Source organism: Hylobates moloch, unplaced genomic scaffold, assembly GCF_009828535.3.
Source record: "Hylobates moloch isolate HMO894 unplaced genomic scaffold, HMol_V3 SCAFFOLD_24, whole genome shotgun sequence".
NCBI lineage: Eukaryota > Metazoa > Chordata > Mammalia > Primates > Hylobatidae > Hylobates > Hylobates moloch.
The window spans coordinates 25,571,559-25,829,127 of record NW_026652299.1 but is presented as its reverse complement, the minus strand read 5'-3'; the positions used below and the strand labels follow the sequence as shown (position 1 = coordinate 25,829,127).

Here is a 257,569-nt window from a genome sequence, read left to right as displayed (position 1 = left end):
AGGCTTGAGGAATGCGGGATGGTATGGGGGGATAAAAGGACATACCTGAGAAGGCCCCAGACCCTAGCTCCACCGGGAGGTAAGACCACCAAACCATTAAAATGCGCATCTCTGGGGTGGGGATCAAAGGGTGATTCCCTATTTTCTATCGGTTCTAATTTTTTACAATGGCTAAGGAGAACTCTGGCAGACAGGAACAAAAATAAAGCAGCAATGAGATTGGGGTGGGCTCCACGGTGGGAAGGCAGCATCTCTGGCAGGTCCCCACCAAGGCCTGGTCCCCACTGGGAAAGCTCCAGATGCAGGGGCTCACGGCTCCCTCCCCTCCATGCCCTGCCCCGGGGGAGGGGCCTCCTTGCACAACCCGTGCAGGCGGTAAATCCAGCCTTGGCACTTGGGCCATAAATCACAGAAAGCTCTCCAGGCAGCTGTGCACACCCCGGAGCAAGGCCTCCTGGTTCCTGCAGGGCGCCAGGAAGGCCAACTAGCAGGAGGTCTGATTCCTGCTGACTGCTGCTGGGGCCCACTGCTCCCTGCCTTGACCCCAGACAGGTAGGAGATAGAGGCCCAGGGCTCAGCAGGCCCTGAGGGACTTGTTTAGGGCAGGTGTGGCCATGGGGACCCTCTCAAGTGACACTGCAGAGCACTCCTCCCCTCCCCTCAGCAGTTCAGGATCTCACAGCCTGAGAGGGAGCTGTGATGTCCTCTTTACAGGTGAGGCCTATCAAGTTGAGAGTTCAATGTCTTTCCAAAATCACACAGCTGGTGAGAGGCAGACCAAGCCTGAAAGCAAGCATGCCTGACAACCATATCCATGCTCCCTGCCCCAGTCCACCACCTTCCCACCCATGCTGCAAAGCTGTGTGACTTCTAACAGGTCACCTCCACTCTCTGGACCTTTGTGTTCTCATCTATAAAGTGACAGTCAGTCAACGAGCCCATGCTGAGCCTCTGCTATCTGCAGGAGCTGTGCCAGGCACCAGCAGCCAGAAAAGTGTGCCTCGAAGGTCCCACGGCTCTCCCTCTTCCTGAGTGGGCACTCGGCACCAGGGCACACGAAAAAGACAGAGACCACGGGGGGAAGCATCTCACACACCTCGGGCAGAACCAGCTCAGCTCCCTGACTGTTGGGACTCCTGGCCTCCCAGTGCTCTGCCCGAATCACAGCCTGAAGCCACCTCCGGGAACTTTCCTAGAGGAGTGGCTGGTGTCTAAAAGTTGCCTCTGGACAATTTGGCCCCAGGTCACCTGATGCCTGAGCATGGGAAATTGGGTCCTCTGGCTAAGCAGAGGTCATATCTATGAATTCTTTTCATCCCTCCTAGCAGCTGGGGTGTTATACATCAAAGTGGCTGCCACAGCATCTGGCCGACAGTCGGTCTTAACAAATATCTGTCCATGGATGGATGGACAGATAAATGGATGGGTGGATGGATGGATGGATGGATGGGTGGGTGGATGGATGAGGGAATGGCTAGAAGGGTGATTAGGAGACTCAAGGATGAAGGGATGCTATTCAGGAACTGGGGTGCCCTGGTGAGGTTGGCCTGAGGTGGTAGACATAGGGAAGGGTGCTTGCAGCCAGAGGGCTATCTGGAGGCCTTGGTGACACAGGCAGGAGATGGGGGAGGCCCACATAGAGCTCAGCTTACTGATCCCAGCTTACTGACAGTGCCAGTCTCGCACTGAGGCTCTGCGAGACACACAGCACACTGGCAGGAACAGAGGCTGTGAGCCATCATGGCAGGTGATGATGAGCCTCTGCTACCTGCCTGGTCAGCTCCCACTGAGCAACGGCTCCCCCCAAGATCACCTCATGTGTCTCGGCAGAGCCAGGACAGGCTGGGCCTGGGCCTGGATGTCCAATGATATGGTTTGGCTCTGTGTCCCCACCCAAATCTCATGTGGAATTGTAATCTCCAATGTTTGGGTTGGGATCTGGTAGGAGGTGATTGAATCATGGGCACGGATTTCCCCCTTGCTGTTCTCATGATAGTGAGTGAGTTCTCACGAGATCTGGTTGTTTGCAAGTGTGTGGCTCTTCCCCCTTTTCTGTCTCTCTCCTGTTGCCATGTGAAAATGTGCCTGCTTCCCCTTCACCTCCTGCCATGATTGTAAGTTTCCCAAGGCCTCCCCAGCCATAGTTCCTGTGCAGCCTGTGGAACTGCGAGTCAATTAAATCTCTTTTCATCATAAATTACCCAGTCTCGGGTAGTTCTTTATAGCAGATTGAGAACAGACTAATACAGTCAATGTCTGTGGCAGGCCCTGGAACACCCAGAGCATCATCCACTGCCCCTTTTCTAGCAGACACAGCCCTAAGACTAGAGTTGCCACATGAAATACCGATGCAATACAGGGGCCATACTTATATGAAGATTGAGGCATTTTTATATCTAAAATTCAAATTTAACTGGGCCTGTTGTATTTTTATTTGCAAAATCTGACAACCCTACCCAAGCCCAGGAATCTCCAGGTGGGCAAATCTCAGGGGCCCACACCCACCAACAGCGTCAAATCCCCCAGCTGCTGAGAGGGGAGGCCAGAGTGGCAGGCCCAAGAAACAGCAGCTCTCAGGCAGAGGGACTCCCTCCCCAGGTGCGAAAAGATCCCCCAGTGAGGACAGCTGGGGACTCCAATGAGACAGTGTGTGGCATCTCTCCTGCACCAGGAGGATGGAGGGAGGTGCTCCCCAGGCCCTGCTCCTCCCCATGGCTCCAGTGGCATGTGCCCTTCTCCTGAGGAATCCCACACAACCTGTTCCCACCCAGCAGAGTCCTGGTAAGGGCTGGGGTGAGAGTGGTGGCCCAGCCATAGCCGCTGGACTTCTCCCACTTCCTCCTCTAAGAAGCCTTCTTGATGACTCAGGCCTCCCTGATCTGTCCACACATTTTTACAACCAATTACATGGCCCTCGTCCTCTTCTCTTGTTTTGAGTGCATGAGGGCCCCCAGCTGAAATCAGAAGCCCTGGCAGACGGAGTGCCAATGCTACAGCCCAGCACAATGCACCGAATCAGCGCTCACCTGAGACATAAAGACCAGTGAAAGCCTTGGGCAAGAAAAGGCATACCTCTGAGCCTCAGTTTCTGCATCTGAACGAAGGGAGCGCTCTCTCACAGAGGTTGATGGGAAGATTACATAATACAATGCCAAGGGCACCATGCCAATTTGGCCCCTGGAAGCCAGTTAGTCCACGTCCATTTTGTTGTTTTTTTTTTATTTACTTTTTTAAAAAGCAGAGATGGGGGTCTTGCTGTGTTGCCCATGCTAGTCTCGAACTCATGGCCTCAAGTGATCCTCCCATCTCAGCCTCCCAAAGTGCTGGGATTATGGGCATGAGCCACTACACCAGGCCACTTTATTTTTTGTTTTGTTTTAATTTTAAAATTATTATTATTATTATTATTTGAGACAGAGTCTTGCTCTGTTGCCCAGGCTGGAGTGCAGTGGTGCGATCTCAGCTCACTGCAAGCTCCACCTCCCGGGTTCACGCCATTCTCCCAACTCAGCCTCCCAAGTCGCTGGGACAACAGGTGCCCACCACCACGCCCAGCTAATTTGGTTTTTGTATTTTTAGTAGAGACGGGGTTTCACTATGTTAACCAGGATGGTCTCGATCTCCTGACCTCGTGATCCACCCGCCTCAGCCTCCCAAAGTGCTGGGATTATAGGCATGACCCGCCATGCCTGGCCCTCTCTGCTCTTTTAATAGCAGCCATCCTGAGGGTGTGAGGAAGCTGTTTCCTTCCTCTTTGGACCCACACACCTTCAAGCCCCGCTCATAGCAGGCACTCCATGGATCTTCACCCTGTGAACTAGATTCTCTCCTGAGCTTTCTCCCCTTCTGGCTCTTAGGAGACAAACAGGCTGTTTCTCTCCCTGCAGGGGACCTTGGGCCTTGTGGCTCTTGGGGATTATTTACAGCCAGGGCCACCTCTGTTCTCCCCTTGGGCAGGCTCGAGGATGAGCCCTTCTGGGAGAGTGGGAGGCAGGGGCCCAGACACACGGTGCATGATTCTCGCCACCAGGCAGTCTCAGCCTTGTGGCTTTCTGCTGGTGCATCCAAGTTAACCCGCCTGTCAGCTCCCACAGGACTAAGAACAACCACACACCCCGTGACAGTGGATCTGGGGTCCTTGTGACTGCTGCCTCCCTTCCAGCTGTGGGCACCGACTTTCTCCTGTTCCCAGTTCCTAGCAATAGGCTTCCTGTCCCCCCAAACCCAGCTCTCTCTGTCCACCCAAAGGCTGAGTGTGTGGCAGCCTGAAATCCCACCAGATGCCATCTCCCCAAGTCCCCACACACTCACCCAGGTGCCCAGAAGCCAACCTCACACTGACTCGGCAGCACATGCAGGAGAAGGCATGACAGGAAAGACACCCAGGAGGTCATGGAAACAGTAAGCTCTGATGGAGGGAAGGCCCGGAATGATCTAGAATAAAATTGGGGATAGCAGGCCTGTGTAGGCCTGCCATTCTTCCCATCCAGGGGGAAGATTTAACATGACTTTGGCACCACAGAGACCTGGGTTCAAATAGCAGCTCCTGCCAGGTGCAGTGGCTCACACCTGTGATCCCAGCACTTTGGGAGGCCAAGGCAGGCGGATCCTTGAGCCCAGGAGTTTGAGACCAGCCTGAGCAACATGGTGAAACCCTGTCTCTACAAAATACAAAATAAAAAAAAAAAATAGCCAGATGTGGTGGCATGCACCTGTAGTCCCAGCTACTCAGGAGACTGAGGTGGGAGGACCACTTGAATCTGGGAGGTGCAGGTTGCAGTGAACCAAGATTACGCCACTGCACTCCAGCCTGGGTGACAGACGAGACCCTGTCTCAAAAAAAAAAAAGGTAGCAGCTCCATGAGTACATGCTGTATGACCCCAGGCAAGTCTGTTTACCTCTCTGAGCTTCCTTTGGCAAATGAGGATAACAAAAGGCAAGTCACAAGGTCACTGTGGGGCTTCGAAGTGCAATCCACACCGAGGGCAGGCACCCACCTGACTGCCGCTGCTTCATGCAGAGACCTCCTCCTGCCACCCCCTCTCCCGCTGCTGAAATCCCACACAGAGACCCGGGGTTGGAGGAAAAAAACATGAGATGAAAGGACAGTGGCCTTCCTTTTTCCGACAGGAGGCGGCTTGTCTTAAGGGAAAAAACAGCCCCCTCTGCAGCACCACCTCGGCTTGTCTTAAGGGAAAAAACAGCCCCCTCTGCAGCACCACCTCCACTCCATCCTCTCTTTGTGTTTGGGCTTCTGGGGAAACAAGAGGTCCCACGGTGGTTTCCTTCCAGGATCCCCCCTCCCTCCAGAAATTCCCCAATGGCTGCCAAGCTCAGCGGTAAGAAAAATGAGCAATTTCCAGACAGAGGCCAGCACATTTCAGAGGCATGGAGTGGAGGCCACGCCCCTCCTGCCTGCCCCATCCCCCGCGAACAGTCGTGGGTCACCTGGGCCCACACTCCCAGTCGCGCTTACCTCGGAATGCACGGAGGAGGACAGAGTGAGACTCTGGCAGAGGGCCTCGCTGAGGGGAGGGCGGAGAGGGTCATCTCCCCCACCCTTGTCGCTCTGCCCCTGCCCCACATCCTGGGCAATTATACTACTGCGGTGGGGGAGGGGCATCCAAGGCGGAGGCAGGTAGGTTCTGTGCACCCGCGATACACCTAGGACTTGGAGACAGCGACCCTGGTGTTCAATAAGCATCCATTTAACGGTTCCCCAGGCATGGTGCTGGGGATCAGGGCACAACAGGGACCAACACAGACCCTCACGGGGCTCCAGGAGGAGGGGGGCATCCAGAGGAACAGGTGGAGCGTGTGGCTGCCTTTGCCACCCTTCTCCTCCTCGTCCTCCTCCCCAGCCCCGCATGGCTGGTGTTCAAATCCCCTGTGTGCTCTGCTTACTTGAAACCGACTCAGCTGAGGGGCTGTGCAGAGGCTGAACAGAGGAGCGAAGTCCCTGAGGGCAAACCGCCCCCAGGAAAGGCAAGCCAGCTGTCAGGGTGGAGAGCTTGGTTACCACGTGGGTGCAAGGAGATGGGGACTGAGCAGGGCCGTGGGAGCGGTCGGCCCTCAGGAAGGGCCATCATCCTCCCTGCCTAGGCAAGTTGAACGGCAGCCCCAAACAGCAAACTCGCATTTTCCACCTTTTATTCCAGGAAGGGCGCTGTGAGGCTGCAGCGGGGAGCGGGCAGGGGACCTTGGAGCAGGATCTCTGACTAAGCCTGAGTCAGGGCTGCCTTCCACTGGTCCCCACCCACCCTTGCAGGCCACTGAGCCGCCTCTCCTGGCTCAGCCTCTCCCACTTGTTGCCCCCACCCTCAACTCCTTCAGTGACTTCCTCACCTCTTCATAAAGTCCAGGCTCTCGTCTTCTCTCCCGCTGCCCCCGACAGTGCCCCGCACCCAGCCCCTCCCACCACCCGTCTCCCATCCTCCCAGCCTGTCCTCCTCCTGCCTCACTGCCTCACTGTACTCCTGCTCCTCAGGTGCTCCCAATGGCCTCTAAGTGTCCTTCAAACCCAGCCCAGTAGCAGGTCCTCTCAAAGGCTTCCTGCCATCCCTTCCCTTCCCTGGGTAGGTATGGAACCCCTCGCCCAGGCACCTCCTCCACCCCAGCCCTGCTCCCTCCCAAGAGGCCAGGGGCTGCATCTCACATCCGTATTTTTGTGCCTGGTGTAAAGCAGGAAAGGAATGAGGATTTCACTGAGCACCTACTGCGTGCTGGCCACTGTTATGAAGGTCATCACAGGGAATGTTCACAACAAACCATGACATGGTATTGTCTCATTTTTACAGGTAAGGAAACTGAAGTCTCAGGGGAAGAGATGATTTCAAAGAACTTCAGAGCTAAGAGTCTTCTTCGACTAAAGTAGGCCCCCATGTTTCCTGGGACAGGTGGAGCTTGAGTGGGCTTAAAAAACAATGAGGATTCTGACAAACACAAAAGAGGGAGAGAAAGAGAGAGAACTAGAGCATTCCAGGCAGCGGGGGACCGAGATAAAGGAAGGCCAGGAGGCAGGAAAGACCAGGAGGTGACTGGAAAGACTAGATGGTTTAGTAGAGAATCCGAGATATGCTTACACAAATTACTGGGCACGGTGACTCACACCTGCAATCCCAGCACTTTGGGAGGCCAAGGTGGGAGGACTGCTTGAGCCCAGGAGTTTGAGACCAGTTTGGAAAACATAAGGAGACCCCATCTGTATTTAAAAAAAGGAAAGGAAAGGGAGGGGAGGGGAGGGGAGGGGCAGCAGAAAGCCTGGAATGGCAGGAGGAACAGCAAGCCTGCCACAGACATGGGGCATTTCTGAGCAGGCTAGGCAGTGTTCCAGCGGGAGAAAGCCCTTGTGGACAACTTCCCTGTCAAAACCCTTCCCAGGAACTTGAAGGGCCAGCGCTAGAGACCCTGTGACCTCAGGCTCCAGAGATGGCTCTGCAAAGCAAACCCACCATGACCGCTGGTCAATGACTCACTTCTCCTCCCAGGCGCCCTCCCAGGGCTAAGCACTCCCTCACTCAGCCTCCCTCAGCCCTTGCTCCGGTCTCTCTGCAGCTGGGGTCAGTGTTCCCAGTGAAGTCAGTGTGTGGAGCACACATGCCTCGTACCCACGTTCATGCCCATGTGTGCGTGTGCACACACATGTGGGGCCTGTGTGTCTTTCTCTGAGACTCACTCAAGATCTGCATGCACCTCGGGCCCCCTCCCAGACTGCTGCAGCCAGATGCACCTGGAGATCCACCTGTCAGCCTAGGGAGACATGCCCCTGCTGAATTCAGGGAATGATCCAGAAGGATTTGGGAAATGAGGACCATTCATGAACCCAGTGACTGATGAAGAGCACCTTCCTCACATCCGCTGCCAAACTAACCCGAAAAGAAGAGACAGAGGAAGACCCCAGATGATTACAATTTGGGGACACCTCCAACTCATGCTCACTGCACTTGGTCCAAAATGATCAGAGGGGAGATCTGGCTCATGCTCTGGCCTCACTGGCTCCCATCACCATTGCCTCTGCCCCTCAAGCCTCTGCTCTGACCCTTGCTGACACTTCAGGCCCCTCACCCTTAGAACTGACTGCCAAAGGGCTAGTTGCTTAGTCTTCAAGTAAAGGGGGTCTGGAGGACTATGGAGGAGGCAGAGTGCCTAGAGAGCCCCTTGACTTAAGACACCCCCACTGCACTTGGGAGGAAAGGCAGGGCTGGGGGATGGAGGCACTGCGGGGTCCTTTCCTATTTGGCAGCAGCAGCCATGTACGCCGTAGCCACAGCACGCAGCACACATCTTCTGTCTCACAGTGATTGAAGACTTTGCCAAACCACCGGTCAGACAGATTTCACCCCCAGCCCCACATTAATTGATTTTTGGATTCTGCAACCCAAGCTCAAGCTCCAAGCTCACTGCTGAGCTCAAACCCCTGGGTGTCCCACAAGGGCTTAGATGTGGAGGCCATGACGCTGAAGCCAAAGTTGTCAAACACCTGGGCTGCACCTGCCTGTGCAACGAGCCTGGGAAAGCAGCTCTGGGGATTGCACCCTCGGTGCCAGGACTGGGGAGCCTCTGAGCTCAGGGAGGCCTTCGGGGACAGGCGCTCGGCCAGCTGCCTGGGTAGGCCACTAATGAGCGGATGTGTTCCAGGCTGTCTGCCTAAGGGGCAGCTGCACCTGGGCTAGAGAGCCGAGACTCTCTGGGGTTCTGCAGCCTCTGTCCTCCTCAGCCTGGCCCGACAGCCCCTCCTTCTGATAGAGGAGGGCACAGCTGCCTGCCGCCCCTCCTTCCCCATGTCTGCCTCTCTAATCTTCCTTGAGGAAGATTCCATCAGAGGCTTTAGTTACATATTCCTACACCATGCCTAGAACATAGTAGGTACTCAATAAATCCAACTTTTCCTGAGTTAGTGGTGAGGAAAAGCTGGACTCACGATCAGGCTGCCGGTGAAGCCTCGCCTGTAGCTTGCCAGCTGTCCCAGCTCAGGGTCCTCATACCCAGACATGTGCACAGTAACAGAGCACTTCTTGGTTCACAGTGTATGCCAGTTAAGTGATCCGTATTATTATTTTATCTTAAGAGAGGAATCCAGCTGTGTCCAAATGAGGGGTTGGGACAAAATAAAAGTTAGAATCCAGTCTTGCAGGTGGGTACATGGAACCTGGGTCTCCACCCTGACCCGTGCTGCCCACCCTCTCACATGCTATCTAGAGATGGCACTCCTTGTGGAACACTGCAGGAGGTGCTCCACTGACATGAAGTGGGTGGGCTCTTAGCACAGACCCAAACAGTAAGTGACTTTTCACACTCCCATAGCATCTCCAAAGCTACATGCAAAACACTGATCTTGACAGGGGTTAGAACACAACTTCCAGAAGGCCTCTTTCTTTTTTTTATATATTTTTTCTCCCTTCTTTTTTTTTATTATTATACTTTAAGTTCTGGGATACATGTGCAGGACATGCAGGTTTGTACATAGGTATACAAGAGCCATGGTGGTTTGCTGCACCCATCAACCCGTCATCTACATTACTTATTTCTCCTAATGCTATCCCTCCCCTAACCCCCAACCCTCCAGCAGGCCCCAGTGTGTGATGTTCCCCTCCCTGTGTTCATGTGCTCTCACTGTTCAACTCCCACTTATGAGGGAGAACAAGCAGTGTTTGGTTTTCTGTTCCTGTGTTAGTTTGCTGAGAATGATCGTTTCCAGATTCATCCATGTCCCTGCAAAGGACATGAAGTCATCCTTTTTGATGGCTGCATAGTATTGCATGGTGTATTTGTGCCACGTTTTCTTTACCCAGTCTATCACTGATGGGCACTTGGGTTGGTTCCAAGTCTTTGCTATTGTGAACAGTACTGCAATAAACATACGTGTGCATGTGTCTTTATAGTAGAATAATTTATAATCCTTTTGGTATATACCCAGTAATGGGATGGCTGGGTCAAATGGTATTTCTTGTTCTAGATCCTTGAGGAATCGCCACACTGTCTTCCACAATGGTCGAACTAATTTACACTCCCACCAACAGTGTAAAAGTGTTCCTATTTCTCCACATCCTCTCCAGCATCTGTTGTTTCCTGACTTTTTAATGATCACCATTCTAACTAGCATGAGATGGTATCTCATTGTGGTTTTGATTCGCATTTCTCTAATGACCATTTCTCTAATGATGAGCTTTTTTTTATATGTTTGTTGGCTGCATAAATGTCTTCTTTTGAGAAGTGTCCATTCATATCCTTTGCCCATTTTTTGAGTGGGGTTGCTTTTTTCTTATAAACTTGTTAAAGTTCCTTATAGATTCTGGATATTAGCCCTTCATCAGATGGATAGATTGCAAAAATTTTCTCCCATTCTGTAGGTTGCCTGTTCACTCTGATGATAGTTTCTTTTGCTGTGCAGAAGCTCTTTAATTAGATCCCATTTGTCAATTTTGGCTTTTGTGGCCATTGCTTTTGGTGTTTTAGTCATGAAGTCTTTGCCCATGCCTATGTCCTGAATGGTATTATTGCCTAGGGCCTCTTTCTAATCCAAGAAAGAAAGGGGGCAGATAAGATGCCGAAGCATTGCCAGGGTTCACAGGGAGTCTGCAGAACCAGTGGGTAAAGATCAAAGACAGCCTGACTGCTGTAACAGCACCCCTCTCTAAACAGGAGGGCACCCCAGCCCAGGCATCAGCAATCCTGCACACGGCCAGTCCCAGAGCAGCCCGCCTCCACCACAGCGCAGGGATGGGACAGAATGAATGTCCACCCACGTCAGTGCTCTATCAAACGTCTGCTTAGAAGTTCTTTTTAGGCCGGGCGCAGTGGCTCACACCTGTAATCCCAGCACTTTGGGAGGCCGAGGGGGGCGGATCACCAGGTCAGGAGATTGAGACCATTCTGGCTAACACAGTGAAACCCCGTCTCTACTAAAAATACAAAAACAAAATTAGCTGGGCAAGGTGGCGGACACCTGTAGTCCCAGCTACTCGGGAGGCTGAGGCAGGAGAATGGCGTGAGCCCAGAAGGCGGAGCTTGCAGTGAGCCGAGATTGAGCCACTGCACTCCAGCCTGGGCGACAGAGCGAGACTCCATCTCGAAAAAAAAAAAAAAAAGAGTTCTTTTTAAATAATTATTTTCTAAATATCCTGGTCTGTTCAAGCTGCCATAACAAAGTATCACACACTGGTAGCTTAAACAGCAAACATTTATTTATCAACAGTTCTGGAGGCTGGAAGTCCTCTTAAGATAAAATAATAATATGGATCACTTAACTGGCATACACTGTGAACCAGGCACTGTTGCAGGCAAGAAGTGCTCTGTCACTGCGCACACGTCTGGGTGTGAGGACCCTGAGGCTGGGACAGCTGGCAAGCTACAGGCCAGGCTTCACCGGCAGCCTGATCCTGAGTCCAGCTTTTCCTCACCACTAACTCAGGAAAAGTTGGATTTATTGAGTACCTACTATGTTCTAGGCATGGTGTAGGAATATGTAACTAAAGCCTCTGATGGAATCTTCCTCAAGGAAGATTAGAGAGGCAGAGATGGGGAAGGAGGGGCGGCAGGCAGCTGTGCCCTCCTCTAACAGGACGAAGTGCCTGGGCCAGGCACTTGACCCTTCTGAGCCTCAGTCTCCCCTGTAACGGGAGCAAATCTCTCCCCCCGTCCCCACGGGGACATCATGCTAAACAGATGGTAGCGCTTCTCACTATCTTCATTGCCATTGTTATTCTATTTAACACTGAAAACAATTTTTTGAAGCCCCTTTCAGATCAAAAAGAGAAAATTGGGCCCTCTATTTACTTCTAAATGTGTTCTTGTTTTTTTGTTAATTAAAAAAAAAAAAAACCTCCAACACCTCCATCCCGACCATATTGTTCCTGAAGTTCCCTTTTGCTGATGTATCTGTTGCTGTGGCACCAATAGTCGTAAACCACTTCCACACTTACTGAGGTTTTTTTTGTTTTGTTTTGTTTTTTTGGATGGCGTTTCGCTCTTGTTGCTCATGCTGGAGTACAATGGCGCGATCTTGGCTCACTGCAACCTCTGCCTCCCAGGTTCAGCCTCCCAAGTAGCTGGCATTACAGGCATGCACCACCATGCCCAACTAATTTTTGTATTTTTAGTAGATACGGGGTTTCACCATGTTGGCCAGGCTGGTCTTAAACTCCTGACCTCAGGTGATCCGCCCACCTCAGCCTCCCACAGTGCTGGGATTACAGGCATGAGCCACTGTGCCAGGCTCTTACTGAGGTTTTTAAAGCACCCACTTAGAAACCATCAGGGAGAACCTCTTTCTTCAACCCCCCTGCTCTGTAAGAGCACTCAGAGTTCAAGAGATGACCTGTCTTCACGGGGGAAATCTAGTAACGCTGGATCTGCAATAGGAATTCACTATGTGAACAGCAATTCACCACCCTAAATATCCCCCAGATAAAGCTGGGAAAGTTATGGCTGTTTGGGGCAATCTGGAAAGAACCTCAGTGACGGTAAATAATTTTCGTGTTTTTACGAGAGAAGAATCTAAGACCAGCAGGAACTCCGAGGAGTTTCATTTTCTTTCTCAGGTGGAAAGCAGCCACATGAGAAGGGATTGCTCGTCAAGGTTTCAATCCTGTCACGGATCTCCAGCCTCGGAGGCATATTTTCAGTTTCGATTCAGCTGATAGATGGGGAGAAAGCACCCTAGTTCTTAGAAGTTAGCTCTTTCCCCTCCTCGCAGACAACCTCCAGAGCAGGGCAGCAGGCAGCTGCTAGAGATTTATTTCTCCACTTAGTTGTCTCCGCTTGCGGCTTCCTCCCATGAGTGAGGACCAAGAGAACCCCCATCTCTGATGAAAGTGGAGGATGAACACTGAACCAAACCCACACTGCTGAGCACATTTGATGGGGCCAGAAACAGACTGCAAAGGCTGAGAAGGCTTTTCAGGGGCCCTCTGGCTGTGTGGGTGCGAAGACCTGGCTGTACTTGGAATCACCTGGAAAGACTTTAAAAAATGGTTTCTGAGCCTCACCCCCAAGGATTCTGACTTGGTGAGTCTGAATCACCAAGATTCTCGGGGTGAGGCCCCAGAATCTGCCTGTGTGTAGCCAGCAATGCTGCACTTGGACCTGCATCTGAGGACCTCTGGGGACCTCTGGGCCACCTTGGCCCCCTTAATTTATAAAGCAGAACCAGCCCCGGGGTGGAGAATGAATGAGGTGCCTGTCACCTGGTTACACAATTTAAGGTGTCCTTAGTTATGCCCAGCTGACTCGAGCACACATCTCCCTGGGCACTCTCCTCTACAGCAACACAGGGTGGGGCGTGGGAGGGGAGTACGTGCCCATGCGGGCATCTACTGAAAGTGCCAGGTCTGTATCTCTATTATCTCACCTCTATCCTGTGAAGTAGATAATATCCCCATTGTACAGATGAGAAAACCTAGACTCAGAGAGGCTGAGTCATTTGGTCAAGGACACACAGCTGCTGAAATGACGAGGCCAAGTTTGAACCCAGGTGGTCCCTTCTTTGGCCCATGCTTAACTACACCGGGGCACCCTCTCGGCAGTGGTCTCCTCGGGGTTCTGTTGCAGCTGAGAGCACAAGCTTCTCCCCTGATCGCTGCCCTATAGCTTATTTCCAGTGTTTTTTTTTTTTCTGGTTTTTAGTTGACTTTTCATCATATTCAGCCCAGTGACCTCTGGTCCTCTCTTTGGCTCTTTCAGGGTTATTCGGTGTTTCGTGTTTGTGCACCTTAACTGCGTGGAAAAGTGCCCGGTCCTTGGGAACAAGGGCCACAGGGCATTGCTTCCTTCCCTAGGGCCTGGCACCTACCGGGCACTAGCAGGCAGTCTGGCCATAGCAGCTGAGTGATGAGTGAACTGCTTGGAGGCTAAGCATGTTGCCCAGACTCTTTTAGGTCTATCCCTGCTAAACGCATCTGTGAAAACACACAAAGCAATACCCTGAGGCGGCAACAGCTCCAGTCTGGGAGTCTGAGGAGCAGAAAGAAGCTGAGGCGGCCACAGGAGCCCAGCGGGCAGTGAGCCGAGGCCACAGAGATGGGCCACGGCCGGTCAGCCAGGGCCCTGAAGGGCACAGTAAAGCGTATGGATTTTGTGCTGAGAAATGAGAAGTCAGCTTTGACAGGGGAGGGCCATGCTCCTGTGGCCCCTGAGTCACCAGGCTGTGCTGCCTCCTGTACTGCTAGATGCCCCTTCAAGTCAGGAGCCCCACATTGTTCACGGGGTAACTCCCAGGCCTGGCTCTCAGTGGCGTGCAGAGGCGTTTATTTTATTTTTTTGCTGCTTTGCACCAGGCAATGGAAGAATGAAAGGCAACCCAGAGTGAAATTAGGATTACAATTTTACAAACATCTGTTTCTGACGCAGGAAGCACATCATTTGTCCACATCACACTCTTTTGCAATTTATGACAAAGCCAGGTGAGAGCCGGGCTGGGAATGACCTTTGTCCAAGAAAAAAATGTTTTGCTGAGTAAATTAAGAGTGCAAATGAGACTGGGGAAAAAACTTAAATTGTACATGAAAACTTTTGAAAATATTTTAGTAATGTCAACTTAAGTACAATTGATACCTGGATTGCCTAATTCCATAATTCAGGAAGCTTCCCACTCACCTCCACAAAACACTAGTTTGAATTAATTATATTTAATTATATGTGAATGCCTCAAATTAAATGATCCCAATGCTCACTGTGTTGTTCATAACATTTGAAGGCTGTGATCTGACCCGGAAAACCCCAACCTCTGCATGTGCACACTCACAAACACATCAAAACTAGCCTATTTTTAGTTGACTTTTAATATTACACAGCCCTATACTTGAGTCTACCTTTGATTTCAGCCTCTTTAATTCTTCAACCCTGTGGAGTTTTCTAAATAAGCTCTGCCAGCTGCTATCAATACAGGCAGATTCACACCCCAACTTGGGGTGGCACTGACTCCATTTCCTCAAAGATAACACAGAAAACAGAGTAAAAGGCCAGGCACAGTGGCTCATGCCTGGAATCCCAGCACTTTGGGAGGCCAAGGCCGACAGATCACCTGAGGTCAGGAGTTTGAGACCAACCTGGCTAAGATGGTCAAACCCCATCTCTACTAAAAATACAAAAATTAGCTAGGCATAGTGGTGCACCTGTACCACCCAGCTACTCAGGAGGCTGAGGCAGGAGAATTGCTTGAACTCAGGAAGTGGAGGTTGCAGTGAGCCGAGATCAGGCCACTGCACTCCAGCCTGGGTGATAGAGTGACTCCATCTCAAAAAAAAAGGAAAAAAAACATACACTAGGCTTTATGTGTCAAGAGTCTTTAGAATGAAGTTGTCCCCCCTTATCCATAGGGGTATGTTCCAAGACCCCCAGTAGATGCCTAAAGCCCCAGATAGTACCAAACCCCTATATACACTATGTATTTCCCTGTGCAAACAAACCGACGATAGAGTTTAATTTGTAAATTAGGCACAGTACTCTTGTGCTTTGGAGCTATTATTAAGTCAAACAAGGGTGACCTGAACAGAAGGACAGTGATCTGGCGGCAGCTGATGTGATCGCCCAGGGAGCACGCCCGGTGCGAAGATGCTGGACAAAGAGAGGGGTCGCGTCCCAGGCTAGACGGAGCAAGATTTTGTCACGCTACTCAGAACAGAATGCCATTTAAAATTTAGGAGTTGTTTCTGGAATTCTCCATTTAATATTTTCAAACCTCGGTGTACTGCAGGTAAATGAAAACTTGGAAAGATAAACCTCAGATAAGGGGAGACAACTGTATTCATTCCTTCACCATGGCACGTCTATGTCTGAGAATCTACCCTTAAAAACAATCTGGATGCAAAGAAGCCGTGAGATAGAGCACAGTCCCTTCATGTCATAAAAGAACGAAACTAACTCAAATGCACAAGGCAATGGGTGAGTAAAGTATTGCACTACCCTTAATGTAATATTGTGGGGCCACTGAAAAGATGTTCACATGTTTATGGAAATCTGAGAAGTGCTTCTATCTATGGCATTTCATCACATTTAAGACACTGTTGATTAGAGAACACACCACCGTTTCATGTACCTTTAAGGAAGAAAAAAAATACCCAGAATGGTTATCTAATAAGAGACGTTTAAGTAAAGCTGGGATCCTAAAGGGCTATTTCTTTGGTGTGAGGAGAATGATAAGCAGCCTCGTGAGGCAGAAAGAGCCAGTGTCCCAGCCATGGACCCGGATGCAGGGAGGGAACAAAACTGCCCCAGAGGACGTGCATAAGCCAGTACTCACGCTGGTTTGAGTCTGAATTTGCACAAACATATGGCCTGGAACACCTCAAGCAAATCCTGTAACTGAATTTAAGGTTATGTCAAATTGGCAGTGCCCCAGGTGACTGGCAGAAACGAATACAACCTCTAGAAAGAGATGAATGTTAACACCAGCTGACAGTGCCTGTAAAACATCGGCCGGGTGCCGTGGCTCACGTCTGTAATCCCAGCACTTTGGGAGGCCGAGGAGGGTGGATCACGAGGTCAGGAGATCGAGACCACGGTGAAACCCTGTCTCTACTAAAAATACAAAAAAAAAAAAATTAGCCGAGCGTGGTGGCGGGCGCCTGTAGTCCCAGCTACTCGGGAAGCTGAGGCAGGAGAATGGTGTGAACCCGGGAGGCGGAGCTTGCAGTGAGTCAAGATCGCGCCACTGCCCTCCAGCCTGGGCGACAGAGTGAGACTCCGTCTCAAAAAAAAAAAAAAAAAATCAGCCACTGTACAGTGCAAGATCCAGAGACATTAAAATGTGAAGTGAGTTTTAGAATTAACCCTAAGTAAAAAAGCAAAATCAAATGGGTATGTGGAGGATGACATCTCTTTGCCGAGTAGACCGACTGGAAGGAAAAACACAGTAAAATGTTCACAGTGATCTTCTGTAGGTGCTAAGACTACAGCATTTTCTTTCTTTAAACGAGTCTGCATTTTCCAGCTTTTTCTAAAGTGACCATATAAGAAAAGGAGAAATAAGGAGACGCAAGTGAGAGAATGACTTTGGGTGGGGTGGTCAGGGAGGTGACCCTGAAGGAGATGACACCTGAACTGAGAAGGGACCAGCACAGGAGAAGCCACCTGAAGCGTTCACTGCTATGTGTGTATCCAGGACAAGGGCCTGGGGCACAGGGAAGATGCTTGATATGTATGTGTTAAATTAATACATGGGTTAAGGAAGGAAAAAGCTGCTAAAACAGGAGCCTAAGTCTCAAGGGGTCCCAGCCAGAGGCTGGCTCTTCAGGGAGCCATTCTCACCGGACAGAGCTGATAAACAGGGCAGGGACGCCCGCCTGGCCAACATCAGGGCCCTGTGGAAAGTCTGCAGCTGCAGAGTTAGCAGAGAACCACGGCTGTGGGTCTTGGGACTGTTTCCCCATCTGTCAAATGAGGTTAGTGCTTTGCCACCTCTGTCTCTGAAGTGAGCTCCAGATGATATCGTGCTTTGAACTATTAAGCCACGTGCGAGCCTGAGGGGCTGTCACGCTCCAGGAGGTTCTCATGCGAGCCCAGCAGCACCTCCCTGTAACACGGAACTGTCAGCACCTCCCTGTAACACTGGGACCTGTGAGCTTCAGACAAGCTGCTTTGTCTCAGGAAGGTTCCCGTGCTCTGCTGCTCAGCCCACAGGAGATGTCACATCAGCTCCCGCCTTTCTGCCCGCAGGCACTTTCCAGATTCACTTACTGGTACGAGCCTGTGCTGGAAACTGCTAACACAGAGATAAGAGATGGGTCCCTGTCCTTGAGAAAGTCACAGGGAGTCCAGAGAGTCAGATGAGCAAACAGGACGATACCCTGTGGGAGCCGAGGGAGGGGACACACAATCTGCTGCTGAGAGGCAGTTAACAGCCACCACTGGGGGGAAATAACGGAGCCATTGTAGGTTTCCTACATTGTTTCCTTTCGCCGTCACAGTTTTGGGAGGTTCTCTCCATTTCACAGATCAGGGCTGGAAACTAAGTCATCTGTCAAGGTCACAGAGCCTGGACTCACACCTGGGCCGGGGTGACTCAAGTCCATGCCCGCGGGCACACTACCACACTGGTGTGTGTGTGCTGGCAGTAGGGGAGGCAGGGAGACGGGAGGAGGCTATTGTAGAGGTGACAGCATGCTCTTCATTTAGAGACTGGGGCCAAGGGGTAATGGTGAGCAATGAGGCTGGCACAAGGGCCAGGTGGGCTGTGGCTTCCTTGTGAAGAAGCTGATGTGAGCAAATCCACAAATCCGGCCAAAAGGGAAAATTTCCCTGGGCTTTCTGTGCAGGTCATCCCCCTGTCCCAAGCCAGCCCCTCAGAGGACATTCAGCAACGGCATTCCATGTCCTGCAGCCAGAGGGCTACAGGGGAAACCTAACTCCCACCAGCTTCCAGCTGCTGTGACTGGGACCATGCCCAGGTGTCACTGTCACCCTGGTCTGCTGTGGAGGGTGCCAGGCAAGGGTTCACTCTCCCTGGAGACCCAGCTCAGCTCCTGCTGAGCGGCGGCCGTTGTGGGTCAGAAAGAGCCGAGCTGGGACCGACCGCTGGTACTGAGCAGAATTCTAAGGAATTTGCAGATGGAATTGTGGTTACTAACAGGCTGACCTTAAAATAGAGAGGTGATCCTGGGTTAGCTGAGTAACCCAAAGTAATCACAGGAGCTCTTAAAACAAGGAAGGCAGAAGAGAGACTCCAGACATAAGGACTCAGCCCACCATGGGTGGCTTTGAAGGAAGCCACAAGTCAGGAAACACAGGGGGCTGAGAATGAACCCCGACGCCCATGGCTGGCAAGGCAACAGGAACCTCAGTCCCACAGCTCAATGGAACTGCATCCTGCCAACACAGAACTCGAATGCAGGTTCACCGCTGGAGTGCCCACACCCAGATCTTGGCCTTGTGACTCAAGCTGAGCACTGGCTGGGCATATGATGCTGACTTCTGACTCTCAGTTCATGGCGGACAGTAACTGGCTGCTGCTTTAAACGGATACACCTGTGGCAATTGGTTACCGAGGAAGAAAGATCACCTGGGCTGGAGAGTGGAGGGAACAGGGCCTAGGATGCTGGCGGTGAAAGGACACGGGTCCCACTGTCGGTGCCATGCTGGCCACAGGAGCATCTCCTCTGGGACAGGAGCATCGCAGTCATGAGTAGTATTGAATGCATTCCTTCATTCATTCAGCCAATGTCTCTCAAATATTTGCTACGATATAAGTGCTAGCTGGGTGTCTGGAGCTCAAATCTCATGAAAGGACAGAAGGCCAAACAGACAACACCCAGTGAAATGAGTCCCAGGATAGGAACAAGGCCCCTGCCCCATCCCAGATGCTGTGGGAGGTGAGAGAAGGGTCACTGGTCCACCAGGGGTCGAGATTTCTCAGGGCTTGAAGCCCTGTCCTGGGTCTTGGTGCCCAGGAAGGAGAGAGAGGCCATGTCGGGGTGGGCCACACTCAGGGGGAAGCAGCAGACTGGCTGGGCTGGTGCATGGACCATAAGGGCCCTGGCCACCAGGTGTGCCGGGATCAGCTCAGGAGGGCCTCACAGTTCAGACAGGAAAGTTGGGACCGAGGATGCCAAGCAGGGGAGAGAGGCTGGGGTGAGGACACATCCCAGGACTTCCCCATCCGTTAGGACAGTGACCTTCAAACCATGTCAGCCCCTGCCCTCTGGGGCCATGTGCCCCTGCACACCCTGACTGGGGGATAGCAGCCCATGCCGGTGGCCTGGAGCACCGCATCCACACACACCATCTGTAAGTGAATGAATTCACACTTTGGTTTGTGCACCAGCCTTGGGGACTGCTGTGCCGCCAGCACCTGGCACATAGCAAACAATCCATGTTAGCTTTACAGGTAAATAAAAGACAAAGGCGGGTGTCTGAGAGACCGGCTGCATCAGGGAAAACAGTGAAGGAGGGGTGTCTGATGCCCAGGACAGGATGGGGGAGGGTTCAAGGCCTGCAGGCCAAAGGAAGCCAGCTGGGGACAGATGGCAGACAGCATCCCTCACCCTGTGGCACAAGCCTGGAAGCTGGGTCTGCCCTCCCTCAGGAGCTAAGCAGCAGAGCCACTGTTGCACTGTGACAGGTCACCTCGATACCCGCTTCTTGGATGGACAGGGTGCACTTGCTCTGAATGAGGAGCTCAAGGTGGGAAAATATGCTCTGAGCTCTGTCTTTGCTACAAAGATGGCAGCAGAGGCCCTGAGTTCATCTGACTACATAGGTGATTGGGAAGGACTTCTGTTCTCGCAGGGTCCAGAGGACCTGACTCTGCCACCAGCTCCCGGAGGGTGGGGGCGCTCCTGGCAGCACCTCCCCTCCACGGGCTCTGCTTTCCTAGTGGGGTCATATCAATTACTTGCACGTCTCTAAATGCAAAGTGCAATGTTCCATGTATTGATTCATCTAATCCTCAAAACAATCCTGTGTGCTTTTCCAAGCCCATTTCACAGATGAAGAGGTTGGATTGGTGAGGGGGTTCTCCACTTTTACAAATTTTTAGTTGACAAATCCTTCTTGGGAGAAAAGCGTACAAAAAAGACCAATGTGTAAAACAGACAGATTGGAGCAACTCTGTTTAGGGGAGGAGTGGAGGGAGATAAGGCTCTCCAGAAACAAGAGGCCCTGAAGACACATCTATGAAGTCAGCCTTCAGGGCTGAGCCTGAAGACTGGTGAAGCTCACTCAGCTGGACTCCCTTCCCCAGGGCCACAGATTGCCTGTGGCTGAAGTGAAGTTGTGGAGAGCACCTCGGGGGCTGGGACTGTCCGCCCCACACCCTGGACACCCTGCTCATGCCCGCCTGGGGCAGGGCTGTGAGGGTGCAGGAGGGCCACTCCGCGGAGGCCCTAACAGGTGATGTGTTCCTCTGATGGCCTGTTCCACTTCAGAGCCCAGGACCTGCGTGACAACATCCCACACCCACTTCGGGAAACAGGACTAGGAGAGACTGGTGAGGGCAGGAAGGAGGGCAGCCAGGACTCTGCTGAGCAGTGGGACAGCGGGGAAGACAGGTAGAAATCCTCCAGGGTCTGCCCAGCTGGCCAGAGGGCGAAAGGGGTGCTCCAAATCACAGATTCGCTGCAGCCTTGCTCTTAGACCCACCCAGGTCTGTCCCCCAACTTCATAGACCAGGAAACTGAGGCCCAGAGAGAAAGAGGTGAATTTGCCTAGGTTTCTCAGCTGATGGGTGGCACGGCCTGGACAAGAACCCAAATTTCTTGACCTCTGGTCCAGTACCCTTTTCCAAAGGAAAAGGAAAGCATTGATTTGCGAGAATAACACAGAGACAGGGCCAAATAAGTCAAAACGAAGACTAGACAGTTGAAGGTAGGAGCCCTGTATCTGCGACGCAATTCTCCGTTAATCTGCCGGGTGACCTGGGGCAGGAAGCAACCCTCAACCCCGGTCTGGATCCAGTTTCCTCCCCTGCTCCGCGGGACGCTGTCCAAGGGCCGAGTGGGGTCTAACACCCTCACCAGCACCTTCCACTCTGGAGTGAGAGGGACAGGTACAAGAGCACCGCTGCTGCCTGGGATCTCTGCACAGCCACTTCGCAGGCAGCCTGAGAAACGTCCGTTGCTCCACCAGGCGGAGTTCTGCCCCGCGAGTCTTTATCCCAGGCAGGGCCCCCCACACCTCGTGCACTGAGTCTACGCGTGGGCCTTTTCCTTTGAGCCAGGGATACACCCGCCGTCGCCCCTGCGTCGGCCCCCACAGGTCTGGGCTCAGGCACACCGCCTTGCATCCATTCAGTTACTGGCACCTGCTCCCTCGCTCGTAAACTCCCGCACTAGCCCGGCCACCCGCCTCTACTCGCGCACGCGGCGTGCTGGAACCTCACCGCGGGCGCCCTAGCCCCGGGCGGGTTCCCGGGGAGCCGCGTGCTGGAACCTCACCGCAGGCGCCCTAGCCCCGGGCGGGTTCCCGGGGAGCCGCGTGCTGGAACCTCACCGCGGGCGCCCTAGCCCCGGGCGGGTTCCCGGGGAGCCGCGGCGAGCGCGTGGAGGCGAGAATCCCGGCAGAGAGGGGTAGGGTGCCAACGCCCAGGCCCCGCCCTCTCCGCCCGGCCCCGCCCCCGCAAGGCCCGCCCCGGCCGGCAGGGAGGATGTGAGCTCACTCCCGCCTCCATGTTCTCGGAGTCGCCTGGCAGCGTCCGCCCAAGGTCGCGGGCCGCTTGGGGAGTCAGCACCGCGCCAGGCCCCTCCGGGCCCCACACGCATTAGGTGCCTTGTTGATGGGTATGGAATGAAGGCGGGCGGCGGCGGGACCGAGGCAGCGCCACCGAGGCAGCGCCCAGTTTGTAGCCGCTGCGCCGCCCGTGCCCGCGCACGCCACGCCCTAGCGCGCTTCCGGCCGGGCCACGTGACCGCGCGTGCACGTGTTCCGGCCTCTCCGCGTCGCCGCTCCGAGCCTCCTCCTGGTCGTCCCGGCATTCGTCCACCCGGAGCCGGGGGAGCCGCGGAGACGCAAGCGCCGAGCGTCGCGGTGTAGCAGGCCCGGGCAGGCAAGCGGCGGCCTCCGCCATGAACCCCAGGGGCCTGTTCCAGGACTTCAACCCTAGTAAGTTTCTCATCTATACCTGCCTGCTGCTATTCTCGGTGCTGCTGCCCCTCCGCCTGGACGGCATCATCCAATGGAGCTACTGGGCCGTCTTTGCCCCTATATGGCTGTGGAAGCTTCTAGTCGTCGCAGGCGCCTCCGTGGGCGCGGGCGTTTGGGCCCGCAACCCTCGCTACCGCACCGAGGGAGAGGCCTGTGTGGAGTTCAAAGCCATGCTGATCGCTGTGGGCATCCACCTGCTGCTGCTCATGTTCGAAGTCCTGGTCTGCGACAGGGTGGAGAGGGGCACCCACTTCTGGCTGCTGGTCTTCATGCCTCTCTTCTTCGTGTCCCCCGTGTCCGTGGCTGCCTGCGTCTGGGGCTTTCGACACGATAGGTCGCTGGAGCTGGAGATCCTGTGCTCGGTCAACATCCTGCAGTTCATCTTCATCGCCCTAAAGCTGGACAGGATTATTCACTGGCCGTGGCTGGTGGTGTTTGTGCCCCTGTGGATCCTCATGTCGTTCCTTTGCCTAGTCGTCCTCTATTACATCGTCTGGTCCCTCCTGTTCCTGCGGTCCCTGGATGTGGTTGCCGAGCAGCGAAGAACACACGTGACCATGGCTATCAGTTGGATAACGATTGTCGTGCCTCTGCTCACTTTTGAGGTCCTGCTGGTTCACAGATTGGATGGCCACAATACATTCTCCTACGTCTCCGTATTTGTCCCCCTTTGGCTTTCCTTACTAACTTTAATGGTCACAACATTTAGGCGAAAGGGGGGCAATCATTGGTGGTTTGGCATTCGCAGAGACTTCTGTCAGTTTCTGCTTGAAATTTTCCCATTTTTAAGAGAATATGGGAACATTTCATATGATCTCCATCACGAAGATAGTGAAGATACTGAAGAAACATCAGTTCCAGAAGCTCCGAAAATTGCTCCAATATTTGGAAAGAAGGCCAGAGTAGTTATAACCCAGAGCCCTGGGAAATACGTTCCCCCGCCTCCCAAGTTAAATATTGATATGCCAGATTAAACTCCTAGAGAGGACCCAGGCACACACAGACTACACCTTGCCTTTGCCTCTTGTTCATTCATCCCAAACCTGGAAATGGAAACAGGCTTCAAACACTGTTGTCTCACGCCCTGTTTGAGATCACCGCCTCATCAGTATGCATCATAGATGGAGGTGGTTTCAGTATGTGGGTGTGTGTGGTGTGTACCTGGGTAAGAGACTTGCTTTCCAGGTTCGCACTTTCAGGTGTAGCTGGGAGCAGTAAGTTGAATTGTTTTAGTAGGTCCTCAAAAGTAATAACTACACAGCTGTTCGTTTAAATGCTACTGTACCTATCAAAAGTATTGTTTAAAAAGTATTTTTATACACTGCTAATCTAAAATTGTATTTCAGATTGTGCCTGTCATAACAATAGCAAATGTAAAGAGTTCTCTTTCCCACCACTTGTTTATAAACCTCATAGTTCATATTTTTAGTGTTCCTACTGTTAAAATACTTTCTCCTTGGGCTTTGCTGATACTGGTCTTTAATATTCTGATAGGTGAATTTTTCTAATGGAATGAACCCATGCATATATAGTATTTATATGAATATTTTAGCAGTGTAATATGTTGAATTCTAGTTTTCTGCATTACCATGTATTATGTTAAAGTAACTTTTTAAAGCTTACGTGTGAAGATATGTGTCTATTGCAGATGTCCTTGAAAACTGCATAAAACAGTATGTGCCTCGTGTGGATCTTACCAGAGTACTAAGCATGAATATAGGGATTGTAAATCCCGTGGGTCTTAATATTTAGGTGTTAGTAACCAAGGTCTCTGGTAGTACCCGTTAGTAGAGGAAGAGGCCACTGCCCTTGGGAACTTGTGACACGCTCCAGTGTGGTACCAGGCCATAAAGTGACACTGTTATTTAGCTCCTTGAATTTTTCCACACAGGTAGTAACTGTGTGGAAATAAGCAACAAGTGGTTTGTCCATTTCTAAGAATCTTAAACTGTTGGTTGACTGTAGTGTGAAGCATTACTTGTCATTGGAAAGATGGAGAGAGTGGCCTTAACCGGAAATGGTCAGCAGAAGCAGGTGTCATTTTAAGGGCCAAACTTTCATCTGTCAGCAATAGGGAAACAACAGTTCAAATTCTCTTTGTAGATAAGTACAGTGTTTCTTTTTTCTTTTCTTTTTTTTTTTTTTTTTTTTTTTGAGACAGAGTTTCACTCTTCTTGCCCAGGCTGGAGTGCAATGGCACAATCTCGATCTCAGCTCACCGCAGCCTCCGCCTCCTGGGTTCAGGCGATTCTCCGCCCTTAGCCTCCCGAGTTGCTGGGATTACAGGCATGCGCCACTAGGCCTGGCTAATTTCGTATTTTTAATAGAGACAGGGTTTCTCCATGTTGGTCACGCTGGTCTCGAACTCCTGACTTGAGGTGATCTGCCCGCCTCGGCCTCCCAAAGTGCTGGGATTGCAGGTGGGAGCCACTGCTCCTGGCAAGTACAGTGTTTCTGTAGGTGCTGGTGTTACACCAGGGAATCAGGGCAGAAGCCAGATCCTGCAAGAGTAATGTTCGTCTGAGAACAAATAAATACTTTTGAAAGGAGGTCAAAACAAAAAGGAGTGCTGGTGTTATTACTGCAGAGAAGACTGGATGGAGTCCACTTTTCTTATTAGTAACTTACTGAAAATGATCTCAACTGGGCTCCACAGTCTTTACCTTGCCATGAGGCAAACTTGTTGGATTTGGAGAAAAAAACATAACCCTAAACTCACTATTTTTGCCCTATATAAAACATTAAAATAACATGCTCTGTACACATGCTCTCAACAAAAGCCAGTGCTAGGAATCTGAGTGCCAGAATGCCTGAGGGAGCTACAGCTGGGCTTAGTTGGCTGGGACTGAGCTCGCTGTCTGAGAGCGAGCTTGCTCTGTCTCTCTCACACTGGCAGTTTACACCAGCCGGCAGCCCTGAGCAGCAGTGGATGTAACTTTTTATAAATAAGGATTCGTTGATTCATTCATATTCTCAATATTTCTTGAAGACCTGCCCCGAGCCAAGCATGGTGCCAGGCAGTGGGGATGCAGTGGAGAGCAAATGGCCCTGCCCATGCAAAGTGTCCTGTACAGTGAGAAGTGTGAGCCGCACCCACAGAGGGAAAGAGCCCAGTACAGCTTTTGCAAAATGCAGGGAAGGATGCTGCTAGCCTCAGGGTGACCTAGAACTTTAAGCCCATCTTTGTTTTCAGGAGCCCAGTGCCTCCCCTCCACCCCTAAAGAATATCTCAAAGACGTGGATTTTCATTTCAGTAAGATTTAGGGGTGCATGGGCAGGCAGTGCTGGAGGAATTGGGAGGCAGATTTGGAGGCTGCAGTGGGACCACTGGCCCCTCCTGGCTACAGTTTCAGGCCAGGAGCTTGTTGGCACCTGGTGCAAACTCCCCAACCTGAGGGGTCCCCCACAACCCCCCAGCCCATCTTAACCTCCTCTTCCCCCAAGCTATCTGGTGTTGGAAAGCCAGCGTCTAGTGTGGAAACAAGCTTTCTCATCAGGTAGGCCATCCTCTGTCAGGACCATTAGGTAAAAACAGAAGAGACAGTTTGTAGGAAGTCGTTTGGTCTGTGAGGCTGTGAGCACTTCAGCAGTGCCTGGGATTTACCTAACTGCCATGAAACACTGATTATCCAGCGTTCAGCATGTGTCAAATTCTGTAACTATTTCTCCTGTGATGTTATCAGTCAGCTTTTGCTGCAAAACAGCATCAGAAATCTCGGTGGTCTACAACTAGATTCCCATGCTTGGGTAGTCTACAAGTTGGCTTCTAGGTTATGCTCCAGGCTGGGGGTCTGATCAGGTCAGCTCCACAACATGTCCCGTATTCTGGGTCCCTGGTTGAAGTAGCAGCTTACCTTGGGCCGTGTTCTTTCTCATGGCAGAAGCAGAAGAGGCCAAGCCCTACCTTGCAAGCACAAATACAGCCCCTGCTCACTCTCTGTTGGCCACAACACAGGGCCATGCCTGACCTCTGTGGGGTGAGGCAGTGCATGGCCAAGGAACAAGCACAGTCCACACGGGGGCTGTCGCTCTGTGACCTTAGTGTTACAAAATGGTTAAGGAATCGCAAACTGTGTGGCAGATCATCCATGGTTTGTTTCCCCTGTGCTTTACAAATATCCTGAAATTTTTAAAAGCTGTTTCCATTAGAAGGGATCTGTTGGGGATTTGAGGTGAGATGAGAAATACCCTGCATTCCAGCCCCTCAGTTAGCGGTGGTGAGGCCGGAGTGCTTCACACAGGACAGTTTTAGGAAAGTGCAGGAATCCAAAGCTTCCCCGGAGGGCTATGCAAAGCGCTTTGGAAGGGCCAAGCCTGGGTGCAGGGAGCCCAGCCATGTAGGTGGAAGAAGCAGACGGTGAGGGAGTTCATCCCGCCCGGCCCTGCCAGGGTCCTGACTCAGTGAAGGAAGCTGTTGGGATACAGGTCACTCAGCTGGGCAGGAAAGTTGGGATGAAGCCCAGCAAGTTCACAGGGAACCGGGAAGTTGCGTGGCTGGAAACCCAGGCAGGGCTGCACCACAGGGACCATTTGCTGGAGATGCAGCAGTTGCCACGGCCACCACCGACAGCATGACACCCACAAAAAGGGAGCCTCCAGCCTCACCCCTGTTGCTGCGAGTACTTCCTCAGCTGTCTTCCATGAGCTCAAGATTAAGTACCAGGATGGAGGATATGGTCGGGCAAACCTCAGGTATGTGTTCCTTCTGTAGCTCCCAAAACGTGCGAGGAGAGAGCATCTGGCTCCTTTGTCTCAAGGAGGAGGAGGAGGCAGGACTCTGCCAGAACTCACTCGATAAAAGATTTTCCCAAAAGGAAGGGTGTTCAAATGCCAAAGATGACAAAAGTCCACTACACCACTTTCCTTGGCTATTTGATTCACCCCCATCTTCCCATGCGCACACCTCAGAAATCAGGCTACCACCTGACATAACACAACCATGCCTCACAACAAGACAGTGGTTTATCCCTTCCCTAGGAGAACAGAGAGGCAATGCCAAGCTGCTTCATCAGCTGTTAATACTTCTTCCAGCCCTCAACCCAGGATATCTGCAGGTGTCTCTCCCTCTGGTTTGGTCATGGCTTTCTCTGTTCTAGAATGTATGGGTTAAAGTCGGCTGCCACACCATGCCCTCAGAAGTGTGGTCCAAGGACCCTTGAGGGTCCTCAAGGTCCTTCCTTTCCGAACCCCATGTGTTTTTCTTCAGTCAGGATACCATACTGCAACAGACCGAAGGCAGAAGCAGCTATGAGGATGCAGTAGCCTTCTGTTAAGCCAGGCTTTAAGGATCTGCAAAAATGCAAAACAATGCCACTCCTACTGATGAAATATATTTTTTGTTAGGGAAAATATAGGTTTAAAAAGTTTTTTAAGTTAACATGTAATGGATGTATAGTCTTAAAGTGGATGAATAAATGTTTTTCAGAGTTACTGGCTTTAATTTCTAAGATGCTAAATGTTGATATAACTCATAAACAAAAGCTCATTGAGGTCCTCAATCATTTCAAGAGTGTGAGGGGGTCTTGTGACCAAAGCATTTGAGAACTGCTGTCCTATATTATCATGGGGGAAAGAGAAAATAAAGAAAATGAAAGTTTAATAAATTAAAATCTGTGCTTTAACCTTGAGCCTAACCGCTGAATAGGCTTGAGTGGGGGGTTGAACGATGAATTGTGGCTGAATAAAAACCTAGCATATTGGAGAAGTTAAATATCTGTAATGGGTACTTCAGTTTAAGATTATTTGTTATGAGCTTGAGCTTATTGCTAGTAAGAGGCTAATGGTGGTTACACCTAGGGCTGTGAGCTTTAGGTGAAGTGGTATAGTTGTTTGGGGGGGATTAAGCAGGAATAATACTGTTGGTCATGAGGAATCCAGCAAAGATACTGCCGATTGTTAGGTGCTTAACTGAGTTAATTAGGAAGGGATTGTTTTCGTTAATAACAGAGTGATGAAGCGAGGTTGTCCTATTAGAATGAAGAAAATAATACGGGTACTATAGACAGCTGTTAAAGAGGTGGCAATAAGAGTACTAGAAAGGGCTCAGGTGTTGGTGTATGGTGTTTTTGCGGTTTCGGTGATAAGGTGTTTAGAGTAAAAGCCTGTGAGGAAAGGCATATCTGTAGGTGCAAGGCTGCCAATAATAAGGGAAGAGGAAGTGAAAGGTCAAGTCTTGAATAGCCCTCCTGTTTTTCGGATATCTTGTTCATCATTGAGGTTATGGATAATGGACCCTGAACACATAAATAACATAGCTTTTAAAAAGGCGTGTACGCAGATGTGAAGGAATGCTAGGTGCGGCTGATTAATACCAATTGTGACTATCATAAGGCCCAGCTGGCTTGAGGTGGAGACTGCACCTGTGCAGGTGCTGGGGGGGGGCCAGCAGTGGGCGTGGTCTTTCCGCGCCCGGGATTGGTGGAGGCTCCGGGGCTGACGAGGCGTGGCCGGAGCCCTCCCCAGTTTTCTGCTCTCCCGAGCCGGGCGGCTCGCCCAGGACGCGGAGCCCGGCGGTCGCGGGGCAGAAGGTAGCTGTCGGGCATTCCCCTGGCGCTGAAGGGCAGATTGCTGTAAGTAAGGTGGTAATAGCCCCTAGACATAATGTAAAGGTTTGGATTAATAGGTTATTTTCTATTAAAGAGTAGAAACGGATGAGTAGGAAAACTGCTAACAACTACAGTGCTGGAGTGGAGTAGGGCTGAGACTAGAGTTGGGCCTTCTATGGCGAATGGGAGTCAGGGATGGAGGCTGAATTTAGCTGACTTTCCTGCTGCTGCTAAGTAATTAATGGAAGGGGGTCGGGGATAGGGTTTAGAATAAACGCTTGTTGAAAGTCTCATGTGTTGGAGGATAAGAGAAATCATGCTATAGCTAAAATAAAGCCAATATCGCTGATGCGGTTGTACAGAACTGCGTGGAGGCCTGCTTTTGTTAGCATCTGCTCGGCTGTATCATCAGCCAATTAGAAAGATGATTCCTACGCCTTCTCATACGATAAAGAGTTGAAAGGGCCGGGCGCGGTGGCTCACGCCTGTAATCCCAGCACTTTGGGAGGCCAAGGCGGGCGGATCACGAGGTCAGGAGATTGAGACCATCCTGGCTAACACGGTGAAACCCCATCTCTACTGAAAATACAAAAAAATTAGCTGGGCGTGGTGGCGGGCACCTGTAGTCCCAGCTACTCGGGAGGCTGAGGCAGGAAAATGGCGTGAACCTGGGAGGCGGAGCTTGCAGTGAGCCGAGATTGCGCCACTGCACTCCAGCCTGGGCAACAGAGTGAGACTCCTTCTCAAAAAAAAAAAAAAAAAAAAAAAAAAAAAAAAAAAAAAAAAAAAAAAAGTTGAAAGAGGTTGTTGGTGGTGACCAGAATTAATATTGTGATGAGGAAAATAAGTAAATATTTGAAAAATTGGTGGTTAGGGTCTGAGTTTATGTATCATATTGAGAATTCTACAACAGATCAGGTAACAAATAGTGCTACTGGGATAAATATTGTGGAAAAGTAGTTTGAAGCTTAGTGAGAGTTTAAGAGTTTGGATTGTCATTCAATGTCAGTTTGAGATAATGACTTCTTGATCTGTACATATGAACTTTGTTGGGATGAGGCTAATGGTGAAGGTGCATACGATAGATATTTTTACGTAGTTTGGGTATGAACTTTTTTTGCAGGGATTGACTAAGGTGATAATAATTGGTAGGATTAAGGGGATTAGGGCTATTATAGTAGTGGAAAAATACGTATTTATTACTTTTATTTGGAGTTGCACCAGTGTTTTTGGTTCCTAAAACCAATAGATAACTCTAATTCTTTAAAAGTTGAGAAATCCATGTTGTTAGGCATGGGGGCACAAGTGAGCTGTCCTTGCGTACTTTCTTGGTAGATAAGTTGCAGGCTTCTATTATTAGATCCACAATCTAATGTTTTGGTTATACTATAGCTACAGCATGTAAACCCCATAATAATTTTAGGTTTTAAGGGTAATAGAAGGATAGGTGCGACATGTATAAATATTAATGTATTTTCTCGTGTAAAGGAAGGTTTAATACTGTCAATGTAATATGTGAGTATCCCTCGTTGTATCATGATTAATACATATAGGGAGTAGAGGGCTGTAATTAGTATGTTAAGTCCTGTAAGCATAATAGTGATATTTGATCAGGAGAATGAAGCTATGGTCACAAAGAGTTCTCCTACTAGATAAATGGTAGGGGGTAAGGCAAGGTTAGTGAGATTTGCTAGAAGTCATCAAGAGGCTATTAGTGGAAGCAGTATTTGAAGGCCTCGTGTAAATAATATGGTTCGGGTATGGATTTGCTGGTAGTTCAAATTTGCTAGGCAGAATAATAAGGATGAAGTGAGTCCATGGGCAATTATAAGGGTGACTGCACCTGTAAAGCTTCAAGGGTTTTTGGATGATAGCTATGATAACAAGTGCTACGTGGCTTATGCAGGAGTAGGCAATAAGTGATTTTAGATTGGTTTGTCATAGACAAATAGAGCTTGTCATAACTATTCCTCATAGGGATAGTATGAGGAACGGGTAGGCTATATATTCTGTTAGGGGGCTGAGGATAAGGGTAAGCCATATTACACCACAGCCGCCTAGCTTTAGGAGAACTGCTGCAAGTACTATTGAGCCGTCAATAGGGGCTTCTGCGTGGGCTTTAGGGAGTCACAGGTGAAGTCCGTATAGAGGTATTTTCACTATAAAAGCCGTAACACATGCTAGTGATATAAGATTATTGGATCAGGAAGCTAATAGTTCTTGGGTGGTAAATATCATTACTAGCATATTTAGTGAACCTGAGGCATTTTGAATGTAGACAAGTGTAACAAGTAGAGGGAGGGATCCTACTAGTGTATAAATAGGAAATATGAGCTGGCATTGAGGCGCTCTGGTTGCTTACCTCAGCGGGTGATGATAATCAGGGTAGGAATTAGTGTAGCTTCAAAGAGGATATAAAATATAATTAGTTCTGTGGCTGTGAATGCTATAATTAAAATCTGCAGGGAAACCAATATAGAAATATAGAGCTTTTTTTCATGGGGATGATTCGTTGGGCAGGTGATATTGGCTTGCTGGAGTTTGTAGTCAGGCTGTTAAGATTAGAAGGGGGTATGTCAGCGGGTCAGAAAAGATTAATGAGAAGTTGGGTGAGTTATCGTTGAATTGGTTAAAAAATAACAGGGTAATGAGGCTGATGAGTAGACTGTGGGTAGTCATGTGGATTCAGATTATAGAATTTTTAGAGAATCATGTTATTGGTAACAGTATAATTGTTGGAATAATCATTTTTAGTGTTGAAGTAAGTGTAGGTTTTTTACGTAATCTAGACCATATGTGTTAGAGATTGAAACTGGTAAGGCAAGACCTGCAGCTTCACAGGCAGCAAATACTAGGAGGATGATGGGTGTTATGGATGCTACAGCAAAATGTATATTTAAAGTTGTAAGAGTAATTATGATAAATATTGATAGTATGATGCCTTCTAGGCATAATAGGGATGATATCAGGTGGGATCGATAGACTATAATACTCCCAGTAGTGCTATGGTATATGCCAATATAATATTGATATAAATAGAAGGCATTTGGTAAATATGGCCTATCATAATCTAATGCATCAAAATCATTTATTTTGACTTAAACTACTTACCAATTCAACTCAGTCTAATCCTTTTTGGATTCATTCACAAGTTAAGCCTAGGATTAAAATGATAACTAGTATAAGGGCTGTGCTGATTGTTAGTGTCAGGTTGTTTGTTTGATGGGCTCATGGTAGGGGCAGTAGTACAGCGATTTCTAAGTCAAAGAGGAGAAATGTGATGGCTACTAGGAAAAATTTTATGGAAAAGGGGAGGTGGGTGGAAGTTATTGGGTCAAATCCGCATTCACAGAGGCTATATTTTTCTATATAAATGTTAAGTTGTGGGAGCCAAAATGTAATTATTAGTAGTAATAGGGCCAGTAAGGTGTTGGTTACTAGGGCTAGTGTCAGGTTAATTACTCTCTTTCGGATACTATGGAAACTAATTGTTTGGAAGTCAATGGTACTATTTATACTAAATGAGTAGGATCCTCATCAGTAGAAAGAGATGTATAAGAATAGTCATACTACATCTATGAAGTGTCAATATCAGGCGGCGGCTTCAAAGCCAAAGTGGTGGTTGGATGTAAAGTGGAATTTTAATTGGCGGAGGAGGCAGATAGTGAGAAATGTTGATCTGATAATAACATGAAGTCTGTGAAAACCTGTGACTATAAAGAATGTTGGGCCAGGTGTGGTGGCTCACGCCTGTAACCCCAGCACTTTGGGAGGCTGAGGCGGGTGGATCATGAGGTCAGGAGATCGAGACCATCCTGGCTAACACAGTGAAACCCCGTCTCTACTAAAAATACAAAAAAATTAGCAAGGTGTGGTGGCAGGCACCTGTAGTCCCAGCCACTCGGGAGGCTGAGGCAGGAGAATGGTGTGAACCCGGGAGGCGGAGCTTGCAGTGAGCTGAGATCGCACCGCTGCACTCCAGCCTGGGCGACACAGCGAGACTCCCTCTCAAAAAAAAAAAAATAAGAATGTTGAGCTGTAGATTCCATAAGAGATAGTAAAAGGGGTCTCGAAATATTCTGACATTTGTAGGAGGGTGAAGTAAATATGTAAGGTGACTGTGATGGAGAATGCTTGAATTATTTGCTTTCAATTACCCTCTGTTAGGCTGTGGTGGGCCCAAGTAATTGAAACTCCTGATGCAAGTAATACAGATGTATTTAGGAGGGGTATTTCTAAGGAGATGAGGGGAAAAATGCCTGTTGGAGGTCAATGTCCCCCTAATTCTGGAGTCAGGGCCAGACTAGAGTGGTAGAATGCCCAGAAGAAACCAGCAAAGAAGAATATTTCTGAGATAATAAATAGAATTATTCCCTATTGGAGGCCTTTTTGGACAATCGTTGTATGGTGGCCTTGAAATGTACTTTCTCGGATGATGTCACGTCATCACTGGTGTATAGTTAGTGTGTTGGTTAGTAGGCTTAGGGTTAAAAGAGTGATAGAATTAAAGTGAAATCACATGGCCAGGCCAGATGTTATTAGGAGAGCTGAGAGAGCTCCTGTCAGTGGTCAGGCGCTGGGTTTGACTATATGGTAGGCATGTGTTTGGTGGGTCATTATGTGTTGTCATATAAAGGCTTACTAGTAGTGTCAAGACATAAGCCTGAATAAGGGCTATGGTGAATTCGAGAATGGTTAGTAGTATTAGAATAATGAAAGCACTTGAAGCTATGAGAAGACTAATAGTTGATAGTACCAGTATGGGTCCTCTGATTAAATGTATTAGCAGGTGGCCGGCTGTAATGTTGGCTGTTAATCGCACAGCTAATGCTATCGGTGAATGAATAGGCTAATGGTTTCAATGAGTACTAGTATAGGGATAAGTGGCATAGGTGTGCCTTGTAGTAAAAAGTGAGCTAAGGAGATTTTTGTTTTAACGTGGAAGCCTGTAATTACTGCGCCTGCTCACAGGGGATTGCTATACCTAGATTTATTGATAATTGGGTAGTTGGTATAAATGAATGGGGTAGAAGGCGGAGGAGGTTGGTTGAGGCAATGAAGATAATTAGGGAAATTAGTGTAAGGGATCAAGTTCATCCTTTAATGTTGTGGGTAATTATTATTTGTTTTAGTGCAAGTTGAATTATCATTGTTGAATGGAAATTAATCGATTACTAATTAGATGACTAGAAATTGGAAATAGCATGGCAGGAAATAGAATGATTAATATTACTGTGGATAGACCTAGAATTGTTGGGGTAGTAAAAGGTGAATAGATTTTTGTTCGTTTTAATTCTCAGGGGGTCTTATGCTTTTGTGTTTTGACTATTTTTGGTGCAGGGGTAATATGATAAATGAAATTTGATAATTTTAACTGAATAATGGAGAATAAATTTATGACAGGATAATAATGGAACATGTGGAAGTGTCTAGTTGAGGCATTCACTGCAGAGAGGTATAGATCCCTTCAGTCTTTAAATTAAAAGGTTAATTATTCAAGACATAGCAGGGAAGGAAAAACACAAGTGACTGTCCTTATTTCTGCAACATAGCACAGGACAGCCTCTCTCCACTCCTGATCCTTGTCCTCTGCAGCACCTCAGTTAGTCAGGTCACTGAACACAGCAGGGTAACTCACACCTTCATTCGGGGGCCTGAGTCCTTTGCTGGTCCTGTTGGCACCTTCCATTTAATCTCAGCACGAGACATGGATGTGCTCAGGGGAGCCTGGGGGATCCCCTGGAACCTAGCCATAAGCCTCTGTCTTTGTTTTGCAGCGGCAACGCTATTTCCCCATGATGGTCTGTCAAAGGGGGAGGTGGGGGTTTTCCTGTGGACTGGGGTAGTTGATCCTGGCTACCACGTGGAAACGGGGGGACAGTCACACCCAAAGCTCACCGGCCACCTTCTCTGCTCTCAGGATGTCCTGTTTGTTAAACAGTGTCACTGTGGGGAAGGGAGAGTGGAAGTGGGTTTTGAAACCTTCCTCCACCGCAGCAGCTCTCTCGCTCCCTCCCAGTCCCTCTGCCTGTACCCCTGCCCCGCCCCTGGCTCTGGAGCCCCGGTACCCTGCGGTGTAGCCGTGCTGGGCCCTCAAAGCTGGGCCATGTGCTTTCAGCAGAGCATCAGCAACACTCTGGGACAGGATCTTGGACCACATGTTCCATCATGTCTCTTGTTCCCTCCCAGCCCTGTCATAGGCCTGCCCTCTTGGACGTGTAGCTGCCTTCCTTCTTCTCTCCACACCAAGGCCCCCTACACTGGCCCCCTCTTGGCCTGAGCAGCAGAGATGAAATATGACTGGCCACTCATGCATGGCAGAAGTCCCATCCCTCACGGCCATGCTGGCATTTTGACCTGGCCCTTTCAGGCTTTAACCCAGTGCCGGGAGTAGAGTGGGAAGTTCAGACTCATTCACCAGCCTGAGACCCTCCCAGGCCAGCCCCCTACACACTCCATAACCAGTAACCAATGAGAACAGGCCAGGGTTCCAGGCCAGTGTGACACATGCAGCCAGGGCTGCCCCTCAGCACCCAAACCCCCACCACCCAGCTGCCCACCACTGCCGCCACCCCACCTCCCACTCTGCAGCCTGTTCAGTGACAGGGCTCCCTGGTTGGGGCCCTTGCTATCTTGAATATCACTTAAGGCTCCTTGCTATACTCAAGGCCTGCCCTGCCCTCCTCTGGGTTCCAGCTGGGCTCAGCCTCACATCCAGGCCTTGTTCCCTGCCCACTTCTTATCCCCTTGGATGGGACACCTGAACCTGGTCTTCCAGCTGACCCTGAGAACCAGACTGGATTCTGCTCTAGCCCAGGGTGCATGCTATGACCCACAGGGGCTCTGAAAGTGTTAACCACACTCTCAACATCTGAGGGATCAGCTGGGGCCACCGAGACCCAAGCCTCAGCCTCGGGAGGCCAGACGGGGCCAGGGTGTCTGGTCTAGCTTAGTCCATGATGGCTACCATCCTCCCAACAGGTGTCAGGCGGAAGCCATTAGTGGGAAGGAGGGCCTTGCCTGGGAGGTCCCTGGAGAACTGTTTGAGGGCCTTTGGCAGATGAGAGGGGGACATTTCATGCAGGCCACCCAGGGGTCCATGGCTGGCCTGTCCAGAAAGGAAAAAGGTGCAGGTGCGGCCCTCAGGGGGGCAGCCAGGCCTGTGAGCCTCCAGTGATACAAGTACAGTGACACGGGAGGGACCACCTGGAACCAAGCAGGACCTGTGGACAGCTGCCCCAGGGAGGAGGAAGAGGTAGTGCTTGAGTGTGAGGTAAGCCTGGTGCAGAAACGGGGTGTCACAGCATGGGCAGGCCCAGGACAGTGGAGATGGACAATGAACGCATCAGTCGGGGTGCCTCTGGGGATCACTGACAGTGACTTAAACAATAAGGAACGTTACAAGAAATCCAGAGGCAGAGTGGCCAGTGAGCAGGGTCCCTTGTTCAACAGTTCACCAGGGGTCTCAGTGCTGTCTCCCACCTCTCCGTTGTGTCACCCTCATCCTCAGCTGTTGGTGATAGCTGCCCAAGTCACCTGACACAGCTGCAGGTGTCCCCTACAGATGAGGGGATGGCCAGTAGAAGGGAACAGTAGTTTACCCAAGCATCTCCTTTAATCAGGAAGGAAAACCCTCCCCAGAACTCTTCCTTTATTCCCCTAGGTTGAGATCAGGGCATAGACGGACCCTGGCAGACGGGGGTGCAGCTGCCACAAGGGTGCAGGCCTGCCATCGTTCCCACCTGATGGTGTGGAAGATGAGCTCCAAGCTGAGGGCTTCCACGCATAGTAGGGGAAGAGCGGGGACTGCCAAAAAAAAAAAAAAAGAACCTAAATGCCCAGGAATTGGGGATTAGTTAAATACATCATACACAGATATGCTGGAATTTTTTGTTTGTTTGTTTTTGAGTCAGGGTCTTGCTCTGTCACCCAGGCTGGAGTGCAGTGGCACAGTTATAGCTTACTGCAGCCTGGAACCTCCTGGGCTCATGATCCTCCCACCTAAGCCTTCCGAGTAGCTGGGTCTACAGGCACGTGCCATCACGCCTGACTAATTTTTGTCTTTCTGGTAGAGGCGAGGTCTCTGTGTTGTCCAGGCTGGTCTTGAACTCCCGGGCTCAGGTGATCCTCCCACCTCAGCCTACTGAGTAGCTGGGACTATACCACTATACCCAGTTACATTTTTATTTTCCATTTTTTGTAGAGACAAGATCTTGCTTTGTTGCACAGGCTGGTCTCAAACTCCCGGGCTCAAGCGATCCTTCCGCCTTGGCTTCCCAAAGCGTTGGGATTACATGTGTGAGCCATTGTGCCCTGTCTAGGCAGTCTTTTAAAAAGATGTTTTACACAGAACTTCGTAAATTTTTTGAATATTGAGTAAATTCTCTGCATACTGAGTCCAAGAAAATTCAATATTATGCTAAGTGGAGCTGGGGGTGGCAAGACGGGGGCTAAGGAGGGAAATGCGGGCTAAAACACTTTGTTAAGGTGTGTGGGAAAAAGAAGTCCGGAAAAAAGTAAGCCAAAGTGACACCAGTGCTTTAGTTTTCTACTTTTCTGTATTTAACCGTTTTTCTACAATGAGCATGTCTAACTTTTATATTCAGGAAGGTAGTTTCTAGAACGACTGCTCCAGGGCCAGTGAGTACACATAGGAAGAAGGTCTGAGCCATGTGTGTGGCGGATCTAATAAGGTGGAGGGGGCAGGGTAGGAAGAATGAGGAATTTAGCACAAGCTGAGACTGAGATGTGACCCAAGTGATGAGGCGGGGGACAATTCAGGAGCACTTCTTGGTGGGGAGGCAAAGGGGCCTCCAGAAGGGACCACCTCCAGGAGGGCAGAGGGCAGCAGCAGCTCCGCCCCAGGCCCCCGGGCCCTTGGTCCTTGCCTCAGGCTTCCCCTTCCGCTCACAGCAGGGCCTTCCTCTCCCCCTGCACTGTGTCTAACACAGCCAGCCGCCTGGTGACAGCCTGCATTCATTTTTTTTTTTTTTCTTTTGTATTAATTTTTAGTAGAGACGGGATCTTCCTATGTTGCCCAGGCTGGTCTTGAACTCCCAGGCTCAAGTGATCCTCCCACCTCGGCCTCCCAAAGTGCTGGGATTGCAGGCATGCGCCACTACGCCTGGTCACAGCCCACATTCAATAGCTGAGAGGGGGTCTCCCCATAGGCCCCATTACTTCCTGTGTGGTGTCACCTGGAACCTGAGCCCACCCTGAGCAGCCTCAGATTCTTACAAGCCCTGTGGGCATTGGTCCCCTGCCCCAACAAAGACTGCTCCCAGGTCCAACCATGGGGCTTGTTTCGGCTCTGGAGGAAGTGGCTGCCATGGTTGTCAGCACTTTCAGAGTGAGAGAATCCAGGGCATAGGGTTCTCTGCTGCAGACTGGTTGCTCCCCTCCATTCACTCTGGCACTTTGAAATCGCACAGATGTGGCTATCAGAATACAGTGGCACCATCCTAGAGCCAGAGCCAGAACACACCTTGACAGCAAAAGTCCCGGCAAAAAGAGCTCTCTGCTCAGGGGCTGAGACCTGGGTTTAAATACCCACAGGGGAGCCATATGACCCAGGACAGGCCACTGATCCCTCCCAGGGTCATCTTTGGGGGGTGAACTTTGTGAAATCACCAGCGTGGTCACCATTGTGAGCAATGACGGCCTGAGACACACAGGAGCCAGGCTGAACTCTGGTGTTCCTGAGTGGGGCTGGAGTACCCCAAGGGTTTCCCACCAAGCACCCCCAGCCAGCCTTACAGGCATCCCCTGCAGCTGTGCCGGCCCTCGGCCTGCAGCCACTCTGGTGGTCCATGATGCCATGGGTCAGAGCATCCCTGCACTTGCTCACGGGCACCCCCAAGTGGCTTGCCCTGGGTGGGCCACAAACATCACAGGTTTTCTTGTGCTTTCCTCCCGCAGCCTGAGTGTCAGCTGGGCCCTGCCTGTTTATAACCCCACTGTGCCTGGTAGGTGATCAACAAATGATTCCTAAGCAAGGGAAGCAAGCACTGGGTGTGGGTCCCCAGATGACTTACTGACAGACACACCCCCAACCCCTGGCTGCTAGGACAAGGGACAGAGGCACAAGCCAAAGGCAGTTCACCCAGGGATGCAGTGCGTTGGTCTCCTGCGGCGGCCACAGCAATACCATAAACTGGGTGACTCAACACAGGTTTGTTCTCCCACAGTTCTGGAGGGTAAAAGTCCAAAATCAAGGTGTCAGCAAGGCCCTGCTTCCTTGTCAGGCTCTGGACAAGGATCCTTTCCCCCTCTCTCCTCATTCCTGGTGGCTTCTGGCAATCCTTGTCATTCTTTTCTTGTGGCTGCAACACTCCAATCTCTGCCTCTGTCCTCACATGGCCTTCTCACCCTGTATGTCTGCATCTGTGTCCAAATCTTCCTCTTATAAAGACACCAGTCTCTATAAATTAGGGCCCAAACGAATCCAGTATGACCTCATTCTACCTTCATTATATCAGTAAAGACCCCATTTCCAAACAAGGTCACAAATGTTAAGTATCAGGGGTTAGGACTTGGATACATCTTTTGTGGGGATGGCAGGGGACACGATTCAACCCCAACGATAAGAGTCACAGGGCAGCTGCCCCTAGAACCTGCCCACCTTCAGCCCTACCTTAGCCCAGGATGAGTGGGCCTAAATCCAATGCAGGAGGATTCCTGCCAGCCTGGGGAGACTTTCTCAGCCACGGGAACAGCCACTGCCCTCCATGGCCTTCTGGGAGCCTCCCTGCTGCCTGTCAGGACTTCTCTCCCAGACTTCGGGGCAGGGTGACCAGGGTCCTTCTGCTGCCAAGAATCCCTCACGGCAGTGTGGGGTCACAGAGTGCTGAGCAGGAGGCTCGCCTGACAGAGGAATGCACAGCAGACCCAGAAACCCCCCGACTGGTCCCTTCCCCGAGAGTCAGTGACTGACGGCTGCATGTCCACAGAAGCTCTGGAAGCACCAGCATGGAAAAGCACCATTGCACACATCCCCAGCACCACTCGGTGCCAGCGGCAGTGGGAGCTTCTGTTGGCAGAGGGAGGAGACGCCCTCTGAACTCTTCCTCTGTGGGGTTCTCAGCAGCCTCTCCCCTTTGTGAATGCTGGCAGCTTCCAGAATCTGCCCATGCCTTCAAGGACCAAGCTAAACTTGCAGTCCTCACCCTAGTCCATCTCTCTGGGGTTCTATGAAGGTCTGTAGCTGATGGTAAAATTCCTGCTCTTCCTTCAAGTCTTAGTTACAGTGCCATCTCCTTCAGGAGGCTTTCCTTGACACCTCCAATCTCATGGGGGTGGATGGGTGGGGGGGGTCTCTGGCTTCCATCTTATAGCCCTTACCCTGCGGCCTCAGCACGATCTGTTTCTACGTCTGATTCCGTCACAGGACTGTGACCTCCTTGAGGGTTGGGCTGCGCTGGTTTTCCCTGGGTCCCTGATAGGCCTGGCATATTGTAAATGTAAGAAAATAATGGATGGGTGAATGAGTGTGTCTGCCCATCCTGCTGAGCCAGCTTCTGGATTGTCCAAAGGGGATAAGGGGTGAGACTCTGGAGCACAGAGAAGGGAAGTTGGTGGCCAGCTGGGGCGTGGGTGCAGTGAGAAGCATCCGGAAGCCCCTTGGCAGAGAAGCTGGGCTGAGCAGCCACAGCAGGGCAGCCGCTGGGAGTGGCATTGGAAGGGCAAAGTTTCCAAGGCCACAGAGACAGACAAAGGCCAGCCAGAGCCACTGTGCTTGCTGGACCACGGACATATACGTGCTGGGCACAACCAGGGGACCTCATCCCATGGCTGGGGTCAGAGGGTACAGAGCTGTAGCCAGCATGGCTCTGGACCCTGGGGCTCACTGCTTCTACCCCCAAGAGGCCAGCCAGAAACAGAAAGCTCTGTTCCACACCCACAGCAGACAAAGCCCAGTGCCCTCTTGGCATTGCCCAGACCTTCCCTCTCCCTGGACAGTGCAGTCTCTGCCAGAGGGACACACACCCTTTCAGCCAGAGGGAGCTGTGGCTGGGGCCATGAGCTGAGCTGGCCCTCTGACCAGCAGGAGCCTGGCCTGGACAGCACAACCCAGTCCTCCAGAACGCACCATCCACCTGTCAGCCATGGCTGAGAGTTCCTGGGCTCTGCAGCCCGGGGTGGCCTGAGGCTCCTTAGCTCCCCCAGCGGCGGGTCCTGGCTGCCCTCAAGTCCTGGGGCTACCTCTTTGCCTTCCACCCTCTCTAGAGCAGACACAAACTGTCACCCTCGCAGGCCGAGTGCCTTCGTTTCCCAGTGGCCCTCTCATCCCAAAAGTACCAGGAGGCTGGAATCATGGAACCTTGGCTCAGTGCAGTGGTGTGGGGACCTGGACCGACTGCAGCAGCCCCTCCTCACCCCAGTGCTACCCCAGGGGGACCTACTATACCCTCTTTGGGCTCACAGGCTGTCCTGACGTGTTTTTATGTGGCAGGTTGGGCTCAGGTCAAAGGCACAAGCAAAGCATGGGAAAGTGATGGCTGGGACCTGGAAAGGGAGGGAAAGGCTGTGTGTTCCCCACCGCACAAGCCCAGGCAGGAAGTCCTGCTGCTGCCTGTACTTGGAGGGGCTGGACTGACTTCCTGGTCACTGAGGCAAGTTCAGGACAGAGGCCCTTGGCTAACCTCAGTCTTTCCTACTTCAGCCAGGGGAGGCGGGTCAGGGCCTGCAGTGGAGGGCTGAGCAGCGGCACTCCTGGGCGGCTTCCTGCAGCCTAGAGTAACACCATGCCCCAGAGCCACTCAGCCCTGTCCAGGTGCCTGGGTCCCTGTAATGATCCATGACGTGCACGCTAGGGAGGTACATAATTGCACTTCATCCGCGGGGTGCCCTATAGGTCCTCTTTCTGGAACACTCTTCCGTCTTTACCATAATCACTTGTGCAATTTCTGACTTCCCCCAAAGTCACTCTGGGAATGCGGGACTGCTTGCTGCTTTGGAAAGACTAAACACTGGGTGAAAATTCTTTTTCACGAGTTCAGAAAGGACTTGAAGTTTCCGCCAGAATTGTTTCTGCCCCTCTCCTTCTAACTGTGCTTTTCTGACTGCAGTATGGATTTCTTGGTTTGGAGATTTTTTTTCACATGGTCTTGAAGCAATCCATTATTTTATCTTCTTCAGTTAATTTAATATTCCTTGGGTTTCTTTTTTTCCCGTAAGAGTTTTCAAATAAGTATGTAACTCAGCCACATCAATACTTTTTTTTTTTTTTTTTTTTGGACGGAGTCTCGCTCTGTCGCCCAGACTGGAGTGCAGTGGCGCGATCTTGGCTCACTGTAAGCTCCACCTCCCGGGTTCACGCCATTCTCCTGCCTCAGTCTCCTGAGTAGCTGGGACTACAGGTGCCTGCCACCACACTTGGCTAATTGTTTGTATTTTTTGTAGAGACGGGGTTTCACCGTGTTAGCCAGGATGGTCTCAATCTCCTGACCTCATGATCCGCCCGCCTCAGCCTCCTAAAGTGCTGGGATTACAGGCATGAGCCACCGTGCCCAGCCTACACATATTTTTTTAAAACTGCTTTTGGTTCATTTTCTAGGTCATCTCTCCTTCGATACATCCAAACCCAAGCTCCTACCTCCCAGCCATTCTTTCTGGGGCCTAAGCTTGCTCATTCTTCCTCTCCATTCTTTGGCCTTGCCAGAGGGCAGTGCCAGGCTTCCCTGAAGACAGGACTTGGCCTCCAAAGCATCTTCTAATGTTGTCTACAGTTGCTTTTTTTTTTTTTTTTTTTTGAGACAGACTCTTACTCTGTTGCCCAGGCTAGAGTGCAGTAGTGTGACCTCGGCTCATGGCAACCTCTGCCTCCCGGGTTCAAGCAATTCTCCTGCCTCAGGCTTCCGAGTAGCTGGGACTACAGGGATGCACCACCATGCCCAGCTAATTTTTGTATTTTTAGTGGAGATGGGGTTTCACCCTGTTGGCCAGGCTGGTCTTGAACTCCTGACCTCAGGTGGTCTGCCTGCCTCGGCCTCTCAAAGTGCACCTGCTCTTTCTTGTGATGGATTTTGAAGGTTGCTTTGGTTGCAGCTACTTGAAATAGGAGGTTTTCATTCATCTTGATCTGGTGAGGTCAGACATCAAACCAATTTGTCTAAATATTTGGATTTCTCATCTTTCAGTTTTTTTTTTCAAAATTCTCTATTTTAAGTTTGAGTAAAGAGTTGGACTTTTTGAGTTCTTTATTTTTATTTATTTATTTTTTTGGTTCAGAGTTTCGTTCTGTCACCAGGCGTGATCTCAGCTCACTGCAACCTCTGCCTCCTGAGTTCAAGCGATTCTCCTGCCTCAGCCTGTCCTTGACAGGAGAGACCATGTCTCAGCCTCCCATGTAGCTGAGAGTACTGGAACATGCCACCACGCCTGGCTAGTTATATTTTTAGTAGAGACAGGGTTTCACCATGTTGGCCAGGATGGTCTCGATCTCTTGACCTCGTGATCCACCCACCTTGGCCTCCCAAAGTGCTGGGATTATAGGCGTGAGCCACCGCGCCTGGCCGAGTTCTTTATTAATTGCCTCCAACACTTCCTTTTTTTTTTTTAATAAGAAAATCATCTTACGAAACTATAAAGCCCATATAGGACTGACTTCGTAGCAGTCCACTGGTCCAGTAGCATTTTTTGTTTTTGTTTTTTACAGGATCTTGCTCTGTTGCTCAGGCTGGCGGGCAGCAATGCGATCATGGCTCACTGCAGCCTCAACCTCCTAGGCTCAAGCAATTCCCCTACCTCAGTATCCCAAGTAGCTAGGACCACAGGCGCATGCCACCATGCCCAGCTAATGCTTTTGATTTTTAGTAGACACAGGTATCACCATGTTTCCTAGGCTGTCCAGTAGCTCCATGACATCCTCAGGTACCCACATCTGTCTGTCTGTGGCCCCCTGTTGGCTTAATCCTCAGTCTGTTCACACGATGGCTGCAGCAGTTCCAGAGGCCAGGTCCAGAGAAACAGGAGAGACCATGGCTCATCCATCAGCTCTCACTAGGAATGAGGAAACGTTCCCCAGAAGCCCTTAGCTGGTTTCTCCCATCTCACTGGCCTCAACTGGGTCACATACCATTATGTGTGCATGTGTGTGTGTATTTTTTTTTTTTTTTTTTTGAGATGGAGTCTTGCTTTGTCACCCAGGCTGGAGTGCAATGGCATGATCTTGGCTCGTTGCAACCTCTACCTCTGGGGTTCAAGCAATTCTCCTGCCTCAGCCTCCTGTGTAGCTGGGATTACAGGTGCGCACCACCACACCCAGCTAATTTTTTGTATTTTTAGTAGAGATGGGGTTTCACTCTGTTGGCCAGGCTGGTCTTGAACTCCTGACCTCAGGTGATCCACCCGCCTCGGCCTCCCAAAGTGCTGGGATTACAGGCGTGAGCCACTATGCCTGGCTGAGTAGTTTTATATATACACACTCATGTATATATGTATATGTGTGTGTGTGTATGTGTGTGTATATAAAATTGCAAAATTTGCCATTTTAAGCATTTTAAGTGTACAATTCTGTGGCATTGATTATATTCACATTGTTGTGCGACTATCAACACTATCCACTTCTAAAACCCTTTCATCATCCCACACAGAAACTGGGTGCCCATCAAACAATAACTTCCCATTCCCTTCCTTCCCCAACCCCTGGTAACCTCTATTCTACTTTCCATTTCTATGAATTTCACTATTCTAGATATTTCAGACACGTGGAATAATACAGTATTTGTCATTTTGCATAAGGTTTATTTCATTTAGCATAATGTCCTCAAGATTCACACACACAAATATACATGTGGTATATCCATTGTATATTTATCCATCCATCCATTAATGGACATTTGGGTTGTTCTTACCTTTTGATTATTGTGAATAATGCTGCAATGAACATTGACATACAAGTATCTGTTTGAGTTCTTGTTTTAAATTCTAGTGAACATATGCTTTCGGGGAGGATTGCTGAATCATGTGGAAATTCTATGTTTAGCTTTTTAGGGAACTGCCAAACTGTTTCCCACACTGGCTGCACCTGCACCATTTTACATTACTACCAGCAATGTATGAGGTTTCCCATTTCTCCATGTCTTCATCAACATTTTCCTTTTTTAAAATGTATAGCGGCCAGACGTGGTGGCTCACGCCTGTAATCCCTAGCACTTTGGGAGGCCGAGGTGGGCGGATCATGAGGTCAGGAGATTGAGACCATGTGGGCCAACATGGTAAAACCCCATCTCTACTAAAATACAAAAAATTAGCCAGGCATGGTGGCACGTGCCTGTAAATCCCAGCTACTTGGGAGGCTGAGGCAGGAGAATTGCTTGAACCCGGGAGAGAGAGGTTGCAGTGAGCTGAGATCACGTCACTGCACTCCAGCCTGGAGACAGAGCAAGACTCCATCTCAAAAATAAAATAAAATGCATAGCTATCCTAGTAGATGATGCAGTTGTATTACTGTGGTTTTGTTGTTTTTGTTTTTTTTTTGAGATGGAGTCTCACTCTGTCACCCAGGCTGGAGTGCAGTGGCGCAATCTCAGCTCACTGCAAGCTCCGCCTCCTTGGTTCACGCCATTCTCCTGCCTCAGCCTCCCGAGTAGCTGGGACTACAGGCGCCTGCTGCCATGCCCAGCTAATTTTTTTTTGTTGTTTGTATTTTTAGTAGAGATGGGGTTTCACCATGGTCTCCATCTCCTGACCTCGTGATCCGCCTGCCTCGGCCTCGCATAGTGCTGGGATTACAGGTGTGAGCCACGCCGCCTGGCCATTACTGTGGTTTTGATTTGCATTATCCTAATGATTAAGGATGTTGACATCTTTTATGTGCTTATTGGCCATTTGCATATCTTTAGAGAAATGTCTATTCAAGACCTTTGCCTGTGTTTTAACTGGATTGTTTATCTTTTGTTGTTGAGTGTTCTTTATGTATTTTGGAGATTCATCTCTTATCAGTTATATATTTTGCATATTTTATCCCATTTGTACTTTGTCTTTTAACTTTCTTGGTAATGTCCGTTCATGTACAAAAGTTTTTAATTTTGATAAAGCCCAATTTTTCTTTGTTGGTGTTGCTCATGCTTTTGGTGTCATGTGTAGGAACCCATTCCCAACTTCAAGGACCTGATTTATCCCTACACTTTCTTCCAGGTGTTTTAAGCTTAGTTCTTATATTTAGATGTTGGTCCATTGATCAACAATTTTATGAACATTTTATTTACATGATTTTATGAACCACGTAGGGGAGAGGCCAACTTCATTCTTTTGCAAGTGGAAAAAAATCCAGTTGTCACAGTACCACTTGTTGAAGAGATAGTTCTTTCACCATTTGGCACTCATGTCAAAAATCAGTCATAGACATATGAGCTTATTTCTGGACTCTTAGTTCCATTGGACCATATATCTATCCTTATGCCAAACTTGTTTTGATTATTGTAGATTTGTAGTAAGTTCTGACATTGGGAAGTGTGAGTCCTGTGACTTTGTGCTTCCTTTACAGATTGTTTTGGCTACTTCGAGGTGTGTGTGTGTGTGTGTGTGTGTGTTTAGTGCCTTGCAGAGATTTTTTTTTTAAATGAATTTGAGAATGAGTTTTTCAAATACCAACCGCTGTTGGTATTTGAGTAGGATTGCATTGACTCTGTAGATAGCATTGGGTAGTACTGACAACAATATCAAATCTTCCTATGACCATGTGATGTCTTTCCATTTAATTAGGTCTTTAATTTCTTTTAGCCATTTTTAAAAGTTTTCACTGTGTAAGTTTTCATCTTCTTGGTTAAAGCCATCTTTTGGGTAAAATTTATTTCTAGGTATTTTATTCTTTTAGATGGTATTATTAAGTAAAATTATTTTCTAAATTTCATTTTCAGATTGTTCCTTGCAGATAGAACCACAACTGATTTTTGTGTGTTGATCTTGTACCCATAACTTTGATGAATTCATTTATTAGCTCTAGTGGCCTTCTTATAGATTCTTTGGGATTTTCTATATATGGGATCCGTCGTCTGCGAATTGAGTTTTACTTCTTCCTCTCCAATTTGGATGCCCTTCATTTCTTTTTCTTGTCTAATTGCTCTGGCAAGAACTTCCACTACATTGTGGAACAGCAGTGGTAAAGTGGGCATCTTTGTTCTGACCCTGATCTTAGGGGAAAATCTTTTAGTCTTTCACCATTGAGTATGATGCTAGCTCTGGGTATTTCATATATGGCTTTTACCATGTTAAAGAAGTTTCCATATACTTCTAGTTTTCTGAGTGGTTTTTTTTTTGTTTGTTTGGTTGGTTGGTTGGTTGATTGGTTTTTGAGACAGTGTCTCACTCTATTGCCCAGACTGGAGTGCAGTGTCGTGATCTTGGATCACTGCAACCTCCCCCTCCCGAGTTCCAGGGATTTTCATGCCTCAGCCTCCCAAGAAGCTGGGATTACAGACATACACCAGCATGCCTGGCTAATTTTTGTATTTTTTAGTAGAGACGGGGTTTCAGGCTGGTCTCGAACTCCTGACCTCAAGTGATCCGCCTGCCTTGGCCTCCCAAAGTGCTGGGATTACAGGCGTGAGCCACCATGCCTGTCCTTCCGAGTGTTTTTTTAATCATGAAACGGCATTAGTTTTTGTCAAAGGCCATTTCTGTGTCAATTGAGATGATTCTGTGGTTTTTTTTTTCATTCTACTAATGTGATGTATTACTTTAAGTTTCTGATGTTGAACCACCCTTGCATTCTTGGGATAAATTCCACTTCGTCATTGTGTGTGATCATTCTAATTGCTGTTGGATTCAGTTTGCAAATATTTCTTTTTTCTTTTTCTTTTTTTTTTTTTTTTTTTTTGAGACAGAGTCTCACTCTGTCACTCAGGCTGGAGTGCAATGGCATGATCTCGGCTCACTGCAACCTCCACCTCCTGGGTTTAAGTGATTCTCCTGCCTCAGCCTCCTGAGTAGTGGGACTACAGGTGCGTGCCACCATGCCCGGCTAATTTTTGTATTTTTAGTAGAGACGGGATTTCACCATGTTAGCCAGAATGGTCTCAATCTCTTGACCTCGTGATCCACCCGCCTTGGCCTCCCAAAGTGCTGGGATTACAGGCGTGAGCCACCATACCCAGCCTCAGTTTGCTAATATTCCTATGAGGATTTTTGCATCTATATTCTTAAGGGATATTGGTCTGTAATTTTCTTACGATTTTCTTTATCTGATTCTGGTATCAGGGCAATGTTGACCTCATAGAATGAGTTAGGAAGTATTCCCTCCTCTTCTATTTTTTGGAAGACTTTAGAAGGACTGGTGTTAATTCTCCTTTAAATGTTTGATAGAATTCACCAGTGACACCATCTGATCCTAGACTTTTCTTTGTTCTTTTCTTTATTGTTTCAATCACTTATTAGTTGTAGATCTAGTCAGATTATCCATTATTTTCTTTATGATTCACTTTCGAGGAGTTGTGTGTTTCTAGGATTTTGTCCATTTCATCTAGGTTATCCAGTTTGTTGGCATACAATTGTTCATAGCATTCTCTTATAATCCTTTGTTTAATTAGGTTGGTAGTAATAGAACTGTTACTGTTCCCATTTTCATTTCTGATTTCAGTTATTTGTGTCTTCTCTCATTTTTACTAAGTCTAACTAAAGGTTTACCAATTTTGTTGATCTATTCAAAGAACCAATCTTTGGTTTTGTTGATTCCCTCTATTATCTTCTATTCTCTTATTTATCTCCACTCTAATTCTGATTATTTCCTCCCTCCTGGTAGCTTTAAGAATAGTTTTCTCTTCTTTTCCTACTGCTTCAATCAATGGAGTTAGGTTATTGATTTGAGATCTTTCTTCTTTTTAAATGTAGCCATTTACAGCTATACCTTTCCCTCGTGATTTCTTCTTTGGCGACTGGTTGATTTTAAAGCGTTTTAATTTCCACATATTTTTACATTTTCCAATTTTTCTTCTGTTACTGATTTTAGCTTCATTGTGGTCAGAGAAGATACTATTTCAGTATTTAAAATGAATTTTAAGAGACAGGGTCTTGCTCCATCACCCAGGCTGGAGTGCAGTGGCACAATCATAGTTCACTGCAGCCTCAAACTCCTGGGCTCAAGCAATCTTCCCACCTCAGTCTCCCAAGTACCTGGGACTACAGGCATGAATGCCTGGCTCGATTTAAATACTTTTAAATTTACTGAGATCTGTTTTTTTGCCTGTCTTAGTCAGTTTGAATTGCTATAACAAAGGACCATAGACTGGGTGGCTTTTACGCAACAGAAATTTATTTCTCACAGTTTGGAGGCTAGAAACCTGAACTCTGGGTACCAGCAAGGTTGGATTCTGGTCATCTAAGTTGCAAACTGACTGCCAACTTCTCATTGTGTCCTCACATGATGGAAAGAGGGCTAGCTAGCTCTCTAGCTCTCTGGTCTCTTCTTATAAGGACACTTAATCCTATTTATGAGGGCTCTACCCTCATGACCTAATTACCTCCCAAAGGCCTCACCTCCAAATATCATCACACTGGGATTAAGCTTTCAACTTATCAATTTGGGGGGAACATTCAGTCAACTGCATGGCCTAATATATGGTTTACCTTGGAGAATATTCCATGTGCACTTAAGAATGTGCATTCTGCTGCTATTGAATGGAATGCTCTGTATATGTCTGTTAGGTCCTATTGGTCTATTTTGTTGTTCACGTCCTCTATTTCCTTATTGTTATTCTGTCTAGTCTAGATATTCTATTATTGAAAATAGAGTTTTGGTTTTTATTTTTATTTTTTTTGAAACAGAGTCTTGCTCTGTTGCCCAGGCTGGAGTGCAATGGCATGATCTTGGCCCACTGTAACCTCTGCCTCCCGGGTTCAAGCAATTCTCCTGCCTCAGCCTCCTGAGTAGCTGGGATTACAGGCATGCACCACCACGCCTGGCTAATTTTTTGTATTTTTAGTAGAGACGGGGTTTCACCATGTTGGCCAGGCTGGTTGCAAACTCCTGACCTCAGGTGATCCACCCGCCTTGGCCTCTCAAAGTGCTGGGATTACAGGCATGAGCCACCACGCCCAGCCAAAAGTAGAGTTTTCTTATTGCTATTCTGTCCACTTATTCTACCTATTACTGAAAGTAGAGTATTGAAGTCTCCAATTATTATTGTAGAATTTTTTACTCCCGATTATTCTGTCAGTGTTGCTTCATATATATGGGTGACCTCTTGTTTGGGGCATATATGTTTATAATTGTTACACTAATACATTCTTGATGAATAGACCATTTTATTAATATATAATGTCTTTGTCTCTTGTAACAATTTGCATTTAAAGTCCATTTTTTTCTGGTATTAGTATAGCCACCCCTGCTCTCTTTTGGTCACTATTTGCATGAAATATATTTTCCCATCATTTCAATTTCAATCTATTTGTGTTTTTGAATCTAAAGTGACTCTTTTGCAGACATCATTTTTTTTTATCCATTCTGCCAATCTTCTTTTTGACTGGAAAGTTTAAGCTATTTAAAGTAATTATAGATAAGGAAGAACTCAATTCTGCCATTTTGCTATTTGGTTTTGTTATATCTTTTTTTGTCCTTCATTTCCTCCATTACTGCCTTCTTTTATGTTGACTGTTTGTAGTGAACCATGTGATTCCCTTCTTATTTCCTTTTTTGTATAATTTTTAGATATTTTCTTTGTGATTAGCATGGGTATTACATTTGGCATGCTCAATTTATAAGTCTATTTTAAATTAATACCAACTTAACTTTAATAGCATATAAAAACTTGGCTCCTAGAGAGCTCCATTCTGCTCTCCCTCATCATGCTGTTGTTGTCATCACAATTAACATGTTTATATATTGTGTGCTCAGTATTGATTTATAATTATTTTTATACATTTAAATTCTACAGGAAATAAAAAGAGGAATTACAAACCAATGTTATAATAATACCTACTTTTATATTTGCCCATATATTTACCTTTACTGGAGATCTTTACTTCTTCATATGACTTTAAGCAACTGTCTGGCATCTTTCCTTCCTGTCCCCCGCTCTATTAAGGTATAATTAACAAATACAAATTTTGTATATTCACAGTGTACAATGTGATGTTTTAATATAGCATCTTTTCCTTTTAACCTGAAGGACTCCTTTTAGCATTTCTTGTAGGGCAAGGCTAGTGGTAACAAACTCCCTCTAATTTTGTCTGGAAATATCAACTTCTTTCTCATTTTTGAAGGACAGCTTTGACGGATATAGAATTCTTGGATGACAGTTTTTTTTTTTTTTCTTTCAGCCCTTCAAATGTTGTACTGCTATCTCTGGCCTCCATAGTTTCTGATGAGAAATTGGCCATAAATCTTATTCACATGTGCATAATGAGTCACTTCTCTCTTGCTGCATTAAAGACTCTCCATTTGTCTTTGCTTTTGGTAATTTGATTACAATGTCTCTGATGCGGTCTTAAGTTTATCCTACTCAGAGTTTGTTAAGCTTCTTGGGTTTGTAGGTTTATGTCTTTCATCAGATTTGGGGCATTATGGGCATTATTTCCTCAAATATTATTTGACTCTTTCTCTCTCTCTCTCCTCTTTCTGGAATTCCTATTTGTTTTTTTCTTTTTTTCAAAAAGACTAGTCAAATACAGTAGTGAGAAGGGAAGAAAAAGTAGAACAAGGATTTCAATCTGTGACTGACTGTGAACAATCATTTGAGATGAATCACTACCTTCTGGCCATCCAGGAACTCCTATTTGTATATTGGTCTGCTTGATGGAGTCCCATAGGTCCCTTAGGATTTGTTCACTTTTCTTCATTCTTTTTTCTTGCTGTTCCTCAGATGCGATAATTTCAATTGTCCTATCTTCAAGTTCATGGATTCTTTATTTCATCTGTTCAAATCTGCTATTAAACCCCTCTAGTGAATTTTCATTCAATTATTGTACTTTTTCAGCTCCAGCATTTGTTCGGTTCCTTTTTATTATTTCCACCTCTTTACTGATATTACTTTGTATACATAGTTGTTCTGTTTTCCTTTAGTGTTTTGTCCATGTCTTTAGCTCTTTGAGCATATTTAAGAAAGTCTAGAATTTCTGATGTCTAGCCTTCCTCAGGGATGATTTCTGTTGTATATTTACTGCCTCTGAATGTGCCATATTTTCCTCTTTGTATGCCTTGTGATTTTTTTCTTGAAAACTGGACATCAAAATATTATAATGTATTAACTCTGGATATCAAATTCTCCCCTTTGCTCAGGTTTTTCTGTTTTGGTTTTTTTTAATTGGTGAAGGACATAATAGTCCATTTGTTTAGTGACTTGCTCAAAATATTATTGGAAAGACTGTAATAATTCTTGTTGGGTGTGGTCACTTACGTTCAGCTAGTGTTTTGACAGATTTCTTTGAATGCCAGGAGCTAAAACAAACAGACAAAAGTAAAAGTATCTCTCCCAGGCCTTGCAAATTCAGTGTCCTAGGACCCTCCTTTAACGTTTAGGCATTTTCTTTGCACTATGGCTTGCACTATGTCTAGGAATAAGCCCCAGGTGAAAATTTAGGTCTTTTCTGAGCATGGATCTTGCCCTGGGCACATGTGTGGCTTTCTAAATTCCCCAGTATAAATGGCTGCTTTGAATGTCCTAATTTCCCAAAAAATTTTTCCCCAGTTTTGACACAGGCAGTCTATTATATGTTTCAACTATTATCTTTGGCTCCAGGTGTCTGAGGGTTGCTAGTTCTGCTTGAAGAATTTCTTGAGTGGTGCTCACTGCTCTTCTGGCCTGAATTCCAAGTTAGGTAAAACAGAAACAAGCACCTTACATCAGTCCCTCAGGTACTTTGTGTCTTTCAAGTAATATGTTATTTATTCTAAGTTGCCAAATGCATTGGCATAAAAGGTTCATAGTACTCCCTAACTATCCTTATAAGGTCTGTTGATTCTGTAATTCTATCATCTCTCATATTCCTCATGTTAGTAATTTTTGACTTCTGCTTTTTTTTTTTTCCTGACTTAACTCATGAGAGGCTTATGAATTTTATGGGTCTCAAAGAACCATCTTTGGCTACTTTTGTTTCCTCTATAAATTTTCTGTTTTCTTTTTCACTGATTTCTACTCTTTAGTGTGTCTTTATTTCTGCTTATTTTGGATTTGATTACTTTCTCATTTTTCTGTTTTTGTAAGGTAAGTGTTGAGGTCACTGATTTGAGACCTTTCCTAATATAAGTGTTTAGTGCCGTAAGTTTTCTCCTATGTACTACTTTAGCTGCTGCCTGCAAATTTTGAGATTTTTATGTTCTTATATTCATTCATTTCAAAATACTTTTAATTTTCCTTTTAATTTCTTCTTTGACCAGTAAGTAATTTAGAAGTGGGTTATTTCATTTCCAAATACGAGAGGATGATCCTGATACCTTTCTGTCACTGATTTCTAGTTTAATTCCATTATTGTCAGATAATATACTTTGCATGATATGAATCTTTTAGAAGTTATTGAGACTTGTTTTATGGCCCAGAACACAATCTATCTTGGTAAATCTTCAATGTGCACTAGAAAATGATGTGCATTATAATGCTAGTAGGTGAAGTGTTTTATAAATGTCAGTTAGGTCAGGATGATTGACAGTATTGTCCAAGTTGTCATATCCTTACAGATTTTCTGTTTATTGAGAGGGGTGTTGAAGACATTTCCAGCTATAATCAAGAATCTGTACATTTTTCTTTACAATTCCATCAGCTTTTGCTTCATGTATTCTGAAGCTCTTTTGTTTAGTGCATACCCATTTGGGGTTATGTCTTCTTGGTGAATTTACTCTTTCATCATTACCTAATGTCTACCTTTCTTCCTGGTAATTTTCCTTGCTCTCACTTCAGTGTTTTTGTATTATTGAGGTAAAATTCACAAAACATAAATTATTTAAAAGTGTACAATTCAGTGGCATTTAGTACATTCACAGTATTGTGCAACCATCACCTCTATCAAGTTCCAACACATTTTCATCATCTCCAAAGGGGACTCATTAAGTACTTGTTCCAAATTCCCCATGCTTCAGCTTCTGGCAACCAGTAATATGCTTTTCTTTCTCTATGGATTTGCCTACTTTTGATATGTCATATTATCGGAATCATACAATATGTGACCTCTTGTGCCTGGCTTGTTTCACATAGCATAATGTTTTCAGGGCTTATCCATGTTGTACCATTTATCAGTACTTCATTCCTTTCTGTGGCTGAATAATAGTCCATTGCAGATACATCAGATTTTGCTTATCCATTTATCCAGTGATGGACATGTGGGCTATTCTGACCTTTAAACTATTGTTAATACAGCTGCTATGAACTCAGGTTTATTTTTGGTGCTTGCCTATCTCAGATTGTTTCTATTTTATGGACTTCAGTATCCTCATCTGCTTCAAAGTCTGTCCTCTATGATACTTTATCATGACTGCCCTCCCTTCACAAGGCACCAGGCTTCAATATGGCCTGATCATCGCCCCCCACAACCCGAAATCCCTACATAACCTGTGTCTACATCAAGCCAGGGAAGGGCTTCCTCCTCCAGTGGAGTGGAACCTTGGTGTGTCACGCTAAGGCCATGTCACCCAGGAAATAACTGATGAAAGAGGAGCCTTATTAAGCCAAGTAAATCTTTAGCTTTATGGCCTTTTAAGCAATGTGACAACAGAGTGAAAATTCCACACACTTCTGTGAGCAGCTGTTTTGACCCTTTTGGACTCAAATTCTATAAAATCTGTTTTTCAGAGCTGTTTCCATTTTTCCAATTCCAATCTTCACTTCAGGCTCTCTCAAACCCCCACCAAATGGCAGTGGACTCCTCATACAGCCTGGTGCCATTGCTCTTGATTTGCCCCAAGGTGCCCAGTTTTACCCAACATTGTTTTTGTGCTATCAGTGCAAATGTCAACAAAATGAAGGAAAAATATATTTCATTATTCCGATAAGTTTGAATTCCCAGACCCCCAGTTTCCCTGGACTAAACTCTGGAAACTAAACTGAAGCATCTCAAAGCCAGTGACAGGATTGTTCTCTCAAAATCTTAGCATGTCTTGGAAGCCTCTTCCATCTTGTGCTCCAGGCATCTCACTTATTTTACCCTAGACCTGGCCCTGCACAGGAGAGGAAGTCAGAGAATACTGTGAAGCCATGTGCACATACTCGTATGCTGAGCTGCAAAGCAGGTTATTTGAGTGGGTTCCGTGGAGGCAGGACTTTCTATAGTGTCCCAGAAATGGACCTGGTGGAGAGGGCTGGTGTGAATGCAGGCAGTTTTCAGTTGATGGGAAGTGTCAAGGCAGAGGTCAAAGAGCTCAGGACAAGAGCTGTAGACCATATTTGAGAAAAAGACAATTGAAGAGTTCCAAGGCTAGCCCAAATCAACCAGGCCTGCCCAAGAAGCTATGCCCATGCTTCTGGTCTTGCCTGAGATAGATCATGGCAGACCCAGGTTCATATACTGAATGTGATAAGCACCATCCATGTTGCCTCAGACAAGCAGCTTACCAACTGTCCCCACCTCCCCAGGTTTAGGTTGCTCATCTATGTCTTTGTGATCACCACCTTCGTGGAGTGGCTGTGGCCACTGAAAGAGCTAACCTACATATCATAGCAGGCACAGTGCTGACACTCCAGCTACAGGAGGGGCTAGCACGGTGCTTCTGCAGGAGAGCTCAGAAGCAGGAAGGAAGAACAGTTCATGGGCCTGGGGCAGTGCATGGGTTGGCCAGGGTTTCCCAGAGTGTGGCAAGCCAACCCCTAGGGATGTTTGAGATGGTTTTATGTGATATACAGATGACACATTTTTCATTTTAATAATTGTTTTTAAATGCATATTAGAAAAAATACAAATAGCCCATTAAAAACTGCAATTTACATTTTAGGATGAGGCTATGTGAAAGCAGGTTGATAAAATATAAAAATATGGGCCAGGCGCGGTGGCTCACTCCTATAATCCCAGCACTCTGGGAGGCCGAGATGGGCGGATCACGAGGTCAGAAGATTGAGACCATCCTGGCTAACATGGTGAAACCCCGTCTCCACTAAAAATACACAAAAAAATTTAGCTGGGCATGGTGGCGGGCGCCTGTAATCCCAGCTACTTGGGAGGCTGAGGCAGGAGAATGGCGTGAACCCGGAGGCAGAGCTTGCAGTGAGCCGAGATCACGCCACTGCACTGCAGCTTGGGCGACAGAGCGAGACTCCATCTCAAAAAAAAAAAAAAAAAAAAAAAGCAAAAATATAAAAATACGAACATTAAGTAACTAACACACATGTGGCAAAGATTGTGACAGTGGTGAATAGAGTGACAAATGGTCCCGGGTATGCCCTGGACATTCTTGTTTTTTGTGTGTGTTGAAAGTCCCATGTCCCAGGAACCCTCTCAGCCCAGGGGAAACCAGGATGATTGGTCACTTATGTGTGAATGCCTGATGTTTGAGAAATGCTGAACTCAGGCATTAGAGTCAAACACACCTGTTCAAATCCTGGTCCAACATCTACTAGCAGCAAGACTTGTGGGCTCCTTATAAGCACCTAAAATGTTTTGATAAAGAATACCAAATGGGGAAACCTAAATTAAGTTCCCAGCAGGAAACAAAGGAACATAGTGAGTGCTTAATCAATTCAGCATTCATTTGACAAATATGTGAGCACCAACTGCATGGCAGACAGTGTGCTGTGCTGGGTGCCCAGATGCTGCAGTGGATGAGCTTATATGACTGAGGAAGACAGTTAAACAAGTAACAATTGCAAAGGGGGACAGGCTGATACTGGGGTTCTCAGAGGGACGTCTGGAGAAGTGACATGTGACCTGACCCCAAAACAAGGACCCTCGAGGTAATACCTTGGAGAACCAAGTTCTTGGCAGAATAAGGAAAGGCCCAGTCACGAGAGAGAGCTGTAGAACATGCCGTGGGAGCCATAGAGAATCTGGATTCTGTTTTCAAGGCAATGGGAAGCCACTGAGGGAGTTCAGAGGAGGATCATGACCTATTTCTGGCTATAGACTGGAAAATTGATTGGACTGGCCGAATGCAGGGAGACAAATGGGAAGGTAACTGCAGTAGCTCAGGTCAGATGCTGACTTACTCAAGGGATGTAGCTGCAGAGATAAGGAGGTATTTCAGAGACAGACTCAGTGGGATTTGAAGACTGATCAGACAGGGGAGGAGAAACACAAATCAAAGTCAGTTCAGATAGTTCAATGAGATCAGGCCACTGAGAAGTAGCAATTTTGGCAGGTGGAGGGGAGGGGGGCTTTGGCAGAAGACTTTTAAGTTTGGCTTAAGATATACTGAGTCTAAGGTGCTTTTGTGAAATCCAAGTGGAACTAGGAATGGGAATCCAGGCAGAGATCTGGGTAACAGGGATTTAGGAGGCACCAGCACATGGATGGATTTGAAGCTTCAGGAGCGTGGGAATCATAATAGGTGGGACCGAGAATGAGGGTCCCTAGCTTTGAAGGAACACGCAGAAGAGGGAAGTCGGACAAAGGAGACCAAGTAGTGGTCAGACTGGCAGAATAACCAGGAAAAGGTGGTGTTAAACCACATGTAGGATGCTATATTACTTTACCAAATAGTGCCCTGCCCACCTTTTGAACTCAGACACACCCGAGTGACTTGTTCTGGCCAGTAAAATGCAAGCAACTGTGATGTGTGTCACTTGTAGGCAAAAATGTGACAAGCCCAAGTGTGGTTCCTTGTCTCTGAGATCATAAATACACATCAAGTCTCTTGGCGTGGGTCTCTACAGGGCTTTGAGCAGAAAGCCCTCTTGTCACTTGCAATGGAAATGTGACATGAGAAATGAACTTTGTGGTAAGCAGAGCTGGCTCTGTGGATGTCTGTCACTGAGAAGAGTCCTGGGTTTGGTTTAATGCTCTGCTGTCACCATCTTGAAATCCTCAGGAATTTTTAAATAGGGCTCTGCATTTTCATTTTGCAGTAGGCCCTGCAAATGACGTTGTTGGCCCTTGTAGGCCACTGAGATTTTCTAGGTCATGACTACTGTGTAATCTACCCTCTCCTAACCAATAAACCAAGAAAAGAGGGGTAGTTGAAAAGAGGACATCGAATGCTGTCATGACGCCAGGCCAAGAAGGCCTGATTACTGTGGCTGTACTCAGGACAGAGGGTAACCCATTCAGGAGGTGTGGCTGTGAAGGAGAGAACACGGAGGACACCAGAGGGAGCTGTGAGAAAGAACTTTCTACTGCCTGTCTTAAAGGGGGGGAAATAATTGGAAAGGTTTCAATTTTATAGCAAAACGGTGTTTAGAGAAGCATAGCATAAAGATACAGGAGATAGGAAAAAGATCCACAGAGTAAGTCCCCTTAAAGGGAGATGTCAGGGACCTGGGGCACAAGCTGTGGAATGAGCACCTCCGTTTGACCGGGGAGGGAGGAGGAAACGTGGGTGCAGACACAGGAAGGGCTGCTGAGAGTGCTCCCGCCTGATGCTTTCTGCTTTGATCTGCAAGGTAGACATGAGGTCATTTGCTTAGAGTGTGAGGGGCCCCTGAGGAGGGACAGAGTGGAGACTATGAGACAGCTGCCATGGAGCCCTGGAGTACAAACAGACCAGGCAACTGAGTCCTGGAGGTGAGGTGGACCCAAGAAGTTGTGACCAGGAATCTGCTCTGTGGGTGCTTTCCCTCCTGCAGCTGAGACCAGGCCCTCAAGAAATGGTGGCTGGATCTCTCCAGTGATGGTAATTCACCAGATGGGTGGGAAGAATGCAAAGAAATTAAGATGGGCTAAGAACAGACCACCACCACCATAAATAATGGCAAGACCTCACACTCGAAACATTTGTTAGCACTTTTACTTATAAGCACTCTGCAGTATTAACTCATTTAACTTCCCACACTGTGAGGAAGTATTAGAATCATCCCCATTTTACAAGGATAAGGCAGAGGGATTGGTGGATGGAGTTCCAACAGGGTGTAGTATGTTGTAATTCAGTACTAATTCATATAAAACGGCTGGCCTAAAAGTGTTGTGTGCTTTAATCTTTTAGGCAGAGAACTTTGTATGTCTTGAAGGCTTCACTGAACATGCATTTCTTGAGCGTCTGTTACTCACCAAAGCTGAGGAGTTGCCAGCTGCCCCAGAGGGCTGCCTGTTTCTCTGCCCATTCCATCCCAATAGCTCCTTGGCCTGACATTCCCACTGTTAGTCCACTGAGCAGGGCTTCCAGCCTGAGAATCCCTGGGGGATCAATGAGTACATGATTTTTTTTTTTTTTTTTTTTTGAGACAAGGTCTCACTCCATTGCCCAGGCTTCAGTGCAGTGGATTACAGCTCACTGCAGCCTCGACCTCCTGGACTCAAGCGATCCTCCCAGCCTCCTGAGTAGCTGGGACTATAGGTGCTCACCAGCATGCCTGGCTAATTTTTTGTATTTTTTTGTAGAGACAGGGTTTCACCATGTTGCCCAGGCTGGTCTCAAACTCCTGGGCTCAAAAAATCCACCCACCTTGGCTTCTCCAAAATGCTGGGATTACAGGTGTGAGCCACCATGCATGGCCGAGCACATGAAATTGCATGCAAAGCTGCCATGCTTCCGCATTTGCAAGAGTTCCTAACCTGGAACAAGATTAAGAATCAGCAGCAAACCAAGTGAGAGTTTCCAGGGAGACGGTGCAGCTTTCCCGTGAATACCTATGAATTCACCACCTAGATGGTACTCAGAGCTCTTGAGGGGACAGCACAAGGTAAACGGAAAGATCATTCCAAGGTAAAGGGTATCGGCTACAACCCAGGCAAGAGGAAAGGCTACTTCAGGCCCTCGGGAACCCTGAAGGATGGCAGAAGCCCCCTCCAGATCCATGTTATGGTTTTCTTCTCCTTTGGGAAGGCACTGCTTGGAGCCATGAGAGTTTGAATAGATTAACTTCCCCTGTGGAAATTCTGGATGCAGGTTGGAAGGGCCTTGGGGACATGGCAGCTTCAGACTACTCCTTACTGCAAGTCTAGTCTAGGGAGCCAAGACAAGCAGTGCTGAGGGAAAATGTCCTGGACGCTGACTTGAATTTCCATCCCTAGACGTGTGACCTAGGGCAAGTTCCTGTCCCTCTCTTGACCCGTTTCCTTATCTACACACTGAGGGGCTGGGACTGGTAATCTTGAAAATCAGTTCCTGCCCTAACATCGTGATTTGCTAGCTTGAGAGCATGTGCTGACTGTTTTCCTTGCCTGGTGCACTTCTAGTGTGAAGGATACGCCAGCCTGGGCCGCAGAGGGTTCCCTGCTGTGGGGGAGGGGCTGCTCTGCCACCCCGCTGGTCTCTCCTCAGGACGAGCCTGGGAATCTAAGCACAGTGGGCTGAACATCTGCTGGGACAAGGATGGGGCCAGAGACAGATCACTCTGACTCACTACCCTGCCACCAAACTAATGGTGAGTTCTTTTTCTTGGGCCTGACAATAACCTTAGTGACCTGAGATCTGCACCCTCTCATCCCCTCCAGGCCTTTCTTGGTGCTGGCCACAAAAGCCCATTCTGGGTGACACGATGGGTTTATTTTGTGGTGGTTTTGGTAGCCCAGTATCCAGTCCCCTTCCTTCTGGGGAACCACAGCCTGGCCAGGGTGCCCTCTAAGGCAGCGCCTGTGGAGACACCATCCACACTCCCTCCACCTCCACTGCTGCCCATCCTCCATCTTCCTGTCAGTCTTTATCTTTCCAGTGAGTTGTTTTTGCTACTTATTGGTGGCTTTCATTACTTATTGCCAAAAAATTCCTTTTAGAAGAGCTCCTGGTACAGGTGATTGAATCTGGGTTCCAGCCCCTCTCCATACATCTCCAAAGAGCAGAGAAAAGCTCCTTAGTTTCCGGGGCCCAACTGGGCCTCTCTCCCAGGCAGAAAACAGAGGGGAGAGGGAAAGAGAAGACTTCCAACTTTTCTCAGCTTTGCCAACACCCATATGGTGCAGTATGACTCTGCCCAGCAGAAGTCCTGAAACCAACCCAGGTGACACTGTTCCTCACTGGATGGTACAGTGCAAACCTGAAGGCTGGGGACTGGTGGGCGCCAAGGGAAGTAGTCAACACCTGCATACTCTCTACTACATGCTGTGACACATACTTCATGTGCCATTTCAGACAAAAAACCTGAGGTATTAAGCAGTAGAGCCCAGATCCGATGCCCAAAGCTGTGGTGATACTGCACCGTGCTGCTCCTTGGAATGACCACTGTGCCTTCCAGGATATGCTGGGGATGACCAATGAGGTTTTCAACCTTTGAAAATGCCGCTACTCCCAAATGTACACCACAAACACGGAAATCAACCTAAAAACGGTGCGGCTGCTTCTGCTCACTCCCTCAGGTTCGTACCAACAGTGGATCTGGTCTAACAACTCTGCTGAGGTCAGCATGTAGGAATCACAGTTCCAAGAAACAGAAACAGTGCACAAAAACATGAATGTCTCATGAAGTTTTATTTGAATAGAGTTACATCTAGGGTTCTCATTTCAGTGTACAAACAACTCAGTGCAGTGTTTCTAATACAAGTCATATAAAACTGGAACACACTAAATGAATAGTGCACTTGATAGAAAAATAAATTACACTTTAAATGCTACTGCAGTTTTACACATATAAAAGGTAAACACAAAATAGTTAGTGAGACCCTCATAACCACTTATATCCAGATAAGGAGATAAAAGGGGCAAAGGGATCTGTGCTATAAAAAAAAAAATCTCCCTGAAGAGGAGAAATCCTGACAAGTAACTGAATGATCATCTCAAGCAATGTGGTGACATAGGGACTTACAGATCCTATCTCTTAGAACTGGGAAGGAATCATAGCTCTACCAATGTGTTAACACAACCGAGTTCAGCTCAGGGCAAATTTCTATAATTCAAACAAATGTCCTCATCCTAATGCCTAATATGTAGGAAAAGTTTCCAACTTTCTTCTGACCACTGAAGAGGTACAGTGTTTAAATTTTTGAGAGGATAAAAAGGACAAATAATCTAGAAATGTGCATTCTTCAGTCTGCAGAAGACCCCAGGTTTCCAAGCAACTACATGGCCAAGGGCATGAATAATTAAAAATCAGTGGGAACTCACAAAGACTCTCAGAGCTGAGACACCCACAACAGCACCTCGTTCAGCTGCCACATGTGTGAATGAGGATGCAATGTCCAGAAGTGTTGGCTGCCTCCAAGTGACAGGTAACACTGCAGAACCTATCTGAGTACCTGCCAGCCTCCTGTGTCACACAGCCACTCTGCTGCTCTACAAAGTTTCACATCAGGGGTCAGCGGCTTTGTAAAGGAGACTCCGCAGGAACACAGCTGTGCTCGGGCTGCTGCTGCTGCTGCTGTGCTGCGCCGCGCCAGCAGAGCTGAATGGGACAGTATTTACCATCTCTGGTCCTTTACAGAACAAGACTGCTGACTCCTCTCAATGACAAGACAAAAACTCTGCTTCTCAAGACTCTTACTTAGAAAAATAGCAGATTTTTCTCTCTGTGACTGATAAATAATTCTGCTAGCAAGACTTCTGAAGGAAATCTTCATTTTGGGGCTTAGCTAAGAGAGGAGGTGCAAGTTTTAACCAGAAGTGAGAAGCATAAGATAACAAATAGTCCAGATCCAAGAAGCCAAGAACAACTCAGGGCTTTCATCCTTAAACCTCCATAGGATATCTGTGATTGTACAAAGGCAAAGGCTAGAGACGAATGTCAGGAGACTATAAGAAATATTTTTAAAAGTTTTTTCTTGAAACAATGTATAAATGTTAAGGAAGTAAGCACACGAGCAACGGAATCATTCCTCTGTTCAGCATGTCTCCTGAAGAGTAGGAATGAAATGACCATGACCTCCTCTGTGTCAAAGGATGATGCTACTGACATGTCACAAACTGGTCTTACTGATTAATTTACAAGTTCTCAGGCAAAGTCTAGAGCAGATAACTGAAACCTTCACATCTTATTTTAAACCACCCTGTCAACTCCCACTTCCTCTATCAGGGCTATGAAATGGACTGAGTTGAGGTTCCTCTCCTGTCTGCCCGCAGGGAGGCAGCACTATCTGCTCCCTGCCACCCCACCACGCTCCGAGGCGTGCACAGCAAACCCTCAGCAGTGCCCCGGGCTGTCCCTTCTCCAACCTCAGCCCAGTCTCACCAGCCTGCTTCTCACCCACTATCATCTCCAACCTCTCTCTTTGCCAGCATCCTTGATGAGTTCACATATGCTTCTCTCTTCTCAAGAGACAGACATCTCCCCTTCCCTACCCGCCACGTTCGTAGACCTCCTCAGCCCTGCCTCTCCCCACTACATTGTTCTCAGGGGAGCAGAACAGGAAGGGCTGTTAGAGCAGCTCTGGGCATGGTAGCAGCAGCAGCTATGACAGGAAACCAATCCCTGACAGGCATCTAATCTGTCGGGGCCAATTCAGCATTCAAGTATTAACTTCCGTGTTTGCCACTTCATGTCAGGGCATGAGACAAAATTTCCTCTCAGCTTGAAATTCAAGTGAATTTTAACAAAGTCCCTATCAATATTCTAACTGTCAAGAATACGGGTATCCAAAGACATCACAGACTATGTCCAACTACCTAATTCCTAATTTTAGGAAGTTTCAAATAAGGATGTTGCCACCTCCTGAACGGATGGGAAATTTAGGTCTTCCAAGCCATAATGCCTCAGCTGCTCTGTGGTTAGCAGCACAACGGTAACCCTGTAGGAGATCTACGGTTGCCAAGACACTGAAAATTTGATGCTCATTCTGTCATGTCCTGGGTCAAGCCCCTGGTTCTAGGTGTCACTTTCAGCTTTGGGAAAATATGTCCTATAATTAAGAACTGGCAAGAGCCCCACCAGTGAAACTCAGAAGATGTTTTTAGCATAATGGCTAAGGGGAGGCAGCCAGCAAGAAGTGTCGACTTTCCTTCTGCAAAAATGTTTTGTGCAAAAGTGGGTTCCAATCACTACAGCTCCCTGGGAAACAGTGCAAGATTAAAATTCCTGAGCTTTCCAGCCAGACACTAGTGTGTGTTTGCCTGGACACATGATTATGTTACAAGGAGCCCAGGAAAGTCCAATCCATGAAGTTTTAAAGATGTAAGACTGGATGTTCTTTTACGCTAAGCAGTACAAATTAGTGCTTAATTATATACATATCGCAGGACAGAAAACTAGAAAGCAAATTCCAGGAGGTATAGCTTAAGATCAGTTCTCCGTAACAAGGGATTAACAACTTTACCAATATGGTTTCCACATCCTCCTCCTTCCCCATGGCAACTGAGGTTGACCTTGTGCATTCGAAAATTATAAAGCTAAATAGTGTTATTTCTGGGTATTAGAATTACAGATGGACATTGCTATACTTTCTCTGTGATGAGTATATATTATTTTAACACCCAGAATTTCTTTGTACAGGCCCAAAGGGATGGGGAAGTTTTAGAGATCTCTTTTAAACTAACACAGAATTCCTAGTGCAATGCAAGTTCTTTAAGTATATGCTGTGTATAGCTTCATATATGGTAGGTATTTAAGAAACAACGTCCCTTCACCCCGTTCCTATTCCCTATTTTGGTCCTGGTGTATTTGTTTTGTTTCATTTTTTTTTTCCAGTTTGAAGGCTCTAAATTTATTCAGCTTATACTGAAAGGAAATGTAGTCGATGTCCAAATAGGAACCAATGTGGAGTACTGATGTGCTGTGCCTTCATTACCTGAGACTACAGCGGCCTGCATTCCCCACTGGGCTGGGAGGAGTGCAGATGCCTGAGGTAAATGCCCCAGGGTCTCTTCAACAGTAACCCACCCCACTGATAAGTTACAGGATACATGTGTGGTGCCTGTGAGTGCTTCCTGTGGAAAGGCAGGCTGAAAAGAATATGACAGGATTTTATTTGATTTCTCTGTAGTTCTTCTCAGGGTTTATCTTGAGGTAAACTTGAAATATTAAGATAGCCAGTACAGTAAGATATCAAAAGAATGGGAGACATTTAAAAACTCTCTATATTCTAAACTTCTCTTTAGTATTGTAATAATTGTAAAAAAAAAAAAAAAAAAGGTTGGCCCTAAGTCTGCCTTTATAGTGTCCACATTAATTTCCTAAATTCTTGATTTCTAGGTAAGTCAGGGAAAAGTGCAGTTTCTCTAACAGGCAGCCAGATCAAGGATGCTCACCCTGATACTAGATGGAAATAGCTTTCAAAAGGCAGAGGCAGGCTTGTTACGAAGTTGTTATGAACAAATACAACCGCTAGGTGGAGCCAAGAGTTTGAAGGAAACCCCAGAAAAAGAAATTCCCTTGTTTTGGGAATTTGTAACATTTATAAAAGTATAGAAAGTTCAAGACCAAACACTCTCGTTTGGGCAGCTATGCAGTGTGATTAAACACTTCCAGTTGGACGGAAAATACAGCTGTCTTTTTTACGGAGTTGAAGTCAAATCTACGTGGAGCTTTTTTTTTTACCTACAAATAATGGACAAACTCCTGAATCCAACATATTCTAGCTGAAATGGATCCCAGGACGGAATGCTGGAGAGAACTGCATATTCCAGTTACAGGCCCTTAGAGCTCAGTGGTCAGTAAACACTTCTGCTTCAGGACAGCTTCTTCTGCCAAAGTGGGACCAGAGCTGAAAGGAAGAGAGAATGGGTTACTCAGGGAACCCTGGGGTTTGGGGGAGGACATTCATGTCTCCATTAGTGCCACACAGAGCATTTTGAGGGTACAGCAGATTACAGACCTAAGTCAATATGTAGTAACACCCAACCTGGCAATGAGATATTCCATAGAAGGGAAATTTCTGGATAAACACTGCTTATTTCATTTTGAAATAAAATATAAAGATAGCACAATTTTCCCTACTTAACAAATATGCCAAACACACACTTAACCATTTCTTAATGAGTCAGGGTTAGTATGAGTATCAAGAACAGTGCTGTGCTGAGCACAAGGGCAACACTCTCAGGCTGTTCTCTGCTGCTGCTGCTCCTCTTTTTTTTTTTCTGTGAGACGGGGTCTTGCTCTGTTGCCCAGGCTGGAGTGCAGTGGCATAATCATGGCTCACTGCAGCCTCAACATCCCAGGCTCAAATGATCCTTCCACCTCAGCCTCCCAAAAGTAGAAGTAGCTGGGACTACAGGCCTGCGCCAACATGCCTGGCTAATTTTTGTATTTTTTTGTAGAGATGGGGTTTCACCATGTTGCCCAGGCTGGTCTCAAACTCCTGGGCTCAAGCCATCTGCCCTCCTCAGCCTCCCAAAGTGCTGCGATTACAGGCATGAGCCTCTGCACCCAGCCCTGTGTTTCTTTACGTATTCCTAGATGGCTGTGTCTGTGTTCCTACCAGTTAATCTATTTTGTTAGAGCTGTGTGAAAAATAAAAAGACATGGGCTCTGCATGAGGGGTCATGAGTTTCTGCTATCAGTGAACTGCATGAGTTTTGATACAAGGAAGTAACGACATCTAATTTGGTTTCATAAAAAGTTAAAACATGCTGGGTAAGGTGGCTCATGCCTGCAATCCCAGCACTTAGGGAGGTGGGAGAATCGACTGAGACCAGGAGTTCGGGACCAGTCTGGGCAACAAAGTGGTATGACATATTTACAAAAAAAAAAAAAATTAGCCAGGTGAGGGTGGTAATATGCCTGTAGACCAGCTACTCAGGAAGCTGAGGCAGGAGGGTTGTTTTAGCCCAGGAACTGGAGGTTGCAGTCAGCTATGATCATGACACTGCGCTCCAACCCAGGTAATGGAGAGAGATACTGTCTCTAAAAAAAATGTTTAAAGACGTAAAATGATATCAAAGTACATAATACAAAGGACATAATTTAAAATGTCGAAAGTGGTAACAAGATTTGTAAATGAAACAGCAGTCACCTGTACCACTCTCTATTCCTACTTCGAGGGACAAACACTTTCAACTGGTTCTTTTCCTGGTATTTTCCTTCATTTTTCTGTGTCCCTGGTTTTCAAAGTGGGGTCTCTAGAATTTGGGAGAAATGCAAACTCTTAGACCCCACCCCAGATATACTGAATCAGACTATGAGGGTGGGGCCCAGCAGCCAATGTTTAAACAAACCTGCCTCCAGAGATTCTGCCTCACAACCCCCCAAAGTTCAGACTGTTCTGGGTGATGTGTTTGTACAGTGACTTCCTCCTATGGACTATGAAGGCTTACCTTTCTTCCACCCTCTCCCCAGCCCCACAATCCTGCCTTCTTATCTTTTCAGCACAGCTATATGACCAATTTTGATGATGTTAAAATTCAGTGTTTGTTGTAATTATGTAAATATTTTCAAAACTATCAGTATATTTCATGGTTTATATAACTTTTATTTTCCCTGGACTGAATAACTGCCTCATTTTTTGGTTGTTGTGACGGCTTAGTGGGGTTTTTTTGTTGTTGTTTTTTAGAAACAAGGTCTCAGTATGTTGCCCAAGCTGGTCTTGAACTCCTGGTCTTCAGCGATCTCCTTGCCTCAGCTCCTGAGTACTTCTCAGTTTTCTATACAAATCTCTCATCTATCCCTAACCTCTCAGGTAAACCATGGATCTCTTCTCAGTACATTCAGACACGTAATATAATTTTTTAAAAACTGGAGGGTGGGGAGCCTGTTTGTGTTTTTCTTGGCAAAATCCTTTCTGCAACTCTATCTCCTCCTTTTTGAATCTGGACAGGATCCTTTCTAGACCCACTGGGCAGCTACCACCTTGGAACTTCACTTCACCTTTCTCTGGGTAAATCTCTGTACCTCTCTACTGCCTCCTGGGTCCCATGACTTCTTTTTTGGATAAAAAAGAGGAACATATCTCCCACTTTACATGGAACACATCTTCCAGTAGCTTCCTGAGGAAGGCTACATACAAAGTATATATTTTAGGGAAACTGTATGTCTAAAAATGTATTCTAATCTCACACTTCACTGATAGTTTCTCACCCAGAGTTTTCCCAAACTATTGCCCTCCAGAATTCAGAAAGCACACTGCTCCATTATCTCCAGCTGTCAGTAAAGTCTGCTGCCATTCTGATTACCAATCCTTTGTACGTACTCTGTTTTTCCCCTTTGCTGGATGGAGACTTACATCCTTTCTTAACTTTGACCTCCTAAAGATTCATGATGCTCCTTGGTGTAGTCTATTTTCATTCTCTGTGTTGGGTACTCAATAGACCCCTTTAATCTAGAAACTCAAGTCCTCTGTTCTGAGAACCCTTGATTCCTTTCTTTGACAATTTCCTCCTTCCATTGACTGTTCTTTCTAGATCTCCTATGATTCATATATAGGACTTCCTAGGCCAATCCTCCGATTTTCTTTTCTCTCCCAGTTTTTATCTTTCTATTCTACACATTTTGGGAGATTGTCTCAATTTTATCTTTTACACACTTTTTGGATTTCATTTTTAATATAGTTAATAATTACTAAAAATGCTTCCTTGTTTTTTTTCCTTAAGTTTCCTGTTATTGTTGCATGTTTATGATACTATCATTTTGTGACCTTTTCTTTTGTTATTTACATTGCCTTTTTTTCCTACTTCTATTTGTCAAAATTTACATTGCCTTTATTTCCTTCTTTTTCAGTTTACCTGTTCTGGTCTTTCCTCAGATACCTGACAATTGTTAGTTCTCTCTGGCGTGTGTCTGGGGCCTGTGTATATTTGGGCAAAACGCATCAACGAATGGGTTCCCTGGTGATGATTTGGCAGATTCCTGGCAATTTCATCAGAGGATCTACAAACGTATGTGCAGGCCTTTTTCTCTTTGGTTGGTTTCTCCAGAGAATAAGCCTCTTACTTTTTTAACTCAGACATTTATACTTAGCTAACAGTATTCAGGAAACTGAGAAAAGAAGGAACATTGGAAATTTCACCCTTCAGTGTGTGGACTTTGAGTTAGTCTTCCTGTGTTCGGTCTAGAGCCTTACTCCAAATGGAAATTCCCAGATCCAGAGCATCTCTGGCCTGGCTCCTCCCGAGGGAAAACTTCAGAATTATGCTAAAATGAGCAAGGGTGGTGGGATGGCAGATGGGTGAAATGGGCATAAATACTTTCAACCAATCCCCATATTCTCAGCCCCACCTTGTACCCCATCTTCACAAGTATCTGGTACCTACAATTTCATTGCCTTTTCAGGGTTCTGCAGTGTGAACTGGCTTGCTTTTTATTTTCTGTTTCTACTCCCTCCCCTATTCAGGCTTAGATTTTAGTTTACTCCACTCTGCTAAACTGGCTACCACTTATCATTTAGCTGCTTCTCAAAACTTGTTGAGGTCTCTTAGTTGCTGATGTCTCCTATCCTGTTCTTTGTCCTCATGATTTGATGCCTTTGAAATACAGTATCACACAGAGAACACGGCAAAGTAAATCTAATCTGTGGAGATGGGACCCAGTCATCATTTTAAAAAATTACTATAACATCCATATATTAAAGCACATAAGGCATGAGTTTACAGCTTGAACAACTTTTTGCAAATTGAATACACCTCTGTAATCAGCATGTAGAATATGAAATGGAACACTACTAGCACTCCCAAAGCTGCTTTTGGGCTCTCTTCTATTCACTAGCACATCACGGGTAACAATTATAGAGTTGTGCTTCTGTTTGAACTTGATTTTGTTTATCCTTATTACAGTGGAGAAACTCCAAGATGAACCCCAAAGATCTCCATCTCCAGCTGTTCACACTCCTATGTAATCTCTAGCCCTTGGGTGTGGAAAGGACTTGTGACTTGCTTTAACCAACAACAGAATATAGCAAAGGTAAAAGGATGTCATTTCTGTGATTAGACTATACAAGATTGTGACTTCTGTCTTGCTAGTAGACTCTACTGCTTTCTCAGTTTGCATGCTGGAATAAAGTAAGCAACTACTTTGGAGAGGCCCACATGGTAAGGACTGAGGGCAGCTTCTTGCTAATCACCAGCTAGGAACTGAGTTCCTCAGTCTAACAGGTCTTCAGATCCTGAATCCTGCCAAGAGCCCTGGCTGGTGCCTCTTCTTCCATTGAGCCTTCAGATGAAAACCTGGCCTTCGCCAATATTTGACTGTAGCCTGTAACAGACCCTGAAGCAGAGAACCCAGATCAGCTACATCCAGATTCCTGAGGCACAGAAAATGAGATTATAAGTGTGTATTGTCTGAAGCTGCTAAGTTTTGTGGTAAGTTGTTTCACAGAAGTAGAGACTTAATACAATTATGTTTATGTGATTCATCTATACTGCTATATTTTAGTTGTAGTTATTAATTTTCACTGCTCTTTTCTAATATTTATCTAGTCAACCGCTAATGTGCAGTTGAAAGGTTTTCAGTCTGGACTATTATGAATATAGGTGCTATAAAAATTGTTGTACATGTCTTTTGATGGACATATATTCATATTTCCATTGGGTATGTACATAAAAATAGAATCACTGAATCACTGGATATGTTCAGCTTTAGCAGATATTGCCAAACCTATTTCCAATGTGATCACTCCAATTTACAGAGTTTCAGTTGCCCCATATCTTCATCAACATTTGGTATTATGTCTTTCATTTTAGCCATTCTGGTGATAATGTAGCACTGTGACATGGTAGTTTGAATTTACATTCCCCAAGGACTAATCAAGTTGCACACTGTCTAGAATGCTTACTGGCCATTTGGATATTGGTTTGTGAACTGCCTATTCAAGCTTTTTGCCCATTTTTCTATTATGCTGTCTTTAGCTTACTTATTTGGAGGAGCTCTTTATAAATTCTAGATATGAGTGGGTCCTTTGCTATACAAAGTTAAGACTAAGGTTGGGGAGGAAGGAGAAGGGAAGGGGTGAGAGAGGGAGAGAGAGACAGAAGGAGGGATGGAGAACAAATGTTCTCTCCTATTCTGTTGGCTTCTCCCTTCCATAATATCTTGAAATTACATCTTTTGATGAACAAAATTTCTTGACATAATTCAAGTGATTTTCTTCCTGTAAGACAAAAGCTCCTTGTGAGCTGTTTAAAAGATCTTTGCCTATTCTAAGGTCACAAGTAAGTTCACTCATATTTTCTTCTGTAAGTTTATTATCTGATGTTTCATATTTAGATCTGCAATCCATCCAGAATGGATTTTTGCAAACGGTATGGAGTTGGGTCAAGATTATTTTTTTTTCCCCACAGGGACAACTAATAATCTGTCTGGCTGATTTACTAAAAGAGCATTCTTTCCTTACAGTATTGCACCATCACTTTTTTCATAAACCAGAAAACTGTATTACATATGAGTTTGTTTCCAGACTCTATTCTGTTCCACTGGTTTATTTGTAATTTTTATCTCTTTAAGCCCTTTATTACTCCTTTCCATGAGTTCTAGGAAGAAAGAGATAAGCTCTGCTTTCATCTGTAATTTTTAATTTGAAAGTCCTTAAGAGCTCACATTTTATTGTGTAAATTCAATTACAAAGCATTACCATCGGGTTCTCTGTATGCAGCTCTATTTTTACAGTGATCATTATTAGGCATACAAATGCTTAGAAAAATAATCTGTTACATTTGTATAAAGTGCTCTTTTACTAGATGTAAGCTTCCCAAATGCAGGTGTCTCATCTGTCTTGTTCACTGTTATCTTTAATGTCAGATATCAATCAATGCCTGGTACATCACAGACATTCAATAAGTGTTTGCTGAGTGAGTAATATGCTACTTTAAACACTGTGGAGACGAGAACAATTTTGAAATTAAACTGAATTTCTTTCAAGTTAATGATTGCCAATAATTCACCCCACCTTTCTCTAATTAGGAAAGCATGTATTTCAACCGACCCACATTTTCAAGGAGGATATGTGAAATGTGGGATATATTCAGAAAAAAGGTCTGAGGTAGGAGTGAAGACAATTCTAAATTTTTTTCTAAAACAGGTGCAGTTATGGTTCTAGCAATCAAAAGTTGAAGAATCAGATGCTGAACAAAAAGCTCTAGTTTTTGAGTCTAGTTTCTGTCTGTAGCAAGCAATGCATTGAAATGAACTCACAACATATATCAGTAAAGCCATCTCAGGGCTCTCACCCCAGGAGTACCCTAACTTACTCATTTATACTGCACCTCTTCACCTGTGTTGACGGGCACCATCATTCATCACTATTACTAGCAGGCATAATCATAATAGTAAAGCGTCAAAGGAAACAATACAAATTGATTTTAAAACAAATATTAAAATTTAAAGATAAGCCTGTTAACATCTTTAGCAAAGACTTGATAAAGAAACGCTAATACAATCTACTTCATAATTTTGTAGAAAATTGCTACTGACAAGAAAAAGCCACTACACTAAATAACAAACAGAAAAAAGATTTGTCCAATTTCAATATAGTTCAGTTAGGGAAGAATTGGCATTGCTGCTTTAGAGATAATAAGTTTTATTATTTTTTTCCTCCTAACAAACAGATGCCTAAAAACTGCAATTGAGAAATAATTTTCTCACCTGGTCACGGCATCTACCAAGAATGGCGCTGGGGGAGAGATCAGTGAGATTCCATCTTTATTACCATGTCCCTCCTTCCCTGCCAAAAGCATTTCACATCCTGCAAGTCCATTAGACATGGCACCACTCTGCTGTGGGAGATACACACACATCTAAATACAGAGGTAACAATACCTGCCCGGTCAGCACTTCAGCTCCAAATCAAGCTTCACTAATGACTATGAGTAACGAAGATGGTTTTGATAATTATGACTGTTTTGTTTTGTTAACTATTCTTCATCTGAGACTTTTACTTTTGTTTCTGCCAGCATCCTGACAAACATTTACAACCAGAAAGGGTAAGCCACTAGCTTGAAGCCATTAAGTTCAGTTAACAAGGCTTTGATAACAACCTTCATGTTTTTAAGGAAAAACAAAGAACCTAGTAATCCTTTATAACTGAGAGGGTAAAGAAGAAAAATCACAGATAACATGAACTTACCGGAACAATCCACCGGGGTGTGATCGTGGATGTGGAAGACACCTAAAATAATTTTATGTATGTATTTACTTTTTGGAAAGACGACTGACTTACTTTCATACTTATGATACTTACATCTATTATGAAATCCATTCTGGGGGGCAATTCTTAATGGTGTTCCTTGAGCTGACATGGACTTCTAAATTCAAGACCCTTTTCTGTTATACAACACAGATGCTATCCCTCACCACTTAAGAAAGTGTCATAATTTTGGGAATCTCTTATCTAAAAATTTACCATTCAAGAATCTATTACTACTTTTCAGTTCACTTAATGGGACTGCCCCTACCCCACACCCAGTATTCAGTTTAACATTTTATTTTCTGAAATTTCAGTTAATTACAAATAATGATAGCCTTCTTGGTAGCAGCCTGAACAATGGATTGTGACTAATCCAAATAAACAGCAACAAGAAAGTACACAGAAAAATCTGTTTAGATACAGATCATTCTCTAATTATCATGTATGCATGAAGAAAGCAGCAATAAAAACACCCATATTGCTCCTGGTTCACAGGGCCTTTGACATATTATTTTTAAATGTTTAACTAACTTTCTATTATAGACCATCTATGTGTAGAATTATAAACTAAGGAAACCTACCCATTTTATTAGTAATTTAGACTAGTCCTTGCACTGGTGGCCTTATATACTCATAAGAAAAACCTAATGTAAGTCCAGGTATTAATAAATTAGATAACCACCAAAAGAATAAAAACGCAGGCTGGGCACAGTGGCGCACACCTGTAATCCCAGAATTTTGAGAGGGCAAGATGGGCAGATCACGAGGTCAAGAGATCAAGACCATCCTGGCCAACATGGTGAAACCCTGCCTCTACTAAAAATACAAAAATTAGCTGGGCATGGTGGCATGCGCTTGTACTCCCAGCTACTCGGGAGGCCAAGGCAGAAGAATCACTCAGAGGCGGAGGTTGCAATGAGCTGAGATCGCGCTACTGCACTCCAGCCTGGAGAAAAAGCAAGACTCCATCTCAAAAAAAAAAAAAACCCCACAAAATACGACTTTCCTACCAATACTTTTTAGATGCATGTTAACAGTAAGAAATAAGAGAGAAACAAATATCACAAATAGTAAACAAAAAATAGTTTGACAGACTTTGTTCCAGACTTGCAGTTAATTCTTATCCTTGATAGTCTTTGTTTATTAATCTAAGCTGGTCATTCCCAACAGGTGGTTCTCAGACCACATCTGCACCACCTGGGAACATGTTAGAAACACAACTTTTCAGACTCCACTAAAGATATACCAAAATTAGAAACTTGGAGGTGGGGCCCAGCAATCTTGTGTGTTAACATCCCCTCCAAGTGATTCTGATATACACAAAAATTTGAGAATTAATGATCTAAGCAAACATTCAGTACCACAGAAAGTATCATCTGTATTTCCAAGCCTTCAGGATGGCATCTAGCCCCTACAGCAATTCTCCTCATATCACTCATAAGGTACAAAGTTAATCATTTCTTTTTTTTTTTTTTTTTGAGACAGAGTCTCACTGTGTCACCCAGGCTGGAGTGCAATGGCGCTATCTTGGATCACTGCAAGCTCCGTCTCCCAAGTTCCAGCAATTCTCTTGCCTCAGCCTCCCGAGTAGCTGGCGCTACAGGTGTGCACCCCTGACTAATTTTTGTATTTTCAGTAGATACAGGGTTTCACCATGTTGGCCAGGCTGGTCTTGAACTCCTGACCTCAAGTGATCTGCCCTCCTCAGCCTCCCAAAGTGCTGGGATTACAGGCGTGAGCCACCGCATCCAGCAAAGTTAGTCATTTCTATCTCTCTCCTCCCTGGAGGGAAGGAACTGTTTCAGTTGGCCCTCCATATCCATGAGTCCTGCATCTGTGGATTCAACCAACTGTGAATCAAAAATATTTGGAGGGGGAAAAAAAGGATGGTTGTGTCTGTACTGAACATGTGCAGACTTTTTTTCTTGTCATTATTTCCTAAACAATACAATATAACAACGGTTTACCAGCATTTATACTGCATTAGATATTAGAGGTAAGCTAGAGATTATTTAAAATATACTAGAGGCTATGTGTAGGTTATATGCAAACACTACACCATTTTATATGAGATTTAAGCATGCGTGGATTTTGGTATCCAAGGGGAGTCCTGGAACCAATCCCCCACAGATACTGAGGGACAACTATACTTCATACAGTATCTTCCATACTATAGTAATGATTGATATGTTCAATGCCATTATTATGCTCTCTTTCTATAAAACTTTTTTAAAAATTAAATATATCTTTATTGTCTTTTTTTTTTTGAGTCAGAGTCTGGCTCTGTCCCCCAGGCTGGAGTGCAGTGGCACCATCTTGGCTCACTGCAAGCTCCGTCTCCTGGGTTCACGCCATTCTCCTGCCTCAGCCTCCCGAGTAGCTGGGACTACAGGCGCCCACCACCACGCCCTGCTATTTTTTTGTATTTTTAGTAGAGACAGGGTTTCACTATGTTGGCCAGGATGGTCTCGAACTCCTGACCTCGTGATCTGCCCACCTCGGCCTCCCAAAGTGCTAGGATTACAGGCTTGAGACACCGCGCCCGGCCTCCTTATTGTCTTAAGAAGCTGTTTTATCCCCATGTTTTCTCTCGTTATTTAATATGATGTTGAATTATAAAAGGCTTATAGACACGTGATTTCTATACAGTGATACACAAATTCAAAGTGGTAAAAGTTTAGGACAGAGAGGCAATGCTAAGTGGTTATTAAAACATAAACTCATCAAATGAAAAGTTTAACTGTGAATTATTAAAAAGGGAAAAACTAGAATCTAGCAGGAACATTTTTCAAAACAGAAATTTCTTTCCATCATACTATTTTAAAGCATATTTACCTGAGGTGCAACTGTGTGATCAATTAGATTCTCAGTTAGAGATGCAAGCAAGGCATCCAATTCATCTGTAGCTTCCTATGGAAGACAGGAATCTAGAGTTGTTAAATGACCCCTTTATCATCAGATGTTAAGTTTTTTCCATATCCTCTCAATTTATAATTCTGACACAGGCCTGATTAGTGTTAATCCTTTAAACACACAGGGACACTCATAAATCATGGTTGTTAATGATTCCACTTCTGCATGGAGGGAAACCTATACTACAATCAGGATGTGAAAAAGCTAAAGTGCTGTGTAAATTTTCAAATAGCTATTCTCCCTTGGTAAGACAAAACTTGGGTAGGCTTATGACTATTCTGGCTCTTAACTTTTTAATTACAAAAAAATATTTTTGGCTGGATGCAGTGGCTCACACCTGTAATCCTAGCGCTCTGAGAGGCCAAGGCGGGAGGATCATTTGAGCCCAGGAGTTCGAGACCAGCCTGGGCAACATAGTGAGACCTCATCTTTACAAAAAACTGAGCAAAACTAGCTGGGCACAGTAGCACACAGCTGTAGTCCCAGCTACTCAGGAGGCTGAGGTGGGAGGATCACTTGAGCCCAGGAGGCAGAGGCTGCAGTGAGCCAAGATTACACCACTGCACTCCAGCCTGGGTGACAGAGTGAGATTCTGCCTCAAAACGAATTTTAAAAAAGTAAATACAGCCAGGCGCAGTGGCTCACGCCTGTAATACCAGTACTTTGGGAGGCCGAGGCGGGCGGATCACAAGGTCAGGAGATCGAGACCATCCTGGCTAACACAGTGAAACTCCGTCTCTACTAAAAATACAAAAAATTAGCCGGGTGTGGTGGCAGGTGCCTGTAGTCCCAGCTACTCAGGAGGCTGAGGCAGGAGAATGGCGTGAACCCAGGAGGCGGAGCTTGCAGTGAGCCGAGATCGTGCCATTGCACTCCAGCCTGGGCGACAGAGCAAGACTCCATCTCAAAAAAAAAAAAAAAAAAAAAGTAAATACAATAAAATAAAATAAAAAATTTTTGAGACAAGATCTTGCCCTGTCCAGGCTGAAGTGCAGTGGCACAAGCATAACTAACTCACTGCAGCCCCAAAATCCTGGGCCCAAGCAATCCTCCCACCTCAGCCTCCCAAGTAGCTGCGACTCAGGTGTGTACCACCATGCCCAGCCAATTTTTTTTTTTACAGAGACAGGGTCTCACTTATGTTGACCAGGCTGGTCCTCAACTCCTGAGTTCAAGTGATCCTCCTACCCTGGCCTCCCAAAGCCCTGGGATTACAGGTGTGAGCCACTGTGCCCAGCCTTTTAACTTTTAGACTAGATGAGAATGGTACTACTCTGTATGGTAATATCATACTTTGAACTTAAAAAAAACAAAAACAAAAAACCAGTAACAGGTTCAGCACAGGAGATAGTGGATAAAGGAGATGCCTAAATTCCAAATGCTCCTTTATCTAGACTTATGGGTGCTTCTGTTTGTAAAAATAATACAATATGAACTCTCTCCCTATAAATGTTAATTAATACTTTTTGTTTAACCAGTATTTGAAGTACCTTATAAAGGACACAATTCTCTACTGTGAGGGAGGGGGTCTGGGAGAATTTTAAAACAACAAAAGATAAAATGCCAATCTGGCAATAAACAATAGGAAACTAGGGCATAGCACACAACAAAAAAGGGCCCTTCATTCATACATTTCTTTCTTTTTTGGGGGGGGGGGGTCGGGGGGATATAGTCTTGCTCTGTCACCCAGGCTGGAGTGTAATGGTACAATCATAGCTCACTGCAGCCTGAATTTCCTGGGCTTACACGATCCTCCCACATCAGCTGCCCAAGAAGATAGATAGGACTGCAGGCATGCAAAACTATGCCTGGCCAATTTTTAAAAAATTTTTGTACAGACGGGGTCTCCCTATGTTGCCCAGTCTCGTCTCAAACTCTTGGCCTCAAACCATCTTACTGCCTTGGCCCAAAGTGCTGGGCTTATAGGCATGAGCCACCACACTCAGCCACCCATTTACACATTTCCATTTCTGCCTATATGCCTTCAAGTCTTGGACAATCTCCTATTCATATTTCAACATGCAACTTAAATCATAAAAACATGAAAAATTGTTCTCTCCTCTCGCATCTTCCCACCCTGCTGCCTGGACTAAGTGCACCATAACAGCTTGTGCAAGTCTACCACAATGTATTACGATTCTCTCTATGCAGTTAAGCTGAGACCATGTTTCATTCATTCATTTTTGAATCTTTAATGCTTAACAAGTTGCCTGGTACATACTATATGCGCAATAAATCTTTGAACTAAATGTCCTTCTCTGCTTCAAAAACATCTCAGGTTCTGCTTAATGATTTCCAATGATTAGTCAATGTATCTTTTCAGATTTTAATCAGCAGAAAGAAATGCCTGATTGAAGATATTTTAGGTTGGGTTTTTTCTTTAACTCTAAAAATCTGAAAGATACTTATATACCTAAATACCAACTATACACTTTCACTGAGTAGTGAGAATACAAGTGATCTTTAATTTTTCCTTTTTGTGAAGTATCTGACAAATTACAATAGATGTACATTATGCAATAAAAGAGACAAATGATAAGTGTTCATGCGAAGACGATTTTTAATTTAACTTGCAGATTAAAACATTCATTGGCAATAAACTGGGTTTCCATGATTTCTGAATTGTTAAGGGTTTAGCAAGTGGATACAGAAAAGGCAGAAGTTGGGATGAGCTGGTTATGCTGCAATGTAATTACTGATAGGTCCCTGTTACTTCAAAAAGTTTGTTTCAATCAACAAATATTTAGTACCTATTATGTACCAGGTACTATTTGAGACACTTAGGCTGCCTATGATCCCAGCACTTTGGGAGGCCAAGGTAGTAGAATTGCTTGAGGGCAGGAGTTTGAGACCAGCCTGAGGGATACAGCAATGAACAAAACAGGTCAAGGCTCTCACACAGCTTACATTCCCTAGAGCAGCAGTCCCCAACCTTTTTGGCACCAAGGACCAGTTTTGTGGAAGACAATTTTTCCAAGGACCAGGTTTGGGGGTGGGGTATAGTTTCGAGATGAAACTGTTCCACCTCAAATCATCAGGTATTAGATCCTTATAAGGAGTGAGCAACCTAGATCCCTCGTGTGCACAGTTCACAGTAGTGTTTGCACTCCTATGAGAATCTAACACCATAGCTGATCTGAGAGGAGGTGGAACTCAGGCGACAATGGTTGCCTGCAGCTTATGTCCTGCTGTGTGGCCCAGTTCCTAACAGGCCATGGACCAGTACCAGTCCGAAGCACAGGGACTAGGGACCCCTGCCCTAGAGTAAATGAAACTACAAATTCAACAAGATCCCTTAATTCTTTCATCTAAGAAGCACTTAGTCACTATTTGCATGCAACACTGTATCTTAAAAGGAAATATGAGTGGAAGCATAGCCAACATTCAAAACCACCCCCAAAATATGAACAAAGTACACACAAACTGGGGAAGAAACCCTAAGATCCTCTTGTGAGTGGTGTGGCAACAGGATTCTCCCTAGAGAACTGTGGCTCAATGCTTTTATCACATCTTTTTTTTTTTTTTGAAACAGTCTCACTTTGTTACTCAGGATGGAGTGTGGCATGATCTCAGTTCACTGCAATCTCCACCTCCCAGGCTCAAGCGATACTTCTGTCTCAGCCTCCCGAGAAGCTGGGACCATAGGTACATGCCACCATGCCCAGCTAATTTTTTGGATTTTTGGTAGAGACAGGTTTTGCCATGTTGCCCAGGCTGGTCTTGAACTCCCGAGCTCAAGTGGTCCGCATGCCTCAGCCTCCCAAAGTGCTGGAATTATAGGTGTGAGCCCCTGTGCTCGGCTGCTCTTCTCACATCTTAAGTCCCAGTGTCACTCAGGAATCACTAGATGCCCTTGGTTATACTGCAAGATTCAATTCAAAACTGTCTTTGGCAAAAATTTTAAGAATTAAAAGTATTCTTACCTTTAGAACAGAACCACTGTCGGCAGGTGTGATAAGCGTCAGAGTCTCAAGAGACTCTTTGGGGAGGAGCACATTAATCTCATTTAACACAGCACTAGGAAGAAAAAGATAAATTCACATCATGTAGGACCTGTACAGATACAGGCAGGATTTTCAAAGAAAGAGCTTAGGAAAGAAGTGCAACAAATTCACATAGGGGAAGGTATATGAAAAAATGCTCAACATCACTAATCATCAGGGAAATGAAAATCCAAACTATGACTCACTCCAGTTAAAATGGTTTTATAATAAAAAAGATAGGCAATAACAGATGCTGGTGAGGACCCACAGGATAACCCTCTTATGCTGCTGGTGGGAATGCAAATTAGTACAGCAACTTTAAAGAACAGTATGGAGGTTCTTCAAAAACTAAAAAGAGAATGACCATATGGTCCAGCAATTCCACTACTGGGTAAACATCCAAAAGACAGAAAATCAATATATCAAAAACACATCTGCACTCCCATTCTCATTGCGGCTCTACTCACTACAGTCAAAATATGGAACTGACCTAGGTGCCCACCAAGTGCTTAACGTATTGTCACATGTACCCTGAAACAAAGTACATCTATAGTGCATCAATATTTTAAAAAGTCAAAGGAAACCAAGAAAACAACGTGCCAACAAATATAGAATATTCACAAAAATTATAAAAAGGAATTAACTTTGAAGCTGAAAAGTTTTTTTTTTTTAACTTCAGAGGTACATGTGCAGGTTTGTTATATAGGTAAACGTATCATGGGAGTTTGTTGTACAGATTATTTTGTCAGCCAGGTATTAAGCCTAGTACCCATTAGTTAATTTTCGTGATTCTCTCCCTCCTCCTGTGCTCTACCTTTTGACAGGCTCCACTGTCTGTTTTTCACCTCTATGTGTCCATGTGTTCTCATCATTTAGCTCCCACTTTACGCAGTATTTGGTTTTCTGTTCCTGTGTTTGCTAAGGATAATGGCCTCCAGCTCCACCCATGTTTCTGCAAAGGACACAATTTCATTCTATTTCATTCTTTTTTATGGCTGCATAGTATTTCAAGGTGTTGTACATACCACATTTTAAAAATCCAGTCTGCCACTGATGGGCATTTAGGTTGATTCCATGTCTTTGCTACTGTGAATAGTACTGGAATGAACGTATGTGTGCATGTGTCTTTATGATAAAATGATTCATATTCCTTTGGGTATATACCCAGTAATGGGACTGCTGGGTTGAATGGTATTTGTTTTAGGTCTTTGGGAAATCACCACACTGTTTTCCACAATGGCTGAACAAATTTACACTCTTACCAACAGTGTATAAGAGTTCCTTTTCTCTGCAACCTAGCCTGTTATTGTTTGATTTTCTTTTTAATAATAGCCATTCTGACTGGTTGAGATGGTTATCTCACTGTGGTTTTGATTTGGATTTCTCTAATGATCAATGATGTTGAACTTTTTTCTATATGCTTGTTGGCCACATATACGTCTTCTTTTGAAAGATGTCTGTTCAAGTCCTTTGCCCACTTTTTAGTGGGGTTGGATTTTTTTTCTTGTAAATTTGCTTAAGTTCCTTACAGATGCTGGATATTAGACCTTTGTCAGATGCATAGTTTGCAAAAATTTTCTCCCATTCTGTAGGCTGTTTGTTTACTTCGCTGAGTTTCTTTTGCTATAGAAGCTCTTTAACTAGATCTCATTTATCAATTTTTGCTTTTGTTGCAATTGCTTTTAGCATCTTCTTCATGAGATCTTTGCCTGTTCCTATGTCCAGAATGGTATCGCCTAGATTGTCTTCCAAGGTTTTTACAGTTTTGGGTTTTACATTTAAGTCTGAGTTGATTTTTGCACATAGTATAAGGAAGTGGTTCAATTTCAGTCTTCTGCATATAGCTAGCCAGTTATGCCAGCACCATTTATTGAATACGGAAGCCTTTCTCCATTGCTTGTTTCTGATAGCTTTGTCGAAGATCAGATAATTGTAGGTGTGTGGCACTATTTCTGGGCTCTCTATTCTGTTCCATTGGTCTATGTGTCTGTTTTTATATCAGCAACATGCTGTTTTGGTTACTGTAGCCCTGGAGTACAGTTTGAAGTCAGATAGTATAATGCCTCCAGCTACCTCTTTTTTCTTAGGATTGCCTTGGCTATTTGGGCTTTTTTGGTTCCATATGAATTTTACAATAGTTTCTTCTAGTTCTGTGAAGAATGTTATCAGTAGTTTAACAGAAATAGCACTGAATCTAGAAATTGCTTTGGGCAATATGGCCATTTTAATGATATTCTTTTTTTTTTTTTTTTGAGACAGAGTCTCCCTAGGTCACCCAGGCTGGGGTGCAGTGGTGCGATCTTGGCTCGCTGCAAGCTCCACCTCCCAGGTTCACTCCATTCTCCTGCCTCAGCCTCCTGAGTAGCTGGGATTACAGGCACCTGCCACCAAGCCCGGCTATTTTTTTTTTTTTGTATTTTTTTTTTTTAGTAGAGATGGGGTTTCACCGTGTTAGCCAGGATGATCTCAATCTCCTGACCTTGTGATCCATCCGCCTCGGCCTCCCAAAGTGCTGGGATTATAGGAGTGAGCCACCGCGCCCAGCCAATATTGATTCTATCCATGGACATGGAATGTTTTTCCATTAGTCTGTGTCATCTCTGATTTCTTTAAGCAGTGTTTTGTAGTTCTCCTTGTAGAGATCCTTCACTTCCCTGGAAACCAAGAAAATCCTAGGTATTTTATTCTTTTTATGGCAATTGTGAATAGGACTATGTTCCTGATTTGGCTCTCGGCTTGACTATTGTTGGTGTATAGGAATGCTAGTGATTTTTGTACATTGATTTTGTATCCTTAGACTTTGCTGAAGTTGTTTATCAGCTTAAGGAGCTTTTAGGCTGAGACTATGCGGTTTTCTAGATATAGAATCATGTCGTCTGCAAACAGGGATAATTTGACGCCCTCTCTTCCTATTTGGATGCCCCTTATTTCTTTCTCTAGCCTGATTGCTCTGGCTAGGCCTTCCAATACTATGTTGAATAGGAGTGGTGAGAGAGGGTATCCTTGTCTTGTGCCAGTTCTCAAGGGGAATGCTTCCAGCTTTTGCCCATTCAGTATGATGTTGGCTGTGGGTTTGTCAGAGATGGCTTTTGTTATTTTGAGTTATGCTCCTTGAATACTTATTTTATTGAGAGTTTTTAACCTGAAGCAGTGTTGAATTTTGTCAAAAGCCTTTTCTGCATCTACTGAGATAATCATGTGGTTTTTGTCTTTATTTCTGTTTATGTGATGAATCACAGTTATTGATTTGCATATGCTGAACCAACCTTGCATCCCAGGGATATAGCTACTTGATGACGGTGGCTTGATCTGCTGCTGGATTCAGTTTGCCAGTATTTTGTTGAGGATTTTTCCATCGATGTTCAACAAGAATATTGGCCTGAAGTTTTCTTTTTTTGTTGTGTCATTGCCAGGTGTTCGTATCAGGATAATGCTGGCTTCATAGAATGAGTTATGGAGAAGCTCCTCCTCCTCGAATTTTACCATTTTTTGAAATAGTTTCAGCAGTAACGGTACCAGCTCTTCTTTGCACATTGGGTAGAATTCAACTGTGAATCCATCTAATCCTGGGCTTTTTTTGTTTGGTGGGCTGTTTACTACTGATTCACTTTTGGAGTTATTGGTCTGTTCAGGTTTCACTTTCTTCCTGGCTGCCTTGGGTGAGTGTGTGTGTCCAGGAATTTATTAATTTCTTCTTGATTTTCTAGTTTATGTGCATAGAGGTGTTTGTAATATTCTCTGATAGTTATGTGTATTTCTGTGGGGTCAGTGGTAATATCCCCTTTGTTGTTTCTGATTGTGTTTATTTAGATCCTCTCTCTTTTCTTCTTTATTAGTCTACCTAGCAGTCTATTATTTTTTCAAAAAAAAAAAAACAACTCCTGGATTCATTGATCTTTCATGGTTTTTTGGATTTTTTTTTTTTTTTTTTTTTTTGAGACAGTCTCACTCTGTTTCCCAGGTTGGAATGCAGTGGTGCAATCTTGGCTCACTGCAACCTATGCCTCCCAGGTTCAAGCTATTCTTGTGCCTCAGCATCTGAAGTACCTGGGATAACAGGCGTGCGCCACACTGCCCAGCTAATTTTTGCATTTTTAGTAGAGATGGAGTTTCGCCATGTTGGTCAGGCTGGTCTTGAACACCTGGTCTCAAGTGATCCGTCTGCCTTCACCTTCCAAACTGCTGGGATTACAGGCATGAGTCACCATGCCCAGCCTCATTTATCTTTTGAATGTTTTTTTGTGTCTTGATCTCCTTCAGTTCAGCTCTAATTTGTTTTTTTTTTTTTTCTTTTCTTTTCTTCTGTTAGTTTTGGGGTTGTTTTTCTCTTGGTTCTCCAGTTCTTTTAGTTGTGATATTAGGTGGTTAAATTGAGATCTTTCTAACTTTTCGATGTGGGCATTTAGTGCTATAAATTTCCCTCTTAACACTTCCTTAGCTGTGTCCCAGGGATTCTGGTATGTCATATCTTTGTTCTCACTAGCTACAAGTAACTTCTTGACTTCTGCCTTATTTTTATTATATAGCCAAAAGCCATTCAGAAGCAGGTTATTTAACTTCCATGTAACTGTATGGTTTTGAGAGAATTTCTTAGTCTTGATTTCTAATTTGATTGTGCTGTAGTCTGAGAGAGTGGCTGTTCTGATTTCAGTTCTTCTACATTTGCTGAGGAATACTGTATGTTCGATTATGTAATCAACTTAAGAGTATGTGCCATGTGGTGATGAGAGGAATGTATATTGTTGTTTTTGGGTGGAGAGTTCTGTAGATGTCTATTAGGTCCATTTGACCCATTGCTGAATTCAGGCCCTGAATACCTTTGTTGATTTTCTGCCTTGATGATGTGTCTAATCCTGTCAGTGGGCTGTTGACATCTCCCACTATTACGGTGTGGGAGTATAAGTCTATTTGAAGGTCTCTAAGAACTTGTTTTACGAATCTGGGTGCTCCTGTATTGGGTGTATATATATTTAGGATAGTTCTTCTTGTTGAACTGAACCCTTTACCGTTATGTAATACAGGTCTGTGTGCTTGCTCTGTGCACCACAGGCAGGGGTGGTTGCTCAGGATGGGGGAGAATCTGCTGTTCTCCATGCCTAGTTTCACTCCTGCCACAGTGCTGGCTGGCCTGTGCTTGCCAAGGTTGTGACTGCAGTGACAGTTGGTGGGACACGGGAGGGACCTGCCCTCCTGCTGCAGCAGTGGCAGGGCAGGGTGCATGGACATAGGTGCACTGGTGGGGCAAGGAAACAAAGCCAGCCCATGCACACACATGCTAGCAAAGCGATGTGGGGCACTGCTGTAGCCCCAGGGGGAAGCTGAAGTGTGGGGGAGGGAGTGGGCAGGCTGGTGCATGGCCATGGGGGCCGCCCTACAGGAACTCTCTGCAAGTCCGGCACAGTCTGCCAGTGCAAAAGCCAGGATGCTGGCTCCCAGGGCACCAGAGGCTTCCCTGCAAGCAGGTATGGCCAGGCTGGGGTCCTGGGGGAGGCCAGCAGACCAAGCGGTGCTCAGTTCAGAGCAGCCCTGCCTGATGGGCAAGATTGCCCTGCAGAGTTCAGGTCTGACAGTTCTCCTCGGGCTAAAGTTTCCTATGGGAGCAACTTGACCCTAGGGGGATGGCTGTCCTTGGCCATGCTCCGTGATAGATGCTCCTGAACCAAACCCTCTGGGCTCCACATCAGCTGGCTTGCTGCCCCACCGCTTCTCTAAGCAGCTCTCCCAGCAACTCAAATGTCCGTGGTGGTCATGGGGCCGCTTCGTGCCAGGATTCCAGAGGCCCAGGGTGAGAGCGGGTTGCTCCTTGCCAGTTCTATTCACTCATCCCCTTGTAGTCATTGGGGGCTGGGAGCAAGCCCCAGTGTGCGGAAGCCCCATGGGAGGTGCCCAGCTTCTGTGTCTCCATTTTTTTTTTTTTAAATAAAAAAATCACTAGAGGATTTCAATACCAGATTCAAGCAGGCAGAATAGTCAGTCAACTGAGATTATTCAGTATCAGGAGGTGAAAGAAAAAATAATGAAAAAAATGAACAGAGCTTGAGAAACTTGTGGGACATAATCAAGCATATCAATATATGTATTAAGGGAGTTCTATAAGGAGAAGAGAACGGGATAGAAAGATTATTTGAATAAATAATACTTGAAAATTCAACAGGTTTGATAGAAGACACGAATCTACACATCTAAGAAGCTCAATGAACTCCATAAGATAAACTCAAGAGATCCCCGCCAGACCTATTAATTAAACGTCAAAAGACAAAAACAAAGGGATTCTCAAAAGTTGCAAGAGAGAAATGACTCATCATGTACAAGGATCCTCATAAGAGTAATAGCCAACTTCTCATTAGAAACCATGCAGACCAGAAGGCAATGGGATGACATATTTAAAAGCGCCGAAAGAAAGTACCATCAACTAAGAATTCTATATTCAACAAAATTAACCTTAAAGAATGAAGGCGAAATTAAGACATTCTCAGATAAACAAAAGCCAAGAAAGTTTCTTACACGTAGGTACTCCTTACATAAAATGCTAAAGGGAATCTTCAAGCTGAAAGAAAAGAATACTACCCAGTAACTCAAAACCATATAAAGAAAAATAGAGAAAATTACTGGTAAAGGTAATTATACAGGTAAGCATAAAAGTAAGTATTTTACAATTTGGGTGTAACTTCTCTTTTATTCCATTATTATTTAAAAGATAAATACATAAAACAACAATTACAAATTAATTTTAATAGGCCCACAATGTGTAAATATGTAATTTTTTTTTTTTTTTTTTTTTTTTTTTTTTGAGACGGAGTCTTGCTCTGTCAGCCAGGCTGGAGTGCAGTGGCACAATCCTGGCTCACTGCAAGCTCTGCCTCCCAGGTTTACGCCATTCTCCTGCCTCAGCCTCCCGAGTAGCTGGGACTACAGGCACCCACCACCACGCCCGGCTAATTTTTTGTATTTTTAGTAGAGACGGGGTTTCACCATGTTAGCCAGGATGGTTTTGATCTCCTGACCTTGTGATCCACCCACCTCAGCCTCCCAAAGTGCTGGGATTACAGGCATGAACCACCACACCCGGCCCGTAAATAGGTAATTTGTGACAATAACAATATAAAGGGGCAGAAACACACACACACAGGAGAGCAAAGGTTTTGTAGAGTATTGAAGCTATATATAGTATTAATTCAAACTAGGCTGTATAAGATGCTAATTTGATTCCAAAATAATCACTAAGGGATACATTTTTAAATATAGGGAAGGAGACGCTGGGCACAGTGGCTCATGCCTGTAATCCCAGCACTTTGGGAGGCTAAGGCGGGCAGATTACCTGAGATCGGGAGTTCGAGACCAGCCTGACCAACATGGAGAAATCCCGTCTCTACTAAAAATACAAAAAAAAAAAAAAAAAAAAAAATTAGCTGGGCATAGGTGGTGCATGCCTGTGATCTCAGCTACTCGGGAGGCTGAGGCAGGAGAATCGCTTGAACCTGGGAAGTGGAGGTTGCGGTGAGCCAAGATCGCACCATTGCACTCCAGCCTGGGCAACAAGAGCGAAACTTGGTCTCAAAAAAATAAATAAATATAGGGAAGGAAATGCAAAGGAAATCAAGGAGTATGCCACGAAAAAAACATTAAACACAAGAGAAGGGAGTAATGGAGAAACTGAGGAACAAAATTGACAAAAGACATATAGAAAACAAATCATACAATGGAAGAAGTCCTTTATCAGTAATCACTTTATAAGTGGATTAAAGTATAATTAGATGGTAGAGAGTGGCAGAAAGAATTTTTAAAAATGATACATCTATATGTTATCTACAAGCCTCACTATGATCCAAAGATGTGAATAGATTGAAACTGAAAAGACAGAAAAAGATATTCAATGCAAATAGTAACCAAAAGACAGCTGTGGTTGCTATACTAATATCAGACAAATAGACTTCAAATCAAAAGATAAAGGACAAAAGACAAAGAGAAACATTATACATTGATAAAAGATTCAATCCATCAAGAAGATATAACAATTACAAACATATACACAACTATCAACAGAGACCCAAATATATTAAGTAAAATATGTAAAGAACTGAGGGGAAAAAATAGACAATTCTATAACAGTAATTTGATATTTAAATATTCTACTTCCGTTCATTATTATGGGTAGAACAACCAGAGAAAAGATCAATAAGGAAATAGAATTAAACAATAATATAAACCAATGAGCCCTAATGAACATATATAGAACACTCCACCCAATAACAGCAGAATGTACATGTACATTCTTCTCAAGAACATACGAAACATGCTCTACCAGACTGCATGTGTTAGGCCAGAAAACAAATCTCAATACATTTAAAGAGACTAAAGTCATACCACATATCTTCTCTTACCATAATGAATGAAATTATAAATAATTGGAAAACTGGAAAATTCATAAATACAGAAATTAAATAAAACACTCTCAAAAAACAATAAAGGAAGAAATCACAAGGAAAATTAGAAAATAATTTGAGATGAATGAAAAAAAACAAAATATTTGAAATGCAGCAAAAGCAATGCTCAGAATAAAATTTATAGCTGTAAATCCCAACATTTAAAAATAAGATCTTAAAATCAATAACCTAACTTTACACCTTAAGGAACTAGAAAAACAAAGAAGAAAAACTGAAATCCAAAAGTGAGTTCACTGAAAGATCAACAAGATTGACAAATATTTAGCTAGACTTATGAGGAAGAAAAGATTCAATTAATATCAGAAATTAAAAAGTGTGGAACCTCTCAGCAAAAAACAAATAAAAAGGATTTGAAGAAAATACTATGAGCAATTTATTCCAGTAAATTAAATCACCTAGATGAAATGCAAACATTCCTGAAAACAAATTACCAAAACTGACTTAAGACAAAATGTAAAATCTGAATAGGCTTACAAAAAGTGAAGAGATTGAATCAGTAATCAAAAACTTTCCAACAAAGAAAAGCCCAGGACCATAGCTTCACTGGTGAATTCTACCAAACATTTAAAGAATTAACAATAATCCTTCTCAATCTCTTCCCAAACACAGCAGAAGAAGGAACACTTCCTAAATCATTCTATGAGGCCAACATTATTGCCCTGTCACCAAAGTCAAAGACATTGTAAGAAAATTACAAACCAGGGCCAGGCGCGGTGGCTCACGCTTGTAATCCCAGCACTTTGGGAGGCCAAGGTGGGCGGATCACGAGGTCAGGAGATCGAGACCACGGTGAAACCCCGTCTCTACTAAAAATACAAAAAAATTAGCTGGGCATGGTGGCGGGCACCTGTAGTCCCAGCTACTCGGAGAGGCTGAGGCAGGAGAATGGCATGAACCCAGGAGGTGGAGCTTGCAGTGAGCCGAGATTGCGCCACTGCACTCCAGCCTGGGCGACAGAGCGAGACTCCGTCTCAAAAAAAAAAAAAAAAAAGAAAATTACAAACCAGCCAGGCATGGTGGCTCACAGCTATAATCCCCAGCAATTTGGGAGGCTGAGGTAGAAGGACTGCTTGAGGCCAGGAGTTGAAGAAACCTACAGACCAATATCCCTTATCAATATATATGAGCTAAAACAATGCTATCAAACTGCATCGAGAAGAATATTAAAAAGCTTATATAACATGACCAAGTAGGATTTGTTCTAGAAGTGCAAGAGTGGTTCAACATCAGAAAACCACACCATATTAACAGAAAGAAGGAAAAAATCTCAATTGATGAGCATCTCAATTGATGCAGAAAAAGCATATAACAAAAATGCAACACTTTTTCATGATAAAAACAAACAGAATAGAAGGGAATTTCCACAGTATGGTAAAGGGTATATATGAAAAACATACACACAACACTCAATGGTGAAAGACTGAAAACTTTCCCTTTATCCCTTTCAGAAATAAGAATGCTAGTTTTTATCTGTTCTGTTCAACACTGTACTTGAAGTTCTAGCCAAAGCAATCAGGTAAGAAAAAGAAATAAAAACTTCCCCATTGGAAATAAGGAAGTAAAACTATCACTATTCACAGATGCCATAATCATTTATATAGAAAATCTTATAGAATGCAGAAAAAACTGGCTGGGTGTGGTGGCTCATGCATGTAATCTCAGCACTTTGGGAGGCCGCGGTGGGCAGATCACCTGAGGTCAGGAGTTCAAGACTAGCCTGGCCAACATGGTAAAACCCCGTCTCTACTAAAAATACAAAAATTAGCTGGGCATGGTGGCGGGTGCCTGTAATCCCAGCTACCCAGGAGGGTGAGGCAGGAGAATCGCTTGAACCCAGGAGGCAGAGGTTGCAGTGAACCGATATCACGCCATTGCACTCCAGCGTGGGTGACAAGAGCAAGACTCTGTCCGAAAAAAAAAAAGGGCCAGACGCAGTGGCTCATGCCTGGAATCCCAGCGCTTTGGGAGGCTGAGGTGGGTGGATCATGAGGTTAGGAGATCGAGACCATTCTGGCTAACACAGTGAAACCCTGTCTCTACTCAAAATACAAAAAATTAGCCAGGCGCCTGCAGTCTCAGCTACTCGGGAGGCTGAGGCAGGAGAATGGCATGAACCTGGGAGGCGGAGCTTGCAGTGAGCCGAGATCATGCCACTGCACTCTAGCCTGGGTGACAGAGCAAGACTCTATCTCAAAAAAATAAAATAAAATAATGCAGAAAAAACCTATTAAACTCAGCACAGTTGTAGAATACAAGATAAATACACAAAAATCAGTTGTATTTCTATACACTAGCAGTGAACAGTTTGAAAACAAAATTAACAACTACATTACAACAGCATAAAGATATAAATACCTAGGAAACAATTTAACCAAGGAGGCAAAAGACTTGTACACTGAAAACTACAGAACACCACTGAAACTAAAGAACACCTAAATAAATGGAAAGACATCCTACATCTTGTATTTGAAGACTTAATACTGTTAAGATTATAGTACTAACCAAAGCAATCTACAGGTTCAATGCAATCTCTATTAAAATCCCAGCAGCCTGTTTTGCATAAAGGGAAAAGCTGATTCTAAAATTTATACAAAATGGCAAGAGATCCTTAGTTTTCAAAAGAATCTTGGAAAAAAAAAAAGTTGGAAGACTCACACATCCTAATTCAAAACTTACTACAAAGCTACAGTAATCAAAACAGTGTGGTACTGGCATAAGGACAGACATATAGATCAATGGAATAGAACTGAGAGTCCAGGACCAGAAGGAAATGGCCAATTGATTTCGATAGGACTGCCAAGATCTAGGACAGAGACACCTGTTTATCCACAACCAAAAGAATGAAGTTGGACCCCTACCCCACACCATATACCTTTTTTTTCTTTCTTTTTTTTTTGAGACAGGGTCTCACTCTTGTCACCCAGGCTGGAATACAGTGGTGTGAACATGACTCACTGTATCCTTAACCTCCTGGCTCAAGCAGTCCTCCCAAGTATCTAGAACTACAGGTATGCACCACCATGCTTGGCTATTTTTCTTTTAATTGTAGAGACGGGGTCTTGCTATGTTGACCAGGCTGGTCTCGAGCTCCTGGGCTCAAGCAATACTCCCACCTCAGCCTGGATTACAGGCATCAGCCACCATGCCCAGCTGAAAATATTTACTGAAAATAGACAGAAGATCTAAATATAAGTTTCCTATACTGGAAGTTCTAGCTAAAGCTATGCAACTGTTAATCACTATGATCTTGAATTTGGCAATGGTTTCTTATATAAAACACCAAAAGCACAGGCAACCTAAGAAAAGTAGATAAATTAGACTTCATCAAAACAAAGAATTTTTATGCATCAAAAGGCATCACTAAGAAAGTGAAAAGACAATTCACAGAATGGGAAAAAAAGTTTCAAATCATATATCTGGTAAGAGTCTGGTATTAAGAATTGATATTTGGTCAAAGACTCCTACAATTCAACAATAAAATAAATCCGATTTAAAAATGGGTAATCTGTCATGGGATTAGAAAAAAAAATAGAAAGAAAAATAAATGGGGTGGGCAGGCACAGTAGGTCACACCTATAATCCCAGCACTTTGCAGGGCCAAGGTAAGAGGACTGCCTGAGGCTAGGAGCTTGAGACCAGTCTGGGCAACTTAGTGAGACCCTGTCTCTAAAAAAAAAAAAAAAACTTAAAAAATTAGCTGGGCAGGGTGGTGTGTGCCTGTAATCCTAACTACTGAGAGGGCTGAGGCAGGAGGATCACTTAAGCCCAGGAGTTCAAGGTTACAGTGAGCTATGATCATGCCACTGCATTCCAGCCTGGGTGATTGAGCAATAATGTCTCTAAAAAATAAGAAAACAAAATAAAAAATGAGCAAAGGACTTGAACAGACATTTATCCAAAGAAGTTACACCGCCAACAAACACGTGAAAAGATCCCCAACATTCTTAATCATTAGGGAAATGCAAATCAAAAGTACACTGAGGCTGGGTGCAGTGGCTCCCACCTGTAATTTCAGCACTTTGGAAGGCTGGGATGGATCACTTGAGCTTAGGAGTTCGAAGACCAGCCTGGGCAACATAGTGACACCTTGTCTCTCCTAAAAATAAAAAACTTGGCCAAGCATGGTGGCATGTGCCTGTAGTCCCTGCTACTAAGGAAGCTGAGGTGGGAGGATCGTTTGAGCCTAAGTTTGAGGCTGCAATGAGTTGTGCTCGTGCCACTGCACTCCAACCTGGGTGACAGAGCAAGACCCTGTCTCAAAAACAAACAAACAAAAAAGTACGGTGAAATGCCACAAGAGTGTAAAGAAATAACCCTCACTCATTACTGGGAGGAATAGAAAATGGTGCAGTGTTTGTAGAAAACAGTTTGGCAGTTCCTTAAAAGGTTAAAAATAGAATTACCATATGACTCAGGAATTCTACTCTAGATGTATAACTGAAAAACAGGTGTTCAAACAAAAAATTGTACATGACTATTCATAGCTGCAATATTCCTAACACTCAAAAGGTGGAAACAATCTAAATGTCTATCAACAGATGAATAAACAAAATGTGGTATATCCATACAATGAAATATTATACAGCCATAAAAGGAAATAAAGTCCTGATACATAATAGTACAGTATGGATGACCCTGGAAACATTATGCTAAGTGAAAGAAGCCAGACACAAAAGACCTCATATTACAGAGTATTATTTATATGAAATGTCCAGATAGGTAAATCTATAGAGACAGAAAGTAGAAGAGTGCTTCCTCAGGGTTAGGGGAAAGGCAGTGCAGGGTAGATGGGGTTACAGTTAAAGAGCAGGGGATTTCTTTTTGAGGTGACGAAAATATTCTGAAATTTGTTACTGATGGTGGTTCCATGTACTAAATACAGGATGTACTAAATGTACGAACATGTACTAAAAACTACTGAATTGCACACTCGAAATGGATGAATTGTGTGGTATCTGAATCAAACTTATCAATGAAGCTGTTACTACAAAAATAAGTGATCTGAATAGACATTTTCTCCAAAGAAGACATATACGAAAGGATGTTCAACATCATTAGTCCTTAGGTAAATGCAAATCAAACCACAATGAGACGAGACACGCTTTATACTCACTAGGATGAGTATAATAAACAAGGAGAGTAATAAGCACTGTCAATGACATGGAGAAATTGGAATCTTCATACATTGCTGGTAAGAATGAAAAACGTTACAGCCATTTTGGAAGACATTTGGCAGTTCTTAAGAAAGTTAAATATAGAGTTACCATATGACTGAGGAGAAATGGTGTTACTCTTAGGTATATACTAAGGAAGACTGAAAGTATATTTACAAAAAAAATTTTGTATACAAATATCCATTTCTAACTTTGTTCATAATAGCTAAAGAGTGGAAACAACTCAAATGTCCATCGACTGATATATGGATAAATAAATGTGGTATATCCATACAATGAAATATTATTTAGCCATAAGGAGGGACATAAGGAGGGACAAAGTACCAATATATGCTACAATATGGACAAATTTGGAAAGTATTATGTTGAACGTAAGAAGCCAGACACAAAAGGACACATATAATTCCATTGACATAAACTGTCCAGAGTAGGTAAATCCACAGAGACAAAGTAGATTAGTGGTTGCCAGGTGCTGGGGAAGCAGCAGAATGTGGAGTGACTGCTAATGGGTAAAGTGTTTCCAGACCTTAGGTAAGGCAGAAACCTTCATACTCACTATAATATTCATCCTAGTGAGTATGAAGACCTTAGGTAAAGTAGAATGAGGATGAGTATATATGAGAACTAGGATGAGTATTATAGTGAGTATGAAGGTTTCTACCTTACCTAAGGTCTGGAAAGGGTAAGGAGTTTCTAGACCTATGGTGTTCCTAGAACATTCTCAAACAATGTTCTAGAATTATAGTGGTAATGGTTGCACAATTTTGTAAAATTACTGAATTGTGTGTTTTTAAAGAGTGAATTTTGTGGTATGTGAATTATGTCAATAAAAAAAGAAAACTGATCTAAATCTATTATGGTAAAATGTTAAGATGTGACAAAGCTTGATATCTGGTATACAGGTATGTATTATATACTTCTCCATAGTGTCTCCATGCCTAAAATACTGCATTTTTAAAAAGGAGGTCCAGTAAAACAAAACAGTGTTGTATAGCATGGGGAAAATAGATTAACAGAGAAGGAAAAGATCTAGAAATAGACCCATGTTTATACAAGAACCTAGTATATTTCAAAGGATGCATCTGAAATCCTAGGGGAAAAACAGATTATTCAAAATATGAACAGCCATTTAGAAAAATAAATCTGGAAGTATGTTCTAGGCTCTTTCCAGCTTCAAGAGTTCAATGAAACTTCTGATGAACATGGGGCAGTCCTGTCCCCATTACCCTTCTCCTGGCAAACAAAAAATTTTATTCTGAAAGACTTCAATAATAACAATAGTACTAGAAATGTTAGTACTAACAGTGGTTATTAGAATTTTCTTTTCTTTTTTTTTTTGACAGAGTTTTGCTCTGTTGCCCACACTGGAGTGCAGTGGCACAATCTCGGCTCACTGCAAACTCTGCCTCCTGGGTTCAAGCAATTCTCCTGTCTTGGCCTCCCCAGTAGCTGGGATTACAGGCGTGCGACACCATGCCCAGCTAATTTTTGTATTTTTAGTAGAGACAGGTTTCACCACGTTGGCCAGGCTGGTCTTGAACTCCTGACCTCAGGTGATCCAAAGTGCTGGGATTACAGGCGTAAGCCACCGTGGCCTGGCCCCTTTAAAACAAACAAACAAAAAAACAGGGTCTCATTCTGTCACTCAGAATGAAGCACAGTGGTGCGATCATAGCTCACTGCAGCCTCAAACTCCTGGGCTCACGAGATTGTCCCTCTTCAGTCTTTTGAGGAGCTAAGCCTACAGCGTGGATCACCATGCTCGGCTAATTTTTTATTTTTAATTGTAGAGACAGGGTCTCACTATGTTGCCCAGGCTAGTCTCAAACTGCTGGCCTCAAGTGATCCTCCTGCCTTGACCTCTGAAAGTGCTGGGATTACAGGTCTGAGACACTGCCTGGCAATTAGAATTAGTTACAAGGTCAAGTTGTAATTCTAGCTTTACCCTGATCACCAGTTAGTACTTTTGTTGAGTACTAACTATTATATAAAGTGCTATACACTATGCATGCTATGTGCGGTGCTATGTTGATTATGGTATCTGGAACTGAATATGATTAATCATACAACCCTTGACTGAATAAGTTTTGAATAGTAAAAAAAGAAACACATTTATTTGCTCAACATTTTTTAACACTAAGTACAGAACATCAGATTCACAGTGGTGAAGAAAGTCAATGGCCATAAAGCATGGAATAAAAGCCTAACTAACAAGACAAGTAAGTGCCAAAATACTCATTAAAGGGAAGAAGGGCAGAAGAGACTTGGAAGGAGTAGCAAAGAAAGTTAACTCAAGTTACTATAAGAACCCATGGCAAGTAAGTTGATAAGAACAAGGCCATTGTGATAACAGGATGACATGAAAGTTTACTGTAAGAGAATAATACACACTCCTTACCAGGTGACTGAAAAGATTACACATATCTTTAAGATGGTTTCTGCTCTGTTGGTTCGAATCAGTTGAAGATAAATGGGAATGTTGGCAGACTAATTAGGAACATCTTCAAATAATATAAAACTAGGTACTAAGTGGTCTGTAACGGATACAATAGAGTGAACTCAAGCTATCTTTCAGACAGACATCCTGAAACCATGTGGTAATAGACTGAGAAGAAAAAAAGACAAAAAAGGTAGTAGATAAGAACATCAATTTAATTCAGTCTACCCAGAACTGTACCTGTTTGTGGCAGCATCCTGAACACTGGCATTTTTATGACTTAATAAGCTATCTTCTTTTGTAACCTAAGAAAATGAAATATTAAAAAAAGTAAATCTTTATTGAGGATACTAAAGTAACAAGAAATTTACATTTCTTTCTGGTAAAAATAGAAATATCAGTTTGCTTCAATTAAAATAAGAGGTAATCATACCTTATCTATGGAAATATCAGCAGTGTACCTAGTACAATCCTACCCCATACTTAATAATCAAAGATTCATTTTTTTATTTGGTATACAAATTCACACGATCTTAATAGATGGTTCTCAGTAATGCACCCATTTTTTATTTTTTTTGAGATTGAGTCTCACTGTGTCCCCCAGGCTAGAGTGCAGTGGTACAATCTCAGCTCACTGCAACCTCTGCCTCCCAGGTTCAAGTGATTCTCCTGCCTCAGCCTCCCGAGTAGCTGGGATTACAGGTGTGTGCCACCACACCTGGCTAATTTTTGTATTTTTAGTAGAGACATGGTTTCACCATGTTCGTCAGTCTGGTCTTGAACTCTCCTAATGTCAAGTGATCCACCTGCCTCGGCCTCCTAAGGTGGTGGGATTACAGGCATAAGGCACCACACCTGGCATCAATAATGCACCAACTTTTTTAAAAAAGTACGGTTCAGTAAATTTTTTTTAAAGGCATACAAGTGTTTAGCCAACATCATGTAACATTTCCACTATCTCCCCCACTCCCTGCCTCGATATTCCCTTGAGGCTTCCCACATAATCCCATGAAAAAACCCTTATTTGAGGTAAATGATGATCTATACTTTCCACAATTTCATATAATTGGAATCACAGTACCTATCCTTTCCATCTGCTTCTTTAGAGCAGCATGGAGACGTCTTTGACATTCACTCATGTTGTTGTATAAATCACTAATTCATTCCTTTTTATTCAGACATTTCACTGTATAGATACATCACAATCATCTGTTTTTAGCTATTTCATATAAAGAAGAAAAGAAAGAAAGAAGAAAGAACATTCATGTACTAACATCTGTGTTAACCTGAGTTTTGATTTCTCTTGGGCAAATATCTAAGAATATAATTGCTGGGTTAGATGATATGTGTATGTTTGATGCATTGCCAAACTCTTTTAAAGTGTTTATACCATTTTATGTTCTTACCAGCAATGTATGTTGCACCGCAGGAGCTCCATCATCACCAACACAGGGATGGTCAGTGTTTAATTTTAGCTATTTCAGTGGGCGTGCCTTTCATCATTAATTATGATGTTGTAGATTTGTTCATAAATGCTCTTTATCAAGCTGAAGGAGTTTCATTCTATTGCTAGCTTGCTGAGAGTTTTTATCATGAACAGGTGTTGAGTTTTGTGAAATGCCTTTTCTACATGAATTGAGACAATTTTATGTATTTTTTAATATGGTGAACTATTTGGGTTTTGAATGATAAACCAACATTTTCCCCAAGATAAACCCTACTTGGTCATGATGTATGATCCTACTTATAAAGTGTTTAATATATTTTGTTAAGAACTTTTAAGTTAATGTTCAAGAGGAGTAGTGGTCTGTAGTTTCTTGTAATTTTTTTTCTGGTTTTGGTATTGGGGTGACACTAGTCTCATAAGATGAACTGGGAAGTGTTCCCTCCTCTTCTATCTTTTTGAAAAACTTTGTAGAACTGCTAATATTTCTTCCATAAATGTTTAGTAGATTTCACAGTGAAGGTATGTGATCCCGGATTTCTCTTCATGAGAAGGTCTTTTCACTGTAAAATCAAATCCCTTTTCTTTAGGGCTACTCATGTTATTTCTCTATTCTTCAAGTCAAGAAAGATCCAAAATGATAACTGAAATGTAAGGTAATGATTTCTTAGTCCATTCAGGCTGTTCTAACAAAACAACATAATCTGAGTGGCCTATAAATAACAAATATTTATTCCTTGCAGTTCTGGGGGCTGAGAAACCAAAGATTATGGCACTGGCAGAATTAGTGTTTGGTGAGGGCCCATTCCTCATAGATGGCGCCTTCTCACTGCATCCTGACATGGCTGAAGGGTTAAATAAGTTCCCTCCTACTCTTGGGGGCTCTGCTAAAGGCCCCATCTGTTAATACCATGGCTTTGGGGATTAGGTTTCAACATAAAAATTTTGCGGGAGGATGCAACCATTCAGACCATAGCAAATAATAACTATTACTACTACTGCTACTATAACTATTGAGGGTCAACACTTTCTAAATGCTCATTATGTGCCAGGCACTATTCCATGTCCTTTAATTACCTTATTTCACCTTTACAGCCCACCTTAAGGTAGGTACTACCATTATTCTATTTTACACATAATTAAACTGTGACTCAGAGAAATTAACTTGCCCAAGTCACAAAGCTAGTAGGTGGTAGAACAGAAATGAGATTCTAGAGTCAATACTATCATATTTTATATTTATTTTATATGTAAATATGCTATAAAACATGTTTATATTCTGGGGAGAAAATGGATAAAGAACACGAACAATATTCCTAAAGTCCACTCAGGTCTCTTCAAGGCTTGTACCTGGGGACAGGATGGGTAAAGTGCATCTTCTCAATAACAGGTGAATTTGAAATCCTAGTTGACAACTGACTTAGTGAGGCAGGCTTCTGTCCTGGTTTTAGGACAGAATGTAACTTTGAAAGTCACAGAGAGCCAAGGAAAAGCTGATTTTGAGAGCAAGGCTGCCGCATCCCTCATGGAAGCTAGTCCCTACCTACTCTATCCTTCACCATGTCACAGCCAACTCTTCACCTTGTACCTCACTCTCTTTTTGCTAATTACATAAACATATTGCCAAATTGAGGGTAGATGGGTTGTGGGGAATAGTGGATGGATAAAGACAGACCTAGAATTATAGATTTAATACTGAAATAAGGCTTTAAAAATCACAAGGCTTTCTGGCTGTCAAAATGGCAAACATTGAAGGCTCACTTCTATACAAATTTGGCCTTTTTAGCCTTCGTATCCCCCTGAGCATCTTTACTCTTATTTTTTAACTCCCTGACTGCATCCTTAATCTAGCTTGATTAGAATTTAGAGTTGGGGAAGGCAACTCTCTACATCCCATGCTCTTTTCACTTCACCAGGGCTATCTATCAAAGGCAGCTTACCTTATGCACTGCTTCTACTTGAGCCTTCAAAATGTTACTCTTGAAGTCAGGAGGAACTCTCATGGCATTCAATCCTGGGCTCTCAATGACATTATTAAGGCATTTCTCAGTCAACTTCACCACTTCCTCCTAGATATTTTAAAAATATACTGTAATCAACTCTGATGCACTATAGTTATATGGAAATAGGAAATAGACTGATGAAAGTTCATCTTCAGACAATCAGGAAATCATGTGTCTTAAGCAGCCATATCTTATTTCAGGCATAAGCAACTCTTACAATCATCTATCTGTGAAGAGCTCTGGATTTAAAGGGAACAGCCTCTGTAGGTCCTAACCTAAAATTGTAGCAAACTATAACCCAAAGGGCAAATCTAGCCAACCACCTGTCATATAAACACAGTTTACTGGAATTCAGCCATGTTCATTCCTCCGTGCTGCTTTCATGCTACAATTGGCAGAGCTAAGTAGCTGTGAAAGAGACTACGACGTTCTCCAAGACTAAAATATTTACTATCCGGTCCTTTACTGAAATAATCTGCCATCCTCTGGTCAAGAGAATAGTCTTCATGGCCTACTTTTCATCTTTTAGCCCAAAAATACTAGTTGCTAAAGGTCCCATATGCCTTAATTGTACCCATTGTCCTCGCTGAGTGCAGCTGAGATTCTGTTCCTTTATGCTTTTAAAACAAAGTACTGCTCATCAAAGAACAAGAAAAACTGATTCCTGAAATAAAATTTGAAGATAAAGAACATTCTGGATTGCCTTAGGTAATTAAGGGGAAGGAATTAATTGAAAAATATGTAGATCTTGATATGGCATAAATCCTAATGGATTTCAGACATAGGCCAAGAGAAGACCGAAGTCTGGAAGGGGATAATGAAGGAGACAAATAATATAAATGTATTTATTACCACTGAACGATACACTTAAAAAATGGTCAAGATGGTAAATTATATATGTATATTTTACCTTTTTTTTAAAAAAAAAAGAAAGCACAGAGACTAAGTTGCAGAGAGGAGGAGGGATGAAGAAAGAGAAGAATCTTGACAACTCCTAGAATCACAGCATCTCAAAGTTGGAAGTTACAATAGTCCATCCAACCACCAAAATACTTCAGGAGGTGGGTAATTTTTAGTCTTAGCCTGAGAAATGTCACACACTGGAGAACTTGCCACTTCCTTGGTCAGATGACTGTTAGGAAACACTTTCCTGTGTTAAGGTCAAATCTGCATACCTCTAACATATTCACTGACCTTAACTCTTCTCTGAGGCCATTAAAAAGCAAGTTACATTAATTCCTCTTTCACATAATAGCTCTTCATATATCTAAAGATGGTTAACATGCTCCCTCCTGAGATTTCTACGTGGCAATCATCTAGCTAATAATCCCAAGTTGTAACTTAGTTTCAAGACCCTTCACCATACAGATCCTTCTCTTCTCAAACTGTCACTTTTCTATATCATTTTTAGAGTGCTATCCAGAAATGAAAAAAATAGTTGAGCCTCCCCTTTTGAACCCTTCGAATTAAGACAACATAGCTCTTTTGCAGCTGATTCGTACTTCATTTACATATTCTTACTTTTTAAATACATGCTGCTGTAATATTCTAGTCCCCTACCCTACCCTGTACTTATGATGATTTGTCAAAGTCTATGTTCTTAAACCCAGTCTGTCATTCCAATCTATCAAAGCCTTCATGGATCCTGATTTTGTCTTTCAAAAACTGTACTTCCCAGCTGTTATCATCTGAAAATTCAATTAGCATAATAGACCTGGGAAAGAAAGTGGTCACTGGAGATGGCCATTTGCAATATTAACTTCTGTGGGATTTAGACAGGGCTAAAGTTTCCTGAGGGCCAAGAACTTGTCATTCGTCTGTGAATTCCACACAGTATTTATTATTTTATCTTACAAAAAGTAGGCAATAAACACATTTTTAGAACTGAACCAACAGTACATAAGGCATGTCAGGTGACTGTATAAATCCTGCATAATGCAGGCCAGATGTGATCCCTCTACAATGGGCTCTTACAACACTGTCAACTCTGCTGTCAGTAGTGCTAGTCTGAGCCTTAAGATTAGGTTGCTGGATAAGACATTCTCAGTTCTTCGGGCAAGTCATCCAACAAATCATGCTTTACTTTAGAATGATGTATTTTATTTTCAGTAGGTTTTCTTCCTAAAATTACTTTAGTCAGGCCGACATTAAGATTAATTTGCATTCCTTAAGCAAACAACAACTGTTGGTAGTAGAGGTAGAGAAATCAGCCTTCATTAAAAATGCACCACATTAATAAAACATGAATCAACAATACAGGTTATGCATCCCTTTTCTAAAGTGCTTCGGACTAAAAGTATTTCAGATTTTGTATTTTTTCAGATTTTGGGATATATGCTTTATACTTACTGGTTGAGCATTCCTAATACGAAAATCCAAAATAAAAAATGCTCCAATGAGCATGTCCTTTAAGCATCACATCAGTGCTCAAAAAGTATTGGATTCTGGATCATTTTGAATTTTAAATTTTCAGATCGGGGGATCAACCTCTACTCAAGTTGACTAGAGTTAAGGCAAGGTAGTCAAATGTCCTTTATTAGTAGTACAATACTGAATTCTTCCTTCTATTCTTTAAAAACAACTTTTTTATTTTTATGGGTACATAGTACTTGTATATATTTATGGGGTACACGAGATATGTAGACACAGGCATACAATGTGTAATAATCATATCAGGGTAAATGGAGTATCCATCACCTGAAACATTTATCATTTCTTTGTGTACAAACATTCCAATTATACTTTGCTATTTTTAAATATACAGTAAGTTATTGACTGTAGTCACCCTGTTATGCTATCAAATGCTATATCTTATCCATTCTATCACTCTAACTATACTTTTGTACCCATTAACCATACCCACTTTTCCCCACACCCTCCATACTACCCTTCCCATCTGGTAACCATCTATCTCCACAAGTTTAATTCTTCGTTTTTTGGCTCCCACAAATAAGTGAGAACATATGAAGTTTGTCTTTCTGTGCCTGGCTTCTCTTAACATAGTGTCCTCCAGTTCCATCCATGTTGTTGAAAATGATAGGATCTCATTCTTTTTATAGCTGAATAGTACTTCGTTGTGTATATATACCAGATTTTCTTTATCTATTCATCTGTTGATAGATATTTAGGTTGATTCCAAATCTTGGGTATTGTTAACAGTGCTGCAATAAACATGGGAGTGCAGATATCTCTTCGATATACTGATTTCCTTTCTTTTGGGCATATATCTAGCAGTGGGATTGCTGGATCATATGATAGTTCCATTTTTGGGTTTTTGAGGCACTCTGTACTTGCTGTACTAATTTACATTCCCACCAACAGTGTACAAAGGTTCCTTTCTCTCCACATCCTTGTCAGTGTTCACTATTGCCTGTCTTTTGGATAAAAGCCATTATAACTGGGGTGAGATGATATCTCACTGTAGTTTTGATTAGCATTTCTCTGATCAGTGATGTTGAGCACCTTTTCATAAACTTGTTTGCCATTTGTATGTCTTCTTTTGAGAAATGTCTATTCAGATGTTTTGCCCATTTTAAAATCAGATTATTAGATTTTTTTCCTATTGAGTTGTCCGAGCTCTTTATATATTCTGGTTATTAGTCCATTGTCAGATGGGTAATTTGCAGATATTTTCTACCATTTTGTGGGTCATCTCTTCACTTTGTTGACTGTTTCCTTTGCTGTGCAGGAACTTTTTTTTTTTTTTTTTTTTTTTGAGACGGAGTCTCGCTCTGTCGCCCAGGCTAGAGTGCAGTGGCCCAATCTCGGCTCACTGCAAGCTCCGCCTCCCGGGTTCACGCCATTCTTCTGCCTCAGCCTCTCTGAGTAGCTGGGACTACAGGCGCCCGCCACCACGCCCAGCTAATTTTTTTGTATTTTTAGTAGAGACGGGGTTTCATCGTGGTCTCGATCTCCTGACCTCGTGATCCGCCCGCCTCGGCCTCCCAAAGTGCTGGGATTACAAGCGTGAGCCACCGCGCCCGGCCACTGTGCAGGAACTTTTTAACTTGATGTGATCTCATTTGTCTATTTTTGCTTTGGTTGCCTGTGCTTTTGGGATATTATTCGAGAAATCTTTGCATAGACCAATGTTTTGGAGAGTTTCTCCAATATTTTCTTTTAGTGGTTTCATAGTTTGAGGTCTTAGATTTAAGTCTTTAATCCATTTTCATTTGATTTTTGTATATGGCAAGAGACAGAAGTCAAGTTTCATTCTTCTACATATGGAAATCCAGTTTTCCTAGCACCATTTATTGAAGAGACTGTCCTTTCCCCAGTGTATGTTCTTGGCACCTTTGTCAAAAGTAAGTTCACTGCAGATGTATGGATTTATTTCTGGCTTCTCTATTCTCTTACATTGGTCTGTCTGTTTTTATGCTGATACCATGAGTTTTGGTTACTATAGCTCTGTAGTATAATTTGAAGTCAGGTACTATGAGTTCTCCAGTTTTGTTCTTTTTTTCTCAGGACAGTTTGGCTATTCTGAGTCTTTTGTGGTTCCATATAAATTTTAGATTTTTCTATTTCTGTGAAGAATATCATTGGTATTTTGATACGGGTTAAATTGAATTGGCAAACTGCTTTGGGAAGTATGGACATTGTATCAATACTGACTCTTCTAATCCATGAACATGGAATATCTTTCAAATTTTGTGTCCTCTTCGATATCTCATACCATTATTTTGTAGTTTTCATTGTAGAAATCTTTCACTTACTTTGATTATTTTTATTCTTAGGTATTTCATTTTATTTGTGGCTATTGTAAATGGGATTACTTTCCTGATTTTTTCTTCAGTTTGTTCACTGTTGGCATACAGAAATGCTACCGATTTTTGTATGTTGATCTGTATCCTGCAACTTTACTGAATTTATCAGTTCTAATAGTTTTTCTTTTTCTTTAGGTTTTTCCAAATATAAAATAGTATCATCTGATGATAACTTGAATTCTTCCTTTCCAATTTAGACGCCCTTTACTTCATTCTCTTGTCTGATTGCTCTAGCTAGGTCTTCCAGTACTACACTGAATAACAGCTGAATAAAGTGGGCATCCTTGCCTTTTTCCAGATCTTAAAGGAGGCTTTCAGGTATGACACTAGCTGTGGGTCTGTCGTAACATGGCTTTTAGTGTGTTGAGGTATGTTCCGTATATACCCAGTTTTTTTTAGAGTTTTTTTTTAATCACAAAGGGATATTGAACTTTATCAAATGCTTTTTCAGCATCAATTGAAATGATCATATGGTTTTTGTCCTTCATTCTGCTGATATAAGGTATCACCTTGATTGATTTACATATGCTAACCCATCCTTATTACATCCTAGGATAAATCCCACTTGGACATGATGACTTATCTTTTTGATATGTTGAATTCAGTTTGCTAGTATTTTATTGAAGACTTTTGCATCAATATTCATCAGAGATACTGGTCTGTAGTTTTCCTTTTTTAAGGTATCTTTGTCTGGTTTTGTTATCAGGGTAATACTGATCTGATAAAATGAATTTGGAAATATTCTTTCCTCCTCTATTTTTTGGAATAGTTTGAGTAGGACAGGTATTAGTTCTTCTTTAAATATTTGGTAAAATTCAGCAGTGAAGCCATGAGGTCCTGGGCTTTTCTTTGCTGGGAGACTTTTTACTACAGCTTCGATCTTGTTAATTGTTATTGGTCTATTCAGGTTTTGGATTTCTTCTTGGTTCAGTCCTGGTAGGCTGCATGTGTCTAGGAATTCATCCATCTCTTCAATGTTTTCCAATTTATTGGCATATAATTGCTCATACTAATCCCTAATGATCCTTTGATTTTTTCAGTATCAGTTATAAGTCTCCTTTTTCATCTACAATTTTATTTATTTGAGTCTTCCTTTTTTTCTTAATCTGGCCAAAGGTTTGTCCATTTTGTTTATGTTTTCACAAAACAACTTTTTGTTTCATTGATCTTTTGTATTTTTTTGTTTCAATTTCATTTATTTCTGCTCTGATCTTTATTATTTATTTTCTTCTACTAATTTACTAATTTGGGGTTTAGTTTGCTCTTGCTTTTCTAGTTCCTTAAGATGCATCATTAGGCTGTTTTTTTTTTTTTTTTGAGACTAAAGTCGCCCGCCATCGCGCCCGGCTGGATTTTTGTATTTTTTAGCACAGTCGGGGTTTCACTGCGATCTCCACCTCCAGGTTCACGTCATTATCCTGTGCTGGGATTACAAGCGTGAGCCACCACGCCCGGCCTAGGCTGTTTATCTGAAGTTGTTCTACTTTTGTGATGTAGGCGCTTATTGCTATAAACTTTCCTCAGTACTGCTTTTGCTGTATCCATAGATTTTAGTATGTTTTGTTTCCATTTTCATTTGTTTCAAGAAATTAAAAAATTTCCTTACTTCTTCATTGACCCACTGGTCATTTGGAAGCATATTGTTTGATTTCCATGTGTTTGTATAGTTTCCAAAGTTTCTCTTGTTATTGATTTCTAGTTTTATTCCCTGTGGTCAGAGAAGATACTGGAAATGATTTGTTTTTTTGAATGTTCAGACTTCTTTTGTGACCTAACATATGGTCTATCCTTGAGAATAATCTATGTGCTGAGGACAAGAAGGTATGTTCTGCTGCCACTAGATAAAATGTTCTATTAGGTCCATTGGTCTACACTGATTAAATCCAATTTTTTGAGTTAATTTTTCTGGATTATCTGTCCTCTGCTGAATGTGGGGTGAATTCTCCAGCTACAATTGTACTGAGGTGTATCTCTGTGTAGCTCTGATAATATTTGTTCTACATATCTGAGTGCTCCAGTTTTAGGTGCATATATTATTTATAATGTTATATCCTCTTGCTCAATTGACCATTTATCAATATATAATGACCTTCTTTGTCTCTCTTTTTATGGTTTTTGTCTCAAAATCAATTTTATCTAATATAAATAACCTGCTCTTTTTTGGTTTCCATTTGCATGGAATATCTTTTTCCATCCCTTTCAGTCTTTATGGGTCTTTACAGGTAAAATGTGCATCTTGTAGGCAGTTGGTCATTGGGGACTTTTTTTTTAATCCATTTAGCCACTCTGTTTTGATTGGAGAGTTTAGTTCATTTACATTCAATATTATTGTTGATAAGTAAGGATTTACTATTGCCATTTTGATCTGTTTTCTGGTTGTTTTGTGGTCTTCTCTTCCTTCTTGCCTGCCTTCCTTTTTGTGAAGGGTGCTTTTCTCTGATGGTATGTTTAAATTTCTTGCTTTTTATTTCTTTGTGTATCTGTTGTAGGATTTTCTATTTGAGGTTACCATGAGGTTTGCAAATACCATCTTGTAACATGTTATTTTAAACTGATGACAACACTGATAGCAAAAAAAAAAAAAAATTAACAAGCAAAGAGAAAACTAGTAAAAACTCTATAGTTTAACTTCAAACCGCCACCCCCACCCCTGGCTTTTTAACTTCTTGTTGTTTCTATTTATGGCTTATTATATTATGTCTAGAAAAGTTGTTGTAGTTACATTTTTGATAGTCTTTTAGCCTTCCTACTCAAGATATGAGTAGTTTATACACAATTTCAGTGTTATAATATTCCGTGTTTGTTACTGTACATACCATTACCAGTGAGTTGTGTACCGTCAGATGATTATCTTATTGCTCATTAACATCTTTTCCGTTGAGATTGAAGAACTCCCTTCAGCATTTCTTATAAGACAAGTCTGGTGAAATCCCTTAGCTTTTGTTTGTCTGGGAAAGTATTTCTCCTTCATGTTTGAAGGATATCTTCAAACACGGATATACTATTTTAGGATAAAAATTTTTACTTCACTTTAAATATGTCATGCCACTCTCTCCTGGCCTGTAAGGTTTCTGCTGAAAAGTCTGCTTCCAGACGTACTGAAGCACCCTTGTATGTTGTTTATTTTCTCTTGCTGCTTTTAGGATTCTTTAACATTGACATTTCCCTTGTATGTTATTTGTTTCTTTTATCTTGCTGTTTTTAGGATTCTTTAACATTGACATTTGGGAGTTTGATTATTCAATATCTTGAGGTAGTCCTATTTGGGTTAAGCCTGCTTGGTGTTCTATATCCTTCTTGTACTTGAATATTGATATCTTTCTCTAGGTTTGCGACGTTCTCTGTTATTATCCCTTTGAATAAACTTTCTACCACATCTCTTTACCTCCTCTTTAAGGCCAATAACTCTTCGATTTGTCCATTTGAAGCTATACTCTAGATCTTCTAGGAGTGCTTCATTTTTTTTCTTGTCTCCTCTGACTGTATTTTCAAACAGCCTGTCTTCAACCTCACCAATTCTTTCTTCTGCTTGATCAATTCTGTGGTTCAGAGACTCTGATGCATTCTTCATTATGTCAATTGAATTTTTCAACTCTAGGATTCCTGCTGATTTTTTAAAATTATTTCAATCTCTTTGTTAAATTTATCTGATAGGACTCTGAATTCCTTTTCTGTGAAATTTTGAATTTCACTGAGTTTCCTCAAAACAGCTATTTGAATTATCTGCCTGAAAGGTCACATATCTCTCTCTGTCAATCTGGGATTGGTCACTGGTGCCTTATTTAGTTTGTTTGGTGAGGTCATGTTTTCGTGGATGATCCTGGATGCTTGTTGATATCTGGGCATTAAAGAGTTGGGTATTTATTGTAATCTCTGCAGTCTGGGCTGGTTTGTACCCGTCTGTCTTGAGAAGGCGTTCTAGTTATTCAAAGGGAACTGAATGTTGTGATGTAAGTTTTTGGTCACTCCAGCCACATCTGCATTAGGTGGAACCCCATGCCCAGTAAGGCTGTGACTCTTGCAGGCTTGTTAAGATACAGCCTTGGTGGTCTTGGGTAAGATCCAGGAGAATTCCCTGGATTACCTGGCAGAGTCTCTTGTTCTCTTCCCTCACTTTCTCCCATACAGTCTCTCTCTTCTCGGTGCGCTGCGTGCAGTTGTGGGAGGAATGACACAAGCACCCCTGTGGCTCCCCACTGACACTGTGCTGAGGCAGTACAGTACTGGGTCTCACCCGAGATATGTGGTGACTATTGTTTGGCCAACACTGACGTTTATTCAAGGCCCAGAGGTTCTTCCATCAGCAAGTGGTGAATCCAGCCAGACTTGTGCCTTTCTCTGCGGGACTGCAGGTTCTCTTCTGGCTCAGGGCTGGTTCAGAAATGCGGTCTAAGGAGCTAGGGCCTGGAGTTGGGAACTGTAGGAATCTACTCAGTACTTTATTTTACCGTGACTGAGCTGTTACCCAAGTTGCAAGACAAAGTTCTTTTTATTCTTCCCTCTCCTTTCCTCAAGCAGAAGGTGTCTCTCTCCATGGCCACCACAGCTGAAAATGCCCTGGGTCACACCTGAAGCCAGCATGGTACCAGGTCTTGCCCAAGGCCTAAGGCAAGTACTGCCTGGAAACCACTGACCCAAGGGTTCTTTCGTCAGCAGGTGATAGATCCTGCCAGGACTGGATCCCTTCCCTCAAGACAGCAGGTTCCCTTCCGGCCCATGGTATATCTAGAAATGTCATTGGGAGGTGGAGCCTGAAATGGAGGCTTTAGGACTCTGCTTGCTGCTTTTACTGTGGCTACACTGGTATCCAGGCTACAAGACAAAGTCTTCTTTACTCTTCCCTCACCTTTCCTCAAGTGGAAGAAGTCTCTCCCAGAGCTGTAAGTTGCACTGCCTGGGACTGGGAGAGGGTGATGCAAGCACTCCTTTGGCTCCTCCAGCCAGTATCTCTCTAGGTCATGTGTACCCCAGGTCCACTGGCTCTGAGCCCAGCACAGTATCAGGATGTGCCCAGGAATTGTAGTCCTTGTGGCCTAGACTATCTTTCAAATTTATTTAGGACCTTACAGCACTTTAGCCCACAGTGGTGGGCTAGCTGCAACTCAGGTTCCAATTCCTGGGATGGATGATTCTTCTCTGGCTAGGGTTGTTCTAAACGCAGCCTCTGTCGGCATCAGCGAAATTGTGCCCTACATTGCATTGCTTTCCATTCTGACAGACCAACACTGAGTTTCAATACAAAGTGCCATAGTCACTGTGTTCTCCCTCCCCCAAGCACAGATTCTCAGTGCCACCCTCCTCCATAGGGGAGGGGTGGCATCAGCCATTCAAGACTGTCTTTCTTACCCTCTTCAGTGCCTGTTTCCTTGGTATAATGTTAAAACCAGGTACTATGATGGTTCACCTGATTTCTGGTTCTTATGAAGGTGCTTTCTTGTATGGAGAGCTATTTAATTTGGTGTTCCTGCAAGGGGGATGATCACTGGAGGGTTATATTTGGCCATCTTGCTCCATCCCCCTCCTTCCTTCTATTCTTGTCTGGCATAGAGTAAACCCTCACTAAATATTGTTATTCTTCCTAGCTGTATGATCCCCCAAATGTTCCTTGATGGCACACTGTCCTTCACCTAAAGTGCTCCTTTACTCTCCTATCCTGAACCCACACTCCTCCTCATCTTTTCAAGGCTTCAACACTAATGCAGTAGACTCTCTGCCTCAGAGGATCAGTTATAGCATAGCAAGATATGCAGGACATTTTACAAAAGAAACAAGTAGCTGTTCAATAGATTTCCATAACTCTGAGCACAGCCAACAATCCCCACCCCCCACTCCTCCCTACCCCCAAGTTTTACCAGGCTTCATTCTTTAGGGTCATTCCAGTCCTCCACTGAATTTCCATTAGTTATTAATCATCTAAAGCTTTTATCTAAAATTTTCAATTTATCCTTCTGTCTCTGGCCCTGCATTCCCCTACTTTACAGAGATATATTTAAAAACTGACACCATGAAAGCAAACAGACAAGTGGGATAGAATACTGAAAAGTCAAGAAAATGGAAAGCCTTTCTGAAATTGAATCACCTTCTAACAGCTATTTCTAAGAAAAAATATATTAGAAAGAAAGGTGGGAAAAAAAAGGCTTGGATCCAGAAAGACAGTTTTAATAATGACAGTGCAAGACAGAAGAAAATCACTTTCTACTCTATACTGGTCTCTAAAGAAATTCCAGTTACTTATCCAAGAATGGAAGAACACTGTGAGTCAGCTGTTGTCCTTTCCTCTTTAAAACAAAAATAAAATTCATCTTGGTCATGTTATCAGTTGTCTACATGTAGAGAAAAAAAAAAGGCCATTTCCAGATCATTACCTAAAATCAATCTTCCATTTAGTGGGGCCATCTGGTAGCTCATATGATTAATTATAAAATTTCCATCTCATTCAATTTATTTTAGCTCTTTCTGTAAGTTACTTAACATAGAAATAAGAAAATCATAGTCAAAACTATAAATTGAAGCTTGATTGGTGTAATTGGTATGTATCCCCCACTCCACAACAAAAAAATTCTAAGGGGACAGGGGAGAGAAAGAAATGATAGATGAGGTTAAAGCATCTGAAATTCTATTCTCTTTCTTGCTTATACCACAGAGCAGCTCTCTTTAAAACAAATCCTTCTGTAATTTCAAAAGGCTTCAGCAAGTCTTTCAACTAGACTGGGTGAATCAAAATAAAAGGTTTAACACTCATCTTGACTGTGTGTGTGTGTGTGTTTTTTTTTTTTTAAATCATGAAATCACCTTACAATTCACATTGCTGTGCACGTTTCGCCCTTCCCACCTAAACATCTACATATTTCATCCTTTAAAATGAGAAAACAGGTTTCTAAGAACTAAGCACAGACAGATTTCCCAGCTAAAGAAAAAAGAAAGTACTCTCTTTGGAAAGAAAATATTTCTGGGAGCTCTGGAGATGTGTATCAGGTATCCATAGGGGAAATCTGAATACCTGGCTGTTTATGTTAACATCGATGTTGGATCGAGGGGACAGCAAAGGACTGTTCTCCATCTCAAGCTGTTTGAGCTTCTCTGAGGTGTCTTTTAACGCTGAAAAGAAAAAAAAAAAGGCAAAATAACCCCTCAGTCTGCCAGGCTGTCACAGCTAGCTGTGTGACGGTATGGTTTTGTTTTGTCTTCTCAACATCAGTTATCATCAACTAAAAGTAATAATCCACATAAACACAAAATAAATATATTTTCTTTCCATAACCAGCTATCTGTCCATTAATTTGAATAAGAGTTAATCCTAAGCAGAAACACCACCCTATATCTGCAGCACTCCTAAAAAGCAAGTAGATGTGAAATCTCCATAGCATATGTGGTTAAGAAGGTTTACCTAGCCAAGAGACTCAAAAGGCACAGAACACTTGTGACATGATCCTTTTCTTTCATAACCACAATCCAGGCTCATGTCTAACCTCAACACTTTGCCATCTTTGTTCTTGGCCCTGACTACTGCCTAAAACTAAATTTATGTGGAACAAACTGATGAAGAACATATATTTATTCATTCACTGATTCAACATATTATATATTGGTACCATCAGGTGTGACGCAAGACAAGCATTTTGTCTTCATAATGTTCTTCCTAGTGGCAAAATACATTACAAAGTCCTCTAACCACTGAAAAGATAATACATTAAACACAACTCATCTTTAAATGAAGACTTTTAAAATTAACTGTCCTGAAATAATCTTATTTTGCAGAGATTAATTTGATGTGCGCATAAAATTTTACACTGTGACTTGACAAAAAATGTTGAATGCCTAATAATTTCCATATAATCAGAAAGAAGAAAAGAGGAGAAAACTTTGAAATCATATCCTCTGGGTCAAAGGGATCTTCTAACAGTGGCCATCAATTAACTGAGTAGAGGCCCTGGCTACACATTAAGAATCAGCTGGAGAGCTTTCAAGAAACACTCATTCCCAGGGCTCACCCAAGAATAATTACAACAAAATCTTTTGAGGTAGGATTCTGGCACTGGCAGTTTTTAAAACTCTCCAGGTGATTTTAAGTACAACCAAAGCTGAGAACTGTAATTCAACACTGGTCTTCTCAAAATCTTCCCTATCCGTTTACTTAATTGCCATCTCCTGGTTTTCTTATGCTTCAAATTACTCCATCCTGAATACTCTTTTTGTTGTTGTTAAAACCTTTTTCTGCTACATTTTTTTGTCCAAGGAACATCTTGCCATGCAGCACAAGCTATTTTAGTTACCATTTGTAACTACTTACCTATGTGAATCAGGATTTTGACATTACAACCAAAATAAAACACACAACTGGATATCAAGATTGATGACCTTAAACTCTTAACATAAAAATGTTCTAATTATTCTCACTGATTGATTTTGAGCAAATGTTTTAAGTCTGAATGGAGTAGGTCATATGAATTAAACTCCCACATTATGCAAGAATTTCCTCTGCCACAACCTCGACAAAACATTCAAGCTCCGCTTTAATACTTTCTGGAATGAGGTGCTCACTAACTCTTAGGAACCTTTTTTTTTTTTTTTTTGAGATGGAGTCTCACTCTTTGCCCAGGCTGGAGCGCAGTGGTGCGATCTCGGCTCACTGCAACCTCTGCCTCTCAGGTTCAAGTGATTCTCCTGCCTCAGCCTCCTAAGTAGCTGGGATTACAGGCGCCTGCCACGATGGATGGCTAATTTTTGCATTTTTAGTAGAGACCAGCTTTTGCCATGTTGGCCAGGCTGGTCTCGAACTCCTGACCTCAGGTGATCCACCTGCCTTGGCCTCCCGAAGTGCTGGGATTACAGGCATGAGCCACTGTGCTTGGCTAGGAACCTATTTCTATTATACAGCATAAACAGTTAAAAAACTTCCCCTTACTGATGTACGATCTATTTCCCCATACTTGCAAATTGCTCATCCAAGGTTCACCAATAAAGTGCCATAAAACTAATTCTTTGATATATCAGATTTCCAAATATTTGGAGAGTTATATTTCATTTGATCTTTTTTAAGCATCCCTAGTTCATTTCACCATGTAAATCTAAGCTAATATATTTTGCAAAAAGTATGTACTCAAGTGATACTAATACAACACTATTACAGCACTGAAAAAATTAAACTTTGTGAATTTGTATAATGGATATCAAATGGAATGTAAATAAAATCAATACTGCCATCTCTATAAAGGAGACTATTTTTATTTTTAACCCTGGAAATACTCTGCATTAAGATAGTCGTGGTTCTGGCTGAATCTAAATCCTGATGGCTTTGCTATGGTCTCAATTCTTTCTAGAAACAAAAAGCAAATTCCTTTTTTTAATTTTAATTTAACTTAATTTTTTCTTTCTTTTTTTTGAGACAGAGTCTTGCTCTGTGGCCCAGGCTGGAGCTCAGAGGCACAATCTCAGCTCACTGCAACCTCTGCCTCCCAGGTTCAAGTGATTCTCATGTCTCAGTCTCCCAAGTAGCTGGGATTGCAGACATGTGCCACCACATCCAGCCTAATTTTAATTTTAGATTCAGGGAGTACATGTGCAGGTGTGTTATAAGGGTATATTATATGGTGCCATGGTTTGGGCTTCTACTGATCTCATCTCCCAGAAAGTGAACACAGCACCCAATAGGAAGTTTTTCAACCCTTTCCTACTCCATCCCTCCTTTAGGAATCCCCAGTGTCTACTGTTCCCATCTTTATGTCCCTGTGTAGCTCCCACATATAAGTGAGAACAAGAGCAAGCATTGCTAACAAGAAGTGGAGTCCAGGGCAAGGCTGTCAAAACTGGACTATTCGAAATAAATTACTACAGAGAAAGTACATGAGAAATAGTAATGGGGGATATTTTCTTAATATAATAACAGACTACTACCTTAAAAAATCAAATTACTTTGAAATTACCAATGTAATAAGTTAAATTCTCATTTTTCTGACCTGAGACTAACAAGCACAATTTAAACATGTTAGATGTCAAAAAAAAAAAAAAAACCATGATGTACCAGAACATTTGTTTGCAGTGATTTCTTAGGAAATAAACAAATTTTTAGCACCACTTATCAGTAATACTTCAACATGTTCTATTAATCAGAAGTACTGTGTGACTTTTCACTAACATTTATTTCTATATTACTAAATACTGTTGTTGTATTCTACAGTCTCAGAGACAACAGCATACTTAGGGCATTTTTCTGAGTTGTTTAATGATGGTGGTTAGCCTCCAGTAGAAATCAAATTGTCAAGAGCCAAATAAATACAAGCTGCTTTAAAATGAACATGCATTACAGTGAGATTCAACAGGAAACTGCTGTTTATAAACAAGTTATGCTTTCATATCAAACTAAACTCACAAATACATAGACATTTTCAATGAGAGATTTACTGTCTCCTTTTAACCTTCAAAAATGTGTGTGTGTGTGTGTGTGTGTGTGTGTGTGTGTGTGTGTGTGTGTGTGTGTGTGTGTGTGTGTGTGTGTGTGTGTGTGTGTGTGTGTGTGTGTTTTAAAGCACCATTCTTTCTGTGTTATTTCTTTTTGTGGGCCTAGGCAGTAATAATCCTCATTAATAACAAAATACTTTCTAAGAGCTAATGGGATGCTCAAACATTCATTCAATCCTAAGCCCTAGAAAATGTTTCCACTCTAGCAAAAAAGCAAAAAGCATGTTTGAAGACCAAGACTCTTAAATGTTTAATGTCTTATAAATGACACACACATTTAATGACCTCAATTATGTTATCTTAAATATTTCAGTGTTCCCTTAAGTCAAAAAGGCAAGGGGGCATAACTCTTCTGAATTAAATTTAAAAGTTGAACTAGTATAAAAAATATTATAGGAGAAGCTGATTTAAATATCTTATTTCAAAGGAAGATAAAAAGGTATCACTGATGTATAATGGAACATTTACTTACTCTCATATTCAACTTCAGGTTCCCCTAATCCAGGAAGCCTGGTGGCTACATTAATGTCATTCAGTGCTTGGGATGTTTCCATAGTGTCAGATGCCCCAATTACATCACCAATCGTTGTTTCCAGTAAGTCTGGGCTATTCAGCAAATCAGTATTCAGAGGAATGCTGCAATGGAAATAGAAAATTTACTTAGACCAAGAAATTTAACATGAAAAAATTAAAACACTACTCACCCTCTGTATCTGCAATTTCCACCACATCTGTGAATTCAAGCAACCATGAATCAAAAATAAAACAAAAATAAAAATTAAAAAAAACATAAAAAAATACAGTTTAACAACTATTTACATAGCATTTATATTGTATTTATATTGTATTAGGTTTTCTACGTAATCTACAGATGATTTAAAGTATATGGGAAGATGCATGTAGGTTACATGCAAACACGACACCATTTCATATAAGGCACTTGGGCATCTGCAGATTTTGGTATCTCAGGGAGGTCCTGGAATCTATCCTCCATGGATACTGAGGAACTATACTAACAAGGTCTTTGTTGGAAAAAGATTCATGGAAAAGTTTTTATCTCAAATGGTTTTATTCACTTCTCACAACCCTTTGAGTAGACTTCTCCTCCCAGCCAAAATGGAGTGAAAGGGACTGGTTTGCCCTCCCACCTGAAAACCTAAGGGAGAAAAATAACCTTAATAAGTAAGGTTAAATAAATAACCTAAATAAGTTCCACAAAGTTGCAGAATACAAGATCAATATAAGAAAAATCAATTGTATATCTATACATGAACAATGAGTAACAGGAAACTGAAGTTATGTAGACAATTTCATTCACAGTAACATCAAAAGGGAAACTCAGGAATAAATTTAATAAAGGATATGTAGGACTTGTACACTGAAAATCATTTATAAAGGAGATCTAAATAAACAGACTTTTAATGTTCACATATTAGAGCACTTAATATTCAAGATGGCTTCTCCCCAACTGATGTGTAAATTCAATGTATTCACTATCAAAATCCCAGCAGATTTTGTAGAATCCCAGGTCAATTTTGTAGAATTGACCAGCCAATCCTAAGATTTATGAAAGGCAAAGCAGCTAGAATAGCCAAAACAATTTCAAAAACGAATGTACACTATTGAATTTGAAAACTTACTAGAAAGCCACAGTAATCAAGACAAGCTGATACTGGCACAAAGACAGGCATGTAAATCAACAACAGAATTGAGAGTCTATATTATGGAATATAAGCAACTTTTGACAATATAAGGCTTTTTGACAAGATAAATCAGGAGAAAAGACAGACTTTTTAACAAATGGTACTAGGACAACCAGATATCCACACGCAAAAATATTAATTTAGACCCTACCTCACACTATACACAAAAATTGAATCAAAATGGATAAGTGACCTAAGTGTTAAGAGTAAAAACTGTAAAGCTTTAGAACAAATATAGAAGAAAAAAATCTTTGTGACTTTGGGTGGGTAAAGTATTCTTAGATATGACACCAAAAGTATCCATAAAAGAAAAACTGAAGATGAACTTCATCACAACTAAAAATGTTTCAGTGTCAAAGAACCATTATGAAAATGAAATGCCACAAATTGGGGGGAAATTTTTGCAAATCATGTATCTGATAAGGGGTTAGTTATCCAAAGCATACAAGGAACTCTCTGTGTATATATAAGTTAATATAGTGTGTATATATATATATATCTTACTATATTAAGTTATAGTTAAGTTAGGATGAGGTGATACTACAGTATGGTAGGCAGCTAATCAGCTATGACTGATATTCTTATAAAATGGGGAAATCTGGACACAGATACACATAGCGAGAATGCTATGTGAAGACGAAGGCAGATATCAGGGTGATGCATCTACAAACCAAGAAACACCAAAGACTGCCAGAAAACCACCAGAAGCTAGGACAGAGGCACAGAATAGAGTCTTTCTCAGAGTCCTCAAAGGAAGCAACCCTGCCAACACCTTGCTCTTCGACTTCTAACATCTTACTGAGACAAAGTTCAGTTTGTGGTACCTTGTAACAGTAGTCCCAGCAAACCAATACATCTCATATTCTAAAGACCTGCACAGGACTAAAAGAGAGCCCTAGAGCACCACATTAGGCCATAAAAGAAAAGACAAAAAAAAAGTCCCAAAAGGCATTCTGTGAGGGAATTCAAAGGACTAAAAAGAACTGTGACTTTTCTCCTTCTTTCCCCAGGAGAATGGGGCATTGTAAAATCACATCAGGTAAATGGAAGATCTAAAAGAACCTGTGAAAGTGGAGAAAGGCATCTTATTCTGTGGTGGGGGATTACTGAGCCGCAAACTACCAGGCGTATGTCAGGTGCGGGTGGCACAGGGAGTGTTCTTAGGAAAATTCAGCATATGAATCTGCACATTCGGGAGCATATGTAAATATATTTCCCATGAGTTAAGTGCCTCCCTTAGCAATGAGAGGTCCAAACTCAGTAAGTTGACTGGAGCCAACTTTACCAATGGAGGGAAAAGGCCTGCAGTTGGACAAGCTGCGTTTCCACTGTTTGGCAGGGCAAGAATGCATAGACTCCCCAGAGGACGAGTTTGGAACAACCTGCACAACAAAATGCATAATTACAGAAATAGATAATAACACACTGAAAAAATCCATGAGTCTATGCTGACAACAAATTATTTCTTTTGAAGGTGGGAGAAAAAAGGAAAGTTGTTCTTTACAGAAGCAAACCAACTTCTCTCTATAGAAGAAATGACAGAATTAGAACATTACCATATTACAAATATCAAGTTAATAACGGATACGGGCAAAAATTATCAACGAATGCTAAAACTACAGGGTAAAAGACTGTTAGGGAATAAAATCCATTTGATCTTAAAATGACACTCCACAGATTATACAGGAAAAAGTACTTTTACAAAGAACTCTGGTGATATCACCTTAACAAAACATTAGTAAAAATGTTTAACCTCAATCTCATCATGAAAAAACAATCACACAAATCTAAGTTGAGAGGCATTCTACAAAAGAACTGGTGTAGACTCCTTTAAAAAAAAAAAGTCAAACGTTGTGAAAGGTAAAAAAAAAAATAGGCTGGGAGAACTGTTCATGATTAAAGAAACATGAAAAATGAACTGAAATCTTTATTATATGCTGGATCAGGAGGAAAAACAGCTATAAAAGGTATTGAAACATTTGGGAAAATCTTAATAGGTACTGTATATTAGGTAACAGTATCATACCAATGTTAAATTTTCAGAGTATAACATAAAAAACTTCTCTTTGATTTTTGGAGATTCATGCAAAAGTACATAGGAATGAAGTAATGTCATGTCTGCATTAGGATTCTCATTAGCCAGCCAAGAAAATGAAATAAATGCGAGCAAATATGGTAACATATTAAGTTGGTGAATCTAGTGGAAGGGCATATGGTTATTCACCCACCACTCATTCAACTTTTCTGTAGGTCTGAAGTTTTCCAAAATAAAAAGTTGAGAGGAATAAAAGAATGCATGTACTTTCCCTGGGCCAAGTGTTAAGTCCAACTTTAAGCCCAATCAACGAAACTCCAAAATGTACCAAGGTCAGATCATCTAAATAATAAAAGGGTACTTGTGGGCAGGAGCTGAGCCAGAAAAGAGGGGAGTGAAGAACGGTTTCAGAAGAGGTGAAATATGAAGTATAGTCCCTGTGTTGGGGAAGTGACTGGTTCTATGGTGGCCTCTGAGAAAACACTCTAATGAGAAGCACGAAAGAGCAAGCATTTGCACATATGCCATCGCTGGATTACCGAAGAACCAACCAAGTAAGTCTTCGCCCCCTTTCCTCTTCTTTCTTCTTCATCCCTCAATGTGAGCACCACAAGAATAAGGGGAAAAAGTAAAGACTAAAAGAACAAACAGGCCAGGCACAGTGGCTCATGCCTGTAATCCACTTTGGGAGGCTGAGGTGGGAGGATTGCTGGAGTCCAGCAGTTTGAGACCAGCCTGGGCAACACGGCAAACCCCATCTCTACTGAAAACAAAAAAATTAGCGGGGCATGGTGGTGCACGCCTGTAGTCCCAGCTACTCAGGAGGCTGAGATGGGAGAATCACCTGACTCGGGAGGTGGAGGCTGCAGTCAGCCGTAATTGTGCCACTACACTCTAGCCTGGGCAACAGGAGTGAGACCCTGTATCAAAACGAAAAAAAAAAAGAAAAAAAAAAGGGACAAACACTCCCCATCCCCATTCACCACTGCACCACTGTACATTTTGAGAATGGGGAAAGGGGAAATTGTTAAATTAGAAGTGGACTTTTTGTAATTTAAAGTACGTTTCAATGATTACAAGTAAGATGGTTCTTATATCTATAAATGATGAGCTAGAAATGGGGAAAAGTTAACTTTATATGGATCAATACAGTAACTAAGAGACAAGTCAAGTGGGATATTCAGCCCTTTCTAAAAACAAGCGATGAACTCCTAGTAATGAAGTGTGGCTCAAGTGAGGGGGCACGTGAAGGGCTGAGAGTGAAAAGAGGCACCAGGGTCAAAAATCCAACATTGGGGAAAATGAAAACCAAAACACCTCATGTGAGGAGGCAGTGAACAACAGTCAGATGCACCACTTGAAACCAGGGGACCAGGTTTTCTAGACAGGAACAGAGGCTGAAAAAGTTCTATTTACAAGTTTAGAGTTTTAAAGTTTCAAATGAAAAAAAAAAAAAAAACTTTGTCTGCAATGAAGGGAAGAATTAGAAATATCTGTGCAACCAACAATCAGACCACCATATCCTGGGCTCAAGGACTGAAGGTAATTTCTCTGAAAGCCCCTACTATAAAACCTTCAGAGCTGAGGATTTCAAAAAGTGAGGCTGAGGAAATTTCAAAACCAACTTACAGGGCAGAAAAAGCATGGCAAGAAAGAAAGAAAACAGATTTGTTTAACATAAGACAATTTGAACTCACAAACAAAAAATTACAAAGCACATGTATCTGATGCTAAGACAGACAACCAACAAACCCAAGAAACAGGAGCATTTACAGCTAAGGAAGTAGAAAGGATATAACACAGTCTAAAAAGGAATCTAAAGTAAGTATATTAAATGTGCTGAGAGATATAAAGGAGGGATAGAATAAAACAGGAAAGGAGGCTATGAAACAACAGCAGATTCTGAGAGGTGTCATCAAATTAAACATTGAAAAAAAAGAAACACAGCAAGCGAGACCAAACATAACTGAATTAAAAGATATTAATAAAAATTAGGGAAATCACTAAGAAGGTAACAGAGATAAAGACATAGCAAACATGTGCCGGGTACGGTGGCTCACGCCTGTAATCCCAGCAATCTGGGAGGCTGAGGCGGGTGGATCACTTGAGGTCAGGAGTTTGAGACTAGCCTGGCCAAAATGGTGAAACCCCGTCTCCACTAAAAATACAAAAATTAGCTGGGTGTGGTGGTGCATGCCTGTAATCCCAGCTACCCGAGAGGCTGAGGCAGGAAAACTGCTTGAACCTGGGAGGCAGAGGTTGCAGTGAGCCAGGATCATGCCACTGCACTCCTGCCTGGGTGACAGAGCAAGATTTCGTCTCAAAACAACAAAAACAAAACAAACAAACAAAAAAGACATAGCAAACACGAAAAATAAGAAATACAGAAATTGACATGAATTGAAAGCTGCAACATACATTTAATAGAAATTCTAAAAAGAAAAACAGAAATGATGAAAGAGAAGCAATATTAGAGGGGATAATGATTATCCATTATAATCATTATAATGATTATAATTACCAAAAGAGAAGACATTCATGACGGATTAAACATTGAATAACGAACACACAAGTTTGACTTCTTTCTCATAAAACTACTCTAGTGTGACAGTATACGGACAAAAAAAGAGCAGAAGAGATTTTTAAAAATCTTCTGAAGGCAGTGAAACACATTAACAACTGGCCATTATTTAGAAGGACTGAATTAATCTATATCTAATCAAACATAGAGAAAGCTTAGAAAAAAGACAAATCTCTGTACAGAACAAGAAAAGTTGCAAATACTTTCCTCCCAATCCATGGGTTGTCTTTTCACTTTCTTGATGGTAGCCTCTGAAATACAACAGTCTTAATGTTTGATGAACTCTAAACTTAATCAATTTTTCTTTTGCCACACATGTTTTTAGTGACCTATTTAAAAGAACATTACTCTAAAACTTTCATCACTATTAAATTTACGTCTGACTGCTTCTTTAAGTGGAACCCTGATCCATTCCTCCTCACTGGGCGGGGCCTCCCTGTGGGGGGGGCTTCAGCCACTCCAGCCAGGGTTATATGGACAGAGCTCTAACATCTCCCTGGGACGGAGCTCCCAGGGAGAGGGGCAACCACCAACTCTGTGGTTTGATTGACTCAGCTGTTCCAGCCTGCCAGCTTTGGAGAGTCCAAATGGTCCAGATGAGGAAGGGTCCCCAGTGCAGCATAGCTGCTTTGCTAGATTGTGGCCAGACTGCTTTTTTTTTTTTTCACTCGTTATCCAATTTTATCCAAAATAGAGATTAGGGTAATGTGACATAACAGCATTAAGCATTAAACCATTTGACAGGGATTGCTTTCAAAAGTGAAAACCAGTGTACGATTATATACCTTCTCCACTAATCTTTGTTACCAACAGCCACTTAATTTAATCCTAAAGACTGAGTACAATATTCTTTCTACAATACCTTGAACACTCCAATTTACTGTATATTTTCTAAACGTACCTCTCTCTCTTCTGAAAAAAAGAACATTTCATCAGAAAACAAGTGGGGTCTTGTGCCTATCTGATGGTCTCACACCTTCACAACAGCTCCAAATCCTTGGACTGGACAGGGACAGACCAACCCCAGGGTTCTCTGCCAACAGAAGTTCCGGAAAGGCTCTGCACTCAAAACAAATCCCTACACCACCCAAGGGAGGGGGATTGTTCCAGGCTGGGGGAGAAGCTAAAAGAAACTGAACCTAAACTCTTCATCAGAAGTGTCCAGAGTGGCTTTGGCTCTCCATAAAAGTTGAGGCCTGCAGACCCTTCAGCTCTTCTTTCTGGTGGCTCCATCTACAGGCTGCAGCTGGGCTGAATAAACAGCAGCTCTGAGAGCCCGCAGGGCCTCACGCCATTCAGCTTCCATCTGAGCCCTGTCGTCTCCAAACAAGGAGTGCATCAGCTGCCTCTTCCGGGGCAGTGGCGTTCTTTTGCTGCACAGGGTTTGGATTGCTCCAATAGCCTGCTCTATCTTGGACGGGTTTCTCTGAGGCCTTCTCGCCTCCATTTGCCACAGAGGCCCTGTTCCGGGTTTTCTTCTTATTTTGTTTTCTCCACGCTGCGCTGGCTTCATCGCCTAACAGATGTGCTATGGAGTCGGCGTTATTGCACGTGGGTTGCCCTGGGCAGAGACAGACAGTGGAAGGATTCCGGGCACTGGAAACCGGGCCGGGAAGCCGGTATCTGCGGGACGTGAAGGGAGTACCTGGGCCTGGGGCTGCTGCTGCCTCCCCGGCAAGATGTCCTAGGGCTGCCATGGGCCGCACAGACTGCTTCTTTAAGCAAGACCCTGATCCATTCCTCCTCCCTGGGCAGGACCTCCCTACAGGGGCTTCAGCCACTCCAGCCAGGGTTATACAGACAGAGCTCTGATCTCTCCCTAAGATGGAGCTCCCGGAGGAGCCATCTCTGTGGTTCAGTCAACTCAGCCATTCCAGCCTGCCAGCTTTGGAGAGTCCAAATGGTTCAGAGGAGGAAGGGTCCCCTGCAATGCAGCACACCTGCTCTACCAAAAAAGCAGCCAGACTGCTTCCTTAAGCATGTCCCAGAACCCATTCCTCCTGACTGGGTGAGACCTCCCAACAGGAGTCTTCAGACACCTCCTACAGGAGCATTTGGGTCAATAACAGGTCAGTGCCCCCTGGGACAGAGCTTCCAGAGGAAGAAGAAAGCTGCCATCTTTGCTGTTTCATAGCCTTCACTGGTGATATTTCCAGGTATGAGAAAAACCAAGGCAACTAGAGTCTGCAGCAGACCCCCTGTAGCAGCCCTATGGAAGAGTGGCCTGACTGTTGAAAGAAAAACAAACAGAAAACAACATCAACCAAAAAGACCCCACAAAAATTCCATTCAAAGGTCAGCAATCTCAAAGACTGAAAGTAGACAAACTCCCAGAGGTGAGAAAGAATAAATGCAAAAATGCTGAAAACTCAAAAAGCCAGAGTGCCTCTTCTCCTCCAAATGACCACATCACCTCTCCTGCAAGGGCACAGAACTGGGCAAAGGCTGAGGTGGCAGAATTGACAGAGTAGGCTTCAGAAGGTCAGTAATAATGAACTTTGGTGAGCTAAAGGGGCATGTTCTAATCCAATGCAAAAAAGGTAAGAATCATGATAAAATGGTATAGGAGCTGATAGCCAGAACAGTCAATTTAGAAAGGAACGTAACTGACCTGATGGAGCTGAAAAACACAATATGAGAACTTCACAATGCAGTCACAAGTATCAACAGCAGAACAGACCAAGCAGAGGAAATAATCTCAGAACATGAAGACTATGTTTCTGAAATAAGACAGGTAGACAAGAATAGAGGGGGAAAAAATGAAAAGGAATGAACAAAACCTCAAAGAAATATGGGATTATGTACAGAGACCAAACCTATGACGGATTGAGGTACCTGAAAAGAGACAGGGAGAACAGAACCAAGTTAGAAAACAAACATCAGGATATATCCAGGAGAACTTCTCCAACCTAGCAAGACAGGCCAAAATCAAATTCAGGAAATGCAGAGAACCCCAGTAAGATACTCCACAAAGATCAACCCAAAGACACATAATCATCAGATTCTCCAAGGTTGAAATGAAAGAAAAAACGTTAGGGGTAGCCAGAGAGAAACGCCAGGCCATCCACAAAGGGAAGCCCATCAGTCTAACAGCAGACCTCTCACCAGAAACCCCCAAAATCAGAAGAGATTGGGGGCCAATATTCAACATTCTTAAAAAAAAAGAATCTCCAATCCAGAATTTCATACCCAACCAAACTAAGCTTCTTAAGTGAAGAAGAAATAAGATCCTTTTCAGACAAGCAAATGCTGAGGGAATTCTTGCAGGCCTGCCCTGCAAGAGCTTCTGAAGGAAGCACTAAATATGGAAAGGAAAAACAATTACCAGTCACTACAAAAACACACTGAAGTACACAGGCCAATGACACTATGAGGCAACCACATAAACAAGTCTGCAAAATAACCACCTAGCATCTAGTTATTTTGATGACAGGATCCTTTGATGACAGGATCAAATTCACAACAATACTCACCTTAAATGTAAATGGGCTAAATACCCCAATTAAAAGACACAGAATGTCAAGCTGGATAAAAAGCCAAGACCCATTGGTATGCTGTCTTCAAGAGACCCATTTCACATGCAAAGATACACACAGGTTCATAATAAAAAGATGGAAGAAAATTTACCAAACAAATGGAAAATAGGAAAAAGCAGGGGCTGCAATCCTACTTCCTGACAAAAAAGACTTTAAACCAACAAAGATCAAAAGAGGCAAAGAAGGGCATTACATAATAGTAAAGGGTTTAATGCATCAAAAAGAACTATCCTAAATATATAGGCACCCAATATAGGAACACCCAGATTCATAAAGCAAGTTCTTAGAGACTTAGAAAGAGATTCAAGACTCCCACACAATAATAGTAGGAGACTTTAACACCCACTGATAATATTAGACAGATCACTGAGAGAGAAAATTAACAAAGATGTTCAGGATCTGAACTCAGCTTTGGATTAAGCAGACCTGATAGATGAATACATAATTCTCCACTCAAAAGCAACAGAATATATACTTTCCTCATTGTCACATGGCACCTACTCTAAAATTGATCACATAATCAGAAGTAAAACATTTCTCAGCCAATGCAAAAGAGCTGAAATCATAAGTCTCTCAGACCACAGCACAATCAAACTACAACTCAAAATTAAGAAATTCACTCAAAACCACACAACTACATGGAAATGGAACAATCTGCTCCTAAATGACTCATGGGTAAATAAAATTAAGGCAGAAAATAAGAAGTTTTTGAAACTAATGAGAACAAAGAGGCAACGTACCAGAATCTCTGGAACACAGCTAAAGCAGTGTTAAGGAGGAAATTTATAGCACTAAATACCCACATAAAAAAGCTAGAAAGATCTTATTAACAATTTAACATCATAATTAAAAGAACTAGAAAACCAAGAGCAAACAAACCCCAAAGCTAGCAGAAGACAAGAAATAACCAAGAACAGAACTGAATTGAAGGAGACAGAGACACACACAAAAAATTATTCAAAAAATCAATGAATCTAGGAAGTGTTTTTTTGAAAAAATTAACAAAATAGATAGACTTAGCTAGACTAATGAAGAAAAGAGAGAAGAATCAAATAAACACAAACAGAAATGATGAGGGAGATATCACGACTGACCCCACAGAAATATAAACAACCATCAGAGAATACTATAAACACCTCTATGCAAATGAAGTAGAAAATCTAGAAGAAATGGATAAATTCCTGGATATATACATCCTCCAAAGACTGAACCAGGAGGAAATTGAATTCCTGAATAGACCAATAACAAGTTCTGAAAATGAGGCAGTAATAAACAGCCTGCTAACAACAACAACAACAAAAGCCCAGGACCAGACAGATTCACAGCAGAATTCTACCAGAGGTACAAAGAAGAGCTGGTACCATTTCTACTGAAACTGTTCCAAAATATTGAAAAGAAGGAACTCCTCCCTAACTCATTCTATGAGGCAAGCATCATCTTGATACCAAAACCTGGCAGAGATACGGCAAAAAAACTTCAGGCCAATATCCTTGATGAGCACTGATGCCAAAAAACCTCAATAAAATACTGGCAAACTGAATCCAGGAGCACATCAAAAAGTTTATCCACCACGATCAAGTTGCCTTCATCCCCAGGATGCAACGCTGGTTCAAAATACACAAATTAATAAATGTGATTCATCACATAAACAAAACTAGAGGCAAAAACCACAAGATTATCTCAATAGATGCAGAAAAGGCCTTCAATAAACTTCAACATCCCTTCATGTTAAAAACTCTCAATAAACTAGGTATTGAAGGAACATACCTCAAAATAATAAGAGCCATATATGACAAACTCACAGCCAGTATCATACTGAATGGACAAAAGCTGGAACCATTCCCTTTAAAAACCAGCAAAAGATAAGGATGCCCTCTCTCACCACTCCTATTCAACATAGTATTGGAAGTTCTGGCCAGAGAAATCATGCAAGAGAAAGAAATAAAGGGTATTCAAATAGGGAGAGAGGAAGTCAAATCATCTTTGTTTGCAGATGACGTGATCCTGTATCTAAAAACCCCATCATCTCAGCCCAAAAGCTTCTTAAGCTGATAAGAAACTTCAGCAAAGTCTCAGGATATAAAATCAATGTGCAAAAATCACAAGCATCACTATACACCAACAACAGGTAAGCAGAGAGCCAAATCATAATTTAACACCTATTTACAGTTGCTACAGAAAGAAGGAAACACCTAGAAATACAGCTAACAAGGGATATGAAGGACCTCTGCAAGGACAACTACAAACTACTGCTCAAAGAATTCAGAGAGGACCCAAACAAATGGAGTAACATTCCATGCTCATGAACGGGAAGAATCAGTATCAATAAAATGGCCATATTGCCCAAAGTAATTGATAGGTTCAATGCTATTCTTATTAAAATACCACTGATATTTTTCACAGAATTAGAAAAAAGAATGCTTTAAAATTAGTATGGAACCACAAAAGTGCCCAAATAGCCAAGATAATCCCAAGCAAAAAGAACAAAGTTGGAGGCATCATGCTACTTGATTTTAAACTATACTACAATATAGGCTACAGTATACTACAGTATACTACAGTATAAGCTACAAGAACCAAAACAGCATGGTACTGGTACTAGAACAGACACATTAAGACCAGAGGAAGAGAATAGAGGAATCAGGAATAAGACAGCACACCTATAACCATCTGATCTTTGACAAACCTGACAAAAACAAGAAATGGAGAAAGGACAGAACTCTCCACCCCAAAAATCAACAGAACATACATTCTTCTCAGCACTACATCACACTTACTCTAAAATTGACCACATAATTGGAATTAAAGGATTCCTCAGTAAATGTAAAAGAACAGAAATCACAACAAACTGTCTCTCAGACCACAGTGCAATCAAATTAGAACTCAGGATTAAGAAACTCACTCAAAACCACTCAACTACATGGAAACTGAACAACCTGCTCCTGAATAAATACTGGGTAAATAACAAAATGAAGGCAGAAATAAAGATGTTCTTTGAAACCGATGAGAACAAAGACACAACATACCACAATCTCTGGGACACATTTAAAGCAGTGTGTAGAGGGAATTACAGCACTAAATGCCCACAAGAGAAGGCAGGAAAGATCTAAAATTGAAACCCTAACATAACAATTAAAATAACTAGAGAAGCAAGAGCAAACAAATTCAAAAGCTAGCAGAAGGCAAGAAATAACCGAGATCAGAGCAGAACTGAAAGAGATAGAGACACAAAAAACCCTTCAAAAAATTAATGAATCCAGAAGCTGTTTTTTTGAAAGGATCAACAAAATTGACAGACTGCTAGCAAGACTAATAAAGAAGAAAAGAGAGAAGAATCAAACAGGTGCAATAAAAAATGATAAAGGGGATATCACCACTGATCCCACAGAAATACCAACTACCATCAGAGAATACTATAAACACCTCTATACAAATAAACTAGAAAAATCTAGAAGAAATGGATAAATTCCTGGACACATACACCCTCCCAAAACTATACCAGGAAGAAGTTGAATCTCTCAATAGACCAATTAACAGGCTCTGAAATTGATGCAGAAAAGGCCTTTGACAAAATTCAACACCCCTTCATGCTAAAAACTTTTAATAAATTAGGTATTGATGGAACGTATCTCAAAATAATAAGAGCTATTTATGACAAACCCATAGCTAATATCATACTGAATGGGCAAAAACTGGAAGCATTCCCTTTGAAAACTGGCACAAGACATGGATGCCCTCTCTCACCACTCCTATTCAACATAGTGCTGGAAGTTCTGGCCAGGGCAAGCATGCAGGAGAAATAAATAAAAGGTATTCAATTAGGAAAAGAGGAAGTCAAATTGTCCCTGTTTGCACATGACATGATTGTATATTTAGGAAACCCCATTGCCTCAGCCCAAAATCACCTTAAGCTGATAAGCAACTTCAGCAAAGTCTCAGGATACAAAATCAATGTGCAAAAATCACAAGCATTCCTATACACCAATAACAGACAGAGAGCCAAATCATGAGTGAACTCCAATTCACAAATGCTACAAAGAAAATAAAATACCTGGGAATCCAACTTACAAGGGATGTGAAGGACCTCTTCAAGAACTACAAACCACTGCTCAGAAATAAAAGAAGCCACAAACAAATGGAAGAACATTCCATGCTCATGGATAGGAAGAATCAATATCGTGAAAATGGCCATACTGCCCAAGGTAATTTATAGATTCAATGCCATCCCCATCAAGCTACCAATGACTTTCTTCACAGAATTGGAAAAAACTACTTTAAAGTTCATATGGAACCAAAAAAGAGCCCACATTGCCAAGACAATCCTAAGCCAAAAGAACAAAGCTGGAGGTATCACACTACCTGACTACAAACTATAGTACAAGGCTACAGTAACCAAAACAGCATGGTACTGGCACCAAAACAGAGATACAGACCAATGCAACAGAACAGAGGTCTCAGAAATACCACCACACATCTACAACCATCTGATCTTTGACAAACCTGACAAAAACAAGAAATGAGGAAAGGATTCCCTATTTAATAAATGGTGCTGGGAAAACTGGCTAGCCATATGTAGAAAGCTGACATTACACCTTATACAAAAATTAATTCAAGATGGGTTAAAGACTTAAATGTTAGACCTAAAACCATAAAAACCTTAGAAGAAAACCTAGGCAATACCATTCAGGATATAGGCATGGGCAAGGACTTCATGACTAAAACACCAAAAGCAATGGCAATAAAAGCCAAAATAGACAAATGTGACCTAATTAAATAAAAGAGCTTCTGCATGGCAAAAGAAACTACCATCAGAGTGAACAGGAAACTTACAGAATGGGAGAAAATTTTTGCAATCTACCCATCTGACAAAGTGCTAATATCCAGAATCTACAAAGAACTCAAACAAATTCACAAGAAAAAAAGAACCCCATCAAAAAGTGGGCAAAGGATATGAACAGACACTTCTCAAAAGAAGACATTTATGTAGCCAACAGATACATGAAAAAATGCTCATCATCTCTGGCCATCAGAGATGGCCAAGCAAAGACTTGGAACCAACCCAAATGTCCATCAATGATAGACTGGATTAAGAAAAGGTGGCACATATATACCATGGAACACTATGCAGCTATAAAAAAGGATTAGTTCATGTCCTTTGCAAGGACATGGATGAAGCTGGAAACCATCATTCTCAGCAAACTATCACAAGGACAGAAAACCAAACACTGCATGTTCTTACTCACAGGTGGGAAGTGAACAATGAAAACACTTGGACACAAGGCAGGGAACATCACAAACTGGGGCCTGTCAGGAGTGGGACTGGGGGAGGGACAGCATTAGGAGAAATATCTAATGTAAATGACGAGTTGATGGGTACAGCAAACCAACATGGCACATGTATACCTATGTATCAAACCTGCAAGTTGCGCACGTGTACCCTAGAACTTAAAGTATAATAAAAAATATATAAATTTTGGAGGGAAAGGTGCAGCACAAACTTTCAGACCATAGCAGAGGCTCTTCAATGGCTTTTACCATTTCAATTGGACAGATGTTTTAGATGGAGTTTTTTAGATGGAGTTTTGCTCTTATTGCCCAGGCTGGAGTGCAGTGGCATGATCTTGGCTCACTGTGGCCTCTGCCTCCCGGGTTTGGGCAATTCTCCTGCCTCATCCTCCTGAGTGGCTGGGATTGCAGGTGCTGGCCACCACTCCCAGCTAATTTTTTGTATTTTTAGTGGAGACAGGGTTTTGCCATGTTGGCCGGGCTGGTCTCGAGCTCCTGACTTCAGGTGAGCTGCCCACCTCGGCCTCCCAGGGTGCTGGGATTACAGGCGTGAGCCACTGCACCTGGCCTAAAATAATTTTAATTGAAGGAGCAATTAGAAGAAAAAGCTGTAACAGTTTCTTTCCCATCTCACTTGCAGTTTTCCAAAACTTACAATTCTCAATCCCCTCATTATTTTAATCTTTAACCCCAAACAATACTATATGAAGACTTTTTTGGGGTTTTTTGAGCTTCCAGGTGTCACAGCCTAGATGGTCACCTTCTTTCTTTCTTTATACTAATTTTATTAATAAGAGGTTTTTTTTTTTTTTTTTAAAGAGCACCTGTTTACATGTCTATGTTCACATCAATTGTGATTAGAATTAAATAATCCTAGGGTGTATGTTCCATTTTAGCAAACTTTTGGTAACTGCTTCTACTTGCCCACAGCTCTCTTTTTTCTTTTTTTTTGAGATTGAGTGTCGCTCTGTCACCCAGGCTGGAGTGCAGTGGCGCAATCTGAGCTCAATGCAACCTCCGCCTCCTGAGTTCAAGTGATTCTCCTGTCACAGCCTCCCATGTAGCCGGGACTACAGGCACGTGCCACCATGCCTGGCTAGTTTTATTTATATTTTCAGTAGAGACGGGGTTTCACCATGTTGGCCAGGCTGGTCTCGAACTGCTGACCTCAGGTGATCTACCTGCCTCAGCCTCCCAAAGTGCTGGGATTACAGGTGTGAGCCACTGGGCCCAGCACCCTGTCACATATTTTTATCATACCTATCTCAGACAATTGAAGTTTTTCTTTTCCTCAAAAATCCAAGATGAGAAGTTATAATAAATACAGTGGAGCATATTTATTTGTATTCTAAACTGGTCAAATAGTCACTGTAGATGGAATCTTAGAGGAAAAAATTATGAAAGATTTTAAAATTAAAAAATGCTTACTCATCTAGCGTACTCTATTGAGTTTTCTTAGCTTTTTATTGTCTTTGAGCTTAATATTATTATGTAAATTATACTGAGCTGAAAATCATGCAAGTGCTTTTGCCCACAGAAATGCAAATTAATTGTCTCAAATAGACATGTATTTGATTACGCTATTGTGGATGTTGACTTGCTTTCATCTCTTTGTAAATTCACTGCAGGTTTTTCTGATCGCCTATATTTACGTATGTTTTTAAATTCTCCTTTGGATGGGTTACACCATCTTGTTGCTGATTCTCTCTTTAATTAACTAAATAAATCTTCAGCATGTGTTTTAAAAAAAGAAAGAAATGGAGAAAGGACTCCATATTTCATAAATAGTGCTGGGATAACTAGCTAGCTATAGGCAGAAAACCGAAACTGGACCCCTTTCCTTATACCATATACAAAAATTAACTCAAGATGGATTAAAGACTCAAATGTAAAACCCAAAACTATAAAAACCCTAGAAGAAAATCTAGGCAATACCATTCAGGACAGCGGCATGGGCAAAGATTTCATGATGAAAATGCCAAAAGCAACTGCAACAAAAGCAAAAATTAACAAATGGGATCTAATTAAAGGAAAGAGCTTCTGTACAGCAAAAACAAACGAACAAAAAAACAAAAACAAAAACAAACAGACTCAGCAGAATGAACAGCCAACTTACAGAATGGGAGAAGATTTTTGCAATCTATCCATCTGACAAAGGTAATATCCAGAGGCTACAAGGAACTTAAACTAATTTATAAGGAAAAAAACACATTAAAAAGTGGGCAACGGACATGAACAGACACTTTTCAAAAGACATACACGCGGCCAACAAACATAAAAAAAAAACTCAACATCACTGATCATTAGAGAAATGCAAATCAAAACCACAATGAGATACCATCTCACACCAGGGAGAAAGGCTATTATTAAAAAGTCAATAAACAACAGATGCTGGTGAGGTTGTGGTGAAAAAGGAACGTTTTACACTGTTGGTAGGAATGTAAATTAGTCCAACCACTGTGGAAGACAGTGTGGCAATTCCTCAAAGACCTAGAGGCGGAAATATACCCAAAATAATATCCTTCCATGGTAGAAATACATGCACGCATATGACCATCACAGCACTATGCACTTAAGAAGTGGAATCAATCTAAATGCCCATAAATGACAGACTGGATAAAGAAAATGTTGCACATTTACACCATGGACTACTATGCAGTCATAAAAAGGAATGAGATCATGTCCTTTGCAGGGACATTGATAGAACTGGAAGCCATTAAACTAACGTAGGAACAGAAAACCAAACATGTTCTCACTTGTAAGTGGGAGCTGAATGATGCAAACATACGGACACAAGAGAGGGGGAGCAACACACACTGGGGCCTGTCAGGGGTGTGGGGGAGGGAAAGCATCAGGAAGAATAGCTTAATGGATGCTGGGCTTAATACCCAGGTGATGGGATGATCTGTGCAGCAAAACACCATGGCACACATTTACCTATATAAACAAACCTGCACATCCTGCACATGTACCCCTGAGCTTAAAAGTTAAAGAAAAAATAAATAAATAAATTTAGGTCTGAGAGGGGGGTACAATTTTATTCTTTTCTATGTGGACATACAGTTGCCTCGGCACCATAATGAATTTCTTGAAAAGTGGGGTTGACATAATTGGAAAGCCATCTGGAAAATAACAAAATTAGATTTCATTACTCCTATCTTAAACCAAGTTTCAAAACGGATCTGAGATTCAAATGTAAGAAAATTAACCCATACAGGGCTGGAGGCAAGAATAGCTGAATTCCTCTAAAATGTAGTAGTGAGGAAAACTCTATTAAATTCCAGAAACTATTAAAGAAAAAATGGATCAATATGCTTATATAAAAACTTTTAAAACTTTTGCATAGCAAAAATACTAAAAGCAAAATAAAAAGTGAAAAACTGAAAATATATTTTTGCAGCTTAAATACATACAGTTAATATCCCAATTATCCATAAAAAAGCTTCTTAAAAGTAGAGAAGAAAAAGGCCAACAGCCTTGTTTAAAAATGGGGAGGGGGCAGAGGGACTACAGATAAGAACAAGCGATTTACGGAAAAAATGCAAATAGCTCTTAAACATACAAATACGCTACTGAGAGGGATTTAAATGAAAACTATATGGAACATATTCATCATGAATCTTGATTATGGTGCTGGTTTCATGGGTGTGCGTCCAAACTCAAAACACTTTAAAGATGCACTTTATTGCATCAAGTGTACCTTGATAAAGCTCTAAGGAAAAAAAACACACTTAGATACCATATATTGTTTTTCAGATTGGCAAAAATCCCAGTCTTTCTTGATCCTTTGTTGGTGAAGCCATGAGAGGTATGAGCACTCTCATACTCTGCTGGTCAAATGTAGAATCCTCAATGAAGGAGAGTCAGGCAATATCTAGAAAAATTAAAATTCATCTACGACCAAATAAATACCATAATCACACTGAGGGGGAAAGGGAACTAATCCAAGTAAATTTTAAGTGCAATACTTCAACTATATACTCTCAGTCTAAAAAGGAGAACCATGAAGAAATACTAAACGTCACTTAGATTTGTTGTTGACAGTGGCATGGGTATAGCAATTCTGAAACTGTTTAGCACATATTACAACCAAATAGAAGCCAGGTTTCTCACAGGGAAGAAGGGAGATAGGAATAAGGAATTGGGGAAGACAATGAACCCTGGCAACTCACTTGGGAGTTAGAGTGTTGGCATGAATTTGGATTAAGAGACCAGAAGAACTTCTAAAGAGGTGGTAATTTCTATTTATTAACCTGAAGAAGGATACTCAACTGGAACTGTATGTTTTATAGACTTTTCTCTATATGTTTATTTCACAATAAGTTTTTAAAATTAACGGCAAATGAATAATATTTTCAAGGGTAACATCCAAGATGTTTTTATTATTTTCTAGTAGAAGCTTTAAAGGGAAAAATCCTTTTGGATTTTTATATTATGCAAATTCCCAGTTGGTACTGTTTTCACAAACACACTATTTTGACATTCATTCTTTTTTTCAGTAGTAGCATAAAGACTTACTACATTTAGGTCAGATGTAGTGGCTCATGCCTACAATCCCAACACTCTGGGAGGCTGAGGTGGGAGGATCACTTGAGCTCAGGAGTTCAAGACTAGCCTGAGCAACATAGGAGGCTGTTATCTCTACAAAAAATAAAAAAATTAGCCAGGTGTGGTAGCATGTGCCTATAGTCCTAGCTACTTGGGAGGCTGAAGTGAGATTACTTGAGCCTAGGAGATTGAGGCTGCAGTGAGCCATGATCAAACCACTGCAGTCCAGCCTGGAAGAGAGAGCAAGACCCTATCTCAAAAAACAAAACAAAACACCATTCATCATTACTTTTAAGAAAATTGTCCTTCTTTTGGCAAGAAACATTATTTTCAAGTTTCCAGTATAAGGCTTTTCCTAATCTTCCTAAATGAGGGTAAGAACCAGAATGGTGCAGAAGAGTCAATTACCTCCTTCAGTCATATAGGAAAAGGAAAGCACACTGCAGAATCATTGTGAAAGCTGGATGAAATGATGAGAATACTGGAAAAATGTTTCTTCTAAATTTTAAATCTATGTTGATGGGCATACAATGCACATAGTTTGTATGAGAAAAACAGCACAAAGTGGGAGACAAAGCTCTATAGAAGCAAAGTTTACATGTACTACTGACATTAAATTGGTATTAATCCAAACTAGATTGTTTTAAATTAAAATGTTAATAGTAGGCTGGGCAGTATGGCTCATACCTGTAATCCCAGCACTTTGGGAGGCTGAGGCGGGCAGGTCACTTGAGGCCAGAAGTTCAAGACCAGCAATGACCAACATGGCAAAACCCTGTCTCTACTAAAAATACAAAAAATTAGCTGAGTGTGGTGGTGCATTCCTATAATCCCAGCTACTTAGAAGGATGAGGTATGAGAATCGCCTGAACCTGGGAGGCAGAGGTTGCAATGAGTTGAGATCGTGCCACTGTACTCCAGCCTGGGTGACAATGCAAGACTCTTGTCTCGAAAAATAACATACCATAATATAACATAACATAACACAACACATCACATAACATCAAATCACAACATAACATAAAATGTTAATTGTAATCCCCAGGGTAACCACTAAGAAAACAATGTTTTAAAATAGTTAGAGAGGGCCAGGCGTGGTGGCTCATGTCTGTAATTCCAGCATTTTGGGAGGCCAAGGCGGGCGGATCATGAGGTCAGGAGTTCGAGACCAGCCTGACCAACGTGGTGAAACCCCATCTCTACTGAAAATTAAAAAAAAAAAATTAGCCAGGCATGGTGGCAGGCACCTGAAATCCCAGCTACTCAGGAGCCTAAGGCAGGAGAATCACTTGAACCCGGGAGGTGGAGGTTGCAATGAGCCGAGATCGTGCCACTGCACTCCAGGCTGGGTGACAGAGTGAGACTCCGTCTCAAAAAACTAATAAATAAAATAGTAAGAGAAAGAAAAAAAGAACTGAAATGGTACACCAGAACATATCTACTTAACACAAAAGGCAGTAATGGAAGAAGTGAGAAACAAAAAAAGACATGACATACAGAAACAAATGAAATGACATACGGCCTTCCTTATCAGTAAGTACACTGAATGTAAATGTTAAACTGTCCAATTAAAAGACAGAGATTGGCAAATGAATTAAAAAACATGATCCAACTGTATGCTGTCTACAAGGGATACACTTTAGATTCTAACACACAGAAAGACTGAAATAAAAAGGAAAAAATATGCCATCCAAACACTAACAAAAAAGGGATGAAGTGGCTACACTAACATCAAGCAAAAGAAACTATAAGATAAAAATTGTTGCTAAAGACAAAGAAGGACATTTTATAATGACAAAAGGAAAATCATCAAGAAAATATTATAATTATAAACATACATGTAACTAAAACCAGAGTCCCCAAATACATAAAGCTAAATCAGAAGTTTTGAGATAGACAACAATAGTTCTTTCACTTTACGAGCAGAAAAACTAGATAAGTTTATCTTATCAATAAATAAATAGAAGATGAAAAGTATTATAAACCAAAGACTGAGCAGGCATATACAGAATGCTCCACCAACAGAATATACATTCATCTCAAGTACAAACGGAACATTCTCCAAAACAGACCATACTGCAGAGAATAAAAAATTTTTCAAAAGTATGTATCTGCTAATGGACTTATATCTTAAATATATAAAGAACTCTCACAATTCAATAATAAAAGGACAAATAACCAAATTTTTTAAATGGGCAAAGAATGAAATACAGGCGTTCTTCAACTGATGATGGGGTTACATCCTGATAATGTAAATTGAAAATGCACTTAATACAGCAAACCTACAGAACATTATAGCTTACCCGAGCCTACATTATCTGTGCTCAGAACACTTACATTAGCCTGCAGTTTGACAAAATCATCTAACACAAAGCCTATTTTTAAACAAAGTGCTCAATATCTTATGTACCACATATTACAGCCCAGGAAAAGATCAAAATTCAAATTTCAACATTATGTCAAAATTACAACAGTTTCACACCATCATAAGTTGAAAACTCTTAAGTCAAGCCATTAAGTTGGAAACTGTCTGTAGATACTTCTCTAAAGAAGATAAGCAAAAAGTCAGTAAGCAGATCAAAATATACCAACATCATCCAGCTCCACAATACACTACTTCACAACTAGGATGCCTGTAATAAAAAAGACAGGTAACAGTAAGTGTTGGTGAAGATGTGGAAAAACTGGAACCCACATGGTGTGGCCACTCTGAAAAACAATTTGGCAGTTCCTCAACATGTTAAAAATAGAGTTACTATATGACCCAATAATTTCACTCCTACGGATATAACCATGACCATTGAGAACACATGTTTATACAAAAACCTACACTTGAATGTTCATAGCATTATTCACAAAAAGCAGAAATTCAAATATCTATCAACTGACAATGGATAAATAAAACATTGGGCATCATACAAAGGAATATTATTAAGCCATTAAAAGGAATCAAGTACCGATACATGCTAAAACGGATGACCTTGAAAACACCACACTAAGTGAAAGTCAGACACAAAAGAGCACCCATTGTATGATTCTACTTTTAGGAAATTTCCAGAATGGGCAAATTTATAGAAATACAAAGTAAATTAGTGTTTGCCAGGGGCTAGTAGGAAGGAATAATTGATAGTAACTGCTAATAGGAAAGAGGTTTCTTTTGGGGATAAAAATGTTACAGAATTAAATAGTGGTGATGGTTGTACACCTTTGTGAATAAACTAAACCCACTGAATTATACACTTAAATTTTTTTTAATGTAGTTACACATAATATTTTTAATCTGTGGCTTTGGTAATGTCTTAGTTCATATCCATCTCTAAAGAATGTATAAAGAAATATGTAAAGACATTCTTTCTTCTACCTATTTCCTTACTTTTCATGGACACTTACCTGTGTAAAATGAAGCAGTTTTTCTTGTCTCCTTCCATACTTTGGAGTAATGTATTGTTAAAGTTGTGAATGATAGCTAAGAAAAGCAATGTCACCCTCACCCCCATTCTCTGAAAGCCTATTTATCTAGTTAGGTTCGTGTGTGTGTGTGTGTGTGTGTGTGTGTGTGTGTGCGTGTGTGTGCGCGCACTTACTAATATATACATGATTTGGTTGCTTTTACAAAAATGGGAACAAACCTCAGACACTTAACAACTTAAGTTTTAAACTCAACAATGTGTCACTGATGTCCTCTAGTAACAGTACATGAAAACTGACCTGATTCTTTAACAATTATGTAGAATGGAGGCAGCATATTTTTATAATACAATCCGGTCTTCCACCAATTGGAATTCATTCTTCACACTGCCTCCTAAAATAGAATTATTATTACACTCCTTTTTACTCTCTACAATCTGGACCACAACAACCTTTAGAGTTATGGAGGCAGTACAGTAGCCAAGGCTGGGTTCTAGGACTAAGCTGTCTGAGTTTGAAGCCCAGCCTCATTGTTCTGTGCCTTCATTTATTCACTAATCTGAATACCTTATAGATCCTCATAAGGATTAAATGAGGATGCTTTGCTAGAGTGAATACTTACTGCTGTACCTCCAGAACAATGTCTGGCACAGAAGCACTCAAGTATTAGCTATTATTATCACTATGCCTTCCCATAAATTCTATACTCTTTACTCAAACCTGATTCATCATTCTTGGACTACACCTTGCACTTAGCTACTTTAGAATTTTCTTTTCCTATAGGTCCCTGGGCCCATAATGATTTATCCATTCAAAGCTCCTCATTCTGTTTCACTGGAAATCTGATGCAAATGCCAAGAAGGCTTCTTAACTTCAACCACTTCTACTCTTCTTGCTTGCTGGATTTAGCCCTTTATCAGTTATTTGTAAAACTGTTTATCTCCACAATTTGAGTATAAATTTCTTGAAGCCAAGAACAGTATTTTGACTATTTCTGCATCACCAGGTGTGCCAAGACATGCTTGGTATTCATTCATTCAATCAAATAATATATATGGAATGTCTGAGGATACAGAAGGAAACAAAATAAATGCTCTCCCTTAATAGAGCGTACATTCTGTTGAAAAACACAGATACCTCTGACTTACCCAATAGGGTTATGTCCTGAGAAACCCATTGTAAGTCAAAAATGCACTCAATACTCTGACAGACCCATCATAAAGCTGAAAAATCCTAAGAATCATCATAAGGGACTGTCTGTATAGAGAGGACAAACAAACACATACTAAAATGAAAGGAGTGAGAAAAAATAACACAGGGTAAGGCAGACAGGAAATAAAAAGACTGGGCAGGGGGCGGCGAACATGATTATTTCAGAGTGGTCAGGAAAGGCTTCTCCAGTAAGAAACCTGATAGTGCCGGAATGAACCATAAGAGATTGAAGGGAGGAATACTCAGGAAGCAGTAAAAGTACAAAGATCCTGAGAGAACATGCTTGGTATGTTTGAGCAGTATAAGAAGATGAGTCTTTGGATGTAAGCAAGGTCAGGATTGACAGAAGATAAAGGGAGGAAAAAGCATGTTTCTATCAATGTGAGGATCTGAGGTTTTACTCTGAGACAAGGACACAGGCAGGTGTAAGCAGAGAAATGACATGATCTGCTGTTATCACTACAGCTGCTGAAAGGAGTACCAGAGAGCAGAGGAGAAAGGCAATGGCTAGGAGGCCAGGTAAGAGGGCAGGGCTGACAACAAACGGAAACAGGATGGGAGCAGTAAAGATGGTAACAAGCAGTAGACCTTGATACATTTTGAAGATAGAACTGACAGAATTTACTGATTCTGAAAGACATCTGGAGTATGAGACAAAGAGGAGTCAAGATGACTATAAGGCGCTCTGGTCTAAGTCAGTGCTTCTCAAACTTCAGTACGCATCAGAATCTCCAGCAGGGCATGTGAAACAGATTGCTGGACCTCACTTCCAGTGTTTCTGATTCAGTAGGTCTAGAGTAGAGCCCAAGACATGCTTAGCAACACGAAAAAGAGAACTGCCACTTACGAAGCTACAAAAACCACAAAGATGGGAAAAACTGCAGGGGTCAGGAGATAGATGTTGTCCAATTTTGAACATATTAAATTCGGGATGCCAATATCACCTCTACAGTATTTTCTCCCAAATCTGCGGCCTCAAACTAATTATGCGAAAATACCACACAAACCCAAATCAAGGAACATTCTACAAGGCATCTGGCCAACCATGAAAAACATGGAATGGCTGTCACAGGCTGAAGGGGACTATGTAACATGGGATCTCGGGTCAGACCCTGGAAAACTTGTGGAAAGACTAGTGAAACCTGAGTAAGGTCCAGTTTAGTTTGTGGTATTGTACCAATGTCAACAACAGGGGGCCGGGAATGTTAACAACAGGGGGCCGGGAGCAGTGGCTCACACCTGTAATCCCAGCACTTTGGGAGGCCAAGGCGGGCGGATCAGGATCACCTGAGGTCAGGAGTTCGAGATCAGCCTGGCCAACATGGTGAAACCCCGTTTCTACTAAAAAATACAAAAATTAGCTGGGCATGATGGCGCACTCCTGTAGTCCAGCTACTCGGGAAGCTGAGGCTGGAGAATTGCTGAAACCCAGTAAGCAGAGATTGTGTCATTGCACTCTAGCCTCGGCAACAGAGTGAGACTTGGTCTCAAAAAAAAAAAAAAAAAAAATCAGGGGAAGGTAGGGCAGGAGGGTGTGGGAATTTCTGTACTATCCCTGAAACTGTTCTGTAAGCTGAACATTATCTCAAAATAAAGAATTTTAAAAATGAGATGCCTATATTAGATGCCTAAGTAGAGATGTCAGATAGGCAGTTGGATATTTAAGTGTGGAAATTTAAAAGTCCAAGTTGATGATACAAACTGAGAAACTGCCAGTGTGTACAGATAGCATTTAAAACCATAATGCTGGATGATATTACAAAGGGAATGAATTGTTACAGAAAAGCTCCTTAAACAGAGTTTAGGGGCTGGAGAGATAAGTAGGCATTAGCAAAGGGGATTAAAAACAATGGCTTGTTAGAAGACAGTGGTGTGTTAGAAGGGAGGTTAGAAGACAATAAAAAATAGTGATATCTCTAAGCTAGGTGATGACAATTTCGTGAAGAAGTGAGAGACTGTTCTGAATACTAATTAAGCTGACTAAAAGATGGACTGTGGGATTAGAAATATGGAGGTCATTTGTGATCTAATAAAGCTATTTTGGTGGAGTAGTAGCATAACACTATTAGCTCAAGGCAGAGCCTTTATATGGATTAAAACAATGCTCCTCTTAAAAGACACTTCCATCTCTTGCAAAACTGTCAAATACACTCATCTTTTTGGAACAAGACACTTAGTGCCATCTGCTGGAAAATCACTGTCATAAATTATGTGAACATCATTCTCCTAAATGTGGCACTCTTGTACAGTATGCAATCTGCACAATCATACCCAGTCCTTTGTGTCAGGGACAATGTTTGATTAGAATGGGTTCAAGAGATTAAGAGAAAGAAGAGATAGCAAGTATAGACAATTCTTACAAAGCAAACAGTTTTGCTACCAGTGAAACAAGAAAATGGAGGAAAAGCCAAAAGAGGTAGATCCAAGGGATAGTTCTTTTTTAAATGATGTGAGCTATCTTAGGAAGTTTTTGTTCTGATCAGAATACTTCAGTAGAAAGGGAAAAGTGATACAGTAGAACAAAAGGGAGGATTGCTCAAATGATGGTCTTGAGTAACTTGAGGTGAGGATCTAAATGACTAGTGAGGACCTGGGCCTTAGAATACGGATGGTTCACCTACAGTAACAGCAGGGAAAGCAAGGAACAAATTCCCAAAAGCAGGTAAGTTCACTGATAAAATGGTGGGAGTATAGAGAAGACCTCTTCTGATTGCTTATGTTTTCAATAAAGTAGAAAGCAAGGTTATTAGCTGAGAACAAAAAGTAGGAAGGGAGGAAGTGGTTTGAAAGAGGAGAAAGTCAGCCCAGCATTGTAGGAGAACAAATAGATTAAGGAAATGTAATATGGTACCAAGGAGCATTGAAGGCTCACTTGGGCTTAGTGGTCAAAATTTAAAGACCATTCAAAAATTCTGTGTGTATTTCACATTCACCATCTATATGCAGAGTATACAGAGTTGGATTTAACCAGATGCGTACAACAGGAAGAGGGTCAAGAAATTCAAGGGTATGTGGAAAGGCATAATTATAAGTGGCTGTGTATAAAGAAGACCCAGTGAGGTACTCTAGTAGGTGTTCAACAAATGAGATGAATCAAAAAAAGAGATATCAACACAAGACTCCTGAAATCTTTCACTGCAACAAATGCCCCAGGCCTCCTTACCAAATGTGGATGACTCCGACTGATATTCAATGCCTTTACTACTCAAATATTTTAATGTTATTACTCCAACATGATCGTGAAATTTCAAAGTGATAACCTAGATATTCCAGAGAACCCAATCTTCCCAGGTCTTTCTAATTATCCAAGAGTTTTGCTGATGATATCCCCAAAAAGATTTAATGCAAGTTATTAAACACAGATCTTATCTCCGAACTTCTACAGAGTTTATAATTAAGTAATTCCTGAAGCTATTGGCAGGGCTACAAATACAGTTTTGTAATAAGAAACTCTTCTCTGTTAATGGGTATAAATTCCAATGGTATTTTGCATCCTCTAATGTTTTCCACAATTTATCTGAATACTCCTCTAACTAGTTCCACAAGGTAAATCAAGCTAGCAATCATTTTCCTATTATTATAACCTCTTATTTTTCATTTTTAACTCTACCCCTAACAATTTAAAATATCTTGCATTTATTATCAATGATTAGTCATATCTGTAGATGTGAGATTTATTAAGGAATCTGCAATTTCTTACAAATCTTAATCATACATTGGATCTCAATTCTTTATTAAAAGTAGTTAAAAACAAAACAAATGAAACTTCCTTCAACAACAAAAAATGAGCTACAGCTGTCGAACCTGTTTTTATGAGGAGGTACATTATTACACCATTAAGGAAGTCTTCAGTCACAATCCTCGGATAACGTTGTTCTCTGAATCAGATATCTCTTTTCCATGCCAATGTAAACACAATGCTGGCCAGCTGTCAGGAACAAAATGTAAAATATTCACTCAAGCACCACCACCTAGAACTGAGGCCACAGCTTGTAAGACAGAAGCTTAGGTAATTATCTAATAATAATAAAACTGTGAGAACAATTCCTTCAGGAAGAACAGTAACAATTGTTTTTCTACTTCAGTATAAAAACAACAATAAAAAAGCCAAAGTTATTTTCCTTTCATTAATTTATTTTAAAATTTTCTCTTCTCTTCACTCATTCTTTAACAAAGACACTATGTATTTCCCTTCTCACCAGCTCAAAGTGCTCAAAGCAACTAAAGTGTATTACTACGTTAGCAACTGTCGAGAATTGATGAAAGAAATGAAGCTCCTTGACATATTTTACACTGAAAGTGACATGCTTCATGTCCTAATTTCTACACCACCAAGGTTAACGTTAATGGAACAAGATTCCATTCTCACAATGTTTTCATGTGACTAAAGTAAAAAATTTTATGAACAAAGGATGAGAAATTTTTATGTTCTGCAAAAGGGAGGTAGAGGAAGACTACCGTATCTAAATCCACATGATTCATAATATCTAGAAAGGATCTGACAAATCACATTTTATACATGGGAGTAGGGGAAGAGGCCGGCATGGAGAAGGAAGGAGAGAAAGTTGTTTCCCCACCACAGAAGTATCTCCAAATCCTAGCCCTTATGTAAAAGCATCTCACATACAAGCATTCACAACAATCCTGGAAAGCAAGATGTAACTGATGATGTGGTATAACACATATTAAAATTCAGGAAGGAAGAATGTGGTGGGAAAGAGATAAAATGTTATTGAGACAAGATGATTTTGTTTTAGCAAATCCATAAGTCCTAATACCAACCATAAAAAATAGTAACTGTAATATTTTCAAACCAATATTCAAAGACTAACACTAAAATAACAGCCTCTCAAAGCAATGAACTATGGTTTCGAAATGAAGAGTGTGCCCTGACCAAAGACAGTACCATGGCTCAAACAACTATATCTCCCACCACTGGGGCACGATGCACTAATAGGGGACAACCACCTTCACACTTGTTCAGTTTACACTGGTGAATAAAAAGATCCAACCTGGCGATGTACCTTTTGAACAGTGAACAACAACAAAAAGAAATTTTTAAGAAAAGATCCAACCAAGTGTTATAAATAACATTTTTTTGGCCAACACTTTAAATAAACTCCCCTCCAAAAAAACAAAGATGATTTGAATTACACTGGTATTACACTATTAGTGTTTGTATACTAGGTGCTTTTCAAAACAGACATATTATACACATAGTAGGACAAATAAAATTTATTTTTCTCTGCAAATTCATTTAAAAGTATATTATCTATGATTATCCTATCAAGGTCAGAAACGTTAGGTCTTACTCCAAGATAGGTAAACGCCTTTGAAATGCAACAAAAAGAGACAATGATCTTATGAGCTCATTTATGTTCATGCATGAAAGTGTGAAGGTCACTAGCTTTGCTGTGTTTCTACAAGTTTCCTTGACTGTAAAAACAGTCAAACTATAACCAACCTAATTCAAGATGTTAAATTAATTATGTTAAATAAAATTAGCTGAAGCACTGTAAATTAAATGACATAATACTTAAGTTCTGTGCTGATGACACCCTTTGATCAAAAGGATGGTGACCCAGTAAGGAGCTTCTGGAGGTTATTACTTCTCTAATTCCGAATTTATCATCACTGACTCTTCAGGCATAATAAAATATAGAGTGTAAATAGGTTGGTGACAATTTATTTAATTTAGGTTGAGCTACTTATAAATACCTGATAGCTCTGGAAACAACATATATATATCCATCTTGCAAATATCAGTAAAAAGAACAAGTATTTGCAATATTTGATATGAAATTCTGAAGCATATGGGAACTTCTATAAAATAGACAAGTTTAATTTTACTACCATCCAGCCTTAGCCCTTTACTTTCCTCACCTGTATCGCTGCCTCCATCCCTAACACCCCTCCAATCCAGTTTCTCTCATCAGGAATTCGCAAATCAATTCTTTACAAGGTTTTCAACAAAAGAAAAACCATGATCTGAATCTTCCCTTAAATGTAACAGTACTGATTAACTCAAATTATAAATATAGAAATGGCCACTTTCAATTATGAACTGAAGATCTTACTCTTCAATTACAATCTGCTAAGATATATATGGGGCATTATATGAGCATCTGTCCTGCAGATTAAGAATAATTTTAAAGTGAGTGAGGTCAAACCTTACAACTTCATTGTGCCTCTTTGGTTTTTACTATAGAAACAGTACTTTTTTTAATGATATACATACCCATGAAATCTTTTCTTGAATGGCACAACCCAGAGCTTCTGTGCTTAAAATGTTATAATCCAAATTCCTCTCTTTTAAGAAAAAAAATCAGCAATGACAATACTTAGCAATTATCATCTGAGCTATGTAAAGTGTAAAACAACTATAAGGGCCATATATTAGTGGCCATTTTTAAGCTTGCTAAACTATGATGGGCTTATAGAGGTGGGAGCTGGGCTCTTTAAGATAACAGATCTATTTATATTTAGAAGATGTGCTAAATACTTTGAGTGGCCATCTCTTACACATAATTATACTGAACTCAGATTGAAACCTGCCTACAAATTTCATTCTTTAAATATTAGTCAGTTCTGCTTATTTAGGTCTTCTATGGACAAACTGCAACCAACCATTCAGTATTAAACCAATAGTCCAGTATTAAGCCCTCTGAAACCTTAATCTTTGTCTGGCAGGAAGGATTTGAGATATAAAACCAACCTCTATGTAAGCAGGATGCATTAAATGAGTTAAGCTGTTTATAATGAAGCTTCATTATCTTGAAGCATTATAAACTCTTCGAAATATAAAAATCTATAAATTTCTATGTACATAGTTTAAAAGTTTGAAAATTTTTCTAAAATATAAAAGAAAACTAAAAAAAGACAGAATAAATGATTCCCTTAACATGTTTTCCTATCAGAAATGGACTTTTTTCCAGCTAATTCACTTCTATTAATTAAACCAAGGAGCTTGAAATTCTAAAGTTCAGAAAGGATCAAAAATAGTAATACAATCTAAAAATCATATGGTTTTGGCTTCAGAATTTTATTTTAAAGGTTATACAGGATCAGATTATGAGACTATTGCAAACCTGCGTAATCTGTCAGGTGTATGAGATGAAAGAGAAAAGCCAGCAAAATGAAAAGACAAAGTAAATACGTTTTTCATTTTATATAACCATTCAGTAATAATGTAACCATTCAGTTAACCACTGGTTAACTGTTATGTTAACTGAATGTTAATCAGTTAACCATTCAAAAGTAACCATTCAGATTTCTCTATATATGAGCCACATTATTAATGTGATCTCTAAATCTTTTGGTAAGTTAGAATATTTGTGTTTATTAAAAAGTAAAAGTGTTTGTAATTAAAAATTACATTAATTAAAATCTTAGGCACTTAAATTAAGGCATGTGTCACTTTAGACATATTAAAATAGTGTATAAGAACAAGTTTTTAATAAATATCTCAAAAGGCTGATATATTATGCCTGGACATGCTTCCAGTGTGTTTTTAGTGTGTCTGATTCTTTTAACCTCGATCTCTTTGGATGGCATGTGGTGGGGGAATAATGGGCACCTTGTTCACAAACACAAACCTTCTCCTGAGATATAGTCTGGTGATGTGTGAACAACTAAGATCTGAAAACTCTTCCAAAATCACAATGGTATACACACTCTTTTCAACACAAAACATTTGTCATTATCATTGATGGTATATGGCTTCTTCGATTCCTTGTCCCTTTCATGGAAGAATTCAATTACAAACAGCACTAAACAACTAGTGACTCACTGTAAATTCTCCCAAATACTCCTAATGTGATCAATCCTTTATAAACACCAGATAATGTATACCATCAACTTGCATGACAAAGAGTCCCAATGCCTAAGAGGCTCAACACTCATATCTCAGTCATGGCTGTATGGCCAGGAAAATGAACATCATGACGGATTCCTGCATTCTTCACATTGTGCTCATGAACAAAGTCAGTGTAGTTTCTATGTGCGGTCTGGGGTGGGGGCAAGGCCCTTGTGTTCCACTGGTTTCCACCACGTTGACAGCAGTCACTGGCAGCAGAGAGCCTGGATGGTTGGGGAGCGGGAGGGGAGCACAGTTAGTCAATAGGAATAGGAGAAAATGGATGTGTAAGAGATAGTAAAGGTGAAAGGTAATGTGACTAGCATGCACCGCTGCTATGAGTAGTTACCAACATCTACTCCATGCAATGATAACATTCAAGAATAACAAAGTGGGGGAAATCCACAAAGTTACATGTAATGAAAAATACCAGTATGGAAATACATGTAAGTAACCTGAGTCAGTTAAGTGAATTAAAGAAGAAATTCTCAGAAAGCAAGGCACTGTATCTGTCCCTGATGTTGTTACTAATATTAAAAGCAGAAATGTTGTTAAGGGTTCTAATCAGAAGAAAAAAATATTCATAATCTACTTACTTCAAATATTTGAAAAAAGAACTCTACATAAGGACAAAAGCATACATGGAAAAGGAAAACTGTGAAAATTCTTCCTCAAATTATGGGATTTCACAGAACTGAAATCCAAGAAACAAAATTCAGAAAGAGCACTAAAAATAAAAAATCTACCTTCAGAGGCCATGTAATTTTACATCAATGTTCCCAATTAGCAATAGAGAATCATTGCTCCTTATATAATCAAAGTTCACAAGACCTCAAAATGAAATTCAACAGGTACAGATAATGTGATGAGATGATATACCCTCTCCAAGAAGTAGTTTAGTAAGCATATTAGGCACCTTTTATTACAGTGCTATAGAAAAGGCCTACAGAATTCTGAGAGTGAAACATGCATACATGCACTTCTTGGTTAGAACTGATAAGGGTCCTCCAGTAGAAAGAAAGAAAATCAAAGTCTTGTGACATGGCAGAAAGGGCAGCACATATTTAAAATAACTACAAAGGAAAATACCACCCCAAATATAAAATATGTGCAAAAATACATTTTTAATAAGTGTTATCTTTCTAACTCAACCAAAACATTAATCTTCACCTTTATCCCTTAGGGAAACTGAAAATAAATTAACTAAAATAATTTTTCAAAACAAAATTGGAAGGCTTTTTTATAACAAAATCATCTTTGTTTTAACTGAAATACAATTTGTTCATCAGACCTGGCTCACAAAAATCACAACCCTCAAGTTATGGTCCTAAAAATTTAGAAAACTAAATTACGTTTATGTTCTCCCCTACCAATGCAAGATTTTCTAAACACTATTCAGTTTTGTTTCTGTTGTTGCTTACAAATGATTTATGGGTTTATAATACATGAATTGTTCCTCAAAACGTGAAATTTTAAATACTTGATTATTCTAAGCCACTGATATGCCAAATCATTTGCTCTAATAATGGTGTCATTTAAAAGATACCAGCAAAAAAATGCTGAAGACTTGAACAGGGAGTAGGTTTAGATTAAATTGGTTGAAAGTTATCTGCCAGAAATAGAATGGTCCATTATTCTGCCCAATTGTTCAAACATAGGAAGCATTTCCAAATTTTAACCATTTATCACTTTCTAAAGGAGGACTGCTTTATATTCTTTTGAAAGCATTAACAAGAATCAAAGCATGCAGAAAAAAGAATGAAATGCAGAACACATTTGAAATTAAGGCGGGAGAGTCCACTATCTCCAAAACATGCCAGCTCTATATTCAGTTCCATGCCCTTGTTGACCTACACTGAGGCTTATTATGTTATAAAGAGCACGACTTTACTCTATTTCAGTAAAGGAGGTCTCAGCACAACCACATAAAGAAAGGAGAACACACAGCTCCAAATTTTTCATTTTCCTTAAAATTTAATAAATTCAATGCTCTTTCTAAAGGATGCATCAAAGAAACCAAGTAGTACCTAACAAATAAAATCAAGCAGATTTAAATATGTACCTATTAATATGGAAAAAATCAAAGATTCAGTGTCGTAATATAGTATGTCAACTAATCAGACTCTCACTCCATATTAACGTAAAAGGCAAACACATAAAAGACACTTCTTTTACAGCTGAAGTCTCAGTACTATTTTTCCTTGCAAACAGAACTTGGTGGTAACATCAATGAGATAAAACATAACTGCTTACAGGAGCTGTGTTTTCCATAAGAAATTGAAGAAACTTTCTAAAAATGGCTATTAAAAATAAATTTGACATTTATAAGCCTCGCTCTTTAAACTTTTAAGTGTGTACCCAGATGCACACAAATATACACAAAGTATCACCACCATACACCCATGTAGAAAGAAAATAAAAAGGAGAAAATGGGGCCGGGGGAGAAGGGAACTCAATCTTATAAACTAATCGCAAGTTATTTGGAACTGAAGTAAAAATATGCCCAAATATCAAGAGCAAGCACCTTGCAGTTAGTTAAGCCAAAATAACAGTGAAAAATAATTACATAGCAAAGACTGAAAATAATCACCAACCACTGTTGACCCACCACCATGAAGGAAGAACTGGCTGCACAGAAAGCTGACCAAAACCTTGAGATCACCACAGAAATGCATTAGATTTCAGGTACTAAACAAACTAAGAGCAAGAGAAAAAGAGAAAAATCCTATGAATTATCAAATTTCACAAACAGACAAATAACTTGAACAGGTGATACACCCAACATGACCACTGAATCAAATAATCCCCAAGGAGCCCCCACCAAGCCACATATATTTATTTGGGAAAGGATAAACTCAAGTGATTAACTCCAATAAGACACAAAGTATCCATATTTGTATATTTACTATTAATCTAAAAAAAGAACCTGGAAGTCTAAATAATTAAAGTGTCTTTTTCCTGTCATCAGATTCTCTCTCAGTCTCCTTAGGGTATCTCATGCTTTATCAGATTTTAATCATGTTTTGCTTCTGACTTTACCCTTCGTCTTTAATGAGAAAAACACATTCAAAGTAGCATCATGTTGTGTGGAATAACATGTAGTGGATATACTTTCCTTACAGACCTGGGAAAATATTCTACTGTCTTTTTCAGCAGAGAATCATCCACCACTACCACATCAAGCTAATAAGAGCAGATTTATTTTAAATGTATTAATGTTTTGTTTCAAATAAATAATAAGTAAGGACAGCTGTCTGATGGTCTTCATTTAGACAACCGCACTCCCTTTATCACCAACATGCTTATTTTCCCCATCTCAATATGATTATTAATAATATGCTTTCCAGCTCACAAATATGAATAATTTGCTTTCAATCATATTTAAAGTACTTTAAGATTATGGCTTGGAATTCCAAATACAATTAACTAGGCAATATTTTATTTTAGTTTAAGGAATTAACAAACCATTTCCTGTCACGCTGGTCTGTTCCAGGATTCTGTGGAAGATTCTGTATCTCCACTGGCACAGGTGCAGAGGAAATGGAAGGACTCACAAGCAGAGCAGATCTCATCCCCCAAGCCTTTGGACAAAAATTATAAAAATTATCTATTTTGCCCAGATAACAGATCTCTTCACCAACAAATACTAAAATGGAGTACTATTTACAAAGCCAACAATTAAAATGTATACAAATGCTTGAATTTTACACCCACCTTAGAGATAGTTAATGAATGAAATATTAGTAGTCAGTTAAATTACGTTCTTGGATTCACAGAGACATAAAATGTTTTATAGAGCACCTGTTTCCTTTAAAAAATCTTAGAGAATAAAATAACAGGAAGTTATTACTGAATCACTTAAGGGAAAAGGAAAAGAAAATGCACATAATTTGTGCAGGGTTACATACACCACTATGAAAATCCAATCAATACTACTACTGTTACCATAATTAACGGGTGATCCAGTGTTTTAGAAGCTTAGTATTGTCTTACCTGTTGGGAGCCATTACTTTGGGTCGAAACATTATTGTGAACACTGTAATGGGAAAAAAAAATCAATTAAAAACCCTATATGAAATTTCAGGACTTCATTTTGTAAGATTACACATACACTAATAAAATATTTATTTTAAAGATATTAACGTTTTGTTTCAAATAAAGAATAAAACTACTGCTAGTACCTAAAACTAAGAATGTCAGATACCCAAAAACATTTGTTCTTATGGGCAAATACTTGCTTTTCTATAGTTGTTCATTTGATATTTCCATATACCTATATTTTAATCATGCTTTAGAGGTATACTTCACAACTAATGTTTATTCATCGGACAACAGCTGTCAAGGATGGCCTAACAAAGACAGCAACACGATCCCACATAAACTTATCTGTCACTTCTTTTGTATATTCCTATCCTCAAGATTTTCCAGTGTCGGCAACAACTCAGCATTTTATAACTCAAAAGGCCTTAGTATAAAAGGTTTAGAAAGTTTGAAACTTCTGCGTGTACACTTTCCTCTCCAAATGACTTATAAATATGTTCTAAAATTTTCGGTTTAGGTCAGGCACAATGGCTCATGCCTGTAATCCCAGCATTTTGGGAGGCTGAGGTGGGTGGATCATGAGGTCAGGAGATCAAGACCATCCTGGCTAACACAGTGAAACCCTGTCTCTACTAAAAATACAAAAAATTAGCTGGGCGTGGTGGCGGGCACCTGTAGTCCCAGCTACTCAGGAGGCTGCGGCAGGAGAATGGCGTGAACCCAGGAGGTGGAGCTTGCAGTGAGCCAAGATCGCGCCACTGCACTCCAGCCTGGGTGACAGAGCAAGACTCCGTCTCAAAAAAAAAAAATTTTTTTTTTCAGTTTAGTTTGTACCCATCCCCACCCCGCCAACCCCACAAAAAGCACTTGAAAAAACCCTCAACCTATAATACAAAAAAATAAATAGAAACTACAGAACAGCAGAAAAAAAATTCAATAAAATAAAAACTCAAATATGAACTATAACTCACAACAAAATGAGAAAAAGTTTCCTAATGCCAGACATTCTAAAACAAGGATAAATGGTATCCCTGAAGTAAGAAATTCAACTAATATAAAAAATAATTCAAAGATATAAAAAAACTCCTTGAAAGTGAGAAAATAATTTATAGATTTAATGACAGTACTGTTTCAGGAAAATGAGACAGAAAATGAAATGCAATCAATCCCTTATTGTTCAGCCACTAATCTTCAAGGATAAGGAAGAATACTTCGGGTACCCCGAGTAGATTTAAAAGCAAATCACTACCAATTATCAGGTTGGCAAAGACCTCCCATAGCAGTAATCAAGAATATTATTTTATAACCAGCCAACATGTCATTCTACTAAGAGGAAACAGGCAAAGCTCTCAAATACAACCTCTGAATAGAGGATCCAGAAGCCTTTCTAACAAGGTGAGAGCAAAAAACCACTACCTGATAATGAAAGCCAACCAGTTAAGAACCTAAGAATGAAGAGAGGCCCTGCTAAAAAGCTGGGGAATGAAGAGTGAACATATTTTATATTCTATTTTTTTAAGAACTACAGATCAATTACAAGTTGAGTCACCATAACTTGCACTGTCACTGTCTGGGTTCAAAGCCAAGCTGTGTCACTAGGTCTATTCTGCACACCTTGGGTTATTCATTTGCATGAGACTGTTAGAACGACTAAATGAGTTAATATTAGCGACATACAAATAATAGTGATTACAACAACAACAAAATACATTTCAAAGAAATACTATTGGCGAGGCGTGGTGGCTCATGCCTGAAATCCCAGCACTCTCAGGGGCCGAGGCAGGAGGACTGCCTGAGCCTAGGACTTTGAGACCAGCCTGGGCAACAGAGCCAGACCTCCAGCTCTATAAAAAATTTAAAAATAGCTACGTGTGAGGGTGTGTGCCTGTAGTAGTCTCAGATACTTTGGAGGCTGAGGTAGGAGGACTGCTTGATCCCAGGAGGTTGAGGTTACAGTGAGCCATGATCATGCCACTGCATTGCAGCCTGGGTGACAGGGAAAAACCCTGTCTCAAAAAAAAAAAAAAAAACAACAACAACACAAAAAAATCCCACCCCACTCCTCCAAAACACACACACACACACACACACCCCAATTTAGTGCAGATCCACTGCCATGGCAATTTTACAAATTACACCCATCAGGCACAATTTCTTTTTACTAACCATGTTGCTCTTCCTAGAACACCCATGGATCCTAAGTCTTAATGAAATCTCACCCAGCCTGCTTGGTATAGAAGTTAGACCTACTAGTCCATGGTCCCTTGGTTATTCTCTGAAGCTTTTCATTTAACTAGAAATAACTTTAGTAGGTGATCAATAAGAATAACATGAGAACAAAATACTTATAAGTGATGTTAATTGAATCATAGCTTCCTGTTTTAAATTGTTTGAAATACAGAAAGCATTATTTTCTGATAATTATATACATTCTTTCACTTCCATGAATATGAAGGAATTACTGAATTATTTCTCATTACTAACCTAGTTCAAGCTTCCCTTTTTAAAGGACTACATACAATAACTGACCCTTTTTGCTTTTACATAGTATACCTTCTACTCATTTGATTTCCTCTACCATTTTTTCTTTTCCTCTTTCCCGTCTTCAAGACTGCATATTAAGCCTGTATAAGAAGTACTAGCAATTGAAATGTCAACTATCCTTTAAAAATCACCTCTTAAAATACTTTATAGTATTCATGACTCATAAGAATAGTTAAGAGCCAAAACAGTACAAGAAAAATGACTGACATTAGCCAATTAAAAAATCTGTTACTCAAATGGGCATTTTACAAAACTGAAGAATACAAGGTCGAGAAGCTTTTCAGGTCAAATAGTTGTGCCTTTTCAAACAGTATTGTTTTCCATGGTTCAATGGAGCAAAACTGTTCATACAAACAGAACTGGAAGGGCAAGAATGAAAGGGCACACAAAATGCCAGTCGGAGCTCAGGTTTTCTCAGGCACTGCGATGGGTGGTGCTCAATAACCTTCAGGAGAGTTGGGTCCCCCTCTACATCTCATTTCTAAAAGCTTAGTCTAAAAAAAAAATCATTCCTTAAATATACCATTTCTGCTATGTTTTCCAGAGCCAAAAGCATCACTAATGAAGAGGCACTAACATTTAGCCATTAAAGTTAATCATAATTCCAAAACAGGCACCATATATATTCATATTTTACCAGAAATGTGTTTCAGAACATCTTAAAGAACAACCTCCTATTTTGCAAATAAAAGCCTTAATTTTTCAACTACGTACCACTGCTGAATACTTTGTTTACATTTCTGCTAACTTTAGCAGGTAGTCACTTTTTACTTTAAGCTCTAATATTCCATATCCCAGCCTCCTTTTCAAGAAAGCAAGACATAATCCATTAAATAAACAAAATAGCTCCAAAGGTACAGAAAAACCTCAAACATTACTCCATTTTTCTTTTTCTTTTTTTTATTTGAGATGGAGTCTTGCTCTGTCACCCAGGCTAGAGTGCAGTGGTGTAATCTCGGCTCAGTGCAACCTCCAACTCCACGGTTAAAGCAATTCTCCTGTCTCAGCCTCCAGAGTAGCTGGGATTACAGGCGCGCGCCACCACGCCCAGCTAATTTTTGTATTTTTAGTAGAGATGGGGTCTTGGTTGCCATGTTGGCCTGACTGGTCTCAAACTCCTGACCTCAGGTGATCTGCCTGCCTTGGCCTCCCAAAGTGTTAGGATTACAGGCATGAGCCACTGCTCCCAGCCATTACTCTACTTTTCTGAAAAGCACAGCTTATAAATAAATCCAAGAAAAATAAAAGTATACAGCACAGAAAAGGCACAAAATGTTGTTTTTTTACCTAATAAAAATTTCATGGAGAGAATTTCACAGAAATTTCACTTCCTCCCTGTTATATTTATTTATTTATTTTCAACAGCCTATTGACAGCTAAAGAAACTTGAGGGGAGTCCTTGTTCAAAAAGCGGAGTGCTATTATAGTCAATCATTAATCATGGACTGGCTTTAACAGCTTTCAAAGTGAAAAAAAAATGGACATTTCAAGGTGAGGCTGATGATACTCAATACCCAAAAATAACCAACTGCTTTCGAAAAAGGTCTAGTGAGACATCTGCCATGTAAGAGTACAGACAAATTCAAAAATAAACTAGATTTGTGGGTATGGTCTGAATCTTATCTTTAACAGGCATTCTAGGAGACTCTAATACATACCAATTATTAAGCATTATATGAGACCATAGATATAGCCTCATTGTAATAAGTAATATTAAAATTAATGGAGCCAGCTGGGCATGGTGGCTCACACCTGTAATCCTGGCACTTTGGGAGGCCGAGGCAGGTGGATCACTTGAGGTCAGGAGTTCGAAACCAGCCTGGCCAACATGGTGAAACCTTGTCTCTACTAAAAATCCAAAAAATTAGGTGGGCGTGGTGGTGCGTGCCTGTAATCCCAGCTACTTGGGAGGCTGAGGCAGGAGAATCACTTGAACCTGGGAGGCAGAGGTTGCAGTGAGCCAAGATCATGCCATTGCACTCCAACCTGAACGAGAGAGCAAGACTCCGTCTCAAAAAAAATTAATTAATTAATTAAATTTAATTAATGGAGCTACCAGAAGCAAGACCTTCAGAATGGTAATTTGAAAACAAAAGCAGATACTCTCTCCAGTGAAACAAACATTTAAGTGGTTTTAAAAAAAAATCAGTAAGCTTGAGGACAGGTCAAGTGAGACTATGTAGTCTAAAAAAAAAATCGTATAAAGAGAAGCGAACAGACTCAGAGACGTGTAGGACGCCATCAAGCGTAACAACTTACATGTTAATGAGAATTCCAGAAGGAGAAGAGAAAGACAGCATAAAGAATATCTAGAGAAATAATGGGTAAAAACTTCCAGACTTGATGAAAAGGTTGTATCATGGAAAAGCAACCATATGAAACCTGGACTGGCAATATTTACATCAAATAAAATCAACTTTAAAACAAAAGTTACTAGAGATAAAAAGGAACAGTCCATCAGGATAATATAACAATTATCAACACATACATACCTACCCCAAATCCACAACATACATGAAACAAAAACAGAAAGAACTAAAGGGAGAAATAGACAATAGTTGTAGGCTACAATACTCTACTGTCAATATAACTGATTAAAACTAAGCAAAAGATGAACAATGCAACAGAAGATCTGAACACAATAAACTAACAGACATCTATAAAACACTCCACTCAGAAACAGCAAAATATATACTCTTCTTAACTACACATAAACTATTTTCATGGGTGACTCATATGGAGGGGCCATAAAACAAGTCTCAGTAAGTTTAAAGGGATTGAAATCATACAAAGTATGTCCTCCACCCATTATGGAATAAAATTAGAAAAAAATAAAATTTTGACGTTCACAAATACATGGAAATTTAGCAACACACTCCTAAGTAATCAAACAAGTCGAAGAAGAAATCACAAGTTAGAAAATAATTTGAGGTAACCAAAAAACAAGAACACAACATAGCAAAACCTATTGAATTAAAGCAGTGCTTGAAAGGAAATTTAGTATCTTTAAATGTTAAAAAATAAAGATCTCAGATAACCTAATCTTCCACCTTAAATACTAGAAAAACAGCAAACTAAACCTAAAGCAAGTAGAAGGAAAAAATAACATAGAGCAAAAATTAATGAAACAGAAAAACAGAAAAATCAATGAAACCAAAAGCTTTTCTATTTGAAAACGTCAACAAAATTGACAAATCTTTTGCTAGACTAGTCAAGAAAAAAAAAAACCTCAAAATACTAAAAATCAGAAAGGAATGAGGAGATATTACTATGGAGCTTTTAGAAATACAAAGGAAAAGGGAATACAAACTGTATCCCCACAAACTAGATACCATAGATAAAAGAAATAAAACTCTAGAAAGACACAAACTCCCAAACTGAATCAAGAAGAAAAAGAAAATCCAGGAGGGCCTGGCGCTGTGGCTCATGCTTGTAATCCCAGCAAGATGGGAGGCAGAGACAGGAGGATTGCTTGAGCCCAGGAGTTTGAGACCAGCCTGGGCAATACAAGGAGGCCCCATCTCTACAAAAAATTTAAAAATTAGCCAGACATGATGGCAAGTGCCTGTAGTCCCAGCTACTTGGGAGGCAGAGGTGGTATGATCACTTGAGCCTAGGAGGGTGAGGCTGCAGTGAGCCAAGCCATGCTCAAGCTGCTGTACTGCAGCCTGGGTGAAAGAGCTAGGTCCTGCATGCCCCCGACCCCTGCCCCAACAAAAAAAAAAAAGAGAAGAAAAGAAAATCTGAATAGATCTCTCATAAGAATTTTTAAGCTTCACATAAAGAGAAAGATGGCTTTAATGGTGAATTCTACCATACATTTAAATAATTAATACCAATTATTTACAAATTCTTCCCAAGAAATAGATGAGGAGGGAACATATACAAACTTATTTTGTAAAGCCAGTATTACCCACCCTACATAAAAAACTAGACAATGACATTATAAGAAAACTACAGGCCAATATTTCTGATGAATAGACACACATAAATCCAAAAACATACTAGGCTAATGAAATCCAGCAACATAAAACATAAAGAAGGACTATACACCACAACCAAGTGGGATTTATCCCAGGAAGAAAACTGTTTATTTGCAAATCAACCTTTCTCCTTTGTGCTCCTTATGTATAAGGATCATAATTTATCTTTAGATCCTCAGCCACTTGCCAATAATAAATGTATGTCATTCTCTTTATGAATGGTTCATCTGCCCCGACCCCATTCTTTACTTCCTTAAACTGCTTTAATTTTTCATCATGTCAATTTTATCTGGCATTAATGTTCATTTATTCCCTGATATATCCCTGGTGCCTTAGGGACAACTTGACATTTTGACAACCTGACATTTTGATAGGTCTTAAATATTTGTTTAATGATAGCAACTACATAAATCCCAAACATTCTATATCAATTCCTAAGTTGCAAAACATTACTTACCTAAGTTCTTCAGGTTTTGTAGCACAGGCTAACAGAAGAAAAAAGATAACACCTCATTAGTTTCACCTTACATGATAAACTGCTGCACTATTCAAAGCAAAACTTTAATTGCTTTACAAGCCATGTTTCAAAACCATAAATTTATTTCTTTGAGAAAGGGTCTTTTATGTTTTTGTAGAGATAGGGGTGGGTCTCACTACTGTTGCCCAGGCTGGTCTCAAACTCCTAAGAGTTGAGCTTTTGGGCTCAAGCAATCCTCTCACGTTAGCCTCCCGAAGTGCTGGGATTAAAGGTGTGAGCCACCACATTTGGCCCCAACCATAAATCTAAAAACCTTCAATTCACCAAAGTGTTTTGGGATTCACATCATAGAGTCAACAATGGCAATTATTTTCATTTTTCAAATAAAGCAATGCAATGCATATATATCTCCTCCTTTTAAACAGAACCAATCTGTAAGCCTCCACAGTGAGCTGACTGATTATGAATTATCATCAGTGGAAACCAAGAGAAAACTTAGGGTTTTAAAATCATCACAATTCATTTATAGCTGTATATTTCATTTATAGCCACACCAAAACTTATGAGTATAAATCATTTTTATAAAAAAGTCAATACTGCCAAACATAAGATCATTACAGCTGTTTTTGGACAACTGGTGTTGACTCTGACAGTGGAAATACTTAAAATTAAATTTGCATTTTAATGCAAATTCAGTTTAAAACCAAACACAAGGTTTAATTTATTTGTCAAAGTAAACAGTGCTTTTTCTTATATAATTGATCTTAATCAACAGTAACAATTATGAATTAGGAAATGTCTATGTATAACAATGATGAATATATTTTAAAATAGTATTTAATAGAATCCTTAATATTATAATACGAAATAAATTTTACTTAAAAAAAATTCATCACAAGACAATGTTTTGGCCAGGCATGCCTGTAATCCTTTTAGGATTCGGGAGGCCGAGGTGGGCGGATCACTTGAGGTCAGGAGTTCAAGACCAGCCCAGGCAACACGGCAAAACCCCATCTCTACTAAAAATACAAAAATAAGCCAGGAGTGGTGGCGCATGCCTATAATCCCAGCTACTCAGGTGGCTGAGGCATGAGAATCACTTGAATCTGGGAGGTGGAGGTTGCAGTGAACTGAGATCATGCCACTGCACTCCAACCTGAGCAACAGAGTGAGACTATCTCAAAATAAATAAATAAATAAAAATGTTTTTTAAAATTCCTAAGGAGATTAAGGGATGTTTTGGAATGAGATCTGTAAGTCAAAAAGGGAGAGAATATGTTGCTCTACAGAAACAGTTTTGTATACAAAAACTGAACATAACCTCAGACTATCATTTGAATTGGGATTAACATAAAGTTGAATCTCTGCTAACAATACAGGCAATTTTTGTCTGTGTATCCCATGAAATTGATTCTGCCAGAAAAGTACTTTAGTTGACTGGAACAGACCTGAGGAGGAGATTCAGGTAACTTCCTCTTATGGAAACAACACCAGCACATAATTAATTGTCATGGAAAAATAATCCTTTGAAAGAGGGTTACACTTCACCTTTCATTTGTAGAGTTCGTCTAGAATATCGTTTGCTGGGCCTTCTTTCAAAGGATGTTGATCTTCTTGCTTTATTGGTTTTTGTGGTCTGATACTCTGTTTTCCCACTAAATGAGGCAGAAGTAAGGGAAATTTTAGGTCTACAGTAATAAAACACACACAAATAAGACAGTCTACATTCAGGTTCTCCTTAAAAGAATCATCCTAAACTTCATCGCACAGGAACAACTATTAATATAGTCTTGATCTCTCTCTTTACCATATCATTCTTTCACTCTTTAGGCTTTTGTGAAATATGCAACAGATTATGTTGGTTTTATTTTTCTCGTATGCATGCGTATCACCTAAGTACACATTAAATAAGTTTGGAATATCTGTCCTTTTACGGAAACTCCCTCCCTTTCCCATCTACATTCCTCAGTGCAAAGTGTGTAAATAAAAGAATATTTTCAGTTACTTTTTCTAATTGTGACATTCACTTTTCAGTATAATTTTCCAGAAATGGTTTTTAAGACTATTGTCTTATTCTCCTTGATTTCCATTTAAATTCTGTTCAGAAAATGCCTCCTTACTTTTAATATAAGTAGAATACAATACTACTTCTATTAACTCCACACAATCAACTGGCCACATTATTGGTACAATCCATTTCTCCTTTAACTGATTTCCATGGCATGCAGAAAACTCACAACCAATAATCCACTCTCCAGTAAACCAAAACATTTCTAACTCATGACAACAAACAAGGAGTCATGAGAATAATGACCTTCAGGTTTACAAAGAACCACAAATGTTATCCAGACTAATATCCCATTCAGTGCAAGAAACCCTTTTCTATATGGTATCCAGTGGTGGGTGGAGAGTCCATAAAACTCTTGTTAAATAGATAAACTGGGAGTGGGTTAATATATAAAGTAAATATCCAGAGGGGCATAAAAGCCATTATACAATTACTGTTTTCCCATCTATTCAAGAAATTATAACCAATAACAGTACCACTTTTTCTATTTTATTTTGGCCAATGGAAGACTCTGGCAAACCACCTTATTCCTCTCTACCTTAGTTACCATATCTGTAAAAAACAGAAGGTTGGCCTAAATTTTTTGGCCTGTATGCAATGAAAGATAGATAAAACAGCTATTAAAATTAACCTATATCTAAATCGTGATCCTAGTCGAATAAATCCTGATCGATGAGAACTCTTTTGGACGGGGCCTCGAAGGCGGAAGAAAGCATGATGCTCCACAGCACATTTCCATAAATGTTTGCATGCTTTTGGGTGATCCAGTCTAAAGACAAATGTATGTTCCTGTTCTTTGCCCTGAAAAAGAAAAGTATATATAAAAGGATGATTACTAGTTCAAACAGTCCTACCTCCTATTTCTGAGATACAAACACATCCATGAATAAAGGATCTAGTGTGCTCCCTGAAATTCAGACACTCTTTATAGTATCAACATAATAAGGGCAGAGTTGAAATCAAGTTGCTCATTTTATCAGCCAATACAAAATTATTCCTAGGAGTTATTCCCCTCTACTTACATGATCTCATTTGTGAGAGAGACATAAAATGAGATTTCATCTGCCATTATTTGGGATAACTGTATAATTATAATTTGAGGGATCATATCAGATCTGGCAGTATGTATCAACAGCCCTAAAAATGCTCATTTTTGTCCTAGTAACCACACTCCCATGAGTCTAATTATAATAGTTAACATTCATATAGAATTTTTTCTAAGGATTTCACATAAATTATCTCAATGAGTAGATACTATCATTAGCCCCATTTCATAGATAAGGAAACTGAGGCTCAAAGAAATTAAGCCCAAAATCACAAAGCTATTAAGAAAGAAAACCAGAAATGAACTTAACCATTACTCTTGCTCCAGAATCTACACACACCTCTAACAACTAAGTTATACTGCCTCTCTGGGGAAAATTATTTCCTAAACATCAAAAGTTATATATGAAGATGTATTTTTCCTCAGTCTCATTTATAATAGTAAAACTTGGTACAAACCCTAAACGTCCAAAAAAAGAGAAATGGTCAAGTAAATAGTGGCATATGTAAAAAATTATACAGAGGGATAAATGAATAAATGATGAATGAATGAATGTGCTATTGTTTATTCCTATTACACAATAGCATATATATATGTTAGATCTACATAGGTACATGTTTAGATAAAAGAGGCAAGCTGCAAATATATATAATTATGCAAGTTTTTAAAACAATTCTAATATGTGTTAATATTTGGAAAAAGTTAAAAAATATATATGAGAATAATACTCTCCAAAATTGGTGACTAGGTACCAGAAGAGGGTAGGTAGTCAGGGGGTTAGACTTTAGTTGGTATTATTTATTCATGCACATAATTGTATTTATCTTTCTCTAAAAGAGATCTGAAGCAAAATGTAAAAAATGTTAAATCTAGATCATGAATAAGATGGTTATCTATTTTATAATTTTTGGTACTTTTCAGGTTATTTAAAGACACTATTAAGACAGTAAAGATGGATATGCTAATTACCCTGATTTGATAATTACACATTGTATACACGTATCAAAATATCACTCTGTATGCAATAAATATGTACAATTATTACATGTCATCTAAAAACAAAAGTGGAAAAAGGGCAAAACAAGGAGTAGATGATACTTGCAACACTAATATCTAACAAAGAATTAATATCCAGAACATACAAAGAATTTTTTCAATGAATAAAAGGCACATGACCTAATAGAAAAATGAGCAAAAGATTTGAGTAGGCACTTCATAAAGAAGATATCCACATATCCAATAACTACATAAATAAGTACTAAACCAGAGTCGTCATTAGGGGAACACAAACTAAAACCACATTCTACTCCACGAGAATGGCTACAATGAAAAAGACAGAATTCCAAACATTAGCAAAAAAAGAAAAAAACACCAATAACATTGCTGGTGGGAGTATAAACTCATATTAAATATTTTGGAAAGAGGTTTGGTGGTACGTACAAAAGCTAAATATACATACACCTTAGTGTTCAGAGCAGCACTCTTTTTTATTTTTTAACTTTTATTTTGGGTTTGGGGTACAAGAGAAGGTTTGTTACATAGGTAAACACATGTCATGGTGGTTTATTGCACATGTTATTTCATCACCCAGGGATTAAGTCCAGTTATCTTTCAGTTAGTTATCTTTTCTACTCTTCTCCCTCCTCCTACCCTCCCCACTCAAGTAGATCCCAGTGTCTGTTGTTGCTTTCCTTGTGTTCATAAGTTCTTATCATTTAGCTCCCACTTGTAAGTGAGAATATGTAGTATTTGGTTTTCTGTTCTTGCATTACTTTGCTAAGGATAATATCCTCCAGCTCCATCCATGGTCCTGCAAAAAAGATCTCATTCTTTTTTATGGCTGCATAGTATCCCATTGTGTGTTTAAAACGGGAAAAGTATAGCAGTCAAATTACTGAGCAGAGGAAAATGAAAGAACTGAATTCAAAAAAAAAATCTTTTCATCATTATAAAAATGTTTAAACATACAGAAAAACTGAATACCCATATACAGTGTCTAGATTCAACAACTGTTAACAATTTGCTCAAATTGCTTTTATGTATATCTGTATGCATATGTTAAAATTTATTAATTTGCATAAAGTAAAATTCTTCTTGCCTTTTCTAAAGTATCATATAAATGGAGTCGTTCAATAATAATTTTTAAAATCTGGCTTCTTGCATTAAGAACAATGCATGTGAGTTGCATCCATGCATGTATCAATGAAGAACCACACTGTAACTGATACAAAGGTAATCTTTAATTCAAAAGGCTTTATTATTATTAGGTAGATCTTTTTGATCAGTTAATAAGGAGATAAAGTTGGTCTGCCACAGTGGCTTACTCCTGTAAACTCAACATGTTGAGAAGCCAAGATGGGAGGATTACTTAAGGCCAGGAGTTTGAGAGCAACCTTGGCAACATGCTGAGATCCCCTGTCTCTACAAATAAATGAAAAAATTAGCCAGGCATGGTGGCATGTGCCTGCAGTCCCAGCTACTCAGGAGGCTGAGTGAGCAGGACGATCACTTGAGCCCAGTTACAGTGAGCTATGATAGTGCCACTGCACTCCAGCCTGGGTGACTGGCTGGGTCACTTAAATGTAATTTTTTATACACCTCAGATATATTATCAATGAAGAAACAAGAAGACATTTTTATATTATTTTTCATCCTACGGGCAGAAAACCATATTTTTAGCATGGTATGACCCAAGTAAGGAAATTATTTAAAGCATTAATTATACTGTTTGCATTCTGTGGCTCTTTAAAACAATGAGGTACAGTCCCTCTTTTAGAGAAATAAGTTACCACATAATACAGTCACTGTTAGACAAGTAATACAATATAATTTCATTCCTACCTGATCATCATCTTCTACAACCACCAAGGTTAATTTATTCTTCTTAAAATCCAATCTGGTTATCTTCGGCCTATAATATAATAAGAGAATAAAAGCCAAATTACAAACAAATGTTCTCTAAATATGAAAAAAATTGTTTTTATTTCAAATACATTTAACCATCTAACTCCTGAATTTAAAATTGACAGAAGGGTAAATATAACTTGCAATGCCCATTAAAAGACAGGAAACAGAAAAACACAGTACGTTTCAAAAGCAACATCTCTGACAAAATTGAGGCTGCACAGATCAGATATTAAAAATGTTAAGGAAAAAGAAATCTATGTATCCGATAGGTCTCAATTATGGTGTAAGAGATTTTTTAGGTCTAGGAAAAATTGTTCCAGTGTTAGAGCAGCAGCACAAGAACTAGACAAAGGAACGACCACGAAGCTTAAAAAAAAAAAAGCCATAAAGAAAAACACTGATGATGGTTTTCAACTCTTTTCGTTTGTTTGAGATAGGTTCTCCCTCCATTGCACAGGGTGGGGTGCAGTAGTGTGTTCATAGCTCACTGCAGCCGTGAACTTCCAGGCTCCAGTAGTCCTCCTGTCTCAGCCTTACTCCCACACCACACCAGGCTAATTTTTGTATTCTTTGTAGAGACAGCATCTCGCTACGTTGCCCAGGCTGGTCTCAAATTCCTGGGCTCAAGTGATCCTCATACCCTGGTCTCCCAAAGTGTTGGAATTACAGATGTGAGCCACTGCAACCGGACTCAACTGATTTCAACAGGAATTTTGGTTTGAGGAAATACATCTTAATTTTTTTAACCTCGCTTTATGGCCCGCTTTCCAACTGTATCTCCCTACTTGTAAATTCCAAACCACCTACCACACATTTGAACTCTGTATTTCCATAAATTGTGAATGTCAAAACAATGTGACACTCACATTGACTAATCTTTAAATATAACATATAAAATAGATGTAAAACATAACTTTACAAGAGCTTTACTAAAACAATAATGAATAAATAATAGCAGGAAAAAGAAAGGAAACAGAATCTCGCTCTGTCACAACGGCTGGAGTGCAGTGGCGTGATCTCGGCTCACTACAACCTCCACCTCCCAGGTTCAAGCAATTCTCCTGCCTCAGCCTCCAGAGTAGCTGGGATTACAGGTGCGTGCCACCATGCTATGCCTGGCTAATCTTTGTATTTTTAGTAGAGACAGGTTTTCACCATGTTGGCCAGGCTGGTCTTGAACTCCTGACCTCAGGTGAGCCCCCGCCTTGGTGGGAATTACAGCAGTGAGCCACCTGGCCTTCCCTAAGTATTCTTCTCAGTGCTTCACAAGTATTAATTAACTCTCAAGACAACTTTATAAAAAGGTAGAAAAGGAGCTTTCTTTATCTCTCTGCCTAAAGCATTCTTAGGCCTGGAAGCAGTTTCCATTTGCCCATAGGACAAGCTGGAGGTATGAGGGGATTTAACACCCAAGAAATTGGAAGATAATTGCCCGAGGTTCTTCACACATCAAGGGACAACTGTAAAGGTGTTCAACTCAAGTCTCTCAGAGTCCCTAGCAAGAACACCCAGATGCAAAACTAAATGAAATACTACCTTCGAGAGCAGTGGTTCTCCCAGCACGGAGTTTGAGATCTGAGAACGGACAGACTGCCTCCTCAAGTGGGTCCCTGACCCCCGCGTAGCCTAACTGGGAGGCACCTCCAGTAGGGGCCGGATGACATTTCACACGGCCGGGTACCCCTCTGAGATGAAGCTTCAAGAGGAACAATCGGGCAGCAACATTTGCTGTTCAGCAATATTCACTGTTCTGCAGCCTCCGCTGGTGATACCCAGGCAAACAGGGTCTGGAGTAGACCTCCAGCAAACCCCAACAGACATGCAGCTGTTGGAAGGAAAACTAACAAACAGAAAGGAGACCCACACCAAAACCCCACTTGTACGTCATCATCATCAAAGACCAAAGGTAGATAAAACCACAAAGATGGGGAAAAAACAGAGCAGAAAAGCTGAAAATTCTAAAAATCAGAGCACCTCTCCCCCTCCAAAGGACAAGCTCCTCACCAGCAATGGATCAAAGCTGGATGGAGAATCACTTTGACGAGTTGAGAGAAGAAGGCTTCAGATGATCAAACTTCTCCGAGCTAAAGAAGAAGTTCAAATCCATCGCAAAGAAGCTAAAAACCTTGAAAAAAGATTAGACGAATGGCTAACTAGAATAATCAGTGTAGAGAGTCCTTAAATGACCTGATGGAGACGAAAACCATGGCACGAGAACTATGTGACGCATGCACAAGCTTCAGTAGCCGATTCAATCAACTGGAAGAAAGGGTATCAGTGACTGAAGATCAAATGAATGAAATGAAGCGAGAAGAGAAGTTTAGAGAAAAAAAGAGTAAAAAGAAATGAACAAAGCCTCCAAGAAATATGGGACTATGTGAAGAGACCAAATCTACATCTGATTGGTGTGTACCTGAAAGTGAAGGGGAGAATGGAACCAAGTTGGAAAACACTCTGCAGGATATTATCGAGGAGAACTTCCCCAACCTAGCGAGGCAGGCCAACATTCAAATTCAAGAAATACAGAGAATGCCACAAAGATAGCAACTCCAAGACACATAACTGTCAGATTCACCAAAGTTGAAATGAAGGAAAAAATGTTAAGGGCAGCCAGAGAGAAAGGTCAGGTTACCCACAAAGGGAAGCCCATCAGACTAACAGCGGATCTCTCAGCAGAAACTCTACAAGCCAGAAGAGAGTGACGGCCAATAGTCAACATTCTTAGAGAAAAGAATTTTCAACCCAGAATTTCATTTCCAACCAAACTAAGCTTCATAAGTGAAGGAGAAATAAAATCCTTCACAGACAAGCAAATGCTGAGAGATTTTGTCACCACCAGGCATGCCTTACAAGAGCTCCTGAAGGAAGCACTAAACATGGAAAGGAACAACCGGTACCAGCCACTGCAAAAACATGCCAAATTATAAAGACCATCGAGGCTAGGAAGAAACTGCATCAACTAACGAGCAAAATAACCAGCTAACATCACAATGACAGGATCAAATTCACACATAACAATATTAACCTTAAATGTAAATCGGCTAAATGCTCCAGTTAAAAGACACAAACTGGCAAATTGGATAAAGAGTCAAGACCCATCAGTGTGCTGTATTCAGGAGACCCATCTCACGTGCAGAGACACACACAGACTCAAAATAAAGGGATGGAGGAAGATCTACCAAGCAAATGGAAAACAAAAAAAGGCAGGGGTTGCAATCCTAGTCTCTGATAAAACACACTTGAAACCAACAAAGATCAAAAGAGACAAAGAAGGCCATTACATAATGGTAAAGAGATCAATTCAACAAGAAGAGCTAACTATACTAAATATATATGCACCCAATACAGGAGCACCCAGATTCATAAAGCAAGTCCTTAGAGACATACAAAGAGACTTAGACTCCCACATAATAATAATGGGAGACTTTAACACCCCAGTGTCAACACTAGACAGATCAATGAGACAGAAAGTTAACAAGGATATCCAGGAATTGAACTCAGCTCTGCATCAAGTGGAACTAATAGACATCTACAGAACTCTCTACCCCAAATCAACAGAATATACATTCTTCTCAGCACCACATCACACTATTCCAAAATTGACCACATAGTTGGAAGTAAAACACTCCTCAGCAAATGCAAAAGAACAGAAATTGCAACAAACTGTCTCTCAGAGCACAGTGCAATCAAACGGAACTCAGGATTAAGAAACTCACTCAAAACCACTCAACTACATGGAAAATGAACAACCTGCTCCTGAATGACTACTGGGTACATAATGAAATGAAGGCAGAAATAAAGATGTTCTTTGAAACCAATGAGAACAAAGACACAACATTCCACAATCTCTGGGACACATTTAAAGCAGTGTGTAGAGGGAGATTTATAGCACTAAATGCCAACGAGAGAAAGTAGGAAAGATCTAAAACTGACATCCTAACATCACAATTAAAAGAACTAGAGAAGCAAGAGGAAACACACTGAAAAGCTAGCAGAAGGCAAGAAATAACTAAGATCAGAGCAGAACTGAAGGAGACAGACACACAAAAAACCCTTCAAATAATCAATGAATCCAGGAGCTGGTTGTTTTTTGAAAAGATCAACAAAATTGATAGACCGCTAGCAAGACTAGTAAAGAAGACAAGAGAGAAGAATCAAATAGACGCAATAAAAAATGATAAAGGGGATATCACCACCGATCCCAAAGAAATACAAACTACCATCAGAGAATACTATAAACACCTCTACGCAAATAAACAAAAAATCTAGAAGAAAAGGATAAACTCCTAGACACATACACCCTCCGAAGACTAAACCAGGAAGAAGCTGAATCCCTGAATAGACCAATAACAGGCTCTAAAACTGAGGCAATAATTAATAGCCTACCAACCAAAAAAAGTCCAGGACCAGACAGATTCATAGCCAAATTCTACCAGAGGTACAAGGAGTAGCTGGTACCATTCCTTCTGAAATGATTCTAATCGATGGAAAGAGGGAATCCTCCCTAACTCATTTTATGAGGCCAGCATCATCCTGATACCAAAGCCTGGCAGAGACACAACAAAAAAAGAGAATTTTAGACCAATATCCCTGATGAACATCGATGCAAAAATCCTCAATAAAATACTTGCAAACCAAATCCAGGAGCACATCAAAAAGCTTATCCCCCAAGATCAAGTGGGCTTCATCCCTGGGATGCAAGGCTGGTTCAACATATGCCAATCAATAAACATAATCCATCATATAAACAGAACCAATGACAAAAACCACATGATTATCTCAATAGATACAGAAAAGGCCTTTGATAAAATTCAACAGCCCTTCATGCTAAAAACTCCCAATAATTTAGGTATTGATGGGACATATCTCAAAATATTAAGAGCTATTTATGACAAACCCACAGCCAATATCATACTGAATGGGCAAAAACTGGAAGCATTCCCTTTGAAAACTGGCACAAGACAGGGATGCCATCTCTCACCACTCTTATTCAACATAGTGTTAGAAGTTCTGGCCAGGGCAATCAGGCAGGAGAAGGAAATAAAGGGTATTCAATTAAGAAAAGAGGAAGTCAAATTGTCCCTGTTTGCAGATGACATGATTGTATACCTAGAAAACCCCATCATCTCAGCCCAAAATCTCCTTAAGCTGATAAGCAACTTCAGCAAAGTCTCAGGATACAAAATCAATGTACAAAAATCACAAACATTCTTATACACCAATCACAGACAAACAGAGAGGCAAATCATGAAAGAACTCTCATTCACAATTGCTTCAAAGAGAATAAAATACCTAGGAATCCAACTTACAAGGGATGTGAAGGACCTCTTCAAGGAGAACTACAAACCACTGCTCAACAAAATAAAAGAGGACACAAACAAATGGAGGAACATTCCATGCTCATGGATAGAAAGAATCAGTATCGTGAAAATGGCCATACTGCCCAAGGTAATTTATAGATTCAATGCCATCCCCATCAAGCTACCAATGACTTTCTTCACAGAATTGGAAAAAACTACTTTAAACTTCATATGGAACCAAAAAAGAGCCCATATAGCCAAGACAATCCTAAGCCAAAAGAACAAAGCTGGAGGCATCACACTACCTGACTTCAAACTATACTACAAGGCTACAGTAACCAAAACAGCATGGTAGTGGTATCAAAACAGAGATATAGACCAATGGAACAGAACAGAGCCTTCAGAAATAATACCACGTATCTACGACCATCTGATCTTTGACAAACCTGACAAAAACAAGAAATGGGGAAAGGATTCCCTATTTAATAAACGGTGCTGGGAAAACTGGCTAGCCCTATGTAGAAAGCTGAAACTGGATCCCTTCCTTACACCTTATACAAAAATTAATTCAAGATGGATTAAAGACTTCAATGTTAGACCTAAAACCATAAAAACCCTAGAAGAAAACCTAGGCTATACCATTCAGGACATAGGCATGGGCAAAGACTTCATGTCTAAAACACCAAAAGCAATGGCAACAAAAGCCAAAATTGACAAATGGGACCTAATTAAACTAAAGAGCTTCTGCACAGCAAAAGAAACTACCATTAGAGTGAACAGGCAACCTACAGAATGGGAGAAAATTTTTGCAACCTACTCGTCTGACAAAAGGCTAATATCCAGAATCTACAAAGAACTCAAACAAATTTACAAGAAAAAAACAACCCCATCAAAAAGTGGGCATAGGATATGAACAGACACTTCTCAAAAGAAGACATTTATGCAGCCAACAGACACATGAAAAAATGCTGATCATCACTGGCCATCAGAGAAATGCAAATCAAAACTATAATGAGATACATCTCACACCAGTTAGAATGGCCATCATTAAAAAGTCAGGAAACAACAGGTGCTGGAGAGGATGTGGAGAAATAGGAACACTTTTACACTGTTGGTGGGACTGTAAACTAGTGCAACCATTATGGAAGACAGTGTGGCGATTCCTCAAGGATCTAGAACTAGAAATATCATTTGACCCAGCCAACCCATTACTGGGTATATACCCAAAGGATTATAAATCATGCTGCTATAAAGACACATGCACACATGTTTACTGCGGCAGTATTCACAATAGCAAAGACTTGGAACCAACCCAAATGTCCATCAATGACAGACTGGATTAAGAAAATGTGGCACACATACACCATGGAATACTATGCAGCCATAAAAAAGGATGAGTTCATATCCTTTGTAGGGACATGGATGAAACTGGAAACCATCATTCTCAGCAAACTATTGCAAGGACAGAAAACCAAACACCGCATGTTCTCACTCATAGGTGGGAATTGAACAATGAGAACACTTGGACACAGGAAGGGGAACATCACACACTGGGGCCTGTCGTGGGGTGGGGGCAGGGGGGGGAGGGACAGCATTAGGAGATATACCTAATGTAAATGACGAGTTAATGGGTGCAGCACACCAACTTGGCACATGTATACATATGTAACAAACCTGCATGCTTTGCACATGCACCCTAGAACTTAAAGAATAAAAAAAAAAAAAAGAAATACTACCTTCAATTTTTTGAGGGAAATAATTTTCAACCTACAATTCTATCCTTGGCCTAGTTATCAAGAAAGAATAAAAGACAAAAAAATCATTTTAAGGCATTTAAGGATTCAAACAAATTACTTTTCGTAGGCAGTTACTTTCTTTACTTAGGCAGTTGGCGGGGGCAGGGAGGACAAAGAAAAAGGAAACCATGGGAGGACCACACAGGACTCTAGCTGAGAACACGGGAAAGGGAAGTCTCAAGATAAAAGCTGGAAAGTAACCTGTGCAACAAACAGTTCCACGGGGAACACAAGAACTATTTAATGTAACCCTTGATAACTTAAAAAAGCTTGAGGAGAAGAAAAGGCAGGTAATTTAAAGGGATGTGTGGGGTATGTGAGATGGGGAAGCCAAGAACTCTAGAACAAAAACAAAAAGCTAAAAAGAAAGGAAATGTAATACCAGTCGTGAGTTCCAGGACTTCAGAGCTGATCAAGAAAATGTACTGCATAACAGGCTTTATTGAGCAGTGTTTGGAAAGGGTTGCCTGATAAGGGTGGTCCTTCATAGCAGGTGACCTTCCAGAGACAGCAGCTGCAAGGCTACCATCAGATGGGGAGGAGGGCAAGGAAACTTTCAGTAAAGAGGGGAATCTGAGAGGGGGCTTAAGAGCCTAGGGGACGGCATTCAGCAGTTAAGTGTGAGGGATCTGAGTCGGAGAACTCAGAAAGGCAGCAGTGGTTTTGGGGTCCTTTAATCTACAGAGCTTGACTTATCTATGGCCAGTAGATGTTAGGGTACAGTTTCATGGGATATATAAAGCAGAAATGGCTAAAACTATACATAGCAGGCTATGTTTAAAGTAACTGGATGTGTCAGAATTTGAGTTTGATGCCAGAGGTCTTTGCGCTAACAGTCCCTGTCTAGTGTACAAAAGTAAACACCTAAGCTCTGTACTATTCTGATAGAGACATCTTATTGTAAACACTACCCTGACTGTCAGCTTTTAGAATACCAGACAAAATCTGATGGACTCAGTTATGGCCAAGAAATCCAAGTAAAATCTATCCTTGATGTAAAAGTAAAACATAAATGTAATTTAAAAGTATGAACAATAAAAGCTGGAACAGTATAAGGAGCACAGCTTAGAGAAGGGATAAAAATATTAGTATCTTCCTCTTACACAATAGGGAGTAAAGGGATTGTGGAATAATAAATATTAAAAGCAATGACATGACTACATGGAGGGAGGAAGTGCCCATGTGAACATCTGATACACATAAAAATATAAATATTTATATCAAGATATAGATTGTGCTATACTTTGAAAGTAATGGGAAATACAGCTAGAAGAGTTTTAATAATTACCTCTGGAGAGTAGGAATAATGATGCGTAATAGTGTGACAAGAGACAGTTGCTTTCATTGACAAGTTTTTCAAAACTATTTGATTTCCAAACTTGTTTATGTGTTAACTTTATTTACTCATTAAAAACCAAAACAACAGTAAGTATCTTTGACAATAACTCTTGCTTACCAAAAAAATAAGCCAATTTTGGTATCTCCTTCAAAAACAAGGACTCCTGTTGGTGTTAGTCCCAAACTATAGTCATTCCCATCTCTAGCCTAATTTAAGGGGAGAAAAATGTGTTAGCTTTATTTGTACAAAACAGGTTTCACATTGACACAACTTTTAAATTTTATTTTTGTATTGAATTGTATTAATTATATACAGGCTAATATATGAGATGTTTTCAACAATTAGAGTATCCATAATAACATTCTCAGAAAAATTTATGCATATATTTTTATTTCTAGTCATTGAAACACTAGAGTTTTAAAGTGTATCTTCATTGAAAGTGGGTAGTTACACTCCCACTACAAAGAAAGCTGTTTCCACATTCTTCCCATATTGTACTTACCACTTAAATCATGTTATTTTGGAAAAGACTGCTGATATGGTTTGGCTCTGTGTCTACACCCAAATCTTGTGTCAAATTGTAATCCCCAGTATTGGAGGAGGGGCCTGGTGGGAGGTGACTGAATCATGGAGACGGACTTCCCCCTTGCTGTTCTCATGATAGTGAATGAGTTCTCAAGAGATCTGGTTGTTTGAAAGTGTGTAGCACCTCCCTCTTTGCTCTCTCTCCCTCCTGCCAGCCATGTAAAGATGTGCCTGTTTGCCCTTCACGTTGCCCCATGATTATAAGTTTCCTGAGGCCTCCTGAGAGGCAGAAGCCTGTACAGCCTGCAAAACCATGAGCCAATTGAACCTCTTTATAAATTTATGTCTTTATAGCAGTGCGGGAATGAACAAATACAACCGCCTTTCTGGAAAAATGTTACTAGTTAAACTAGAAATAACTTAAATCACTACAAAGCTGTTCTTAAGTTTATCAAAGTCTTTAAGCTATAAATCTTCAACTTTGCATCCTGAATTATTTTAACAGAGCCTACTCAGTGTAAGTCATATAATAGGAAGTAAAAAGGATAACAAATGGCTCGAAAGCTTAAAACAATTTTTTATAGCAAAAAAAAATAAAAAAAACCAAACACCGCATGTTCTCACTCATAGGTGGGAATTGAACAATGAGAACACATGGACACAGGAAGGGGAACATCACACTCCGGGGACTGTTGTGGGATGGGGGGAGGGGGGAGGGATAGCATTGGGAGATATACCTAATGCTAAACGACGAGTTAATGGGTGCAGCACACCAACATGGCACGTGGATACATATGTAACAAACCTGCACGTTGTCCACATGTACCCTAAAACTTAAAGTATAATAATAATAAAAATAAATAAATAAAATAAATAAATAAAATATGAGGGGAAAAACCCACATATATTGTATACAAAAAGAAAAAAAAAAAAATAACAGCTTAAAAGGACCAAGTACCTTGTTAGGGATGTTGGTTGCTTCTCTTCTTTCTTATAATGAACCTTTCTGTGAGATTCTAGTCATTCGGTATTTAATCTCAAACTTTTTAACCATACATCCAAAGTACCCAGTGCTAGCTTATGCAAACTCCATGCCCTCCCTCATACTGAAAAATTCCACAGTCACTGTGAACCTCCAAAGAATAAGTTTTTAAAAAAGCATCACAACACAATGCTTACCTTGACCACATGCATATCAACCCCATACATTTCTAGCCATTTGGCTTTATTCAGATAATTGGTTTCAGCCTGTGCTGGTGTTTGACCTCTGAAATTTAAAACAATGATTTTTAAAGTAACAATAAATATAAAATAAATTCTATACCAAGGATAGAAACAGAAGAAAATGAATATGAAATAACTGTTGTGGGGATTTTAAAGAAAGTATGGTCAAATGCCAGATACCTGTCTTCCTTCCATTTCTCAAAAATAGCCAGTTCCATCTCTTCAGTCTGAATAGGCACGAATCTGAACTCAGAGACAAGTTCAGGACTATGCTCAGCAAGATCATAGTCACCAAGTTCAGCTATAAACATAAGTTTCAAAAGTTATATTTCCTGCTAAATCCTCCGAAAACCATTTCATTAATGAAAACTGCTAAGATTAAAAAGATTCCTTCTTAGGAATTTCTTACAAAAATTTGTAATACTCAGACAAGTCTCCAAAAGTAAATCTAGCATATTAGTCATACACATATATCTCATATTTATCGTTGGTAGTATATTTTTAATTACATATCTTTCTCTTAATGTATTCACACTTCAGTGCTTAACCTTTGAAAACTGCTTTCTAGACTTCCATAAAGAAATACCTCTGACCTTATAGTGAATAAATGAAAAAATTTAGCAATCGTTAAAAGACAATTAACTGGCATCTATTAAGAATATTACTAAGGCTGGGTGTGGTGGTTCATGCTTATAGTCACAGTACTTTGGGGGGCTGAGGTGGAAGATCGTTTCAGGCCAGCCTAGGCAACATAGCAAGACCCTGTCTCTAAAAAAAAAAAAAAAGTACAAAAATTAGCCAGGCATGATGGCCTGTAGACCCAGCTACTCAGGTGGGAAGATCGTTTGAGCCCAGTAGTTCAAGGCTTCAGAGAGCTACAATCATGCAACTGCCCTCTAGCCTGGGGACAAGAGTGAGACCCTGTCTCAAAAAAAACAAAACAATATACTGATATACACTGAATACGACCCCATATACCAATCTAAATATAGTCCCTGTCTTCCAAAATTTTAAAATTATTAATCCTAAAGAAATAACTGAAAGGAACTAAAAAAAATCGGGGGGAGGAAGCAGCAGGGAAAAATCTGAACAATGCACAGTATATACTCATCTGTGGTTATTTCTGAACAAAATGTGGGTTTGGAGCAAAAGGACTGCTAAGCTATATGGCTTCGGCAACAATTTACTCTTATATAACTGCATTTCTTGTAAGGAAAAAGTTAGCCGAAGTCCCAATCTTAACATTTACAGACTTATCAGGTAGACTACGACATTTCAACACTTTAGGTGGAAAGGGCGCAATTACATGAAAGGGAAGAAAAAAAGATAATGTTCTAAAACAAGTGAAAGTCAGAGTTCGACACTGATACAAGTTTATACAAAAACAGTGTTGTTTCTTTTCTTGCACATAATTAGAATCTTCTTTAACTAAAAACACACAAAAAAAGGATTATACTTGAGTCTTAACAGTCAACATAAGAATTGCTTACCTTGCAGATTATAAGCTGCCAATTGCACTGCTGTATCAAAGGGACAGTCTAATCTGAGACCAAAACACAAGTTTGTTAGACAAGTTGATTTTGTAACCTTCATTTTAAGACAAATGAAAATAATACATGTTTTATGTTGACCATTTCTTTTTCGCAACTATAAACTTACTTTCAAAATAATTTTTCAACCACTCATGAAAATGTACATTTATCCTTAAATAATACTCACTTTCCACTGAGAATATCTTGTTTTAACTGAAGAACAAATAAATACCTAAGAAAAATAAAAGGCACAAACTTAACCCAACAGCACAATCTACTGTGAAAAAAAACTTATACTTCTAATTTGAGAAGTATTATTTCATTAAAAATTATTTGTATTAATGTATAAAAGATGTACATAGTTTGGGGATACATGAAATAATTGAATACATTCATATAATTTGTATGGATCAGGTCAGTATATGTGGGGTATCCATCACCTTAAATATTTTTCTTTTCTTTATGCTAGAAATATTTGAATTATTTTCTTCTAGCTATTCTGAAATGTAAAATACGTAATTGTAAACTATAATCACCCTACTGATCTAACACTAGATCTTAGAAGTATTCTTAATTATAGTCCCGGCGCAGTGGCTCACACCTATAATCCCAGCACTTTGGGAGGGCGAGGCAGGTGGATCACTTGAGGCCAGGAGTTCAAGACCAGCCTGGCCAACATGGCGAAACCCCGTCTCTATTAAAATACACAAATTGGCTGGGGGTAGGAGCACATGCCGGTAATCCCAGCTATTTGGGAGGCTGAGGCATGAGAACTGCTTGAACCTGGGGGAACAGAGGTTGCAGTGAACTGAGAACATGCCACTGCACTCCAGCCTAGATGACAGAGCGAGACATCTACTTCTTATGTGAAGGGATACAGGCATGGATGCAACTGCAGATGATAGCTACAATCTCAACGTCAAGGTGTTCTAGAGGAAACTCTTCTAAAGGAACTCAAAAGCTCAACTTTTTCATTTAATAAATAGTATGTGTATATGGAGCAATGAATTTATAATAGAGACCATGAATAAATACAAAGGAGGAAGGATAAAATTAAAATAAGTACATACAACATAAGGTTTATTCAAAACTATTCAAACCAATCAGAATCTGATGTTTTTCATTAATTAATGGCATTTCAATGAGTAAAGAAAGTTGGGCGCCAATTTGAATAAACTCCCTGTGGCCAAAGATAGATTATTCTCAACAATAATAAATATAATATTGCAATGTATTGAAACATGTCGATCCTGTTAACATTCCTGAGTTGCAAGTGATACTTTAAAAAAAGAATTCACTAGTCATCTTTGGAGGATGCTAAGGAACCAACTGTTTATTTTGAAAATGATAAAGGAAAAGAATCATACACTTAAAAAACACGTCCCAGAATAAAATTCTATTATTTGAGGTCTTGTTACCAGGGGACAGGAATCCATTTTATTAGCTGGCTATAAATTGGAAACAATATAAAGACAGTCTTTCAAAACTATCAAAATACCCCTGGCACAATTCTAGATAGTGTTCTTACCGGGTTAGCTCCTCGCGAAGGTTATTTGGTTCTGAAGAATAAAACTTAACTCGAAGATGCAGACAATAGGGTGAACCAACTGTCATTTAAAAAAAAAAAAAAAGGTTTTAATAAAATAAACTACTTAAATAATACTTTTCAGCCAGAAAATTGGTCAAAAATCTACTGAAGTGAGACAAAAGATCAGGTTTTTATAGCATTATTGCAGGTTAGATCATAGGCTTCAATTAGATTGTTTTTTAATATACCAAGCCATCATATTACTATTGTCTCTCATCCCAAGAACAGACAGCTCTAGATTAATTCTAACAGTTCAGAGCCAAACGCATCAAATAAAAGTCTTGACTGTGCAATGTAACAGCCCTGAAAACCTGCTACACTGAAGAATGCCTATGTTTTTTGTTTTTTGGTTTTTTTTTTGAGACGGAGTCTTGCTCTGTCGCCCAGGCTGGAGCGCAGTGGCGCGATCTCGGCTCACTGCAAGCTCCACCTCCCGGGTTCACGCCATTCTCCTGCCTCAGCCTCTCCGAGTACCTGGGACTACAGGAGCCCGCCACCACACCCGGCTAATTTTCTTTTTGTATTTTTAGTAGAGACGGGGTTTCACCGTAGTCTCGATCTCCTGACCTCGTGATCCGCCCGCCTCAGCCTCCCAAAGTGCTGGGATTACAGGCTTGAGCCACCGTGGGATTACAGGCTTGAGCCACCGTTTGTTATTGGCTGCTCATGGTGAATCTTCCCACACAAATACACTTCAGCAAGTTCACTAACTTCTATAATTTCAGTGGTCTCATTATTTTGAGACAAGAGTTGAGGTGCCCTAGTAAGTCTGATAAAAAGTTAAGTTGGATAATGAATAAACAATGGTATTCTCTCTCTGAATGACACTAACATTTCATGTGAATTGTTTCATTTTTCTTAATTTTAAAATATTATCACAAAGTCTCAAAATACTTTCAATATTAGGGCAGATGCCAAACAGGAAAATTCCAACACAAATAATTAGCAAATAACCGTTAAGTATTTCAGGGAAAGTCAATCCCATTTGCAAGCTGCAAGGTTTTCTCCTGGAAAGTTAAGCCCCAATGCAGTTTAATCTAGATTAGTATCAAGCCTATATGACTTGGGGAGTAGCTCAGTGTATCAGAATAAAATGATTTCTAGAAAATGGAAATGCTAAAAAACTCATCTGAAACATGATTTCTTACGTCCTATTAGAAATCAGAATTTCTAATATATTCTATTTCCTTTACCCCCACAAATAATTTTTTCTGCACTTACTTTTTACTTGCTTTTTGATGCTTTTTGTACCATCCAACCAATGCTGAAAAACAAAAACAAAAATTTAGTTAAGCAGATGACAGAACTTTAAAATTTGAATTACTAAAAGTTACTTTTCATTGTGCCTACACTGATAACCGCAAGGAAATACTTCATAAGAGAAAAACCAAAGTGAATGAGAAAAGAGGTGAGAAGGAAGAGTATCTAGCCAATATCCACAGCAAGCTTATGACACACGTGAACAAAAACGACCTAAGACCTGACAGATGACTTTTTTTTTTTTTTTTAATACTTTAAGTTCTGGGATACATGTGCAGAACGTGCAGGTTCGTTACATAAGTATACACATACCATGGTGGTTTGCTGTACCCATCAACATATCATCTACATTAGATATTTCTCCTAATGGTATCCCTCCCCTAGTCCTCACCCTTCCAAAAGGCGCCAGTATGTGATGTTCCCCTCCTTGTGTCAATGTTATCATTGTTCGACTCCCACTTATGAGTGAGAACATGTGGTGTTTGGTTTTCTGTTACTGTGTTAGTTTGCTGAAAATGATGGTTTCCAGCTTCATCTATGTCCCTGCAAAGGACATGAACTCATCCTTTTTTATGGCTGCATAGTATTCCATGGTGTATATGTGCCACATTTTCCTTATCCAGTCTATCATTGATGGGCATTTGGGTTGGTTCCCAGTCTTTGCTATTGTGAACAGTGCTGCAATAAACATATGTGTGCATGTGTCTTTATAGTAGAATGATTTATAATCCTTCGGGTATATATGCAGTAATGGGATTGCTGGCTCAAATGATATTTCTGGTTCTAGATCTTTGAGGAATCACCACACTGTCTTCCACAATGGTTGAACTAATTTACACTCCCACCAAAAAAAGCATTCTTATTTCTCCACATCCTCTCCAGCACCTGTTGTTTCCTGACTTTTTAATGATGGCCATTCTAACTGGTGTGAGATGGTATCTCGTGGTTTTGATTTGCATTTCTCTAATAATCAGTGATGATGAGCTTTTTTTCATGTGTTTGCTGGCCACATAAATGTCTTCTTTTGAGAAGTGTCTGTTCATATCCTTCACCCACTTTTTGATGGTGTTGTTTTTTTCTGGAAAATTTGTTTACGTTTCTTATACATTCTGGGTATTAGCCCTTTGCCAGATGGATAGATTGCAAAAATTTTCTGTACATTGTACATTCTGTACATTGCCTGTTCACTCTGATGATAGTTTCTTTTACTGTGCAGAAGCTCTTTAGTTTAATTAGATCCCATTTGTCAATTCTGGCTTTTGTGGCCATTGCTTTTGGTGTTTTAGTTTGAAGTTTTTGCCCATGCCTATGTCCTGCATGGTATTGCATGGGTTTTCTTCTAGGGTTTTTATGGTTTTAGGTTTTACGTTTAAGTCTTTAATCCATCTTGAGTTAATTTCTGTATAAGGTGTAAGGAAGGGTCCAGGTTCAGTTTTCTGCATATGGCTAGCCAGTTTTCCCAACACCATTTATTAAATAGGGAATCCTTTCCCTATTGCTTGTTTTTGTCAGGTTTGTCAAAGATAAGATGGTTGTGGACGTGTGTTGTTAATTCTGAGGCCTCTGGTCTGTTCCATAGGTCTGTATATCTGTTTTGGTAGCAGCACCATGTTGTTTTGGTTACTGCAGCCTTGTAGTATAGTTTGAAGTCAGGTAGCGTGATGCCTCCAGCTTTGTTCTTTTTGCTTAGGAATGTCTTGTCTATATGGGCTCTTTTTTGGTTCCATATGAAATTTAGTTTTATTTCTAATTCTGTGAAGAAAGTCAATGGTAGGTTGATGGGGATACCACTGAATCTATAAATTACTTTGAGCAGTATGGCCATTTTCATGATATTGATTCTTCCTATCCATGAGCATGGAATGTTTTTCCATTTGTTTGTGTCCTCTCTTATTTCTCTGAGCTGTGGTTTGTAGTTCTCCTTCAAGAGGTCCTCCACATCCCTTGTGAGTTGTATTCCCAGGTATTTTATTCTCTTTGTAGCAACTGTGAATGGGAGTTCACTCATGATTTGGTTATTATTGGTGTATAGGAATGCTTGTGATTTTTGCACATTGATTTTGTATCCTGAGACTTTGCTGAAGTTACTTATCAGCTGAAGGAGATGTGGGGCTGAGATGATGGGGTTTTCTAAATATACAATCATATCATCTGCAAACAGAGGCAATATGACTTCCTCTCTTCCCATCTGAATACGCTTTATTTCTTTCTCTTGCCTGATTGCCCTGGCCAGAACTCCCAATACTATGTTGAATAGGAGTGGTGAGAGAGGGCATCCTTGTTTTGTGCCGGTTTTCAAAGGGAACGCTTCCAGCTTTTGCCCGTTCAGTGTGATATTGGCTGTGGGTTTGTCATAAATAGCTCTTATTATTTTGAGATACTTTCTCTCAATACGTAGTTTATTGAGAGTTTTTAGCATGAAGGGCTGTTGAATTTTATCAAAGGCCTTTTCTGCATCTATTGAGATAATCATGTGGTTTTTGTCTTTGGTTCTGTTTATGTGATGGATTACGTTTATTGATTTGCGTATGTTGAACCAGCCTTGCAACCCAGGGATGAAGCTGACTTGATCATGGTGGATGAGCTTTCTGATGTGCTGCTGGATTGGGTTTGCCGGTATTTTATTAAGGATTTTCGCACTGATGTTCATCAGGGACGGTGGCCTGAAATTTTCTTTTGTTGTTGTGTCTCTGCCAGGTTTTGGTATCAGGATGATGCTGGCCTCATAAAATGAGTTAGGGAGGAGTCCCTCTTTTCCTATTGTTTGTAATAGTTTCAGAAGGAATGGTACCAGCTCCTCTTTATACCTCTGGTAGAATTTGGCTGTGAATCCGTCTGGTCCTGGGCTTTTTTTCATTGGTAGGCTATTAATTACTGCCTCAGTTTCAGAATTTGTTGTTGGTCTATTCAACGATTTGACTTCTTCCTGGTTTAGTCTTGGGAGGGTATATGTGTCCAGGAATTTATCCATTTCTTCTAAATTTTCTAGTTTATTTGTGTAGAGGTGTTTACAATATTTTCTGATGGTAGTTTGTATTTCTGTGGGGTCAGTGGTGATATCCATTTTATCATTTATTGTGTCTATTTGATTCTTCTCTCTTTCCTTCTTTATTAGTCTGGCTAGTGGTCTATCTATTTTGTTAAAATAGAGCTTCCTTCAGGAGTTCTTTACAAAAAATCAGCTCCTGGATTCATTGATTTTTTGAAGGGTTTTTCGTGTTTCTATCTCCTTCAGTTCTGCTCTGTTCTTAGTTATTTCTTGTCTTCGGCTAGCTTTTGAATTTGATTGCTCTTGCTTCTCTAGTTCTTTTAATCGTGATGTTAGGGTGTCGATTTTAGATCTTTCCTGCTTTCTCCTGTGGGCATTTAGTGCTATAAATTTCCCTCTAAACACTGCTTTAGCTGTGTCCCAGAGATTCTGGTATATGGTGTCTTTGATCTCATTGGTTTCAAAGAACTTATTTATTTCTGCCTTAATTTCATTATTTACCCCGTAGTCATTCAAGACCAGGTTGTTCAGTTCCCATGTAGTTGTGCAGTTCTGAGTGAGTTTTTTAATCCTGAGTTCTAATTTGATTGCACTGTGGTCTGAGAGACTGTTTGTTATGACTTCTGTTCTTTTGCATTTGCTGAGGAGTGTTTTACTTCCAATCATGTGGTCAATTTTAAAGTGCGATGTAGTGATGAGGAGAATGTATATTCTGTTGATCTGGGGTGGAGAGTTCTGTAGATGTCTATTAGGTCTGCTTGGTCCAGAGCTGAGTTCAAGTCCTAAATATCCTTGCTAATTTTCTGTCTCATTGATCTTTCTAATATCGACAGTGGGGTGTTAAAGTCTCCCACTATTAATGTCTGGGAGTCTAAGTCTCTTTGTAGGTCTCTAAGAACTTGCTTTATGAATCTGGGTGCTCCTATTTTGGGTGCATATATATTTAGGTTAGCTCTTCTTGTTGCGTTGATCCCTTTACCATGCCCTTGTCTTTTTTTTATCTTTGTTGGTTTCAAGTCTGTTTTATCAGAGCCTAGGATTGCCACCCCTGCATTTTTTTTTTGAGACAGAGTTTCACTCTTGTTGCCCAGGCTGGAGTGCAATGGCGTGATCTCAGCTCACCTCAATCTCTGTCTCCTGGGTTCAAGAGATTTTCTTGCCTCATCCTCCCAAGTAGCTGGGATTACAGGCATGCGCAACCTCACCCGGCTAATTTTTGAATTTTTAGTAGAGACGGGGTTACTCCATGTTGGTCAGGCTGGTCTCGAACTCCCAACCTCTGGTGAACCACCCGCCTTGGCCTCCCAATGTGCTGGGATTACAAGTGTGAGCCACTGTGCCTGGCCAACCCCTGCTTCTTTTTTAACTTTCTAATTGCTTGGTAAATATTCCTCCATCCCTTTATTTTGAGCCTGAGTGTGTCTTTGTCCATGAGATGGGTCTCCTAAATACAGCACACCGAGGGGTCTTGACTTTTTATCCAACTTGCCAGTCTGTGTCTTTTAATTGGGACATTTAGCCCGTTTACATTTAAGGTTAATATTATGTGTGAATTTGATCCTGTCATTATGATATGGGCTCCACCCAGTCCGAACTTCCTGGCAGCTTTGTTTATACTGTGAGGGGAAAACCGCCTACTCAAGCCTCAGTAACGGCAGACGCCCCTCCCCTCACCAAGCTTGAGCGTCCCAGGTCGGCTTCAGACTGCTGTGCTGGCAGCAAGAATTTCAAGCCAGTGGATCTTAGCTTGCTGGGCTCCATGGGAGTGAGATCCACTGAGCTAGACCACTTGGCTCCCTGGCTTCCTGCAGCCAGCTCATTGTCTGCCCAAACGGCCACCCAGTTTTGTGCATGAAACCCAAGGCCCTTGTGGCATAGGCACCTGAGGGAATCTCCTGGTCTGCAGGTGGCTAAGACCATGGGAAAAGCGTAGTATCTGGGCCGGAATGCACCGTTCCTCACAGCACAGTCCCTCATGGCTTCTCTTGGCTAGGGGAGAGAGTTCCCCGACCCCTTGTGCTTCCCGGATGAGGTGATGCCCCACTCTGCTTCGGCTGGCCCTCCATGAGCTGCACCCACCGTCTAACCAGTCCCAATGAGATGAGCTGGGTACCTCAGTTGGAAATGCAGAAATCACCCGCCTTCTGTGTTGATCTCACTGGGAGCTGCAGACTGGAGCTGTTCCTATTCCACCATCTTGCCAGCCATCATGTGACTTCTTAAAACACTTCCTCTGCTCCCTCAGTAACAAGGCTGACATTCTAAGTTTTACCCTTATTTCCCTCACTATTCCCAAATAAATGACTCTTGCAAAACTGTTAAAATTAGAGAAAAAGTATCCCCATATTCCGGTGCCTGATTCATTCTTATAATAAAATGTAAAATTTATTAGCAGATTATAACCAAAAATTAGGTGAAACAATGTTCCCCAAATTTTACAAAACAGATGCTCTTCAGAGGTAGTACTGTTTAAAAGAACCTTCAGAGTAAAATTAGATCTTTCTCATAATCAAGGTTCTATCTATTAAATAAAGAAGTCTGTTCCACAAATAAAAAATGTTAACATTGTGACTATGAGACTTCGAAATGTCCATGACACAAATAGACCTAAAAACCTATTCCAGATATTTCCACTGATAAACCATTCCCAGCTCACTTCTCATTATTAATTCCTTTATGCCACCAAGTCCTAACAGTGACAGGACACACACATCCAACCAAGATATAGTACGTGACTGTGTTCTCTCTGGCATGCTTTCAATTCCAAGCACTCTAAAGGAAAGCTAACTAGTTCACAGAGCCAAGGAATCCAATTTCAGAAACGCAGATAGGCAGAGTGGGTAAACAAAGCTGCATTGTAACTGTTTACTTTTCTTGCCAATTATTTGCCTAGCTGCTTCTCTCCATTCTCCAAGATCCAAAAGTGCAATTCACTGAACTATCAGTGTGGCGGCAAAATACCTTTCCATGTTTAAATAAAATGTTCAGCAAATATTTTTTAAATGCTATGCAATATTTTCTTGAGATTTCAAGTGCGTGGGCTACTGTGCCAACTCTTATCTTTTAATAAGTTCAGCTGGACATCTACTTTTAAGCCTATTTCAATCTAGCAATCTTTAATCTTTCAATGTTGTTTGGCAAGATGGCCAAATAGGAACAGCTCCGGTCTGCATCCTTCCATTAACAGAACACTAGGCCTGCCAGTAGGCAAAAAACAATTCAATTTTCTTTCAGTAGAAAATACTTCAACCTACAGCAGTAAACAGTTCATCCATCACTGTCCAGCCCAGAAATCCAATATCCAAATATTCCAGACTTAACTGACACAAATACCTACTACAGCCTGATGCAAATCATATACTGAGTAAGAGAAAAAACTAGTTTTCATGCCCCAGATTTTCTCCCCAAAACCATGGAACTGGAAGTTGTCCTATCTTCCATGGCTGGTCACCTGGGCACTATTTCATGTAGCCTCTCATCCACCATAGTGAGTGCAAATGAGCACCACCCTTCCAAGGAAGCAATTTGACTAGACAGCAGATAATGTCTCAAAAATATGTGTCTTCAACCCAGCAATTCTACACCTAGAAACCATTATGGATGTGTGTAGATTTACCTACAAGAAATTACATCACAGAAAATTAGGACAACCTATGTATCTAACAAGAGTGAACTGGTTAAAGTATTTTAATATAATAGAGCCCCATATATCCACGAAAAATAATGAAAGCAAATACTTAAGAATTTGAAAAATTGCTTATATTGTTAAATTTTAAAAGGCAGGTTATAAGATATTATAAATTGTTTTGTCAAGATATACAATTTTATATTAAATACATATTTTCATTCACAGAGATAATCTGTAATAATAATGTAACAGAGATGTCATCTCTCGGCTGGTTGAAATTGCTAGTGATTTTTTTTTCTTCCTTGCGCTTTCCTATATAATCCGCTTACTCAACGATGAACACATATTACTTAAGGCAATAATAACGGACCCCTTTATTTTAATGTTTTATATAGGTAATATATTCAAATGGTTTAATTTTTTGGTAAATTTTTGGATGACCAAAAACTATATGGTCATCAGTTCCCCCCAGTCTCTGCCCCCTATTACCCACCCCCTATAACACAGGCATTCCTCCTCCCCAAGATGTTACTAGTTTCTCTTGATTCCTTCCAGAGTTTCCTCAAACAGGGAAGAAGAAAATTTTTCAAGTGTGTGAGTATGTGCACACATGTGTGTTGGCAGAGTGAAGAACATTATCAGTGGACTGAAAATTAATAGGCTAAATATACATTTTGACAGAATAAGTTTTCAGGGATTTAAAAAGAAAACAATTTTTTAAAAAACAGAACACTATTTCAAGAACAATCTCAGCCAGGTAAGGTGGCTCACACCTGTAACCCCAGCACTTTGGGAGGCCAAAGCGGGCAATCACCTGAGGTCAGGAGTTTGAGACCAGCCTGGCCAACATGGTGAAACCCCGTCTCTACTAAAAATACAAAAATTAGCTGGGCGTGGTGGCAGGCGCCTGTAATCCCAGCTACTTGGGAGGCTGAGGCATGAGAATCGCTTGAACCCAGGAGGCGGAGGTTGCAGTGAGCCAAGATTGCACCACTGCACTCCAGTCTGGGTGACAGAGTGAGAGAGACTCCATCTCAAAAAAAAAAAAAAGAGAACAATCTAAAGTCTTTCTTAGACAGTTATAACTTAAATTTCTCCCTGTTTAAAACTATTTAGGACTAGTCTCACAAATATACCTTTCCAGTCTAATTTGTCACAGTAGCTCCTGCTTATAATCACAGCTACTCAGGAGGCTAAGGCAGAGGCATCGTTTGAGGCCAGGAGTTTGAGACTAACCTGGGCAACACAGTTAAGACTGGTCTCTAAAAAAAATTTTCTTTTAATTAGCTGAGCATGGTGGCATGTGCCTACAGTCCCCCAGTTATTTGGGAGGCTGAGGCGAAAGAGCTGCTTGAGTCCAGGAGTTTGAGGCTTCAAGGGAACTATGATACTGCACTCCAGCCTGGGCAACAGAACAAGACCCCATCTCTAAAACGTTAAGTACATAAATAAACATAAAATCACCCTAGTGAGAGAAAGGATCATAGTTTTCTTTCAGGCAGGCATTTTCATCTCTTTTCTACTTATATATAATAGTTTCTAATACCTGCACTCCCTTAAGATGACCCAAAACTCAGATAAAGCATCAAACACATTTTAAAGTGAGATTTAGGAGCTGTGGGAGTTCTGGGTGATGTTCTTCTGGGAAAGGTCTGAGTTCATGTTTGCATATTCTCAAGTCTGTTTTCTTTCATCTCCTCCACATTCCAAGACCGAGGTCTGGAAAATTCAGGCCTCAGAGACAGGCACTGATATGATAGTGTTTTCCTTGAATCAGGGTCTTCAGGAGTTGAGTTTATATTACACTAGAGGATAAAAGTGAAAGCACACAGATATAGATTACTAGTAAGATTCTCTTTCCTCACTGTACCTTAAAAAGGAGACAACTTCCCTTCTATTTCCTACTTTTAAAGTTTAATTGACAAAGATATATCAAAGGATGTAGAAAGCCACATTTCTTTCCATCCTATTGAACTAGGCATGGGAGAACAATTATCGACTTGTATCTTAAAATATAAATAATATGTAACCACAAACATAACAGCCATAAGTAAACCAAACAAAGAATCACCTAAGGAGTGTCCATAAAACACTAACATACACATACCCTCATCCTAGACCCTATGGTCAAATATGGTCTGTAAACAGCTCTTCAAATGAATGACTCCTGCCTTCTAACCACTTAACCTACATGCCTCTAATAAAGAAATGCACCACCACTACTCTGGCTCAAAGACCAAAGAGCTTATAGTAGAGAAATGTTAACCATCTTTCAAACCAATTGCCTCTGCAAAAAGTATTTCTGTGACTACAGGTTTATGCTCTGAATTAAAGAATTATTTTAAAACAAATTTTTACATTTTGAATAATCTTAAAAGTTAAAAACCTATACTAAGGAAAGAGAGGATGAATACATAGCATTACTGTGTTCTAACTGAAAACACTTCAATTGGATCTAGATTCCACTACAAACTTCCTGAGTGACTACTTTTTTTGAGTTAACAGTTTGTATTATAAGACATTCCAAATGAAGACTTAAATCACCATTAAAATATATCTTCCACTGTGCCTTTCTGCATATTATTAGTATGCTCTAGGGATTTTTCTTTTTTTTTTTTGAGATGGAGTTTCACTCTTGTCACCCAGGCTGGAGTGCAGTGGCGCGATCTGGGCTCACTGCTACCTCCGCCTCCTGGGTTAAAGCGATTCTCCTGCCTCAGACTCCTGAGTAGCTGGGATTACAGGCGCCTGCCACCACGCCCGGCTAATTTTTATTATTTTTAATAAAGACGGGGTTTTGCCATGTAGGCTGGACTTGAACTCCTGACCTCAGGCGTTCCACCCATCTCGGCCTCACAAAGTATTGGGATTACAGGCGTGAGCCACTGTGCCCAGCCAGTGGCTGGGATTTTTTTTTTTAACCTTTATTTTAGATTCAGGGGTACACGTGCAGGTTTGCTATACAGGTAAATTGCATGTCATGGGGGTTTGGTATACGGGTTATTTTGCCACCCAGGTAATAAGCATAATACATTCTATAAGGGCAATATGGTAGTTTTTTCACGAGTTACGTAGGTTATATATTCACTTTCCAGAGATAAAGTACATAATCTATTTTGGAAATACACTTTAAAAAGGGAGACAGCTTGCTACCAAAATTGCATAGGAGCTCACTAGGTTTTGACGGTCATTTTTACACTTAATTCACTTTTTTTTTGTTGTTTTTTTTGAGACCAAGTCTTACTCTGTTGCCCAGGCTAGAGTGCAATGGTGTGATCTTGACTCACTGCAACCTCTGCCTCCCTAGTTCAAGCAATTCTCAAGCCTCAGCCTCTCAAGTAGCTGGGACTACAGGCATAAGCCACCATGCCTGGCTAATTTTTTATTTTTTATTTTTAGTAGAGACAGGTTTTCACCATGTTGGCCAGGCTAGTCTTGAACTCCTGACCTCATATGATCTGCCCACCTCAGCCTTCCAAAGTGCTAGAATTACAGCTGTGAGCCACCACACCCAGCCCACTTATTTTATTACTGTTCAACCATGTATCTATTTACAATATAGTCGAACTCACATTCTGACCACTTCAAAACACCCTCTATTTTAAAACAGCTAAACACATTTTTAGAACCCAGTAAAAGTTCATCAGAGCCTTATATGATCTTATTTCCCACACTCCTCATCACTAATTTTAAACAGAATTCTCTGTGGTATTCAGTCCATATCTTAATCTTAAGAATCAAAATACATAAATTCAAATCCAGTCTCTAGAAATCACTAGACCTCACTTAAACCTTTTATTCTTCACAGGAGATTTTTCTGAGGATCAAATTAAAAAACTATGGCTTCAAACCCCATAATTATTGAACAAATAAAATGAATTATATCTACATTTCTTTAAATGAATTATTGAATATTTATAATACAGTATTTTATAATGTAGCAATAAACATTAACTGAAACAAAACTATCTAGATAAAAGAAAACATACTGTTACTTTCATACACTGATAAGTTTAATTTGTAAATATAATCAAACAGCTTTAAAGTCTATCTCTTTGACCTGATGATTCCATTCCTTCTAATTTAATTTTTTAAAAATCCAGAATACTGACAAGGATTTACAAAGATGATCAACTTCAGAATATTAGCCATAAATTATAAACAATCATTATTGGGCAGCAGTAAGATCAGGAGTTTTCCTGAAAAATTCAACAAGGTCATCCTTCTCTAGACTTACTCCTTCAACTTTTTAGTTCTTCATTGTTCAGCAAATATGTGTGTTACAATATACACATATATACATTTAACATGTTATTTATTTCTATGTTTTTCACCTCCCACTATCTTACTGAATCCTACTGTTCTCAGCTGAATCCCTGAATACAATGCAATCATTTGCCAGTGATAATTTTATTTCCTTCTAATCTTTATAATTTTCTCTTCTCCATAACTGCATTTGCTGGTACTTCTACTATGAAATTAAGTAGCAATGGTAATAGTAGGCATCCTTGTCATCTTCTTCTCTTTATTAGAAATGCTTATATTATTAATCTAGTGATCTCAAAAAAATCAAAATTCAGTATAAAAAATAAAAAATGGAGAGCTAGTGAGCAACTACCAGCTCTATTCTCCACAGGTGCCACATGTTGGACCATCTGTCTACCCATGCTTACATCAAGAACCAAGGAAGTTTTGAAAAAAAAAAATTACAGAACAAGCTTTCCAACCAATTTAAGAAAAAGACAAAACATAACACTGACATCTTAAAATTCTTTTAAGTATTTATGAGAAATGCTATCTATGTTTCTCTTTTCTAAAAGCATAATATACAGTATCATGTTATACAAGATACACCTGATGCATGATACCTACCATCTAAGTAACTTATTTTTCTTTAAAAACTTCACTGAATAGGCCAGGTGCGGTGGCTCATGCCTGTAATCCCAACACTTTGGGAGGTCGAGGAGGGCAGATCACCTGAGGTCAGGAATTCAAGACCAGCCCAGCCAACGTAGTGAAACCCTGTCTCTACTAAAAAAAAAAAAAAAATTTAGCCAGGCATGGTGGTGCATGCCTGTAGTCCCGGCTACTCGAGGAGCTGAGACAGGAGAATTGCTTGAACCCGAAAGGCAGAGGCTGTAGTGAGCTGAGATCACACCACTGCACTCCAGCCTGGGCAACAAAGTGAGACTCCTTCTCGAAGAAAAAAAAAAAAAACAAACCACTTTCCTGAACCAGTTAAAATTCTAATTTCTAAATATAACCTTTTCAAACTTCACCAAGCACAGACATGTATGTTTGAGGATTACATTTTGCTCCCAAGACATGGTTTGTTTGTTCCACGCTATGTTTATTTTTTAAGGTTTTATTATGAAATAGAGAGTCACACAAAGTTGGAATGATAGTAAGAAGAGGCCCAGTTCTGTGTACACTTCTGCCAATGCTTACATTTTAACATAACTACAGTACAATATTAGAATCAGTAAACTAACATTGGTACAAAGTGCATGTATAGTTCTGTGTCATTTTATCACATTTAGATTCCTATCCTAATACCACAATCAAGATAAAGAAATATTCCATTATCACGAAGAACTCTCTCATATTACTCATTTATAGTCACCACTCCTCCAACTCCAATATCCCTAACCCTTAGCAACCATTAATTTGATCTCAATCTCTATAACTGTGTCATTTCAAGAATGTTACATAAATAGAATCATATAATAAATAACCTTTTGATACTGCTTTATTTCCTATCCAGCATAATGCCCTCTGAAATCCATCCAAGTTGTTATATATCAATAGTTTTTTCTTTTTATTGCTGAGTAGTATTACATAGTATGATTGTGCCACTGTTTAATCATTCACTTACTGTAGGACATTGTGGTTGTTTCAAGTTTTTTGCTACTACAAATAAAGATGCCATGAACAATCATGCTCAGGTTTTTGTGTGGAAATAAGTCTTCATCTCTCTGGGATAAATGGTCAGGCATACAACTGATGAGTCCTATGGTTTAAGTATATGTTTAGTTTTAAAAGAAACTGCCAGATTATCTTCCAGAGTAGCGATATCACTTTACGATCCCAACACCAATGTATGAGATCCCGTTTCTGCACATTCATTTGGAGTTGTCACTATGTTTTACTTTAGTTGTTTTAATAGATGTGTAGTGAAAACATCTCACTGAGGTCTTAATTGGCACTTCCCTGATGGCTAGTCTAACATCTTTTCATGAATTTGTCATCTGTATATCCTCTCAGGTGAAATGTCTCTTCATGTCTTTTGTTCATTTTTGAATTAGACTGTTTGCTTTCTAATTGTTGAGCTGAGGAGCTTGTTTTGTTTTGTTTTTGGTTGAGACACAGTTTCGCTCTGTCGCCCAGGTTTGAGGTGCACTGGCTGTCACAGCTCACAGCAGCCTCCACCTCCCAGGCTTAAGCGATCCTCCTGCCCAGCCTCCCAAGTAGCCACAGCACTAAACTAATTTTTTTTTTTTTTTTTTTTTTTGTAGAGACAAGGTCTCACTATATTGCCCAGGCTAGTCTCGAACTCCTGAGCTCAAGTGATCCTCTTGCCTTGGCCTCCCAAAGTGCTGGGATTACAGGCGTGAGCCACTGCGCCCAGCTAGGCATTGTGTATATATATGCTAGACACGACTTCCTGGTCAAATGTGTGATATACAAATATTTTCTCCCAGTCTGTAGCTTAGCTTCTCGTTCTATTAACAGGGTCTTTCCCAAAGCAAAAGTTTTTAATTTTTTATGAAGTCCATTTTATCTTTTTTTTTTTTAAATCATCCTTTTGGTATCATGTTTACTAGTAACTCTTCTCTAAACTTTAGGTCCCACAGATTTTTCTCCTGTTTATCTGTCCCTAAGTTTTATAGTTTTACATTTTATATTTAGGCTCGTTACACATTTTGAGTTAACTTTTGTACAAGTATAAGGTTTAAGTCAAGGTTTTTTTTGTCTTACAGATATCCAGCTGCTCGAGCACTTTTTTTGTTTTGTTTTGTTTTCCTTCTTCCACAGGTTCTAATCCAGCACCATTATTAAGACTATTCTTCCACTGAATTACTTTGGCACCTTTGACAAAAATCAGAGGTCATATTTGTGTATGGCTATTTCTTTCCATTGATCTACACGTCTGTCGCTTTGCCAATACCACACAGTTTTGATTATGAAAGCTACATAGTAAGTCTTGAAATTGGGTAGCATGGTTCTTCCCATTTTATTCCCCTTTTTTAAAATTACTTTAGCCATTCTAGTAGTCCTCTGTCTTTCCATACAAATTTTAGAATAATCTTACTTATATCTACAAAAGATCTTACTGGAATTTTGAGAAAAACTCCATTAAACCTGTATATCAATTTGGGGAGAACTGGTATCTTTGTTGAGTCTTCCATCCAATGTAGAATGTCTTTCCATTTACTTTTATCTTTGATTTCTCCATCAGCCACGCTATTTTTAAAAATACGTTTAACAACTTTTTAAAAATAGACAATTTAACCTAGAAATCTGGATTTCAGCTTTTCTTGAAATACCTGAAGATCCAGCAATGCTGGTACAACAAACCTATTTAACAGCAAATGCCTGGAGCTAGGTGGTAGTTGCCGTATACTCTTTTGCAGGTAAAGGTAATATGCTTCCCACTTCATCACATCCCCTCCACCAATCCTCTTTGATCCTCTACAGTCTGCTGGATATCAGCTATGATTTATCATCACGCTATCTATATTTCTCTGTCTCTATCCCTATCAAAAATGAGAAAAAGGCTGGACACAGTGACCCACACCTATAATGCCAACACCTTAGAGGGCAAAGGCAAGAGGATCACTTGAGGCCAGGAGTTCCAGAACAGCCTGGGCAGTCTCTACAAAATTATTATTTTTTAAATTAGCCAGGCATGGTGGTGCACACCTGTAGTCCTGCCTACTTGGGAGGCTGCGGTGGGCGGATCACTTGAGCCCAGGGGTTCAAGGCTACAGTGAGCTCTGATCATGCCACTGCACTCCAGCCTGGGCAGACACAGACAGCAAAACCCTGCTTCTTTTATTTAAAAATAAAATAAAGGAAAATACAAAACAAAACAAGTATGCAGCAAGATTTTTTTTTTAAATGAGAGAAACCATATTTCTTCTTGGAAGTAAATAACCATGCAAAATCTTTAATGTGCACACCAACTTGCTTCCCTTCTTTCGCTCTCCTGCCTGGTCCATGAAAACATTTGATTTTAAGACTGAAAACTGTTCCTTCAAAATGTATCAAACGTGTTCTCCCGGAAATCGGTACAGTTAATTCTTCAATTATTTTGCAAAGTCTTATTGTACTAACCTAAAACTACTCAATATCAAAATGAAAAATACATTACTTCTACTGTGGAAAGTCCTGTATACAAGAAACTACCCAAAATTGTCACTTTTTCAACCACTAATATTGGCAATGCTCCTGTCATGGGTGGCTTTGCTACATGTACGATTTTTATGACAGCAAAAAAAAAAAGTGTTTCCCCAAGCCTTCATCAAGAAAGAATATATTACCATAAAAATATTTGTTTAGTTATACAATGAGATTTAATAACAAAGTTGTACGAACAGCAAAAAAAAAAAAAAGATTATAAATGTTTGATGGCATAACTGTCTTAAAGATTTAAACAGAAAAACTCACAAATTTATACCATTATCCATCTTCCCTTAAGCTATAGGTTATTCCCTTGCTAAAGAAGGGTTACTAAATTGGAGAATTCATAGTTGGGCTTTGGGGAGATCTGAATTACTATGTATAGATAAAATGTTATGTGTATGTACATTTTTCTAGGGAAAGAGTCCATAGATTTCATAACTCTAAGTTTAAGACTATATAAAAGGATATTAAATTACATTTAGATTTTGAAATAGACGATGGGGAAGAATTCTGCAGTCCACTAAAACAAAGATGACTATATATTCTGGTTTACCAGAATAATACTGGCGGCTTGTACCTACTATCTCAACCCCTCATTTATTAAGTACCCCTTTTACTGTCTAAAGTGGCCTACTTGAAAAACTGACAAAAAACAAACAGAGAACATGGCCAGACATGGTAGCTCACACTTGTAATCCCAGCACTTTGCAAGGCTGAAGAGGATCACTTGCATCCAGGAGATTGAGACCAGTCTGGGCAACATGGTGAGCCCTGATCTCTACAAAAAAATAAAGAATTAGCCAGGCGTGGTGCGGGCCTATAGTCCCCGCTACTCAGGAGGCTGACATGGGAGGATTGCTTGAGCCTGGGAGGTCGAGGCTGCAGTAAGCTGTGATGGCGTCACTACACTCCAGCCTGGGTGACAAAGTGAGACCCTGTCTCAAAATGGAAAGAAAAGAAAATCTGAATACACCTGTAACAAGTAAAGGAATGAGTCAATAATCAAAAACTTCTCACAAAAGCCCAGAACCAGATGGTTTCAATGACGAATTCTACCAAATGTTGAAAGAATTAACATTAATCTTTCACAAGATTTTCCAAAAAAATACAAGGGGAGGGATGGTTTTCCCACCTTGTTCTACAAGACCAGCACTACCCTGACACCCAAACCAGAAAAAAAAAGTCACAAGAAAACTACAGACTAATATCCTTTATGAATATAGTACCAAAATAATCACCAAATACTGGCAAACCAGTGGTCAGGTGTGGTGGCTCACGCCTGTAATCCCAACATTTTGGGAGGCTGAGGCAAAAGGATCGCTTGCATACAGGAGTTCAAGACCAGCCTGGACAATGTGGCGAAACCCCATCTCTACTAAAAATTCAAAAACTAGCCGGGCACAGTGGCACATGCCTGTCATCCCAGCTCCTTGGGAGGCTGAGGCAGGAGAATCGCTTGAACCAGGAGGCAGATGTTGCAGTGAGCCAAGATCACACCACTGCACTCCAGCCTGGGCAACAGAGCAAGACTCCATCTCAAAAAAAAAACAAAACAAAACAAAAAAAAGACTATAAACCATGACTAAGTGGGATTTATCCCAAAAATTCAAGGTTGGTTCAACATTAAAAAAATAAATAAATAAATAACATACCATATAAACACATTTTTTTTAAAACCTCACATCATCCTCTCAATAGATGCAGAAAAATCAATTGACAAAACTGAACAACCTTTCATTGTGAAAGCCTCAACGAACTAGGAATAGAAAAGACCTTCCCTCAACCTGATTAAGGGCATCTATAAAATTCCCACATCATACTTGATGGTAGAAGACTGAACATTTTCCCCACTAAGATCAGGAATACGTCAAGGGTGTCCACTCCCACTGCTTCTATTCAACATTTTATTGAAGGTTCTAGCCAGGGCACTGAGGCAAGAAAAGGAAAGAAAAAAAGTCAAGACATCCAGATTCTAAAGGAAGACATAAAACCATCTTTTTGCAGATGACATGATCTTATACATAAAAACACATTAATAAACAAGTTCAGCAAGACTACAGGATACAAAATAAATATACAAAAATCGGTTGCAGGTGGTGGTTGCCGTATACTCTTTTGCAGGTAAAGGTAATATGCTTCCCACTTCATCACATCCCCTCCACCAATCCTCTTTGATCCTCTACAGTCTGCTGGATATCAGCTATGATTTATCATCACGCTATCTATATTTCTCTGTCTCTATCCCTATCAAAAATGAGAAAAAGGCTGGACACAGTGGCCCACACCTATAATCCCAACACCTTAGAGGGCAAAGGCAAGAGGATCACTTGAGGCCAGGAGTTCCAGAACTCAAAGGAATAAAATGCTTAGGAATAAATTTAGCCAAGGAAATGAGACTTCTATAAACTGAAACTATAAAACATTGTTTTAAAAAATTAAAAACCTAGGGAGGCTGAGGCAGGAGAATGGCGTGAACCCGGGAGGCAGAGGTTGCAGTGAGCCGAGATCACACCATTGCACTCCAGCCTGGGCGACAGAGCAAGACTCCATCTCAAAAAAAACTAATACATAGAAAGACATTCCATGTTCACAGATCAGAAGACTTTACATTGTTAAAACGGCAATATTCCCCAAATTGATATACAGATTCAATGCAATCCCTACGAAAATTCCAACTGCCTTTTTTGCATAAATGGATAAGCTGACCCTAAGATTTATATGGAAATTCAAGGGACTCAGAATAACCAAAAGAATACTGAAAAAAGAAGACAGCTGGAGAACTCACACTTCCCAATTTTAAGACTTACTACAAAGTTACCATAATCAAGACACTGTGGTACTGGCATAAGGATCAACATAAAGATCAATGGAACAGGCCAGGCGCAGTGGCTCACGCCTATAATCCCAGCACTTTGGGAGGCTGAGGCAGGCAGATCGCCTGAGGTCAAGAGTTCGGGACCAGCCTGCCAACATGAACAAACCCCATCTCTGCTAAAAAATTAGCTGGGCATGGTGGTGCATGCCTGTAGTCCTGGCTGCTTGGGAGGCTAAGGCAGGAGAATCACTTGGACCCGGGAGGCAGAGGTGGGGTGTGCCAAGTTCGCACAATTGCACTCCAGCCTGGGCAACAAAAGTGAAACTCTGTCTCAAAAAAAAAAAAAAAATATATATATATATATATATATATATATATAGAAGAGGGAATCCAGAAATAAACCCACGTATCTATAGTCTATAGTAAATAGATTTCCAACAAGCATGCAACAAGACCCTTCAATGGGGAAAGAACAGTCATTTTAACAAGTGGTGTTAGGATCACTGGATATTCACATGCTAAAGAATGAAGGTGGACCCCAACTTCATAGCATATACAAAAATTAACTCTAAATCAATCAGATGCCTGTCGTCCCAGCTACTTTGGAGGCTGAGGCAGGAGAACTGCTCGAACGGGGAAGCAGACATTGCAGTGAGCCGAAATTGCACCACTGCACTCCAACCTGGCGACAGAGTGAGACTCTGCCTCAAAAAAAAAAAAAAAAAGAAAAAAAAAAACCTTTTAGAAGAAAACATGTAAATCTGTATGACCTCAGAATAGGCAATCGTTTCATAGATATAACACAAACAACATAAGCAACCAAAGTAGGTAAACTGGATTTCATCACAATGTAAAACTTTTGTCAAAGGACACTATCAAGAAAGTGAAAAGTAGGGGAAAAAAATTTGCAAATGTATCTGACAAGGGCTGAGTACCTGGAAAATATAAAGAACTCTTACAACTCAACAGCAAAAAGGCAAATAACACACTTTAAAAATCAGGCAAAGGATTTGAACAGACATTTCTCCAAAGAAGATACACAAATGGCAAATAAGCACATGAAAAGATGCTCAACATCATTAGTCATTAGGGAAATACAAATCAAAACCACAATGAGACACCATTTCATACCAACTAGAATGACTAAACCAAAAAGAAGGGGAAATCACAAGTTGGCAAGGATGCGGAGAAACAGGAATCCTCATACACTGCTAGTAGGGAGTGTGGAATGGTGCCATCACTGGAAAAGTTTGGCACAAGCAATCCTCCCACCTGAGCCTCCCAAGTAGCTGGAACTACAGGCACACACCACCACACCTGGCTAATTTTTGTATGTTGTAGAGACAGGGTTTTGCCATGTTGCCCAGGCTGGTCTCGAACTCCTGGGCTCAAGCAATCCGCCCACTTCAGTCTCCCAAAGTACTGGGATTACAGACCACCATGCCCAGCCTTCAGAGCAGCATTATTCATAACAGCCAAATAGTAGAAATACTCCAAATGTCCATCAATGGATGAGTAAATAAAATGTGATATATCCATACTACACAATATTATTGAGCAATAAAAAGGAATCAACTACTAAGATATGCTACAACAAGGATGAACCGTGAAAACATTATGCTAAGTACATTTCCAGATTCCAAAGGCCACCTATTACACGATTCCATTCAAATGAAATTTTCAAAATAGGCAAATCCATAGACAGCGTTTGCCAGATGCTGGGAAGAGGGGTAAATGGGGAATGACTGGTAATGTGTAAGAGGGTTTCTTTGGGGGTGATGAAAATGTTCTGGAATTAGTGATGATGGCTACACAACTCTAAATATACTGAAAACTCTGAACTGTACAATCTAAAATGGTGAACTTTATGGTATGTAAATTCCGTCATGTTTTTTTAAGTGGCCTACTTTACAGAAAAAAATGATATCGTCATGCTAACTAAAACCGACTCCTTCTTTCACTTAAGCATGCCTTCTCTCTTCTCTTTAAGCCTCCTACTCCAAACCAAACCTCTGAGGTAATAACTCTTCAATACAATTGTCAAAGGAGTGCTTTATGTTCCACTGTGTATTTGTAAGGTGACAAGTTTCACAATCCCTTCCTTTTTCCAAATAATTCAGTCCATCCAAGATCAAAGAAACAGCAAAAAATAAAAAAATAAAAAAATAACTCAGTCCAGAAATAATTAGGTTGTCTGAGCAAGACCAGTATCTACACAGGGAGAGGCTAGAGACTGGTTCCATACATGCTGAGTGATCAATATAGTAAACCTACTGGTGATAATCATAGCCTGGTTTCTATAGAAGAGAACTACAGATATGGAAAGAGAAAAAAAACTTCAAGAAGCCCTGTAGTGTTAGACTGGAATTTCAATTATTTATGGGTGTTGAAGTTATGGTATTCATGGTATTCGAGAGAGAGAGACAGAGAGAGAGATATGGAGAAATAAACATAAACACATATTCCCTAAATCTGGCCACAAGACTCATTGGAGAATTGGCTAATTCCAGGCCTGGAGTAGGGCACTGCAAGATGAACACGGCATACCTTCATAAGCCAGAAAGTAAGGCAGAGCTCAAAGAATGAAGGGGCCATATCAAATGAACATAGAAGACATCTTGAAGCAGCTTCCATTGACGATACTTGCGAAAATTTGAGCAACAAATTAAATGATAGTAACAGATATAACTCATTGAATAAAACAGGAATCTATTAGTTCATAAATAAATAGAAAGTTTGATGAAGAAGAGTCTCAATGTAACTGCCCACAAAATAGTTAATGGCAAAGGGAAAAAAGAGTAACTTCATAGTGGTGAGGCCTAGTAGAAACCACCTTAATCAAGGGATCAAATTTAGTATCACTAGTAATGAGACCAAATGAAAGTACATGACACCCAATAGGACAGAATGAAACACAGGATCACTTCGGTTATTTTTCTGCCAAAGGTGCCAAGATTACTCTACTTTATGAGGGAACATCAGACAAACCCAAATTGAGGGATAATATACAAAATAACTGTCCTGTATCTTCAAAAGCATCAAAGTCATGAAAGTCAAGGCAAGACTGAGGAAACCACAGTATTCCAGGTTAAAGGCAACAAGGCAACTAAAGAAACATGAAAACTAAATGCCAAGCATGGCCAGGTGCGGTGGCTCACGCCTGTAGTCTCAGAACTTTCAGAGGCTGAGATGGGCAGATCACAAGGTCAGGAGTTCAAGACCAGCCTGGCCAATGTGGTGAAACCCTGTCTCTACTAAAAATACAAAAATTAGCCGGGCATGGTGGTGTGCATCTGTAGTCCCAACTACTCAGGAGGCTGAGGCAGAAGAATCACTTGAACCTGGGAGGTGGAGGTTACAGTGAACCAAGACCACACCACTGCACTCCATCCTGGGCGACAGAGCAAGACTCCGTCTCAAAAAAAAAAAAAAAAAAAAAAAATGCAGGAGGTTCCAAGATGGCCGAATAGGAAGAGCTCCAGTCTACAGCTCCCAGCGTGAGCAACGGAGAAGACACGTGATTTCTGCATTTCCAACTGAGGTACTGGGTTCATCTCACTGGGGCTTGTTGAACAGTGGCTGCAGCCCACCGAGCAAGAGCCAAAGCAGGGCAAGGCATCGCCTCACCCAGGAAGTGCAAGGGGTCAGGGAATTCCCTTTCCTAGCCTAGGGAAGCTGTGACAGACAGCACCTGGAAAATCGGGTCACTCCCACCCTAATACTGCACTTTTCCAACGGTCTTAGCAAACAGCACACCAAGAGATTATATCTTGGCTCCTGGCTCGGAGGGTCCCACACCCACAGAGCCTCACTCACTGCTAGCACAGCAGTCTGAGAACGAACTGCAAGGTGGTAGACAGGCTGGGGGAGGGGCACCCGCCATTGGTGAGGCATGAGTAGGTAAACAAGGCAGCCAGGAAGCTCGAACTGGGTGGAGCCCACCTCAGCTCAAGGAAGCCTGCCAGCCTCTGTAGACTCCACCTCTAGGGGCAGGGCATAGCTGAACAAAAGACAGCAGAAACTGCAGACTTAAATGTCCCTGTCTGATAGCTTTGAAGAGAGTAGTGGTTCTCCCAGCATGGAGTTTGAGATCTGAGAACAGACAGACTGCCTCCTCAAGTGGGTCCCTAACCCCCGAGTAGCCTAACTGGGAGGCACCTCCCAGTAGGGGCCGAATGACACCTCACATGGCCAGGTGCCCTTCTGAGACGAAGCTTCCAGAGAAACGATCAGGCAGCAACATTTGCTGTTCTGCAACATTTGCTGTTCTGCAGCCTCCGCTGATGATACCCAGGCAAACAGGGTCTGGAGAGAAACTCCAGCAAACTCCAACAGACCTGCAGCTGAGGGTCCTGACTAACAAACAGAAAGGACATCGGCACCAAAACCCCATCTGTACGTCACCATCATCAAAGACCAAAGGTAGATAAAACCACAAAGATGGGGAAAAAAACAGAGCAGAAAAGCTGAAAATTCTACAAATCAGAGCACCTCTTCTCCTCCAAAGGAACGCAGCTCCTCACCAGCAATGGAACAAAGCTGGATGGAGAATCACTTTGACAAGTTGAGAAAAGAAGGCTTCAGACGATCAAACTTCTCCGAGCTAAAGAAGGAAGTTCGAACCCATTGCAAAGAAGCTAAAAACCTTGAAAAAAGATTAGATGAATGGCTAACTAGAATAACCAGTGTAGAGAAGTCCTTAAATGACCTGAAATGGAGCTGAAAACCATGGCACGAGAACTATGTGACACATGCACAAGCTTCAGTAGCCGATTCGATCAAGTGGAAGAAAGGGTATCAGTGGTTGAAGATCAAATGAATGAAATGAAGCGAGAAGTGAAGTTTAGAGAAAAAAGAGCAAAAAGAAATGAACAAAGCCTCCAAGAAATATGGGACTATGTGAAAAGACCAAATCTATGTCTGATTGGTGTACCTGAAAGGGAAGGGGAGAATGGAACCAAGTTGGAAAACAGTCTTCAGGATATCATCCAGGAGAACTTCCCCAACCTAGCGAGGCAGGCCAACATTCAAATTCAGGAAATACAGAGAACGCCACAAAGATACTCCTCAAGAAGAGCAACTCCAAGACACATAATTGTCAGATTCACCAAAGTTGAAATGAAGGAAAAAATGTTAAGGGCAGCCAGAGAGAAAGGTCAGGTTACCCACAAAGGGAAGCCCATCAGACTAACAGCGGATCTCTCAGCAGAAACTCTACAAGCCAGAAGAGAGTGACGGCCAATAGTCAACATTCTGAAAGAAAAGAATTTTCAACCCAGAATTTCATATCCAGCCAAACTAAGCTTCATAAGTGAAGGAGAAATAAAATCCTTCACAGACAAACAAATGCTGAGAGATTTTGTCCCCACCAGGCATGCCTTACAAGAGCCCCTGAAGGAAGCACTAAACATGGAAAGGAACAACCGGTACCAGCCACTGCAAAAACATGCCAAATTGTAAAGACCATAGATGCTAGGAAGAAACTGCATCAACTAACGAGCAAAATAACCAGCTAACATCACAATGACAGGATCAAATTCACACATAACAATATTAACCTTAAATGTAAATCGGCTAAATGCTCCAATTAAAAAACACAGACTGGCAAATTGGATAGAGTCAAGACCCATCAGTGTGCTGTATTCAGGAGGCCCATCTCATGTGCAGAGACACACACAGACTCAAAATAAAGGGATGGAGGAAGATCTACCAAGCAAATGGAAAACAAAAAAAGGCAGGGGTTGCAATCCTAGTCTCTGATAAAACACACTTGAAACCAACAAAGATCAAGAGATAAAGAAGGCCATTACATAATGGTGAAGAGATCAATTGAACAAGAAGAGCTAACTATCCTAAATATATATGCACCCAATACAGGAACACCCAGATTCATAAAGCAAGTCCTGAGAGACCTACAAAGAGACTTAGACTCCCACACAATAATAATGGGAGACTTTAACACCCCACTGTCAACACTAGACAGATAAACGAGACAGAAAGTTAACTTTCTGGATATCCAGGAATTGAAATCAGCTCTGTACCATGCAGACCCAATAGACATCTACAGAACTCTCCACCTCAAATCAACAGAATATACATTCTTCTCAGCACCACACCACATCACACTTATTCCAAAATTCACTACATAGTTAGAAGTAAAGCACTCCTCAGCAAATGTAAAAGAACAGAAATTATAACAAACTGTCTCTCAGACCACAGTGCAATCAAACTAGAACTCACGATTAAGAAACTCACTCAAAACCACTCAACTACATGGAAAATGAACAACCTGCTCCTGAATGACTACTGGGTACATAACGAAATGAAGGCAGAAATAAAGATGTTCTTTGAAACCAATGAGAACAAAGACACAACATACCACAATCTCTGGGACACATTTAAAGCAGTGTGTAGAGGGAGATTTATAGCACTAAATGCCAACGAGAGAAAGCAGCAAAGATCTAAAATTGACACCATAACATCACAATTAAAAGAACTAGAGAAGCAAGAGCAAACACATTCAAAAGCTAGCAGAAGGCAAGAAATAACTAAGACCAGAGCAGAACTGAAGGAGATAGACACACAAAAAACCCTTCAAAAAAAAATCAATCAATCCAGGAGCTGGTTTTTTGAAAAGATCAATAAAATTGATACACTGCTAGCAAGACTAATAAAGAAGAGAGAAGAATCAGACAGACACAATAAAAAATGATAAAGGGGTTATCACCACTGATCCCACAGACTACCATCAGAGAATACTACACAAACTACCATCAGAGAATACTATAAACACCTCCATACAAATAAACTAGAAAATCTGGAAGAAATTGATAAATTCCTGGACATATACACCCTCCAAAGACAAAACCAGGAAGAAGTTGAATCCCTGAATAGACCAATAACAGGCTCTGAAATTGAGGCAATAATTAATAGCCTACCAACCAAAAAAAAAAAGCCCAGGACCAGACGGATTCACAGCCGAATTCTACCAGAGGTACAAAGAGGAGCTGGTACCATTCCCTCTGAAACTATTCCAATCGACAGAAAAAGAGGGAATTCTCCCTAACTCATTCTATAAGTCCAGCATCATCCTGATACCAAAGCCTGGCAGAGACACAACAAAAAAAAGAGAATTTTAGACCAATATCCCTGATGAACATCGATGCAAAAATCCTCAATAAAATACTGGCAAACCAAATCCAGCAACACATCAAAAAGCTTATTCACCGTGATCAAGTGGGCTTCATCCCTGGGATGCAAGGCTGGTTCAACATATGCAAATCAATAAACGTAATCCAGCATATAAACAGAACCAAAGACAAAAACCACATGATTATCTCAGTAGATACAGAAAAGGCCTTTGATAAAATTCAACAGCCCTTCATGCTAAAAACTCTCAATAAACTAGGTATTGATGGAAGGTATCTCAAAATAGTAAGAGCTGTTTATGACAAACCCACAGCCAATATCATACTGAATGGGCAAAAACTGGAAGCATTCCCTTTGAAAACTGGCACAAGACAGAGATGCCCTCTCTCACCACTCCTATTCAACATAGTGTTGGAAGTTCTGGCCAGGGCAATCAGGCAAGAGAAAGAAATAAAGGGTATTCAATTAGGAAAAGAGAAAGTCAAATTGACCCTGTTTGCAGATGACATGATTGTATATTTAGAAAACCCCAGCGTCTCAGCCCAAAATCTCCTTAAGCTGAAAAGCAACTTCAGCAAAGTCTCAGGATACAAAATCAATATGCAAAAATCACAAGTATTCCTATACACCAATAACAGACAAACAGAGAGCCAAATATGAGTGAACTCCCATTCACAATTGCTTCAAAGAGAATAAAATACCTAGGAATCCAACTTACAAGGGATGTGAAGGACCTCTTCAAGGAGAACTACAAACCACTGCTCAACAAAATAAAAGAGGACACAAACAAATGGAGGAACATTCCACGCTCATGGATAGGAAGAATCAGTATCGTGAAAATGGCCATACTGCTCAAGGTAATTTATAGATTCAATGCCATCCCCATCAAGCTACCAATGACTTTCTTCACAGAATTGGAAAAAACTACTTTAAAGTTCATATGGAACCAAAAAAGAGCCCACGTTGCCAAGACAATCCTAAGCCAAAAGAACAAAGCTGGAGGCATCACACTACCTGACTTCAAACTATACTACAAGGCTACAGTAACCAAAACAGCATGGTACTGGTACCAAAACAGAGATATAGACCAATGGAACAGAACAGAGCCTTCAGAAATAAATCACACATCTACAACCATCTGATCTTTGACAAACCTGATAAAAACAAGAAATGGGGAAAGGATTGCCTCTTTAATAAATGGTGCTGGGAAAACTGGCTAGCCCTATGTAGAAAGCTGAAACTGGATCCCTTCCTTACACCTTATACAAAAATTAATTCAAGATGGATTAAAGACTTAAATGTTAGACCTAAAACCATAAAAACCTTTGAAGAAAACCTAGTCTATACCATTCAGGACATAGGCATGGGCAAGGACTTCATGTCTAAAACACCAAAAGCAATGGCAACAAAAGCCAAAATTGACAAATGGGATCTAATTAAACTAAAGAGCTTCTGCACAGCAAAAGAAACTACCATCAGAGTGAACAGGCAACCTACAGAATGGGAGAAAATTTTTGCAATCTACCCATCTGACAAAGGGCGAATATACAGAATCTACAAAGAACTTAAACAAATTTACAAGAAAAAAATCAAACAACCCCATCAAAAAGTGGGCGAAGGATATGAACAGACACTTCTCAAAAGAAGACATTTATGCAGCCAACAGACACATGAAAAAATGCTGATCACCACTGGCCATCAGAGAAACGCAAATCAAAACCACAATGAGCAACCATCTCACACCAGTTAGAATGGCCATCATTAAAAAGTCAGGAAACAACAGGTGCTGGACAGGATGTGGAGAAACAGGAACACTTTTACACTGTTGGTGGGACTGTAAACTAGTTCAACCATTGTGGAAGACAGTGTGGCAATTCCTCAAGGATCTAGAACTAGAAATACCATTTGACCCAGCCATCCCATTACTGAGTATATATCCAAAGGATTATAAATCATGCTGCTATAAAGACACACGTGCACATATATTTATTGTGGCACTATTCACAATAGCAAAGACTTGGAACCAATCCAAATGCCCATCAATGATAGACTGGATTAAGAAAATGTGGCACATATACACCAAGGAATACTATACAGCCATAAAAAAGGATGAGTTCATGTCCTTTGTAGGAACATGGATGAAGCTGGAAACCATCATTCTCAGCAAACTATCTCAAGGACAGAAAACCAAACAATGCATGTTCTCACTCACAGGTGGGAACTGAACAATGAGAACACTTGGGAAGGCGAACATCACATACTGGGGCCTGTCGTAGGGTGGGGGACAGGGGAGGGATAGCATTAGGAGATATACCTAATGTAAATGACAAGTTAATGGATGCAGCATACCAACATGTCACATGTATACATATGTAACAAACCTGCACGTTGTGCACATGTATCCTAAAACTTAAAGTATAATAATAAAAATTTTTAAAAAAGAAAAAATATGCAAAGCATGATTCTGCAGGATCTTTTGGGTATAAGAGCATACTAAGAACATACTAGTATAAGAACATACTAGGAACAATTAGCATTATCTGAATACAGTCTAAGGAGACAAGATGGTGGTACTATCATTGTATTAATTTCCTGGTTTTGATGGCTGCATTGAGTTATGAAGTGTGCTTGCTTACAGGAAACACACACTAAAGAATTCAGGCATGATTGGACATCTTAACTATAACTCTCTCTTACATGGTCCCAGAAAAATGGTTATTTATACCATCCTTGCAACTTTCTGTAAACATGAGATTGTTTCAACTATGAAATTAAATATTTGTACATGAACATAAAACAACCCAGTCTAATAAAAAGTAAACAATTTAAAAAACAGAGCTCAGATTATATGTCTATATAAGAAGAAAAGTGAACTTTAGCTTCATCCATTTACTAACTTTGATTATCTCCATGATGACTCCATAATTCTACAGTCACAGACGTTTTGGACTGATCTATAGTGACCAATAAACTAAAATTTGGCACATTAACTTTATATATATGGACATGCCATATGCTGAAGGTGAAATTATAGCATGTAATTCCTTGGTCGCTTTTTACACTGCCCCTCACCCCACTTTGGTTTCATTTCATTCTGAGGTTGAATATGGCCACACAACAAGCTGATTATTTGTTTTTGTCATGAGACTCATGGAATCAAGTGAGTAAGAACATGAAAAGTTGAGCTCATCTGGAGTTCATTTTTAGTATCTTTAATCTACTAACTCTTCTTCCAGTTCAACTCATAGTTTAGAGTGGTTAGTGAAGCAAAAATAAAATGAAGTAAGGATAGGCCTATAAGTTTAATTTTAATGCCTAGATTTCTGATTACTGGAAGGAATAAACCAGAACTAAAGCATAGAGATTAAATATCCTAATCCTGGCTTTACCAAAAATTTATTATTATGACAAGAAAGGCACTTTATGTGTATCAAATGAGAGAAAAAGTATCAATATGGAATTCAGTAATTGCTCATATTAGCAAAGAGCTAATAATACAACTTAGTAATGATTGCATGTTTCTTTCCACAATTACTTAAATATTAAGTACCTCAAACCTAACTTTGGCATACTTTTGCTTTCTTTTCCCTCACACTGCCTCAATAAACAGGAAGTCATAGATTGTCTATCCTTAATATCATCTGTTTATTCATCTGATTGTAAGGCTTTACTATTATTCTAGAAGTGAAAGCTGAATGATATTAAAATTAATAGGCAACCAAGATTTTATCAAACTAAACAGAAGTCCAGAATTAAATTCAACAAATGTTTTGTGTGCCTACCACCTGCTGGACAGAGGTACGTAAGACTAATTCCCTGCCATTAGTGAGTTTTGCCCATTAGTGAATTTAGTCTAATAAAAGAGAATTAAGAACATTAGAAAGAAAAATAAAAGAAACATCTCCTACACTAACATCACCAAGAGATTGGAAACTCTGAAACTATGAAAAATAGTTTCACAATTTTTTCATGTATATGCATTGCCATATATCTTTTTTTTTTTTTTTTTTTTTAAGAGACAGGGTCTTGCTCTGTTACCCAGACTAGAGTGCAAGTGGCATGATCATAGCTCACTGCAACCTTGAACTCCTGGGCTCATGCGATCCTCCCACCTCCCAAGTAGCCAGGACTACAGGCATATACCACCATGCCTAGCTAATTTTTTTATTTTTGTAGAGACAGGGTCTTGCAATATTGCCCAGGCTGGTCTCAAACTCACGGCCTCAAGTGATCCTCCTCAGCCTCCCAAAGTGCTGGGATTATAGGCATGAGCCACTGCTCCTGGCCCAGATTTTTTTAAAAAATAGAAAAATTCAATTATACTGCTTTATAATCCTTTATGACTACTTCTACCACTCCATATCAATTAGCATATTAATACTTAAAAATCACCATTTTGTTTTGTTTTAGAAATAGGGTCTCACACTTTGTCACCCAGGTTAGGAGTGCAGTGATGCAATCACAGCTCACTGCAGCCTCCAACTCCAAGTTCCCTGGGCTCAAGGGATCCTCTCGCCTCAGTCTCCCAGCTAGCTGGAACTACAGGCATGCACCGCCACGCCCAGCTATTTTTTTTTTTTTTTTAAATAAAAATCACCTTTTTGTTTTGGTTTTTTTGAGACAGGGTCTTGCTCTGTCACCCAAGCTGGAGTGTAGTGGTGCAATCTCAGCTCACTGCAACCTCTGCCTCCCGGGTTCAAGCGATTCTCCCACCTTAGCCTCCTGAGTAGCTGGGACTACAGGGGCACGCCACCATGCCCGGCTAATTTTTGTATTTTTAGTAGAGAGAGGGTTTTGCCATGTTGGACAGGCTGGTATCGAACTCCTGACCTCACGTAATCCTCCCGCTTCAGTCTCCCAAAGTGCTGGGATTACAGGCGTGAGCCACCATGCATGGCCAAAAACAGCTATTTTTAATGAGCTGCATAGTATTAATCGCAAGGATGCACCAAAATTTGCCTAACCAATACCCTGCTGCCAAATGCTCATGGTTACTTAATTTGGAGGCATGATGGGAAGGGCTGTCACAAAAAAATGACAGCTAAAATTATTAACAGCTGTAAACTTAGCCCAGATGCTTTATAAAGCCAGCTAGGAGTTCCCCTCCACACACACACACACACACACACACACACACACACACACACACACTTCTAGAAAAAAAGGCTTAATGCCATGATATCCTTATCATCTGTGGTCTCTTCCTCTGCCTCCTACTGTCCAGGCCTTAATATTACTTTTATCCTAAAGTATTTGTAATAACTTTCCCTGACTTCAATCTCTGCCCATTCCAAATCCTACATATCTCTACATAAAACTTCCTGAAGGAAAATATAACCTCCCTGCTTAAAGACTACCTAATCCCAATTATTTGAGAGTAAATATTGCCAATTTATTATTTAATACCTTGGGCATTCAGTTTGAATGATATAACCACTAAACCACCTCCCAATGTTTTCATCTGCCACTTTCTTTCAAGCATCCTCCAGTAAAATCCTAATATAGTAATTAGTTATTTGAATAGCCTCCAACTTTCTACTCTATTATGTATATGCTGTTCTCTTGTCAGAAATGCATGTCAAAGTACCACTATTTATAGATACAGAATCACAGATCTGAAAGGGAACTTACAGATATCCTAGTCTACTCACCTTAATTTGCAAATTAAAAACTACTATTGTTTACCCAAGAGCCCACGAAACTCCCATTCTAGCATTCTTTCCAGTACACAGTGTTTCTCAAATTCTTGTGTGCCCAACAATCAAGTCAATAGTTATTAAAAACAAAGATTCTGGAGCCCCATCCTGGAAACTTTTGTTCTTGTAATTCAGGTTAGGAAATTAGGACCAGAACTCACATTTTTTAAAACAAGTACTTCAGGTGATGCTAAAGCAAGGGGGTGGGGGGAGGGAGCAGTGTCAAAGCTTTGTATCACAATAACACATCAAGAATATAAAGCCCTATAGCAATTAGTATATCATCTGAAATTTCCTGTTTCTTCTCCTTATGCTAAAACTTCCAAAAAACAGTTACTCACTGCTACTTGTGCTGAATCCATAAATCTCAAACCAAAATAGTCGCTTTCAATAAGGTCCAGGTGGTACATAATCTGATCAAACAACTCTTGTCCTTTGGCTTTTTTCTGAAATGGCAAGAAAATAAGTAAATCAATAAATGGCTTATAAGATCAACAAGACTGAACAAAAGAAGGTTTTAGTTATACAAGATCTCTTGAAGAAAGGAGGACTTGCAATACCAAAAGTATTAGCATGTGGCAGCTAATGGATGAGACATTATAGTTTTCTAATAAATCACTTAAGGCCAAAAACAAATTTGTGATCTCTATGTTTTCCTGGAGAGTGTTACTTCCAATCAACCAACAAAAATTACCTATTTTGAGATACAAATATTTGTGTGTAAGGATAAATTCTTGTGTTGTCATCAATTTTTAGAGTCCCTACTTTAAAAGGGCCATAATGTCATCGGAAAAAGAAAACACAAAAAACTTAAGAGTACTTTAGTACAAAATATGTGAAACTACACTTGCAAACAGATTTTAGAGAAGAGACAGAAACTAGAATAATCAATGAAGGCTTGATGGAGAAGAATCAGTCAAACTGGAAGAGAATGTGAGATAAGAAATAATAAAACTGGGAGGTAGGAGGGAATACGAGATCATAAGAAAAGTACTGTGATGAAGCAGAAGACATCAAATCGTAGGGTAATAAATAGCAAAGAAACTTTGTATGGAAAAAGCAGTTCTCAAAATGTGGTCTCAAGATCACCGAGGGTTTCCAAGACTCTTTCAAAAGATTCATGAGGTCCTAGGTTTCTCATATACCTGAAACAAAACAACACATTGCAACACAGTAAACGTAGAAGCAGATAAGAGAATCCAAGTACCTTCTATTAAAGCAGACATTAAACAGATTTGCAAAAGCGCTTAAAACAATGCCAGTTTTCTAAGCTCTTTGTTGTTTTAGAAAACAGTTATTTTTATATATTTTATATTATGTTAACATAAAAGGGGTATGTTGTTGCTATATTAATAGACAATCAATTATTTATTAATCAGTTAATCAATAAATATTTAAAATTTTTTCAGTTTTAATTTCTAATACTGTAACTATTGGTAGGTATAATCCACATAAGCAAAAGCATTGTTGGGATCCTCAATTTTCATAATTGCTCATCCACGCCTCTCCCATCTGTAGAATTCTAAATTGTGATTTATAGTATTTCCTATTAAAAAATGAACATATAGTTGGTTTATCGTATCAATCTCTGCCTTTTAACTGACCTGTTTATTATTTCAACTTGTCCTTTGCTTTTTTAGATAAGTAAATTTGTCATCTATTATTTCCTTTCATCAAGACAAGAACTTGACCATTGCCTTCATGTCCTCTAATCTCCCCTCCACCCAATTCCCATCAAGTTTTATAGACATACTTCTATTTTTTCTTTTTTATTCTTAGCTAACTTTTTAAAGACAACAACTTCTACTTGGGTATTTCAAAAATGTACATGTCTTACACATGTACACTGCATGTCTTGTAGCATCTGCTAGATTAGCAAATGCTCATTTGAGTTCTTTCTCCAAAAATGTTTCCCATGTGGCTTTTGTATGGCTTATCTTCTAAGGCCTTGGCCTTCTATATTTGAGAATATTTTAATCATGCCCTCACTCGAATGACAGTTGGATGGGTAGAAATGTCAAGGTTCACAGTTTCTTTCAATACTTTCTCCAATACTCAAAAAAAAAATTCCATTATCTTCTTGCAGTCAACACTGCTATTGGTAAGTGTGATGTCAATCTCAATTTTGTTTCTTCGTAATGTTACTTGTTCACTTTTAGACTCTTTAATTTCACTGTACTATGTACAAGTATGAGTTTTTCTTAATCATATTGTATTCTATATGGACCTCCTCAACCTGAGATCTTCGTATTTCTTTAATTCTAGACGTCAACCTCTACTGTTTTCTCAAATATTTCTCCTTTGTCATTTTAAGTTTCCTACTTCAGTGCTGCCATTTTTTAGCATAAATTACTTATCCATTTAAATATATATATATATATATAAAACACAGACAAAAGTTCAGAAAGCTTTAGTAATATGACAAAATTACATTTAAAACAATGATAAGGCTAGAATTTGAATTTTGCTGTTTCTTCCAAGTTCAAATTCACTGAGGAATACATACCTGATCTAGATTTCACCTGGAATGTCACCTGAGATCAGTAAGTCAGATACCCCACTTCTTAAACAACTTCTTCTAGCTTATTCACAAAATTACTTTCTTTTTTTTTGAGACAGAGTTTCACTCTTGTCGACCAGGTTGGAGTGCAATGGCGCGATCTCGGCTCACTGCAACCTCTGCTTCCTGGGTTCAAGCGATTCTCCTGCCTCAGCCTCCCGAGTAGCTGGGATTACAGGCATGTGCCACCACACCCGGCTAATTTTGTATTTTTAGTACAGATGGGATTTCTTCATGTTGGTCAGGCTGGTCTCAAACTCCTGACCTCAGGTGATCCGCCCAACTCGGCCTCCCAAAGTGCTGGGATTACAGGTGTGAGCCATCGCGCCTGGCCACAAAATTACTTTCAATGCCTAAGTTCTCCAACCACATTGGGAATTTCCAGTACATTCACCCAACTTCACAGACATCAGCCTCACTTCTTTTTTTAAAGTATAACAAAATTTGCCATTTTAACTATTTTTAAGTATAAAATTCAGTGCCATTGAAAATATTCACCATGTTGCACAACTGTCACCACTGTCCATTTCCAGAACTTGTCACTATCCCAATCAGAAACACTATACCTATTAAAAAAAATCATCCCCCACTTACCTCACCATTACCCCTAGTAACCTCTCTCCCATTAATACTTTGTCTCTAAGAATTTGCCTACCCCATGTATCTCACATAAGTAGAATCGTAACAATATTTGTCCTCGTTTCTGGCTTATTTCACTCATAGTATTTTCAAGGTTCATCCGTATTGCAAAATATATCAAAATTTCATTCCTTTTTAAAGCTGAAAAATATTCCATTGCATATAAATATCATTTTACTTCTTCAAGTGTTGATATACATTTGGGATTTTTCCACCTTTTCAGTTTGGAATAATGCTGCCATGTGTAAGTATCTGTTTGAGTCCCTGCTTTCAACTCTTCCTGGTATACACCTAGGAGTAAAAGTGCTGGGTCATACGCTAATTCTGTGTTTAGCTATTTACTTTTTATTTTTTCTGAGATACAGTCTCACTCTGTCACCCAGGCTAGAGTGCAAAGGTGTGATCTAGGCTCACTGCAATCTCCACCCCCGGGGTTCAAGCGATTCTCATGCCTCAGCCTTCCAAGTAGCTGGGACTAAGGTGCACAACCATGCCAGGCTAATTTTTGTATTTTTAGTAGAGATAGGGTTTTACCATGTTGGCCAGGCTGGTCTCGAACTCTTGGCCTCAAGCATCCCAAAGTGCTGGGATTACAGGCGTGAGCCACTGCACCCAGCCGTATGTTTAACTTTTTGAGAAACTGTCAAACTGTTTTCTACAGCAGCAACACTATTTTACATTCCCTCTAAAAGTGTATAACAATTCCAGTTTCTCCACATCCTTGCCAACATTTGTTACTTTCTCTTTTACTTTTTAAAAACAGCCACTTGATAGGTATCTCTCACTGTTGTCTCTCTCACTGTTGCTCTGACTCAAATTTCTGTTCTGATTAGTGATGTTGAAAATATTTTAATGTGTTTATTAGCCATTTATATATTTTCTTTGGATAAATGTATAAGTTCTATGGCTATTTTCGAATTGGCTTTTTGTTGTTGCTGAGTTGCAGGAGTTCTTTATATATTCTGGATATTAATCTCTTATCATATATCTGATTCGCAAATATTTTCTCACATTCTGTGGGTTGTCTTTTTACTCTCTTGGCAGTGTCCTTTAATACACAAAAGTTTTGATGAAGTCCAACTTATTTGTTGTGCTGCCTGTGCTTTTGTTACCATATCCTATAAAATCACTGCCATATCTAATGTCATGAAGATTTTTTCCCTGTTTTCTTCTAAAAGTTTTATAGTTTTAGCTCTCCATGTCTTTGAGCCATCTTTACATTAATTTTCGTATATGGTATAAGGAAAAGGTCTGGCTCCTTTCTTTTCCATGTGGGTATCCAGTTTTCTCATCACCATTTGTTGAAAAGACTGTCTTTTCTCCACTGAGTGGTTTTGGCACCCTTGTCAAAAATCATTTTACCACATTTACAAGTGTTTGTTTCTAGTCTCTCTATTCTATTCCATTGGTCAACGTCTGTCTGTATTGCCAGTACCACACTGCTTTTTTTTTTTCTTTTGTAGAGATGGGGTCTTGCTATGTTGCCCAGCCTGGTCTTGAACTCCTGGTCTCAAGCAATCCTCCTGCCTCAGCCACCCAAAGCACTGGAATTACAGGTGTGAGTCATCACACCCAGCCCCACACTGTTTTTGATTCTGTAGTTTCATAGTAACTTTTGAGATAAATCAGAACTGTGAGTCCTCTAATTTTCTTCTTCCTTTTCAAGATTGTTTTGGCTCTATTTGGGTTCCCTTCAGATTCCATATGGATTTTGGAATGGGTTTTTCTATTTCTGCAAATAACATCATTGGGATTTTGATAGGAATTGCATTTAATCTATGGATCACTCTGGGTAGTACTGTCTTCTGAACAAGATTAAGTCTCCAAATTCTTGAACGTGGGATATCTTCCTACTTATTTACATGTTCTTTCATTCCTCTCAGCAGTGTTTTATACTGCAAGTCCTTTGCCTCCTTGGTTAAATTTATTCCTAAGCATTTTATTCTCTTAGATGCTATTATAAATGAAATTGTTTTCTTAATTTTGTTTTCAGATCATTGCTAACTTATTAGCACTGAAAGGTTTTTTTTTTTTTCGGCAAAATCTTTGGTTTTCCACATATAAGATTACGTCATCTTAAACAGAGATAATTTTATTTCTTCCCTTCCCATTTGGATGCATTTCTTTTTTCTGCTGAACTGCTCTGGACAGAAGTTCCAGTACTATGTTGAACAGAAGTGGCATCAGCAGATATCTTTATCTTGTTCCTGATCTTAGGGGAAAAAGGAACTCCTACTTTTAAATTTCATTTATTGTTTAATTTTTATTTGATGCTTCCTATTATATCCTTTCTTTCCTCCTATGGAAAGAATTCCTAAATATGATCTTCCAGCTCACTAATTTCTCCTTCACCTTAACTGATCCTAATTTCATCCCATCAAATGTGTTCTATAGATTATACTTCTTATACCTAATATTTTCCTTTGGTCCTTTTAAGTAAGTTTTTGTTCTTGTTTCATGTTGTTAATATCTTTTAGAAAATGAATTAGACTTTTCTTTTTATTCCATCTGCCTTTGCTTCTACTATATACATAAAGATATTAACAACATAAAACAAGAAAACACACACATACACACAGTTTGTTATCTTTTACTTGACTTTTGAGGTGCTTGTGCTCATTTGTCTCCTTATTTTGGACACATTCATTTGGAAGCATGAGTTACTTTCTCTAGATTATGTGTAACAAGAGAAAGGCCTGACTCTAGTCTGTATCAGCAACATTTAGCACTGAGAAACCCCTGGGGGAATAGAAGAATTCTAGGGAGGAGAGCCCTAACAAGGAGAAAATCACAGTTAATCACTTTCCATTATACAAACAACTCCCTCAGGTTAATAATTCATTCTCTGTCCACAGATAAAAAGGAAAGTGGCATTGGGAAGGAGGCATTTTTTAAAATATAATTCACTGCCCTCCAAGAGTTTGGCGGAGGAAGGGTAGGAAATTTAGGTAAGAGAATTTTAGGGATAAGGATTTTTAGAGGTGAGAAACTTTTTAGGCAGTGCTATTACTGAAGACACTTCCACCCACTGTCTGAGTTATTGCTATCACACCCCTTAAAAGAGATACTAATTATCAAGACAAACTTGGAGCAGGGGGATAAGACCTCCATCCAAACTGCCTTTTACCTCAATTATCCTTCCACAGCCACAGTAGCAGCCCCCTAAACCAGACTGCAGCAACCATTACCACACACACACTCCAGTACCAACACTCCTTACCTGGGGCTAATTTTTCTATCTTAAGTTTTATGATCATTCATGGGTTAATCTTAGGAGAGGACACTAGAAGCCCTTATTACTTCAATATCTTGTCCCAAACAGGGCAACAATTCTCACTAAAAATTTATGATTGGGAATGATCTTAACTTCCTTCAGGGATGAATTTGTTTTAAAATTAAAGGTCTGTTTCAAATACTATTCCTAATTTGATTTATTCAGCAATTTTTTTTAAGAGATGGGAGTCTCACTATGTTGCCCAGGCTGGAATTCAGTGGCTATTCACAGGTGTGATCACAGTGCACTACAGCCTCAAACTCCTGGCCTTAAGCAATCCTCCCACCTCAGCCTCCTGAGTAGCTGGGACTACAGGCACTCTGTCACTGAGGTTGGTTTATTGAACAAACATTAATAGAACACTTACTATGTGCCAGGCACTGTTCTAAGCAACTAAACAGGAAAACAAAACAGGTAGTAAGCCCCTGCCTTCAAGCAGCTCATATTCAATTAAAGAAAAAAACAGCCAGGCATGGTGGCTCACGCCTACAATCCCAGCACTTTGGGAAGCCAAGGCAGGAGGATCACTTAAGGCCAGGCATTCCAAGACTAGCCTGGATAACACAGCAAGACCCTATCTTTACAAAAATTTAAAAAAAAAATCTTTTTTAGAAGAAGCTTACATCCTAGCAAGGGAAGAAAATATTATGCTAGCTAGTGATAAAGGTTATCTAGAACAAGGTAACTATGGGGAATGGTGTTTACATGGGGCCCATTTAATAAGGGAGATTTGAAAAGAGACTGAGTGACATAACTATGTCATTATCTAGAGAAAATGAATCCCAAGCAGAAATTACAACAAATGCAAAATTACCAACTGTGTGTGTGTGTTTAAATAATAAAACAAACCAATTGAATATTTCAACATACTTGTTCTAGCAACACAATGGAAAAGGAGGAGAAAGTCATTACTGGAAATGAAAAAGAAAACTACTGGTTTTAAACAATGCTTATAATAACAACAACAAAGTACTGCTAACAGTTTGACTGACTAATTTGGAGACGGGGTCTCGCTCTGTTACCCAGGTTACAGTGCAGTGGCATGCATGGCTCACCACAGCCCTGACCTCCACGTCTTAAGGAATCCTTTCGGCTCAGCCTCCCAAGCTGCTGGGACTACAGGTGTGCACCATGACACCTGACTAATTTTTGTGTGTGTGTTTTTTTACAGGGTTTTGCCATGTTGCCCAGTCTGGTCTTGACTGCCTCAGCCTCCCAAAGTCCTGGGTTATAAGCGTGGTCACGCTAAGCCCAGCTAACAAATTTAATTATGCTAAAATTTGCTAATGGCAATCACTACACTACAAGTATTTTTATTCTACACCACAGAATATTTCTGCACTACAGCAGAAAGCCACAGAAGTCTTCTGCTGAATTCATTTATCTGGTACCAAACTTATATGTTTCCATTACCTTCATTCTAAGGCGTATCTCTAGAATCAATTTCATATTCCATCAACATTCTATATTTGCTTCAAGACCAAAGGGAAGCATTGCTTTAAAAATAACTCTCCTCCTTACTCTGCCAAAGCATCATTTGCTAGACTCTTGAAATACAACACTTGTGTTCTAAGGTGAGAATGAATGGGCTTCTGCCAGCTAGACAGCTGCCTTCTCAGAACAAAAACCTTTTCAAGGTTATACATTGACTCCTCCTTAATAGATGCTAGTTCTAGGACAACCAATAGTGAACACAAGACATTTATAGGTTCCTTAAGTAAACGATGCATCATTTTATTTCTTCAGACAGGACAACTCTGTTGTCCAGGCTGGAGTGCAGTGGTAGGATCTTGGCTCACTGCAGCCTCAACCTCCTGGGCTCAAGCAATCCTCCCACCTTGGCCTCCCCAGCAGCTGGGACCACAGGTGTGCACCATCACAGCTGGCTAGTATTTTATTTTTTCTGTAGAGACAGAGTTCTCACGATGTTACCCAGACTGGTCTCAAACTCCTGGGCTCAAGCAATCCTCCCACCTCAGCCTCCCAAAGTGCTGGGATTATAAGTGTGAGCCATCACACCTGGGCAACAATGCACAATCTATTTTAGGTTGGTACAAAAGTAATTGTGGTTTTTGCCATTAAAAACTATTACAAAAACCATAATTACTTTTTTTTTTTGAGATGGAGTTTCGCTCTTGTCGCCTGGGCTGGAGTGCAGTGGCGTGGTCTCAGCTCACTGCAACCTCCACCTCCCCAGGTTCAAGCAATTCTCTTGCCTCAGCCTCCCAAGTAGCGGGATTACAGGTGCCTGCTACTACGCCTGGATAATTTTGTATTTTTAATAGAGACGGGGTTTCACCATGTTGGCTAGGCTCGTCTCGAGCTCCTGACCTCAGGTGATCTGCCCACCTTGGCCTCCCAAAGTGCTGGGATTACAGGCATGAGCCACCATGCCTGGCCCATAATTACTTCTGCACCAACCTAATAACAAAATTCTGATATCCCAAAAAAGAATTTCTCAGAACATCTTAGAGATAGCATGTAATTCTTTAAAAAGTTCATTGAGTCTAGCCTTCCTGAGAAAAAACTATACCATTTCATGAAAATCAGTCACAGATAAGAAGTAAATGCAGTAACTGTAGTATGTTGGTTTCAGGAAGATTTCTGATTCTAACCCAGAAATAAAATGTTATCATTGATGAGATGGAAAGCATGGTCATGACAATATTATTCTGGGTGAGTGAATACCTGACTCAATCATAATTTGAGAAATAATTATCAACCTGCTAGTATCAACCTTAGAAATGGTGTTCTAAGTCAATTAGTTCTGTCCCATTCTATATTTTCAGAGTTTTTAATTTCATTACGCACTTAACAGTACATATAGGAAAATTTTCATTACAGGAAAAATACATTTTTGACATAGTATTCAATTCCTAGACAGACATCTATTATGTGTTAGACACTAGTTATACAGATGAATATGCTTATATAAGCCCTCAAGCAATCATAAGGTTCTTAACTAAGAATAAAATTATAAACCAGTACTTTAAACACAATAAATGTGAATGTTACTCTTATAGTACAACAAAATGCTAAAGAAATGAGGGTGAGTTGTTCGTTCTGCCTCAAGTATTAAAGGCTTCAGAAGATTCTATGTTCAAAACTGGGCCTGGAAATGTGAATAGAATTCTGTTAACCTAGATAAAAACTAAAGATCTGAAATCTTGACAGTCTAAGGAAGGGTTTAGGAAAGAAAAGACTGGAGGCAAGAGTCAGAACACAAAGTGACAGAAGCTGCCAATGTACTGTGATCTGCCTAAAACTGCCACACAGAATGTCACTCTGTTCTTTAAAATCCTTTCATCATTCCTCATCATCTACAGATTAATGTGCAAACTCCAGGGCACAAAATAGTCCTTCCTAGCTGTTCCTTGCTTATTATTACATATCACAGCCTATTTCCTCTATCATTTCAGCTTTTTTGTTTGTTTGTTTGTTTTTGAGACGAAGTTTCACCCTTGTTGCCCAGGCTGGGGTGCAGTAGCATGATCTTGGCTCACTGTAACCTCTGTCTTCCGGTTTCAAGTGATTCTCCTGCCTCAGCCTCCTGAGCAGCTGGGATTACAGGCGCCCACCAGGCTGGGCTAATTTTTGTATTTTTAGTAGAGACGGAGTTTCACCATGTTGGCCAGGCTGGTCTGGAACGCCTGACCTCATGATACGCCCACCTCAGCCTCCCAAAGTGCTGGGATTACAGGCGTGAGCCACCGCACCCGGCCCATTTCAGCTTTTTTTTTTTTTGAGACGGAGTCTCGTTCTATCGCCCAGGCTGGAGTGCAGTGGCTCAATCTTGGCTCACTGCAAGCTCCGCCTCCCGGGTTCACATCATTCTCCTGCCTCAGCCTCCCAAGTAGCTGGGACTACTGGCGCCCGCCACTACGCCCAGTTAATTTTTTTGTATTTTTAGTAGAGATGGGGTTTTACCGTGTTAGCCAGGATGGTCTCGATCTCCTGACCTCGTGATCCGCCCGCCTCGGCCTCCCAAAGTGCTGGGATTACAGGCATGAGCCACCGCGCCCGGCCCCATTTCAGCATTTTTATCTGCTTATAATCTCCCCAATAAGTCATGCCTCTGAACCCTTGCAAAATGCATTTCTTTCTGCTTAGAATGTCCTTTATGCCTCTAATGAACTTAAAAAAATTTTTTTTTTGTAGAGATGAAGGTCTGGCTACATTGGCCAGGCTGGTCTCAAACTCTTGGCCTCAAGCAATCCTCCCACCCCAACCTCCCAAGGTGCTGGGATAAGAGATGTGAGTTACCACACTGGGCCCTTCTAATGAACTCTTGATTCTGGTTTCTCAAGAACCAGTATATCAGTGTTGCCTTCCAATAGTCCCACAGAGAATAAATCCTGCTTCCTCTGTACTATCTTGTACCTATAATTCCAATTAGTATAAAGCCAGCATAGACTTGTAATGGGTCCATCATGTTTAGGCAACAGTAAGAAGGTCCAGTATGGTCAGAGTGTGTAGAATATGGATGTGAGATCTTGATTACAGGGTCAATGTCTTGTTTATTTTCGTAAATTAAAAATAAAATGTTTTTCTCACCTTGTAGCTATTGAAAATGAACAAACTGGACACAGGAAAGTGAAAACAGACCCACAAAGTTCTGGCCCACTACAAATTCATTAGTCATCTGTATCTACACCAGTACCTGCTACTTATGTTCTTTATCCCCACCTAACATTTATTTCAGGTCACCACCTCTTTCAGATCCAGTCCTCACTTCACCTCCTCTTTGCAATGATTAAGTTCATCAAGGGATTCACCCAATGGGTTCACCTTGCCCACTGCCTAGACAGAACCGATTTATCGAGACAGGGGAATTGCAATGGAGAAAGAGTAATTCAAGCAGAGCTGGTTGTGTGGGAGACTGGAGTTTTATTATTACTCAAATCAGTCTGAGCATTAGGGGATCAGAGCTTTTACTGATAATTTGAGGCTGGGGCCGGGCGTGGTGGTTCATGCCTCTAATCCCAGCACTTTGGGAGGCCGAGGCGGGTGGATCACCTGAGACCAGCCTGACCAACATAGTGAAACCCTGTCTCCACTAAAAATTAGCTGGGTGTGGTGGCACACACCTGTTTGAGACCAGCCTGACCAACACAGTGAAACTCTGTCTCTACTAAAAATTAGCTGGGTGTGGTGGCACACACCTGTAATCCCAGCTACTCAGGAGGCTGAGGCAGGAGAATCACTTGAACCTGGGAGGTGGAGGTTGCAGTGAGCCGAGATCACACCACTGCACTCCAGCCTGGGCAATGAGAGCGAAACTCCATCTCTAAATAAATAAATTAATTAATAAAATAAACATAATTTGAGGGCAGGCATGGTGGCTCACACCTGTAATCCCAGAACTCTGGGAGGCTGAGGCAGGCAGATCACCTGAGGTCAAGAGTTCAAGACCAGCCTGGCCAATATTTTGAGACCTCATCTCTAGTAAAAACACAAAAATTAGCTGGGCATAGTGGCATGCGCCTGTAATCCTAGCTACTCAGGAGGCTGAGGCAGGAGAATCTCTTGAACCTGGGAGGCAGGAGTTGCGGTGAGCCAAGATTGCACCACTGCACTCCAGCCTGGGCAACAGAGCCAGACTCTGCCTCAATAAAATAAAATAAAGATAATTTGGCAGATAGGGGCTTGGGCAGTGGGGAATGCTGACTGGTCAGGTTGAAGATGGAATCATAGGGGTCAAAGTGAGTTTTTCTTGCTGTCTTCTGTTCCTGGATGGGATGGCAGAACTGGTTGAGCCAGATTACCGATCTGGATGGTGTCAGCTGATCCATCCAGTGCAGGGTCTGCAAAATATCTCAAGCACGGATCTCAGGTTTTATAATAGTGATGTTATCCTCAGGAGCAATTTGGGGGAAGTTCAGACTCTTGGAGCCAGAGGCTGCATGACCCCTAAACTGTAATTTCTAATCTTGTAGCTAATTTGTTAGTCCTGCAAAGCCAGGCTGGTCCCCAGGCAAGAAGGGGGTCTTTTCGGGAAATGGTTATTATCAATTTTGTTTCACAGTCAAACCATGAACTGAATTCCTTTCCAAAGTTAGTTAGGCCTATGCCCAGGAATGAATAAGGACGGCTTAAATGTGAGAAGCAAGATGGAGTCAATTAGGTCTGATTTCTTTCACTGTCATCATTTCCTCGGTCATAATTTTGCCAAGGCAGTTTCAATCCCTCCCTTTGTGTTTCATGGCACCTTATTCTCAAGGTGTGGGCTACGAAGACCGGAAAAAGCCATCAATAACTCTGGCTTCTTCCTGCTGACAGGGCGTCGTGGGAATAGGAGCTGACCCTAAGGTGAGAGGAGTGGAACCCCATGCAGCTGAGTGTGTGCATGCAGGCAGCGCTGGGATTCCAAGGCTTGCATGACAAAGGCGGTAGTATTTTTATCTATAGTTTTAGCACAGCATTTAAACGGACAGTGTACTACAAGGTAAATAATGAGTTTTAGGTTGAGTACAATTTCCAGTTTTAAAAGTAAAGATCTGAAAGCATTAGTTTGGGGACTTATAGTCCACAAAAAATTTAGGATTTAGTCTAAAGTGAAGAAAAATAAAAACTCAAAAACAACAACAGGTGTATTATAGGCAGTTTCAGTATTATCTTTTCATCAGCTTTCCGTCTTTCTCAACAGAAGGTATTTCTCCTAGACTGTTCTTCCTCCCATCTCTACCTATGTATATAAAACCAATTATCTATAATCCCAGCACTTTGGGAGGTTTAGGCAGGTGAATCACTTCAGGTCAGGAGGTTGAAACCAGCCTGACCAATATACGAAATACAAAATTTGTATACTGTATATACACCACTAAAAATCTCTACTAAAAATACAAAAGTTAGCTGGGCATAGTGGTGGGCACCTGTAATCTCAGCTACTTGAGAGGCTGAGGCAGGAGAATTGCTGGAACTGGGGAGGCAGATGTTGCAGTGAGCCAAGATCATGTCACTGCACTCCAACCTGAGCAACAGAGTGAGACTCCATCTCAAAAACAACAACAAAAAACGCAATTACTGAGGAACATTTTTCCTACTCATTTAAAGAAACTCAGATCTGTCCTAACCAGCCATTCTCCAGCTGCCGTGCTATCTCCTTCCTTCCATCTACTGCCAAATCTCATAGCAATCCTGCATTTTCCCTTCACGCACTTCCACAAACTAATCAATATTAAGCACCTATGTGCAAGGGACTATAAGAGGTCCAAAAAATATGACTGTCTCCAATAATTCCGTTAGCCCTCTAAAATCCAGCTTTCAAACCCACCATCCCACCAAAACTCTTTGCTTCACTTCCATCCTTTTTCTCTCTTCATGACAGCAGATTATCTTCTCACGATCTTTGACATAATTGATATACCCCCCTCTCATCAGAGTTAGAACTGTATTTTACTCATGTTTATTCCCTCCCCATGCTAGATCCAAGTACTAAGCACTAGTCTTCACTCCCCTCCCACCAACCATATCCATGTACTAAGCAGGCACTCTTTCCTACGCAGCCTCACTGTCATTGTAAGTCTGCAGCCTCATGATCTTGTATCTACATTACCGTAGCAGTCTCTAGGCATGATTTTTTCTTCTGTAACAAATCAAGCATATCACCTCTAAATTAAACCTATATATCTTTCTTTTGTTGTTTTTTTCTCTGTTGCCCACACGGGAGCGCAGTGGCATGATCATAGTCCACTGCAGCCTCTACCTCCTGGGCTCAAGCAATCCTCTCACCTCCAGCCTTCTGAATAGTTGGGGCCACAAGTGTCCACCATGACACCTGGCTAATTTCTTTTATTTTCTGTTGAAACGGGGTATCCCTGTGTTGCCCAGACTAGTCAAACTCCTGGACTCAAGCTATCCTCCCACCCTGGCCTCTCAAAGTGCTGGGATTACAGGCAAGAACCACTATACCCAGTCATGTTTCTTACTACTAAAAAATCTTAAGTGGAATAAAATACAAATACACAAAAATCAATGCATTCTTTTTTTAAAAAAATAACTTCCGGCCGGGCGCAGTGGCTCATGTCTGTAATCCCAGCACTTTGGGAGGCCAAGACGGGTGGGATCACCTGAGGGCAGGAGTTCAAGACCAGCCTGGCCAATATGGTGAAACCCTTTCTCTACTAAAAATAACAAAAATTAGCTGGGTGTGGTGGTGGGCGCCTGTAATTCCAGTGACTCGGGAGACTGAGGCAGTAGGATCGCTTGAACCCAGGAGGTGGAGGTTGCAGTGAGCCAAGATCGCGCCACTGCACTCCAGCCTAACAACAGCGAAACTCCATCTCCAAAAAAAAAAAAAAAAAAAAAAAAAATTTAAAGAAATTTAAAAAAAAAGCTTCATTGAGCTATAAGTCACATACCTTCACCCATTCAAAATAAACAGTTCGTTAGATTTTAGTATATTCACAGATATATACAACCATCACAAAAATCAATTTTAGAACATTTTCATCACCTCAAAAAGAAGCCCTAAGCCAGGCACAGTGGCATGTGCCTGTAGTCCCAGCTACTTGGGAGGCTGAGGTGAGTGGTGCATCACTTGAGCCTAAGAGTTCAAATCCAGCCTGGGCAACGTAGCAAGACACCATCCCTAAAAAAAAGAAAGTCCATATATTATAGCTGTCAACCCCTACCACCCTGTCAGTTCCCACTCACTCAGGCTGCCCTAAGCAAGCACAATCTATTTTCTTTCCCTTACAGATTTCCCTATTCTGGAATTTCACATGAATGGAATCACATGGTCTTTTGTGAATACCTTCTTTTAACAGAATAATGTTCTCAAAATTCATCTATGTTTTAGCAGTACACTTCATTTCCTTTATGGCTAAATAACATCCCTTTATATGGATATTACAGATTTTATTTATCCATTTACCTATTGATGAGCATCCAGGTTGTTTCTACTTTTTAACTATTATGAATAATGCTGATATGAACATCCGTTACAAGCTTTTGTGTAACATGTTTTCCATTCTCTTGGAGATATGCCTAGAAATGTAACTGTTGGGTCAGGTGGTACTATTTGAATAACTGCCACACTATTATCCAAAGCAGCTGCGCCATTTTACATTCCTACCAGCAAGGTCTGAGAGTTCTGATTTGTCCATATGCTTACCAACGCTTAATATTATCCGACTTTATTTCAGCCTTCTTAGTTGGTGTAAAGCTGTATCTCACTGTGGTTTTATTTTGCATTTCTGTGATGACTTATGATGTCGAGCTTCTTTTCATGTGCTTGCTGGTCATTTATATAACCTATTTGGAGAAATGTCTATAGAGATCCTTTGCCCATTTTTAAATTGGGTGTTCTTTATATATCCTAGATACAAGTTCCTTATCAGATATATAATTTGCAAATACTTTCTCTTATTCTGTGTGACAGTCTTGTAACTTATTTGATGGTCTCCTCTGAAGGCTAAATGAAAAATTTTTCATTTTCATGAAGTCCAATTTATTTACTTTAGTTGATCATGCTTTTTATGTCCTATGTAAGAAAGTGGTGCCGGGCCAGGCGCGGTGGCTCACGCCTGTAATCCCAACAATTTGGGAGGCCAAGGCAGGTGGATCACTTGAGGTCAGGAGTTCAAGACTAGCCTGGCAAACATGATGAAATCCCGTCTCTACTAAAAATACAAAAAATTAGCCAGGTGTGTGGCAGGCGCCTGTAATCCCAGCTACTCAGGAGGCTGAGGCAGGAGACTTGCTTGAACCCAGGAGGCAGAGATTGCAGTAAGCTGAGATCACGCCATTGCACTCCAGCCTGAACAATAGAGTGAGACTCCATATCAAAAAAAAAAAAAAAAAAAAGAAAGCGGTGACAAATCCAAGATCTAAAGATTTACTCCTAAATGTTTGAGGTGATGGATATCTCATGTACCATGATTTGACCATTTACACATTATATACATGTATCGAAATAGCACTATGTACCCCCAAAATACGTATGACTATGATATATCAATAAGAAATTCCAAAAATTATGCCTATTTTTTTTCTAAGGATTTATAGTTTTAGCTTATACTTTTAGGTCTTTATTCTGAGTTAATTTTTGTATACAGTGTGAGAGCCCAATTTCATTCTTTTGCATATGGCAATCCCACTTCCCCAAGTACCATTTGTTAAAAAGACTATTCTTTTTAACATCTTGGCATCTTTGTCAAAAACCATCTGACCCATGACCGCATGGGTTTATTTCTGGGTTCTCTATTCTGTTCCACAGACCTCCACAGGTGCTGGAGAGGATGTGGAGAAATAGGAATGCTTTTACACTGTTGGTGGGAGTGTAAATTAGTTCAACCATTGTGGAAGACAGTGTGGCGATTCCTCAATGATCTAGAACCAGAAATATCATCTGACTCAGCAATTCCATTACTGGGTATATACCCAAAGGATTATAAATCATTCTACTGTAAAGACACATGCACATATATGTTTACTGCAGCACTATTCACAATAGCAAAGACTTGGAACCAACCCAAATGCCCATCAATGATAGACTGGATAAATAATATGTGGCACATATACCCCATGGAATACTATGCAGCCATAAAAAGGATGAGTTCACGTCCTTTGCAGGGACACAGATGAAGCTGGAAACCATCATTTTCAGCAAACTAACACAGGAACAGAAAACCAAACACCACATGTTCTCACTCATAAGTGGGAGTTGAACAATGGGAACACATAGACACAGGGAGGAGAACATCACACACCAGGGCCTGTCAGGGGGTGGGGGATTAGGGGAGGGATAGTATTAGGAGAAATACCTAATGTAGATGACGGGTTGATGTGTACAGCAAACCATGATGGCATGTGTATACCTATGTAACAAACCTGCACGTTCTGCACATGTATCCCAGAACTTGAAAGTATAATTTAAAAAAAGGAAAAAAAATTGTTATCTATTGGTTAATTGACCAAACATTTCCTAATTTAAAACTTAGAAGGATTTTACATTACAAGCTATTTACCAATACTAAGCTCTTAAATTAAACAAGTTTACTGTCGTATTTTCAAGAAAAAACTTAAAAATTAGATAGAAATTTCTACCTGATACCTTTGTCATTCACTGAAAGGCCTTCTCACTCTATTTAATTTTTTTTCTTTGAAGGAAGAAGATGGCTAGCTATAATCACTAGTGACCCTTATCCTAATGGGAAATGAGTATGTGCTTCATTCAATTTCTAAGATCAATTCTAAATCTTCTCCCAGAATCACAGTAGACTGGTTGAGAAAATAAATCTGAAAAGGGGAAATCATTTTTTCTTTTTTAGAAATTATTATTCTTCTGGCCTATTTTTTCCTTTAGTGACAATTTAGTAAAACAGGCCAATGACCACTTTATATCCATGCATGTACCTAGAGTTAGGTTAATAAGTACAATTTCACCTACAGAATCGGAAAGACAGTTGTTCCTTTTTATTGAGACGGAGTCTCGCACTGTCACCCGGGCTGGAGTGCAGTGGTGTGAATTCGGCTCACTGCAACCTCTGCCTCCTGGGTTCAAGCGATTCTCCTGCCTCAGCCTCCCAGGTAGTTGGGATTATAGGCGTCCGCCACCACGCCCAGCTATTTTGTATTTTTAGTAGAGATAGGGTTTCACTATGTTGGCCAGACTGGTCTCAAACTCCTGACCTTGTGATCCACCCACCTCAGCCTCCCAAAGTGCTGGGATTACGGGCGGCATGAGCCACTACGCCCTGCCCAATTGTTCCTTTTTTTTTTTTTTTTTTTTTTTTTGAGACGGAGTCTTGCTCTGTCACCCAGGCTGGAGTGCAGTGGCGCGATCTCAGCTCATTGCAATCTCCACTTCCCAGGTTCAAGTGATTCTCCTGCCTCAGCCTCCTGAGTAGCTGGGACTACAGGCGCATGCCACCGCGCCCGGTTAATTTTTGTATTTTTAGGAGAGATGGGGTTTCACCATGTTGGCCAGGCTGGTCTCGAGCTCCTGGCCTCAAGGGGCCTGTCTGCCTCAGCCTCCCAAAGTGCTGGGATTACAGGCATAAGCCACTGCACCTGGCCGACAATTGCTCTTGTTTCACAAAAAGTCCAAACTATAACTCCAGCTGTTTCACTGCACTTGTCCCCATGAGAGACCAGCTAGTTTACAAACTTCATCAAGCATACAAAGTTTAGGAAACCATCCCAGATCAGTAACTGCCATTTGTTCCACTACTTTAAAAGCTAGTGTTGTTTCTCCTCCATACTGCACTGCGTTTTTAAAAAGCTTTTTTTTTTTTTTTTTTTTTTACAAATTCTACTCTCCTACTATCAGCTTATCAATCAACAACCCTGAGACTTCATACTTCAAACATTAGGTAATAAGAAATTTCTTTCCAGTCTCTTACACAGCAATCTCAGGCTTTTCACCACATATCCAATAATATTTTAATGAAATAGTAAACACAACTCTTAAGATTCTTATCAAATAAGAAATGAGCATGAAAACTGTCCTCACAAAAACATCTCATGTTGGAATGTCTGATAAACCCTCAAGAAGCACTTACAGGAAGAAAATTTAGATGCTTTCAAGTTGTCCAGAATCAAAAACCCTAAAAATATACATTCTTATAGACAAAGATAACAAATACCCATAATGATGACTTCAAAACACTTCAAGAAATCCTGAGTCTTTGATTAATTTTATCATATTCTAAGATTTTAAAATGTATAATGTACATATCTAATACATTCCAAATTATTAAGTTAATCAGAACATCCATTTAAACAAACTCTCCAATTCCTTATACTCTCACTTGGTGAGTTTAAGGTCTTCCCGAGCTTATTCAATTATGTATTACAGCAGCATGTAGGCTATCACTTTACCCAAAGAGACTTTTTAAATTGAATTTTGGGTAGATGAGTGTGTACTAAAAAGTCTGTGGGGAGGAAAGACATTAAGGAACATCCTATGAAGCTCACATCAAATGACATAATTTATCATTAAGTCTTTGAAAGCAGAACAAAGACATGGGAAAGAGATTTGGTATTAGTAAGGAACTCAGAAAAATATTCAACTGCCCAAAACCAAAAAGCCAACCTTTTCTTCCCCTCCTCTACCCAAAAAGGCCTGTAAAAAGATAAGCTAACCCCTTTCAAACATGTCGGATTGTTTCACAGAGTTATGATTATGCATTTCTGCAAAAAAAAAAAAAAAAAACTATCCAAAATGCAAATATAACTACAACAGCCTGTCTTGAGATAAAGACTACAGTGTATGAAAAGCCTACAATGAAAAATACTTCGGGAGCAAAGAGACAGGCAGAGCTGAGGGGTATGTAGAAAGTCCTTTTTCTCACTTCACCTCATTAATGTCTGCAAGTAAACCAAATTGTGGGAAAAGATTTATTTAGAAGAAAGTAAGAAGAGTTTTAAAAAATACTGAAGTGCATAGAAGCTATAAGTCTTACAGTACACATTTAAGTGTTGTTATTCTCAAAGATGCACAATGTTTTAATAATGGTTCAACAAGGATTGTCAGAAATCCACTAGACTACAACATGTGCTGCCATCATAAAGAACACATATAAACACACACAAAACGGACTCATGCCAGTAACTGCCCTATCATTTAAATGTTTCAGGTAATTGCCACTAATTCCAAAGAGTAATACCACCAATCCAAGTACTTTTGGTCTACAGGTATCTGATCCATGTACCTGAATGTTACAGTGCCTGATCTATACTAACCCATAATACCTTTACCTATTTCCATCCAGAAGTTATCAATACAAAGCTTTTAAACAAACAAACAAAGACAGTAATCGCAAACAATGTGGAGCTCAGCAAGACCTACTTACTGGCAAGTCCACACTAACATCAGTACCATCCAGAAGGGATACCCGACACGTGATGATGGACTTAGAATCTCCAGCTGCAGGAATATGTGTGGCAGCGCGTTGTGCTTCTCGGAGTCGTTCCTTCTCTGCATGTTTACGCATAGACCGACGCCCTAGTGTTCTACGGAAGAAACTCAGCATTTTTGTCACTATAAAAACAGAGAGAAAAAGATGGCATCAGGAAAAAAATGAGATTCTCCACAACTTGCAGTCAGTCAAATGGCATTATTTAGTCAAGTCCTGTGGACATTAATAGAAATGCTACTAAAAAGGACGCCTGGGCTGGGTGCAGTGACTCACGCCTGCAATCTCAACACTTTGGGAGGCTTAGGCAGGAGGACTGCTAGAGCCCAGGAGTTCAAGACTAGCCTGGGCAACATAGTGAGACCTAATCACTACTAAAAATAAAATTAGCCAGGTGTGGTGATGCATGCCTGTGAGCCACTGCATTCCAGCTCGGGCAACAGAGCAAGACTGTCTCAAAAAATAAGTAAATAAAATAAAAAATAAAAAGGGCTCCTGGTCAAGTAAATTTGAAAAAAAAAAATCATTAAAACTGGCTACTTTTTATAAATATTCAAGACATTATACATGATAAATATACACAATTTTTATTTGTCAATTAAAAAGTAAATTAATTAATTTAAACAGCTGGCTACTTTAATTCAAAGTTTTAAAAGACTTGTATGTATAAGACACAGCTACAGTTTGGAGCTTTCTAAATTTACTGGACCATTTTATCAGGAACTGATTTGGCAGAAGGCAAACATTCATGAAGTTCATCAGGTCTTCTAAATGGATAAATTATACGTACAACATCTTGTATATCCCAAGATGATGTCAAACACTAAGGTATCCTTTGATGATCATAAAAATTCTGAGAAGTGGCCGGGCGCAGTGGCTCACACCTGTAATTTCAGCACTTTGGGAGGCCAAGGCAGGTGGATCACAAGGTCAGGAGATTGAGACCATCCTGGCTAACATGGTGAAACCCCGTCTCTACTAAAAAAATACAAAAAAAAAAATTGGCCGGGCGTGGTAGCAGGCGCCTGTAGTCCCAGCTACCGGGAGGCTGAGGCAGGAGAATGGCATGAACCCAGCAGGCGGAGCTTGCAGTAAGCCGAGATGGCGCCACTGCACTCCAGCCTGGGCGACAGAGCAAGACTCCGTCTCAAAAAAAAAAAAAAAAAAAAAAATTGGCCGGGTGCAGTGGCGGGTGCCTGCAGTCCCAGCTACTAGAGGAGGCTGAGGCAGGAGAATGGTATGAACCCGGGAGGCAGAGCTTGCAGTGAGCTGAGATGCACCACTGCACTCCAGCCTGAGTGGCAGAGCAAGACTCTGTCTCAAAAATAATCCTGAGAAGTTCCATTTCTTTTCTGAGCATTCATAATAAAAATATAAAAACAATCACCTATTTCAGCTAAAATACAAATATAATTCAAATTTCCTAAGTTTTGTCAAATATTCTATTACATACAGATTTTAAATAACTACTTAACATAAATCTTTTTAATGTCAAAGTACTTTAATGCTACTTTTTTCCTTAACTCTATAAAGAACATTAATGTTAATCAAAGCAGTTAAAACTGGTGGAAACACAAAAAGTCACTTTGCTATCCTAATGTGTTTCATTTGCACAACAAAGAGAGTTTAAGTACACATAAGCCAACAAATAAGCCAAAAAGACTATTAATTCCAAAGAAAACAAGAAGCTGTGCAGAAAAGGAAAAGTAAATCACAATACACTACACGACTCAGCTGCTAATGATTTAAATGTCAAATACTATATACTGATCAAACAATAACTACAACAGAGAGGAGGTATATAATAAGAGGTAGGGGATACAGATATGGAAAGAGCTAATTCCTCATCATGCATAACAGCAAGCCAACAAGTCATTACTAAAATTAAAAAATCAAGAATTAGCAGTAAGAGCATTTGATTTAAAATGTGAAAATGACTGCCTCGGGAGAGGAAGCACAAGAATTCAGGAGAATGCTGTTTTTCAAGAGTAGCCTTCAGATTAAATGACTTTTTCAACTAGATTTATTTATAAACCCGATAAAATCCGATTTTTAAGATACTACCATATTAAAATGTCTATACACTGAAGATTAACCTACGCATTTTACACATGTATACTCTTGTGTAATTAGGTAAACTAATCCCAAGGAAATAACTAAAATTTTAGTTAGATAACTTTCCAGTGTCCCAAACACTCATATATAATACCTGGTCCCAGTCTCTTTCTCCAGATTTTTTGTTTCCAGATATTTCTCCCTTTGGAACTTGCTATCCAGTCTCATTTCAGCCGCCTAAGACTGTACTTGTTATCCCAGATTTCTAAAATCCTGTGTCACAGAATCCCTACATATTCCTTTTAACTCCACCAATATCTCCCAAGAAACATTTCATGATATCCCACCACTGCACTCCAACCTGAGTGAGAGTGAGACTCTGTATCACAAAAAGAAAAAAGAGCAAGATACGAAAAAGTCCTAAAAGATAATTTAAAAGATGTTCATAAAAACGAACACCTTTAACAGTATCCAAGAAAATCCAAATGAAAAAAAATAAGATATTGTCTGTCATTTAAAGACTCAAGATAGGAATGTGAGAAAAAATAATCCTCATACATTGGCCTTTTTTGGAGGGAGACTTGACCATGCTATTAATATGTTTTTAATTTTTTTTTTTTTTTTTTTTTGAGACAGTCTCAATCTTGTCCCACAGGTTGGGGTGCAATGGCGCGATCTCGGCTCACTGCAACTTCCGCCTGCCGGGTTCGAGCGATTCTCTTGCCTTGGCCCCCTGAGTAGCGGGGATTACAGGCACCAGCCACCACGCCCAGCTAATTCTTGTACTTTTAGTAGATACTGGGTTTCACCATGTTGGCCAGGCTGGTCTCAAACTTCTGACCTCAGGTGATCCGCCCGCCTTGGCCTCCCAAAGTGCTAGGATTACAGGTGTAGGCCACCTCACCAGGCCAATATTAAAAATTGTAACATGCGTACTCCTTACTCAACAGTTCTATTTCCAGAAGGATAACCTAAAGAAAAAAAAAATCACACACGTGCTTTAAGTTGTAGCAACAGGATTTTTCGGGGCATAACTGATTTAAGAAAATTTTAAATGTGTTCATCAATGTGCAAACAGTTAAACAAGTTATGGTACACACAATGGCATACAATACAGTTGTTTTATTTTTATGTTTTTTTTTTTTTTTTTAGAGACGGTCTCACCCTAGCACCCAGGGCTCACTGCGGCCTTCATCTACCATGCTCAAGGGATTCTCCCACCTAGGGCTACAGGCACATGCCACCCCAGCGGGCTAACGGTTTTTTAAATGATTTTTTGTAGAGACAGGGTCTTGCTACTTAGCCAGGTTTGTCTCAAACTCCTGGCCTCAGGGAATCGGATTCCTCCCACCTCAGCCTCCCAAAGTGCTGGGATTACACGCACGAGGCACCAAGCCCAGCCGTAATACAGTTGTTTTAAATAAATAGCTGACTTAGATATGACAAAATTTCTAAGTGAAAAATCAAATCACGGAACACTGAAGAGAGTTTTATCCTACACTGAGATGGGATACATGCACACACACACAGACACTAAACAGACACACAGGTAAACTGTTGAGATTCTCTCTGAAGAGGGGCATGTCAGAGGTCACAACAAGAATATATGGCTGGGTACAGTGGCTCACGTCTGTAATCCCAGCACTTTGGGGGCTAAGGTGGGACTGCTGGAGGCCAGGATTTCAAGACCTGCCTGGGCAACATAGCAAGACCCCACCTAATTTTTTTTTTTTTGAGACAGAGTCTCGCTCTGTTGCCCAGGCTGGACTGCAGTGGCGCGATCTGGGCTCACTGCAAGCTCCGCCTCCCGGGTTTACGCCATTCTCCTGCCTCAGCCTCCCAAGTAGCTGGGACTACAGGTGCCCGCCACTACACCCGGCTAATTTTTTGTTATTTTTTTTAGTAGAGGTGGGTTTCACCAGGTTAGCCAGGATAGTCTCGATCTCCTGACCTCGTGATCCACCCGCTTCGGCCTCCCAAAGTGCTGGGATTACAGGCGTGAGCCACTGCGCCTGGCCTAATTTTTTTTACTGGAAAAAAATAATAATATGAATGCGTCATTAAAAGTTGTGGTTTTTTTTTTTTTTTAATAATTGTGAAAAAAGTCTTCTCATACTCGCTTTTCCCTTCCCACCTGCACTCTTCCAATTCCACTCTTCATGTTGAAGCCACTGGATTTTTGGCAACCACAAATCTGATCCCTGTTCTAAAATCTTTAATGGCCCTGGTCCTAGATGCAGCTCCTCCTACTTGCCTGACCCATCTGTCAACCTACTCCCCACTGTTTGCTCTGCTCTTGTACTCTTTCTGCTCGGCCCATGAGTCTTGTTAATTCTGGACCATTTTTCATTAGCTGTTCCACCTTTCTGGAATGCTCTTTTTCCACTTCACCTCTCTTCCACCCGTTCCCACTTCATTGGACTAACTTCAAACTTATAGTTCAAATGTCTTATTCTCAGAAAAGCAATCTCAAACTTGTGAGTCTAAATTCGATGTCTCTTTTAGTACTCTTAGCCTTTTCGTTATAACAAAGAAATTGTCATTAAATATCTGTTAATTATTATTTTTTTACTAGCTACTTCTCCCACTCACACACAAGGACAAAGGCTTCGTCTGGCTTGTTCACTACTTTGGCCCAACAGCTGGCTTAACCCACATCTCGCCTGACACACTAGAATGACACGGTGGAATTTTTGGATGGTAGGTCTATGTGGCTTCCAAAAAAACAGTAGTTTCTACTCTAGTTCCTAACTAGAAGGATTTCCTTTAGAATCATAAAATGCAAATTTAAGCAATCCTAAGTTATCAGAAGTTGGTAAAGAAAGTATCCAAAACCCAAGAGTTAGTCATGAAATATGTATATTCTTACATGACTGGTGGCCACAATATGGTAATTGCTTTTTCATAAAGCAATATAACAACATACAGCAAATGCCATTAAGGTAACACTATATCTTGCCCCAGTAATCCCAATAAAGAAAATGCAAGCGAGTAATTCAACAGCAGTTACGCATATCGTTTTCGAATAAAGTTAGCCTATTTTCTAAAGCCTGCACACCATCTTTATACGCACAAATAATCCAACAAGGTTAACTAGAGCTCAGCAACGGGTTATGTTAGAAACTGAGTTAATGCAGTTGTGGGTTACATTAGAAATGTACACGGTTATGGGAATTTTCCCCGTAATTCTTTAAAAACTTTTATTATTAGTCTAAAATATTGCCAAACATTTTAAGAGTTGGGTCTCGCTCTCAGGTAAAATTCGAGTAACCACAGAAACAATTAACATTTACACACCAAAGAACCCATCATTAGCACGACAACCGTCCCGGGTGGGGGCGGGGCGGGCCCTTCAGACCTCGTCTTTCCTGGGAACACACCTGCCTCTCCGTTCCCAAGAGACTCAAGTTTTTCTCAAATGCAAGTTAGCTCGAAAAGTCCACCAAGACCGTGACACAAATTCAGTTCGCTTCCCTTGAGACTTTTGTCTCTCCCGCTGGACGGCAGTCTCGCGGACCAGCGAGCGGTGCCCGCGGCCCGAGGAAAGCGTCCGCCAGGCAAACATTAACCTGGCTGCCCCGGGCCCTCCGCTCCGGCCCGTCGCGCGGTATCGACCGAAACTCGGCGGCCCTGCCTCATTGGCCGCCGCCGCCCCTCCCTCCGGCGGGATTAATGCCCTGCCGGCCCGACAAGCCAGGGGTCGGCCGCCCTAGGGTCTGGGTGCGGCCCCCGCCCGCCTCCCCGGGGACAAGGCCGCCACCGCAGGCGCGGGCGAGGAAGGGTCCACTCCGCTAGGAAGGCAGCGGGCTGTACCGCGGCGCCGCCGGGCCTCGCGCTTACCTGAGCTGGGTACGGCGCGGCCCCGGCGACCAGAGGGGAGAAAAGCCGAGCAAGGCTGAAGAAGGGGCGGCTCCTCGGGAGACGCCGAGAAATGGCGCCCACAACGAGCCCACCGGCTCTAATCCCTGGAGGACCCCGGCCTCCCGCCCGTCCGCCCGCCCCTTAAAGCTCCCTCCCAGCTCCGCCCCCAGGGCGGAGCGCTCCGCTCTTAAACGGGCGATGACACCGCCCCGGAAACTGGCCGGCAGGGCGACTGGAGAAAAACTGGCGAGGCCGGGCCCGGCCGGGCTGGAACTAGCGCCAGCAGCCGGGCGTCCGCGGCTGGTTTAATGGGGCGCTGCCGAAACCGAGCTCCCGCTGCGGCCCTCCGCCCACGGAGGAGGCGCACGCCCGCAGACAGACCCCAGGTTAGTCCTATCACGAAGGAGGCTGGTGGAGCTGGCTGCTAGATTCATTCATCCATTCGTTTAAGAGATTAATTCCTTCGCAAATACTTACTGAGAGCCTCTCACGTATTTCCTCCCTTTTTTTCCTTTGTAGGGATTAAAACATATTTAAATCTCTGCTGTTAAAGTAACTTTCACTCTACTGGGGAGAGAAACAGTAAACAAATAGGTGTCAAAAGGTGATTAAGTGTAAATGAAGAAAAATAAAACTGGGAAAGAGAAAAAAAGATTACTGCTTAGCAGAGTGTGGTTACTTTAACAAGGTGACATTCAGTCCGTTCATTCTACAGGTAATTTATTGAAGTGCCTGCTTACTATGAGTTCTGTGTTCTAGACACGAGATACGACAGACAACCAAGACAGACACAAATCCTTCCTGGAGTTTACGTTATAGCAGGAATATAAACGAGACATAAAATAAACGAGATAAATTAGTGAAATTAAATACTGTTAGACATTGGTAAATGCTAAAGAGAAAAGTACAAGTAGGGAATAACGACAGGCAGTGAGGGTTTGCGATTTTACACAGACAGCAGGTCTCAATAAGAAGGTGGCATTTGGCTGGGCGCGGTGGCTCACGCCTGTAATCCCAACACTTTGGGAGGCCGAGGCGGGCAGATCACGAGGTCAGGAGATCGAGACCAGCCTGGCCAACATTGTGAAACCCCGTCTCTACTAAAAATACAAAAATTAGCTGAGCGTGGTGGCGTCTGCCTGTAGTCCCAGCTACTCAGGAGGCTGAGGCAAGAGAATCGCTTGAACCCGGGAGGCGGATGTTGCAGTGAGCCCAGATCATGCCACTGCACTCCAGCCTGGCGACAGAGCCAGACTCAATCTCAAAAAAAAAAAAAAAAAAAAAAAAGGGTAGCATTTGAGTGACGACCTAGAGGAGGTGTGGGAGGAACCCTGTGGCCAGCTGGGGAGAACCGAAGGGAACACCAAGGGCAAAAGGCCCTGCAAGGGGACAGGTCTGTCTGTTCAAGGAAGGCCAGTGTGGCTAGAATTGAGGAAGCAAGAGGAAGAGGAGGAGGAGGTGACAGTCAGAGAGGAAAGGGGTAAGATGGAGGGCCTTGTGAGCCCGGGCCAGAGCTCTAAGAGAGGTGGGGGAGCCACTGGAAGGTGTTACCTTGAGGACCCTCCGCTCGCTGAAACGAAAAAAGATAAATACTCACTGAGCTTCTTCTGGGGATTTGGCACTGCCCTCTCCTCCACCACCCCAAAACGTAGTAGACAGGCTTGGCAGCTCATCTCTGCCTCATGTGGTGTTGGCTGGGCAGTTCAACAGGTGCTGGAGCTGCCAAGGTGGTTTCACTGGTCTGTGTGGCATCTCCGCTGGGATGGCTGAAAAGAACAGCTGAGTTCTGCCTGGGCTACTCTCTTGCAGGCCCGTTGGTGTGGCCAAACAGTGAAAACAGAAGCTCCGAGGCCTATGAAGGGCCATGCCCAGCTGTCACAGAGCGTCCCTTCTGCTGCCTGTTAATGGTTTAAGCAAATCACAGAGCCCGACCAGTTTCAAGGAGATGAAAGAGACTCTACCTCTTTTCTTTCTTTAAATATTATTAAAATAGAGAAATTTTCCTTCTCCACCTTTTAAAAACATCTTTATTGAGATCTAATGCACCCACTTAAAGTGTACACTTCCATGGCTTTGGGTATTTTCACAGAGTTGTAGAACCACAACCACAATCTAATTGTGGAATATTTTCATCACTCTTCATGAGAGGAGCGGCATGGGTGTTCAGGGATGGCAGGAATTGTTGGTGGTCATCTTGAATCTTTATCTCAACAAAAAAACGAAATGATATGGCAGGGGGAAGCAGCAATGGTATAGATGAAACAAGAATGGGCCATAAACTGAGGCTGGGTGATGGGGACATTAAACTATTCTATCTAAAATTTTTCATAATAAAGTCCTTTAGACCGAGTGTGGTGGCTCATGCCTGTAATCCCAGCACTTTGGGAGGCCGAGGCTGGAGGATCACTTGAGGTCAGGAGTTCGAGACCAGCCTGACCAACATGGTAAAACCCCATCTCTACCAAAAATACAAAAATTAGCTGGGTGCGGTGGCACATGCTTGTAATCCCAGCTACTCAGGAGGCTGAGGCAGGAGAATCGTTTGAACTCGGGAGGTGGAGGTTGCAGTGAGCTGAGACTGCACCATTGCACTCCAACCTGGGCGACAAAGACTCTGTCTGGAAAAAAAAAAAAAAAGTATTTAAAAAAATACCACCTGGACACCTGTAATCCCAGCACTTTGGAAGGCTGAGCCTCAAGAGTTCTAGCCCAGAAGTTCGAGATTGGCCCGAGCAACATGGTGAAAACCATTTCTACTAAAAATACAAAAATTACCAAGGCTCAGTAGCCTGCAACTGTAGTCCCAGCTACTCGGGAGGATGAGACAAGAGAATTGCGTGAATTCAGGAGGCAGAGGTTGCAGTGAGCTGCTTTCTCTGCACTGCACTCCAGCCTGGGCAATGGGAGTGAAACTCTGTCTAAAAACAAAACAAAACAAAACAAAAAACAAACAAACCCACCCGGGCCAGCTACCCCTGAAAGCATTCCTTCTTCCCAGGGGTCTGATTAGCCAGTTTGGAAAACTGCAGGGTCTTCAGTGCCATCCCCTCAGCCTGTACAGACTGTCTCTCTCCATGTTTACCTGATGTTTACTCATTTGAAAAGTTCTGGTTTATCTGATTACAGATCAGAAATGGAAGCGAATTCTGTCAATACTTATTAATATATCTTATTCTCCTAAATTGTTGGAAAGCATACCAGTTTTGAAAAACAGTGTCCTCTTCATCCATCCTACTCAATCTTTTTTTCTATTCCCTATCAAAGGTGGAATTGGGGCCGGGCACAGTGGCGCATGCCTGTAATCCCAGCACTTTGGGAGGCCGAGGCGGGTAGATCACCTGAGGTTGGGAGTTCGAGACCAGCCTGACCAATAAGGTGAAACCCTATCTCTTCTAAAAACACAAAAATTAGCCAGGCGTGGCAGTGTGTGCCTGTAGTCCCAGCTACTCCAGAGGCTGAAGCAGGAGAATTGCTTGAACCCAGGAGGTGGAGGTTGCAATGAGCTGAGATGGCACCACTGCACTCCAGCCTGAGTGACAGAGCAAGACTCAAAAAGGTGGAATTGAAGGAGGCTGTGGATGAGGTTAGAGAAATCCGTTGAGAAAGATGGTTATAGGCTAAAGGAAATATGAAGACTTGAGGAAAGGAGGATGAAACTTAAGGGCCCAAGTCATAGAAAGTTGTTCATGTTCTAATTATGTGAAATTATTCCTTTTTTTTTTTTTTTTTTCTGAGACGGATCTCCTCTTGTCACCCAGGCTGGATCATGGCTTACTCGGCTCACTGCACGCCATTCTCCTGCCTCAGCCTCCCAAGTAGCTGGGACTACAGGCGCCTGCCAGCACGCCTGGCTAATTTTTTGTATTTTTAGTAGAGACGGGGTTTCACCGTGTTAGCCAGGATGGTCTCGATCTCCTGACCTCGTGATCCGCCCGCCTCGGCCTCCCAAAGTGCTGGGATTACAGGCGTGAGCCACCGTGCCCGGCCTGTGAAATTATTCCTAATAACAAGTCATTGTCTCCCCAAATCCTGTCTTCTAGACATAGGGACCCTCTGTAACACATTTTTTGATAAATTCACCAGAAAATTGACTTCCACCAGAGACAGAGAAAGTCTTCTCCTTAAATATAGCTGTATCAAGGAAAAATGCATTTGGCTGGAAGTAATGGGAAATTTTAACTGTTATTTGAAAAATAAGGAGTTTATTTTTCTCACATAAGTAATCTAGAGGTAGGCAGCTGTTAGTACTGGTTCTGCTCCTCAACAATGCTGTCAGGATCCTAAGCCCCTTTACCATTTCTGCTCTGCCACCCTTAGCATGTTGACCTTGGTTCTCATGCTTCTAGCCTACTGGCCACAGGATGGATGCTTATCTCCAGCTTTCTTGAGTTTCAGGAATAAAAGGGAAGGGGAAAAAGACCTTTACCTGAAGCCTTGTCTTTTAATTCAGAGAAGAAAGTACCAGCACCCCCTGTCTCCAGCGAGAACTACACTACCTGCCCTAACGCATACCAATTAAAGGCCATAGGGAAAGAGAATACCATGACTGGCTTAGACCAGTCAGAATTCACCCTTGGGAGCTGGAGACCAAGGGCTCTCCTTAACTTTTTGAACAAATCCAAATTCTATTAGCCTCAAAGAGGGGATGTTGCTGAGACAAATAACTGTGGGTAGCTATAGAAGGTGCCTACCAGCCTGGCACGGCGGCTCACGCCTGTAATCCCAGCACTTTGGGAGGCCAAGGTGGGTGGATCACGAGGTCATGAGATCGAGACCACCCTGGCCAACATGGTGAAACCCTGTCTCTACTGAAAAAATACAAAAATTAGCTGGGCATGGTGGCGGGCGCCTGTAGTCCCAGCTACTTGGGAGGCTGAGGTAGGAGAATTGATTGAACACTGGAGGTGGAGTTGCAGTGAGTCAAGATGGCGCCACTGCACTCCAGCCTGGCAACAGAGTGAGACTGTGTCTCAAAAAAAAAAAAAAAAAAGAAGGTGCCTACCACAGCCTACTTCCTGGTGGCATTGTCTTGGCCCATGGAAAGATTTTCTTTTACTGAACTAATATATTGAACGAATACCCTTATGTGAGATTTTCACTTCTACCCTAGGTCCTGGTTTGCTCTCTGGTTCCACACAGAAAGGGGTATATCCAGTTTTTGTGAAACTCATATACTGTAATTTGGTGGTGGGGGAGGAGGTCTTTAGTTGAAATAACACAAATTTAAAGATTCAAAATTAGGTACAGCATCTTGGAAGGAGGCCACACAATAGCCCTAAAGCTTAAACCAGATTATCTTCACAGTAAATCTACCTCTACCCCTAAGAAAAAACATAATCTCTCTTTCACATCACAACCCTTTAAATAATTCAAGACACTTGTCCCAAGCCTGCAAAATCTTCTCCTGTTCTGATTTCCAGGCTCTTTGCTTCCTCGGTCAGCCTTCTCTGAACTGGTCCACCCTGGTGAGGCCATTTATTCGTGTCAAAGTATTCTGAACAGATTGGCTTAGAGAGAATTCCAACATAAGAATCAGTTCTCTTAGAGACTGAAGGGGTCCTGCATTCCAAAAGAACAATGACGGCCATGATGATATGGTAGGGAGGAAGCGGCGAAGGTACCGGTGAAACAAGAATGGGCTATGAAAAGAAAACACCCTCAGAAGAGTGAGTATCATGAAGAATTTGTTTCTCAAACACTGAATCTAGGAGAGCATGATCTATTCAAAAAATGTGTACAAATAAAATAAATCAACAAACAAGACCAGGCTGGTCATTGTGGCTCACATCTGTAATCCCAGCACTTTGGGAGGCCGAGGCGGGCCGATAACGAGGTCAAGAGATCAAGGCTATTCTGGCCAACATGGTGAAACCCCGTCTCTACTAAAAATACAAAAATTAGCCAGGTGTGGTGGCACATGCCTGTAGTCGCAGCTACTTGGGAGGCTGAGGCAGGAGAATCGCTTGAACCCGGGAGGCAGAGGTTGCAGTGAGCCTGAGCCAAGATTGCACCACTGCACTCCAGCCTGGCAACAGAGCAACACTCCGTCTCAAAACAAAACAAAACCAAACCAAACAAAACTAAAACCAGGCATAAGAAACTCCCATGACCAGGCACGGTGGCTTACTTCTGTAATCCCAGCACTTTGAGAGGCCAAGGCAGGCAGATCACCTGAGGTCGGGAGTTCAAGACCAGCCTGACCAACATGGAGAAACCCTGTCTCTACTGAAAATACAAAAAAATTAGCCGGGCATGGTGGTGCATTCCTGTAATCCCAGCTACTTGGGAGGCAGAGGCAGGAGAATCGCTTTAACTCAGGAGGTGGAGGTTGCAGTGAGCCGAGATGGTGCCATCGCAATCCAGCCTGAGCAATAATTGTGAAACTTCATCTCAAAAAGAAAAAAAAAAGAAAAAAAAGAAACGCCCATAAGAGAGACAATTTTATTAGCATATTGCAAGGAGCCTGGAGTTTGGTTCGGAAGCTAAAAGGCCCCAAACAACTTTAAGTCCTGTAAAATGAAGATGATGCCAGCTTCCTCACAGAATAGTTATGAGCCTTACACAAAATAAATTATCTAACATGTTTTCAAAATCATGCAATACTACATATAAGACAATGCAAATTTTACAGACCTAGGAGCAAAGATAACCTTTGTGCTACGAATGGAAGACTAGGCTCTTCTGAAATGGAGCCATGGCCCAAGCCTAGTTTCACGTGATTTGGTGGCTCCCTTTACCCAGCTAAATCTTTCCTGAGCCAGAATCGCATGCTTGAAATTCCACCCTTCCCTTCTTTGCAAATATTCCTGGGAGGAGTAAGACCTTAAACTAATTCATACTAAATGATTAGTCACATTGGCCAATTGAAGGACACACTAACAGAATGGGGGAAGGCAGGGGTTGGAAGTATGCAGAGAAGAGACACAGAAGGATGAGTTGGGGACAAGTCATTTCTTTCTCCAAAGCTTCCAGGCTTTCCCCCTACTTCTGGCTACTCAGGGCGAAGGACCTAATGCATCATTTTGTTCAGAATTATCTGGAACAGTGTCTTACTTACTTGGTAGGCTATACTCTCTATTTATACTGTTAGGAAGAAAAAAAAATCAGAAAAGCTTTGATGGCTCCAGGCAAGTTCATGATATTAGGTAATAGAGAGGCAGAAATGAAACTATTTCACCATTGGTTTTGCCTACTGGTGAAACCGTGATGAGACTGAGACTCGGGAAGAAAAAGGTAGGAGCCAAGGCTCAATGCTTCTAGAACTTAATGTGTATATGAGTCACCTGGGGATCTTATTAAAAGGTTTAAGCCTGGGGTGGGGCCTGAGATTCTGCCTTACAAACAAGCTTGCAGTGTGTTGATAGTGGGCATTAGTGGTCTACACATTGAGTAACTTGGTGTTTAGGTGACTGTTCCCATACCTGTGACTACTGCTTGACTCCAGGGCCAGGGAAGGTATTAGGAGACCATGTGGTAGAAAGATTCAGCGGCGACCACCTGCTACTAACTCATTTGGACAAGGCATCATCTTTCCTGGCATCAGTTTTCTCATGTGTAAAATGAGGTAATTAGGCTGGGCGCAGTGGCTCATGCCTGTAATTCCAGCACTTTGGGAGGTTGAGGCGGGCAGATCACTTGACGTCAGGAGTTTGAGACCAGCCTGGCCAACAAGGCGAAACCCCGTCTCTACTAAAAATACAAAAAAATTAGCCAGGCGTGGTGGCAGGTGCCTGTAGTCCCAGCTACTCGGGAGGCTGAGGCACAAGAATCACTTGAACCCGAGAAGCGGAGATTGCAGTGAGCCAAGATCGCACCACGGCACCCCAGCCTGGGCGACTGAGCGAGACTCTGTCTCAAAAATAAAGAATAAAATGAAATGAGGTAATTAGAAGAGAGGATTCTAAGATCTCTTCAAGATCTTAAAACTTATTATTCTAAACCTGTTCCTATACAAAAAGAAGATTTTATTTAATGTTACGTTAATCTCAGATACAAAAAATCTGGGTTTAGAGATTATTAGAGTTTTGTTAGAAATAACTCAAACCTCAAGTTTCCTTTAAAGAAATAATTTTCTTATCACACTTTAAATGCCCATTTTCCAAAATGTGTTTGAGAAATATGAGGTACAGATTAAAGTTATGACAATACTTTTTCAAACATATAAATTGGTATAATTCCTTTAAAAATAGTTTCTCTCAAAGAATATTGAATTTGGCTTCAGAGTCAGACAGACCTTCATTCTAGTCTCTGCACTCCATATACTAGTTATTTAACTTCCAGAAGGGCACTTAAACTCTCTGAAGCTCAATTTCCTCATTTATAAAATAGAGATAAAAGTTGAAAGAATGAGCTGGGCGTGATGGCTCACGCCTGTAATCTCAGCACTTCGGGAGGCCAAGGTGTGTGGATCACCTGAGGTCAGGAGTTCGAAACCAGCCTGGCCAACATGGGGAACCCTCATCTCTACTAAAAATACAAAAATTAGCCAGGTCTGCTGGTGAGCGCCTGTAATCCCAGCTACTAAGGAGGCTGAGGCAGGAGAACCGCTCAAACCTGGGAGGCGGAGGTTGCAGTGAGCTGAGATCACGCCACTGCACTCCAGCCTGGGCAACAGAGTGAGACTCTGTCTCAAAATAATAATAAAATAATTAATAATAATAATAAATAAATTTAAAAAGTTGAAAGAATGTAATGCAAAGGTGGAAAATGTGCAGTTTCGGGACATTGTTCTTAGCGCCGTTAATGCCAGAGAACAATGGAAGAGTGGTGGGAGATGAAGCTGGGTACTTAAGCAGAAACTACTTCACAGGGCTCTGGATTTTCTCATTATAATCTTTATCCTCTGAGGATTGATTTGGTTTCCTGGCAACTGCCAATAGTCAATCAGAATACAGTTCAGTGAGTATGTTGAAAAATAAGGTATCTAAAAACAATGTATTGAGAGAAGTTGGTGGAAATGGCAGAATAAAAATCTCTGAAAATCATCACCATAGAAGCAACAAAATGCTGTAAAAAATGTTCAGAATCAGTTTTTTCAGAACTCTGCATATTAGCCAAAGACATACAACAATCTGGCAGATGTTTGAATCTTGATAAAAGCAGTGAGTTTTAGGGCATTTAAACTTGCATTATTCTAATCTCCCTCTTTCTAGTTCCACAACAGCCTTAAAAAATGCAGCCTGGCAGCCCCTGGAGGAGGTAGAACAGAGTAGCAGCTTCTTCAAAGTCCCATTCCCAGAGAACTGTCACTACGTGATGTCTGGTGGTGCCCTAGAAAACCCCATGGACAAAACTGTCTTTATTTGACGTGATTCAAAGTGCATTCAGGTAGCCGGGCACAGTGGCTCACACCTGTAATCCCAGCACTTTGGGAGGCCGAGGTGGGCAGATCACTTGAGGTCAGGAGCTTGAGACCAGCCTGGCCAACATGATGAAACCCTGTCTCTACTAAAAATACAAAAATTAGCCAGGTGTGGTGGCACACGCCTGTATTCCTAGCTACTGAGGAGGCTGAGGGACGAGAATCTATTGAACCCAGGAAGTGAAGGCTGCAGCGAACTGAGATCGCGCCTCTGCACTTCAGCCTGGGCCGCTGAGCAAGACTCTATCTCAAAAACAAACAAACAAACAAAACAAAACAAAACAAAAAAAGACCAAAGCTCATTCAGGACAAACCGCTTTTTTCCCAGGGTATTTGCTGAAGACAACATTATGGATGCTGAGGCAGTTGAGTAAATAATAGGCCAACAACAACAACAAATAAGCTCAAAATCAAAAGTTGGGGATGAGATGTCCTTAGGGTCTTTGGAAAGCTCTGATATATTTAAGGGAATCTAGAAGGCCACTGGTATGCAAAGGGCTATGAATGTGACCAGTGCTATAAAGATGGTCAGGAAAGATCCGAGAACATCCTGAATCCCTAGTGAGCAGGAAGTGAAAAGCTAAGCCAGAGTTATAAACTACCTGGCTAAATGTTGAAAGGCCAGGCGCAGTGGCTCATGCCTGTAATCCCAGCACTTTGGGAGGCCAAGGTGGGCAAATCGCTTGAGCTCAGGAGTTTGAGACCAGCCTGGGTGGGCAACATGGTGAAACCCTGTCTCTACCAAAAATACAAAAATTAGCCAGGTGTGGTGGCATGTGTCTGTGTTTGTGGTCCCAGCCACTCAGGAGGCTGAGGCAGGAGGATACCTTGAGGCAGAGGGTGCAGGGAACCGACATTGTGCCACGGCATTCCAGCCTGGGTGACAGAGTGAGACGCTTGTCTCTAAATAAATAAATAAATAACATGTGCCCCAGCAAACACATAAAGCCTTTTAGCAAAGACTGGGAGAATTACTGCTTCCAGGCATTTAGGGAAATCTCTACCCAGTCATCGGGTGATCACGAAGATAACTGAACAAAGACTTCCATAGTTACATACAATAAAGAATACAGACTTCACAGAATTAGCTCAGGAAAGCTGTGAAACAAACAAATGACAACAACAACAAACAGCAACAACAAAACACCCTAGAGAAGGGGAGATTCTAAATGCCAAAGTTTTCACATTATATTCTTTTTTTTTTTTAATTTTACTTAAAGTTCTGGGATACATTTGCTGAACATGCAGGTTTGTTACATAGGTATACATGTGCCATGGTGGTTTGCTGCACCCATCCACCCATCTACCCTTCATCTAGGTTTTAAGCCCAGCATGCATTAGGTATTTGTCCTCATGCTCTCCCTATCCCTGTACCCCACCCCCCGACAGGCTCCGGTGTGTGATGTTCCCCTCCCTGTATCCATGTGTTCTCACTGTTCAACTCCCACTTATGAGTGAGAACATGCGGTGTTTGGTTTTGGTTGTCTGTTCCTGAGTTAGTTTGCTGAGGATGATGGTTTCCAGTTTCATCCATGTCCCTGCAAAGGACATGAACTCATTCTTTTTTATGGCTGCACAGTATTCCATGGTGCATTTCACATTATATTATTTCAAATGACCAGTTTTCAAAAAGAAAACATTAGACAAGGAAAGGAGCAAGAAATTATAGCCCATACACAAGGCAAAAACCGGTCAACGGAAACTGTCCCAGAGGAAGTCCAAACACTGGACTTATTAGACAAAGATGTTAAATCAGCTGTTTGGTTGAAAAACCAAATGAGGGTCTGGCATGGTGGCTCAGGCCTGTAATCCCAGCACTTTGGGAACCAAGGTGGGGGGTCACTTGAGCCTAGAAGTTCAGGCCCAGCCTGGTCAATATAGGTAGACCCTGTCTCTACAAAAAAAATGAAAAAGTTACCCAGGCGTGGTGGGAGGTCAATGCTGCAATGAGCCATAATCATGCCACTGCACTCCAGCCTGGGAGACAGAGCAAGATGCTGTCTCAAAACAAAACAAAACAAAACAACACACACACACACACACACACAACCACCAAGGAAAACAAATGTAAATTACTAAAGAAAACTATAAGACTGATGTCTTAAACAGAGAACATAGATAAAAATTATACAAAAAGAAGTAAATAATAATTCTGAATATGCAAAAGTACAATAACTGAAATAAAGAATTCACTAGAGTAGCTCATTTGCAGATTTAAGCTGGCAGAAGAAAGAATCAGTGAACTTAAATGTAGGTCAATTAAGACCATCCGGTCTGAGGAACAGAAAGGAAAAATAATGAAGAAAAATGAACACAGCCTCAGTGATCTGTGGGACACTGTTATGAGTTGAATTGTATTCCCCCAAAGGTATGCTGAAGTGCTAACCTCCAGTATCTGTCAATGTGACCCTGGAAAAGACCCTTTAGAAAGGGTCTTTACAGCTGTAATCAAGTTAAGGTCCAATGACTTGAGGTCATTAGAGTAGACTCTAATCCAAAATGACTGCTGTTCTTATAAGAAAGAGAACTTTGGACAAAGAGACAGACACCCCCAGAGAAAAGACTATGTATATAAAAACAAGGGGAAGACAGCCATATGACAGACAGAGACAGAGATTAAAGTGAAGCATCTACTAGTTAGAAATTCCCAGGATTGCCTTGGAACCCAAGAAGCTAGAACAGGCAAGGAAGTATTATCTACTGGATACTTCAGAGAGAGCATGGCCCTCCCCACACCTTGATTTGGACTTCTAGCCTCCAGAAAAGTGAAAAAACACATTTCTGCTATCTTAAACCATTCAAGGTTGTAGTTTGTGAAACGTTGTTATAGTAACCTTAGAAAACTAATACAGACATTAAGTATAACAACATAGGTACAATCGGAGGCTCAAAAAGAGATGAGAGAAAAAAGAGTAGAAAGAGTATTTGAAGAAATAATGGCTGAAATTTGCCAAATTTGTTGAAAACATTAATGTACATGTTTAAGAAACTCACTGAACTCCAAGAAGGATAAATTCAATGACATCCATACCTGAGTATGTCATAATCAAATTATCAAAAGACAAAGACAGAGAGAGAATTTAGAAAATAGCAAGAGACGCATGACCCATTACATACAAGACACCCTCAGTAAGATTAATGGCTGATTTCTCATCAGTAACCACAGAGGCCAGTGGGCAAAGGGATGACATATTGAAAGTGCTGAAAGAGGCCAGGCCCAGTGGCTCATGCTTGTAATTCTTGCACTTTGGGAGGCCGAGGTGGGTGGATCACCTGAGGTCAGGAGTTTGAGATCAACCTGGCCAACAGATGAAACCCCGTCTCTACTAAATACAAAAAATTAGCTGGGCGTGGTGGCGGGTGCCTGTAATCCCAGCTACTTGGAAGGCCTGAGGCAGGAGAATCACTTGAACCCAGGAGGCAGAGGTTGCAGTGAGCTGAGATCTCACCACCACTCCAGCCTGGAAAAAAAGAGAAAAACCCCGTCTAAAAAAAAAAAAAAAAAAAAAAAAGGAAGTGCTGAAATAAAAAACTGTCAACTAAGAATTTTCCATCCAGTGAAACTGAAACTGCCCTACAAAAGTGAAGGATAAATTAAGATATTTCTAATTTTTTTTTTTTTTTTTTGAGACAGTCTTGCTCTGTCATCCGGGCTGGAGTGCAGTGGAGCGATCTCGGCACAGTGCAACCTCCATCTCCCAGGTTCAAGTGATTCTCCTGCTTCAGCCTCCCAAGTAGCTGGAATTACAGGTGTACACTACCATGCCCAGCTAATTTTTGTATTTTTAGTAAAGACAGGGTTTAACCATGTTGCTCAGGCTGGTTTTGAACTCCTGACCTCAGGTGATCCACCTGCCTCAGTCTCCCAAAGTGTTGGGATTACAGGCGTGATCCACGTGCCCAGCCAAGATATTTCTAAATTAAAACAACAACAAAGAGCCAATTTCTCACTAGCAGACCTGCCCACAGAAAATACTAAATGTAATCTTTTAGGATGAAATGAAAGAACACTATATAGCAATTCGTGTCTACAAAAAGAAATAAAGAGCAGTAGCAAAAGTTACTCATAGATAACCAAAAAACACAGTATATATTCACTTTTTGTTAACACTTGGTCTCCTATCTGACTTAAAAGACACCTGCATAGTTTATGTTATCTATGCTGGTATGAATACACAGTATAAATACTTCATATAATGACACAGCACAAAGGAGGGGTGAGAAAATGGATCAATATAGAGGCCAAGTTTTTGTGTCCTGTTGAAATTAAATTGGTATTCATTCACACTAAATTACTATAAATTAAGCTGTCCATTATAATCCTTAGGGAAACCACTAAGAAAACAACAAAAATATGTATAATAAAATAAATGAAGTAATTAAAATGGCGCATGAGAAAATATCGAACACAAAATCAGGTAGTAATGGAAGAAGAGACAAAATAAACACAAAACATATAAAAAATAGTAGTTAAGTGGCAGATTTAATACTATTTTATCAGTATTACATTAAATGTAAATGGATGGCTCACGCCTGTAATCCCACCACTTTGGGAGGCCAAGGTGGGAGGATCACCTGAGGTCAGGAGACTAGCCTGGCTAACATGGTGAAATCTCATCTCTACTAAACATACAAAAAATTAGCTGGGCGTGGTGGTGCACACCTGTAGTCCCAGCTACTTAGGAGGCTGAGGCAGAAGAATCCCTTGAACCCGGGAGGTAGAGGTTGCAGTGAGCCGAGATCATGCCAGTGCACTCCAACCTGGGCCACAGACTCTGTCAAAAAAAAAAAAAACCAGGTCAACAGATTAAACATTTTAATTAAAAGAAAGCGACTTGTAGAAAGGATTAAAAACATTTTTTGCATAAGCCCTAGGCAGGTTCTGAAGATGACTACCTATAGAAATTTTGATCATCGCCTTCAATATTGAAATAAATGCCCAGCATCTATACTTGACTATTTAGGAGGACAGTGCTCATTCAGATATGAAAAATGGTAGCATGTCAATTTTAAATGAATGAGTCCTAAGCCAGGCGCGGTGGCTCACGCCTGTAATCCCAGCACTTTGGGAGGCTGAAGCGGGTGGATCATGAGGTCAGGAGTTCAAGACCAGCCTGGCCAAGATGGTGAAACCCCGTCTCTACTAAAAATACAAAACATAGCCGGGCATGGTGGCAGGGGCGCCTGTAATCCCAGCTACTTGGGAGGCTGAGGCAGAGAATTGCTTGAACCCAGGAGGCAGAGGTTGCAGGGAGCTGAGATCATGCCACTGCACTCCAGCTTGGGCAACAGAGAGAAACTTGGTCTCAAAAAAAAAAAAAAGAAAGAAAGAGTCGTAATTCAGGTGAGATTTGATGACACAGAAGTTGGACATGCATTACTTTCCTGTGAAATGTAACCAAGTCAGAAGTTCTTTCATCTACTTCTTCAGTAACCCAGCTGAAGTATGGTTACTGAGGTAGCAACCCAGACCCAAAGTTACCTAAGATGAACATAACAGTACAGATCAGAAAATCTAATTTGTGCTACTTCCCATAGTCACGTGAGCATCATCAACTCATCTACTCCCTGGGTTCATTTTCAGGTTGAATGATTTCAGCTCCTGTCTGTGCTAGCATGCGAGAGATCTGAGAGTCTTTTGTATATGTGAACATTACCACATAGGTAAGGTGAGTTAATGAGTTTTGGAAATACTGGTTTTAGGCTTTTCTGTCCTGCTGAATTCTCTGTTTCCTAGTTTGCCTTACCCAGTCTTCTGGGCCAGCGCATCTTTGTTATGGATAAGCTAGATCTGTAAGATGCCAAGTCTATATTTGAACCAATGACATTTTAGTATCAGAATGAAATATGAAAACTGCCAAGTTGATATGGTAAAATATGAGTCATTTCTTTTCTTTTCTTCTTCTTCTTTTTTTTTTGAGACAGGGTCTTGCTGTGTTGCCCAGGCTGGAGTGCAGTGGTGCAACCATGGCTCGCTGAAGCCTCAACCTCCTGGGCTCAAGCAATCCTCCCACCTCAGCCTCCCAAGTAGCTGAGATTACAGGTGCAACCACCATGCCTGGCTAATTTTTATATTTTTTTGTAGAGATAGGGTTTCGCCATGTCATCCAGGCTTATGAGTTCAAGCAGTCCTCCCACCTTGGCCTCCCAAAGGCTGGGATTACAGGCATGAGCCACCGTGCCTGGCTATTTCATATATAGTTCAACCTAATAATTAGTATTTTCATTTAGTGAGGTTTATTAAACTTAGTATGACAACTTGAACTCCTGCTTTCTTCAAATTTTTTTCTTAAGGAATCCTCATGGCTTGCACTAAGTGAAAGACATTTTTAAAAAACACTGTGAATATAGGTTTTAATATTCCACTTAACATCAACGTTTGCTTTGTATTAGAATACATGGCTTAGAGAAGACAAAGGAAAATACTGGGTAGGAGCCTTCCTAGGTTTGGAATGAGTTACTTTTATTCATGATAGTCTTCTAAATTCAACCAGTTTTCACTTATTAGCCAAATTTTATCTAAGAAAGTAAACCCCACTAACTACCAAAAAAGCATCAGTTTGGATTTAATCAGGAAAAATAATTTTAGGCCACAAAGATAATCTTCAAGATAATATTTTCAAAAAGGATAATCTTTTCTAAACAAAGAAAAGCAAAGAAACAAAATCCAGCAGCACATGAAAAATAAAACACTGTAAAGAAAATGGGGGATCACTTAGGGAATTTTTTTTTTTTTGAGACAGTCTCACTCCAGGCTGGAGTGCAGTGGGGCGATTTCAGCTCACTGCAACCTCTGCCTCCTGGGCTCAAGCATCAGCCTCAGCCTCCCCAGTAGCTGGGACAACAGGCATGCACCACCATGCCCGGCTAATTTTTGTATCTTTAGTGGAGACGCTTGAGCTCCTGACCTTAAGTGACCCTCCCGCCTCGGCTTTCCAAGTGCTGGGATTATAGACGTGAGCCACTCAGCCCAGCCAGAATGTACGGAAATTTCAATCGCATGAAGTCATTAATAAAATGCGGGGAAAATTCACACGATTATTACAATACATGCCCCCAATGACACTTTATTAAACTAAATAGATATTTGTGATTAAAAAATGGTGAACTATGATAAAAAGTTCTTTAAAATAGTGAACAGTATGAATCAGAAAATCAATGAACAGTATGCATCAGATAATCAACAGAAAACATCATACAAAAATTTGAAACTCCATTAAAGTAGCACCAAGATACAAATGTTTCTTAGCATGGTTATTATTCAATAGTTTGCTGGTTGGCCTAGGTGGCCAGAAATAGAGAAAAAATAAGTAATCAATATTGAAAAGGAAGAGACCAAATCATTATTTTTACATATGAAGTCAAAAGGAGCAAATAAAAACCTATTTAAAATTAACAAGCGGCCAGGTGCAGTGGCTCATGCACTTTGGGAGGCCAAGGTGGGCGGCTCACCTGAGGTCAGGAATTCGAGACCAGCCTGGTCAACATGGTGAAACCCCATCTCTACTAAAAAAAAATAAATAAAAAATCAGCTGGGCGTGGTGGCAGTTGCCTGTAATCCCAGCTACTCTGGAGGCTGAGGCAGGAGAATCACTTAAACGCAGGACGGGGAGGTTGCAGCAAGTGGAGATCATGCCATTGCACTCCAGCCTAGGAGACAAGAGTGAAATTCCGTCTCAAAAAAAAAAAAAAATTAACAAGCCATTACCAGACTCAAGAAAATATTAAAAAATCAAGTTTTCCTTTTTATCAGAACAATAATTTATTGGGAAATATAAGTTTAAAATTCCATTTTTAATATCAACCACTACTTTCAGTATTTAGAAAAAAATATTTAAAACTTAAGAAAATTACTGAAGGACATAAAAAAAGATTTGAATACTTGCAAAGATGTTACATGTTTTTGTAAGAGGATCCTCATTTTGTGTAAATTTCCTTATAAATCTACAAGTTTAATGTAATTTAAATAAATAAATATCAAAGTTATTATTATTAAGGGGTGTGGCTTTTTGTGGAAGGATAAGAAAAACCAGGAAAATAGAGCACAGAAGACTTACTTGTCTATCAATACTTACTTTATTATAAAGCTACAGGAATGAACATAAAGATAAAAGGAACAACTTCGGGAAATCTTTATATGTAAGGGGATTTATTTTATTTATTTATTTTACTTTACTATTTTATTATTTTAGAAACAGAGCCTTGCTTTGTCACCCAGGCTGCAGTCAAGTGGCACTGCAGTTCACTAGTGGCACTAGCTCACTGCAGCTTTGAACTCTTGGGCTCAAATGATCCTCTCACCTCAGCCTCCCAAGTAACTGGGACTACAGGCACATGCCACTGCCTCCAGCTAATTTGTTTTATTTTAAAATTTTTATTTTGTAAAGACTGTGGTCTCACTTTGTTGCCCATGCTGGTATTGAACTCCTGGCTTCAAGCAATCCTCCCACCTCAGCCTCCCATAGTGTGGAGATTATAGGCATAAGCCCCCGTGCCTGGCCAGGGAATTTATTATATAATAAAATATCTTTCATAATTATTGGGACAATCAGAGTCTTTTTCTTTTTTTTTTTTTTTTTGAGATGGAGTCTCGCTCTGTCACCCAGGCTGGAGTACAGTGGTGCAATCTCAGCTCACTGCAACCTCTGCCTCCAGGGTTCAAGTGATTCTCCTGCCTCAGCCTCCCGAGTAGCTGGGACTACAGGTGTGTGCCACCACACCCAGCTAATTTTTGTATTTTTAGTAGAGACAAGGTTTCACCATGTTGGCCAGGCTGATCTCGAACTCTTGACCTCAAGTGATCTGCCCACCTTGGCCTCCCAAAGTACTGGGATTATAGGTGTGAGCCATCGCACCCAGCCTGAATCAGAGTCTTAACCTGAGACTAATGGATAGGCTTCCAAAGATTCATAACACCCCTGATGTTTTACGCAAAATTTTGTATGTGTGATGTACATATTTTGGGGGAGACTGTCCACAGCTTCCCTTCCATTTTTATTTATTACTTTTTTTTTTTTTAATTTTTTCAAGATGGAGTCTTGCTCTGTCACCCAGGCTGGAGTGCAGGGGCGCAGTCTTGGTTCACTGCAACCTCTGCCTCCTGGGTTCAAGCAATTCTCCTGCCTCAGCCTCCTGAGTAGCTGGGATTACAGGCACCCACCACCACGTCCGACTAATTTTTTGAGACATTTTTAAATGTTCATAGAATCAGCTTGTCAATTTTAGGAAAAAAAAACTGCTTGGATTTTGATTGGGATACTTTGAATCTATACATCGGTTTAGAGACAACTGCAATCTGAACACTATTGAGTTTTCCAGGCCATTTATTTGTGTCTCCTTTAATTTCTCTCAATAATGTTGATAGCTTTGTGTACAGATTTTGCACTTGACAGAATATGAAGCCATTTATGGTGAAAACTTTCAGGATAGTAGCATTAGAAGGATACTTCTTCAACATGGTAAAGTCTAAAAAAATGCCTACAGCTAATATTACATTTGACAGTGAAAGAATGAACACTTTACCCCTAAACTGTAGAACAAAGTAAAGATGTCCACTCTCACCACTTCTATTCAAAATTGTAATGAAGGTCCTAGTCAATAAAATCAGGAAAGAAACAGGAAAAACGGGCATATGGATTCAAAAGCAAGATGCTAAAGATGTTAAAGACTCTATGAAATGGAAATTAGAACTAATAAGTGATTTCAGCAAGTTTTCAGGACACAAGATTAATAAACACATCAATTATATTTCTACATACTAGATACAAACCATTTAAACTTGATATTTTAAAATAACAGTTATAAAAACATCAAAAAAAATTAAATACTTGGGATAAATTTAACAAACATGTGCAGGCAAACTTTTCTAAGAAATTATTTGCCTCCAATAAGCTGCACCCATTTAAAGTGTACAATTCAGTTACTTTTTTTTTTTTCGAGACGAAGTCTCACTCTTGTCGCCGAGGCTGGAGTGCAATGGCATGATATCGCCTCACTGCAACCTCCGCCTCCTGGGTTCAAGCTATTCTCCTGCCTCAGCCTCCCGAGTAGCTGGGATTACAAGTGCCCATCACCATGCCCAGCTAATTTTTGTATTTTTAGTAGAGACGGGGTTTCGCCATGTTGGCCAGGCTAGTTTTGAACTCCTGACCTCATGATCCGCCTGCCTTGGCCTCCCAAAGTGCTGGTGTGGCCGGAATTGGTGGGTTCTTGGTCTCACTGACTTCAAGAATGAAGCCACGGATGCTCGCGGTGAGTGTTATAGTTCTTAAAGGCAGCATGTCCGGAGTTTGTTCCTTCTGATGTTCGGATGTGTTCACAGTTTCTTCCTTCTGGTGGAGTTCGTGGTCTCACTGGCTCAGGAGTGAAGCCGTGGACCTTTGCGGTGACTGTTACAGCTCTTAAGGCAGCGCGTCTGGAGTTGTTCATTCCTCCTGGTGGGTCCGTGGTCTCGTTGGCTTAAGGAGTGAAGCTGCAGACCTTCGCAGTGAGTGTTACAGCTCATAAAGGCAGTGTGGACCCAAAGAGTGAGCAGCAGCAAGATTTATTGCAAAGAGTGAAAGAACAAAGCTTCCACAGTGTGGAAGGGAACCCGAGTGGGTTGCCACTGCTGGCTCGGGCAGCCTGCTTTTATTCTCTTATCTGGCCCCACCCACTTCCTGCTGATTGGTCCATTTTACAGAGACCGGAGTGGTCTGTTTTGACAGGGTGCTGATTGGTGTGTTTACAACCCTGAGCTAGACACAAAAGTTCTCCACCTCCCCACTAGATTAGCTAGATACAGAGCATCCACACAAAGGTTCTCCAAGTCCCCACCAGAGTAGCTAGATACATAGTGTGGATTGGTGCATTCATAAACCCTGAGCTAGACACAGGGTGCTGATTGGTGTGTTTACAAACCTTGAGCTAGATACAGAGTGCTGATTGGTGTATTTACAATCCCCAAGCTAGACATAAAGGTTCTCCAAGTTCCCACTAGACTCAGGAGCCCAGCTGGCTTCACCCAGTGGATCGATCTCGCACTGGGGCTGCAGGTGGAGCTGCCTGTCAGTCCTGCGCCGTGTGCCCACACTCCTCGGCTCTTGGGTGGTCGATGGGACTGGGCGCTGTGGGGCAGTGGGTGGCACTTGTCAGGGAGGCTCGGGCCACACAGGAGCCCACGGAGTGGGGTGGGAGGCTTAGACATGGCAGGCTGCAGGTCCTGAGCCCTGCCCCACCAGAAGGCAGCTAAGGCCCGGCGAGAAATCGAGCGCAGCACCAGTGGGGCGGCACTGCTGGGGGACCCAGCACACCCTCAGCAGCCCCTGGCCAGGGTGCTAAGCTCCTCATTGCCTGGGGCTGGCAGGGCCGGCCTGCCGCTCCGAGTGCGGGGTCCGCCGAACCCACGCCCACCCAGAACTCACACTGGCCTGCGAGCACCCCGCGCAGCCCCAGTTCCTGCCCGTGCGTTTCCCTCCACACCTCCCCGCAAGCTGAGGGAGCCGGCTCCAGCCTCGGCCAGCCCAGAAGGGACTCCCACAGTGCAGCGGCGGGCTGAAGGGCTCCTCAAGTGCCACCAAAGTGGGAGCCCAGGCAGAGGAGGTACTGAGAGTGAGCGAGGGCTGTGAGGGCTGCCAGCACGCTGTCACCTCTCACTGGGGTTACAGGTGTGAGCCACCGCACCTGGCCAATTGAGTTACTTTTGATAGTTTTATATGCCCATAAAACCACCATGATCAAAACAGAACAGCGTCACTGCCAAAAGATTCCTCGTGTTCCTTTTTGGACCGTCCCTCCCCTTACCACCAGCCCCAGCAACCTCTGATCTCCTTTTTTTTTTTTTTTTTTGAGATGGAGTCTCGCTCTGTCGCCCAGGCTGGAGTGCAGTGGCGTAGTCTCAGCTCACTGCAACCTCCACCTCCTGGGTTCACGCCATTCTCCTGCCTCAGCCTCCCAAGTAGCTGGGACTACAGGCACGTGCCACCACGCCCGGCTAATTTTTTGTATTGTTAGTAGAGACAGACTTTCACCATGTTAGCCAGGATGGTCTCGATCTCCTGACCTCGTGATCCGCCCACCTCGGCCTCCCAAAGTGCTGGGATTACAGGCGTGAGCCACCGCACCCAGCCCTGATCTGCTTTTTTAAAGACTATTTATATTTAATATGATTATCAATATAACTGGGATTCAATATGACATCTTGCTATTTGTTTTATCTGCTCCTGGTTCCTTCTTCTTTCCTTGATTAATATTGAATTTACTGAATATTGCTTAGGATTCTGTCTCCACTTAGGATAGTGAATATTGCTTTGGATTTTATCTCCACTACAGGCTTTTAAAAAAACGGGCCTATTGGAGAAGGAAACATATTGTGATAACATATTCTCAGTGTTTGCTTTTAAAAATGCCTTCCTGTGTCAAACTCTTTCAGTCACTAAAAGAAAACAGTTTATGATGCAACCTAAAGAAAGCATGCTTATATTTGCCTTTTAAAGCTGGATATTGTTACTGGTACAATATAATATAGTGCACAATGGGGAAAGAAAAAAGGTTCTAATAACCTAAAGTTTTGCTTAGAAAGTATCTTATTCATGCCGGGTGTGGTGGCTCACGCCTGTAATCCCAGCACTTTGGGAGGCCAAGGCGGGCAGATCACAAGGTCAGGAGGTGGAGACCATCCTGGCTAACACAGTGAAACCCTGTCTCTACTAAAAATACAAAAAATTAGGCGAAGCTTGCTGTGAGCCGAGATGGTGCCACTGCACTCCAGCCTGGGCGACAGAGTGAGACTCCATCTCAAATAAATAAATAAATAAATAAATAAATAAATGTATCTTATTCATCA

The 257,569-nt window shown here is 41.3% G+C and overlaps 2 protein-coding genes and 2 pseudogenes across 9 annotated transcripts; 1 reads left to right on the top strand and 3 right to left on the bottom strand.

The window, feature by feature from the left end:
- The first annotated feature begins 22,086 nt into the window (after positions 1 to 22,086).
- TMEM185B (transmembrane protein 185B) lies at positions 22,087 to 24,203 on the top strand. Its single transcript, XM_032146022.2, has one exon. It carries the CDS (start codon positions 22,495 to 22,497, stop codon positions 23,545 to 23,547), a length of 1,053 nt encoding a protein of 350 aa, XP_032001913.1. The 5' UTR covers positions 22,087 to 22,494; the 3' UTR covers positions 23,548 to 24,203.
- A 3,999-nt stretch (positions 24,204 to 28,202) lies between these two features.
- On the bottom strand, positions 28,203 to 35,278 carry LOC116463034 (NADH-ubiquinone oxidoreductase chain 5-like; annotated as a pseudogene).
- A 26,234-nt stretch (positions 35,279 to 61,512) lies between these two features.
- EPB41L5 (erythrocyte membrane protein band 4.1 like 5) lies at positions 61,513 to 236,951 on the bottom strand. 8 transcript variants are annotated; one of them, XM_058434302.1, is made up of 25 exons: positions 235,863 to 235,952; positions 229,407 to 229,594; positions 209,476 to 209,580; positions 178,413 to 178,455; positions 177,132 to 177,210; positions 175,791 to 175,835; positions 175,562 to 175,614; positions 174,252 to 174,372; positions 174,027 to 174,114; positions 172,440 to 172,528; positions 163,822 to 163,891; positions 160,567 to 160,736; positions 159,416 to 159,522; positions 157,847 to 157,874; positions 150,815 to 150,857; positions 150,287 to 150,402; positions 115,130 to 115,293; positions 111,200 to 111,297; positions 99,371 to 99,499; positions 96,227 to 96,291; positions 79,872 to 79,965; positions 75,871 to 75,945; positions 72,976 to 73,017; positions 72,495 to 72,625; positions 61,513 to 65,691 (listed from the first exon to the last, which is right to left on the bottom strand). In XM_058434302.1, coding segments are annotated over exons 1-25 (2,211 nt in total). In that variant the 5' UTR covers positions 235,864 to 235,952; the 3' UTR covers positions 61,513 to 65,624. The 8 variants fall into 8 exon arrangements, 6 of the variants coding, with proteins under 6 accessions (XP_058290285.1, XP_058290286.1, XP_032001904.1 ...); XM_058434303.1 differs by having other exon boundaries at positions 72,495 to 72,622; XM_032146013.2 differs by lacking the exon at positions 235,863 to 235,952 and adding an exon at positions 235,365 to 235,503.
- Positions 121,862 to 124,207, bottom strand: LOC116463043 (UPF0488 protein C8orf33-like; annotated as a pseudogene).
- Positions 236,952 to 257,569: the final 20,618 nt, after the last annotated feature.

Coding starts and splice junctions, on each gene's coding strand:
- TMEM185B (XM_032146022.2), top strand. CDS start 22,495: ATGAACCCCAGGGGCCTGTTCCAGGACTTCAACCCTAGTAAGTTTCTC.
- EPB41L5 (XM_058434302.1), bottom strand. Junction 175,615..175,790: donor CAAGATATTCTCAGTGGAAA/GTGAGTATTATT, acceptor TTTTGGTCTCAG/ATTAGACTGTCCCTTTGATA. Junction 163,892..172,439: donor AAAATTGGCTTATTTTTTTG/GTAAGCAAGAGT, acceptor ATTATATTATAG/GCCGAAGATAACCAGATTGG.